Raw genomic sequence first — 288,358 nt, 5'->3', positions numbered from 1 at the left:
ACCGCGGAAATTGATGGAGGACCAAATTTCAAGCAAAAAATATTCCTAGAAACAATCAACTTTTCCAGATAATTGCATATTATCTTTTTAAAAGCTTTAAAATGAGAGATAGTAGTATTCTATAGCATAAAAACTAAGAAAATTATGTCCGAAATAAAATCGATTTATATTTTTTTTGTAAAAAAAACCCTCAATTTCAACGTTAGCAATAGTCCCCAATAAAAATATGTATGTATGCATCATTTCGAGAAAAATTATGTTTTAAGTCGAAAAATCATTTTCGAAATGTTTCAAAAACTATAGGATATACATGAAAATTGATAGGGAACAAAAAGTTAATATTTTTTTTAAACAAATATTTGTTTTTTTTGAATCTTTTGTAACTTCTAAAATAACTGATATATGACCTTACAAATCGTACCCTAACGTATGATGGAGTCAAACTTAATTCCAAATTTTCATGCAAATCAATGCAGGTTCATGAAAATCGGAGGTAATATCTCATTTTTACCTTGGTAGCCTTGACTTATTAGCAAGAATCACTGACGCGCTCAAATGGCTGTTTCTGTCAGTATAGCTTATGCCTACATGGTCAGAGCTGCCCTGAAGACCGACGTCAGTCCTGATCACGAGGAAAGCATTTAATATGGTCTAAGAAATAGAGAAACTATCTACGAACAACACAATAGAATTTGATTTGTTTTAATAATGGGAGAAAATGTTACTGGCTTCAAATAATCATGTCAAACAACCATCGAGGCATAGGCATCTTATATTATAATTTACAATTAGTAGCTATATCCTCAATTTTGTCCGAAATTATAATAAACTCCACAGATATAATTTTTATTTTGGTAACTTAACCAGTGAAAACAAACCCTTACTAAGTGGTGCTTATTATTTGATCAATAATTAAAATAATTTAAAGTGTTTGTAAAATTATCCAAATACGAATTGTTTAAAACAGCAAAATAAACGCGAAAAACTCTAAACATCTAAAATATATTTTTATAAAATACTCTATTTTTGTTTTATTCTTTACAAAATATATTCAATTCTTGTGTACAAAAAAAATAAAAAAAAATATTTTACCATAAACCTTACATTGTTGAGTATACATATAAAAGCCAAGGTCAACGAAAAGTTTATGGTATATGAAACCTAAAAGATAAGATTCACATACGAAGTTTCCAAAATAAAAACACTTCAGAACAACATTTTCCACAATTTTTTTATAAGTAAAAATAAAACGCATATCTTTTGGGTAAATACTGGATATACTCATATATAAGTTCAAAGGAGTTAAGGATAACCTATCTTCAATCCACTGATAGTAAAATAATATAAATAAAAAACATGTTTTCTGTAAAAGTGGCTACAGTGCCTAATACAAAAATTTAGTTACTATAAATATAAACCCGAAAGAAAAATGTAATACGTGAGACTAACAATAGATGTTTTAAATAGTATTTGCAGTTCACTTAATCTTTTGAAGCTAACATGCGGTCTCAGAGACCAAGAGTTTACAATTTTTCCGAAAATTTACGATTATGTCCAGCTAAGCCTGACGGCTTTCAGTACCTTCCTACCCCTTCCTACTCTCTTCGGTACAAAATTGTGAGTTGCATGTATCAAACGTGTCAGTGGTTTTGAGTGAATTCGGTCTTTGCAACGGATGTTACCTTTCGTTTAACACGTGCTCGGTCCTATAGACTGACGTTAGCTTCAGTATAATTGTATAAAGTAAGTAAAAATTTTATTTTGAAATATATTTACTAATCCAATTACGTATCCTCTTATTTATGTGGTATTGTTTGGAGAAAATGGCTTCAGGAAGTTATGAAGACGAACAGAAAACACTCCAGCATCTTTGGGATGAAGCTGAATCAGATGGAATTGAAGAAGCTTATGACAGTGAGAGCAATCTTGAAGAAGATAATGTCGAAATTCAAGATGAGAATTCTGACACAGAACAAGACATATCTGATAGGGAGATAGATGGATTTGAATTGAGAAGACATCGTGAACCTTATTTATATCAAAAGATGGCACCAAATGGAAGAAGCATTTAGGAAAATGTTCAAACATCAGAACTCGTGCTGACAACTCAGCTGCCAGGAATAAAAGGAGAATCGAAAAAGAAGACAGTATCAACTGAAATATGGTCTATTTATCACAGATGGCATGAAAGAAAATATGATAGCACACAAAAATATGCAGATTGAAAGTAAGCAACACTCAGAAACGAACAGAACGGCAAGACCAACGAACAAAGATCAAATAAAAGCTCTGCTTGGATTGTTTTATATTGCTGGTAAAATGAAAAGCAATTATCACAACATTCTCCATCTCTTTTGAACAGATGGCATGGTATCCAAAATATTCAGGCTGACAATGTCATTAGAAAGATTTAAATTCTTACCTCAAAATTTCCGACTGGACGATAAAACAACAAGAACAAAACGACAAAAATATGATGGTCCATGCAAAAATATTTTATACAGGTAAAATGGAAATATGTATATGTTGGACGACAACCAGCAGGTTTATATTGTCTTGACACATCGAATATATCTTTAGTTCCCAGGTTGTGTGAACCAGTGTGGGGATCTAAAGCAACATAACAATGAATAATTTTTTCACAAGCACTGATTTGACTTCTAAACTTCTCAAGGACCACAGCTTAATACTCATAGGTACCCTAAGGAATAATAAACCAAACATTCCAGAAGAGATGAAGTTAAAAAATCCTGAGAAAAGTTCTATGCTCGCTTTTCAAGAGACATGTACTCTAGTGCCGTATATTTCACGAAAGAACAAAAATGTATTCCTTCTTTCTACAATGCATAGAGATGATATCATAGACAGAGCAACTGTTAAACCTGATATGATCATTGATTACAACTCAACTAAAGGTGATGTAGACACCTTAGATAAATTATGCGCAGCATACAACTTCGCGCGAATTTCGCGATGTTGGCCGATGTTAATTTTTTATGGCGCACTAAATATAGCAGCTATTAACTCATATGTGATGTACAGTGAAAATAACCAAGAGGAGTGTTCTTCTGTGCAACCAGTTGATTGAGTGACATGCTATGCTTCTATACCAAAAACATTCTAAAATCATAAAGATGAGAATTGGGGATATTTACAAAATTTCTGACACCGCAAATGAGGTTCCACTAGATTCTGTATCCGATGTTATTATTGTTCAAGTAAGAAAAGCAAAAAGACTAAATATAAGTGCTATAAATGTAAAAAATTTATATGTTTGCAACATATAACGCCAGCATGCAAAGAATGTATTGAATTCATAGACTAATTTCAACAACAAAATTTCAAGTCGGTAATTAGGTGTTATAGTTTGTGCTTTTAAAAGACTGACGTTTAGGGAATCCTCATTTTGGTTTCTTCTACAATAATAATAAATTTTCAATTTTTAAGTTCATTACTTTAATTTTCTAGAAATTTGTTCAATTCCGTTTAATATAATTATGTATGATAAGTAAAGGAAATGATTATGAATAAGAATGCTTTATTCTCTACTATGAATGATACATTATCAACACTTTGCCTTCTAACGATGTACCACTTTCATCTAAGGGTCTCCGAGATTGATGTTAGCTTGTATGGTACAATCAATCATTTAAGTTGCGCAAGGTTAAGTATGGGAGGTACATCAATAATAGTGTATTCCTACTTATTTTGATTCTTTAAGACGGATCAACATGTTATAATGTAATTGAATTTTAATATCTGGCACCGTTGCTGCTTTTATAAAACAGTTATAATAGAGAGCATTACCACGGGTAATAAATACATTGGTAAATGCATAAATATATCGAGGTAATTCACTATTTTAGCAATTGGATTCTTAATGAAAGTTAAGTATCTCTGAAAACAAAATTATGAAAATTAGAAGTTTTAAATGTATTCAATTTAACATATTTCAACAGCGCTTTCATTGCTGCTAGATCATTGAGAATACATAAATATTCATCCAGATCAATTGATATTGAAATAGATTATCTCGACAATAACTGATAATTAATGAGATATGAGAAGAAATAGTATTATTACAGTAATGACAGATAACACAATGTTATGTTGTGTTTAAAATCCATTAAAACCTTTCTAACCCAAAAGTCTGTGTAATATTTTTAGTATTGCCCATGAAGATACATTCTATCTCTCAGAAACTTCTGTTTAAAAACACGTAACACTGAAATAACATAAATTCGAAATTTATAAAACTTGAGGCGTGATAAAAAATATTTTTTAAAATTGTGTGGCAATGTATTAAAAGGCTTTGACGTGAAAGCTTGTAAAATTGTGTATATCGATGAAAACGTAGTATAAACAAAATATTTTATTCACAAAATACAGTCAAAAACAAACTTACTTCTAGCTCGTTTTTTACATAATGTCGAGAAAAACAAACTAAATTCAAATAAAGAACGAGCATTAAATACGTTGAAATATGTAGATGTATTAAGTGAAAAAGTTTCCTCAATATTATGCACAACATATCACATGGTATTATTTTATCAAAATTTATTATATATAGCACCTATGGAGCCAATGGCACAAATGCATATATATCCTCACAGCCAAAATGCTTACAAAATTTTTGAATACTGACTTTACAAAAACTTATATTTAATTTGAGAATGTTATTAATCTTTAATGGCCATAATAGGTGCTACATCAGGAAGGAAGTTACAATTTGTTATATTTCAAAAATATATAATGAAACTACTATTGAAATATTGCGCAAAATAACATGTCAATTTTTGTTTAAATCAAGATACTTGATTATATGAAGATTTTTTTTTAAATATTAAAGTGAAGAAATTTACAAGAATCACAGTCCACTTTTGATTAATTTTTGATTACATATTAATTTCTTAAAACATAAACATTTAATTAGTAATTCTTATACCTAAATGTCATTTGTTCTGCAATATATGAATAAACAATAAAATTGAAAAAATTGTATCAAACCACTTGGAAATAAGGATAGATGAGAAAATATTAAGATGGAAAATTGATTAAAATCCTCAGCTATGCAATTACTAGCATTTTTACAAATAAAAATATGCAAAAAAACATTAATTAAGATTATATTTGACCAAAAAATTAATATTTTTATGTTAATGCTATATTTTAGTTACTTAAAATATTTACTATGAATATTTTGAATTCATACAGGTAACTAAAAATGTGCCCTTTATCTATTGAATTGTAGAACATTTTTGAAATATAACAAAAGATTTTAAAATTCTGAGATATATACAGTATAAATACAATGAAAAATTTACAAATATTAACAGGTTTATTCACTGTGAATCAGTTCAAAAACTTCCGACATTTTCGAGAGCCACATGTACATGGAATTTTATCTTCTTCAAAAGGAAATTTGTAATCATATGTTAGTTCTTCTCCACTAAGTATTCTTCGTAATGCAAAGATTATAATGTGCTTGTGACCAAGGATTTCAACCACTCTTGAGTAACAATTGGGCTAAATAAAAAAAATTTAAATTTATAATAGTAACAAAACATTTATTTCCTAAACTAAATTCAAAATTCATTCGCTTTCCACAAATATCTTTTCCTCGAAAAGATTAATAGATCAATAAACATTGAAATAGTAAAAAAGATTAACAGTACTTTTCTGAAACTACAGAATGAAAACATTTGATAGAATTCCAATAAGGCAAGTCCACTACATTGTCTAGTTAAAGATATAGAAAATGCTATAAACAGTATAGCTCTAGTAGCCTTAATTGGCATAAAATGAGCTGACAACATATCACCTCAATCCAATAAAAAGGGCTTTAGAGTAATGGAAACTGCAAATCCCTTCATTTCAAATGGACAGAAGTTATGCTATGAGGCTTGTCCATTAAAAATTGGTTCCCAACGAATTTTCACATTGAAAAATATGTTTATTGGCATTGAATAATACTTGTTTGGAAAGCTTAGCTTCCCTCTATTTTTCGATATAATCGACTTTATGCCTGAATCGTACGCAAAGATAGTTTAGAACCTCTTGTTTCAGCTCTTCATAGATTTTCAAATGCGTCCCTCCCAAGTATTCCTTTAAATCAGAGAAGAGATAATCACAGGGGGGAGCAAGTCTGGGATGTAAAGAGGGTGTGAGACAGTATTCCATCCAAATCTAAGCTCGCTGGAGCGAGAACTGGGAGAAAGGGAGACAAGCTACACGCCAATCTCGCCTAACAGCGTTCCTAGCGTCCGCAGCTTCTTCAGAACCTTATTTTATAGACAACCCTCGTACAATAGTGAATAGTAACGACAGAAGAGAACAGAACACCTCCACTATTACTACAATGATTTTATCACCCCTACTGAAGTCATTGGTAGTGAACAAAATTCTAGACTTGATTCACCGTCCTAGGCTATGCCTATGATATGGTAGTGGTAGTATGTGGAAAGCAATCTCTGCTAGGATACAAACACAATTGAAAATTTAAAAATCTTGGAATAATAATATAAACAAGGTAATATCCAAAGCCACTGCGAATTTATGGACTTGTTGCAAACTCCTAGACATGGGAACTTAAGCCAAAGAAGGTACACTGGGCATACCAAACGGCATCAAGCCTATGATCATATAACACTGAACAAACAATAGCTCAATACAAAGTGAATAATAATTAAAGGATGATCTGTTTGTATATCACAAGAAATGCTGCTAAGTCTGCCTTAATTTAACGTTATAGTGGAAAAATGGCAATTTAGAGACGACCAATACAGACAGAAAAATTAAAGTCAAGGAACCTGATAGGTCACCTGAGAATTCTAGTATCGATAAAGCTAAAAAGAAGTAGCAAACCAATGGATCAAATGCTTAGCATTATGGACAGAAACATCCCATTCGAAGTGATAATCATGAATCAATAAAAATCTTCATAAAAAATTCAAGTTGAATTGTTTAAATTTCACTATATCCTAATAACACATTATGAATAATATAACCGAATACTCACATCGCAAGAGTGATTGATGAATCTGGCTGCATTTCCTTTCATAGTTGCATCAACAACAAAGTTGTCATCCACTCTAAACATATAACAACCAATACCTTTAGAGTTATAGTATTTTTCTCTTTTATCAGTCAAAATCGATCTAATAACCTAAAATGCAACAAAAAATAACTAAGTTTTTGAGAATCAATTAATCATGTTAAAATGGACAACAGATAAATGTGACTGACACACATGTAGCACTGCAATTATCAATTCCATATGACTTTTAGGAACTACTGAATTTCAAAAGACTCTATAAAAAATTTCATGACATTTCGATTAGTTAGAAAAAAGTGACAGCCATTTCTTGATGAAAAAAAAAATAATGTACAAACTCAGCAATCGCTTCATAAGTGTTATCCAGACTCTGCTCCATTGAAAAAAACCATTTGTTATTGGTTTGCTGAATTTAAACTTGGGGGTACAGACACCAATAATGGTGAACGTTCTGGTCATCCAACTGAGGTGATTACTCCAGAAAATATTGTCCACAGATTGGTTATATTTAATCGTAAATTAAAATTGTGTGAGATAACTGGGGACGTAAAGAAAAATAAAACAGTTTGTGAACAATTATGCATGAACATTTGATCATGAGAAAGCTTTTGTCAAAGTGGGTGCTACATTTACTCACAGTCGATCAAAAATAACAAGATTAAGAGCAGTGTTTGGCCATGTTTACACGTAAGAAATCATATTTTTTTCATTGATATGTGACAATGGATAAAACACGGTCGCTTCACTCCGGAATCAAAATGATCATCATCTGAGTGGACTGCAGCCGGTGAACCACGTTCGAAGCGTCCAAAGTCACAACAGGCAGCTGGGAAGGTTAAGGCTTCAGTATTTTCGGATGCGTATGGAATATTGTTCATCGACTATCTCCAAAAGGAAGAAACAATCAATAGCGAACACTACATAGAGTTGTTGAATCGTTTGAATGCAAAAATACAGGGAAAACGGCCACATATGACGAAGAAAAAACCAATGTTTGACTAAAATAATGCATCGATTCACAAGTTGATGGCAATGATGGTTAAATTGAACGAATTACACTTCAAATTGCTTTCTCGTCCACTGTATAGTCCAAATCTGGTTCCCAGTGACTAGTGGCTATTCGTTGATCTCAAAAAAATGCTCGCCGGTAAGAAATTCAGCTCAAATAAAGAAGTAATTGCTGCAACTGAAGCCTATTTTCAAGCAAAAGACAAATCCTTTTAAAAGCATGGCATTGGGAAGTTACAGAAGCATTGGAATGATTGTATTGCTCTTGGAAGGAGATTATATTGATGGATAAAATTGATTTTTGACAAAAAAATGTGTTTTTCTTGTTTAATGAGTGATTTGTTAAATAAATACTTTTTTTATAATCGATAATAATATCATTTTAATGAAACAAATAATATCAAAGAATCAGAGAAATAAGTAAATATTTGCATACAATGGAAATATAATTTATTTTATTTGCCCCCAAAAGTGGTACTTAGAGCACCATCAATTGAATACAGAAAAAAGTATGAAAATTCATATACAATTTAAATAATGAACTGGCAAGAAATAGTGATTTAGATATTTTCTGAAACTAATGACTATGAATAATGGAAACTTTCTTTGATATCATTTATCGACAATATAAAAGCACTTTCCAAGATGTATATTATTAGTATACCAATAAATATGTATAAATTACCTCTCCAGCGTACTCAATAACCATCTCACCCGCTTCTATATCACGCAAACAAAACAAGCCCCTCCCATGTATACAAGATCGATAAACTCCTACTGAATATTTGGAAGTTAGTTTCAACTGCCTGAACTTCATAGCCATCGGCAGATTTATCACCCTTCTAAAATACAAAAATAATGATGTGATAATACTACCGGGTTATGAAATAATTAACTTAATTAGTAATTCAATTTCGAGATTAACAAAATTAGTGAGAAACAAATATTACCTGGGCAATATTTCCAAATTATCCAAAGATATTTCTTCTGGCTGTCGATGCTGTGAAGACAGCCACCCAAACATATCAAATGGTTCGTCTTTTTTATTCTCGTAAGGGGCACAACGTATTGCTCCATGTATATGGTCCTGGGTTAAATCATTATCTATATCACTGGGATGTGGAGGGAAGTTGAAAATTGATTTATATTTTGTACATTTATTAGCTCCAGGTAACTGTTCTATTAAATACTTCGAACCATTGGGCTTAAAGCCCAATATCTGCAAGGAGTTAAGCATGCTGCCATTATTTGTCGGTAAAGGAGGCATGTTATGAGCTGCCCTTGCTGATTGTACAGCATCTAAAACCTTCGACCATAGATCTCCCACCGATGATGAAGAATATTTAAAGCCATCTTGAGTTTCCATTGTGTACAGAACTGTTGGAGTATTTTCATTTTCTTTTCTAGTAACTTGTGGTTTGAGAGTATCTTCAATTTTCTCTAATTTTTCTTCAGGTTTTGGTTCTTCCTTCATTTTTGACTTTAATTCTTTTGTTTGTTTTAATGAAGTTGGTTGGTTTTGAGTACACATACTTGATTTAATTGGTTTTAATGGCGCCACTTGTATAGGTTGTCTCGTAAAAAAATTGGAACTGATTTTGTATGTCCCATCTTGCCCTTGTTTTTGAAATATCAATTTTAAAGATTTATCTAATCTTGTATCTTCAGGTATAGATATTTCAACGGGTTTCTCCTCCTCTTCTTCTCTTATTACTTCTTTCTTTGGACATTTTTCTATTTTAATAGGTTCTATTTTTAAAGGTTCCATTTTTAACGGATTTACTTTTTCAATACTGACACAGTTTTTAGTCAATTCAGGTTTGACGCATTCGTCTTTCTTTTCTTCTTTCAATACTGGAGAAGGTTTAGTTGGCAGTAATTGTTTGAAAGCCGGTCTAATAGTTTTGGATTCTACTATTTCAATTCTCTTATTAGAATCTATTTTACTTACATTCTTTATATTGTTAGCTTTAATCTCATGAACTTTTTGCACTTGTAAGGCCTTTTTCTTTTCTTCAGAAATTAAAAGCTTTTCATCATCGAATATAAACTTTTTTGCTTCTTTGGTGTTATTTGTGGGCATTGGCAACACCCTACTCATTGGACGACTAGGAGTCGAAGATGGTTTAGGAATTGGTGTAACAATATTTGTAGGTATACGTTGTTCTGACACAAAAGGAGCAGTTGGAAGTGAAATTCCATGACCTATCACAGGGGTCATGGGTTTATGTGATGCTTGAGAATATTTAATTGTCTGTGGTTGTGATGGCTTCAGTTGTATTTGAGGACGTGATGTTTTCACTACTTGTCTTTGAGGTACTACGTTATTTACTTCTTGTATTCTAATTTCTTGTCTATTAGGCAAAATATTATTCAATTCTTGCCTGTGAGGTAACACGTTATTTAATGTTGTTTTTATAGATTGAGCTTGCTGAAACTCTACGGGATGAGAAATAATCAGCGGTTGAGATATTACTGGGTTCGTTAAAGTATGACTATTATTATTGGATGATTGTGGTGTTTGGAGTGAATTATTAACCAATGAAGGGTGAGAATTCACCATATGCTGCAAACTTACTGCTGGTTGCGAAATGACCGGCAATTGCTGACTATGGAGCTGTTGAGAATTTCTTATTGACTGTGGGCTAGACATTGTTTGTGAATTTACTATAGACGGCGAATTGACCACTGGTTGTGAATTGACAATCGGGTGATTGATAGATTGCGTGTTAACTATCGACTGAGAGTTGATTATTGGTTGTGAACTAACTACTGGTTGAGAGTTAACTATTGATTGAGAGTGGACCACAGGTTGATGGTTAAGTGTTTGATGCGAGTTAATTATCGGCTGTGCATTAATAATAGTTTGTGATTGAGAATTTACAATTTGTTGTGAATTCACTATGGGTTGCGAGTTAACAATTGATTGTGAATTTACCAATTGTCCTGGATTCACTAAAACAAAACTATTAGACGATACATCCAATACTGGTTCCAATTTACTGGTTTGAAAGACTTGAGTAGTAGTTGAGTAACTACTGTTGGCTGTTAAAACTCCAGGCATCGTTGTTGGCAGGAACTGTTGAGACTGCATCACAGTATTTTGAACTATAGTTTCAAAACCATAATATACTGGCTGGACTGTTTGTTGTTGGGACCAACCAAGTGTACCATTACTATCCACAACTAATTGGTTTTCGACTCGAGGTTGCTGAATATACATAGCTTGCTGTAATCCAGGAACTATGCTTATGATATTATTATCTGGTTGTATTTGTACTAAGGACTGAGTAGGCACAGTGTTAACTTGAGGAGTAATAGTTGCAACATATTGTACATTTTGACCTGGTTGTTGAAATGTATCAACAAATGGTACATAATTCGTGGACGGCAAATGTTGCACTATTACTTGACCAGGAGAGTTTTGAGGAAGAATAATTGTTTCTCCTTCTTCAAAATGAGACCGTTTAGCTGCTAAAGTTCTACTGCGAGTCTTAGTTTTCACAGCTTTTTGAGCTATTAATGTTGGTTTAGTAACTTGCTTTACCCACTGTGTATTTGGGATATTGACGGATTGTAATACTGGATTTGTTAACAGTTTACTATTCAATGTATATTGATTTTGAGATCCTACATTCAAGAGGTTATTATAAGGAATTGATTGAATAGTAACTGACTGTGCTTGATGAAAATCTATGGGTTGTTGAATGGGCTGCTGATTTATTTGATTTATGGTTATAGAATTGCTGGGCTGAACTGGATTTAACGATATAGAGCCACTAGGATTTATAGATAAAATTGGATTTCCGGAATAAGTTGAGGTAGGATTAACTTGAATACTGTTTTGTTGTAGGGTAATTGGTTGATTTACACATAAAGGCACAGTTTGATTCACACAAAACTGAGGCTGGTTAGTTTGAATTGAAATAGAAGGTTCACCTATTACAGTTGATTGGTAATTCGGATCAGACTGAGTAGTTTCTAGTGTTATAGGAGTCACTGTATTTATTGGAAGAGCTTGCAATATAGTTTTTTGTTCTGTAGTTTGTGTTATGTTTGGAATAACTATTTCGGCAGGAATTACTTCTGATGCTGATTTGGATGCTACAAAGCTTTGAGTATTAAGGACTGAAGTATGTATTTCACTTTGGAAAGACTCAAATGAAGATATCACAACTGGTTCGCTAGCATTTACCATCACTTGGTTTTCTACTAAACTAGGATTTTGATTAATGTATGTAGCTACAATTTCTTGTTCAGTATTTACTTCTGAATCACTATCACTTGTACAAAGCATTTCACATGATTCTAGGTGTCGTTGATAACTGGCTTGGGTTCTATAAGTAGATTGACACTTATTACACGTCACTGGCTCTTCTGAAATATAAGTTCCCCACGGATTAGAGGTAGTTAAGCCAGTAGGAGATCCACACTCACTGGAACTACTATCATCAAAATTTCCATCAACCTGCAGTAGCTGATAGATAACGTTATTATCTCGCGCAGGTGCCATTTTTCTCTTCTTCATTGCAGGAGACAATGAACTGTCTAATTTGCAGCTCAGTGTTAAACTACACGTTTTCGCGCATGGACGGGATTTGCATAGAGAATCAATCTTATTTGGATCAATCCTTCCTCTCTTAGTATCTTTACTCTTTAAATATGTATCTACATCCTCATCTAAATCAGTTCTTTTTAATGGTTCATTAAGGCCCTCTAAATTATTCAAATCAGATTTATAATCAATCAATTCGTCATAAGAAAATTTTGGAAAAATATCTTGTACTGAAATGCCATCCAAAAGATCATGAGGTAACTCTTCCAAAATAGCATCAGTTAATTCTGGCGATAGAATATCAGCACCATTTTGCTGTTCTTCGTCATCATCAAACTCTGTATCACTAAATTTTTTGTCAATATCTCTTTGCCACGCATTTATTTCTCGCATTAATTTATCTACAATTATTTTGTCACAGGAATGATCAATTGTGAAATTTTTATCTATAACAAGTGTATTGTTAATGGTGTTCTTAATTGAAGTGGTGATAGTATAGGGTACTAGTTTCCAGGGTTCTACAGTGGACCAAAACAATCTTGTGCATACAAATCCTACTGGTATTAAATATTCCGATGTATCAGAAACAATTGGGTCGATTTTTCCCAGGTTTTTTATACATAATGACCCAATCATAACAGTCGTCTTATCTATTTCTGAGTATTTCTTCTTCTTTTGATCCAACTCAACAAACACACATCTATCAATGTCAAAATCCTTATCGGCGTTAATGGTATGACTCTTTTTAGGTAAATCATGAGTTGCACAATACACAGTTTTATCATACATAAATTTTAAATTGGATAATCTAGCACATGGGAAATGATAAGTTTCGTGACATCCTTTGTAACAACATCCAACACTTGCTCCTTTTTGTTTACAATGAGCACATCTAATCATACGTCCTCTATTTAAAGCATTTTGTACATTTTGTAAAGATCCATCAATTTCTTCATAAACTTCTGAAGACCAAAGAGCGCAGTTGGCATGCACCCATTCATTTTGCCCACAATATAAAAGTCTAGATTCTCGATGACTAACACCATCTCCCACACCCTTGCAAAAACTACATGTTCGAGTATCTACAACTATCGAAGAAAGATTCACAAAAGGTTTTTCATCTACCATCATATTTTGAGATTCATTATCAGGATCTTTTTCTAAAACTCCAGAAAATTCTTCATTTTGTGACTGGTTGTACCAAGGGAATACATCTTGAAATATAGAATGATAAATTTTCAATAACTGCTCAGATTTTGTTAATTTTAACGACTCTTCAATTTCCTTATTAAATTCTCTTATGGATGTGTACTCATTTGAGAGTAATTTATTTTTTATGTCTACTACAGATAACACATTAGATACTTTACTAAGGCTGGCTTCATACTTTTCATTTTCTTCAAAAGAATAAATTTTATTTATATCTAATGGTTCTTTGCTGCTGTTATTATTATCAACATCCATACTTTCATCCATAAATTGCACTTTTCTAGCATTTGTTATAGTTTTATTTAATGATGTTGTATTGTTCAGCGGACTCAACTTCAATAAATACCTAGCCGTTTTGTTCTTACTAAGCTGGCGCAGAATTTGGCTAAAGCACATTTTCATTTCATTATTAATAGCCTTCCTCCACAATGGTGTTGATGTTTTAGAACATATAGCACACACATACTCTATTGACTCTGGGAGAATACTCAGCATTTGATATTGCTCTTCTGTTAGATGTTCACATTTTGCATGAACCCATTTCGAACATTTTGCACATTCCATCATCTGAAAAACAGTTTCTCTTTAAGATCTAAAATAGTTGAAATTTATTTTTCTTATCATTATTTTAAAAATTATGGTGTGTAATTTAGTATACATTAATTACCTTTGAACAACATTCATTATCATCATAACAGTGTTGGCAGACTGGACAAAAATTTCCTTTTTTTCTCAATTTGAAACAAGTTATACACAGTGGCAAATTCCCAACAAATTTTGTTATACTCAAAGTTCCACAACTTTTACACTTCATACATTTTGAACAAACCTAAAGAAAATAATAATTAAATAACTGGTACATAAGAATTTAACATGTGTATTTTAGATTCAAATATAATAATAATATATATATAATGATAAATCAATACATGTTTTATTAATCAATTGTTAATTAATTAATCAATTGTTTTAACTTTATTACCAGAACCCCGATTTGTATAAAAACAAGAATTAAATGTTTTATTTATATATTGTTGTCCATTTCAAATAATGGAAAACTCATATTAATTAAAAACTAGAATGAAACATCAATTCAATACTCACCATTGATTTATCATCATTATTCCATTTGGAATTGAAACATTCTGGATGGTATGCTTTCAAACACTTTTGACAACTGATTTTTTGTCTGTCTACTTTGTTACATTCTGTGCAAGTGGTACATCGTGGACATATCCACATATAATATTTCAAACTCTTGTCTATGGGCGAACTTTGAGCTTGCTCAAGACAAAAGGAATGATATGGCTCACAACAAATGGAACAATACAGCATAGGTTCTTGCCCAGCGCTTCCACAAAGAAAACATATTGATGACATGGTAAATTGCTCAGATCCAATAATACAGAACCCATTTTGACACACTGTTTCTGGATCGTAACCATCCCAGAAGTCAGTTAGTATGCCTAGTTGAGGGTCGACGAGATTCTTCTTTCTTTCAGGTGCTTTAGTCTAGAGAAAAATATGTAGTATTAAAAAATCTCTGGAATTTTCATTGATTTATATTAAAATTGATATGCATCAAAGAATAAATAGGTATACACTGAGCACTTTTTCTTGTTGGAATATTAAAGAATAGTAGCTTGTTATCAATGTGCTAATCTACTTAAACTGAAGACATGAGCCAATGTCTTGTTACAATTTGAAAAAGAAGACAAAAAAATGTTTGGAATAGCACTGAAAGGGTAGGCATTTACAAAAACATGATATAAAAAGGTATAACAGTTAGGTAAAGTTTTTAGTAACAGGTCTTATAAGAAGTATGATGAATAATTAGATATAAAAAGTATCAATTTATCATGGTCTTTTTTTCACATGTACTAAGAAATACTGCACTATTTTTCATTTGTTCTCATTACCTTTCCTAGTAAATTTTCTTTATAGGATATTATTAAATATTTTATTGGCTAAGTTAGATTGAATTTGTAATATTTAGGGTACAATAAACTCTAAACTTGAAAATTCAAGGTTATCCATTACATCATCACGAATCACCAAAAACAAATTAAGAATTATTATTTTTTAGTTTAAAATTCACGCTTTATACAGATATTAATTATATTCAAGATTTTTTATTTTTTGTCTATATTCACACTGTAAAACAATGGTAATGTTTTGCTAAAGATAGGAGTGTGTACGAATTCAAATTATAATACAATTTGAGTAGTTTTCTTAAACATTTGAGAAAATTTACTGAGATGAGGTGTAATAACAATCTTTGAAAATTCATAAGATTTCTTAGTATTTTGATTAACACTGTTTTACTGTAAAATTACAAAATTATTTTGTGATTTGAGTTACTATGGAAATATTTGATAAATGGGGCTACCTACGCCGTTTGCATGCATTTATGCTTGAGTCAAAAACACTCTAGCCTCTAAGTTCTAAATAAATTTATCAAGTTTCTGATTTAGATTAGATGATTTTAATAATTAAAATAAAACTGAAATAAAACACAACAATATCATTCTACCTAAAACAAAGTAGCTTGACAGAGAAAGATAGTTTGTTTATTGTATAGTAAATTAAAAAAATCTTTTGTGAGTTTTTCAAACTGAGTTAAATTGAGTTGTATAGTCAAATATATATTATATAGTCAAATGCATTTCAAATTTACTAAGTATCGCTATGATGAATTTTTGAATAAAATTAAAAAATTATATAGTAAAGTTACTAATCAAATTTTCTCTTACCGTTTAGTAAATTTTACAAAATGTATTGTAATTTTCTCAAACTAAATTATTATGTTCTGTAAATTTGCGTTGAAGCTGCATACACATTTTTGGTGAAATTTTAAAGAAATTTTCAACAGTGTATTTGGATATATTAAAAAAATAAATGTGGGAATTGTTTTCATTACATAACACAACAAATATATATTTTTCATGCAAAAAAGCAATAGGGCAAATAATTATTTTCAGGGAATACAAAAAAATAATAATCTATCCAAAACAAAATATCAAGGTATTTTGGCATTTTCAAAATTGGCATTATTGAAGAATATAAAATATGTACATTCCCTCCAAATAATCTACGATAAGGTAAAATAAGTGGATCATAATTTTTTCAATGTTCAGAAAATGTAATATAAAAAATCCAATGACCAGATTTGTCATCTGATCTGGATTTTTTTTGTAGTGGTATGGACATATTGAATTGAATGTTAAAAACACTTAATCTGACAAAATTGTACAACTTATTTTCACAGAAAGTGCCTCAGGCACATTTTAAAAAGTACATAAATTATTTGTTCGTGGGATGTTGTACTGTCATTTGGGGCAATTTTTATAGATACATAAGATCTTTTCAGTTGCACTGTATTATAAAATGTATAAATATGCTATAAGTGGTTTTAATCAAAATATTTGCACCAATATATATTTAGAGAATATAATAAAATTATGTAAAATAGTGTATATATCAGTAAAACTGAAGAAGTTATAATAAAATTAATTTACACCAAATAAAATTCATTTATTTATTTATTAAGAGTGAGATCACAATTTTGATTTTATTCAAATAATCTCCTTTGTATTATAAATATCATAGAGATCTATAAATTAAGAGGTAACAAATATTTTTAAAATAGAATGATATTAACCCAAGAAAAAATAAAAGAAGCATAGGAGTAGTTTTATATTAAGAAATCTAAAAATAGTTCTTGAATATACAAAAGTAGGTTGTTACAACTAGGTTGTTTGTTTTAAATACACTTTTCAAAATTCAGGGAATAGTTTTCTTGAAGTTTTATTTATTTTAAGAAGAGTTTGTCACTTCTGAGCCCAAAAGATTTGAATCAAATAAGTTGTTTAATATTTGAAATGTTTTTCTTTATATAAATCTTTTTATGATCCAGAACAAAATCAAGCAATGTCTAACATCTGAGATTTTTGTCAAAAAAGTATTGAGTGCATTTCTGTCATTGAAAATGTAATTTAAGTAACCAATTCATATCCACCAAACCAATTCTTTATATTTTTTATTGCCTTGGGAAATAATTCTAGGTAGCATTTTTTCTCACCACCTAATCAATTTGGTCTCATTCAATGTGTTATCAGTTATGTATTTATTTTTTTAATGTCCTGCTGATTCAGTATTTGATATCTCTGTCTAATAAATATGATTTATGTTATTGTGTAGAATTTTGCTTATCTCAAGTCATTATGAATAATGTTCAGGAACTATTGCTACTAAATAAATTATCTAATCTACTTAATATTGTGCTTAGTTTACAAGAATTAGAAGTTAGTTCCACATTATTTTAACAAGTTTATACCTCTCTAAATCTGATATGGTAATGTAAATTTCTTTAAAAGAGTTTTTAAATAGTATTGCCATCTCAAATAATTAAATTGTCAGATATACAACCTTAAACAGAAATGTAATATTGGATGCCAAGTACAATTATGATCTTCGGTACAAACAAGATCAAACACAAGATAAATTCTGCTGGGATTTCTTAGTACATTAATATAATTGCAAAATGTGGAGTCAAATATTAAAAAAGCAATAGTGAGCCTTATAGATACAAATCTATAAAATATTCTTTTTCTGGAGTTACAATAACAGAATGCAGAAAAATCTTTTATGTATGTGTTAATTGAGGTAAAAAATGAAGATTTTATTTTATGTTTCAATACACATACATAAAAGATTTTTCAGCATTCTGCTATTGTAAACTTTATATATTGTATATTTTTTAATAATAATTATGCATAATTATTTATAATTTATATTATTAATCTGCTGTATGAAACTGCAAATTATTTCTTAAATGCGGTCCTGTTACATGCTCGGCTTAGGTGTTTACAACTCTGATCACTGCACTATTGGTGAATATGTTTTAATTTACTATTTTTCTTCAATAAATAGAGTATAATTTTTGAATATATCAATAATTAAAAGTTAACAGAACAAAAAACCAAATAATTCAGACACTCCTGAGGTCTGCTATATCCAAAAGCAGTGTAGTCAAGGTTGAATATGAAGTATCTTGACATGTTTAGGTTTAAATGACATTACACAACAATTAAAATAAGTTTAAACTTATAAATCAACTAAATAAATACTGTAATAAACGAGTTTTTAATGAAGATTTATTATAGTTTCACAATTAAAGAAAATAAATCTACAACCTACAAAATATTCAATAAAGTTTCAACATACCTCTGAAGAACTTTGCGGTACAAAGGTAGCATTTCTGTAGAGTTTCTCCCTCTTAGTGGTAAAATCGGTAGAATCACTGCTAGAATTTTTTGAAGTCCTATCACTACAATTTGATTCTGGTTCACTAAGTATTGAGTCACTTTTATTAGGGATAGTAAATTTAACATCACTTATGGTTTTATCACCCACTATCTTTTCATCAGCTATTTTAATATCATTAACTTGTTCCTGGTTATCACATTTCTTCTCACTTTCTGGAAAAGTGGCAAGTGGTTGACCTAATACTATTGAAGCACTGCGACACACATGCTTCACCCGGGGGCCTTTAAGATCTATTTTCTGTCTTTTAATATCTGAATTAGAAATAGGAAGGGAAGGTGCTGCTTGAGCTTTTGGATTTTTAAATCTTACAGGTCGTTGTTTCAAAGTCGTTGTCTCTTGTGGTTTCTCTATCACTATTTTTGTTTCAACATTTGCCTGCCATAAAGAGGGAGGTTGGGAATTGTTTGAGTCAATATCTGACCCTTGCATATTTTTTGGTAACATGCCACTTAGACCTTGCTTTATTGATGGAGGAATTTGAAATGCACGAAGGCATATCTTTAACCAGCAAGCCGGACATCTATAGCCGCATTTACTCAATCTCCATTGCTGGTTTTTTACAGCTGTAGGTACATGGCAGTTGCCTTGTCCTTTATTGCAAACTAAAGTTATTTGGTTATTTTTGTTACCGCATGCTTGCCTTTTGATCATTTTTGCAATAAACTTTCTACATGACTCACAACTATAGATGTTAAACTTTCTGGCTTGCTTGAGAAATCTAAAAAACACACCACGATGAATTCAAAATAATTGAATTATTTTCAATTCCATATAAATATTAAAAATGGTTGACAATATTAGAGCTTCTTGAAAAATTAATGACTTTGATTATTAAACTAACAAATAACTATGTCAAATACAATTTTCTTTATCTATATCATGATTAGTGATTTCAATAGAAGCTCAGTAGTCACACCTAATATTTGTGCAAAACATATCAAAATGTATTTACCTGTAAAATCTAACTGCACCACACACACCACAAGTAACAATCCCTGAAGATGAATTGGGTTTACTTGAGAAAGGACCCTGTAAACCTATTTCATTAGGTAATTTAAGTCTGGCTTGTCTGAGTACTACTTTATGTCCATTTGTAAATGTTGTTTTATCACTATCACTATTTAAGCTGCCAGATTCTGAAAACACTGATTTACTATCTTCTTGTTTCACACAATGCCTTTTCACAATTGTAACCTTCTTTTTCAAAGTTACAGCTTCATTCATATCACTTATAAATCTTTTGTTGGGTTTAATTACACGAGAAGAATGTACACTTCTTGTTGGTAAAACGAATTTACCGACAAGATTAGTAGATTCTTTTGTCACTTTTCCATGGCAAGATGTATTATAAGTGTGTACTGCTTTTCTGGATAAAGATGTTTTTAGTTTGGTTTTCACAGAAGCTTTAGTGCACATTTTGGATAACAAGGCTCTTTTAGTTACATTTTTATTTCGTATTGAGGATTTTAGCTTCCTAGTCAGTCTTCTTTTGATTGAAACATTTTTGTTTATAGTAGTTTCAGTATGTGCACTTTCACCATCACTGTCGGTCAAATCTTCATCCTATAAAACATATAATAAATTTAAATCGCTTAAGATAACAATTGTCTAGTCAACTACATAAATATAGTACCATAAATACCTCAAAATTTGCAAATATATAAATGTTTACCTGTTTGTTTTCTACAACAGAACTAACTGTCAGTGAACTATTAGATTCAACATTAGTTATTTCTCCTGTTGGTGGAAGAACATTTACCCTCTTTCTAAGAATATGTTTAGAGGGTTTCCCAGGAAATTTTGATCGACCCATTTCTGTTTTCCTTAAAGTTTACATTTTATTGTTACATTAATTTATTTTCAACGCATCACGCACACTTCGCGAAACAATCAGAAATCTCAATCGGTAAGGAAGATAACTACCAACTGTCATTTAATGTCAAAATGTTGCATTTTTGACGAATGTTCAATACTTGAACGGTTAACGGTTGAAATTGCTAACCCAACCGCATCTAGAAAAAGGTCCCTATATTTATTTTTACCAATTTTCTGTTTATTGGATCATATTTATTTTTTTATTATATAATATGTATTCGTATCACAAAATGTATATAAAATGTCATTTAGATATGTGCTAACTTGATGTGGATATCGAATAGACATGTTTGTTAAGCTGGGTTTACACTATTTCATTTTAAGCAAAAAGTTAATCGAATTAAGCCGGTTATTGATAATGCCGAAATTAATGTTGTTGCTCATTTGACTGCTTATCCAAAAGTATCAATACTTGTTGCCGTAAGATATCTTGGAGTAAGCAAATCGTCGATTTACCGTATTTAACGAAAACATAAAATGCATCCCTATTCTTACAATTTGTGTCAAAATTTAAAACCAACCGATTTTATTAAACGATTATTGTTTGCTGAATTTTTAATAATAAAATTCCCATTATTGGAGTCAAGATAATCTTCATTTAACCAAAGAATGTGCTTTTCAAGATCGGTGGCAGTTCAATGTTTTGTGCTATTAGAAATAATCAAATACTTCATTTTTACGATGGGAATAAATGGTTAGGGAACACAATCAATTAATTTATTCTTAATTAATAATATAAAAATCACTGTTTTTATATTTTTTAATGTTATTTGTTTTATTTTTAGGTGAAAGATATTTTAAGAAATTTAAAACAAAATTATTATTTAGACCATAAGACGAATTAAACAATCTTTTTTTTATTCATGACGGTGCTCCTGCTCACAATTCAATCGTCATAAATATATTTTTAGAAGAGCAATTTGAAGACAGGTGGTTAGCAAATAATGGTCCTTTTCGGTGGCTCCCTCGTTCTCCCGATATGACGTCTTTAGATTTTTTATATGGGGTCACATAAAACAAGAGGTTTACTCCCAAGCCTTAATAACTAGAGAAGATTGTTAGCTAAGAATTCGAAATTCCTTCAATTTCCTTTCTGAGATGATGATAAGCCGTGTGAAGAATAATATATAAAACATCAGACTATTTTCTTTTGGCATTTTAGTATTTTTTCACCTTTTACTTCAAAATATCTCCGAAAATACTGGAGATACGGAAAAAATAATAGTATACTAAATAACAGCTTTTTTAATGACTAAATTTTTTTTGTAGATTTTGTACATAAGGAATATTTGGCGAGATATAGCCGTTAAAAACCTCTATTTACCAGCAAACACCTCCTTATTCGATCCCTTCAAACTACACCCCTCAAATCGAAACAGAAAAGAAGCAATATCTGCTTGTGACTGCATGTGTTAGTTTATATAATTTGTTGATTCCTCACCAGTATGTTCTAAAGTTCAAAAAAAATGGCAAGTGCTGTGATAATTTCCCTTCTGCCCACTGTTGATTCCTTAGACGAGCACACAAAAAAAAATGCCATTATTTATAAATTCAACAGTGAAATGGAAACATCCGAGCAACAGATTGGTGATTGAATTTTAATGAAGGTTTATTACACCCCGTACGGATGAACAAACCGCCTGCACCCGATGAACTTATAAAAACAATTTTTTGCCAATGCAAAAAAGGGTGCGGTATTTTATGTGGGGATGTAGAACACTTGGATTGTACTGCATTTTCACTTGTTCTGGGTGCGAAGACTGCAATAATAGTTCATCAGTAATTGTAGAGGACAAAGACTGCATCGACTTTAATGAAGATAAAATTAATGAACCATATTTGTATATTTCATTGTATGTAATGCATGAATATGTATGTGTTAATATATTTTTTCTATTTATTCGGTTGGTACAAAATAGTATAGTATAGTAGTAGTATAAAATAAAACACTTTTTTCAACATAGAATAGTTTTTAATCAATTATATATTTAATATTTTGCTCATTGACCTTTCAGCTTCATGATTCCGCGCTCATAAAATTTCTGGTCCTTATCGGCAAAAAACTGAACCAGGTGTGATTGAAGATCATAGTCATTTGTGAAAGTTTGACCATTCAAAGAATTCTACAGTATGCTTACTAACCTAACCTAACTATTCAAAGAATTCCGCAGCTTAGGGGATGTGGCATCACTTCCCAGCCAAACTCCAGTAATTTCCCACTAATTAGCAAATATGTGTGATGCCTTGTATTATCAGGGTGGAAAACACTAAACCTTTCCATTTGACAATTCTGGCCGTTTTTTTCTGATTGCTTCATCCAGTTTCATTAATTGTTGACAGTTAACATAAGAATTGATCGTTTGGTTCCTTAGATGCAGCTCACCTTGCTTTTTTAGCTTTCGATGTGGTTTGTGTTGGTTCATGATTGTTTTCGAACTATGTTACTATACAGGACCCATTTTTCATCACCAGTGATGATTTTTTTCAAAAAAGGATCAGTTTCATTTCGTTTAAGGTGCATATCGCAAATATTGATTCTTTGTGTTAAATGAATTTCTTCCAATTCGTGAGGTACCCTAATATCAAACTTCTTAACTAACCCAAGACATTTTAAGTGTTTTTCAATTGTTGTGTGCGTTACATGTAGCCTCTTCTCAATCTCTCCAGCAGTTATATGACGGATCCTCTTCAATTATGGAAGAATTATCTTTCGAAGGAAAAATCTCCAGAACGGAATTTTTTATACCAATTCTAACACGTGCGCTCTGTTAAGCAATCACCTCTATAAACTTCACATATTTCTTTGTGAGCCGCAGCAGCTTTCTTTCCGTTACGGAAATAAAAAACTAAAATATGACGAGTGTTCGTTTCTGCACTCAATTTAAAATTAACTAAACAATTAATAGCTTTGATAAAACTCACGCACTACTTGCTTCTAAATTTACATCAATGTGACAAACGGCAAAGCACAGCACCAACACAAGTTATTCCAAAAATAAAGCGAAGCTACTTTGTTGTCAACCTTATAGATCAATTAAATTATATTATAAAAATTACTGTTAAGGGTGGTTTTAAAGGGTTGAAATATTATGAAATTGTATTCTACAGCATAAAACAATCCTTATTTAACTAATCAAAGCCAGATTTTGCCAATCTTAAGGTTTAAAATGTTATTTTATAATTTTTTACAGTTAGGAAGTTTTCACCATTAGAAACAAAAAGCGTACAACGGCACAATGTGAAAAATGAACTAACGGGTGAAATGAGCCTAAATCCAAATTTTTGTACAAATCGAACAGGACGAAAACATTGCAAGGTTTTGCCTTTTTTGAGCTTCATTTTCTGGACTACATAACACTCCCGAACTGCCTGACGACACGCGTTCAGTATCACTATCATAGATAATGTAGGTCATGGTTGAAATTCGAATAAATAAAACACCAATAAGCTACATTTATATTAAAATTTACACTCCAAACAGAACAACTACAACAAAAATCAAATAATAATTCTGATTAGACCCAAATGGACAAAAAAATTATTAAACAACTAGAACTGCACATTTTGATATAAAAACAAAACTTATTTAACATGCCTGGTTTTAAAACTTTCTATTTGGGGCTATCGATAGTCATGTTTTACCAAAAAAATCTGTAGTTCTAGCAAAGATGCATAAAATTCTTAAATCAATTAGTACATATTAGCATCAGAACGAATATATTCATATTTTCAATACTAACAGAAACTAATTTCCTTGTTGAAATTAAATTAGTTAACAAAATATCGTTTCACCTAGTCCCATGACCCTTACAAGAACTGATAATATGATACTGATCAAATTAATTATATACAAATTAATATTTCATCAGTTTCTTAATATTTATACAGTTGAGTAGGTTAGAAAAAGTGAAGCAATTGACTTTGGATTTACTCGTGATCTTCAAAAAACTTTTGAATAATTTTGAATAGTGTTACGGGTTGAGGACTCAAAATAAAACTGTCCAAGAGTTTTTTAAAATGCCAACGTTTTGATTTTTTAATTCATCTTTATCGAGGCTCTCTGCCATATGTGTTGGCAACGTTGGCATTTTAAAAAACTTTTAGACAGTTTTATTTTGAGTCCTCAACCCACACCACCATTCGAAATAACATACTAGGAAGGACAATAATTTAGTTATACTATAGAATTTTACTTATTTGTACTCATAATGAACACACTGATTACTACCACTACACTGTCTGAGGAGCGTTTCAATCAACCGAGACTGAAGGTATACAGTTACTTCTGCGAGTTTTAATGTAATGGAAGTTTTACTGTGTGTTCAATATGAATATTATCAACGGTTCGATAAATTACTTTAGTTATTTTTATTCGTTAATCTATTAGTAAATATTTGGTTATATTTTCATAATGTACATTTATATTTCTCACTGCAGATTGACCACAACTTGGTCAATTTTTTTGAAAATAATAAAACTATAATAATTATAATAAAGATTTACATAATAGCTATCTACTGCATCATTTCACAATCATTGTAACCAAAGCAAATAGCCTCAGAGAAATAAAATTTGGTAAAGAAAACAATAGTAGATTAAGATGCAATCAAATTTATTTTTCTTCCTGTCAAAAACAAATTTGAAATTTGACGAAAACTATATTTGTATTCTTATTCACTGTCAAATATTCTACACACACTGTTCACCATCTGGTTTTTGGAGACTTCCATAGATTACTGCTTCACACCAGACTCAAAGTACTAGACGGTGTTTTGTGAGTGTTGGTATACTGGTAGTAAAGTTTAGTATTTGTATAACTGACGTTTCCATAAATACAGTAAATATGAATATATTATGGGAATATTAATTTTCCTGACATTACTCTAAGACACATTGCATTTTGTTTGTTGATATGTTTCATGTAATTCAAAATATTGTTATGCAGAAATTGAAAAATTAATGCATATCTTTATCATTAATTATTTAAGATATGAACTACTTATGACAGTTGCTATTGAATAAATGCAACTGTAAATATTGTTTAATAATATAAGAATGTGGAAAATATGACTTGTATATCAAGTGATACTTCCCAAAATAAAAAATTTATAGCCACCGAAGATACTTTTCACAAGGAAATTACTTGCGTTGATTCCTACTTTCTTCTTCTCCTCCTTCCCTTTCTTCATCATCTTCACTGCTACTTACTTCTTCAGCATCAACACCATTCTCTCCATCTCCTTCAACGTCAGGTACTAGATAGTACTGAAGGGGATTAAGCCAAAGATCATCCTTAATAATCTCAGCTATGTCATCGGTATAGGGATCTACATTATCATTAAACCAACTAAAAAATGTCTTAGCAGGTTCATGGCGACGCTTTTTCCCAGGCTTATTTGCCTCAACATTTTGAGCAAGAGAACAACCTTCTTTCCAGATTATTTGAGTACTCTCTGAAGTAGGTGTTGCTAAAAATCAAATCCAAATTGTATTAAAAATATATTTTACCAAAATTAGATAAATTATTCTACTACAATAGATGTCAAATGATCATTTAAAAATAGCTGAAATAATCATTTTATAGAGAATATGCTAAATTATGGGATATCCTTGTAATTTACTTAGAGGACATTTTGACATATCAGAAATATTAAATTACAAGCCCAATGGAAAAATTTGAGGGGTTATGTGAGCCACCATGAATCACTTTTTAATCAATAGTACTATATGTAACAAACAATTTAGAAACTATGGTGTCACTTCCTTCTTATCGGTATAGGTGAGTACTCAGGTAAGGTAAACCTAGCTCTGAAGGGGAGGTACTTTTTGGTCAAACATATTTGTACTGCATTCAGAACTTAAGTAGGTAATACAAAAAGAATAACATATGACATAATGCCGTTCAAAAATATTGGTACCAGGTGCAAGGAAAATTTTCCTTGTATTCTTTTTGTATAACCTACTTAAGTCCTGAATGCTGTACAAATATGTTTGACTAAAAAGTACCCCCTTTCAGTGCTAGGTTTACCTTACTTATGTACTTCAGATAAGAGGTGATGAAATAGTTTCTAACAGGTTTGTTACATATAGTACTATTGATTAATGAGTGATTCATGGTGGCTCAAATGACTCCTCAAATTTTGTCATTAGGCTCGTAATCTATATATTTAGCAGGTTATTACTTTTAGCTACAAATACTACATGGATAAATAGGCTTTAATAGAATTTTTTAAATTAATTTGAACATGTTATAAGTAAAACCATATAAATTGAATAATTATTTACCGCTATCTAAATGATATTCTTTAGTAATAACTGAATTTTCAAAGTATGGATTCTCCTCAAAATAAAATTTTATCCAATATCCTGATTTAATATCATCAAATTCTTCTACTTCTAATTTTGTAAGATGGTGAAGACAATCTTCTTCAGTTTCATCCAGTAGAGCACTTAAATCAGGATGGTTCATAATCTTAGAATCGTTAAGAAAAATACGATAAGTTTTAGATAAAAAAACATATGCTGTTGTTATACTGCTTTTTAAAATAACACAAAACTTAAAAGAAATAGGATAAATTTCTCATTGATTATTCTAAAAGAAAATAGGTAATACTAAGTTTACAACTAGTAATTCAAGTAAATCCTGCTGATCAAACAAGATATTGGATACATAAATATGTTAGAGCATAATCTAAATCATTAGTAGGAAAATATATTCTACTTTTTTAGGTTATATATAACAACTTTAAAAGGATACAGCTGTAATCCAGAAATTAGGGATGTTGCTGATCAAATTATTTCTTTTTTCATAAAACGGTTTTCTTAGTCGATTGTACTTTTGTTCAATTTTTAATATCTCTTCACTGGATTTTTCATTAATACTATCAATTTCATTTTGACAAACATCAATTTCTTCCAAAGCTTTTTGTGTTGCAGCATCAAATTCGGAATTTCTATCAGATTCTGAAAATCTTTTCACCTTTCGTGACGTGGCATCTGACATTTTTATTAATAATTTTGAAAATTAAAAATATAAGAAATAAGTTTAAATCACGAACCCTAAACTATGATTACACTTGATAATATGACATGCGCAATTTATGTTTTCATTTTCAAATGTGCGGGCTGCTACATGTCAAACTTATATATTTGCTAAAGGGTTATGAAACTAGTCATTTTTTAAAGTTGAAACTCTTTAAATAATATAATTGATTGATTTGTTGTTTTCCATCAAATTAATTGCAAAATAAATAGAAACCAATATTTTTGTTTTCCTGGAATACCCTGCAATAATGGCGTTATAAATAAAGTTCAAAAAAATAACGATAAAAAGTATAAAATAAGAATTCTGTCTATTTTTAATTAGATTTTCAATTTCAATGTATAATCCCAATTCTAGAATATCATACGTGAAAGAAAGCGAGTTCTTGACCTAATAAATGGTCTAGTTTTTACCTTATATTTATTACTTCATTATATTTTTGCTAATAATAATCGAAAAATTTTCACATTTTTGTGAAGTTTTCACTAATATTCTTCATTTTGAAAACCGAACTGTTCACATTGTGGTTTTAACTTCATTTGTAACTACAGTTTACACAAGTAGATGTCATATTAGTCAATTTCTGGTTTAGCTAAGGTTAATGACCCGTATAATATTTATCTCAGAAACCGGTCAAACAATATATTAGATTTTTTCTATATGAATATTTTGTCTCGACTGTATTTATATTATGAGTTAATTGAGTATCTACAGGGAGAAAATTAAATTACTTTTTTAAATCTTTATTAATATGAAAGGATATTCAAACTATTTTTATTTCTAGATAAACTAAAACAATTGTTGGTACAGAATTAAAAATTGGCATAGTTATAAGCAAAAAGTATATATATATATATATATATATATATATATATATATATATATATATATATATATATATATATATATATATATATATATTTCTATATTTTATGATGAATCGCTTGAATTTAAAAAAAAACGTATGCATATTTAAGAATTGAATATGTTCATAATTCAATTATTGAATCATACAAAAAATTAATATTATCTTCTGTAGGAAAAGAATTCACAGCAGAGCTTAAAATTGGAGTTAAGTTATCTATTTCAAAACTTTTCTATTTTCTTGTTTCAATTATTAAAAAAAAAAGTTTTTATTTGTTAAAATTATGAATGTCTTGTTAGTAAACTAGACAATTTTGCTTGGATATGTTCAATACATTAAGCCTGAAAGTTTGATAATAGTTTTTACATATTTTTGACCTTACAGATAAAAGTTAATGATGAACTAAAGCTGAGTTCGAGTCATAAGCAAAAATGAAGCCTATGATGCTCGCAACCATGCATGTTTGGCAGGAGTCTGATTTTAACTTTATTTAACTTAAACACTTTAAATTATAGAATTCCATGCTAATAAAATTCTTCGATATTTCCAGATTTAAAGCCTTTTTAAACTTGACATTTCTATGTTCTACAAACTACTAAGTTGCTATTACCTATATCCATGAGAAACGATTTCTTGAGCTAATAATCTGTGTCTCTAGCTTTGGCTATTAATGTTTGACCTTCATATCAACTCCTACTGTTAAAGTTTATGACATAGATCACTTATTGTCATAACTGGCTTTTGATCAAAATGTGCGAAAAAATGTCCCTCTACGCACAAATATTTCTCAGTTGTCTAAAATTTCTAGGGACCAACACATATATCTGAAAACGTTTTCCAATTTCCTTTCAAACCTGTTTAAAACAGATTTTAATATTTGTACAGCGAGTAGTCCAAACAAAGCATGTGATAGCAAGAGACTCTGCAATCATCTCAGCTAGTTGTCTCTATTCCATTTTAGAATAGAAAGATATATTTTTTTCTTTAAAATTGAAGGTAGATCATCAATAATAAAATAAGTTTCTTGACCAATGCTAATAATGTTAAATACCAGAGCCAGCAATGTGATTGCATTTATTCAATTATTATACAGAGTATTTCAATGATAAGTTGGGAACATGTAGATTTTAATAATTAATGTGAACAATTTATATGCAGTTGTGTTTCCCAATTACCTGAAAGGCAGTTATCATTATTCTTAGCTATAAATTCCTGATAAGGCTCAACTTTTATAGAAATCAATATGAAAAAAAGTACTAATTTTTCGAAAAAATCCATAAACGAGAGCATGTATTACAAAAAAATTTATTTGGAATACAATAATAATATATTTACGTAATGGGTATATGATTATGTAAATGAAAATATCTCAAGTATAGGACCCTTAAATATAATATTGAAATTTCTGTTTTTTGTGCTCCCTTTTCCAGTTTCATAATTAACTCCTTTTTTTTCTCGAAGCATTCCTTAAGTATGCCTCCAATGACGTGCTTTTCTACAACTGGTGACCTACATTTTCATTCTGCTCCCCACGGAATCTACACTCGTTAGTTTTTACTAGAGCTAATCTCATTGGATGCTCATTGCAAGGAAACCAATACTTTTTGATGGAGTGATTTCAATGTTTTTGTAGTACTTAAACCCCGAAAGATACCTCCTTTTTAATTCTCTTGTTATTCCAAAACTCTTATAGGAGCATTTCGTCGTCCGAGCCAATTAAATGCATTTATACTCCTTTTCTGGCAAGTGTATTGGTTCTTGATTCTTGTATGACCAGGAACCCAATTTTCAAAAGTTATTTGGTAACTAAAGTCTCCTGATATAAATTTTCATGTGGAGTAGTGTTCTATAGGAATTTTGAAACTGTTTCAATGCAATTATTCTCATGAACCAATTTAATTTTTGAACATTGGATAAATATTATTAATTTACTCTTTATATTAAATAAACATTGCCAATTCTACAGTAAATATTGTGAGAAGTATTTTCGTTTTTTAGATAAATTATTTCCAACCTTGTCATAGATGGGTTAAGTAGAAAATATATAAAGTGCAATTATCATGTAATTTTTCAATATCCACTGTTGTTTATTTCTTAATCTGAAACTTGATTTTTCATGGGTATTGTAGGAATTAGGAACATGAATGTTTTAGTTAATTCGGATTTTCTAAACAAATTATATTGAAAGTAATTTAATAATATCCTTACCGTTAAAATTTGACTTACAATAAATTAAACAAACTAATATAACATATTCAGTACATATAAATGTACTTTTTTATGATGATTATTATTGAAGAAACAATAATAAGAGAACATAATATATAATATAGAATTTTATTGTTATCATACTCATAAAATGTACAATAAACGAATAACAGGATAGAAACAAATTAATGAGCAATAGTGAAACCTCCGTCTTTAAAAGGACTAAAGCAAGTCCAACACTTAATTATTATTACTAAGTCTTTCTAGTTGATTTATGGCAAATATACAAATCCAGAATAGCATTAAGTATTTAGGCGAACTGAGCCTTCAGGCAGGCAACTTTTTACACGACCTTTAACTGCACTTGAATTCGATGCGTAACACTTAATATACAACTCAATCTCACATTTTATTATTGCCGGATTACTCATTAGTAATATCAAAAATAAAACAAAATTCTCTGATTCATACCCTCAGCACCATATTTGCTATTTGGGATTGTAGTAAGGAGGCTGTTGCATATGTGGCGGTCCGGGACCAGGACCCATTGTCTGTCCGCCCATTTGACTGCGAGTACCAGTAGCATATAATTGTTGCTGGAAGTTGTGAAACTGTTGTGCATAGTTGGGATCAGCTGTTGTAGGACACACAAAAGGTGAACTTTTAAAGCTATTATTTTGTCCCATTGAAGGAGGAAGAGGTTGACTGGCATCTGGGGCGCCCATACCCATTGGACTGCCTTTGGGTCCGCTAACAAACATTTGCGCAGATGGATTACCCATATTAGGGCCGGGATTGAACATTGGATCTGGACCTCCAGGTGGTCCATTGAAAACCATCTGTGGCATTCTCATACCCATTGGTGGTCTCATAGGACCTCTCATCATGGGTATCATACCCGATGGCATTCCCATATTTCCACCCATTGGACCACCTATAGGTCCAGGTCCGTTGCCCATATGACTACTCATACTCATTGGACCCATTCCTCCGTCCTGAGACATAGGTCCTTCCATATGTCCCATATGTGGAGGCATCGGACCACCTTGCATAGGTCCATTATTGGGACCACAAGAAGAGAAATATTGCATATTTTGTGATTGCATTTTAGATTCCATCATATTCATAGGAGTCGCAAGACGTGCCAGAAAATCTACAATAGGTGGTCCTCTTGGAGCAGGAGCCTGTCCTACTTGAGATTTTGCCGGTAAATACTGTATAGTATTTGGTGCATTAGGCTTGACTTGGACATTCGCTCCATTATAAGGATTTGGCCCTGGGGGGCGTCCCATCATCCTCGGCATAGGCATATGATTTGGAAAGGCACCTGAAAGTTTAGGCGAAAGAGAGCGTATGGGTCCCATCGGAGAATTTGGATGAAATCCGTGGGGAGGACCTTGCATTGGCATGCCCATCATACCTCCTGCACCTTGATCCATATCGTTCATTCCATGGCATCCGCCCATGTCCATCATATGCATTGAGGGTGAACCAAAACTCATCATTGGAGGACCTTGATTTCCCTGACCATTCAGAGAACTTGCTACACTGTTGGTTAACTGTTGACTCATTTGGGCCAATGAAGAAATCGGATCAAAATGCGATACTTTAGGATTACCAGACATCGTACTTGTGCAGTTAGGATTTAAAGGAACATTGTCTCCTCTAACACATCCGTAATTAGGCATATCCAACGGTTTGGCTTGAGGTGATAAATTGACAAAACCTCCTCCCATTTTAGCACCTGGAGAAGCATTTGGTCCTGGAAACCTCGGTACATCCATCATGTGCGGACTTGGAGTTGGAAATAAATCAGTTTTCAATGGATCCGAATTTGGACCAGGAACAGTTTGTGGACTTAAACCTGGAGCTCCAGCAAGTCGTTGAGGTTGCTTATCACCTAAAAAATATAAAAATTTCATTAAATTTCTATAATGAAGTATAGCGGTAGCTAATATATCAAAAACTTTTTGTATTTGTTTTGTTTTTATACCAGTATCTCCTCCACACAGTCAGTACTTACTTCAAAGTCGCTAAATATCATTTAAATTGTGTGATCATATTGGGGGCATAGGGATTAGAAAGTTAGCTTTAGACATTTAATTCAATGATTTTTTTAGGTTTGTGTTGCAGTATTTTTTTAGACACTTTTCTGTTAAAGATAATTCGCACATCTAAACTGTTTACAGTAAAGATCTGGTCGAATAAAACAAAACAGTGGCCCTCAGTAAAAATATGTTAATTGAACTCACCTGCTGTTACGGCAGTGGGTGTATGAGGACTGGGTATCTGGAAGCGACATCCCTCCGAAGGGGTGGGAGGAAATCGGGGACCTACATCAATTGAGGTAGGAGTGTTTGGACCTGAGACCCTTGAATGTGGAAGATCTGGCGTTGTAACTGGAAAACCACTGTCCATTGTTGTAGGTATGACTCTGAAAAAAATGCTATATTATTCATGGAAGTCTTCATTTATTATTATTTAAAAAGAGAATAACCAGAATAGTGTTATTTATAAAAATAATACATAGATAATGGTGATAAATAAATTATTATTATTATTATAATAGTTTGATGCCTACTTTTATCAGTAATATGATTCTCATAAGGTAATACAAATTTGATTCATCTAAACAAAAATTACGAGAAATGAGATAATTGACAACTGTGATAATGAGAGTATTTTTGAACGAAGGAGAAATATCAACCTTTTTAATGAGGAAAAGGAGAATGATATATATATATAGAGGTCACAAATCTTACTACCTTGTTAGCAACAAAATTATATTTATACAAAATTAGTCGAACTAATTGATAAGTAACTGAATAAAGTGCAACAAAACAGCCACGAGGTATTAAATAGTATATAAAATGTAATTCCATTATAATAAAATTATATTTTATATTCCTGTTATTATTTTAAACGTAGCATAGAAAATGGATTATTATCCATTGTGCTTTCACTTCAAACCTTACCTAATTTTAGTAATGTATGAAGTGTGAATTTTATTAATTATTTCTTGCTATTTTTGTCTTAATTGGTCTATTGGCTGTCAATAATTGAAGCCAATAAACAAAAATCTATAAACCATATATAGATTTTTAAAAGTAAAATGAGTGACTTTGATGATAATTGCTTTTCACAGGATTAACTATGAACATTGTTTCAAAAAAACCTAAGATATAGCATAACTGGCCTAAAATAACTCGTTTATAGATATAGTTAAAAAACAGAAAACAAAATATTTTTATAAATTCGGCTTCAATCTACTAAAACTATAAAAACTAAACTATAAAACACTAACTATAAAAACCAAAATTGTTTGTATATGTATAGAAGACATGATGTTAAAATATAAAAATTTGTTCATGAGAACCAATTTTTCTTGTAGAATAGATTATAGATATAATTAACCACTAATAAAAATTAATGTGATAATCCATTTTAGATTTGATCCTCATAATAAGCCTACTAAAAAGGTTAAAGTTAATCTTCTTCTTTATAATTCTTTTTAAGCCTCAGAGTATAGGGTTTTATTTTTCTCTAGTTTTCATTCTCCTTGTATCCATTTTTGTCCCTCTTACCAATCCTTTGATACTTCATTCATTTGTAATATTGATCAAATCTATTCTTTGTCCTTTCATTATTAAATTAATCCTTTTTTCATATACCACCATTCTTTTGCATTTTTTATATATATACTTCTCAATTCTTTTTGTATTGTCTTTATCCATTTTCCAATATTAATTTATCTACTTCTATTACTATATCGTCTTCATATACTAATCCGTCTATTTTTACCGGTCTTACGTTCCTGCAGCCAATTTACAGTTTTTCTGTTTTATTGTTTTTATCATTCTTTTTATTATTAGTATGGACAAAAGAACTCAAATATTGTCTCCTTGTTTTACCCCCTTCTCCATCCTAAACTCTCTCGTTCTGCTTCCATTTATTCAAACCTTCTCTCTTATATGTTTTCATATTTTCCTTTTTTTTTCATACGGCACCATACATTTCTTTGTCTCTTAATCGATAAATGTAATGCCATTCGTTCTTTATATTAAGCTCCTTAATATGTATATGTTATCTATTGTTTGTTTTCCTTTTCTTAATGCACTCTATTCACTCAATGTATTTCCTTATGGCTCTCGTATATCTTTTAAACCAAATGAGGATAAGCTTATTGCGCTGTAGTTTTCACACATTAGGTCATCCCCTTTTTTATGTAGGGATATCGATTGATTAAAGGTAATATTAGTTGATTACTAGTTATTAAAAAATATATATTGTAAAATAGTCGCTTTCACCTTTTACAGTGTTATAAAACTAGCAAGTAATAATTTAAAACTATATCAACATTAATGCATTTAATTATTTAACCATTATTGATCTGCTCCAACAATATTAATTCAATTTGACATTTAGCTCATTGAAATCACGCTGAAGGCGTGCAACATGATTGACAATTCCATCCTGAGCATTCATGATTCCATAAAAAAAAAGATCAAAGAAGCCTATCTAATCTATGACTTGAACTCAGCTCATACACAGAACTCAACTTGGATCAAATATCCTTGGCCGTTTCGCAAAAAGATGTGAGTTGCTAGCATTCAGCGTATTCACAAAAAAGAGCTGAGCAAGCGAGTTCTTGGTTTCGAATTCATCCTTATTGGAACCATCAGCAGTCAATATACCAAAAACGACATCGAAAACCTTTTGATGCTTCAGCAATAAGGTGATTTGCCTTTTCCTACCAGTTGCTCCGATTCTCCAGTTTCTCAATAGAAGCCTTGAAATCAAATGATCCTGACGTGCTCATGATCAACTATCACACAGTCACACACCGGTTCACAAAACAAACTTGATTAAGGCACATCCATAAAATTCAACTCCTACAGTTCACGTAAATCTGGGCCCATAACCTCTTGGGTTAAATTCAAATTGAAAAAAGAATAGAACTTTTAACAGTGTAAGTAAAAACATGACCTCAGCTCACCCCTTTCCGAGATATCACCTTGAACAGGTGGTGACTAAAATTAAATTTTAGTAGTAGTAGTAGTAGAAACTTGAAATTATGAATTGAATTATTTTCGTGCAGCCGCAAAGGACTAACCACGGGTACTTATATTTTCAATATTCCTGTTACATTATACGGGTGTGAAAAGAGCAACCCTTACTTTATTTCATATCAAAACTTTTTTTAAAGTTATAGTTTTATGAAATGAAATAAAACTATAACTCCAAAAATTTTTTTATTTAAAATATTTTTTAGTGTTTGTATATTATGTTTTTTCCAAAACCAATAGCTGTAAAGAAAAAACTTGTAACAGTTAAGATGTAAAATGTATTACAATTCACAATAAATGCTGGATTGCCATACATGTTTAGAAAAAAAAAATAGAAAATCAACTTTAGTCATTACCTTTTAAGGGTGATATCTTGGAAAGAGGTGGTCTGAGTAAATTTTGTTATAGGAAAGACTCATATTAATTTCATAAGAGTAATAACCTCCTAAATGATGTCGTATGAATTTAGAAACACCCTGCATATTAGAAGCACAAGTACTAATATAACAAAAAAAAAGATAATAGAATTAACTTAGCTCACATTATTTTTTTTCATACATGTATACTTAAAAAAAACAAAGTTAATCTTGTTAATTAATAACCAATAGCAATTACTGAAATTGATAAATATTTAATGAATTTTAAAGTTTTAATAAGTTAAACAATTTTTTATTCATAAGGGGCACATTTCATGTTTTCAAATCGGATTTTAATTTAACCTTTGGGTAATTAAATATTCTATTTAACAATATGGGTTATCTATTGGGGAATCTTAAGTAATATGGGAAACGTATTGAAATAGATCTATTTTAGTGAACATGTTTAGACTTAAATATATAAATAGAACAAATAGAATTTTATGAATTAAACACATGCCAATTTTTTTAGCAAATTATATTATAAATGAGATTAAAGTAAAATGAATATTTTGTGTTCGAACTAAGGACTGCAAATTCATTTCCAAAAAAAATATTTGAGCCAATTTAATACAAAGTATACAAGCAGTAATTGATAATTACTTTAAGAATATGTTTTTCCAACAATAGTTATAGACTGTCATAATTCTACGTTCCTCGAGAAATAGTTATCAGTAACAAAAAATAATGATTAATAATATACATAAAAAAGAGTCCCAACTTAATACCACCATATTTAATGTGTAATCTAAAATTGTTTCTTTATGTATGTGTGTATATTTGGTTTTAAAAACTATTAGGGTTGAAAATATTTAAAAGTAATTATTTTATAAATATAACAATTTTTAAATCTGGACATAATTAATATTATTGAAAATCTAAAGCCATAGATATTGGTTAAACAATAATCATAATGATAACCTTTTAATTTATTCAGAAATGAAAAGTAACTAAACCGTTTTGAAATTAATTCAGAGCTCGTACTACAGATATTATCAAAGCAATTCTGAATATAAACAGTTCTTTTTTGAATGATTAAATCAAATATTTTATATAAAAGAAGTAACTTACGGAGGTGATATGATGTTTCCTTCTTTTAAACTTGTATTTGGCTGCTTCTGGATTATCAGTTCTTGCCCTTCAAATGTGTTAAGATACTGTATTTGTTGTGGGGAAGGTACAGGCATGAGGTTTGGTTCTTTACCAACACCTGATGTTGGTGTTGTTGCACAGGAGGTGGTTGAAGTACTAATTTGTTGTTTTTGTTGTGCCATGGATTGCAAAGTTCTACCAAACATGCCATCTACTGAAATAAAAAACTACAGTCCTTACCTAATTTCAACCCTTCTTATAAATATATTGTTTTATAAATTATTAAATGTTAGGTCTTTTATAAAATGTATATAATAGGATAGAGTCCCTTCAAACGTTCAAATGAATTAAAATCATGTAAACTAAGTATTGGATCAAAATTTTCAATTTAATTTTATGAATTGTTTTACTGTATTAACTCCCATTGATAACTTGAAAATGTATATCAAAATAGGTTGTTTTCTCCTAAAACTATTATGAGCTATTAAAGGCTTTTTCACCTTATATTATTTTAGAAAAGAATCTATATATATAAGGGTATTTGTAAGCATGTTGTTTGAAATTATATAGTTAATTTTAATCATACAGATGGTAAATTCTTAAGACTTACTGGGCTATATACTAATTACATTTAGTCCTATTGAAATAGATAAATCATTAAATTATTGGAAATTTTAACTAAACTCTTAGATAAATGAAAACGTATACTTTTTGATATGAAAACGAATTGCATCTGCTTCGTTATAAATTTAAAAGGATATATCCTAAAAAACCATCACAAAATTTTTGTGGCTAGATATACTAACAAATGTTTATGTTCATTTTTATGACAGGTGCATTATTTTGCCTGTTAACTAAGTAAATTTAAACATACATATAACTTGAATTGTTATTGTTAGTCTTTAAGTAATAGCTTCAAAGACACAATTAGGATGAAACAACAGTAATATAATATTACAAGCAATTACATCATGATATGACCACTAAACCAAAAAATAGCTGACAAATAATTAAAAGTTCTTTAAATGATTATTACACAGATATTTATAGTTCCCACATTTACATTTATTTTTTAAACCAAATATATATACAGATATTGAAAATAATTTTTTATTAGAATATATTTACTCACCTGTAGACTGATGGGTAGAAATTGGTTCAGTACTACTACTAGTTACACTGGGAGACAGGTGATGTGATGATAAAGGTGTACTAGGGTTACTATGATTAAGTCTTGGTGCAGAGGGAGAATCTTGTGAGGTAGGGCTTTGTCCAGTACTCATATGCCTACTTAATCCAAAAGGTCTATTTGGATCTGCAGGCGAATTTAGAGCTGATGAAGCTCTAGGTGATGGTAAAGATAAATTAGAAGTAGGATTATTAGGAGATGTAGGATTAGGACTTTGTAATGCTATGGGAACACTGGCTGAACGAGGTGTTTGGTGATATGGAGGAGGAGGTCCTTGTAATCTCGGCCCTGGCCCAGGAACACCTCTAGGCATTACTGTTGGTCCCCCACTTCCCACTGGCATATTTGGACCAGTACTACCACCACTTACTGGACCCACTGGAACTACAGGACCAGGACCTTGTTTTCTTTTAGGATCATCATAAAATTGATGTAACTTTTGCCATTCTGATTGCCCACCACCAGGGGGTGCTGCAGCTCCTGAAGGAATAGTTGGATCAGGAGGTCCATTGTTTCCTGCCCCAGGACCATTTCCACCTCCGGCACTCCCTCCACTAGGCACTCCATCTATACTTTGACTTTCAGGAAATAACATTTGTTGCATTTTCCTTATTGTTGCCAATTGTACTTCTCGGTGTTGCCGTTGTTGGGGGGTGAGATTCTCGTCAGGCACTTTGACACCCTGCAGTGAGGGTTGAACATTTGCTAAGGAAGGACTGCAAGCATCCATATCAGGCACCACATCAGGTAATCCATTAGAAACGGCAGCATCTAAACCTTCTAAGTGATTATTTTTTGTATCCCATGGTATATTTGTTTCATCCAAACCTACCATATCATCTAATGGGTCAGGTCCCAGAAAATTATCTACTAAAGTAGTGGGAGGTTTTGGCCCAAGTCCTGGGCTTCTTGTACAACTTTTATTTTTCATCATTGCAATGTTTGAAAGCCACTGTGCTGGATTTTGTCTATTAAACTGGGTTACCTTAAGTGGGTTTTTCTCCAAGTACTTCTTAGTACCAGGTTGGGCACAATGATAAGCAATTATTGATGGATATCTACCTTGCAGTACTTCATCTGCACCTGAATTGGCCAACATGGTAGAAAATACAAAGATCTGGCTTTGTTGTTGCATATAGTTTACTTCCATAGAATTAGGTTGCTTACTTATAACATTACTAACTAGGGGTTGCACTCCTTCTGGAGGTTGTGGATGTGAACTACCTCCAGTAGTAGGCAACCCCAGTCCAAATGCATCTCCTCCTAACTCCCCATCTATACAATCTTCTTGTTTAAGGGGCAGTGAACTATTGTCAGTACTGGGAACACTTAATGAGTCCTCTGAATGTATTTCAGGTTTTCGATCCAGTGTTGTCTGTAAGGAACCTGTATTCGTTGAACCAACAATACCCCCGTTTTTAGTAATAGGTCCCGCACAAGGTTCTTTTTTAACGGTAGTCTCATCCTCTTTCTTAACTCGTACTTCTGTGCTAGCAGTTTCCTTATCTGAACTGCCAGCTTCATCTTTTGTTGTATCCGAACTTTTTTCGGGTTTTTCCTTGATCATTTCGCACTTTTATCACATACCCCTTCCTTTCATGTTGCACTAACACTACTACCATTCACTTATCAAGTCTTTTACCAGTATTATAATCTATTGAGATCAACACTATTTATTTATAGTCATTCCTTTTATTTTAATAGCACTAAATTATGTTTCACATCACATATGTTCTAATGTTTTTATTTGCATTCCATCATTTTTTATTTTCATCTCTTAACCAAATTTGAAGGGACGCATACAGGCTATTCTGGGTCTCCAAGACATTGCATAGTAATCTGTTTCTTTGTATTTGAAGTTATTATTATAAAAGCTTCTAAACGACATCAATTGCTTTTAAGGATTTGTGTATTATTCCATTAAAAAAACTTTCAACAAAAATCCTCACATCACAAAATGCCAAACTGTCCATACACGCTGCTACCAACTGATAAAATGAACGGTCTGTTGCCAATAATGAAACACAAAAGTCCCTACTAAATCTTCGAAAAGAAATCCACTAAAAATTTTATTGCTCAAATTTCTTGCAAAAATGAAATAATAAACAACTAGTATTTGTAATATTTGTAATGGTAACAACAAGATCAAAATATAAATGCATTTTTTTAATAACATTCATTTGAAATTATGAAAACTTAATATTTGACATCAAATTTCCTAGTAATTGTATCATAGAAATAGAATTCTACATTCATAAATTATATGAATAAAAATTGTTTCTTGAATTCTAATTCATGTGACTGAATCCAAATGTTCTTAGGAATGGATTGTATCATATCGCCCTCTACTGCAATTTCACAAATCTATTTTTGATTCAATTATAGCAATCTGTAGGATGATTCATTGTTGTAATGTTGCCATTGTGTGGTTGAGTATATACAATACAAATTTGATCATTAAAAGCCCTGCATTAGTTTCTTCAAATTTAAATGTCTTTTCATAATAAATAATGTACCAGATCCATATTAATAATAAAGTTAGCTACACAGTATTGATAATTTTTTTAGTATTTTTCTTGTGACAACACTGTACAAGATTGGTTAATTATTCATATCCATCCAGCTCACCATTATTAACAAAAGACATGTTAATTTTGACCCCGTTTTACATTTTTTCAATACTATGACAAAAAATACACTTCATGGTCAATGAAATACCGGTTACTCAAAATGTATTATTAAGAAGAGGGGGTCGGGAGATGACGTGTAGCGCATCCATTTTGTTTTGACCTCGTGTTTGATGTACCATGAATTAAAAGGTTATATATATATGTAATTTGAATTATCTTTTTATCTGTATAAAACACGCTGATAACTAAAATAATATATGGTACATATTTTTTAAAACGTTGTAAATATGAATTATTATCTTTTTATCTTAATAAAACATGCTGATAACTAAAATTATATGGGGTACATATTTCTTATAACCACTGGATAAACCTGTGAGTAGTTTCAATATCGAGAATTTCATAGATTTCTTTTTATGTTTGCTTTTTATCATACATAGATATAGAAGTAAAAAATGTTTCGGCCACTGAGCTCATTTAAATTTTTTTTTGTCTGACTGCAACAGTTTTAGATTAAATTATTATTGTCCAAATCCTCTATCCTACATGTGAAAATCTTACAAAGGATTTTTATTGTAGATTTAAATTTGTAAAAATTGAAAACTTCTGTATCAGATATATCTGACAAACTTAAAATTTCAAATCTATGTACAATATACTAACATACACAATTCCATCGAGTCTTCCATAGATCACTAGTTCATACCTATATCAAAGGACCACACAGTGTAATTAAGTGTTGGAATAGCAGTAATTAACAGAGTTTAGTATGGATATACTTAACAGTTTAATGAATTACAACTTAGCATATACTATCCATACACTTTTTATGGGTTAAAGGTTTGTAATAAAACATCGATCACGAAATAAAAATGTTTAATTGATTGAATTTACATAATATCATTAAGAACGAACGCCTCTACAAATTTCAGAAAGTAATATAAAAAGTAATGGGTATTTAACTTTGATCCATTAAAAGACAGTCGCTATGGGAACTTGAAGAATCTTTTTGCACAGACTCAAAAATTGGAGCTAAATCTTGAGAACCCTTGATTTGGCTAACGAATTCATTAAGATGTGGATTTTTATCTGAAAAAAAGAAATATAATGACTAATGGTGGCAGACCTTCAATTCAAAGTTTGTAAATTATTTGCATTTAGAAAGAAAACATAACTTGACCATATTTATACTTTTTGATAAGACTAAGATTTTTCAATTTTGAAACTGTTAGAATCAAATTGAAAATATATCGGTATATATGAATGGAAGTTAGAGAATCTGACTTGGCACCTAAAAATTCTAAAATCGATAAAACAGTGACAAATCAAGGAACAGAAATAACATAGCAATCAATAACTGCCAATAATGGGTATAAACATTCCTTCCACGAGCTCTAAATGCCCATAACAGGCAAATTTGGGGACGACCCAGTAACATCTACAATAACATATATTCGAAGTAGAAGAATGGCTTATAAGGTGGAGAATAAACATTAACAAAAGCAAATCACAACACATAACTTTTACACTAAGAAAAGAAAAATGTCTGCAATATACATTAACAACGTACAAGTTCCACAATCAACTCACATTAAATATCTAAGAATGCACCTAGCATAGCCGTTATACAATGCTCCCTGCATGTTTTGAACCAGATGATCACGAAGACCTTCTAATTCCAACAAAACAAGAAAGAATACAACAGAGAAGTCAAAGGCTGGTAGTGTTAATCCCCTACTCCAACCATTGATGCAAAGAAGAGACGACCGAAGAATAAAGAGAGTCTGGCCAACTGACCTAAAATGAGAAGTCTTGGAGATTGGAGAAGTCTCATCAGGACATATGTCAGTTTTTTGTTGAATATATAAAAATTGTAAATTCTGATTGTTATTAAAAAACATTTTAAAAACAGCTCTAAATGCATCTTTCTGTTATACAGATGGATTGAAGCAGATGCAAGGAGCTGGATTGGGAATAGCACTAGGAAAATCACTCAAAGGCAAAGTTGTTAGCAATGAAGAACTCAGGAGAGAAACAGCGAGAAATCTCTCTAGAAAGCACTTTTACTTTCTTTCCGATAGCCAAGCGGCTTTGAAGGCTACACCTTCAAGTTAGCGTGATATGTAAACCAGCACTAGTTAACAGGAACACTAAACTTAATGTGGCTACCAGGTGATGAAGAAGTAGACAGCCTTGCTAAAAAAAGGACAACTCCATATTTTGGACCAGAGCCCTACTGTGATTTTATGAGATGTCACATCAACAACGAAATGAACGGATAGCTAAGGGATCAGATGGAGTATGGGGATTTTCTTGAGATGTTCAGAGACGACTTTAAATTGGTGTTTGGTCTTCTTACCAAACACTGTCCCATTACATAGCACCTTAGCATAGAAAGACAAAATGCAAAAAAGGATGGGGGGTGTACGCGGAATTCACCAAATCATAATTTTTCAACAATAATTATGAAAAGATAGTCAGAAATATTTTAACTTTGAAAAAATTCTTAATTGATTTGCCATTATGAGAAGTTATAATTTAAAAAATGAAGGTAAAGCCAACATTAAACCAGATCTCATCTTAATAAGTAGTACTCAAACAATCCACCTCTTTCAGTTGAACAATAAACGTATCTATTATTCAGAGATATTCTCATATTTCTCAGATTTTTAGCTGTAGTTCTACCATAGAGTTGATTTATTTTTTCCTTTAATTCGTTAAGATATATAAATCATACAAAACCATGTTAGTAAACATTTGTTTTAAATAATCACAGAGAAAAAATCCTATGGAGATAAATCTGGTAATCTGGCAGGCACCTTGTTGACATCATCTGAAGAAATAATTCTACTATTGTTGCATTTTCCAAATAATTTCTAACTTTCACGTTACAAAACTCCAATTGTTAGATATTGTCCTCTGGAGATGAATCCTTGCTTATTTGTTGTTTGTATACATTTTTTAAAATTACAAATATTAGCTTAGGAAGCTATAACATTAAAATTAATCAGTAGAATCAAACGTGATTTTACCGACATTCCATTGAAATTTAGTCTGGAAGATTGTAATCAATTTTATGAGATTTTATATTGATTCTCTTTCACATTCAGAAAATTTGACAATATTTCAAGAAAAAAATTAAACAATATAATACTGAGAGATAACTAGTAAGAACAAATTAAACATTAAACAAACAACATTCCTGGATCAATTTTTATATAAAATTGATTGAAAAAAAGTATTATGTAGGAACATAATTTGAAGAGATAATTAACAAAATGAAGAGTCAATTTTTACAAGATAACGCTATTGACAGGAATAAGAAATTAATTTTGTATGAAAATTAGATCAAAAATCATTTGAAATAATTTACAATTATGGTCATCACCTTGATAACACATATAAAATAAATCTTATATATGTATATTAATTACCTGCATCTGGTATGCGCAAAAGAGCAGCTACAGCTCTCATTGCTGATTTTTTCAGTTCATCTTGTTTCTCGTATTCTTGTTTGACTGAATTCGCTTTAACTTTCATTGTTAATGTAGCTCTTAAAGGTTCAACTAGCTTATCTAACACTAAAATAGAAAATACATTAAAATAATCAAACAAACTATTTTGGATAAATTCTTACTTTGATAAACTGCTCCAGGACATATTTGAGAGAGTCTAGCAACCATAAGATAGGTCAACATTTTGATGTCATAGTGATCTTTCAAACCAGTTTCTACGTGATTAATAAATTCAAAGATATCTACTTTGTCTAGACAAGAATCCAGCAAGGTGTACATGCACTCGTAGGCTGCTTTTCTAATATCCAATCCATCATCTACTGTATGTTTAAATGGACCCATTTCTACCTCTCGGATTAAATCTCTCTAAAAAAAAAGAAAAAACTGTCCTCAGCAATGTCATCACATTTTTTTTTTAAATAAATAAATCCAATTTAGTGTATATCATTGTAACTAACTTATTAAAACCCTAGATAAAAGAACAGTGGATCAAAAGAAAAAATTGATTTAGAGATTTATAAAATGGAATCCGATGAATCCTGATGATATTTGGTCATAGTCATTCAACTATTACATATCTGTAGTTTAACTTCATTTCGATGTTTATAATTTGATATATTTAATTTATTAATGATATATTAAGCAGAATGAAGGAGTTGAATGTTTCAAAAACAATGAGGAGTCCACTAGTGGGTCAGTAAAAAATGTATAGTAATCTGTTTGACTAGTTAACAAGTAGATAATTAAAGTACAATATGATTAATTAACCTTGTTAAATTCAATAACTAGTTTATAATTATTATTTTCATGAACTCAAAGTACAGCTAACTGTGTTTGTTTTTATACTGATTGATACTAATAAATAAGATACTTGAAGAGTGGAGTGGGAATCCAGTGGACCAGTTATATTGTTATATTGATTAAAATTAAGTTAATTATTATTATTACTATTACTATATGCAGTGACATATTTTCCAATAACATGACCCGAATATACAAGAATTGATGTTATTCGACGTCAATAGATATCATAAACATGAAGTGATAATCGACCTCAATCACCTTTGATAGACTGTTAACCGAAAAGATCTGACAAAAGTAGACGCCAATTCACCTAAATATACATAAATTGATGTGATACGATCTCAATAAGCTTTCGATTTTTCTATATTACAACATTCCCATCTTGAAACTGTAGATGCCATGAATTTTTATATCGTTAATTTTAAGAAACAAATTTGTCTCAACTTTCGTCCTGTATAATTCTCACATGTATAAAATGAGGAAATGCAGTAGGACTATTGAGTAAGGTACACGTTTTGTTTATTGATTAATGCTATAAGACATCGATATCTCTCGAAATATGGGGTTTATTCAATTTTATACATGAACATGTATAACATTTCTTGAAAATCTTGCGGTTTTGTTCTAAAATGTGGGAAATATAGGTATATAATGAAAGTATCTGAAGAACCATTTATTTTTTACCTGAGATTCCAAAAATCATATCAGTTATTGAAAGGAAAGTATGGTTTGTCGAAAAATTGAATTTTTTTGAGTGAATTTTCCCCTCGATATAATTTTTTTCCTGAAAACTGACAACTTTTTTGGAATCCTCATAACATAAAACCCTTAATATAAATAAATAATAAATAAATGCCTTACCTTGATTATTGTTTCTCCATATAGTTGAGGTAAAGTAGTGTCTAGTAGGTCTCTAATAAGAGACGGTTTATTATGTGCAGCTGTATTGAATGCTACTAATGCCACTCTTCTGACATTTAAATCAGGATCTTGTAAGGTATTTAAGAATTCCCCAATACATAGTCTTAATAATGGATCAATTGAAGCTGGCTGAAATTGGAATAAAATAATTTACTTTGAAGACATACTTAGAAGTATATTAAGAGTAACATATACTTGCCTGATCAGAAATGGTAAATTTCACTGCAGTAACAACAGTGGTTCGAGTTAGAGGCGATGGAGAATTTAAAGAACGTTTAAGCTTTGGCAAAACATTTGTAGGATCTATTAAGGTTAATTTTCCAAGACATTCTGCTACGACGTTTCTTGTTCCTTCTTCAACGCATTCACAATGTCTGTATAATTGTTGCCATATAGGAGTCACGAACGGAAGCAATTGGTTAATTCCTTCAGGAGTTTGGGATAAACATGTTATAACCTAAAATACAAAAGAATAAGGTAATACAATCCATCAATTATTCTACATTGACAACTCATGCAGAATAACACTGAATATATAGGAGGTATATAAAAAATATCTGATTTTCATAGTAAACAGATCTAAAACAAGAAATTATCACAAAAACATATAAAAAGGTCTAAGAAGTAAAACGTTAAAGAAAAATATTATCTAGGCAATGGAAATACATTAATATCATTATGCAGTCATGAACTCACCTCCTTTAAAGAATGTAACAGCAAATATTGTCTTTTTGGCTGATCCTGACTCTCTTTTAATATGAAAGGCAAATACTGTTGTAAATTACCAATACATATACTACCTAGTGCATAGCTCGCAGCTGATTTTACTTCTTCAGACAGTGCAGAAAATGATTGAAATATGACTTGTTTTAAATTGGGAATTGAAGTTAAATCACTAAAAACAAAAAATTATTAAAATTTTAATTAAAATACCCGTAACATTGTTTTGTTGCCACAATCGAGCTTGTAGAATCTACAACAAAAATATTTAGTGTATATACAACAAACTTGCCGCTTCCACACTGAAATGTTCATGAACAAAAAATTGTAATAAATAATATAAGTTTATCAACAAAAAGTGTATACACAACATATAGTGAGGATAGTGAAAAATGAGAACAAAAATATATATTTTACGAAAAAGGAAAAAGTAGGGTAATGAGATGCGAAGACTGTTTGTTGTATCTGAGAGAAAAAAAAATGTTTTGACTTAATGACTTAGAAAGAACATATTTATTATAAAATATAACTGAAGAATAACTTTCCAAAATAAGCTTAATGAATTAAAAAATCTTATTCTGAATAAGCTGAACAATATCAAACTCCATTATACAGAAATATTCCCATATCTCTTACCTATTTAACATTATACTATTAAGTTGGATTATACTGTTTTCAATTAGTCATATCAATAAATATATTTTAAATTCTTGTAGAAAAAAATCATTTGGAGATAAATCTGGGCATCAGGAAGATCACTTGATCACACCAAATAAAAAATAATTCTATAGTGAGAAGTGTATTCCAAATAATTATTGTTAGAAAAACCAATGTCTGGTGGAAATTAATTATTCATTCCTAAACAATAAATTTTAATAAAACACAAACTTCCATCAATTGAAATTCGTATGGTTAGTAACATTTTTTCCAACACTGTATCTGCTCAATGCAATTTCATCCAATAAATAATTAAATAAAACACCATACACCATACATACATACATACATACATATATATATATATATATATATATATATATATATATATATATATATATATATATATATATATATATATATATAAAGACATAAAGGAAACCTTGTATGTGACGAATAAGGAAAAATTAGAAGAAATAGCAAATGAGAAAACCTTGAAAATCAGCTTGCGAACAGAGAAGAAATTGAAGAAGTGGACAAATAAAACGTAAACAGCTTAAAGAAGAAATTTTCAATTTACTTTGTTAGATTTGGAAACCCGAGAAAATTCCCGAAGCATGGAGAAAAGCCATTATATTACCTATTTACAAGAAGGGACACAAAACATTGTGTGAAAATCATAGAGGAACAGCTTTGCTAGACGTCACATACAAAATATTGGCATCAATTTTGAAAATAAGATTTGAAATATACATAGAAAAATTGTTAGGGAAGGTTTAGAAAAGGCAGAGGAACATCAGACCAAATTTTATGATAAAACAGCTAATCACCGACTGTTATAAATATGAGACCAATACAGATCCTTTTTGTTGATTTCAAAAGAGCTTATGAAAGTTTGAACAGAAAAAAGTTAATCCAAATATTACGAGATTTAGATATTCCAAACTAATTCAACTAGATAAAATGAAATTAATAGACCTACACTTCAATAATGACAAAACAAAGTTTATGGGAGTAAAGAATAAATGTGGAAACAAGCCAAAAATAATTTCAAAGTACATAAATGATGGGATATTAATAGAATTTGAGAAAGTAGAAAATTTTATATATTTGAGTGTACTACTAGATAATAAATGTCAAGAAGAAAATGAAACCGAACTAAGAATTGCCAAAAGTAATAGCTGTGCAGGCAGCCATAGAAGAATATTAACAACAAAAGATGTATCCAGTTCTACGAATGTTCGAATTTATAAAACAATTTTGAGATCCACCCTCACATACACCTATGAAACCTGGATAATGACAAAAAGAACTAAACAGAAATTGGACATCTGATAGAGAAAAATACTAACAAGAATTTTTGAAGGAAAACAAATTTAGGATGGGAGAGAAGATCAAACCATGGAATGTACACACTTTTCAATTAGTCACCACTTAAACGTTTATAAAGACAAGAAGGTTACAATGGCTAGATCACTAGAACGAATGGACAAAGACAGACTCTTGAAACGAGTTGCATGGAAGATACCAGAGGGCATGAGGAAAAGAGGTAGACTAATAAAACGGAGGAAGGAAGTAGTGGAAGAATATCTTAGAGAGAAAAAACATACAGAACTGGAGAAAGAAGCAACGGATCAAAAGAGGTGGAGAGAAATTACAAGGATATGAACCTAAATATTCTGCATATAAGCCTATATACAAATAATTAAATAAAATAGATAATGATAAGACTGTGTGTTACTAAAGTAGCAGTAATGGTTTATAAATTCTTGAGTAATGTATATATGCAATTATATAATACTTACATTTCTCTTCCGATTTCACCTACAACTAGCAATGCAAATATTTGCTTCGAGTCAGTGCTTGCAGTTTGAATTTCGTTGATAAATTGTGGGATAACAGGAAGTGCGTGAGAGTGAAAAGTAACTGTGATAGCAGCAACACATTTTGCCAAAGAATAAAAAGCTTGTTTATGTAACGTAGCAGGTGAGTTGCTCGAAAGGTTCATTATTGGCATTAATAACAGTCTCAATAATGAATCATAATTTAAACCAGGAAGATTACTCTGAACTAAAGCCTTGAAAAAGTCTAACATTGACTGTAGGGCTGTACCTAGAAAGTAAAAAGTAGTATTAGTTAAATTATTGGCATATATTTTTCACCTTTAATATTGGCTCAGAATTTATGTCAATTCACGTATTTACTATATTAATTGCTGTACTTACAATCAAATAATCTTTGAGGAATTTAATTAGATTAAGGAAATTATTGACCTCAACATAGTGAAAACGCAATTTGATTAATTCAGAGAGAAATTAAAAAAATGTAAACTTAAATAATATAACTTAAATTATAGGCGTTTCAAATTTGAAAATTTCATAACATCCCATAGTGAATAGTCCCTTTCTTATTTATATAATTATTACTACTAATACTATAAGTTTGTTTAAATATTTTATTTGAATCGCCTATTTCAGCAATGTAGAACATATACATACAATGAAATAAAAAAGAGACTTGGAATGAAAGGGAATAGGGTCAGGGGTGTATGTTTTCCTGGAAATTAAATCTTCCTAATATGGACCATTTTAAACCATGAATAATATCACAAATACTGTCGTCATAAACTGGAGAAGCTAGAAGAGAACAATTTTCATCAGTTTATTTATATAAAGCTAACATGAGCCACATTTATGAAAAAAAATAGAATTTACTCAATTTTAATATATTTTCCAAAATAATATATAGGCGAAGAGAAACAAATATATAGCATCTTATCTTTACTGTATAGTTCAATTTTTGATTTATTGAATTTTTACTAAATAGCAACATTTTATGCTGACATTATTGCATCTAAAGATTGTACTTATGTTTAAAGGTTAATTGTTCTGATATATATGAATAAAGACAATAAAAGATGTAACAATTACAGAGGATCCAACAAATAAGCTGGATTGAATAAGTTGCAAAACTGTATTTGTTATGCAATTCGTTTAATCCAGTTTCCGTGTAGGATCAAAACACATTTGTCCTGATTTTGGTGTGTCTTGATCTCATTAACTATTGATCTCCATTCTTTTTTTTATCCAAATCGCAATAGAAAAAGAATCTAACAATTACAGAGGATCCAACAAGTGAGATGGATTGAATAAGTTGCAAAACTGTATTTGTTATGCAACAAGTTCATCCAGTTTCCATGAAGATCAAAACACATTTGTCTTGATTTTGATGTGCCTTGGTCTTGTTATCTATCAATCTCCATTCTTTCTATTATCCAATTTGCTATCAGTTTTTTCTTCCAATTATATTCTGTTCTAACTTTTGGAATTTTGGAGGGATTTTGAAAAGTGAAGGCTATTAAAACGTATTAAAGGAAAATATACGTTCTGGTCAGAAAATTAATCTGTTGGCATGACAACGATCCCAAGCATTTCTCAAAGCTGTACTAAGAGCACTTGAAATAAATGAAAAGTAAAATGTACTTAAAGTGCCGTCACAGGCACTTGATCCCAACCTGATTGAGTTATTGTGGGACAAATTGGACAAGGAAGTCAGAAAGTAGTCTTCTACTTCCACTTCACATCTTTGAAATATCCTGGAAAATGAATGGAGCCAAATAGACGACAATAATCTGTCGAATTTGATACAGAGGATGTCAAAATTATTATATTCTAATCTATACATTATGTTCTTTAAAATATAAATATCAAAATCGATCCTACTGTTTTTATTTGTTGTGTATTACGCAAACTATAGGGTGGGCAAAAACATTTGACTAGTGGCATATATATTTGTAACTGTAAAAATGTATATACTTTATAACATTACAAAATTTAAAATTATCATAAAACTTACCCTGCAGTAAAGGAGATTTCACAAGCACCATAATTTGAGGCATAATGGTGTCATTAATGTTCTGTAAGGCTCTGGGGTGATACACAGCAATTGATTTTAAAATAATAAGAGTCCACTGTGCAATGTGTAGATCTGACTCATCTAACAGCGGTGGTATTTCCACTACAATGGGATGTAGCAGAGTTTCATTTAGGTCATCATGGTAATTTGTTATCAAACAGTTTATCAATTGTAATGTTGTCAATTTGAGAGCTCTCTGATTTTTTCTCAAAAACAGTCCTAAAATTGGCATAGCTTCTGGCAATATAGGCAATTCAATTTCTAGAATACAAAATTTTTCAATGATATCAAAATTGATATTTTAAAATAAATTACCCAAAGGTGATCCCGCAATTTTAGTCAGAGCTTTTACAGTAGTAAGTCTAGTAATTTCATTTTTCAATCTGTCTAGGAACAAAGGTAAACAATGTGGTAATTCAGTTTTTAAATGATCACCCAAGTTACATATCACCTGTCCCATAGTAGATATTGCTTTTTCTTTGACTTCTTGATCTATATCTGCAGTTCTCAATCGCAACAATGTACAACTATAAATATCTTTGGTGAATGGGGTAAAATCAAATTCGGAATTTCTAGGACTGGTATTCAAAGGTCTGATGACTTTCACAAGTTCTTGTAATACATTCAATGCTTCAGCAGTAATTTTGTAGAAATTATCACCAACAGCATTAATTACAGGGGGTAGAAGAATGCTAATATATGGATGGAAAACCTGAGGTTGATGACTGGTCAACAAACAATAAATAAAAGATAATGCATCTATCTTCATGTTGCTACTGGCATTTTTCTCGCTAAGTGAATACAGTATACCAGGTATCAATTCCCCAATATGAGTACTCAAGGCACCTGGCAATACAGTGCAAACTTCTTTAAGCAATTGGAAACAGTCTTGTCTAGTTTTGATGCTTTTCTCTCGCATTTGACCCTGTACACCTTTCACAAGTAATTCTATTTGTTGTTGTAGAAGAGACATAGCTGTTTCCTCTTCATCATCCATAACCATTGCATTGGGATCCAAATTTACATTAACAGTTGATCTAGTTTGTTTAAGTAACGCAATATATGCGTGAAAAATATCTGATTTGACATTTTCTTCTCGTTCTAGAAAATAAAAGTAAACATTTCATTATTAAATTTTCATTTTAAAGATTGGGTACATTATAACTACTAAGTTGGATTTCTGGATATTTTGAAAATGATAAATTAGTTATCGAAACGAGCATTAGACAGTGTCATTTCAAGTGTTAGTTTAGTAATAGTAAACAGTGTGTTCAGCTCGTATCAATTATGTAATTAATGTTTGGCTGTGTACCAAACTCGGCATTTTAAAATTAAATATGGATGAACAAATGTTTGAAATAACAAATGAAAGGGCTAAATAATTTTACAAAAATAAAATGCATTTTGTAACCTTTGCCATTGACAAAACATCTCCAAATGAAAAGTCATATCATTTTATAAACTAAAACTTCCTCAGTTTTTAACATAATTTCATATTACTTCACTTTTTTCTTTTTAAAACTATACATGTATCAATTATTTAATTTGAACTAACATTTTAAAACTGTTTTTTTTACCTTTAAATCTAGCAATAAGAGCAGGAGATAGGACTTTATAAAACTCTGGAAGTAGTTCATGTCTTGTAGAAATAATAGCTTCTAAGCATTTCGCTGCTGATCTTCTAACTTTCCAGCTCATATCATCATCATCACTGTACTCATCATTTTCTTCATCTTCTTCATCATCATCATATGGATCATTTTCACCATTTGCACTTTCATCTTCATCATAATTGTAATTAGGATCGTACACCATATATTTCAAACATAATTCTGTGATCTATAATAATAATTACTTAGTTTTACAATTTAAAATATTTGTATATAAGACACTTACTGAGAGTATATGTTTAGAAATTTCTTTTGGGCATCGATTAATGAAACTTTCAAATGCTTGTAAACAAAATTCTCTAAGTTCATCATCATCTACTTGGCTGCATTCTAAGATTAGTGGTACAAATTTTTCAATATTTTCACCAAATTTATGCCCTGACTGGCGACTATGAAAATAACAACATATTGAAATTATAATATAAATTTCCAATATAATTTCCTCTTTAATTCCTTAACACGTGTAGAATATTGATCAATTGAATTTGATGAAAAATTAAATGAAAAATTCCAATGATACTGATGGTAAATGCTTACTTTGAACAAAAAAACTAATCAATAAAATTCTATGTTTTAAATGTTTTTGATAAGAAATCTTCACTGATAAGTGTTACCCTTATAGATCTCAACCAACAATCAGCTAGTAGTAACAATGCTACAAGAAATAACATTTCACAAAATCAATCAATATCTACCACATAAACGACAACAGTCGAAAAGGGTTTCTGACTGTTAAGTTTTTACTACCCAGTAAAGTTTACCTTTCAAAACTAATATTATAACTCCTGAACCCACTTCTGCCCTTGCTCAAGCAAATATCAGTAATAGAAATAATCTAGATAATCTATTTTAGAAAGATTTTAAAACTGAAGACCTTTACATTGTCCACTGGGATGATATAATTCTTGCTAATATTATGAATCCAATTTCTGTTGATAGAGTTGTAATTATATTATCTACCATTAAAGTAAATCAGCTTCTTGACATACCTAAAGTTTTATAGGGATCTGCAGAAAATCATGCTATAGCTATTTAGAATGTGTTACACGAATGGAATGCCGATACAACATGTTTTGCTTCTTTATTTTCTTTTTAATCTTCAGTTTAATCCAAATTGGATATTGAATGAACTCTTCATTAATGTAATTTTAAAAATAAGAATATACTTATATTAGAATTATCAAAATGTATAAATATTTTCTTAACACATCATCGGAAGACAAAATATTCAAGTAATATGACAAAATCAAGGAAATTTGACAATAATTTTAAGCATGAATAATAAAATATTCGTAAATAAAAAATTTTTGTACTCACCAGACTGCAGCAACACACTGAACATAAGTTCTAACCTGAGAACTGTTTTTATCTGAACATAAACCATCATAGAGATGTTCAATGAGTTTAGTATACAATGTATTATTACAAGAAAGTACCAAATTACTACATGCACTTATAGTACGTTTTCTAACAGCTTGACGTTGAGAGCATAATTGAGGTAAAAGCGCTGTCAAAATAGAGCCATGAAATGCTTGTAAGACTGGACCGAATCTAAGCAATAAATCTGTTATTATATCTAATGCTTCTAATTGTACAGATACATCTTCTTGCTACAATAGTTATTAATAATAATGAAAATATGTGTGAAAATCATAGTTGATTGTGCAATTATTTCAAGGATTGAAAAAAAAACTAAAAAGTACTTACTCTTTCAATTGCAGTTGTTAACCTACCAGTAATTCTTTTACATATATTACCAGATAGACCGCCAGTTGCTTGAGGAAGTTCTGCAATAACAGTTTTTAGTCCAATGCTTGAAATATCTCTTAGCTGTTCTTTATCAGAAACCATGTTTGTACAAAGAGATTCAACAATTGTTTCAACCTGGTATTCTTTGACTTTATTCACTAGTGGACCCAAACTTGAAACATAAAACATTAAGTATTCGAAGAAGTAATTAAAATAAATTATTAGTTACCATTTGACAGCAAGGTTTTGCACTTCTCCATTTTTGTCTTCAAGTAATTTTAACAGCATCCGTACCACTTTCCTTTCAGAATCATCATCTAATTTAATACTATCCTTTTGTAACTCAGTCATTAAATCATTAGTTGCCATAAAACGAAAATCCTTATCTGAAGAAGTCATCTGCAACATATCAAGGAGTTTGAAGATGTGCATTTTCAAATTGGCTTTTTATGATTGAATATTAATTCTGTGGTGGAAATATCTGCCAATTTAAACTATATTAGCACAGTTTATTGTATAATGAATAAAACTTGCGAATATTATGTCAATTGTGAGATATTTTCAAAATTTTTAATGTCAAACAATTTTGTTTTAAATTTAGTAGTGCAAAAAGCCCACTTTACCTTTTCAAGAAGATTCGCTATTTGATACGATACACTCGCCATTATTACTATATTATAAAAGCACTTTCAAATAAAAAGGATAACAATTAAGTTAAAATAATATAAATATTATATATATATATATAAATTAAATTCAAGAAAATTATATGAAAATCATCATTTATAGGTTAAAATTGATAATCGAGAAATTTACATAGCACACACTTTTTTTGGTTTTTAGTAAATAGTATTATTTATTATTTTTCATTATCTGTTGCAAAAACTAAATTGCTTTCAAGTTTTTCTATGAAAATGTGCAAAATGTACAAAATCACTCTTCTTTTATTCAGATCTTTAATATAATTTTATAAACTGTATGTGCGACCAAAGGAGCACGAATTATTACGAATATAAGAGATAGAGACGGATATACAGGATCACTTAAATCCAGATCTGACTGAATACCCTGGTATAAGTGGCAAGAAACGATTTCCAACGGTGCAATTCGAGCGAACAAAATATGACGTACTGAACTTCTCCGGCCTTTCTTTACAGATAAGGCAAAGCTTAATACAATTAAACGTTCAAAATATTGGTTTTGAAATACAATTAATCTCTAATTTTCTCTAATTTGCCTAATTCGTATACTTTTACTAGATAAACAGCAATTGCTGTAGCCAGGCTTCGAATTAGTTTCTACGCATGATCGTAAAATATATTCATTGTTTTGTGAATGTAACGATATATTCAAAATTTCTTGCAATGCAAGGATAAATAATTTTCTACGATTTTCTTCTAATATAGTGAACTCGTTCATTAGCCAAATGGCTAGAGATAGGGAATAATATAGCCGCAGCTGTACACGCCTCTACATAACAACACTCATTCAATCAACTTCAAAAGCTGTTTGGTTTGTCGATCCACTTTTTTGCTTCCATTATTTTCAGTCCTTTTTCTTCACGCACCCCCTCAAGGAGCCGTTGGATGAATGGTACCTGAGGCCGAATCAGGTGTCGCAAACATTGTCTGAGGGAACCCTGGTGAAATTCCAAAGGCCCTGCCAGAGCAGGGACCCCGACAGTTCTGAGCAAACTGGCACCACGGAACTCACTACCCCAAAGCATCGGCATCTATCTATGTCGAAGCTCTGACAAGGCCTAGCTCAAACGCCGCAATATCAGAAGGCTAAATCTGACGAGACGGCTTAGGGCATAACGGCCCCGGATTCTAAGGGTTCCTTAACCTCCATATAGAGCTTCTTAAAGTCGTAACACTGTACCTCTAGTAGGGCCCGATAGCTATGCGAAATCGGAGAGACGATCGAATCTGTAGCTGACCATGAGTCGGGCGGGACAGCCCGATACCGACTTCATAGAATAACATGCGCTGAATTCCTTCTACGCGGTGACTCTGGTTATCAGGCAGTCTCCATCTGACAGCGGAACCAAGCCACGCAGTTTCTCTCTCTTTGGCTAGTTAGTAATCATATACTAGTTCGGTTGAAGCCAAAGCGTCTGATTGGCTTTTCAGAGCACACTGTTCCTTGGGAATTTGAAGTGGGGCACGTCGGGTCTATTAGCAGGCCTATGTGCTTAACGATCCTTGGCCACCCAATACTTTACTATGATCTATACCTCACGCGGTGGTATGCAAACGCACACACAATGAGCGAATTTAATACGATTAACATATCCCAACAACCACCACAATCTCAGTTCAGCAGAGGAAAAGTTTTCTTATATCAGGGCCATTCCCGAAATTAACCTTATCCTACATAAAAATATCTCTATCCCATTAAAAAAACAAACCAACGGGACTATCTTATTTCCAAGTTGGAAGAATAAAATTCACTTTTCGTTTCTTGAATGAATATAGCGCATTTTCATGGATGTATGAGGTATGTTCAATATGTTTTTGTTTTTAAGCTTTTACGTATCAAGGGTCTGACCAATCTTAGAAGTAAAAAACAATATTCCAGACTACGACGTATCTTTTATTATATATATGTATAATAAATTATTTCTTACGCTATTCTGTTTATAAATCTTTTTGTATATAAACATGAACCAATTCTATTAGAAACCAATAAAATATCTTTCTTTACAGAACATGTATTAGTTTTTTAATTTCCTTAGTTTCATAAGTTCCTTAGTATCAGCTTCTTCTTGATTTAGATTTTGAGCTTTCAGTATCCTAAAAAGTAATGGGGTTATTTTAGACATTCCGGTTGATGTAATTAAATGTATACTACTTGTATGTATATACTCTTTTTTTTCCAATGAAGTACTTACACTGGATGTTGTTAAATGACCATTACTGCCATTCCTCACTAAAGGTCTTTGTGTAGAACTAGTCTCATGTTTTTTTTCGATTCCTCTTTCAACACTAAAAAAATTCATCAACATAAAAAATAATCATCTTTAATTCTTATTAAAAGCAGAATTGCAATCAACTCAATTCTGTTTGATAAATGAAACAGGAGAAAATGATGAATCTTTGCTGCTAGTGAATTTTCCAGAAATACAGGAAAAGGAGTAAGAAGGAGATATTATTAACGAGAGGATCAACTCGTATAACTTCTATGAAATTGAGCTAATAGCTAAGGGGTAGAGATATGTTTCAGCATTAATTAAAGGTTTTGCTAGTTTCTGCAAAATACTTATGTTTAAAGTATACCTGTTACTCCTTGATGTAGAGCCTGCTTTTTTAAATATGCCCGTAATTCTTTCTTTTAAGTCTTTTTTACTTCCTTTAGTGTCCTCCATGCTCTCTCCCGAATTTGTCTAAAATAGCAAAATAGTGAGTTAGATTTTCAACTTATATATATATATATATATATATATATATATATATATATATATATATATATATATATATATATATATATATATATATATATGTATATATATATATATATATATATATATATATATATATATACTCAATTTCAAAAAATAAATATATTATTATCAATTTTAACATACTCCAAACTTTTATATCATAACCTGTTAATATTAGTAAAATAAATGTAATTGAATACCTTGGACGATAACGGTCTCATCGGTGGAAAAGTGTCTGGATCTTTATCATCTATACTTCTTGATTTGGTTAATTTTTTAAGTTTGCCTATCAAACTTTTCTTCTTCTTCTTTTCCCCTGAATCACTTTGCGTAGAACCAGTTGATAACCTACTATCCAAACTTGCATCCCTTCTTGTTCTTCCAGATTCAACGTCTGAATGAAGATCCAATGAATTTAGACTAGACAAACTATTATCATTGGTCCATATATTTTGTTCTGTCTGAATAGTATGTTCTAATGAGATACTTTTACGTTTTAAATTTCCTTGTGAAAGTCCAGAGCTTCTTCTTAGGTCAGGTTTATGTCTTAAGACAACATTGTCATGTTCTGTGGAAGTAGCTCTTCTCACACCCATTGTTCTTCTAATACGTTCCCTTTCAGCATCGTCTTCTGAAAATCGTTGAAATCTTCTTAGGTCTTCAGTTGTGTGTACAAGTCTTTGCATGATATATTGAATTTGTTGCTGTTTCTCTTCTGGTCCCATAGAAGTTTCCCTCCTCTCCAGAGCAGGAGAAGTCTCTCTAGATTTAGATTTTGTTCTCCTTGGAGGAGTTGGAGTATAAGGAGCTTCATTTTCTTTAGAAAAAAACAGTTCTGGAGCTAATTGTTTCAATGTATCCATTTGCTCAATTAAAGTATTTATTTTCCTGTCGTCACCTTGTTGATCAAGTTTTTTCTTACCATTCATAATTGATCGATATTCTTCTCGCTCTTTGTCATATTTTTCTCTTTCTCTTCTCAACTTCTCATTAGTTGTTCGTAATTTCGCATGAGCATCTCTCAATTCTAAAAGATCGCATTGCAGTTCTGTGACTTTTTTCTTATTTTCATCTTGATCTTCCTCCGAAGCTTTCTTTAACTGATCTAACTTACGTTTAGCTTCTAATCTCTCTTTGTCTCTTTCTCGTTCAACTTCGAAAAGAGTTTGTCTTAAATCTCTGGCTAATGTAGCCGTTTCTTGTAGCAGTCTTTGCTGTTCTTCTCTTTCTTTTTGCCATGCCAATTCCATTCTTGTTCTTATACCTACCACTTTTGTCCTACCACTATTCAGTACTTTCTCTTCTTCTAACTCATTTATTTTGGAATGCATCTCTGATAATCTAACTTCAAATGATGAACGCTCTGAAACTAACTCCGTTTTCAATCTTGAAGCCTCTAGTCTAGCTTCTGATAGCTCATCTTCCATACAACTTATTTGCTGTTCCAATGTTGCCACTTTTAACTTGGATTCTTCTAACTAAAATAAAGAAAAATCCATTTAAATGTATAATTAATTTGATAGAAAATATTTGTTTTCACCTCATCGTAATGAATAGTTTTAGGCTCTGTTCTGGGTAATTTTGGTGACTGTTTCAAATCTCCAATGGTTTTTTGAGCCATTTCTAACATATGTTTGTACGTATCTTTCTCTCTTTTAAATCTACTCAATTGATTTTGTAAGGACTGTAATTCTCCATTTACCACGTTCATTTGACTTTCATATCTCATTTTTAGTTCCGCTAAGTCAGATTTCTTACTTTTCTCGAGATTATTTAGCCTGTGAAATATTTCCAAGAATACATTAGCAAAAGCGAAATGTTATGAATAGAAGTAATAATTAACCAACTATGCCATTACTGAATACAATATTTAAAAATCTGTCAAATTAGGTATTACAAGACCCACATTTGGTGAAGTTACCATGTTCACATTTTATTAAATAAATCGACATATTTCAGGATTTTTGTAAAAGGTTAATTTTTTGGATAATAAAGAATTTGTTCCATAATATAGCCACACTCTTTATATTTTCAGTTTATAAGATTTGTAGTAAACTGTGTAGCCTACATAAGTTGTTCAGTATTTAAATTAAAGCTTATTACAATTGCTATAATTTTTTTCTGCAAAATGAAAAAATTTTCCCATATTGGGCTTTTCATTTGAACAAAAAAAATTGAGAAGTTTTCTAATTTTTTTGTCCGGTAATTTTGGAATTTGAAGTGTTGGTTTACCAATACCTCACACCTGACTCAAAGAATGCCAAAGAATATGTCAGCAGCTGCACAGAAATTTCAGCTATTCTACCTTTCCCCTTTCTATAGAATTAGACTTTCTTAGGTAATCAATTACTCTATACAAATCCCTAATGCTTCTAAATGTTCTTGATTTTAGATCTCTTCTGTTTTAAAATTAGTTTTTTTTAATAATTTTTGATAGACTGAAGTCGAAACTTCAATTTTTTATCAATCTTCAATTTCAAAACAGAAGAGACCTAAAATCAAGATCATTTAGAAGCATTAATATATCAAAAGGTGTAAGAAATAAGAAATTGAAAGAATCCCTAATTATAGGTTCAGTTTTTCAATACTTTTAAGAAACAAAACTTTAGTGTAAAGATTTCTACCTCACCGGTTTAAATAATAGAAGCTACGTTTTTCATATAAATTATCTTCACCTACATTTTTGAATAAGTGAATAAATTTTAGATGCGTCAATAAAATTTCTTGACAGAATTTTTGTCAACTCTCCCCACATTTTAGTTCCACTGACTTGAAATGTATTTGTGGAAAATACTTTAAATTCAACATTTCTTTGAACAATATTTTCGCAACTTCTACAGCTACCATTGGAATCTAAATCTGAGTTTAGGTACATGTAAAAAAGAATGTAGAAGTGATTCATCATCATCGTCATATAGCTCCCCAGTGGAGCGAAGGGTACCTGTCGATGTTTCAGCAGCTGTGGTGAAACGATGAGGTCGCTATCTTCATGCGTCGTTATGTGGGTTTCGTCTAATTAATTATTTAACATTAAAATATAATATAGTAGTCAGTGCTTATGTAGAAATTATATTTAAATTATGCTTCTCAGCCAGCAATGAAGATTTTTTTTCAATTTTTGGACTATATATTACATTAGAAATAGGCTATATATATTTAAATGTGTTTCCAATATAATATGATAAAGTATTCATTCATATTGAATGTGACTTTTTTGCCATCTACTGTTATTATCTATACTCTGTTAGCTTCTTATTACCTTCTATATTTCAGCTGTTAAAAGGAGTATCATTAAACAATTCAATTCTCAACAACAACAGTTCTTTTACGATAGTTCTTCTCCATGTTCGTACAGGTCTACCTCTTTTCATTCTGCCTATTGTATTATAATTAAACGCTTATGTTCATTTCTGGTTTTCATAGTGGATCTATCATTTTTGCTTTGCAATCCTTATGTCTATTTTCTTTTCTTCAGTTATGTTCCATAAGTATTCATTACTTTTCCTAATTGGTCTCAAATTTTTGCAGATAACTTATATAAGCACCTGTTGATAAACATTTACATTTTCTGGAACATCATAAAAGCGATTTACGCCAGGCCTACTCTTGGATGCGTCAGCTGACTATTCCCATACTTCAATAGTCCCACTCATTTATAATGCATCAGTGAAAATTTTCTTAAACATTGCTTTCCACAATCTTGTACCAACATTTTTTTCTTTTCTCAAATTTTACAACAACCATTGTGATCTAAATCTAGACACATAAAATAAGAATGAAGAAGTTATTAGTTTGCTAGACTAGCTAAACCAACTGGCCTTCATTATGGTAATCAAAGATAAATGTAGACATCATAGCACGAACCACTTCTGCTTTTTCAGTAGCAGTTGAGGAGTTCGAGCGAGCAGCTGAAGTAATAAGACTTAAAATCAGTGAACAGAAAACCGTGTACATGAGAACCTCAAGTAGATCCCCGTGAATAGTGAAGATAATGACGTTGGTGCAAGGCAAGAGTTGCTGCGGGGAACAGATGCTTCTGGGCAGTCTAGGGAGCGCTCTCACGAAGGTCAAAGCTCAAAATGTACAAGACAATAATCGATCCCGTAGTCACATATGGATGCGAGATATGGACTATTACGACGACAAGTGAGCGGATTTTGAACTGCTGCGAATGTAAGAACCTACAAAAGATTTTTGGCCCTATTTGCGAGAATGGTGCGTGGAGGATCTGGAGGATTTGATGGCGATTTCTGATCGATACCCTCGCAGAGCCATGCATGGAGTTCTTGGAAGACGGCGATTGAGAGGACGACCGCGCCTTCGCTGGTCGGAGGACGTTGAGGCGGACCTAATCCAGCTAGGGGTTCGAAGTATAATTCTTCATAATAATCATGTTCTATAATTTGAGAAGAAAAGTTGGGGAAATTGTTTCAATATTGTTTCAGATAACCATATCATTAAAAATAAAATAGTATTTGAAAGAGTTAACTATTCTCTAATAGAAATACAATACCTTATCCTTAGCTGTTTAATTTCCTTTTCCATAGCACTACTATCTGCATTAATATTTCTTTGTATTTTATTAACTTTGTCATAATCGTCTAATTTTTTCTTAAGATCGTCGCTTTCTTTTCTCATGAAGTCCATTTGGCCATGAATAGCATCATACTCCTTTTTAAGTTGGTCATACTCTGATTGTTTTTCTTCGAGCAACGCTTTCAGTCTTTGTCTATCCGAGTCACTACCAATAGAATTTGGTCTTGATTTTAATTTTGACTCCAGTTCTAGTTTCTCTTTGATCCAAGTATCGTTTTTAAAGTTATATGTGTCTCTTAGAGTTTTTAATTCTGATTCTAGCTGTTCTGTCTCACGTTTGAGATTTTTATATTGTCTGAAACATAAAAGATATAAATATTTATAATTTATCAATAATATTATTTTAGTTACATATAATTTAGAGCCTAATTGTTGAGCTACTAAATATCATATATTATAAACTAATTAAATACAATACTAAATTAATTCCTTAATTCATTGAAGAATTAAAATTTATTTATTCCAAGTAATTTTTTCGTTATATAATTTTTACAACCAGATTATGTGTAAGGTCATCTAACTTCCTCTCTGAATGGTTTTGTTTCTACCATAATCCTGCAGAAACTATAGCTGTATATGGTAGGAAAAAGGGCAAATAAATGATTGTTAGAGCCTTTTACTGCTACTATCAATGTCTTCAATATTTTTAATAAGTACAAAATTTGAAAATTCCTATGTGGGTTGTTTGTATTGTTCATTTTACCCCATACCTCCCTATATGAATAGCTGTAGTTTTTTGGAGGATGTGATATAAAGAAAAGTATTCATAGCATATTGGTGCAAATTCACTAACCTTTCTAACTATGAAAATGTTAATTTAAATAGAAATTATTTTTCTGATTGCGAAATTTATACATGGCTACTTACGATTCTATAGTTTCTTTTTCCATGACCAATTTAGCTTTGGTAATCACATGCTCTTCCTCTAATATTTCATATTTAGCTGTTAATTCGTCATATTTTCTTATTTCTTTCGTAATTGTAGCTTCTAATTCAGAAATAGTTTTTTGTAATGTTTTGGTTTCTGGTGATCCAGATTTGTTTTGTTCCAACTTTTTAATCTTTTCTTTTAATGTTGTCAATTCCAATTCTTTATTTTTTTGTTCTTTTTCGTTGTTGGCTTTCAGTACATCTAGCTTTTTCCTTTCATTCTGCAAAAGAATATAGATTATAGTATACAATTTAAATAACCCCAATTAACCAAGAGAAATATGTGAAGGAATTAATGAATTAATTATACTTTCATTCATATGCTAAATGATGAATTATAAACTGAGTATAATTAGCAAACCTGTAAATCAATTTCCATTTCTTTTATTTTCTTTTCGTTTTCCAATTTGCCATTTTTATTTTCGAGCTGAGCTTTAGATAATTTTTCTTCTACAGATTTATAGGATTTATTTACTCTGTCTAATTCTTCTTTTAATTTAGCAATTTCTGCACTTTCTAATTCACCTACTTTCTTGTTAGTTTTTGATACAAGCTCCTTTTCAGCTTCTAAATTCGTTTCCTAAAAATTAGAACTATCAATTTGATTTTTAAATATTCTAATACAAAATTTAAACTTGAATTTTTTAGCTTCAAGTTGATTTTAGCATAATAATTAATGATTAAAATTTATAGAATACTGAAAAACTTTATGAATATTAGTGAATTTTACAATGTTTTCTTTAATTTTAATTTGATATTAAAAACATTTCTGATGAAAACCACATCTTTTAAAAATAGAAATATTTATAACTATTGAATAAGTTAATAAAAAATTACATGCTGAATTACATTTTGAAGATTTTTAATAAAAAATTCACATTTATTGATTCTGTTATGAATTTCATAGTTCATTAGAAATAACTCTGTTTCTATGGCAAATATGTTGAACTTGAAAGATAAAAATTTTAATCTGTACAATTTTTATCCAAAAATTTTTTTTATATATTTATGTTTTTAAGATATTTTTAAAAAGTTATTTTTGGAGTATTATCTACCACCCAAATAAAAATTAAACTTTTTTAATAAATTATTCAAATGTATGCTGAAATCAACTTTATTGGAAATGCAGAGTCGCCTTTAAAATGGTAACTGACTCCCAATTTAATTGGACTATTATGAGATTGTTATTCCATGAAATTGTGAACAGTGAAATTATTAGAGTTGAATCTGCCTAAAGACCTTCATTTTGTAACATAATTAAGTTTCAGTCAATCATTTCATTATATTTTTTTATCAAAAATAAAGTAGTTGCAATTTTTTGATAATTTGTGAAATGAATTGCTCCATTACCAGTTGTTTCACCAATTTATCTTTTTGTTGAATAGTACTTTCTAATGCATTTATTTTCGTTGTTAATGTTTCTATTTTTCGGTTCAATTTCTTTTTCTCTTCTTCCCATTTTGCTTGGTCTTTCTCTAGCGACTGCAGTTTAAGCCGTTCTTTTTCAATCTGAAAAAAAGTAATGTGTAAGAAGCTTCATAATTGAGACTCACAAGCAATTATTTTGGTATAAAAGATACTAATTTAGTTCGAGCAACCAACACTAAACTTTTTTATGATCGCTATTAATGCACTAGTCAACCAAAGTAAGTGTAAGTTACTAAAAATAAACAAAATAGCAGAGCTCAATTTAATAAATTTGATCCGAGCAGTATGGCTGATTGTTTGGTTACTACAGTTGCATTAACTTGATTGTTAGAATCTACACTAAAACATTTTTTTTCTTAAGAAGCAGCTTGTAAGAAACGGCTATAAACTTTTCACCTTATATAATGCTTGAACGATAAAAATTGAAATACAAACCTCATTAGTTATTTTATTATAATCTTCTTTCAGTTTTTTAATTTCTTTTTCTTTTCCTTCCAATGTTTGCTCAAGTGAATTCGCTTTCTGTGTTAAAGTATTTAAATCATTTTGCTTCGTTGCTGAAGATTCTAAAAGACGAAATACTAAATAACAATATTAAAATACAATTTTATATAATCTTACTGAGATTAGCTTGTAATTTTGAAATTTCTTCCCCTAGAGACTTCTTATCGTTGCTTAGTTTCGTTTTGTCTTTGACTAATTTATCTAGTTCAGTCTGTAAGGAAGATTTTTCTGTTGAATATTTATCTAAAGATTCTTTAAGTTTGTTTATTGTTATACTAAGCGCTTCCTTTTCTGTGACAGCTGTACTAGATTTTAATTTTTCATCCTCAAGTTCTTCAATTAAATTATTTATTTTCTTTTTTGTTTCTTCCAGTTCATAAGTGACTTTTTTTACTTTTGAATTGGCTTCCTCCTCAAGTTTTATTTTTTCATTTTCATTAGTTTTCAGAACCTGGAGAATTTCTCCTATTTCTTTTTCTAAATCACTAATCATTGTCCTCATTTGGTCTTTAGAAGTTAGTGCTGAAATTTTTTTTGGGGTCCTTTGACTGAATTTCTTAAAATCGCCCTAAAAATATGATAAAAAACTTTTTTTACTTTCAAACGGGGGTTGGGTTAAGCACTGTATTTTCATATAACTGTAGAATGGTATTAAAGAACTGGAATAAAATTGAAAATCAATTTCGAGAATAACTTTTCAGGAAGAATCATTAAGTTTAGATAATCGAGCATACTATTACAAATTAACATATTTAGTAGTTCTCAAAGCCACCCCTGTCTAATAGAATACTATGGAGTGAAGAGTCAGTAGTTTAACTAGTGTAACAAAAGATTTTAATAAGTAAATATAAATTATTAGTTAGTGTATTTGAAATAGTTATTTGTATAATAGTGAAGTGAGTAAATAAATTTGAAAGACGAAAATATACTGTATTTATCGTACCTATCAGAAATATATAAAAAATTGTTTTAGTTATGACTATTACTATTTGATTTGATGAAAATATTAGTTTAGATACCTTAGATAATATAACATTATCATTTTTCTCTGTTATATTAAGAAGTTCTTCAAGATTCTTAATTTTTTCATTTTTCTCAGACATCTCAATTTCTAATGATGCTATTTGATCTATATATTTGTCCAAATTTTTGTCTCCTTTAGTGCCTTTGGCTGTTTTTAATGCCAGTTTTTTATTTTCGTTACCAAGTTTTTCATTTTCAACTTCTAAACTTTGTACTTTATTTCTTAATACCGATGCTTCCTGCTCGATCACTTGGAGTTGCCTACGAAGATCCAAAGTTTGTTGATCAAGATCCAAAGATCTGTAACCAAATATATTGGTTGAGAACGTCATTTATTTATTGCAATTAGAAAATATGTTTACTCACTTGCTTTTTTGCATGCCTTTTGATCTTTTTTGAGTAAGGCTGAGTTCTGCATGGAGTCTTTCACAGTCTCTTTCTTTTTCTATAAGTTTTTTCCGTATATCATTTGTTTCATCTTCTAAAACCTGAAGAGGTACTTATATTTCGTAAATAGAAAAATATACAGAGTTTTGATATAAGAATACAAAGTGTACAAAGCAGAAATGAACCAAAACTTATTCCACGGACTAAACACAAAGAAAGAAATAAGAAAATGAATAAACCATTGCTGTGCGGACTTATACACAGGAATAAAATCACCCAAAAAGTCTTGTTGAGGTTTACAATAATTTGCCATATACAATGGGTGATGTGACTAACCTACAACCATTGCTTGTATAAGTAATTTAGCTAATGATTGTGGATATACAAGATTTTTCAGGATCATGCTCAGATTAGATTAAGGGTCTGGTGAGTGCAACTCAGGTTGAATTCAACTATTGCATCTTAATCCCAAAAAGAAGACCTAAATAAAATAATTAGCAACTATTATTTTGAAAATTAATTATTTAACAATCAACTAGAAACCAAGAGGCAAATCACATCAACCCATAATTTATGAATTCATTTACAATACTACCTTAAGTTTTTGATTTAGTAGCGAGTTTTCTTTAATTTTCTCACTATTCAATAGAGTACGTTTGCTCGAAGTTTTAGTGGAAGCTTGCTCTTGTAATTCTTTTATTTTGGATTTCAATTTATGGTTATCTCCTTCTAATTCTTCAACTTTATGTCGAAGAACTGAAGCTTCTTGCTCACTTAATTCTAATTGCAATTTTATTTCTGCTGGATCATCATCTTCCGAAATATCTGATTTTTCTGTTGGTTCTAGCGACAACTTTTGATTTGTAGGGCTCAATTTTCGAGCTAAAAAATAATGTTATCTCTAAATTTTCGTTATATTGTGATTCAATTATGTTAGTAGGCAACATACATGTTAAAATTCAAAGTTTAAGCCAATAGAGAAAAAAATCAACATAAATGATGTGCCTTTTAGCATTACGAGTTTTGTATTGAGCTGATTTGCAATAATCATGTAATTACAGAAAGTTTATTAAAGTTAAAAGTGCAGCGGGTACAAATAGTACATGGTGAAACAATGTAAAGAAATAAAATATAATACAAATGGTAACAGACAGTTTTCAACTGTTCTTATTTAATTTTTGGGTGAAGAAACAGCACTCAAATTTTGTCTTTGAGATCTATTTTTTTAATTATGTTTCATTTATATTAAAGTTAAAAAATTAACATCAGTCACTTATCACTTCTAAATTTCTTTTATATAACTTTCCAGTTTGGATTTTACTAAGGTAGCATAGCTTAGTCTTTATATTCATATCCTATTGTCTTTGATATCAATATTCCATACTTTCAATATCCCAATAGAAAATCTCTCTCCCTTTTCCACTACATTCAGCCAATTTTTGAGAATGGATCAAGATTGCTGTAGGGGTAGTAAACTTAATGTTACAATGGAGAATTTGAAAATTTAATTTCCATAAATTCTACATACTTGTCTGCTTTATAACTACTATGAAAATTTTGTACTACTAGAAGCAATAAACATCAAGCGTTAGGTTAAGTTAGTATTTGTTCCCAACGCTCTACAAGTTTTTTTGCCGAATATAGATCAGGGTATGGCCATTTGTGTCTATTTATGTTTTTAATATTGATCCAAATCATTGCTACACCAAACTTAAAAAACTTCATTTTTCAATTTTCTACTGTCACAAATATTCGAGATTTATCTTGTTTTTCCAAATGAATGCTGAAATCAGGTGTCATTTTTAAAATCAGTTTTACCACCACAGATTAATTATATTTGTTATTTGTTTTGACCGTGTAATAGACACCATGGTTTTGACCAAATTGATGCCATCTAGGGGGCTAAACCTCAAATACTAGCTTCTCACAAAACACTATAAAATTTTATTAATAGTACGAAATTTAAATATCACTAACTCAAGTATTTAGTAATTATACACTTTCACGGTCACCTGGTTTTTTGGCTCTAGAAAATCGAAAAATAGATGGATTTTAATGATCTTGGTCTCAAAATGTTCCATTTTACGGCGGATTTATAAAAAAAATTAGTAGAAATAGCTGGAATGAAAATTTTTCATTGTTTTACTGTTTTAAATCGTAAAAAAAAAACGGTTTTGCAAAATAATCCTTTACGAAAAATTATCTCATTATCAGATAAAGTTCTTATATTTTTTTTTGTATTTTACATAAATTAATAAACAATTTAAAAAAATCCAAAAAGAATGATTTTTTCAGTTTTTATAGCTAAAAATGAAATCGATGAAAAACAATCAATTTTCGTGAATAGTTTCGTACTATATTCTTCAATGTTAATAGTTTTTGGACCATTAAAAATCGAAAAATAGATAAATTTTATAATTTTGGTCTCAAAATGTCCCATTTTACGACGAATTTATGAAAAACACGGAGGTAGTGGCTGAATTTGCAGTTTTTAATAGTTTTAAACCTTAAATAGTAGAAAAACTTTTTTTTATAAATCCGCCGTAAAATGGAACATTTTGAGACCAAGATCATTAAAATCCATCCATTTTTCGATTTTCTAGAGCCAAAAAACCAGGTGACCGTGAAAGTGTATAATTAACAAGTATTTGATATAAAATATATATCCAACTAAGAACAAATTTTGAAAACTGAATGCCAAAAATATAAATTTGTAATATTATCATCATAACTTTTCAATAATTTTTAAATATTGTATAAGAGCTAATTTTTTTACTCCACTGAAATTTGGACAAATCTGTTTTTAACAGTGAAATGACGATACTTCAATAATTTTAATAAAATTTCAGAACATGGTACAACTTATTATCGCCATCTATTTTTCGATTGTAAAAACTGAAAAAGTAACTCTCTTGCGTGGAAAGATTTCTATTTACTGGTGCTTGTTATGCCACCAATAACTATGAAATACTGTATAAAAACTATACTACAAAATGTATCTTTATCATTATATCTAATAATAAAGAAAGCAACTTGTGATCAGTTTGTTATTAGTAAAGAAGGACGTCTTATTGCCACTTTATCCTCTTATGTAAAGTACATAAATTTGTGTCAAGTAAGATGTCGTTTGAAGATTCCCATTTTCTACTCATATTTCATAAAATTTTCTACTTATTTATTGTGAATTTAAACAAAATGTTCTAGTTTCAAATATTATTAGAATATTTTTGAAATTTTTTGGTCTTCTGATCAAAAGTAAGAACAAAAAGCTTTGCACTAATTTAAGTTTCCAGCCACAAAGTCAGAAATATAGTTTAGAATGTCTCTTTTGGAATAGTAATGGGGGAGATTTCTTAAGCTTCATGTTACTTGACCTAAATTAGGGCTTTGCGAAAACTATGTGACAGGGCTCATGATGTGAATGTTTAGAAAATGTTAGAAAATTTTTTTATGGTTTAGGATTAGTAATCAGCTGATAAGTTCTCTATCTGACCCAGGGTCATGGTTTACGGAAAGCCCTAAAGTAATTAAAATAGTACGGGGTGTAAGGGATTCGCAAAAAGTGATGTTGACAAAACTACTAATGATGACGTTATCCCGATTTTGTTAGAAAACCAAAAATATTAGATTGGATTATCTCAAGGATTTGCATAGTCACGTACTTCTGGCTCTGTTGGCCATTTTTTTCAGTTGTAAGACCAAGGATTCATTATCATCTTCTATTCTGGAAACTTTCTTACGTAAATTTTGTGCCTGTAAATCGAAATTGAAATTGAAAACGTTAAACAAACCACTCTTTTTCAGGAGACAGTAGACTAGATAATAATTTAATCGACAATATTGATGAAAAACTGTGTATATTTCAATCTTTATACTATACCTCTTCTTCGGCGAATTTAAGTTGTTCCCTCAAGTCTGCTTCTCTCTCTAATGAATCCTGAAGATCTCTTAGGAGCTGAACAGGATCATCCTGCGATCCTCCTCTTGTAAGAGATTCTCGTGATACTTTCTGCGAAAAAAGAAGTTAAAAACTTAGCCAAACAAACAAAGAATAGACTGTTATAAATAAAATTAATATTGGAAGTACTGAATATAATTATATAGTAAATTAACTGATTAAATTGAATTGATAATATATACTTACTCCATCTGTTGAAGGATTTTTGCCTATACTTGCTAATGTAGGAGCTTTTTTTTTAGTTGGTCCCTTTGTATCTTCGACTTTACTTATTTTCGATTTCGCTTCATCTAATTCCTTTTGCAATCGAACAGAAACTTCGTTAGATACTTTTATTTCCTGTTCTAGTTCTTTTATTTTTTCTATCTGGGATAATGTTGTTCCGCTTCCTGTTATCTAAAAAATCTTAATTACATTTCGAAATACAGATCATCAAAAACAATCTTACATCTTTCATTTTCTTTTCTAACTCGGCCTTTTCGATTTCTAATTGTGCAGCTTTTCTTTCGGCTTTTCTTAATTTAAAAGACAGTATTCGACAATTTTTTGTTGTTTGGTCTAAATCTTTTTTTATAGAAGTATATTCTACTGCTTGGTCTTCCCTGCAAAGTATTAGCGTTTTTACGGTTTGCGAAACAACGATAAAAAAATATTTTCTTGTGACACTCTATTGTAACAACCATAAATGTATAGCAATTTTTTAAGTCAAATTAAGTAGACAGACGTATTTCGATGGCGCGGTATACCGGAACCTTGTTAAAATGTTTAATATCCGAAGGTAATTTTTAATTTCCTTTGGGAGAAACAGCTCCATTCACATTTTCAACCAAAGTGCACGAGGCAATATCTGTATTATGGAAACGTAATCCATATTTATATTTAAATTATAGATTTTTTATGGATAATCTCAACGTATAGACTAATCTCATTAATGAATTTTATAAACAAAACACTTTATATTTATTAATAACAAAAATAGTATAGTTATTCATAGCAAATCGATCAATCGTTTGGAATTGAATGATTTTATATCGACAAACTTCGTAACAATTTCAACGTACCTAAAGTTATCTTGTAATTCATCCATTTGTTCTTCCATATCTCTAAGCTCTTTTTTAATGTCTTCATTTTCGTCCATTAATTCTTCACATAACGTTTCGGCAGCCAAAAGCTTCGATCGCAAATCATCTGCTATTCGTTGTGCCTCTTGTACAGTAGGTCTATTTTCTAGATCACTCTCTAATTCTTTCACTTTCAAACTTAAACTTCTCTTTTCATCTCTATAGTCTTCTAGCTGTTGTTGTAGTTCGTTACACTTCTGTTGTAGTTTCAGTACTTCAGAAGCACTAGTTTTGCTAGTTGTAGATTCCATGGCGGCAAGTCTTCTTAGTAAAATATCACTTTTTTCTCTTTCCAGCCTATCGCATTTTGCTTTGGTTGTTTCCAATTCTTTTTTTATGCTTTCAAGTTGTTCCTTCAATTCATTTTCTTGTGTGTCGACCAGCGTTGTGTCCGTAGTTTCGGTACCCGCCAAACTCACTGTATCGTCATTATCTGAAGAGTCTTGTGATGAATCTCTATTAGTCTTGGCTTTTACCTAAATTGTTTTCAAATTTATTAGTTTTATATCTTGGATAACTGGATCACGCACAAATTATAAAATAAAGACGAACGGGAGACACTGATTGGACAAGGTCGTAAGAAGATAGAAAATAGAATTGAAAACAACCACAAAAATTATTAAATTGCGTTGAGAACAGAATAATTTTATTGCAGCAATTACTTACGCTTCATATAATTCAACTAGTACCATTAGTTTAGTTTTAGTCCCTGAATACTATACCTTAGTTCTCGAAACCCACGTCAGTGTGATCAATCCAGTCCAGGAATGATGGTTTATTTTTCATTCCACCTTGCTCATTCGAATGTTGGATTATAAATTGAACAGTGGACACGCATTTGTTTTGACGAATTCTATATGGCATTGCTGAGCCTTATTTTTCATTTCTTCCACTCATCCAATTCCTCACCCAAATCCGCCTTATTTCTTTTCAGTTCTTCTTCCATCACATTAATTACTTCTTCTAATAGTCATAGTTGAACACTTTTAAAACAATTTCTAAGCTTCATTCTTGAAAGAATTGTCACTATAGTGTTACCGATCTTACAGCTTTTGAATTACCGCAATAATTGGAAGATATGATTCAGTTCAGCATTGGACTGGATCAACTCGCTGAATTACTCAACTGGAATAATATGAACCTGGCATTTACTTAGGAAAAATAACAAGAGAAACTCACGAATTGTTAATTCAACGATTCACGTCGTCCTTAAACAACCCGTGAATCATGGTCTGTTTTTTCTTATGATAGTGCGATCAGAGTTTGCTCCAGTGGAAACACTGGTAAATTTTTGCGAAAAAAGAGTGCTCTTATTCATCGCGTAAAAGCTCCCCGGGTCGCTATTGATTCCGAAGTTTTTGTTAGCTAAAATCTTATCAGTGAACATTCTCCTTATTCACCAGATTTACCACCATACGAATTCTAGGTATTCCAACAAGTTCCAAATATCGCCCAGTTCTTAAGATATATACCTCCAGTAAACATTCAATTTTACCAAGAAATCGAAGCAAGCAATTTGGATACTGGAAGCCGGAGCTTAAATAATAATGATAAAATGTAGATGAAATAATATAGTGATGATAGTGAAGACAGTAGAAAACAATCATTCGATGCGGTACAGTTTTCTACAGTAAGCAAGAAAATCCCTATGTAAATTCAATGTTTTAGGTTTTAACATCTTTTCTACTCGTTTTGTCAGCGATGAGGATCGTAACCGCTTTGGATTATCTCTACTCCCTTTTTTATCGATCTTCAGCCTGGTGTAACGATACGTGGAGGGATTAGTCTGTGTTTTGTTTGATTTGATCATACCATTTCATAGGCGATCTTCAACCTGTCTATGTATTCATCCAGTCTTCTAGCTACGTGTCCAAAATATTGCAACACTTTTTCTTGCTCAATGATGATAGTTTGGTGCTTACACTGAATTCTTCCAGTTCGACTGACTTCAGTTCTCTTCGCAGTCCAGGGTCTAAACAATTTCCTCTAGTACCACATTTCAAACGATACAATATATTTGCGCTCCTTAGCTCTAAGTCTTCAAGATTGTGAGCCGTAGAGATAATTGGGAAGACCAACGTTTGAACCAGATTTACGTTAGTGTTTTTGGTTATGTTTGAGATTTTAGTATAACGATATATCATTCTGTTGGAACAAGCCAAACGTTTTAAAAGAATGCCTCAACTTTAATAATTTTCCAGCTTTTTCTTTTAAATAGTGGTTGAATATGATTATAGGAATTTAATCTTGAATACATCAAAACAAACTTTTGGTGGCATATCACTTTGTTCCGTCAAGGTCTTAAATTATAGATACATAAAAAATTGAACTAAGACGAAGTGTATAAATAAATTTATACACATTTATAGTTACATAAAAAAAGTTTTAAGTCGTTCATTAGATTGGGTTATATAGTTCTAGGTTATGAAATCCCCTAGAAATATCTTTTTGTCTTTGTGATTACTACATTTTCTATTGATGGATAAACATAATTCGTAATTTTTCTCTACATTTTCTAGAAAGTGCGTGATCCATAATGACATAAATATCATTGTAAGCAACAATAATTATTAAATATACAGTTAAATCAATATTAATACAATTTATTATACAAATGGAGCACACTGGAATTTTATTGATAGAAAGCAATAATATTGGTTAGTAAATTTTTTAATAAGAATATACAAGGTGATCCCAATGAAATTGTTTTTAAATATTCCATTAATTTGATTATGCTATTAGAACAACAGATATTGTAAATCAAATTAGAGTAAATGGAAGAATGAAAGAAAGTTTATTAGATGTGCGTGATGAAAATAAACGAGTGTAAAGTATGTGTAGTCCAGGTATCTATTTACAAACCATTCAATTAGGAGTATTATTTACCTAGAATTAATATCATCGGTGATTTTCTCAATTAGTTTGAATGATAGATATTGTATAGAATGAAAACTATCTTACCCTTGGTACAGCCTAGATATGGAGACATTTTAAAAAAATATGTTTAGGATCAAAGACAAGATCAACTTTGTTTTTATATTAATCTTCTTAATTGGAATGGAATACCCTGTACATTTATTAAGTTTGATTAATTTCTATGTCTACTTTTGGCAACTACTACTACGGCATGTTTTTTTAAGTAAGTACCGATTCGAAATATCTGTTTTTATATGTGAAAATTCCTATGCCTCAATTTAAACATGTCATAACTTGTTAAGACTAGTATCTAATTTTATGAAAAATACAATTGATGCGTTTCTTACAAAAACCACCTTAGTCCAGTTTTGATTTTTATGGGAAAGTGGGAAAAACTTTATGTCGCCCAACGTTTTACTTAATTTAATTTTTTCTTATATAAGACATATTTTATTTTATAATTAGTGAATGACGACCAAAAAAAAAAAAATTAATCAAAATTTTGGTAATATTTCAAATAACAACGTATTTTTTCCTTTTTTATGGATAATGGTTGTTTTTACCGGAATTTCTATGGAACTGAGAATTTCAATATGCAAAAGGTTAAAAGAAATGTTTATTTTTAAACAATGTTAAGTTGTAATAATTACAAAGAAAATCGGCATCATTGTTTAATCATTTTGGCCACTTCTATTGTCTTCGTTGTCTATTTCAACTTCAGGTTCAATACTAGTACTGGTGCTGAGCTGAGCAAGGTTTGATTGAGATAATAGTGGACATTCTCGGGAATTTTCAGGCATATAGCAAGATTTCTTAGAAAACCTAGCTGTTGGTGTTTGATTTAAATCTCACCTTGATATAGGGGCTTTAATATTAGTTTGGTACCAAGCTTCTTCCGGTTTCGCATCACTCTTACTAATTTTATTTTCACAGGCGGCTTTCGATTTGGCATAAAAAATAGCTTCAGAGCTTCAGCCATATTAAAAAACCTTTTTGCTCTGCTTTCATAATCTTAAAGGAGAAGGATGAAGATTTTCCTCTGTTTCGATACTAACACGTTCTTCTAAGTCAGAGCATAAATTTAGTTTTGATATAAATCTGGTATATATATATATATATATATATATATATATATATATATATATATATATATATATATATATATATTCCGTTTGGATTTTTTAGTCTTGAATAATGTGATTGCCGAGCTTTAAATGACTGGATATGGTTTTTATCAAATTCGCTGCAGGCTCCGGTATTTTCTTGTGCCTGTTATTTGCCTTCCTCTTCTATCGTGTCGTGATTTACCTTGAAGCAAAAGATTATTTTATAGTCTTCGTACTCTCCCTCTAGTAACACCAAATATGCTTGAAAACGCCTTAAACATACTGGATATTCTTTGCCTTCCACTCTTATCTTGTAAGAAAACACTGCACATTACTTTCATTACAAGTATCGTTAACACTCGCTTACTAATCAAACAGACCGGGACAACGGTGCTTTTTGCAGGAATTCGGTTGGACTATGGCTGTTTTTGTAGAACTACTTGATCTCTTGGCGGCTGTAAATCCATACTATGGTTCTTATTGTATAATTTTTTAGACTTTCCCGGTCAAACAGGTGGCCCCTGATTTATAAGTGTCAATTTAAGCCGCGAGATCCGAATTTTAGGACTATGGTCGTTTTTGTAAGAAACGCTTCAATGACTCCACTTTCTTTTAATCATTCTTTCTTTGTTTATCGACTGTGTAGTATGTTTTCATAATAAATAGTACGGAGCGTGTTAAATATGTAATTTGTGTTTTGTTAAGACATTATTGAAGACAAAAGTTTAAAGCAATTGTCGCAGCAAGGAAAATATGTGGAATTGAAGGACAAGACACCGTCAATGAACGAACATTACAGCGTTGGTGTAATCGTTTTAATGGTGGTGATTTGATGCTTGAAGATCGTTCACGCTCAGATCGTCCACCTGCGTGGAATATTGAGATTACAAGGGAAGTAGTAATAAACCAATCTAGTATCAGCACTCACCGATTATCGAAATCCCTTGGATCTTCTGAAGATACCATACATCACCATTTAAAAGATCTGTAAAAGTTGTCGATTTTTCTAAACAACCCGAACAGAAAATTAGTGATTAGGCAAAGGACAATTACTAGAATTCGTCGTAAAGAGCGGTCCGGACCTTGCACTGTCAGATTACTATTTATTCAGATCTATGGCGTGGTAAAAAAATTGAATCCAAAAGGAGTTGCGGCAAATTTTTGCATCTAAACACAAATAAAGGTTTTACCAAGGTCTCAAAGTCCTTGCTGAATGTTGGGTTACAACTGTAGAATTCGTTGGGCTATGGTTTGAATATGAAGGATTACCTTTTGTATGATTATTTTATAAACAAAGTAAAACCAAAATTATTTATGAGACAAACTATTGTTTACGAATGTCTGTGAAGTATGGTGTTATCAGTTTTCTTTGTGTGCTAAAAGCCTCAAAGCCATCGATATTCATTAAGATCTGTGCAATGTATGGAGAAAACTCTATAGGGAATGGTTATAAAATTGATAAGCACGTTTAAAGATGTGCACAATAAAAAACGCTTATCATTACTCTCGAATTTGCGGAAAAAACTCCAAGAGAACAGACGCTCTACTATTTTATCCTTATCTGAAAGTATTAAAGAAATAATGGTACCAAGCGATTGGACAGTATTTTGATTTTCTTTTTGTAACGAAGGTAGGCTGTGACAAACGATGAAACATGGATGGCCTTCGTTACACCAGAATCAAAACAACTATATAGTTAAGTTCACATGATCAAATCATTGTGTACCATCTTGGTACAGAAAGGAAGTATTGCAGGTAGAAGTTTTTGCCTCATAGAGAGACAATAAACTTCGCTTCGCTATTCAAATCAACATACGAGACATGGCAGATTCAAGTCAGTAACTACCACATGTTCGATCTTTTCAAGAAACACTTGAGTGATGAGAATATTGACATTGAAGACGAAGCATCAATATCTGTATTGCAGTAGGTGTCAAAACAGACGATAGAATTCGTTGTTAACGGAATACTGTAGGTAATTAGACAATATGAGTGCCTGAATATTGGTGAAAATTATGTTGAAAATAAATAAAGCTATAGGCTTTCATATAAAGAAAACATCTCTGAAAAAGTTTGTATTTTATGCTTTGAAACAGTACTTATTTAAAAAACATGTCTTGTTTAATATATGAAATATGTGCTGTTTTGAGGGACAGGGATAGGTTTCACACATACAAACACTGAATTACTTGAATAAGAAATTGTACATCGTGGTTTGTAGGCTCCTCCGAGATCGTTTTAACTTCTTTTATTTGGATTCTATTTCCTTTTGGCGGACTTGGAGAAGATTCCTTTATTGCTCTAAGTTTATTCGCTCGAGTTGCTAAGCTGTCACTTCTGTTGAATGTTGTTGATATTTTTTCTTTTTGTAATGAATAGCTATCTGAAACTAATGCCAGGTTTCAATGCACTACAATATTTTCGAAAAATGGGCTTTTGAAATCTGCAGTCTCCTATTTGTGAAACAAATTATTAAAACTTAACATACATATCACAATATTGCCAGTACTTAGTAGTAAAACCTTTTCTAACGAATATTCTCTGCTGATTTGATATGGTTTAGACTAGTCAGAAAGTAAAAATCATCCCAAAATCTGTAAAATCCTTTCAAAAAGCACTCGCACAGAAGCTGTCAAAAATTTATTAGGTGGGAAAAAGTTCGTTGGCAGACACATAGGTGGCGATACTAGTATTAATCCATGATTTTCGGTTAGCCTTAGCCCCCAATAGACACGTGTATAAATTTGACAGCTGTCGTACAATTAGTTTGTCAGTTAAAGTATTTAAGCTTGGTTTATGCATCCAAAATTAAAAATTAACATTAAACTATCAAATTAAATTACTAGATGAAAGACACTGAAATAATACTTGTAGTTCATGCAGAAAATTAACAGTAAATTTAAATTAAACTAAGAGCTCACCAACTTTTAACTCTTAGTTTAATTTCTTAATTTTGTGAGGTTATGAGCATTAAATATGTACTTCAAATCAGTCTGTATTGGTGGTACTGTTTTGTTTACAACATCCTTGTTCTTTGGTTATGGAAGTATTATTCGTGTTATTGCGCAGATTTCTGTTGTGGTGTTTTATTTCCAAAACTGATATCAAACAATAGTCAGTAATGTCCTTTAGACTCAGATAGACAGTGTCAGAAGCTATGCACATTTGTATGACATAAAGGAATTTCTATGGGTTTACCAATAATTTATATTTATCCTTAATTTACTGCATAAACTAAAAAATTAACACCAAGAAAGTTTAGTTTACTATTTATTTCAATTGCTTTAAAGCAAAGCAATGTTGGTTTGAAAAAATGGATGAAAAAATATGGTGTGTTTATAACACATTGGTTTTTTTAAAAATCACTATTGAAACCATAGATTGGCTTAAATATTATTCGGATTTTACCCCAGGAAAATCAACCGTTGAAGAGTGGTTTAAACGAGACGAAATGCGCACCGAGGATGATGCACGAAGTAGACGTCCCAAACAGTGGGTCATCAACGAAAACATCAAAATGCATTAATATATCAAAAGGTCCAAAAAATAAGAAATATCAAACTTTGGGATTGATATGGCTTAGATAAAAAAATGTATCGGACATATATCCTGAATGAATATTTGGGTACGTGAGAGCTCTGTTAAAAGTGGGCTCATGATCGACCCAAAATATTTGATTCCGATCAGGGTTTGGAGCTGCTCAGTCGTAATAAACCCAAATTTTTGCATCGATATGTAAATGAAACATCATTACACGTCGGAGTTCTAAACTAAACTGTTAAGAATACATAACTGGATCTTCTTACTAAATGAAAAAACTTACAATCGTGTTTTTCGTGAAATTTGTTGGGATTTGAAAGAGAGTAAAGAATTAAAAGAAAACAAAACTTCTAGATTTTATTGGCAAATAAAAAAAATTTGAGATGCGGCTATGTAATCTTTTAGTCCGTCCAAACCTTTTTTTCATTGTTCTTTACAATTTATGGATATAAAAGATCAATAAAAGACCGAAAACTTGTAAATTTATGAATTTAGGAAATATTTACATTAGTCTGTAAAATATTTAAACTGATCGTACTAAGTAAGATTTTATTAGACTATAACAACTTATGTATTCGTGGAACAAGTCTAACGACAATTTTTTTGAAAGTTCTTTAAATTTCTTTAATCTGGCTTTAAAATACCAACAAAGGCTCAATCGTGTTCATAAGCGCGAATTATAAAAGATTTGTTTACAATGCGTCAAACGTTGAAGGGTAATCGTAGCATTGTGTGACCTCGGCTTAACTCGATGTCCGAACAGAGTGTTTTTCGTGACCCCCCTGTTATAAAAAATTAAAGTGAGAAGTTTTTATCTTACTCGCTATTCTAACGCGTAGGTACGCTCATGAAGATAATTTAGTTTTTTATTTAAATTATATTTATAAATCCATCCTTAAGCTATTTCAAAACTAATCACTTGTATTTAAATTACCTGTTCGTTGCCCAGTATCTATTGGTTTTATTCTTCTTTTCGGTAAAGATATACTAACAGTAGTAGTAAGTGGTTGTGCATCATCTTTCATATTAGCTAAGTCAGGAGTAGATATCCAAGATGATGGAGAATTAAAATCATTACTTTCACTATAATTATTTTCATTTGTTTCTGACAAATTAGTACTTGACATCCAGTTTCTACTTTTGCTCTCACCATCCCTGTAACAAATAATTGATACAAATTTTTTTTCTACAATTACTTCTCATTAGAAAAAATACTAATACTACATACGAGGCTTCTTTGAAAAGATTCCAATCCAATAAAGAAACAAGACATTTCTTTCCACACTTTCCTGTTTAACCATGCTATAACGTGCTCGTCTGATGAAAATATCTCTTAGGAAAGTGAAAATTTAAGGCTTGGAAACAGGAAAAAATTACTGGGGGTCAGAGAATTTTAGCCAGGTCGATCACTGAAATATGATAAGGTGCATTGTCCTGTTGTCGCTTTCTTTCAAAAGTGGTCGCTGTTTGCAATTTTTCCCTTTCATTATAAAGCAATGATGCGTAAAACTCTTCTGTTACTTTTGAAGATAATCGATGACAACTATTCTATGACTATCCCAAAAAACAGTTGCAATTACTTTTCCCGGCAGATGAAACCGTTTTTACTTTTTTCGGAGTAAGTCCGCCGTTTGTAATCCACTGTCTACAGTTTTTTAGTTTTAGTTTAGTTTATACTGGTGGATTCAGGTTTCATCTACAGTTATGAATCGACACAAAAAATCCAACTCATTTTGCTAAAATCTCATCAATAAGAACAAGGAAATGTTCATTCGATGAGCGAAATCGTATTACAACACGCAAATAGCTTTTCTACATGTATTCTTCCGTCAGTTTACTCGTATGACAAATGCGTTCTTTTGATATGCTGATAGTCTCTTCTATCTCTCTAACCTTAATCTTATGGTCGACAAGTACCATTTGTTGAATTTTTTCGATGAAATCGCAGGTTGTCACAGTTTTTGTCCGTGGTGGTCTTTGTAGGTACATATTGACTAACTCCTCTTTCATTTACGTAGAATTATTGCCTTTCGAAACCAAACATTTAATCACAGCTCGATACTCAATAAATGTGTCAACTTTTCGAAAATAATTACAGATTTCCAATCTACCAACAATATAAATTTCAAGATAACTTTGCGATAAATGGTAAGTAACTTAATTGTATGTTTACATGCTTGCTGAAACCTTGCTAAAAGTCCACAAATGTTTGGATGTCATTTATTAGTTTGCGTGCTCTCCACTGTATTCCGGACAAGCTGCGCAGGCGAACTTTGCGAATGCGGAAGTTTTGTTGGCGATTTTGCGTTCAACTTATTTATAAACAAAGTAAGAACAAAAAATACAAAAAGTTCGGCAGACCAAGCAACAACGTGAACACATCCGTTCAGCGATACATCGTGAACGACAATAAACCCGCGCTAACATGTAAAAATGTCTTAAGAGCTTGACAAAAGCTAATTTTTGATATCTTCAAAAACCATATATGTTATACTTCTATATGTTTCTATAAGTTGAAGTTGTTCCGGCTAAGGAAGACAGAAAGGCAACGATTTCTCTATCGTCAGAGGTTTCAGCTCGGTTCTGCGCATTTTTAAGCATGCGCAATATAGATAAAGTGTCTCGAACGAGAGAGAAAATGTGGGTACCGTAACGTGAAGACGTTTTTTCCCATAAGAGCTGTCCAAGACTAGCCTGGATCGGCCATAAATACACGCAAGTCAAGCCAAACATCCCGTTTACACATATGTATTTGTGGCCACTTGTAGAGACCTGCCAAGCATGTAAACGTATCATAACTGTCCCTCTGGATTCTTACTCCACTTTTTGATTGAGCGGGAGGTGTTATCGAAATATTTTGAATCGAACAGATACCAATGCTTGAAAATAAATAAGTCCACAATATCAAACACAATTCGTTCACCTTAAGGTATTGGTCTCGAGAAAATTAATATCTATGCACTCTTCTATTGATTATTGTTTGGGAGGAAATTTTAGGAATTACATCATAACCCCCTTTTGGATTAATGGAAATAAATGTAGAAATATATGGAAAAATATTTGAATTTGTATAAACAACCTATCTTGTAACACAATTAACATACACATGAAGTAAGGAACACACGACGATAGTTTTTGGTTACTTCCAGTAATGAGTCTAACATTCTCGTTTTTAATGATATAAGCAGTTGGTTTATAAAATGATATTGCCTACATTTGCGCTGGTGAGCATGCTCCATTTTTGGGCATGCGCATATCATTTCGGATGTAAATGACTGAGACAGATGTATGTATGTCTGCACTGTTTGCATATAGATAATACTTAGTACCACATATATAACTATTTGGTCGTCATCTTTTTCCAAAACCCTTATGGCAGTATAGGAATATTAAATATATGGTCTCTACAGTATCTTATTCGGTAAACATAGATCAATATTATGATGCTTTATAAAATTTTCTTATCGGAGTATGAAGCGGATCAAAGCGTATGTGTTGATATTTGTGTAATATCCAACTGCCCCTCTAGCAGCATTGTTTTATGAAGGGTGGCATTAATTACTAGTTTATGACACTCTAGAACCAACAAGATAATATATCTAAGTGGTTTTTACAAAATAAATAGATCATTTCTGACATAAAAAATGTAACGTCTCATAGAAGCGTAAATATTATGAATATTAACTAAATCAATAGATTTATGATCCTAACTATATTTCTATGATGAAAAATTTAAATGAAATAACCTAATTGATGTTGTACATGAGAGAGAGAGAGAAAGTGAAATAGATACTGAGGGTGCATGCGCAATAGCATACTATTCGTGTATAGAAGGTTGTATACCTGAATGATGGGTCGTAACTGGAAATGTAGATGGCGCAACTTATAAAATTTCAGTAAAGGTACAGCTTAAGCGACTAAATAGTAGCGGTGGCTTACGTATATGTGAGTCCGGTTCCCGGACTTTGAACGGCTTGAGTTTGTTTACAAGAGACGAGTTGTTCATAACCAGTCATTACGACGGTTAATATTAAAATAATAGGGTTTTTCTTCAACCTCCTGACAGGTATAAAAGAATTTATACTTATCAGGGTGCTGAAAAGCCTGTAATAAAGCATAATTCATTCCTCTTCCTATCCATTATTCTCATTAGAATTTTGGACATTCTTCAAACCCGTTAAAGGTGTTATTTCAACATCGCTTTCTCCCTCTTCAGATTTTTTCTGAAATCCAGAGAAAAGCAAAGTATACGAGGGGGCGGTGAGTGAGATGATTGCATTTGAACATTAGTAGCTTACCTTTTGCATTAAATCTCAATTAATTTTATATCACATTTAATTTCACTCAAATTTGATGAATTCAGATATATTTACCTCCCTCCTTACTGATGCTTAAGCAACCATTGTTTGTTTTACAAAGTAACTCAGTTCAGATTATTTCACAGATGACTGGGGAGTTTGAGGTTAGATTTCTGTAATTTTATTCTATTTATCGTCTACACAGAATCAAAACATAGTTAATTTGGATAAACAAATCTCAGATGATGAATTAGAAACAGGTGAATGCCATTATGTTTAAAATTGTAAAAAATAGGGTAGAAAAGGTTTCAACAACATCTACATTAAAAAAATAAATGCAAGAATGATTACATTCTAAACGCCGCTAAAGGAAGCGAATGTAGTATGGGAGTTTGTCCAAGTGGACTCGAACTGCTGATAGAACGAGACAGAAAAACCGTATACTACTCTTTGTCTACTCTAATTCAATGTGATCACCATGACGTCGAAGTTTCGGGGGATGGGAATGGCAAGGGTGGAGATTAACAAGCTTTGATTTTAATGGCGAATAGATAGAGATTATTAAAGCAGTACTTTTCCTCTTTCTTCCGATAGTATAATTCAACCAAGATCCCGCTTACTTTATCATTAATATTAATTCTTATGTATTAGTATTAATTCTAGGTCTACGGAATTCATCGTATGGCAACACTGGTTGTCTTTCAAACTGTATATTGAAAAACCCAAGTTCAGCCGAAATGTCTTAAAAAAGGTGCTATATTAATGAGAAAAAGTTATTTAAGGTAGGTAAATAGTCCGAAGACAAAGATTATTCCTATTATAAATATGGATTATTTTGAATCATTGAATAATACTAAAAAACTACGTTATATCAAAAAGCGAGTATACAAATAGGTATTTAAACAAGAGAATCGAATTATGTTTCATTTACCGACAAAACTATTTCAGTCATAATCATAGAAACCCCATTTTCAAAATGTTTGACATATTTCTTTCTTCTAAACCAAATTTAGAATTTAACGTAACATAAAGAACTTTAACTTATACGTTATTATGAATTTATTAATCCTGTATATGATTTAATATTACTTTTACGACATCCAATTTTATCTATATTTCCAAATAAAATAGAGAACTTGTGATCAAAATATTATATGTATATGATGAATTGAAATTCATATTTTCCACACGACGCTGAAAACAAAAGAAAATTTTAGAAAGAGAAAGAGAGAGAGGGAGAGAGAGAGAGAAAGAGAGAGAGATACAGAACGTGTCTGCGCATTATCATACTAGTGTTGTATACGTAGGAGGTTGTATATCGGAATAATGGTTCGTAACTGGAAATAAAAATGGCGCAACTTATAAAATTTCATTAAATGTACAGCTTTTGCGGATAAATAGTGAGGTGCAATATTATGTATCAAATATTTAATAAAAAAGAATAATAAGTTCGTAACGACACTACGGATGGGCGAATGAAAAGATTAAATCGATAAATATCGTATTCTAAGAATATCGATGTATGCAGCGTAAAAAATATCGATATATCGATATTTTTATTTCAGAGCGTTGAGTCTTCAAAAATAAAAGAATTATTGAAACGTTAAAAAAATTAATGCATTTTTTATTTTCGTCAGTTCTATTTTTTATTCAAATAAAGTATTATAAATTATATCCATGATGTAAAGACTACATCATGATTATATCTATCTATCTATCTATCTACTAATATAGGATCCTTGTTCCATTTCCAGATTTTAGTGATCTTGAATTTGTTGACATTTGTATAAAAGCACTATAATGTTTTGTTTTCAAATGCGTCGCTAAATTTGTCGTATTTCCACATGTTTTGTATGTGTTACCACATAAATTACAAGAAACAGGCTTATTGATCCCATTTTTAGTTAAAAAATTTCACACTGCAGACATTATAAATAAAAAAATAACAATTACACAACGAAAAGACACAACAAATCACACCACGTAATGTCGCTTGCCGCCATTTAACTGTACACTACACACACATACACAAGCAATATGGCACAATACAGCTATGGTTGTCACGGTTACACATAGAGGCAGCACTTATATCAAAGCTTGCGCGTTGATGTAAATAATTAATTAATTAAATATGAGGACAGGTAAAATATTACAACAGTAAGTGAAATATGAAGTTAATATATAGTAAAATAAAATAATAAGTTTTCTTAAAAAATATCGAATTCGATACTCAAAAATGAATATCGAATATCGATATTTCAAGATAAAAAAATATCGACGATATTTATCGATTAATTTTTGAAAAAATATCGATAGTTTGATAAATCGATATTAAGATAGTTCTGCGAGGAACAATCAATATTTTACAAATGCGCACGGCACTCATACCAAATTAAGGAATGAAAAATAATGTTTATTCCCCTTATAAAATTCGGCAAACATCTAACAAACCGTCAGTCCACGCGGACTAATCATTTCCACTGTTTACCAATGAAAACATCGAATCGTAAACAGAAATGCATTTCTATTGGCCAAAGATGTATGTACACAATTTCTTCGAAAGTTAAATCGGATCAGATATGACTACATATAATAATACATATAATAATTAAAAGTAATTATACATTGCTAGAAAAATCACACGTATAAAAGTTAATTATTATTTGAATTTTAATGTTTAAATTCCAATATTTTCACGTAATATGCTATTCGCATCTTCTATCTATTACTGTCTTATTGTTAATGTTTTTTTTTTGTAGTAGATGGTTACATACCTAGTACTCCATGATAAACTGGGTGTGGAAACAGTGGATGCATCTTTGTATAAATTTGAATCGCTGTCTCTTTTCTTTCCCCCATGTTCTTTGTAATCCCTGAAATGAAAGAAATAATCTACAGTTAATTTTATTCTGAAAGGGAACAAGAAAACGAAGATGGGAGATAGTGAAAAAATACAAAAACATCCCGGTATATGGAGAAAATTTTGAAATTCTAGCACTTGATGATTGAAAAATTGAGAGAGAGGATAAATAGTGAGAGAGTAAAGATAAGTAAGCTGAAAAAGAAGAGTTGAATGTTTCAAGTTCATAAATCATAGGAAACAAAGCGAACCAAGAGCATAAGATTGAAATAACGATAAAGTAAATGGAAACAGACGAAAATAGTAGTTAAAAACTGTAGATCTTGAAAAGAATGGAAAATGGCTGAATGAATGGAAGAAACTTAAGTTCACAGCATTTAGGTCCAATTTTATCTACAGTTTAAACCTCAACCGTCTGTTTAAACTATATATATATATATATATATATATATATATATATATATATATATATATATATATATATATATATATATGTATTGTTTTTTTTTCACGTTTTATAGGTGGCGTTTACTGACAAACTTCATTTTAAATGTTAACGGCGGTCTGGGGTAGTTTAAAGTTCAGTTTAACATGAAACGTAGGATCCGAACCCAACTTTTTCAAATTGGTTACATTTTCACAACATTATGAAGGGTTTTGGTATAATGATTGAAGATTTGCAAGTTATATGTGATGAACTCGACGATTATAATGAAGAAATTATCAACATTTTCGACACAACTAGAAAACGTTCAAGAGCGAATCTTTAGATTATCCTACGTTCTTTAAATTTGTTGTGGTTCTATCGAAAACATTACCGCTTTTGTTATTTTCATCATTAAATCCCTTGCCAGCTCATCCCAAAATTTGTTCTGCAAGTTACCGTACCCCTTTTTTTGGATTCGACTGTTTCTTTGTATTTCTTCACAAGGATAATCAAAATCAAAAAAATTTGGTTATATTCGTGACAACTGGCAGAAAAATGTTTTCTTTCTGTGATCTGTAAAACTGAGCGATCTTGTTTATTCTTGGCTTAAACTAGAATTGAAACCACTGTTTAAACGTTAGCTTAATCTCCAGTTTTATCCTAGGTTCTAAAATTGGCCTTTAGTTGTTTCATTGTTAAAAAAGGGTCTTGTCGTTTTTGGCATAGTTTATGACCTGATATTAACAACTCTGATATATAGATGAATAGATGTCCTACCATAAGAATATGAAAGTACAATATCTTATTATAACATTTTTTCCCTATGTGAATGTTGTACACACATGAAATTGAAAATATTTAATTATGATCATAAAATACTTCAATCCACATTTGAGATAAATAAAATATTGATAAAAAATATATATTAATTTCTTGATGCCTTAACAATAACGCAAAAAGAGTGAGTATGGTATGGACATTTTGTAATACTTCTATATGGACAGTTTCTATAAATGGACGATTAAGGAAGACAGAATGACAATGATTTCTCTATCCTCCGAGGTTCCAGCTCGGTTCTGCGCATTGTCAAGCATGCGCAGGTAGATAAAGTGTCTCGAACGAGAGAGAAGATGAATATTCTCGACTCCGTAGCGTAGGGACGTTTTTACCCATACCAACTGTCTACATAGGAGTATTACATATACGGGTATAGAAACAACTGGGTTCTAAAATTATTCAGGTTTTTCACGTCATCCTATTTCTCAAAAACGCTCAATGATTATCAATTTGATTAAACGGCAATGGAAAAATCAAAAACTGTTTTGAGAAAAAATAATCATCCCGAAAAAATTAAAAGAACATTCACAAGATGAATATTATGTATAATCAAACAAAACATCTCTTAAACATAACATGTGAAGGACCTATCCTTACTATGTATAAGGACTCTTTCAACAGTTATAAAATTAATTTAGTATAATTATGTGAAATTGAGAATAAAGTAGAAAGGACATAATGTTTTATCAAATATTTCATCAGTTCAAATTCTAAAACAACAAAGAATAAAGTCAAATACAAAAAGGAGAATAATTGGCTTTTTTCCATATATTGAAATTTAAATTTTGGCAATAAGCAAACAATATATCAAAGTTGTGACAAAAACCAAAATATTTACGAGGAAACGTCAAAAATAATTTAAAACACTGATAGGATACTGGTAAAACTTAATTGCAAGAGTTTTCAACTTGATGAATAATCTTACCTAAAACATCTTTTACATCTAGTCGGCCATCTGACTTGAGGGTGGAAGCCCAGTGGACAAAGGGGGTCACCTTTTGCTAAAGGATACAAATGGTGCATTTTATTTTATGGAAATCTGAAACAAAATGATCGTTCTTTAATTCTAACTGTTATGATAACTCAGACTAGCGGAACGAATTTAATAATATGACTGATGACAGAAAATATTGCACTTTTGGCTACTACAGCTTCCTAGAACTAATTAGACCACCAGCTGATGGTCAAACTGTGCACCTCTTATGCACTGGATATTAAATTTTTTAAATGAATTAGTGATAAGAGTAATGTTGATTTAGATAAATGATATTCAGTACTTTCAAAATGGTCTAGGTTTGAATATTTAATGGTTTTAGTATTTTTGCTGCTTTTATGAACATATTTTTAAATAAAAAACTAATCGTAGTCGTAATTAGAAACAATGTTTCAATGGATTTTATGGTAATGGTAATTGTGGTTAATTTCGATAGAGACGCTGCATAAAGTTTGATGAATAAAAAGGTAACATAAATAGTTATCTAAATACATATCTAGCACAAAGTAACTACTAATAGATGGTTTTCTAATATATTTTTAGCGTACTAAAATACAACGCAGACTACGTGTATGTGAAAAGGAACTCAGATAATCTACATAAATAAATTGACTCTACAATTAGGCTGTATACATTATTATTAAAATCATACGGATTAAGACAATATTCCTTATTCAATTGACATTTTTCTTTTTTATAATTTACATACACCTCATATACAAATATATTTGAATTGAATTTAATTAGTGTATGAAGCAGCCAAGCCAGAGAAAAAAGCTTTTAACAAATGAATTTATACATTAATTTTGAATCCAAGGGATTCCATTTTAATTTGAAGTTGAATAGAATTACGACGATAATACAAAGTGTAACTAACATAAATAGCAGTAAACATCTATTCTGTACTATAATGAATTCCAAAAATATAATGGATTTTGATAATTACAAAGAAACAGTAAAAACCTCAAACCATAATCTAATAAAAAAGAGAATCAGTACAAATAGAGAAAAAAGTGATTAGAGAAATGCAATGACCATTTTAATGTAAGATTATATTAAAAAAATTAAGTGGAACGTTGACAACACAATGAGATTTGAGTAGAGAATTTGAGTTTCCGAGACTGTTCAAAGGAATTATTATCTTGCTGCGATACTGGAGAACCCAGTTTTTACAGCTGATCCATCAACCTTACTCCTTTTAAAAAGTCTAGAATTTCAGATAGCTGTAATTGCCAGAGATCTTCGTCTTCTATTTCAAGCGCTCCCAGGTGTAGTATTTCAAACTTCGAGAGCTTGTGGTTAGAGGTTTCGTCCTCTGTGCAACAAAATCTGCACGCCGCATTATCCACTACATCTAGCGTCTTCAGGTGTTTGTTGAGGAGACAGTGCCACGATAGAACTTCTATCGGTATTAGTAGGTTGTTTTTACTTATGCTGATACATTCAGAAGATCTACTCTGGTTATAGTTTCCCAGAAGAGTCTTTGCCTGTCTCAACCCCTGTATGAATCTATGGTCCAATGCTTTGGCTCTAGCTTCCTCTGTTGTAAGCCCATTGTTGAGGCAGACCGCCACGCTCAGTTCACGCATCAGTGGGTCATCTCTGCCTCCTGGTTGTCCAGGTTCCGGTAAGTTTTTTTTTTGTAGAAGAGATGGTGTGTTCCCGCTGTTTTTTCTGTTTCTCTTATTTTTATCTGCCTCCATGGTTAATCCCACGAGTAGCTAGGGAAAGTTTGGTCTATTACAGCAGAACCCCGCATGCCGGAGTAAGGTCTGGTGTTCCAAGGGAATCGTTCGAGACAGCAATCACCCTGCTGCCATTCATCCGTCGCCACGTTTTCGTCCAGCTTAGATTCGGGGGATGTTTATCGACCTCCCCGTCTATTTTGTGATATAGATGACACTACTGGCGTTTATAGCCACAAGGAACTCAAGCGTCATTTAGTTTGTTTACCTCAATTTTTCTCATTTCTTCTGAAATATTTTATTATTTTTATAATCAATTAAATAAATAATCTGCGTGGTCGTTTATTTTGGATGTTAACACACCATATTATCGAAAGCCACTGCCATGAATATCTAACTTAAATTACCATTCAATTTTAGTTGATGAAAGACAAAACATTTTTTGAAAATGTGTTTTTAAATGCTTTGATCTATGAATGTATATTTTTAAATACATATATACACAGATTTAATATTACATTCATGTATGACAGAAACAGTTTTTGATAACATATAAAAACATACCCACTTTGCATTTTACGTTTTTGGAATATATATGGGTTTTAGACATTCGATAGTCATTTAGCTGTACACTAAATTTTGTAATGAAGTTTACGGAGGAAATTTAAACTTAATATTATTTGATTTATTCAAAATTGAAAGCAATGATCTTTACTTTTCTAAAAATTCATATTTAATTATGAAACAATGTTTAGTGACTAAGTTATAGTGATCAAAGATAATATTTTTGTCGGTTTGTGGGTCAGGGTATTATAAAATGAAATAAAAAGAAATTTTCAAGTGCAATAGCTACGGATTCCTGCTATCTATATATAGACCCAGCTTATTAACGCATTCGTATAACGACAGTAAAAACTGAAAAATTAACAAAATGTACAGGTAAATATAAAACCTCACTTACAGTTTTATCTTGTAGGTTAATAAAAAAACACTTCAAACACACTCTAACAACAGTCTTCAGACAAATTCCTAACAGGTAAACTTTCGAAACATAACATGTGTAATTTAAACATTACATAACAATGATGTAGATTAAATTTAGAACATTGAGGAAATTTAATTTTTCTGAAAAAACTACGAACACATACAAGCGGCGTGGATACACAGTTTTAAACCGAGGAAAACCGCCGTCGTCAGGCTAATACACAGAGCACGACGTCATATTTGCCTGCCTGATTTCTTGCTGGGTAGCCACAAAGTTGTAGCTGGACGCTTATCTAAATTTTGGCTAGGGTCCAACTCTTTCTAAATCCTCGTTTTTTTCAGAACAAACACATCTCGCATCTATCTTTGAAATTATTATGCAGGCTGTTAATATATTTTATATTATCAGTAGATCCGCTACAGAAAAGATGGCGCACAGATGTGGAAAGTAAGTCAGGGACAACTAATGATACCGGGAAAAATGTAAAAAATAACTCCCCAAACAAAAAACCGGAAAAAAGGTTATTTGAAAACTTAACTGGAAGCCTGCAAGATACACGTAAAAATATGGAGGTTAGGAATTTATTATGGTATCAGATTATCTTCCCCGTTGCCTCCTTTTAATTTTATACCATTTCTAATTCTTGCAATAAAAAATATTACTACATATTTATATATTTTGACATAAATAAAAAGTAAATTATATGATCAGTCGAAATGAATTCCTCTTGCAATTGATACCTACAAACAGAGAAAAAAAATGAGCATACATGAATATTTGATCAAAATTTACGTCTCATTTAGGAATGTGTGAAAATTCTTACACTAGTTTCAATTCTATAACGAGCAAAATTGCATCACATACTTTTAATCATTTTTTTGTTCATTAACGATTTTATAATAAATCGTATAGAGTGTTATAAATATTAAATTCGTGTTTTGTTGAAACATTATTGAAAACAAAAATTTGAAGCAGCCATGACATCAAGAAAAATATGTGGGATTGAAAAGGAAGATATAGTTAATAAGTCTACGGCACAGCGTTGGTTCAATTTTTGTAATGGTGGAGATTTTACGTTTGAAGATCGTTCACACTCAGATTGTCCACTTGCGTGGGATTATGAGGTCATAAGGTAAGCAGTAGAGAACCAACCTAGAACACATAGGACTTCGTTAGAACTTCTAAAGATACCGTACATTGCCATTAAAAATCAAGCGAAATGCCGAGTAGATGTGTGTAAACACCTCCATGTCCTGTCGGAAGATAATCGTTTTATTAGTTATCAATGCCGCGTATAAATATCCAGGTTTAGGTAAGCGATATCTTACAAGACAATACTAAACCAGATGCTGCGAAAGTTACCTTGAATAGATCGGTGAGCTTGATGGTACTGAACCCCTACCATATCCAGCATATAGTCTGGATCTTATATAGTCAGATTACTATTTATTCAGAATAGAAAATATTTGAATGCAAAGGAGCTGTTGAAAATGCAGTGCAACGCGACAATTTTGTGCATCTAAATCCAATGAATGGTTTTACCAAGGTCTTAAAGAGCTTGCTTAACGTTGGGTTAAATACCCAATACCAATATAAATAGTATAGCATGGGCTATACTTCGAATATTAATGCTTTCTTTTTGTATCATTATTCAATAAACAAAGTGAACATTGGAAACCGACATAAATAAAAAATAAATTCTGAACAGCCAAAACGATGCTCTTGACACCTTGAACCACAAGAAGAAAAATTTAAGCATATATGCTACATTATATCAATAAATTTCTCTACATTTCTATGGACCATCAAATATCGTCGAGTAAATCCGCTTTGTAACTATTTCAATAGCCCATTTATTATTCTAACATCAACAATAATAAAAACCAAATTATACTAGAATACTAAACATTGGGATTTATTCTATTATTCTATTTTAGAAAGCGTAAAAAAGCGAATGACTATATGGTTTTAAATTTATTCAATTCCTACGCATTTTTTTACACGTTAACGTCATCACAGTTTCCTTCGAGAAAAGTTAATAATGTGTGTAAATGTGAAACAAACAGATGTGAGCCAGAAATATTTCATTCAAGAAATATCATCCTTTTGTTTCAGTTGTGAAAGTTGTAACTTTTACCTATTAACATTTCATGATATAAACATTTTTAACTAAGTTGGAATTTCTGGAATCGTTGGCGATATTCATACTAAATACACTGTTTACACCACTACAAGACCAACACTCACAGACTCACAGTTACACTGTCTGACGCGCGTTTCGATAACCAAGTTATCGTCTTCAGAGACTGAAGGTAAAGGTAAAACGATTAATAACGTACAAATAGACCACGTAGAAATATTAACGTACCTGGAAAACATAGTAAACAATAAATGGGATCCTAGCGCAGAGATACGAGCAAGGATAGCCAAAGCGCGAGCGTATTCATAAAATACTTTGCATCCTTAATCTGTTTGAGGATGTCACGATTAAATGTTTTTCTTATGGCCTTCTACGGCGCAAAAGTATGGACGCTCTCAGAAAATCTGCTCAAACGTTTGGAGGCGTTTGAGATGTAGGTTTATCGCTGTAATTTGAAGGTTCATGAGTGCAAGAACCAAACTTGAACACTAGAAATAGACGACATATTTTAGTCATATGATTCGTAACCGTCTAAAGTATGATCTTTACTTGGTAATGTAAGGAAAAATAATGATTAGCTGAAGAATAGGTTGGCGCACAACATCGTGGTTAAAATATTTTCGTCAATGGTTCGGGAAATTTAGAACTCGTCTATTCTGAGCTGTATTTAATGAAGCAATGATCGGAGATAACGATCGATAACGGGTCCAGCACGCGAAGAAGGTTCTTTCAAGAAGTTTCGGTGGAGCAGTGGAAATCGCATTTTGAGAAAGCGAAACAGTTTGAAAGGAAATTCATGGAGAGGAAGACTATGATAGAAAGAATGCTTGATGAACTGATTATAAATAATCAACCATGACCGATATGATAGTGATGACTTCGATTCTTCCGAATATGACTAATAGTGATAACGAATCATTATCTGGCATCGAAGAGTTACCGGGAAATATTATCATTTATTATTATTTCATTTCATCAAATAAGCAAATTAACGACCTAGTATTTTTGTTATATGATGAACGTCAAATCCAACGAAGCGTTCAAAAAGAATATGTCCTGTCCTCACTGTTGTTCAATTTTAATTTAGACAGTCTTTAAAAAAAGTTTATATCTTTATATAAAAAAGAATTCGGGGTCAAAAGCAACGGTGAGCTAGTTTACACCATTCGCTGTGCTGACGATATTGCTATTTTTTTGCGATGATATCTGGGTCTTCAAAATCTCATAAATTCTGTTAATAAAGTGGGACAGGATATTAATGTTGCTAAGATAAAGTTTATAGTCTCCAGCCATACTTTACCGCGTCACCACGGATAAATAGATAGAACGTTGAGAGGGCCTCCAATTTTAAATACATATGATGCTACATCACCGAACAACTGGATCCGGATAAGGAAATTTGATGCAGGATTGAATGCAGCTTTCTAGAATATGAGATCACGATAGTCTAAACTGGAAAATGAGACAAAGAATGGTTGAATGTTATATTTGGTGTGTACTGTTGTACGGAGTCTGGACACTTAAGTTCACCCTAATCAACCGTGTTTGAAATGTAGTTACGTAGATGAAGAGTGACTATGCAAGGGAATTAAGCAATCTTGAACAGGGAAAGTGAACTTTTGACAACAATTAAATGTCGAAAACTGTCATAACTCGATAATGTGTTCAGAAGAACTAGTTATCGGATTGTATAACTTATAATGAAAGGCTAAATAGAGGGATGCAAAGGCGTAAAAAGAAAGCAAAGATCGAACAATTGTTTAAGAATAATTGAAAATAGGGATCAGCTCGCCATTGGGATTGCCAACTTCATGGGTACCTGACAAAGCACAATGAGATGAGTAAAGACCCTTCATCAAAAAATGTGTTATTTATTCAGATTCAGAAATATCTTTTTTCAACTATTATTGTAAGAAAAAGCGATGTTGCTATATTTATTTAAGAATTATTAGTTGCTTAAACTTTTCCTGGTTATATTTCTTCGTAGTCACAGTTGATTAACATACTTATTTAACACGCCACGGCAGGTGGACTCTGTCTTTGGAATTCTATATTTAAATGGATCAGTGCACTTCACCAAAGATATGATGTCATTCGGAAAGAAACTGTTAAAATATTTTTTCAAATATCGACATGTACTTAGCTTAGCATAACTATTTTCCACATATTATAATACAACCGTTTCATTGCTAATGCCATTGTTAAATTTATGATTGCCTGGAATCTGAAGATTCGAATTTTTGTAATAGGTATTAAGTACATAAAAAAATACGAATCTTAATTGTATTTCGATTCTTTAAAATCACACATATATTTCAGCACCAAATTATGCTTCAATTTATAGCTTTAACCACCAAGTTTAGGAAATAATTGCGAACTGTTTTTCTTAGAGCCTTAATCCTTTTCTTCCAAACTCGTATCTCATGTCACATGAAAAACAACAAATCTGACAGGATTAGGCTGGATTTTTGTGAAACGTTACAAGAAACATAAGCCTTCAGTCCCATTTTTTTGGTGTAAAATTAAATTATGTTTAAGTTCACCTGAAATTTTTGATCAGTAAATCTAACATTGAAAAAGTTATGTTCAATACTATTTGGTAGAAACCGTGTACCTAGCGTCCTCTATGAGAATCAGATATAAAAACAAATTCATTGGATGTATCAGCTTCCAAAACGTATAAAATATCAAAACAATGTTATCAGTAGTTGCGGCAAAATCGTAAAAAATGTGTAATTTTTCTTGAGCAAACCCCTTTTCAGTTTTCTATCTATCCTGGAGACGGGATCACCTTTTTTTAAACACCCTGTAGTTCATTAAAAGTTACATAAAATTTTCTAATGTTAAAGAAAATGACATGATCTTTTTATGCGTCAACGTTTCGTCAGCACCAATATAAGTTGGAATTTCTGGAACCGTTGGCGATATTCATACTCAACACACTTTTACACAACCATTACACCAACCCTCACAATTATCCTGTCTGACTCGCGTTTCTATAACCAAGTTGTCGTCTTCAGAGACTGAAGGTTTAGGTGAACTAACCTTCACTAACCTTAGTTCACCTAAACCTTCAATCTCTGAAGACGGCAACTTGATTATCGAAACGCGCGTCAGACAGTGTAAATATAAGTGTTGGTGTAGTGGTGGTGTAAACAGTGTATTCAGTACAACACCAATATATTCAATGCTCAATTTCTATCTTGATTACAAGACTTTATATCGATATGTATGTTTCACTCGTTATTTGTGACCTTTATATTAAAAGAATTTTCGACATCGTGCGTGTTTAGTATTCATCATTTCTTGTTTTCACAATAAAGCAAGTGGGAATAGGTAGGACAGGTAATAATCTCTACGAGTAAATAATTGCGTGACAGGTCGTTCAAAATCATAATTATATTAACTTTAACATACTCGTAATGTTATACTAATTAATTTGAATTTGATTGTTTGAAGCTAAAAATTTATTTTTGTCGATAAATTGTCTTGAATTTAGTTCTGATTGAAAATTAGTTTTTAAAACAGCTAAAAATATTAATGTTATGACCTATTTCGATTTTTATCAAAACATGATAACCCCGTTCCGGGAAAACAAGGACACAAATGTAATTTTTTTTTCAAATTTAACTTTATTGCAGAAATATACTTAAAAACATATATTCTCGTCGTCGAGCAACGACGTATACGTATCTCGAAAGTTAAACGCTAGATGGCATTTGTGACGTGAAGCAGAAATTGGTGGAATACCGACACAAACATTAGTTCTATTCTGAATTCTCTAACGTGTGTAAGTGTATATCTTTAGTGAAAAAACAACTTTGTTGTGTACATTGTACCAGTATATCTCCAACTTTGATAGGTGTTAGTTCCTTAAATGTACTTTGTGTCAAAATTTGTCAGAATTTTGGGTTTTTGTTTTAACGTAAGTGAATTTTGCATCAATATTGGTTCCAAATTTTATTTAGAAGTTTCTTTTTCTATCTCGATTATGGGCCGTTCTAATAAAGTGCCAAATAATTATTAGCCACATAACTTTAGTAGGAACTTTGAATTGTCGAATAAATATTTACCGTTTCTTCACCTTAGTTGGTTTAAATCCGAACTAACCAATAAGTATTTGTCACTTTATTATGTACTCAACAGATAGTGTAGTGTTGGTAACCCTATGAAAGATGCCTGTATAGCAATTGTCAATGTATTGAATAAGGAAAGAAATAAGCGAAAAAACGTTCTTCTATTGACGGTTTCATATGTTTTGTGTTTGTGACAACTATCTGTGCGTAATTATATTTGCACGTGTTTTGTTAAGGTTATGTTGAAGAAGTCGCTAGTTGGAGAAATATGTGTTGGTCTGAAAATTATATTTTATATTGAAAATAATTGATAGGAAAGGGAAAAGAAAACGGTCAAAAAATTTCATCATCAGACAAAAAATTGCAATGATCAATTTTATGACGAACGGAATAAGCTTATTCTGAAATTTCCTATATTTCCTCAATTAATTCTTCATCAAACATATCTTCTACATCTTGAAAGTATCCATATTAAATATTTAATTATTTATATGACGAATATTTCCAAAAATGAACAAATCAAATAAAGTATAATAAATTAACAAATCACATATTTTAGGTTAGGTTTCTACTAAACTCTTTGATTGACCCTTATGACTGCCTAATAACTTATTCGGAAATAACTCGATTTACTCGGAGGTTTAGTTTATTAGAAAGTGAAGACACTGAAGTTTTGGTTATTCGGTAAATAATAGTTAGTAGGAACTTTATCAGGAAGTGAAGAAACGCGGCCTGAATTAATTAATGAAAATATTTTAATATTGGGGTATTTTGTTATCATTACGCGTATTTAAACAACCCAATTGTCCAATCTATACATGACTCCCACCAATCTCTCGCATCACTAAAAATAACAGTTACTATCATATGGTTAGCTTCCCACATTAGAATCGTAGGTAACGAATTAGCAGACCAACAAGCAAAAAGTGCTTTAACTCATACCATCACCGACAATATAACTAACTATACGGATTTAAAATCTCACTCTAAAAGAAAAACCAGAATAACGTGGCAGCAGTACCTGAACACTACCTTACACTCTATACATCAAACTCAACCAAGTAACTTCACAGGCCTCTCCAGATGAGACTTAGGCATTGTAAGAAGGATAAGAATGGGATACTCAAGATTCACCCATGGTTATCTGACGTCTTCTACCACCAGACCCATTTGCACCAGCTGTAGTTCCAATTTGACGACAAAACAACACATATATGCCCCCCAAAGATTACAGTTCCAATTCAAGTCCAATTGCAATGACATCCTGAATGACTTGGAGCAAATCTCTTCAATTTCTAAGGGATGTGAATCCTTACCATATAATATAGAACAATTATATATTGATAATGTGGTAATGTATGTTGTATGTATATACTATTATAACTGTAATCGCACCTGTGTAAGTGGCTATAGTAGCCGAGGACGTTAAATATGAATAAAAGAAAAAACCCTTTTTATTACAGACTACAGCAATTAAAAAAAGCCAATAATGAATGAGAGGACAAAGAAAATTTTGCAGTTTTATTGTTTACGAAATGCAACTCAAGAGATTGAGCACAAAGATGATGGTAACATAAATGTGTTTCAACTTGTTCAAGGGACATCTCAGAAAATTGTCGGAGTCCCATATATAAACAATATTACCAACAATCATGAGAACAGAAATGAGGATCTGCCGTGTGGTATATATTAGTATTTTCCTAAAAAGTTGGAGCCACTGAAACCTAAAATTAGAAGAAGTTGTATCGTAAATAAATGCTATAAAGAAAGGAGAGAAACTGGTAGTTTTTCCGATTTTTTTTCGGGGTTTAACGACAACTATACACCCTCTTCTTCTCCATAGGTAAGTTCGGAAAATTCCCAGGTAATCTAACTCCAGGCAAAAGCTGCCTTTGAAAACAGTATTAGACAAGAAAATACGACTTGCTCTCAAATTTCTAAAATAGGAAAAAAGAGTAAGGAACAAGGATAATTGGGCAAAAAATAAAGAAAAAAAAAATTGGAGGGAAAGTTATTACACAAAATCTGGAAGATGTTCTATAAAAATCTTCGACGAGCAAAGGAACTCAATGTTTGATGAATTCTAGGCATTTGCATCATTTCAGAGCCAGAGAGAATTTATAAATGGTGGTCTTCCAATATCGAAGCTTTACAGAAATTATGTAAAAGAAAGCAAGTTTCGACATGTATTCACGAATTTTTAGTAGAAAATTTAGCATTGATTTGTTGTGCGCCAAAAATTTGTTTTATATGAGTCCTACAAGAATGCTTTGGGAGAAAATAAAGAAGATATTGAAAATAAGTACAAACAACTCCATCTAGGAAAAGTACTTAGTCGAAAAGAGTTGATTGTGTCACAAGCAAAAAGTGATGAAATATCTATTGCAGTTTATGACATCCAGGCAGTTCTACCGATTCAATGTCGCAATTACAAAAAAAACTCAATTGGTTTAAACTGTTTTTTTTTAAATAAGGTATTTGAACCTGACACTAATTTACAGCTTTTAACAAAAATTTAATTGATAAACATATATTTGTTGATTGTTACTGCATAATTTGAGAAATAGTTGGAAACTTTTGTCTCTATTGCAAAATTTTTATTTTAACACTTACACCTTTGTTTTACCGGAACAGCGATATGACATTGACAATTTGCATAATTATAATAATCATTAGGCAACATAAATATCAAAATAAAAATCTGTTTTAACCAGAATAAATAATTTTTTTACATTAGTTGTCATATCTCAAAAATAAGTTGCAACCGTCAATCAAATTATTCATAGTTATATTGTATATTATAAAATAGAATGACAACTTTTTCGTTTCTATGTATCTATGTGTATCTTTAAAAATTTAAGAATTTGTAAATTTTTATAATTGAGTTCTATGTAAACAGCGTTACAATCATTACAAGGTACTTGATACATAAAATTAGTTTTATTTCTAAATGTTTTGGATTTTAGTTTAATGAAAAATGTTGATATATGTGTGTGTAAATTCAAAATCTGATACTTGGATAGCTAAATCAGCTAAACTTTCACTGGTTTTTTTGTGATATAAGATGATATGAATTCTAGTTTAAATATCTTTATGACCAGGTTAGTTATGTATATCATTCTGTTATTGTTAATTTTCGATAGCCATTTCAATGAATTTTTTGTAATCCTTGATAACCTCACCAATCGTCTTCGTAAAGATCTTGCAGAGTTCAGTGTATTCTATCCTTCGATTATTACTGTTGGTTCCGATATTTCTGCGTTTATTAAGTAATGCTAATACGGTCAATTGTTTACTCAAGTAATTATGTCTTCTTCTTAACGACATTTAGTTAGTATTCAATTGTAATTTTGTAACGAATTTCTGGTTGCCTAGAAATTTTCACAATTATAACATGAAATTGTATTGAAACGTTATAATAGATGACAGGGCACATTTATTTGTAGTCAACTTCGTATCTGACTTGAGTTAGAACAAAATAAATATTATAAAATACTTCTTATCTATTCATTTGTACTATATAAATTAATCATTGTCGATGAAAAACTGTTGTGGTGATTAAATTTTTAATTAGGTATATTGTATATATATACGACTTGTATAACCGAAGTAAAGATTGAAATATTCCTGCTTACCTACATCTGTTTTCCAGGAAACATTATTTGATGACGTGACGTGTAAAAAATTGCGTAGGAAGTGAATTTGGTTCCATTAAAAAAACACTGAAAATATTTTTATAGTTAGTTCGCAATAATTTGGAATGCTACGTGGAAACGAATTGATCTACTATAGCATATATGCTAAAATTTTTCTTCTTGTGGTGTCAATTTCAATTCTCAATTCAAATTCATATGGCACATTTTAAATTTATATTAAAATATATGGTAATTTTATACTTTCGTGGTCCCCTCGTTTTTTGGCTCTAGAAAATCGAAAAATCATCCGATTTCGATGAATTTTTTTTAAAATCTTCGTTTTTACTGCGGATTTATGAAAAAAATATATGGGAAATATTTTACCTGGAGATTTCATATAGTCTTATGACTTTAAATGTGATCATAAACGCACTTCTTCGCATATAATCGTTCATAACTTTTTTACAAAGAATCAAACGCAGATCATATATTTTTTTGTTAGGTTTTGAAAAAAAAATTGAAAAATGTTTGTTTATTCATTTTTTATCTCTAACCTTAGTAAGATACCATTTTTTTAATGGTGAAAATTTTCAATTTTTCAAAGTTTTAAGGAGAAATTGTTATTATTTTTAATTATAAAAACGTGATAAATCAATATTTTTGTATAAATTTTTATTTCAATTAGTTCGTTTTTTGTGTAGATTATGAATAAAAATATGAAAACTTCATTTAATTATTTGGAAAAAAGTTATCAACAATTATACGTGAATTAGTGCATTTTCATGAACATTTGAAGCCCTGAAACCAATATAAGTTTTCATTTTTTTTTATTCTCATAATTTTTTTCGTAAATCCGCCGAAGATTTAAAAAAAATTCTTCGAAATCGGATTTTTCGATTTTTTAGAGCCAAAAAACGAGGGGACCGCGAAAGTACAAAATTACTAATATATTAATATGTTGGGATTGAATGATTTTTTCTTCGACATACAGGGTGCTTCTAAATTCACGCGACAAAATTTAGGAGGTGACTACTCGTATGAAATAAGAAGTTCAGGTTCGATAGAGCACAAGAGTTTGAATACCTGGGAGTGACGGTAACAAGTAAAGGAAATAAATCGACAGAATATTGTAAAGAAGCAATAAAAAAGTTGATGATCTAGGCAACCTATTATTGTCCAAAGATATCTCAAGGTTAGCGAAGGTAAGAATTTACCGGACATTTATACAACCTACGGTGTTATATGGTAGTGAATGTTGGGTCATGAATAAGAAATATGAAAACAGGCTAAATGCATGGGAGGGAGGAATGTTAAGAAACATTTTTGGAGGGATACGTGTGGAATAAGATGAATGAAAAAGAAGAAAGAATGCGGAGATTAAGAGGTTATATGGTCAGGCAGTGATCGGCTATATAGTAGTGGAAAGATCCTCAGCATGTGGAGAATTCACAAAAGGAAGTAGAGGGCGTCCACGTAGAAAATGGCTAGATACATGTGTAGAAGACTTACAGAAGTTAGGTTCAACACAGCCGTGAATAAAAGAAGTTGGAGAAAAGCAATAGAGAGACTTCAAGCCATGTGCCTATGAGGCCTGTCGAGTTGTTTTATATATTTACAGTAAGAATGCACAAAACATGTCTAACCTTTATATTTCGACATAATGTAAGCAAGGTAAGGAGGGTAGAGGTGAGGAAAATTATCTCATATGGGAGAAAAGTTGAAAATGTGTCCAGCTGTAATAAATAACAGTTCAAAAATTTTTGAAAATGGTGCCTGTATGGACAAAGGGTATGGATATGAATTGTAGCAATTCTAGATGAATTGAATTATATCGAGTTTATGTCATAGTTCTTCATTGAAAAAATTTAACAGCTCACCTCGTACAAAAATGTAAAAAGTTGTCCAGGGCGTAAATAATATTATTCATTAACACAGATGGTTCTCCTTATCTCTGTCATACTGATGACAGTTAATGTTTAACTACATGAGAAAACGCTTCTCATTGGTTTTCATCTGTGACGTCATAGGTTTAATAAAAACATTGAGCAGTTGTCTACTTGATGATTACGAGGTTATCGTTGCCGGCAACGTAGCGTGAGCCGTTATAATACAGTTATTATTTATTAATTACGTACAAATAAAATAATTGTCTATATATACGAATAAGGTGATTAAATCTTTTATAGGTTAAGAACCTACACTATAACATAATCATATTAAGAATTAAAAGCCCAATAAACTTAATTACTATAAAATATTAAAATAAGTTAAATTTGAATCTTACTTACATTAAAGTGATCCTAGTAACAAAAATAATTACACCTCGGAGGTCAAAACTACCAACACTTTCAAACCATTTTTTATGTAAAATATTCGAATTTCCTGGCATCATGAAAAAAACTTAATCAGATGTTTTAGTCATGATATTTTTACATCCTGGCACAAAACACGATTTACACACCATGCTTTAGTTTAATAATTACGCTTATTTTAGAATAACTGTCGTATTTACTTTGTATCATATGTTCAGTGTTTATTTTATACCTATAACATCACGCCACCTTGCTTAAATGTTTAAACTACCAACAAAATTTTGAAATTTTCAATAATTTTTTTCTCTATAAATATTGATCAAAGAATTGGAAAAAATTATAGATGAAAGTTGTATATAAACTATCCACTTGCATGGTTTATATTTATATTTTAGGTTCCAAACTATTTTGAATATATTTCATCGACCTATACTGTTGACGATTGCCATAACTATCCCAAATAATTCCCAGTTTATTCTGAAATGAAAGTTTTTTTTTGGATAAAAATACATGCCAACAAAATAAAATGGAAAAGGAAATCTGCATCCATCTCACATTTATTTTTATATATTAGGTTTTATTACTAATTTGTTGTTATTTATAATACTCACAGTTTAATTAAGTTTCCCATGTGAGGCATACCAAAATAAGAATATTAGGAATAAAACTCTTATTTACAAAGACTTATCTGTGTCTACATCACTGAAGCTATGAGAAGAACAAAAGCTTTTTACTAGTATTTTTTGAGATACAGGAGAATTGTTAAGGAGGTGAAAGAATTTTTAGATTAACCAAGTGACATTTTTTCACTAGCTTCCTCACTGCTGCCTAGTGAGTCTAGCTCTGACAAGAAATTTTGAGTGGTTCTGCGGGGTAGAAGAAGAAACTCCAGAGAATCACCTAGTTATAATACGTCTGTCATAATAATCCAGAGCAGAATATGCTTTGTACGAGGAACATGTAGGAGTGGATATGTGACCCAATTGGAGCCAGTTCATTAGAATTTTGGAGCTGGAGGACGTGCTGTAAATGATCCCATGACAAGGGTAGTTCTAAATGAGAGAGAGATAAGCTTTATTGTCATTAGAAATAATATATATAATATCATGTCACACTAAATTGAATTATGCCAGTCTTTTGAGTCTATAGTAAATTCTAGAATTCTGCCACAGAATTTAAAGGTCTTTCAAGCAAAAATGTCTTTGTCAATCTTCAATTAAATGTCTCTGTCAATTAAATGTATTTGCCATTTTTAAATCTGAAGGTAGCTGAATGAATAATTTTTTGGCGCTGAAGATGATGGAATTTTTCACCAGATCAGAAGTGGGTATAGTTAAGTAGATATCCAAATTCTTTCTTCTAGTAGGATGGGTTGTGGAAGTGTTTGCGAACCAAACAAACAGATTCTAAAATAAAAAGAGGAAAGTTGGAATTTTGTGTTTTTTAAAATAGAATTTGCAATACGTTCTACTACTCAAACCATAAATATAACGAAAAGCTCTATAGTTTGAAGATTCGAATAGGTGCAAATTACAAGACCTCCATACAGAAGATGTGATTTGAACAACGAGTAGTAAGTTGTTAAAGCAGTACGAGAATCGAGCTGTTCAGACACAGATTTAATGGCAAAATAAGTGGAGGATAATTTTTTTCTACATGTACAGACCATTGAAGGGCATCGTCAATATGTAAACCAAGATCGAATTTGAGGATCGTATTAAGTCACGGTTGAGTTTTAGAGCTGATAAAGCTCCTTTATAGGATACAACTAGAGTTTTCTCAGTATTTAAACATGAAGCATAATATAGCTTAGAGGTCGCATTGTGCCCTTCTATACATAATAAGGTTTTACGTTTATGTTATGTATTGAGAATATGAGAGTTAGATCATATCTTCAAAGCCTAATTCATTGTATTTTTCTGATCTATATCATAAACCTATCGATCTTAGGATACTTCAAGTATGGCTAATAAATATTCAGTATAAAAAATTTTATAATCATCCCAATAAAATATTCCGATTCATCAAATTTATTCTTATTAACTGAGAAACTCTACTCTCAATATTTTCTGTTCAATTACTCAGTTTCATGGAAACAAAAAAGTTTCGGATCATAGAAAAATTAAGGAATTTCCAATAAAAGACACACTTTATTCATGATAATAAAATATATTTGTCCAGAAATCTACATAAAAAATGTGAAAGTGAAAGATCAATGACTGTAATATACTTATAAAATATAATTTACAATTTTAGTAGCAATAATTACTTAAAAAGTTTTAAAGTGGGGTTTAGTATCAAACAATACTAATTCAAAAATAAACCAAACATGGTTTAGTGTTCTTTGGTACTAAATCCAATACGGTCTGTAAAATATTAATATAGATAAACAAAAGCTGCTTTAAAAACTTAATTAATTGAAATAAATGAACTAAAAACAAAAATATATAGAACTAGTACGTACTCGTCAAATTCCATCACTAAACAGATTTAGGAAAGAATCTAAATAAATAACATTTATAAAATAATTGATCAATTAAATATTAAGTAGTAGTTGGTACACAATAATGACATTTTTTTAACATTTAATACATTTATTTTCCCCCAAAATAAAATTCAGAACAATTTCGGCTACTAAATTTAAAACAGTATATCAGAGGCCAAGAATTAGATATGGTTATTTTTAATTTAGATCAAATATTAGATTTGGGTTTATTAGATGAATCCTTTAACTTAATTGGACTGTAGAACTAACACTTAACCCATGACAAACTGGATGCATAAATCATAAGATCTGAATCAAAGCTCAAAAAAGACAACAAAATAATTATGATGTCAAACAAATGTATCGACCTTTCATTTATCTACATTCACCAATAGGGTATTTATTCCACATTAATTTAAAAAAAATAAAAATTTATAACTATATTACCAAATATTTTTTCTAAATGGAGTCGTCAGTTGTTAAAACCATAGAAAACTGAATAAACAACAAAAGGGGTAATTAATTTTTGCTAAAATCTGATACTAAAACTGGTCCGATATCAACGTTTACTTTTTACAATAGATTGCACTGTTGTTGTTTGTTTCTATAGTCTATGAACAAATATGATTAGTATCATTTTATGAAACAAATAATAACAATATTGTAGTTTTAGTAAATCCCCCTATTGTGAAAGTTTTAATTATAGGCCAAAATATAATTAAGTATAACTCATTTTTTAAAATTAAGCAATTACGTATATTTCACACTCATGATACCGAAATAATTTTTTAAGTAAGTGCCCTGTTGCATCTTTGAACACATATTAAGAGATATATTTACTGAACGCAGCAGGAATTCTTGTGTCCATTCTTGGATTTTAGTCTGGATTTTGGACGGTACTTTTCCAAAAATGCCAGTTGTTTGGCATTGATTGCACCTCTCCGTTTTCTGAAAAAGAAAACAAAAACCTATATTGTGAAAAAGTAAATTAGTGTTTGAGGGAAAACATATTGTTCCTAAAATAATAATGCTAATTTTATGTTTCCTTTTTATTTAGATCTAAGTGGATACAACAATAGAAATTGTTTTAAAACTATTAAATGTTGGAGATTCCATCTTCATACTTAACTCTATTAGAAATAATTTGAATTAATAATTCTAAATATTCAGACGTCGGTTAAAGTTTATAAGTTAGGGATGATGAAATATAAACCGAACCACAGAGTCTGCAGTACTATATTCGTTTCATAAACTTTGGCACGAATTTTTTTCAATATAATTGTTATCACGTTATAGGTATAACTTAATAGATAGAGAGAAAGAAATGCTTTATTGTCAAAAAATTGTTACAATTTACAGACAAAAGCTTGTAAAAACTAAAAAACAAACATAAAAATACCTAAATAAAGATACAAATAGAATAAAATTTCAATACACAGAAGAAAACCACAATGAATAACAAAATTTCAGGTAATAGTAATAGGTAATAATAAGTCCATGGCAAAAATTAAGCCAGTATGCAGCATGCTCGAAATTAAATATTATTATTAGAATTGTTTACAGAGTAGAAGGCACTTTCCAGTAAATTTACCCTCAAATATTTGCGGAATGCGGGAAAAGATTATATCGATTTGATTTCAATTGGCAAGTGATTGTGCATTTATTGCATTGTAAAATATTGAGACCTTAATTAATTCTGAGCGTGGAGTAGGTAGGTAAAGGTCGTGCTCCGAGTTCAAAAGGGCATAGCCGTGAACCGACCTTTCTGAAATTGGTGAAGCGTGCTTACGAATTAGGCAAATGGACATATCGGAGATGCGACTAAATAAGGGCATAATAAACTGTTAAGGAGGCGGATATGTTCAGTTCTTTGGAAACTGATCTCAGCGTAATAGTGATTACAAGCAATATAATGAAGCTTTCAGCTGAGTAGAGTAAATTTGATTTTATTAGTACTATGATTAAATTAGGTATATCTTTGTTTTTGCCGATGAAAATTGAATAGACAAAATATAATGTACAATCTAGTTTATCATTTAACATACCGTATATGGACTTGTACTTGTTTGGTTCAATTTCTATTTAGCAGTTTGCAGGTCAATAAGTTCAGTATTTATAGTATGTATGGGCTGGAGTTTCGAAAACTGGAACCCATCGATTGGTTTCAAATTTTCACCAGATACTCTATCACACACTGCGTCTCGAAGGAAAAGGGGTGAAAATAAATTTTTCCTAACATAACTACGTATTTTCAGCTATTGATATTTTGTGTTTACGAGGATTGTCTCAGAAGCACCTGGCCTGACCTAGAGATGGTGCTATTTGCTCGAAACATACCACTGTATTAGAAAGTATTGTTTGGCAGCCATCAATAGTGAACGTTTTCTATGAATTTGTAAATATGGGAAAAATTGAAGCTAGAAGGAGTTTACGTTGAAAAATTATTATATTTTTTTTTCCAAATTTGTGTCATAAAATATCTGAATATAAGCACAAAATATCAGTAGCTTGAAATACGTGGTTAGGTTAGGTTATCCCTTTTCCTTGCAATACTCCAAAAATCCTCAATAGCTTATGTTAACACTTCAAAAAAAAATATTAACAACTAATAATTTCTATTACACATAAATATTGAACTAAAAAAAGTCAAGATGATTGAAATAATGAATAAAAGGCTTTTATTTTTTTGTGCTACTTTCATGTGCGCCTTTGGCAAAAATTAATGATTTTTTATTATGGTTTAATTGTAGTTATTACTAATAACCAATTTTTAATAAGGAAAATGATTCCATCGTTCTTCAAAGGGGAAAACAACTACTTTCCTGGCTAATGCCTCTACGAATAAAAAATTACAACCCCTCTGAAGAGCGTGATGTAAATCGACCTTTTTGTCGATATTAACATCCCCAATGGCTCGCAATTGCAAGGAGAGGGTGTAACTACTGACTAGTTTCGACGTTATTACGTATCATCAGAGCAGTTTAACACCCCTCGTTCGGGCTTGAGACCCGAACCCTTCCCTTGCGGGAAGCAAAAATCCTCTTAGGTACAATCATCTAGTATGTGATAAAATATCTAGTAAAAATTTCAAGCCAATCGGTGGGTTCCCGTTTTCGGAACTCCAGCCTATGTATGTATAAAAATATTAAACTTTTTTACTTATGGATTAGCAATTAATCTATTTATAATCGAATAATTCGTGGGTACATTCAAATTTAAAAAAAACTTTCAACTGATGATCTAACAGAACAGGAATTTTAATGTAACTGTACACAATATAATTAAAATTAAAATTGATGGAGGGCAAATTGATTTATAATGTTTTTACATTCGACTGAATCACTATACATTTGTATATACAGTTATATTTCAAGTAAATATTTAGATGCGTCGAATATGTCGAGTAGATTTTGATGTAATATTTTGTCTACATTAGGCCGCACACATAAAGAAAGCAGATTATTCGGCGCCTACTGTAGGCTCTGAAAATCGGCGCCGGTTTTTCTACTGGTGCTTGCACAAACGACGCTGATTGCCTACCAGTGACAAAGCCGATTTCCAGAAGTCAGGTGTCCAGTCCATACTCAGATGAAACGTTTTTGTTATTGGAAAATGAGTTGTTACGAATGCCAACAGCCAGACACAGAATACATCCAGTGAATCAAACCGAGCAGTTTATGGGCAATATCATCATCTCTTTTCGACTTTGAAGCAAGATGAGTAACGCTTTAGGCAGTGATTGAGGATGAGATTAGATACATTTAATCATATCTTAGGAGAAATTGAACAGCGCCTAAGAAAAACGTGGTGCAACTGGCACAAACATTCAATCAGGTGAATAAAACCTTATTTGTTTTAAGGAATATAACATTTTTGGAATGGCAATTTTTGATGGTAATTATGGTAATCTCCCTGTCCCTATCGACTTGGGATTGTGGGGATAATAAAAAAAAGTGTATTGAACACGGAAAAAATTATTCCAGCTCTCGGTCATGCCTTGTTAAAAAAATAGAGAGGGCTAAAGAATAAAAATTTGACATTTTCAGAATTACGTATGTTAGGAAATTATAAATTTCATTTAAAAATAGATCAACAAAAAATACAGCTAAATAGTGAAAATAATGTGTGAAAAATACATGAAATTATGAACAATTATAATTGTTAATGGACGTAACCATAAGTAATTATTATTATTTCTTTCATAGAAAAATACATATGGAAAAAATGTGAAATAACATGAATATTTTATTGTATTACATTATATAAAATAAAAAAAACATTTTTTTATATGCAGCATTTGATAACTTAACAAGAAGATGACATCCAGAGGACGTTAGCCACTGATTTAATGTACTTATTATTTTAGCACCTCATTTGAATGTGAAATGAATTTTACTGCGAATAATATTTCTATTGATTTGGTCATGAGATTATTATTGATTTTACTGCAAAAGACAAGGTTTCTACGAATTATTAATCATACAAAAAATAACAAACGATATTTGGGTGATTATTTTACATTGAAGACATTACATCGTGTCAGTTTTATATCAACTATGGTTTAATCTATGTATTTATTGATTAGAATTGTTATTCGTTATTATTTTTATCCACTATAAATAGGTCGGATAAACCGAAGTAGTTTGATTATAGTGAATCACTGCTAATTGAAAAATGAATAAACAACTTATGTTTTTCTGCGAAGCAAGAATCATACCAGAGTAAAGTATTTTCAAACTATTATCATGAAATAATATATGAATAATTTAAATTGGAAGATATAAGTAGAAGGAAGTCGTTTCAGAATGTATGAATACACAATAAAAATAATTAGTTAATAATATCAAAACTAAAATTAGTGTGGATATTAAATAACGAAACTGGTTACGAAAAGGGTTTTATCATAAAAATTATTCTACATTCGAATGCTCCCCTTTAATATACTCTCCTCCCCTCGCCACACACCTTTCTATACGTTTTTTTCATTGATCGAAGCACTGCTGGAAGTCTTTGGAGATGGCCTTTAGGAGCTCTGCAGTTTTTTGCTTTACCGCTTCATTCGACTCAAATCGGATCCCTTTCAAAGCAGATTTTATCTTCGGAAACAAAAAAAATCGCACAATCTGCCAAATCTGGTGAGTACGGCGGGTGTTCGGGACACTGGAGTGCGCTTACTGGCCAAATACTTTTGGTCAGGAGTCAAGGAAACAAACAACGAAAAATAATTGCCAAGTTTTATGAAAAAAATCAATATCTGAAGAAATAGTTTACAGTTAATCACTTTGTAAAAATGGGAATGAGACAAACAATTTACGATATCTGTCGGCGTGTTGAGATACTTACTTTCTATTCACTGAACTCCCTTGTATATGTTAGAGCAGACCCGAAATTTATAATACATATCACATTTATGTACAACTGTCTAACACTCATAACAAGATAAAACATTTATAAAAGAAAAGTAGAAAATGTTACCTAATCATTCTAAAACATCAATCAATGTAACTATAAATAACTTGATTTATGGTTTATATACTCAGCCTACTTTTGACTCAATTTTTGCATGCAAACCACCATAAAAAAACTAAATTTGGGTTAGATATTTTTCAATTCGATCTAAACCAAATAAACATGGATATTCCACTTATTTACACATTCCGCCAAAAAAGTATGGTATTATCCTTAAAAATGGCAACATTGCTTACAAAATCAACGTTTGTGGAATTTTATTATTGTTACACAACTAGGAACTAACCAAAATACCAAAAAAAAGGCAAGAGAAATATCGATTAGTTTAATTTTCAGAAAAAAATATGAAAGAAATTTTAATTGGATTTTTGCTTTTTTATATACAACTATTATAATACATATATATTTTTTTTATAAAAATAAATCGATTTCAAGTTTCTTTATCAGTTGTCTGATTTCGATTCTCTATCGAATGACATTCAAAAATCAAAAAAGCATTTTTTGAACTTACGCGAGTTGGAACTTAAGCGATGATAAATAATTTCTAGAAATTAGAAATAAATATGTTGCGATGTATTTGATCATATTCAGTATAGCCCTGACCTCGCTACTAGGGACTTTCATTTCTTCTTGATGATGATGATGATGATGATGATGAAGAGCTGAAAGAGCATGCTACTACTTGACAAGTGTTTACAAGATTTAGGAAGCTACGTAGAAAGTTTTTTCACATAACAAAACGGAACTTACTTCGTGGATAGTCTCAATTTATTTGAGTACTTTGCAGCACTTGTTCAATAGTACAGGCGTGGACAAAATAATTCATTAAGTGAACATTAAGATTGATGGAAAAATTGAAATTACCTTGCTAGTAACAAACTTTTCGATAGAATTGTATATGTACTAGTACTCAAAAGTTCAAGTATACAAAATACCGCAAACCGCTGTTATAAATAATTTAAAAAAAATATAAGTAGCGATCGCCGGAAATTTCACGATAGATAAAAACCAGTTTGAATATCACATAAACTTGTATTGTGTATATATAATAATAGGAAACATTTAAATATTCATAGTTGTTGAATCATTATAACTTACTCAAATATTTATAAGGAATATAGACAAAGTAAGTTCTATGTTAAAATCAAATGAATTTTAATTAAATTTAATTTCATGAAACTCTAATGAAACGATGACCTGAAAACTGAAGTAAAAAATGGTTTCGTGCGGTATATTCATTGATTAATACCGTGAGGCTATTTTTAGAAAGTTCTATTATTTAAACATACATATTAACGAAATATGATCATCGATATCGTTGAATCATTGAACAAGCCCGACCGACAGGCATTCTTGAGGTTTCGAAGAGTTTGGTCGGTGTTTCTCTATAGCATGGAAGGCTGGGCATAGAAGACGACTGCGATTAACAAGTTTGAGGCTTTTGAGATGTGGCTGAACTGCAGAATCTCTAAGGTGCCTTCGACGGCTGGATTGAAAAACGAAGAAATTCTGATTTATTTGAATTAATTAAGAAGGGGAAAACTGTGTACCTAGGGCACATTATACGAAACAACAAATATTAATTTTTGAACCTACTGATCGAAGGAATTGAAGGAAAGGGAGGGATCGGAAGGAAGAAAATATCTCGGCTCCGAAATATCAGGCAGTGGACAGGACTACACGATTTACAATCCTTAATACACACCGCAAGAAATAGAGAAACGATGGAAAATTTTATCGCGAACATCTATTAGAGGATATGCATTGAAAAAAGAAGATCATCAATATACAAGTTGATCCAAATATTCCTTCAAAACATTCAATAAGTACCTAATTTAGGTTATGCATATTTTAAAGGAAAATGTAGAGAAAATTTTGAAAAATAATAATAAAGGTTTAGTTCCGAAAAAATAAGCCGTATGATTTTAATAAAATTTTTGTTGAAGAATGTCCGACAAAGCTTCGTTCGCCCCCCAGCCCCCTTCAAAGTTATAAAAATTATAGAGAAAAAAATTTCAAACGAAAAACGTAGCTCATAAAAAGTTTTTATACATTTTCAAGTAAACCTATTCTTTTGGGTTTTTATAACCAGAAATAACTCCACGGGAGTTAATATTTTTTTCGTGGAGAGCTATAAGTCCTTATTCCAACTCACTAAATTCAGACGTCCTAAATGATTCAGTAACTAAATTCTGTCAGGTGCAACAGCAGTTAGGAAGTTAGGATTCTAATTAGCACCCTGAATTGTAAGAAAGTGTGACTTCAGTCGTACCGTATGGTCACTGCGTAATGGAGTGCTAATTTTTAATACGTCAACGGTTGCAAATTACGAGAGAGCACGATGTCATCGACAAAAGAAAAATATGCTTTTTATAAAAAACGATAAAAATTACAAGAATAAAAGTAGAAAAAATAAGAGATTGGGTTAGGACATTAAAGAACTGTATCTCAAACCTTTTTTTTTTGCACTAATACTATCTCGTAGGATACTATGTTGTTTTTGAATATAATGTGTTGCAGAATTTAATATGTTAAACGATATGGAACTCCTTCAAGAAGCCGTTGGATCTTGACGGGAAGAAGAAGCCTAGTGGCCATCCTCTCCGCGCCTATGTGGGCAGTCGGTGCACAGGACTGCTAATTTTTATAGGCTTAATACACGTCGGGAGCGATGATACGGAGCGATGAATGATACCTGCGTCCTAATTAGGTGCCGCGAACAATGCCTGCGGGAAACCTGGCGAAATTCCAAAGGCCCTGCAAGAGCTCTGATCAAACAGGGACCGCAGACCCCAAAACATCGGTTTCTACTGATGTCGAAGCTTTGACTGGTGCTGTTAACAAGGCCCGGTTCAAAGAAAGGCAAATGCTACCGAAACAGCTCAGGCTTTAACGGTCCCAGATCCTAAGGTTGCCTCGACCTGCAACCCTCCTCGAATCAGAGTTTCCAAACCGGAAGTCCAGGTAAAGCCTGTTAGAAGCGAAGAACTCTCATGAGAAAACGAGTTGGCTCCGAAAGCTGTGGAACAACTCCTGCAGTAAGTCCCGGTACGCGATATCAGCTTCATGGAAGAACAGCTGTTGGATTTCATTGAAGCGGTGTCTGGTCCTTTCGGCAGCGGAACCAAATCACCGGTATGTTTTTTCCTCTACAGCTGGTTAGGAATAAATAAATAAATAAAAATAAATAAAAATTAATCATAGATAACCATGTACATGGAATTAATAATTTTTAAAGTACAGAAAAAAACAAACCGTTAGCTAATCACATTTACTCACGATATACCAGAGCAGAGAGATCTTATAATATGGCTATTACTTCAATCAGTTTCCGAATGGTAGTGATCGTGATCCGGATTACTTTCCGAAAAGTAAATAAGAAGACACTGGTCAGTTTTAAAAGTGAAAATAAATTACATATTTATTGATCCTCGAAGAAACTCGATAAATATTTGCCGGTTTAATTGACTCCCACGAAAACGACAAAAACCATTATATCAATTAACTTGATTGGTATATTTTTACTTTGTGCGAAATTATTGTTTCATTAGCAAAAAATAACTGGATTATAAGTTGAAGGTTGTTTGCACAGAGGCTATATTAGGTCTATAAATACGACACATTTAGTCAATTTGTCTCAAGATGCCTATTAATAATACTGGAATTATTAGAACGACTACAAATAGAATATTCAATCGACTATTCTTGGAACTATAAAGTTGACATCACGTTTTATCTAAAATCTTATTATTGTTTATGGAATCTCCAGTTGACGAATGATTATTATTATTATTGACGCATTCGATGTTATAATTAGGCCAAAGCCAAGTGGAAAGACGCAATATGTACAAAGTCTAAATTTAGGGATGTCACCGAAGCCTTAAAATGAATGTATTAATATAATAAATACATTATTTGTGACCTTGAATTCTTAGTATTCTATTACAGTTTTGTGAGAATCCACGAATCAAAAAAATAGTGTATATACGAGGGATGGATAGAAAAAAGTTATAAGCCCCAATATTTTTTTTTCAGAGCGGGGAAAAACTGCGGTATTTTTCATAGAATTGGTGTGTAGTGAAAGTTTTAATACTGTTCAGTATGATTGGAATAGCAAGAAGTCTAGAAAATTGTTCTCGTTTGTTTGAGTCATGAAACGATTTTAATGGATAAAGTATGTAGTCAAATCATGGACAACGCATTTTGATGTATGGTTACGTTGAAGGATAACGCTTACCCTTATGCCGACTCCAAACCCGTAAAGCACTTTTACTGGAAAACGATGAAATTGTTTGGTGACGACGAAAATACTTAAGAAGTATAAAGCAGTACACAACCGAGAAGAAGAAAATCTTTTATCTTGATGAGACAGTATCAAAAATGTGGCAAGACAAAAATATAACCAGTGCTATCCAAGCTTTCATGGAAGGCCTGTCACAACAGGTATTAAGGTGCCTTCAGGTAAAGGGAAAAGATTAATAATCATTCATTGTCAGTCATCATTCAATCATCAATCATCATTCATTGCCAGTCATCGTACCATCCACGAGGACATGGATTCGTATGTTTTTGAAGACTATTTTGGTGAAATGATAAAATATCTTCCGGCTGATTCAGTGGTAGTTATGGATAACGCAAGTTATCATTCTCGACGCATACAGAAGACTCCAACTTCATCTTGGAGAAAACAAGAAATTATTGACTGGTTAACCACCAAAAGTATTGAATTTGAAGATAATTTGATAAAAAAAGAACTATTAGCTATAGCAAATTTACAAAAACATCGTTTTTTGAAATACGCCGTGGAAGATATAGCAGAAAAACATAGTGTAACTGTGCTGCACACACCGCCATATCGTTGCGAACTAAATCCTATAGAACTTGTATGGGTGCAAGTGAAAGGATTTGTAGCAAGACAAGACGTTAAGCTACTGTTTGGTGAAATGATAAAATATCTTACGGCTGATTCAGTAGTAGTTATGGATAACGCAAGTTATCATTCTCGACGCATATAGAAGACTCCAACTTCATCTTGGAGAAAACAAGAAATTATTGACTGGTTAACCACACGAAGTATTGAATTTGAAGATAATTAAAAGGATTTGTAGCAAGACACAACAAGACATTCAAAATGAAAGACGTTAAGATACTTTTTGATCAAGTCATTAAGGAGGTGACACCAAAGAACTGGCGAAAAGCAGTCCAACATATCATTAAAAAAGGGGAGAAAATGTGGGATCTTGACTACTTGATCGATCGGACCGTTGACCCTTTAATTATGACGTCAAGAGGAGATGACAGTTTATTAGATGACGAAGAATATTATTATTTTTCATAATTTAATTTCTGTATAATGTATTTTTTGTATAATGTTCAATAAAAAATAAGTGTACCTACCTAATACTATGTACATAATGCCTAATTTTTATTCTGTTAAAATAAAATTCTTTCCTTTTCAGTATTTGTACCACCCCAACCCGGGTGGTACAACCTGCACTTGATAAAAAGAAAAAATTTCACAATGAAATCAATGCCAAACTATGAAAGTGGCTTAAATATTCGTTGGGTCAATCTGTGGTCCCTTTGCATAACCAATGAGATTTTATTGCTCTATACCTTTCTGAAAGTAGCTATAATAACTATCTAAATATATTTTCTTTCATGACCTCTGTTTTTGATTATCTAAGACTAGTAGAAAAGAATTCACGCCTTTTTAATTAAACAGATTGTTTGTTTATATACGTTTTTCAAATGTTTAAAAATATATGAACGTAATTTTGATTTCTATCAACTTTGTCCTCGTATCGGTTCAACTTAGTTCATATTGGCTTTTTATGACCTTCGGGGTTGATAACCACAACAATATAGCGAAATCAGGCAGGTAGGATGCCGAAAAAACACACTACGAGAGTAAAAAACCAAACAAATCAACCATAATTTAATCGTTTACGTCGTTACAGAAAATTAAAAATTATTGACATTATTTTGATAAAGTCAAAGCAAATTCAGATATCGGCCTGTGCCGATAAATATATGGCAACCATATTATGGGGTTAACCTGGAGGGTAGCTAGATCATTATTGTGCCACTTTGTTTATAGGACCTCATTAGACGTAAGCGATAAGAAATATTAAATAGATGTCAAATCGGGAATCCCAAACCTAACCTAGAATTAGAAAGAGGACTATTCAGCATACGATATCCTTCAGACAGTGATGAGAAACATCCGCTTGTTTTCCAGATCAATGGAGATGGACATCATTTCTAACAAGACGAGTTAAGGGGGAGAAACACATATAGAGTTAAAAAAATCGATTTTTTTGCTTCGTCTACTTACTCCCTTTGCTTTTCAGATGTTTCAATTCTATGAAGAGAAGGGCATTTTTCTAGATATTTCGAAGTACGTTAGTGCAAATGAGAGTTTTAATGCAACCGTATGGAGTTTGGAGTCGAAGCATCTACATTCCGGAACAAAAATTATAAAAATTGCGGCCTTATTCAATGTAGGATACGCATCAATTTTAAAAATAATGAACAATTCTGAAGTCATTATTGGCCGACAATATAAAAATTATGTCGATAAGTACGATGACAATCGAGTGAAATCAGCGTAACTTGTAGTCTTCAAAAGAATCCAGAAAAGGCCGAATCGAACAGTTAACAGACAGAAATGAGTTCTTGAAGAGGACAGAAGGACTCTTAGATGGCAGTGGAATTGCAAACTAAGCGGTAAGATATTGAAATCATTGAATTTTCATGTGCCGAAACTTTAAATGCGGATTTATCAATACAACATTTTTGAAATCGGCATTAGAATAAAAGTGCCCTATAAACCGGCCACTTTCAATAATTTAAGACAAATAAATATTAGAATTAAAGGTGTGAATAAGTCAATTACAAAATTACAAAAAGATTTTTATAAATTAATATAAATAAATTGACAAAAATCGAGCAAAATTCCTTGCACTATTTGTATCTCTGCCCTTAAACCGACATAATGAAATTCTTCGATTTTGATATGTGTTTTTGTATTGACTTTGTCAAGTACCTTTTATGCAATGCTGTAGTTTATTGAGTTTTTTGAACCCTTTTCAGATATATTTGGGCGTCACACTTTTTCTTCCAAAAGCGGCAAAAAAGCTGGAACGTTCTTATAATCTTTATAGTTTAGTCAACATCTTCAAAAACGTGGAAAATAGTGAAAAAACTCCTAAAAATATGAGCGATAGCTCATTCGATCCAGAATGAAAATTAGAAAAAGGTGTTTTGGGGATTTTGCAGCACGCAAGTAGTTGTTACTAACAAATTAAAACGAAAAAAAAAGCATTTTGTTATTTGTTTATAACTCGAGAAATGTTAAGAGTTCAGAAATTTGAAAAAAAGATTCGTAAAGAGGAGAAAATATCCAATAAAATAGTTCTAGCTCTCGAAACTCTATCTCTATTATCAATAATTTTAATTTAACGCCGAAAATAGGTCTCCTCCCGTAATAAATAATTTTTTTTATGCATTAAATATAAATTTAAAACCCGAAAAAATTATGCTGTCTTCAAAACATTTCAAACAATAAGGTCCCGTTGGAATTAAACTTTTATTGTCATTTTTCAAAAAGTTGTGCAATTGTTAACTCTAAAATTTTTTGCATTTCCATTTGCATAGATGACTATCTAAAAGTTTAAATAATTGTATAAATTTTTTTTCTTTCTGAACCCTTTCTTATACATATACTTAAGGAAAGTTTGAAAAAGTTCATTTTTTTGTTTATAATACTCTTTTAAACTTAAAACTTTATTAATTATTACAAAAGTGATGTTGGAAAAGTTTTTTTGAACAATTACCAAATTATTGCCGTTTTTACATTAGGTAATGACATAAAACAACGCCAAATAAAATTTTTCTTCGCTATTTGTTTATAAATTAACAAAAAAATCTTGATTAAAAAAAATTTTTTAATATTTTTGTTTAAAAATTGGTTTTAAGAGAAATTTTTTTTAAATCATAATTGATCGATGACAAGAGAATGGAAAAAAATATTTTTTTGTTAATTAGTCTATTTGTTTATAAAAAATTTATAAACAAACTGCGCAAAAAAAATTTAGTTCGCGTTGTTTTATGCAATTACTTAATGTAAAAAAAACGGCAATAATTTGGTAACTGTTCAAACAATTTTTTTCAACATCACTTTTGTAATAATTAATAAATTTTTAAGTTTAAAAGATTTTTAAAAACAAAATAATGAACTTTTATAAACTTTTATCAAATAGCATAATTGTCTGTATAATACGTCATCAAGATCTATCCACACATAATCGGCGTTTAATTGCCCCACAACCAGCACTAGGACATATTGCTGATTAACTACCACAAAAAATGTCTTCAGATAAATTTTCAGAAACATGTACGGTGCCTACTAATAAATATGCAAACTCGGAAAACAACACATGATTTTTAAAATTCTTGCAAATTCCTTGAGATAAATTCGAGAGAAAAGCAATGAATCGGGACAGGGTATTAGAGAGATTGTTTAAGCCGCTTCTCAACTTTTGGACGGATAGTTTTTGTGGTATCCTATTAAATTCTAAATGACGTAATTTTTATCCACTTTTGGTAAATCATATGATAGATTAGGAATACTGAAGTAGGTTTTTAGTAATCCCATATGTTATTTCTCACCGCTGCTATTTTTACGCAACAAGCAAAACTTTTTGCCACGTTCTTGTTTGATTGGGGCGTAAATATATTTCACTTTGCGGGACGTTTTAAATTTTGAAATATTGGAGGCAATCCAATTTGTTGAAGTGAGAAGCTTCCATTTCTTTAATAGCAGTCACATGAAGCACGCATATCTAACTATTTGTTTTTCTATTTTATTTCATTTCGTTTTCAATAATAAAAATTTTGGAATTCAAAAATATATCATGCTTAACGTCTGATTGGCAGATAAAAAGTAAGATTTTATCTGTTCCCCATAATTTCCATCGGCCGTCTACAAAATGTACGAAATGACATCAAACCATCAACCATTACAAATTGGGCAGTATCCTTCCTCCTCGTCCTTGAAAACACTTCATCGATCGAGACGCGTCGTTTTGCTGGAAATGGACTTGTTGACACCCTTTTAGATAAGGCAGTGGTTTGTGGACATCTAGCTTTGTCACTCTAACTCAAATTGACGCAACTCCTAAAATCCTTTTGATAGAAAATCCAAATATCTCGTGGTACTCAAAAGCGGCGTCTTATACCTCTACGGCCGCCTCAAAATTATCTATGATCTATCAGCTCAAACGTTGGGAACCGGGATCCATGGTTAGAAGAGGCACAAACCGTGAATGACGTAAAAAGAGACTCGAATGCGTTGATATAGTGTACGCATGGTAACAGGTCTACTATGCGTAACGTATGTCCCAGTAGTTTTGGCACAAAATATTTAACCATATATTTTTGTATTAGTATTAGTAATTAATTTATTATTTGCCATAATTAACGGCCTAGTAATTAACAAGTTAATAACTTAAACTAAATGGAGGGATACGTGGTCCTCAACTAGACGTAATTTCCTCCGAACATCTCTTATTAGATCTTGGATGACTTGAACGTATTTTTCTAAAAATTTTACGTCGTTATTGTTCCTTATTTTCGGCGTGTCACCATTCATCATATAATTTGTGAAATAAAAGTGTCCAAAAATCTTTAAATGAACGAGCTTGAGGTAAATTAGGGAAGTTATCTTGTTTTGGTACAAAAGTATGTTATTTTGATGTAGCTAAATTTGAAATGTCGGCCAAAACATTATATCTCAAACGTGATGTTGAAGTACAAAATCAACTAATCTAGTGATGCAGTTGTTAATATACTTTCCAGAATCTACTTCCCCTTACTCGACCCACATAAGGTCTGGATATCCTTTTTGTCGAAATCGCACACTAGATTAGAACTTTATCAGCAATTATTTTTATATATTTTCGGGCACTCTTCTATATTTTTCGTAGAAAAACCCTTTGATATCCGATTTGGCAAATGTGAAGTATTATTCAATGTTCATAATAATGACTCATTCGCAAAATGTATCCGTCTTTAGGTGACGACAATATCTTGGTATCTGTGCTAATTGGTTTGTCGTATATTTAATAAAAACTCGAAAAATCTCGTATCTGGGACACATATATAAGTGACAAATACAGACTTTTGCAACTTCTGATCGAAGGGAAAATCGAGGGAAAATGTGATTCTGGCAGAAGACAGGCTTCATGGCTACAGAATATTGGCGAGTGGACCGGTTTAGACTCTCAGATGCTGATAAGAAGGGCCAGAGACAGAAATGATTTTGCTGGGGTTATCGTCATCCTTCTTTAGAAGAGTGCACCCAAAGAAGAAAGATATTTAGAGCCTTTGACATAAGTACGAACTCGCCATAAATTACAGTCTGTAATATTCGGCTTCAGTAATCAAGAAATTTAAAGAAAAACGTTGATATTATTAATCTGCTCTTAATCACGATATCGTCAAAAATTCCTTATGAGTGTAATACTTCTGAAGGCACTGAGTATGCTTTAATAGATCTGCTTTATGTGAAATGAACAGGGGCATTGACAAAAATTACGAACAGCTGCGGAATGTGATTCAATAAGATCTAACGTGTCAAGGAATGTAGATCTTGTTACATAGAACTGATGTACCACATATTTTTCATTTTATTTACGATGTAGAATAAATTTAAAGTAACATTAAAGTTGATTTAACCAAAGAAAAAACTGTAAAACGCCAAGTTTTAACCGAAACTGCTTACTTAACATTTGTGCTAAAACTATCAAAAAATAAATATATAATTGTTGTGAATAAGTTGGAATTTCTGAAATCGTTTGTGATAATCCAACTGTTTACACTCGCACTGTACAATGTGTGTTTCTACTACTAAATCCGAGTTATAGTAAACAGTATCTTCAGTATGATAAATTATAGTTTAAAAAAACTGGAAAACACGCTTGTATACTTATTTAAATTGAAGACTAAAAAATAATTCTTAATATAAAAATAAAATGACGGAAGGAAGATTAACGTCACTTTTCTAAAAGCGTAGGATGCTCAATATATACAATTTATTACTAATTTTATTGATATTGATTTTAATTCTTTTAATTCTCCTAGACAAAAATATCAAATAATCGAGTTCAAATACTCGGTTACAGATACATACAAGGTGGCGCAAAAAACGCATGAATTTCAAACTAGTATAATTTGCATTATTTTGATTACATACAAAATGAAAAATCGACTCACATGAATACAATGTTTAGATTATCTAATTTATGACTTTGTTCATTGCAATATCGATATGCACTGTTTACAATAAACTGATCCTTTTAGGAGATTACTTCAGTGTATCCTTCCGCGTCGATACTCATAAAAAGTCTTTCTTCGAAGTTTTCCATTATTTTTGACAATCATCGTTCTGGATGCGCTGCAAAGAGCATCGAGACAAGTTCAGAGTTGGAGCGCGCCGCCTAGTGGAGCGGCGAGGACTTTGAAGAACCGACGCCATAACTCTGTCGACATTATGTAGAGTTCGTTCCGTGCGAGGAGGACCAGACGACTTCTGCTTCATAACTGATCCAGTTGTGCGAAAAGAAGCAATCCATCGAAGTATTGAGTTGCGATCAGGTATTGAACCATATCGTGGAACACTGAACTGTGCGGAAAAGACGTTGAACAGTAATAACAGATTCATTACTTTTGAAGAAATGTTCAACAGCGAAAACGCGATGCGTCACGGTCCACTGCGCCATTGCTACTAAAACTGGACGCCATAACCTACAAAACAACCAGCCCTCGACCCTCCGCTCCTCCCGCTCCCACTACTCAACTTAAATTCATGGGTTCTTTTTGCGCCACTCTTTACTGGGATTATATTCGAAGTTCGGTTCCCATATTTTTTTAAAATAGAGAAATAGACCGTATTCCTAAGTCGAAGAAATCTTCCGCCAATGCGTTGACGAAGCATGTGACCTTATTTACCACCTAAGTGTAATAATCTCTGGGAGATGAGTCCTGGCTGTTTGGGGATGGGGCGCAATAGTGCACCCAAATTTTTTCAAAATTTCCTGTGTTTGACGAACGACGTGGGTCGAGAATTGTTGTGTCGTAGTCTCAAGCAATTCTGGATTGCTCGCCGAAGTTTGGTAAAATTCTCATAATGTCTGTCTGAGTTTATTATCGTCCAATGTTACACGAAATCGATCAGGAGTACCCCCTTCCCAACCCCAACCACCTTTCCTGCCGACTGTATTCGTTCAAATTTTTTTGTGTTTCAGGGGTATAATGTGACATCCACGTTTCAGATCCTGTGACGAAAGAGTCTAACAACTGTTCTTTGTTGCATACCCTCCCATATTGTTGAAGAAACTTCCCAATCAAGGCGTTGTTTCTTGTGTCCGTCGATCAGTATCCGGAGGACCCTACCAGCACTTACCTTGCGTTTCTGTTGAAAGTTCTTTCAATTGGGCCATTGGAAGCTTTAGGAATGCATTCAAGAAGTTTCAAATTCATAATCAAGAAGATCACTATTGATATTCTGGACAATCTATCCAAAACCGGCATTCTTTTACCACTATATGGAGTCGCCGTTCCGTTTTAAAGCCCTCAATATTGTACATAGTTCTTAGTAGTATTTAATAGTAACCTGACCGAAAATTTAATCGGGCAAAATTTGGAACTATATGAACTGATGTTGTCACCCTTCATAGGAGGTTTGTCCCAGAATTATTGAACATATCTCCGTGTAAAAATTTTTAAGCGATCTTTGTGGGTTCTGATCATGATCATTGGGAGCTTCTTGGTGTGCCTAGTTACCGGCTGCACATGTGATTTCGCGAACGGTGGGAGATTGTTTACAGTATCTCGTTTCGTTCGTTGCATATTTATAGTAAAAAATGTCGAAAGAATTAGATCAACGAATTTGTATCAAGTTTTGTTTCAATCTTGGAAGAATTAGTTGGATGATTACTGGTGATGTATAATGAATTTATGAATGTGATCCAGAAACAACCCGTAAATATTTACAGCCTTTTGAATTGTCAAGGCCAAAAAGGATGTCTATTAACAGTTTGATTATGAAGGTGTTTTTGCTCCGAAAGTTCACACTTTCACTAAAAATACAACGTTAAGTATCGAAGAGTTTACAGAACTGTTTTGGGTAGTGGAAACACCGCTGGTACGTGTTATTTAATCACAAAATGGCTACTTTGAAGGATGCAACTTATCGAATGATATCACCAATGCGGAGAGCAAAGTATGTGATAGTTTTTATTCAAAGAAACATTATCAATATGAACGAGTGAATAAAATGGTTTTTTTTGGAACCTGAATTTTTTGTGTTATTTGGACATCACTATAACGCACCATTTCGTTAGACTATTATTTATACAGGCACATAACTGACCTTTAGCAAAAGCCCAGACGTGCTGAACGGACATGTACTCTTGTCGGATATGGCCTAGCACCTTCCCTCGAGGCCTCCCTTCCCATTGAGAACCTTACTTTTTATACAACCTTCGTACATACAGAGGAAGTTAATAGAAGAGTATTCAAAAGTACATTTTGCGAATGTAGCATAACAAAACCAAAATACGTCAGCAAGTTGGTTCTAAGTTGCATAATAGATTTAATATAAAATGAGTTTGTCAATGGAAATGTGAAGGTTGAATCATTTTTTTTTACTTTTTAACTAAGCATACCTTGTGGACTAAGTAAATATTTTCCTGGCAAGGGTGCAAGCTAAATAGTATAATGCAACAATTATAACTATGGATAATCCATTCGCGAGTGAATCTTATTTTGTACAAATATTGCAAATTTAATAAAAAGAAAAAGTGGTGATAAATTAGTATTTAAACTATTCCAATTTAATTTTCCACTCCCTGTTCACGACCCTTTAAATTTCGCGTATTATGTAGAGAAAGCATTCGACGAATTTTCAACAACTTTAAAGGACTACAGACTCCTTAATACATATTGATTTTCAGACGTCTAGTCTGTAGTGTACCAAAGAAAAAACTTCGAGAGATTAAAGTTTCAAGTACAGTTGATGTATATTTAAATACACAAATTTGTAATATTTGAAATGAATGAAAAAGTATTCATACGTCAACGATATGATAAACGCAAAAAAATCATTATTGTTAATTTAACACATCTATTCATCGATTTTAAACAAGCATTCGACAGTCTGAAAAGGGAGCCAATTATAAAGGACATGGGGTAAGGCAGGATAAAGGAAAATTTTTCCATATCAGGGCCATCTATCGATCTATCGATTTTGCAAACATATCCCGTTTTACCCATTTAAAATCGAAATTTACCTCTTCATAAGGGGTACACAACGATACAAACATACCCTTAAAATGTCTCTATCTTTAATAGCCTTGGCTGAGCGTTGATGAGTGAATGAATCAATCAGTTAGGACATCCTCTTTTATAGATATAGAAGAAGAAGAAAGATTATAGATATAGAAGATGTATAATTAATGAAAAAAAGAATAGAAGATACAAGAGTTGATCAAACAATAATTATTTTAATGGAAATAAAATTGAAGTAATGCTCCTCAAGGTACTGTCCTTGGGTAGTAATGCACTTTTCTCAATGTCGAAAGCATTTTTGCAGAATAACTTCCATCTGCTCTTTCGCGACCTTCTAGTTTGGTATATTTTTCCATTCTCGGAAAGATCCAATAGTCGTATGGTGCTAAATGAGGTGGATAGACAGGAGACGAACTCTAAGCGGTCCAAAACTAGGAAATCAAAAGTGGCAGATCTCGTCGTCACGATAAACCAGAAGTCATTTGAAATATTTTCAAGGTTTCTTTCTTGGCACATCTTTCTTTACAACTCATTCAGTATCTGTTGTAGAATTAAAAGTGACAGTTGTTCACCCCAGAACGAATTCTATGCTCTCACAAGCAATTAAAACAATATACGTAGTGCGGTTATTTCTGATTATATTCCCCCTTATTTCCATAAACTTATGAGAACGTCTGACAAAGCCACTATAAAATATGATGCATCTTTAGATAAAAATGTACGTACACCGGCTAATTTTATCGTCTCTGTTAAATCATTTTTCTTGTTTGCAACAAAAAATTGTCGGACGAGGCCAGATCAAGGCTATTTGGTGGGTGTTCAATTTCATTCTTTTATAGTAACCTTGGAAAGCGAAGCAGTGTCATGAAACAAGCGCATACCTTGTCTATTTTGCCTCGTTTATTTTTTGACGCAACTGTTTCAGTAAGGGAAAGTATAGATAGATAGATATGTTGTGTTTATAGTTGTATTTGATTCCTAAAAGTTAATCAAAAATATACTCTGCGAAAAACCGTTTAGTATTCAGAAATTTTGATTTTTGGTGGAAATATGAAAGTCAGAAAAAGTTAAACAACCAAATGTGTCAGATAAGAGAAAGTGACTTGGCCGAAAATAAAAACTACGTTAACTAATTCAATAAATTTAAAAAACATTTACAGAAAAAATACATTAGAAGCTAGTGGTACCAAATTAATCAAATATGAAATTGTTTACTTCCGGATTAAAATTAGATTTTCGACCTACTTTATAAGGACTTTCTACAAGACAAACATGATTGTTAATTATGTCGATAAAAATGGTACGTCTTCCATTCAATCCTATTCAATGGCAGGTGTTCCTCTCCTAAAATGGTCCCGCCGACGTGATTAGTGTCAGCTATAAAAGACACCGACCATAAAACGATTGATACTCCATTAGAATAGAAAGCTCTTCGTAGATTTCTATAGTCATATTATAAAATTTGATAATTGATAATCAAATCCCGTCTTTCATTTTAAAAATGCCGCTTTTGTCTAATTTGAAACCAAGTATAATACCACGGCAACAATTTCACTGGCCTAAACGATTTTTGCACCACAGTGCAAAAAAAATATTTCTATAATTCTAATACCTTCTAAATAAAAAAAAATATCACGTTCCAATATGTTCTTTAGATTTTTTTTGTTTGTATTTAATAAATTTTATGAGTAGTTATTAAATTGACCTGTATTTATAAGCGGAGAGGTTTTATAGAAGGGGTTATTGTTATTTATTCCTTTATTTAGTTTACATATTTAAAAAATTTAAAAAATTGCACATCATAGGCGCTGCAGTTGCAAACATTTTCCTGATAAGTTTTGTTATTTTTGTGGAGAATATATAGTGAAGTCACAAGCCAAAACATTTTCTGAAAATGTAACAAATGCTTATTTCATATATTTTGGTGTTGTAATTGGAGAGCAAGACAAACAGTGTGCTGCCCAAGTGGGCTACATCAGCTGTAGCGCGTCATTGGTTCAGTGAATGAAGGGGTTCCAATGATATGGTGAGATCCTATTAACCATTTCGATGAATGCCATATTAGTATGACAAAGACTGAATCGTTATTCCAAAAAAAGGAAAGCGTAAAATTGAAAATCCAAATTTTTAATCTGCCACCTCACAATATAGACTTACCAGTACCGACGAGGCATTTGAACTGGCAAGATTTTGTTGTGGGAAATAATAGAGATAGACATAGACATAGAGGAATGTTTTATTATAAAAAAATAAAGACAAAAGCTTGTAAAAACTAAAAAACAAACATAAAAATAACTAAATAAAAAGACAAATAAAATAAAACTTCAAAATACAGAAGAAAACCACAATGAGTAACAAAATTATAGGTAATAATTAGTATGAGTCCATAGCAAAAATTAAACCAGTATGCAGCATGCTTGGAATTAAATATTATTATCAGAATAGTCGTTTACAGTAAAAAACTTTCCAGTAAATATGCCCTCAAATTATTGCGAAATGTGGGAAAGATGATATCGATTTGATTTCGATTGGCAAGTGATTGTGCATTTTTTTGATTTGTAAAATATTGAGCTCTTAACTAATTGTGAACGCGGAGTAGGTCGTGCAATGACCTTCTGAAATTGGAGAAGCGTGCTTACGAATTAGGCAGATGGATTTAAAGAGGAAGAAGGAAGAGTCAGAATTATTAATCTTTTAAAGAAGTCCCTGCAGTTAGTCCTACTGTTCAGTCCGAGTAAATATCTAACAGCTCTGTTTTGTAGTTTGAGATTCGCTCAAATTGAGTCGCACCACACGTACCCTCAATAAGGCCATAATAAACTGTAAAGGAGGTGGATAAGTTCCGTTTTCTGAAAATTGATGTCAACGCAAAACATGAGGAACTCAATTTTTTAGATAAGGCGGCAATATGTAACTCCCATCCCAAGGAATTGTCCACATCAAGCCCTAAGAATTCTACAAATTCAACGACGTTAATTATATGATAATGATAATGATAGCACCAAGATTAGGTCCTATGGAGTGCCGAGAGATCACGGTTGTCCCAAGAGACACTAGTGTCGCCTGCAAATAGACATTTAACCTAGATAGGCGATGTCGTTTATAGGGTCTAGTACTGAACCTTGGGACATTGTATTGGCTTGCAAGAAGACACCGATATTAACGTTTCTTCAGGAAGCTTTGAATCTCTCTAACATTCACGGCTGATCTCATTGCCGGCAAGCTACATTTGGTTGTTCAAAAGAAGTTAAATTATTTGGTACGTGATTTAGAGTTGTCAAAGCAACAGCCAGAGCTTCTATGTTCCCGTTTCAAGTGACAGATATGTGACGATTTAAAAGTAATCGCAATTTTAGTGGGACCTTCATCCAAAAGTTTCCGATATTTGTAATACTTTGTCGAATGCTTTTCTAAGCGAATGAAATTGGGAGAAATTTTGACGAAAATAACCATTAATTTAACAAGAAGTAATTATTGAAAACGAAAAATTAAAAACATATGACATTCTCAGGTAAACTCGAGTGCAAAATAATACATTCACTACAAAAATCTTCAACAAGACAATAGACTCATAAATATTAGTAGATTGTTTACTTTTCAGTCATGAATGTTTAGAAAGTGCAAACAATATTTTAATGTTGGAGAACTGTGGTTTTTTTACTTGTATTTTTATTCGAACGAGAAAAGCTTAATAGTGCAATAAATTCGTTCTAGTTTAAAAATTATTTCACCGTTTATTATACGTCATAATTTTTAAAATGAATTCATAATATTTCAGTGTATTTGATGAGTGCTAAACACGTTAATACTTTTTTACTCTTTTTTCCTGAAATTTCTTCTTGTTGGCCTTTATTCAAACGCCACTGTAAATTGAAAAGCGACATCACATATTTGAAGTATGATATTGGAGCGAAAGAGAGGAGTAAATCAAAATCCAAGGTTGTGAATGAAGAGTGATAGTTTTCGATCAAAGATTAGTTCACTCGATCCAACTGATCACCACAATGATCTGCTTTAACAGTTTCTTCAGATTTCGGCACTTGAAAATTCAGTTGAAGAGAGCCACTGCTTTATGCATTTTGAATTATCATACGAGGTTTGCCATTAAGTTTCCACCAAAAGTGACACAGAAACGAACAAAAGATTGCTTTTCGAAATATTCGTCAATACATTTTTGCATGCGTTTAAACCTTTTTACATTCTTTTTACTCTGAAGGAAAATGGTGTTGAAAGTCTTCAACAACACTTGAAGTGACGAAAATCGCTGTCCACGAATCCTGTGTTTGGCAGTAAATAAAAAGGAAAAGTCATAAATCGTGTGAATACATGTAATAAGACATTAATTCGATGTTTTTCTCTTTAAAATATTCAGTGATTTATGAGATAAAGAATGATAAGACGTTTTATATCAATGTTTATATCAAAGAGTCGCCTAAATTTCTCTGTAGGTATTATTCAATCGCGCACAATCAATACTGATTTTGTCCGACATTTATCACGATAATGACGAAATTCTGCAAATCAATTGCAAACAGTAAGCCTTCACGAGGGATTTCCATTAAACTTGCTTTTTTGTAAACGTTCACTTTTAACAACTTGGACAATTTCTGGCTTCGTGATAACAAAGGTCAATATTCACAAAATAGTGCTACCACAACTCAGTAACGCACCTTATTGTTCAGTGGTAAAAACTTAAGGCAACCCTCGTATAGGGCATATTTTTCGTCTTCAATGATCAAACTAACAAAAAAACGCTTCTGTATGGTAAAGTTAAAGCGATATGTCACATAGATGGTCTTCCGACAGACTAAAACCTGCTTTGTTTGTTTTTACAATTTGGCGCAAATATTGTTGAATGGTTCCTCGATGGTCTAACATGAATTTGTTTCCACTTCTGCCTTTAGCAGATAATTCGTCTTCCTAATCGTCTTCCTAGTAGTCAGTAATTTGAACTTAGAGAACCATGTTTGATATATACGAATGCATTTCGATAAACATCGCAAATGTTTTGTTACTACACCTGCGAAACTCCGAACGCCGGTAAGGTCTTTTGTTGTTGAAAGTTACAAAAAAACTCTAATACTTGATTATTTACAGGTGAACAATTAGCAATTAGCTTTAACACGACTTTGAAGTACACAACGAGTCGACAAATGATATTTATATGTTGTATACCTACTTTCCTGTTCTTCTAACATCAATTTTTTGAAAATATCAAAATCTTTCAATATTAATTCATATAATACATTTCTATAATAAATGACTAATGAATTTTCCACCTCTAAACCCCCATATTATAAATAAAAATACAGGGTGGCGCAATAGAACGTGCATATTGCATCATTTTTTTTCGCGCGGTAAACGGTGCGTGGTCGGGGGGAGATTAGCGTGGTTGGATAGTCGCACTCGTGGAGTTTTAGTAGCTATGAGTCACTTCGGCGAAAAGCGTCGCGCGTTTTACGCGAAAGATCGTTCATATTTCTTGAAAAGGCGACTGTATCGTTCAGAATATGGATTAAGACACATTAATGAAGCTCCGATTAAAATATGGGTTAAGCGTTTTAAAGAGACCGCTTCCACGTTTCATCCACCAGCAAAAGGTCGTCCAAGAACGTCTGGGTCCACAGACAATATTGATAGGGTGATAGGGCGGCTTTAAACTTATCGTGACGAAGTTGGATTTTGAACTTTATGCTTATAAGGTCCAGTTAACACAGGAATTGAAAGATGCCGACTTTGGAGCAAGGTTAGCATTTGCTGAAGAAATTCTTAGTCGATTTTCCACTTTTGACAACATCCCTTTTACAGATGAGGCTCATTTTCATTTAAATAGGTTTGTAAATCGACAAAATCGAAATCCAAAAATTAAACTTCAAAAACCACTACATAGTTCGAAAGTAAATGTATGGACAGCAATCTCAAGCAAAGGAATTATTGGCCCTCTCTTCTTTGAAGATTCGCAAGGACGAAACATCACCGTTAACACCGACCCTTATGTTGCGATATTAGAGGGATATTATTTGAGTCCAGAACTTGCGAGATCAAGACGGAGCGACCTGTCACACATCAAATGACTATGGCGGCTGATTCCTGCAAGACTAAATTCCAAAAGAGGTGATATCCCTTGGCCCTCACGTAAACCTGACTTAACGCCTCTTGATTTTTTTTGTAGAGACACCTCAAATATAAAGTCTACATCCGAAGAACATCAATCACCTTAGGGAAAATATCCGCCAGAAAATGGCAGCAATCACCCCAGATTTATTGACGAGAGTTTTCACAAATCTGCGTTCGCGAGTGCCGTCATTTAGATGATGTTATTTTTAAAAAATAAACTTCATTTAGTTACCTAATCATCATATCTTTTATTTCAACAATACCTTATGTATTTATTTTTTTAGCCTATACTTAATAAATTCACGTTCTGTTGCGCCACCCTGTATATACCACATGTTTTAAAATTACTTTTATAATAAAAATAAGGAGACGTTTAAATATATATACATATTAATAATATGAATACACTTACTCTCTAATCAGCTCTACTGCTTCTTCGTACTTAAGCCCTAGTTCAATAAGAGCTAACGCTACCATAACTGGAGCTCTACCTAACCCAGCGATGCAATGAACGGCTACGCAGCAGTCGGGATTGTCATTGAACTGATTTTTAAGGATTTTGAACCATTCCTCGACTATTTTGTTCGGTGGAAAAGTGCCGTCTGGATAACTAAGGTCGAAGACTTCAATGTTGTGGTTGTTCAGCTCTTCCACTTTATATGACGGTTCGCAAACTCTAACTACGGCTGTTACCCGATGTTTTTCCAGCTCCTGCAACAAAGCGGTGTCTCGTGTACTATTATAATAAGGGTCAATGATTCGGCGACTGTGGAATAAAAAAGGAGGATGTACAGACCGAACTGGAATTTAGATGATGGAAAATTGGTTTATTTAAATAATTCATCTTCATCCTTTTAAACTAGTCAGACAGAGAAACGGGATCTAATTCGTTTTATTTTATACAAATGGTTTTTATCACTGAAAATGTAGCGAGTTTTTACATACAATATTAATGTATACAACGTGACAGCGTTAAGAGATTTGGATACATTACTCTTTCTTTGACTATTTTTATAGGGTGTGTGAAGTTGTGCAAATTTCTATACAACACATTTTAATTTCTAACTAATTACAAGATTAGTTAATAGTTATCAAAAACGAGTAAAATAATAGTTTCATTACTTCAATAAAGCAAATCCTGATTTTTTCATTGATTAATTCAGGCACATGAAAAAAATGTCCAAAAGGTTAAGAACTAGAGGTTACGGTGGCCATAGAATGGGTCACTTTTTATCTTCGCATCTGTCATCGAGACACTTATGAATGGGTCCTGCGAAATGGTGAGTGGCAGCCCGACTAGCATTTTATCCTCATTTACTTGAAACATCATAATGAACTTATTAGATTAAAACAAGATTAACCTTATCGCAGAAAACCTGATAGGGTCCATGCTAGGAGCGCATCAGGATAACCCTGATAAAATAAATCAGTTTCTCATTAGGTTTCCCTGATCATGTAAATATAAGGAATCTCTCAGGATCCCCTTACTAAAATAAATACTATTTCTTATCAGGTTATCCGAGATCCACACTAGGATCACATTAGTGATTACTTTTTGCTTCAAGCTTTCCTGGTCATGTCCATGCGAAGGATCTCTAAGGATCACTTTACTAAAATAAAGACTATTTCTTATCAGGTTAACCTGAGGAGGTCCACACCAGGAACGCTCTCTCTCATTGGTTTACATCCAGTTGTATTACATTACTACTCTGAAATGTTGTCGCCGCCATTGTTGACATTCAGGCGTCAGTCGGCGTTGTGCTACAGCCACGTAAACATGTCCGCTATTATTGATGCTCCTGTCAAGTGTGATTCGTTTTCTACAGGCTGAAGGCCATAGTGCTGCAGAAATCCATCGGAAAATGAATCGTGTGTATCGAGAAAACTTCATGAGTGAATGGTGTCGAAAGTTCAAAGATGGCCGTAACGAAGGAGGCATAACGAATAAGTACCGATATTTCAAAGTACTATCATAACATAAATGTAGTGGCGTCCATTTTGGCAACTCGACACCGCGAACATGCATCTAATATAACCGCTTTATTCCAAAACTCGTGCAACTAAATTCCGTTCTAACATGTACGGGTAAAAAAAGCACAGACCCGCATCCATTATTTGAAATTACTGATTTTTATATATTGAAACAATTCGCCATGAAGATAACCTTCAAACGGGCAACATCTGGCATTTCCAATTGTAGCTTGCTTTTTAATTAAATACATCGCCCTTTCAGGGGTTAAAGTTCAAGTATGTATAAGTATACTTATTTTAGTTTTATGCTTTTCATGGTTCGTAAACTTGCAATAACTATTTATATATTTATAACTGACGTGCAATCTATCTTTAGGATAATATGAATTTTATCAATAAATGTCATTCCTAAAATATTTGGTAATTCGTTATGTTTTTTATTTGGATTTTCCCCAAAAAGTACTGACCGTTGATCTAACCTTGACTTTTCGATTCGTATCTAATATTTATAATAAACATTTATAACAAATATATCAAGAAATTTCGAATATGTATAGTGTTTATGAATATGTAAAAAATTAAAAGACTATCATAATTAGATCAAACGTTTACAAATTAATATTAACTAAATTGTGATTCTAATACAAAAAATTGCAAAAGTGGAACTCAAAGTCACCCACAAATAGAAATTAGTTTAGTTAACCTACTAATCAGGACTAAAAGAAGAAAGTGCTTTTGAAAAAAATAATCACGACTATTGTATATTAGACAAGAACATCGGTAAATGAGCGCCTTTCATTTGAATAGAAATCAGTCGAAACAAGAATCAGACATGTGATTTATAAATATAACATAGACTCTGCAGTTTAAATTTAGCAATATCTGTTTTACACAAGATGTCCTATAAAAGCATTGACTTCAAAAGTAGAACATGATGAAATAAAACTATTTAATCCCAACAAGCACCTAATAATTGTCAAAGTGCTGAAAAAAATTATCAAAAATCATGCTAATCATAAGACTCGGACACTGACCAAAATCATTTAAATCATATTGATCGGTAAAACAGGCAAAGACCCAATCAACGTGTCATTTTACCGTCCAATAAGCCTGCTACCAACATTGTCCAAACTTCTTGAAAAACCACTCCTACGTATAATAACATAGGACCTACCTAAAAAACAAAGAATACTATTCTGCTGTTTTCTCGATATCGGACAGGCTTTGGACAGAGTATGGTAATAAGTACTGCTAAACAAAATTAAAAGAACTCATTCCTTAAACTACTTCATACTTCCAAATGCAAGTTGACGAAGAAAAGTCCAAACTTGTTTATATTTCAGCAAGGGTGTCGTAGATAGCGTACTTGGTCCACAACTTTGCATACTGCAAATATACAAGAGACAGTACACAACAACAGGAATTTTTACCGACGACAGTCATCGCATGGTAGGAAACTCGCTGATGCGGGAGAGGAAAATGAACTGTAGCGCACTCTCTTGAATCATTAGCATAACTAATATGTTTCTAGATTTGAGGATAGGTAACACTAGGAGCTATAATGTCTAGCCAATCACAGAACAGCATTGATATTTGATATATAGTGAATGCGTAGTTGATCTGAAGCAGATGCTTACCAACAACAACTTGTTAATCTCATTGTAGCATGTGTTCAGTCGTAAAAAAGCGTTTTAGTCTTATACACGTACAAAGTTATTTTGATACCTTTAATAGGCGTGTAAAAGTTTTAAGTGTTATTTAAGGCAAGACAACTAAAACCGTGAGGATATAAATATTTACCAGTCTATATTATCTATATTTTTATTTTATATATATATATATATATATATATATATATATATATATATATATATATATATATATATATATAAAAAAGGGAAAAAATTGAAAATATATCCAAATAATTTTAATCCTTCTTATTTCAGACAAAATGGCAAAGGTTTGAGGTTAGTAAAGGGTGCGGTACCACCCCTCTATTATCGTAGTAAGGTATTTTATCATTTTTATTAATGTTCAAAAATATATACACACTATTTATAGACCCTACCAATACCTTTTGGTTTCCACCACAAGCACCGCTTCAGCAAAACGTTCAAACACCAGAAAAAAATGAAGGTAGGCAGAATGGGTGTACTTACAAGATGTTAGTCATAGACAAGGGTCTTTAATAATAGTTGTAGACATAATTGCGAGTACTACGTTAGACCCTATTATAATATATAGACGAATAAAACAACCCTTCAAAGACCTTCTAATAGGACTATAAAAGGTAAAACAAGTAACAATCATAAATTTCTTGTTTGTGATAACCATAATACGTTTGAAAAGCAAACTGACTGTCGCCTCAATGGACACTGAAGACGTTAGACTTAGCAGATAATGCAGCCTGCAGATTCTGTTGCGCGGAGGATGAAATCTCTATCCACATTCTCTCTAAGTGTAAGATAGTACGGAACCTCAGAGCACTGCACCTGGAAGCGTATCAAATAGAAGACGAAGAGATCACGCCGCTACAACCATCCCACATTCTAAGAGGAGTGAATTAGTAGATCAACTATAGGCACTGAGGATCCCCAGTATTTTAGCAAAAAAGGGGAACACATAGATCATTTGGGTCGCAGTATATATGATATACTACTGATGACTCTAATATATACGAGGATATATTTGAACGAAGCAAAAAATTTCAATGTCAAAATATTTTATTACTCAACATATTCTCTTCTTAATTGGATACATTCATTACAGCGAACCTGCAACGTCTCTAGACCTTTCAAAAAAAATGTTTCGTCTTGCTCTGCAAACCAGACCTCCACAGCTTTTATTATAGATATAAATAGACATAAAGATAAATAGTCCAGTCCCACAGATAAACTTTTATCGAAATCCTTAAAAAGTGAGAGAGTTGAGTACCTAATTTGGTAACTTGAATAATTTTCATCATCCACCATTCACAGTGTGTACGACACGTCTAGAGCAAAAAGGTAATATCTAGCCTACACCTCTCTCGAAGAACTAGCTTCAAAACATTCGTTAGAAATTTGAGCAATTCATAAAAAGGCAAAAGTACTTTCTAAATCTCTTTTTTTTTTGGCATAAAATCAACATCGCAACAGTTATTTTTAAGTGAAACTGTCATAACCTTAAAATGTTTGACACGGCTTCGGATTATACATGAGTTGACTTTCTGACCCCCCTAAATATGTTGTACCTATATTTATCAGATAAGATGTAAGTATCACTGACTTTTTTTTCTATTTAGAAAACCGTATCTTTTATAATTATTATACGAGGTATATCCACAACATAAGTTCCATTTGGTTATAGGTATAAAAAAACAGATACAGAAAAAATATTTATTGTACAAAAATCTACAGTTGTTAAACTAATTCTCTACATAGCTTCCAAAATATTGAGGACACTTGTCATAGCGTGGCACAAGCTTTTGCATACCTTCTTCGTAGAAGGTTGCCGCCTGTGTTTTTAACGATGTGATAACTTGTTCTTTCAGCGGATTATTATTATTAATCTGTTGGTCACCAAGAGAAGATTCTAGGCGTAAGAAGAGATGAAATTCGCTAGTAACGAAGTCCGGGCTGTAAGGAGGTTAATCAAACACGTCCCTGACTGATTCCTGATTTTTTTGAGGTACGCATTGTGAGAAATAAAAAACATCACAGTTTTCATTGTAGCGTATCAAAAATGTACTGCCCATCCGTTGTTTTTGTTATTGTTCAGTAATAATTTTGAGTACCCAACAGCGAGAATCAGTGCACTTGATCAGTGTTGGAGCCATCGAATCATTTAATCACTCATAGCATTTCATCTATAAACATCGCAAATTTACCGATAAATTTCATTTGGTTCAACTTCCTTTGCATTTAGAAAACGAATCATAGATTTGATTTCACAAGACGCGGAATTTTCAATTAAAGCTGACATCTTAAAGAATCCACAAAGAATATGTCGGCAGCAGGCTTGACTTAGAGCAACTATCGCGGATGTTTGGAACTGCGGCAGCAGCGCTACTGCTGATAGAAATAGGAACGGAACTTACATTGTGGATATACCTTGTAGCATGAATATTAACGTCAAATTAGTCAAAATTGGCAAGAGCAAACGTAATAAGGAACCTCTATTACATTCAAGTTTCAAATGTGCAGTTTTTATTACTGTAAGTCAGAGATAAACCATCATAAGTGCATTTTTTCCACATTTGATATTTTTACCTCAAGTGCCTCATTTTTGATTGATTTTCATCGAGGACAATTATACTACATGCAAAATAAAATGGTAGGTAAAATATAGTCATATATTATTTTGCATAAGGGATAGTTTTCTTCAATAAATATCCCTCCACAACGTAAAAATCACAAAAGTGAAAAAAATGCACTTATTATGGTTCACCTCTGACCTAAATATTAATAATAAATAAGTTTTTATCAAACTATAGGAAAAGCTGTTTAGCTCAGGTTAGTAATATGTCATCAAATGGAATTCCTTATAGTTCATAGTAACCTGAGCCATCGGTCAAGGACCTTTTTAGGACCAGACAGAGATTAATCCTAGGGCAGGTAAATTACGGAGAATCTACCGCAACTAAAAAAGGGTATGCATTATTTTACATAGAAAAACAGGTAGAATACCTAAATTTACATCCCGAATACAAAAATTATAATGATGCCCCTCGTTTCTACAACCTAGCGATACTTTAAAATATGTATGCTTAGAAGGGAAGTACGAGGGCGGGTCAACAAGTGTTTTTTTTCAATGAAAGAACTGTCAAGTCATTTATAATTTCACTTCTGTGAAAATTTGAATAAAAGCGCTTCACTTATTTTGTGTATGTAAGACTACCTTGTGTTTTGAGAAAAAAATTCGCCCATTGAGGATTATTATGCGAAAAAATTATCACTTTTAACAATAAAAAATTGACAAATGAGGTAACATTTTGGACATCCATTTGAGATCTATTCACCCGAAAAAATTCATGTAACATGAGAGATCCGAGATTGAAAGTACGAGATATTGTGGAATCCATTGGCATCTCACACGATTCAATGGTTAAACTTTAGAATAACAAATTAGAGAAAGCTTTATGCAAGATGTGTGCCGCGTTTACTTAGAATCAACCAAAAAGGGGACCATGTGACAAATTCGCGGGAGTGTTTGGCGTTGTTTAACCATAAAATGAGAGTTTGTATGTTTCATAACCAAAGATGAAAGGACGATCATCCACAACACGCCAGACACCATACAGCTATCAAAAAAGCCAATAAAGTAATTTAAATTATGATTCGAACAAGTTATTATTAAAAATAAAAAATAATTTGATGTCTTTATCACTGACGGCGTTGTAGCCAAAAAAATATAAAAATTCATCATAACATCATTATCGATCATAATTCATTATTTTAACAATGAGACGCCGCTGCGGGCTGCAGAATTTTCCATTAAGAATTACTGTAAAAATCCATGAACTAAGTTACAAATAGGTTTCTCTTCCGCCCTTTTTTTTTCGAATAACTGTTTACTTTTTATTACAAACAAATACCTATGCCACAAAACGTATGTCGTTACATAGATAGATGTGTTCTATATTTGGGACTTGTTTAGTGATATAGGACTAGTTTATTGTGGTTTTTAGTCATGGATCTCAACGAATCTGCAACAATTAGCACTATTTCAACTTTGACATTCTGTATTTCAGAATTTTCCCAGCTTCTCTCCCAATCGACGTGATCATATATTGGTATGAAACGTCTATGAGAGTACATTGTCGGTCAATTACACTGTCTGACACGGTTTCGATAACCAAGTTATCGTCTTCCAGAGACTGAAGGTAAACTAAAACCTAATGACTTGACTAACCTGTTTTATACTAAATTATCCCACCAATAAACCTCATCCCGCGAAAATTAATTCCAACGGAAAAATCTCCTTGACGGAAATCTACACATTCATTCCTCGACTTCTAAACTATAGAGTGGGCTGTGAGGAATTGGCCCTTTGTTCCTATTTAAACTACTCTTACATTTAGCAATTTCAATAGTTTTAAATGCACCCAACAAATTATTATTGGATATATTTTTTAACAATTTTACATTATTAGTATTTATGTCATGATTATGATATTGATTTTCCGATCCGTCCATATTTTAAATGAGCTATGTGCTCTTTAAACCGGACAATAACGGATCTCTTAGTCTGCCCAATATACTTCCAGTCACAATCATCTCAAAGTATGCATGAAAATAGCTGTGGTACTTGACTACGATTTTTAAATACAATCACGTAGAAAACCAGATAGGTTAGAGGTTATTTCATGGTAAATATCACAAAAAAAAATGAATGCACATGCGCCTTACCCATGTCCGAGGATACATTGTACGTATTCAGAGCACGTTTGGAATTAGAAATCTGTGCTCCACGAACACAGGATTTTAAATCTTGAATATGTTTTATTAGCACCGCAAACGCATAATTTCAAACTGCGCATGAATCTGGTGACAGAACATGTTCAGGATATCTACCGCGAACAAAAATATTATCACCTAACTTTGAAATTTTTAGATCGCAATATTCTATCACATGTTTTTGAAAAGATAGAAAAATTTGTTGATGTTTATTGTTTCGAGGTAATTATGTTACTGAAGGTAATCGAATAAAACTTAAGTTGATTTTAGAAAGGTATAGAGTAATAAAACCTCATTGATCATGCAAAGGGACCACAGAGGGACCCAACGAATATTTAAGCCACTTTTTCATAGTTTGGCATTGATTTAATTGTAATTAAGTAATAAAATAATTTCTTTTTATCAATTGCAGGTAGTACCACCCGGGTTGGGGTCGATATATAGGTTTAGCCTATTGTTATCCATTCACAAACACTAAAAATAGTGTGCTAAAGGCGTGCCAGTAGGATACTCGTGAAAAGGAAAGCCGAATCTGAAATAGGGTTGGAATTAGGCAGAGGCACTAATAGAAGGTTAAACGGTACTTATTAAACGCAAAATATGTATAATTTGTATATCTACTACCTAAGTAATCCCCACACAATATATCGATATTGACACTTCAGGCCAGAAAACATACTTTTCCTAATTCTCTAGGAAATTACTTGAAATTTTAATATTACCAACAATACAATTTCAAACCTACACCTATGGCCGACACCGATATTGAGTCGAACTCAGAGTCGACAGAATTCCCCATTTTATTACTCTACACCTTTCTGAAATAGACTATAAAGAACAACAGACACTAGGAAACTTAAAATGAATGTCTCTTGAAGTTAGTTGCAGAAATAATGAAATATTTTACTAAGTTGCATCAAAATTGTAAAATATTTATAGCGATACATTTCAACTGAGCATAGACTATAAAATTTTTTATGTTTCACTTAAACAAACATAATTATAATTTACATCTTTTTCTAGGAGTTTATGAAATAAACTAGTTGAGGCTTCTATAAAAATGTGGGGAAACGGATCTAGAAAATCCATTACATTTTCCGAGGCCACTGCCGTGAACTCAATTCGTTGTCATTGTGGGTTCTCTCTGCAAACATGGATGTAGAACGCTATTTTATTAGGCCATCCAGGTAGAACAGGCTTTTTGCATGACCTCTGGATAAAAATCAATGTTCGCAAGAATTTCACGTTTTCCTTTACATGTCACACATAAAACCATAAAAACAAGTTGGTACAAAGAAGTTTAATAAAGTTTGTAATCTATTTTATGTAAATTTATATTAATAGTTAATTTTCTAAACGTATTTTTCAAACTTTGTGCTAATGCAATTCTCTTTTCAATCAAGACGAATTAGTTACCGTAGTATGGTTAGTAAATTCGTGATAAAACTATTTATAATTATAATTAAAATTATAATGACGCAGGACAAATCTATGCACATTCCAAAAAAAAAATAAAAAAACGTCAATCAAGTTATGATTGTTTTGACATATATATCACTATGTCTTCTCAAAGATCATCTCAATCACCTTTTCTCTCAAAAAATTTGTGGGGTCAAAAATCGATTTCCGAATAACTCAAAACGTGTATGGCAAATAATGGAGAGTTGATGTACATTATTTTGTGCAATTAAAAGAAGACAAGAGAAATATTTTCTAATTAATTTTATGCTGTTATGAATTGAAGATAGTATATGACTATGTTATGTAAGAAAGAATTGGAAAGATCCTTGTGGGCTATGCAGAGGATCCTAGAGCAGTAAGAATTAGGATATATTTAACAATAATACGACTAACAGTTACATTCGGAAGTGAAACATGGGTTTTAACAAAAACAAAAGAAACATAACTAGTTATATGGCAAAGGAAGTTATTTGGAGGGAATAAAAGCAAATGGAGGACTTTGGAGAAGAAGAACTAACGAAGAACTAAAGAATTTGTATAAATACCCATCCATAGCAAGATACGTGAAAGCTCAAAGAGTAAGATGGTTTGGGCGTACTGAAAGGGAGCTGAAAAATGAATTTGCAAAAGGGGTCATTGAAGAAGGGGCAGGAAGTTCAAGAGGAGAGAGGCCAAAGAAAAAATGGTTTGATGAAGTATTGGGGAATATTAGAGATGTAGAAATTACAGTGCAAAATTACAGAATCGCAACCCGTGGAGAAGAATTGTGAAATCAGTTGAAGATGGATGTGAAAAGAAAAATAAGTCATCGGCCTTAAAGGTCTTTAATTTCTAGTTCCCTAGACCTTTTGATATGTTTATGTTTCCAAATCGTCTTGGTTTTAGAACTCTTCTGATTTAAAATTAGTTTTTTATATAATTTTTTAAAGACAGATAAAACTTTGACGTTTCAATAAATATGATATTAATATGAAGGACATAACACAAAAATACAAAAGAAGTTAAATCTTATATCAAATATCTTGTAATGATTGTAACGCTGTCTACATATGGCAGACATCTCACTATTTAGAAAATAGACTAGGAGGTCATCAATACGATAAAAAAAATAAAATTGCATCAACGAACCACGAAATATCAAAAAAAAAAACAGAAATTTAATTATACAGATTAGAAAATTTTTAAAACGGAATCTAGTACACGAAAAAAAGAATGTTTAGAAATGGTTAACATTCATAAGATTGATAAAAATACCTAAATAATTTAAGTATAATTTACTTATAATATAATATAAATAGCTGCTACATATTTTTGAGATGTAAATATTAAGAAAAAAATTTTTATGTAAAAACAGATTTCTATTTTGATTTTATTTTTATTTTGATATTCATGATGTCGGTGATCTATTAATTAATATAAATACGCAAATTGTCAGCCTCAATATCATATTTTGATAAAGACTTAAAGAATAGTCGAAATGTCAATTTTTATCTTTAAAAAATTATTTAAAAAACCAATTTTAAAACAAAGCGACCTAAAATCAAGAATATTTAGAAGCATAAACATACCAAAAGGTCTAAGAAATAAGAAATTCAAAAAATTTGTACGCTTATATATACCCTTGAGGATACCGAGCCTCAATTAATACCTAAAATAATGGTAATTACATAACTTGAATAATAATTATCCGAGAATTTTCGTTTACTGGTAAAAAAGATAATTTTAAGCCTCGCCGTCGCCTTGCAACACTTTGATAAAAAACTGTAATCGAAATGCGTGCTCCGTACTCTCTTTCCATGAACTACGTTATAATTCCGGCGGTCTAAAATGGTGTGGCGTGAGTTAACTGTATTCAGCGTAATACAAAGTGGGTTAGATCCCAAGTAAAGTAGATAGCTTTTTTTCACGACTTTCTGAACCATCTGGTGCTTCAAAACTATTTGAACTAAATAACAACATACCTTAATAGAGTTGTGTGATTATGTGCAGTATGGAAGTTGATTTTAACATAATAAATACCACTTGACTTTGTGAATATTGCATTTGTGGTTGTATCCGAATAACTACCAAGATATTTTGTAAATACTAAAAAAAGATAGGATTAAAAACGAAAGAAAAGCTATTTTCAGAAATCATTACAGGAAAAAATTGATGTAAGTACGAGAATAAACTAGCTACACGATATAATTTGCTGGAGATATTTATGTCAAAAACGACAGAATTTATGGTTGTAACCAAAAATAAATGCATTATATTGTTTTTGTTTTTGGTGGCGGTAAAGCTTGGACGGAAATAGGGGATCAACACTGAAAGTAGAAAATACAAAACAAAAACTTATTAATTATATTAAACTTTGAGCGGATATGATGTGAAAAATATCTATAATTCAGTTACTGGAGGTACAAAATTTGTCCAAGTTATCAGAGCAGTTTTGAAAATTGAAACATTGCAATGCAATAAAAGTGAAGTATAGTGAAAACCTCGGTAAATATATGAAATAGTGTTTGGCTATTAATATTTTTCTTGTATGGCAACCGTTGCAACAATAGACAAACTTTCCACAAGGTAATTTTGGTTTGGAAACATTGCAGATTACTTGAAAGTTTCTACAACGAATCACTTTTGCTCTACGATATATCGTCTTGCCTCCAATATACATCGAGCACTTACTTGTAGTGTGTGGTTATTATAAATAACAGGACGGTCATAAAAGTTTTTATTCGTCTCCTACGCGGTTTTATACGATACTTCCAATATAAAAATCAGTTTTGTTTGGTGTACAAGTTGCAACCCTCCGTCGCTTCAACTGCTTATGCAGTCGCAAATATTCGGTGCCTATTTGACCTTTGGAAATCGAGAGGGGAATTGTACGAGGATGTATTGATATCTAGTTAGCCTAGACCAGTTCCATTCATAAATAACTTATTAGAAGTGTCAGTGTAAAGTTGGACGTCAAAAAAGTAAACCAGAGTTACGCAATAAATTAAAAGAAAAAAGATGTCCACCGAAATTGTGAGAATCGAAAAATTGGAGTATCGAGCCATCATCAAGTACCTGTATTGGAAAGGGTTAAGAGGTAAGCAGATTTACGAAGTTATGCTTAATACCTTTGGTGATCAATGTTCTTTGTATGCGACCGTGAAAAATTGTAATGCAAGCTTCAAAAGAGGTAAATTTTCCATTGAAGATGATGACCGATCGGGAAGGTCAGTTTCTGTGTCAGTCCCCGAAAATATCGATGCAGTTCATGACGTGATTATTTATCAGACCGTCGAATTGGGCTAAAACGGATATCTGAAACACTGAATATTTCATACGGACGCGTTCATCATATAGTTCACGTCAATTTGGATATGAGAAAAATTGCTGCGAGGGTAGAAGCATCGCGTTCGATCTGTGCTCGATTTAATTACGATGTAGACTTCTTAAACCGAATTGTTACTATGGATGAGACATGGGTACATTTCTACCATCCAGATAGAAAGCAACATTTGATGGAATGGCGACACTCTGGTTCTCCAAGACCTAAGAAGTTTCGTGTCCAAAAATCTGCTGGAAAAGTTCTTGCTTCAGTTTTGCCATGGAGTAATCATGATTGATTTTTTAGATAAGGGTAGAACAATAACTGAAAATTACTATTCGACATTACTACGACTTACATTTTTTTGAAAGGTCTAGAGACGTTGCAGGTTCGCTGTAATAAGAGGAGAATATGTTGAGTAACAAAATATTTTGACATTGAAATTTTGTTTGGTTCTATAGTAGGCTAAGATTTTTCCAATATATCCTCATAAGTCTTAAGTCTAATACGGAGATGATTTGGTATTTTGCAAGGGTCGTTTTCACAGTAATTCAATCGAGTCTTTGTTTGTCTTTGTTTTCTTACACTATCAAATGTGGGTGTCGATTGTCATTTCATATTTCTTAATAGACTTGAGCTTTTGTGGCAGTTTTCAACTATTTTAACAAGAAAAGGTTAATCATTTGCTTAATGCTCCTTTGTATCACTTGGCATTTTTTGATGCGTTACTAGTGTAAAATGAGTCAAAATCAGTGACCGGTTCACTCAAGGTTGAGGAAAAACAGCAGAGAACCAAGTACAATCACGCATCGTATTTAACTCCTATTACAATAAAAAATTATTTCTGTTTTTTTACGAGAATAAATTGGTAATTAATAAGTTTAATTCAATAAACTTTTGAGGAAAAGTTGGCGGTTTAAATCTTTCTGTGAAATAGATTGGCAAATTTTTAAACGGTTTGGACAACACAATTAGATGAGTTTTGAGTTTTCCAATTATATTAGATCGGAAAGATATTGATATTATCTGAAACTTTGTAATTTTTCTTTATACGAGGGTTTTCCATAAAATAAGGTTCCTATGGAAGTGCGGAACGCTGTTAGGCGAGATTAAGACTGATGTGTAGCTTGGCTCCTTTTCTACCAATCTCCACCCCGGCGAGCTGTCTACAACGTTCAATCTTGCCTTAGAAGCCCTGAAAGATGGAGCTTCCACTTCTGTAATTCTTTTTTTTGTGTGCGAAAAAGGTTTTTCCGGTAGACATTAATTCCCCACAGAGTGAGGTGTACAGGGAAAAGTGTATCGAGTGTGCAGAAATAGTGCAGACAATTCAAAAGAAGGACGTACAGATTTGGAAAGAATACTGAATCATACCCAGACTTGGCCCCTAGTGATTGCCATCTCTTTCCTGAATTAAAGAAACACTTGGGAGGGACGCATTCCAAAATCAATGAAGAACTGAAAGAAGAAGTGTTAAGCTATCTTCAATGCGCTTCGGCAAAAATGCATTGATATAAACGGCGATTATGTTCATATTTTCATTATGAAAATTCGTTGCCAATTTAATTTTATGGACAAGCCTCGTATTAATTGAGATGTTGATTAATAATCTGGATATAATTTATTCAAAAATTGAACAAAACCTTGTAGAAAGTTGTAAAAGGAAAACTAATTCAATAAACAACTCCATCAACCTCACTGGTAAAATTGAAATTTAATACTTGGTATTTGAAACGTCTAAGCATTATGGTTACCAATCATATCTCATGCTTTCTTTGCCAGTTCACGCCCCTTTATGCAGCTACAACTTTTACGTATAACGTTTATCAAATTTATCTTTCTTTTGTCTTGTCGAAATACGCCTCCTCAAATATTCAGCAACTTTTGACACAATTTAGTTCAGTGGTGACTCGTGATAGGAAATTTATGGTATTCTGGAGTTTACTTCTATATCTAGGAATTTACTTTACTTTACTTTTATCGTTTTTGACTGAAATTTTCAAAAATATCCAGGCAGACTCAACACTTCCAGCAACTTAACGAAGTTGAAGAGATTTTTCAGTAAACTAAAGTATGCTTCTGGACTTTTTAGAGTTGCATCTAAGTATCAGCAGAAAAATTTATAACTCCGCTTTAAACATCTCCGTGGGAAGTGAATTCAAATGCTCCGCAAATTTAATAAAATTTATATATTTTTTAGCTATATATCTATTTTTTAACCCATTTTCCTCATAATAATTAGAACAAATTTTATATCTGGGGAGTCAAAAGCCAAATTTAAATACGAAGAAATCGTAAATGAAATATAAAAAATTATATTGCTGTTATTCCCGATAAAACTACAGATGTAAGCAAAAAATTACAGCTTATTATTTCTTTCAGCTACATATGGAAATATATAAGGAAGGAACAAGTACTTTAAGCGTAGAGAGAACTCTGAAGTATGGTTAACTTATGGTAATATTTAACAGAGCGTATTAGTCTTTATCGCATGTACAAATCACACGTTGGAAAAAGGCATTTAACGTTCAGTTTTTAATCTAAAAATGGTTCAATAAATAAAGCTTCTTCTTTTGTATCATTACAAAGTAGGTTATTGAGAAATTTCAAATTTACTGATCGTACTCGTTAAAACTTAACGAAATTATTCTTTGCAATAATTCAATTCAAATTTATGCTTGAGAGATTACAAGAATTGCTAAATTATAGTTATATAGTAATTTTTTTTTAATACTTCTTTATTCCCAATCCGACGAATGAATAAAAATATAAATAATATTTAAAATGATTCGGATGGTTTTTGTGAGTTTGAATTTATCAGGTGTGCCAGATTGTCATTTTTTTCAAGGGTGGATGAAATTTGACAAGATTATTCAACATATTTAATAAAAAACATAGTTTGATATATCAATAAAAAGGAAATAAATGTATTAAGTGTTTAATATTATTTCTTCATCTTCGTTAGGAGGAAGACGCATCTACAGTCAACAAATCCGTAATATTTTTTTCAACAGAAATTTGTTTCTTATTTCAACATCTTCGTAAAGAACTCAGTTCCTAGATACATAGTCCATAAGACCACAATCGTCACGACTATGTCGACTTTCCATTAAAGAGTAGTTAATAGTGTTTACGAATTCAAGAAGCTATTGAAACGGCGATGACATTGCAATGACATCTACAATCGAACAGGTTGACACCTATAAATTCAGATTGAAGAAGAAGAACGATTCACAAGAAACGAAGTTAAGATATCATACAACATAAAATTTATACAAACAAAGTTCCAGGATTCAATCTTATTATAAGAGAAATCCAGGCCGTTTCCAAAAAAAGGTTTTTAATTTCTGACGTAGCTGTATAATAATACTACAAGGAAAAGCTACTTCCCGTCAAACTTGAAATTAGCACTAATAACAATGATTTTGAAAGCCAGAAAAAGAACTTAAAAATTTTATCGACGTTTTAGTCTTCTCCCAGTGGTCTTCAAGTTGATACTTAGCAAACTAATGTCTATACAAGAAAACAACAATTCAACCAGAATATAGATTTGTGAAGCGAATCAATTAAGACTTCGAAAGTAAAAAATATTGCTCTGCAACATTCCTGTATATCAGCCAGGCTTTTGACAAAATTCTTTATAAGCAAAAAATACGGCGATGGGTATACAAGAATTCGACCAATCCTCGGTGGGACACTCCAAAGAAACCTAATAGGTTATATATAATATTTACAATCGACATTTCAACAGACAGAAATATTACCACGGCCACATTCGCCGATGGCATAGCAATCTTTGCTTCTGAAAAACATCATAGCTTCAGAAACCCTGCAAAATAGCCTGACCAAGATACAATAATGGATGACAAAATAAAAATAAATGAGAACAATGGACAACATATGACATTAGCAATGTCTAAAGAAAAATGCCTGTCTGTAAAACTAAATAGCAAAGAAATCCCAAAAGGTGACGAAATCAAATATGCATCTGAACAGGAAGTTGAATTGGAGAAAATATATTCGCTAAAAGAAAAGACCTCGACTACAAGTTGGAGAGCACGCATTGCCTAGTAGGTTAAAAATCAGAATAATGAATTGAAAATAGAATATTTATTTACAAAACCATCTTAAAACCATCTTAACACCAATCTGGAACTAAGAATAGTTTATAACCTATGAAGCTATTCACCAGGATGCAGGTCTATCGTATGTCAAAGAAGAAATAAAGAAGTACGTGAAAAACATACGAACAAACTTAAAGTGTATCTTAATGCGTTCGATGAAAGAATAGTGAATAAACTCCGCGTTTCGCGGTGGTTAAAGCAAAAATTCATGTTAGATGCCACGAGTATCGCTTTCATTGTGTCATTGGAACCAATTCTAGGGTCCACAAAATTTAATAAAACTAATATTTTTCACACAACGAGGATATATTGAAAAATTCTTAGCCTACCATAGAACCAAACAAAATTCCAATGTCAAAATATTTTATTACTCAACCTATTCTCCTCTTAATTGGAAGAAAATTTACGACCTTTTAAACTTTTTTTCAGTTGAGGAAAGAGATGATAGTCGGACGGAGCCAAATATGGTGAATAAGGGGGGTGTTCTAGTAATTCAAAACCTAAATCACGAATTTATTGCATGGCAACATGAGATTTATGTGCAGGGGCGTTGTCCTACAAAAACAAAACATCTTTGGATAGCTTTTCGCGTCTTTTCTTTTTAATTTTTTCCCGTAGAGTGGTCAGTAAACTGAAGCAAGATATTTTCCAGCAGATTTTTGGACACGAAACTTCTTAGGTCTTGGAGAACCAGAGTGTCGACGTTTTATCGATTGTTGCTTTGTTTCTGGATCGAAGATATGTACCCAAGTCTCATCCATAGTAACAATTCGGTTTAAGAAGTCTACATCGTTTCAAGTCGAGCACAGATCGAACGTGATGCTTCTACCCTTGCACGCTTTTGGTCAACATTCAAACATTTGGGGATCCATTTTACAGCAATTTTTCTCATGTCCAAATTAACGTGAACTATATGGTGAACACTTTCGTATGAAATATTCAGTGTTTCAGATATCCGTTTTAGCCCAATTCGACGGTCTGATAAATAATCACGTCATGAACTGCATCGATATTTTCGGGGAATGACACAGAAACTGGCCTTCCCGATCGGTCATCATCTTCAACGGAAAATTAACCTCTTTTGAAGTTTGCAGTCCAATTTTTCACGGTCGCATACGAAGGACATTGATCATTAAGGGTATTAAGCATATCTTCGTAAATCTGCTTACCTCTTAACCCTTTTAAATACAAGAACTTGATGATGGCTCGATACTCCAATTGGACATCTTTTTTCTTTAAATTTATTGCGTTTAAACTCTGGTTTACTTTTTTGACGTCAAACTTCTAATACTTCTAATAAGTTATTGTTCGTTGCTATGGTAACGCAATATTTTGTTTATGCACGGAACTAGTCTAGGCTAACTAGATATCAATACATCCTCGTAAATATCTATTCTTCAACACATTTTTATAAAGCAACAGTGTTTAAAGGAATCCAAATTGATTTTCGTTTAATATCGAATACGGTCATACAAGTTGCAAAATAAAGAAAAACCCCGTTAGATTTATAGTTCTGCCAATATCAATTGCAGAAGTCAGTTATGCGAGGAACAATTAATATTTCATAAATGCGCACGACACTCATACAAATTAAGAAATGAAAAATAATGTTTACTCCCCTTATAAAATTCGGTAAACATCTAGCATATCGTCAGTCCACGTGGACTTGATGAATGTGTGTAAAAATTCATCATCTCCACTGTTTATCAATGAAAACATCGAATCGTAAACATTTCTTCGAAATATTCCTGCCAGACAGTCTGCGATAAGCACTGGCGTCGCTCAGTGAGATTCATTTGATTAATAAATTTCTTTAAATAAATAGAAATATGGCGTTCTTTAGACCTTGGGCGAATGAAGACAATGAAATTGCACAGTGTATTGAAAATAAAGAGGTATGAATATAATATCAAAGATTTAGATAAACAAAAATAGCAAAGAACAGGGTCATACTCTTCTCAGACTAACCTCCTTATTATTCCATATTCCCTCTTTACAACCCTTTATAGTTCAATCAAATTGTGACACTAGTTCAAACGATTCTGACTACAATGATTATTTATAAAGATACTTTGGAATTGAATTTTTTTTAATTTTGTTTTATTTGCAAAGAATTTATGTTGTTTGCTTTGAAATTTCGTTTTCCAGAAAAAAAAACGAATGAGGTTCATTTACTTTTTATAATTTAATAATAAGTTGTAGCAAGTTAAGTTCCAAGTAGGACTACAATTAAGTACATATGTCCAAATAACGGCGTATAATGATACATAAAAGTGCCCTATGTCAAAAATAATCAATATTGTAGTAGTTAACTAACTTTAGAAGGGGTGCATCACTAAATATTTTCTGTACATGTCCTGTCTTTTGAATTGTCCTATCAACATTGTTTGGGTTGTAAAGATAAACTCTAATAGACTGGGACGTTAATCAAAAAAATTATATAGATTTTATTTTTTGGGTTTCACAAAATTATGCCTCATGTCAATATAATTTTTCAACACATTAAAAATAGATCCAATCAAGGCTAATGTTATAGATATTAATAACACCGTCATACATATAGATAAAATAAATATATTTATATTGTAATCTGTAATATTATATTAAAAAATCCTTGAAAATTGAATGATTAGAAATCTACAAAGGAATTATTGTGTACCTTAATACGCATGAAACTATTTTTTATGAAATAAAAGAAATAAAAAGAACCGTATCTATCAAATATCAATCATTTTCGATTAACAAGATTGTTTTATAGTCTATTTTAATGTATGAGAGAGTAATAAAACTTACTCACTAATCCAAAACAGAACATTTATGTAAAAATCTACGATTCACTAAATAAAAGAAATTTGGCGAGTTCCAAATAGCTCGTAGAGCTCCAGGAAATCCAAGATTTGGAATTTCATAAACGTATCTGAGCTCATATTTAATCATTTTAAATCATTCAGACGAATATTTATGTAAAAATGATGAGAAATCTACGATTCATTAAATAAAAGAAATTTTGTAAGTTCCAAATAGCACGTAAAAGTCCAGGAAATGCAAAATTTTGAATAGAAAATCGTTAAAAAGAAATACTTCGAACTACGTTCTTTTTAAAGAAAGTTCTTACCATGGTTAGATATGATAAGGATTACCATAAACTGAGTCGAAGAACACTATGAAAACTTAAAAAATAATTGGTTTTCGCTGGAAAAAGAAATGATAAACCAAAGAAGAAATATATTTTATTTGGATGAAACATGGATCAATGAGGGACATACACTAAATAAAATTTGGTAAGATGGAACTTCCACAAGTCCACAGGATTTTTCAAATAATTTATCTACTGATTTAACTCCAACAACAGGAAAGGATATGATTGTGTTCCCTTCATAAAAAGAAATTAAAAAATATGAAATTGATAAAATTGCAGAAAATCGTGAAATTGAAATAATAATTCTTTCAAAATATGATGTTAACAATTGTTTTTGGGGACTGTAAATACTGTGTAGCCTGAAAGCTAGAGGCAGTTAAGCATACGAGGTAAGAAGAAGATAAGATCGAGCCAGTCATTTTGATTATTGGTTATAACAGTTTGTAAGAAGTAGCTCTACTTACACTGGTGAGATTTGAACTCTTATACCTATATAATCAGTATGACACAATGTTTTTCATACCTTGTGGGAAAATAAAACATTTTGGAAAAAATTCAGCTGTTTGCTGAATTTATAACCGGATTAACTAGGTAAAAATATAAGTGTACACCCAATATATTGATTATATTTATACAAATTATACGATGTGATTAATTGAAAACCTAACCCCAATATTTATAGTAAAAACACCGAACTGAAATTTACGTGACGAATAACGGGGGGAAATTGTATCACATATATAAAATTGCATAATTTTCAAAAGTGTTCACGTTGTAGAGCGATTTGATAAGCCAATCAAATTAAACCTTTACCCTATACCTGTGTTTCCTAATGTGGGGCCCACGCCCCACAGGGGGGCAGATTGATTGTAAAGATGGGCAAGTCGAAAATGGAGAGAGAGTCCTTGCACCCGCAAGGTTCACGTTGAACATATGAGACACTAACTGCTTGAAAAATACCACTGTTTCAAGTTTGAACACGCCACGTTGTTTAATATTTGTTTGGTAGTCATCAATAGTGAACGTTTTCAGTCAATTTATAAACATGGCAAAAATTGGTCATCGTTATGTGATGCAATACTTTTATTTAGCCCAACCAATATAAAGTGCGTTAGCTAGCAGACATAGTATGAATTTCAAAATGTGCGGTACATCGCATATAATCTAGAAATTTGGACATGAGAAAGCTGTGCGCAAGATTGGTGACACGTTTGTTCACAACGGAACAAAAACATCGTCTTGAAGATGTTTCTATAGAGAGTTCGGCAATGTTTCATAGAAATGTAACCGAATTTTTGGGCCGTTTTATAATCATGGATGAAACGTGGATCCATCACTCCACACCCGAAACAAAGGAACAATCAAAACAATGGACTGAAAAGAGAGAATCGGTTCCAAAGAAGGTAAAGACCGTTCCATCTGCAGGCAAGGTCACGGTTTTTTAGGATGCACGTGGGATTATTTTCATTGACTATCTTGAAAGAGGAAAAACTATTAACTGCGAGTATTATGCGAACTTATTGCAACGTTTGAGCAAATAAATCAACCAAAAACTGCCGTATATCACCAAGAAGAAAGTGTTGTTTCATCAAAGTTTGAATTGCTACCTCATGCACCCTATTCGCCAGATTTAGCCCCCCCGATTATTTTCTGTACCCAAACTTGAATATCGATCAAAATAAATAAAGGAGTGATTCTATTAAAAAATAGGGTGGCACAGTTATTTATTCGATATGAAAGTAAAAATGGATCTTTTACTCACCTGAAGATATGCCAAGATGGTCTGGTCAGATGGTCTATCGGTGATGAGGAATTTGAATCCTCTGTATTCAATTTCAGCTGCAGCTGGTCTGATGTCCTTTTGGCGCATGGCTGCAGGAATTCCTTGTTGAGAGTTATGATTCATGCTCCGTCTTTCACGAGTTAACGTTAATATCACACAATGTTAAGAAGACCGAAATTCTTCAAAATATATATTTAAAAATGAAAAATAGGAAAAGATCAGTCTTTTAACGAAAGTTACTGTTTTTTTTTCAATTGTTATTTATGTACACAGAATTGATATGCTTTAGCAATTGAAAGGAAGAACGCAACGAAAATTTTACTGTAGTTTGACGGATGATAAACTCAGAATTACATATGATGAACTATTTGGCTTCTGGGAGAATGAAGTTAAATCCAATTTATAAACAGCGGTGATGAAAATGACTTCAATGGCAATGTTCTGCCTCTCTTTGACAAGTTTATTTGTGTTGAGCTTGGCAATATTCTGCGCTATCCAAATGGAACTCCATGTATGAGAGGACTGTCTCACCAAAATACTGAAATACAGAAACATGCGTTAATTATTTGGTGAGGATTATCAAATTAATTTAGAGCAGCCGTACACGGGTAACTTTTACTGGTTATTCTGACGATCGTTGATGTGGAAAAATCTAAAATTACTATTGAGGCAGTCATGACGATTACAAACTTGTATATATGGCTGTACCAATAACTAGGAAAATTACCACAACCATTTCGATTTTCCTTAACGCCCATATAGGATAAGCATGGCATGTTCTATTTTTATCTACGAGATCATAATAAAACCTAATTTCTAATGCAAAACTTGTACTGTCATTTTAAATGTTATTTTATACAGGGTTTCGTTAATCTCACTAAAACTCGAGAACGGCTGGACCGATTTGGCTAGTTTGGTCTTCAATTATTTGTGAAAGTCCAGAGAAGGTTTAAAAGGTGAGTAAATATGAAAATGCTAAATAAGAACAACAATTGTTTGTTTTTCCTCCTATCTTGAGTGACGACAACAGACTACTACGTGCGCGACAACTTTCTGTACTTGGATGATCCTTTGAGACAGTGATATTTCAAGTTATGTGCTTTTTTTGTTGATCTTTTGTGATAGTGACACTTTACTGCTAAGTGCGCGAGAATTTTTCTCACTTTGATTAATTGTAATTTACGATGTCGAGGAGAAGAGTGACAATGAAATAGATAGGCTTGTAGTTGCAGATACAATAATAAGTTGTAGTGGACACCTCGACCGGATTCATCACATTACCCACAGATTTCTGTCACATCACAAACTTAAAAGAGTTTTCCCAAATATAGCGCAACAGTTCAATAAACATAATTGTCTGAGTGAACGAGCAATATTGGCGGTGGAAAATAAAGATGTCGAGGATCATGTCAATGCGACCATTAAGAACTTTCTTCCGGGATAGTTGGTTTCCTTCAAATCAGTCGACACCGTTATGAACCAGAATGACGTAGTACAACTATCCCACGGAGTTTTTAAATTCACTGGAATGGTCTAGATTACCACCTCAAAATTTGCAAATGCAATCGCAAAGGACAAACCACGGATGGGTATTATTTCAATATTCCTGTTACATTATACGAGGGTGAAATTACAAATTAGTCATTTCATATTAAAACTGTATATGAAATAAAATTATTACTTATAATATGTTCAACTTCCTTCTGGATTTCTTGCATTGGAAAATAAAATAAAGACATTGAGTTAATTTTGAAGAAAATTTATTGATTTATTCCTTTAAAGTCATCTATTTCTATTGGAAACATTAGTATCATTTCATTAAGAAATGTCTCGATTCTATTTGAATACGAGAAACGTCTTTTAAAAAGGTTAGGTTAGGTGAGGTTAGGAGCAGCGCCCCCCCGCTCCGACTTATTTCCTTTTGCATCAGACATTCGTAAAGTATAAGTAACACAGTACTTAATTTTTACATTTTTCAACCTAAAAAAGCTATGTGAAGATGACGTTTCCGCGCCTAACATATATATATGTAAAGAAATAGTCTTTCTTTAGTTTTAATATGGTTCACTTTATTTATCTATTGGTTATGATGTCTATTATTGATCTATCATGGATGTCACTGTCTCAAGTGTCAATTTTGATTGATTAGAATAAGATAATAGAGGTTAATTAACATTAATATGTCATAAAAATAAAATCTTTGTTTTTTAGAGCAACACATGTGTTTATTTCAATTTGAAAATCATCTTATAAAACGACATTTGATAATTATTTCTTCAACTCTTTCATAAATAAGCAATATTTCTTGACCTACATTAACTAACCTCTATTATCTTATTCTAATCAATCAAAATTGACACCTGTGACATCCATGACAGATCTATCATAGACATCATAACCCACAGATAAATAAAGTGAACCATATTAAAACTAAAGAAAGGGTGATCGGCGGTGAGGGGGTTAAACTGCATAATTACCGGTTTGCCTGCTAATTGAACGATATCAATCGAAAAAAGTTATTATAGATCTTGCGCCATTGTGTACAGCCGCTCTTATCAAGAATTTCAAATTAGATTCATTTTTCCATGATCATTTGTTGATAATAAGTTTCTCTAACTTTTTACATCTTAAACCTTTTTATATGTTTTTCTTGATAAATCTTATCTAATCACAATTTCTTGATAAAGAGCTAAATAAGTTCAAACGTATCTGATTTTTCATGAAAATAATATTTTTATGTTTCTAAAAATTCTTGATTTTAGGTCTCTTCTGTTTCAAAATTAGGTTTTTTTTGATAATTTTTATCAAGAATATTTAGAAACATAAACATATCAAAGGTCTAAAAAATATAAAATAAAAGAAAATAATATTTAGTGATATGGTTCGAAAGAATCGATGGATTTTTTTCGAGAAAATAATACAAAGGTACAAACTGTTCAAAATTATTATAATTAATATAAAGCAATCGTTTTTAATCGATGAAACATTTCTTAGAAATCGATTATGGTATGATTTACTACTACATTTTCAGATCAATGCGGAGACTATTGGAAAGTTCACTATAAGAATCTATTAAAATTAAAAAAGTCAATATTATTCCACTAGAGGGTTACTATGAAAAAATTTATTTATAAAAAAACGGTTTATTCAAAAATATTATCACGTTTTTCCAGTAAACAGTTCATTGAGAAACTGAAAAACAAATCAAGCGGGTTACGTTTTGCACGTGGCTATCACTGCATTATGCATTTGTTTACTTTCGAAACTATTTAGTGCATTTGCTCTATAGATGCAAAGGCATGATAATTAAGTCTTATAATAAATAAAACAAAACATATAACGATGAAGAAAGTAATAAAAATACTTTGCCACAGTACGATCTATATAATGAATTTCTTTGAAATATTTAATTAAAATTACCGATAGCAATGTCTAATTATCTAATAACATAAACTAATTATAATTATAATGCTATTTTATTTACATAACAAAAAGAAACAAAAATTAAAGAATAATGCATTTCACTAATTGGTTTAGAATGAAAACAATCATTTGAACCTCAGCTATTTATAAAGACGTAATTCGGTAGATATTTTCAAACATTTAAATACACATTATTTATATCTTTGATAATGTGTTCAAATACTATACCGGGTGATTATTTGACGGTTCCAATAATTCGTTGTTAAACAAGAAAATTTGTAGTGTACGGTTTACAGAATTAATAGATTTTGTAATAGTGAATATTAAAAGCATTTTAGGTTCCCATATTGGCAAGCTTATTTTCAATTTTAAACTTATTAAATGGTATAAACTACTGTTCGGGACTTATGAGGATTGTCTAAAAAGTTCTGACCTAACAATGAAACAAGACATTTTTTAGATAATCATTTGTATTACTATATATAACCTTTTGAACCCGATAACGTCTTCGTCTGGTGGAAATCGCTCATAAATATTTAATGATAATCAATTTTTTCCATCTGTCAAAGCTAAATTAACGTAAGGTACATTTTTATATATTTATATTCGGTAACAAAAAAGTATGTTAAATTATGTACTTTTTGCAAAAAAAATAAATATCAATATTTCCAAGTATTCGAGACCGTCTTATTCGAGTTCTGCCTGTTCATTTATATTAGTCTTTCATCATTATTACAATCCAAATAATTTTACTATAAAATAGAAAAGTGAAAAATAAATTGAGCGAATTTGTTGGGCAAACGTACTATACTTTGGCCGCGCAGTTAAAAATCGAGATAAACCGTAGGTTTCGAACGTGGTATGTTGTGGTAAAAGTTTGGCCGTCGATCAAGTTTATCTTTTGCGACGCCATTGCTATGGAAAGAACAGAACAATCATCCTGAAGATTGTTATTTTTGTGAAACTGCAGGGATCAAGATTCATAAAATAGAAAATATTATATTATATTGAAAGCTCAAAGATCTCAACGACACTATGAATACAGTCAAATTCCTACAGCACCTTGGACGGAGAAACTGAAGATTATACAGAGAACCATGACCCCACATATCCGGATTTCGTTCTTTGCAACTCATCTGAACCGTATTTAATCACTGAGCTTGAATTAAACGACTTAGAGATATACATCTATCGATAACACAAGCAGAGCTTCTTGGCTCGCGTCTCACTGTTCGAAACCGCTACAGTGATCTTGGGCAGTTTTTTAGTCTTGATGGTGAAGCTTTCGGTATTAATCACAAGCCACAATTCCTCGAGGTGATGCAGTTTCTTTCAAAGAAACCTACGAAAATGTGAGGCTAGTAATTAAGAAGATAAAGTATGGAAAATATTCTTAGAAGATCTGAGCCGATTTTAAAACAATTGCATTACTTTTGGGCACGCAACAAGCAACAAGCTTACACTAAGTTCTGTTTCGATTTTTTGTGTTTTTGGAATAGGTCACGTAACGCATTGAAAGTGGACAGCGCTGAAAGAAATGCCGCGAGTTGAGGTTCTTATATTCGACGCATTGAAAAGTCTTGCGAGGTGAAGAAGTAGGTATATTTCTTATATTTGAAATTTAAAACAACAAGTTATGAGGCAAATCTATCCAAACTTTTTAAAACTATGCAAAGCCAAAGCTCCTATTGAATTTATTCGCCCAATTGTTGTAGAAGTACAAGTTAAGGTGGTGAGTAAATGTTATCTAAGAATTCCATATAAATATATATGTATATTATTTAATTTCTTGTGAAAGATACTACAAATATATCAATAAATAGATATTTTTCTTATAAATAAAAGATTAGTTTTATTTACCAAAAAAAATTATTTATGAGAGTACTTTTCATTATTGACAACAAAAAATTTTGTGACTCTTTAAAAACTTTGAAATTTTGTAATTTGTAATTTTTGGCTTTCCTTACTCAAAAGGTTGCCGATCCCTATTATGTTAACGCTAAATTTATGGAGGAAATAATTTTTTAGTGTTATTTAAAAATTGATTGACTAAACAGTTGTTTTAAGATGAAATAACTTATCAGAATTTTTTTTAATATTTCGAACATTTCGAAAAATTCACTAGAAAGCTTGTATCTAAAATTATTAAATATATATAATATATTATATTAATATAATTTTTGACGCTTAAAAGTAATTAAAATGTACAATAGTAATGAAAAGTGCATACCTATTGCCTTCTAAAAGCCGCACCACACTAAAAAACTACTTAAAACTTAGAAAGAGATATCAAACCTAACAAACGTAATCAGCAACGTTTGGTCTTATATAGATAAACTATATCCCCACACAAAATTTTTTTTCCCACCTGCTCCCTCAATGTACAATTGACGTGATCCAATGTTGCCAAATAATTTATATTTTGATCAATGTACAGAAATAAAAATAATATAAAATCCCTGATTAAATATTATTTTCAACATATTGATTAATTTTCGCACTATATAAAAATAACAAATTATTGTGAAATGCGGGTAAAGATGATATCGATTTGATTTCAATTGGCAAGTAAAATTTTGAGCCCCAACTAATTCTGAACGTGGAGTAGGTAGATAAAGGTCGTGCTCCGCGTGCCAAAAGGCATAGCCGTGAACCGACCTTTCTGAAATTGGAGAAGCATGCTTACGAATTAGGCAAACGAATTCAAAGATGAATAAGGAAGGAAGAGTCAGAATTTTTAATATTTTAAAGTAGTCCCTGCTGTTTAGTCCGAGTAAATATCTAACAGCCCTCTTTTGCAGTTTGAAGATTCGCTCAAATTGATCGAACAATTCATATATTAGATCCAACGATGATTCTTTTCCCGTTTTTGAGGCTACGTTTATCATTTGAAGCTAAGTGCAGCTTACCCTCACGTCGGATGAAGACTTTAGAACATAGATTAAGGAGAACAACTCACAATCAGTTGCTGCTTTGACAGACGCAGATTTAATTCGAAAAGCAGTTGATAACGACGCGATTCAAGACGCAGCGCCAAGAGAAACCTTCACAGTCAACTGTGATGAAGCTGTATCATCACTTTGCTACAGATAGAGGGGTAGATATGACAAAGATTTCGCTGTAGAAAAAATTACAAGAAACACCAATGATGGACTGTTTGTGGAAAAAAAGTTACATATCCTCCCATTCATGCACATAATTTTTTTATAGTAATTTGTTTATTTAGAAATTTTTGATTTTTATTTTAATGTGTATATTTAAGTTTCGTTATATTTGGAAAAGAACAAAAACGAGACGAAATTATATATAATAACAATTACATATATAAACAATACCTCCTTGCTGTTTTTATAATAATTTATCTATGGAAAACATTCGAAATCAACAAAAGGATGTGGAATCCTGATGATCGACCGATGTTTTTTTGAAATTGCATTATGTAATTTTATACCTGAAAATAAGTATTTCTACTCCTAGTTACTTGTGCGAGTATGCCAGAAAATTGAGTTGAAATATGAAATATTTTATCCATTAACTATCTATCTAAAACATTAAATACACAAAAATATTTGAGAAGTTAAGTACAAAAATTATGATAGGCACGATTGTAAATCGTCCAAGAATTATTACCAAACCCCCATGGATAGTGGAATCTCGAAATGGACATATCAGGTCTGTATTAAAGATTTTTAAAAATCTGGTTTCTTTGATGAGCTTTCTTCAGCTAAAAAGTTTTGTGAGAAAGTCTCGTGCGTTGATAAATAAGTATCAACAGACCCCAAAGATACTAGAAATAGAACGTAACTACTGCTTGGCCGTGAACAAAGACTACGGCTTCAAATGTATGACCACGATTTGCCAGAATTTTCGAGTCTCAACATAAATTATCTACAACTGAAAATTTTGGAGGTGTCTCAAGTATGGTTAAGTCCAGGCTATGCTCAAGTTTAAATGCATAAACAAAGAGTTTGTTTAACAAATACAAAGGTATGAAACTGGACTAGTGAGGGTTAAGATTTGCTTCAGATTTACGCGAGGATTCAAGCACAATATTTTAATCCACTACAATGCCGGAAATAAAGAAGAAGAACCAATAAATGGTACGCCAGGCACAAAGACAATATCGGGTATCATTTTAACACTATTAAGCAGCATAAGATGCGGCTGTGAGAGATGAAGCTATTATTATAAAATAATTCATTTAATACAGATATAACATTTCTTGTGACTAACACACAGATGGCGCTGCCATTGTCAAATCCATATGGCGTTTATGAAGTACCAACTCAAAAGTCTATGTGTAAAATTTCATGGCATTTCGATTAGTAAGAACAATACGAATAAGAACAAGTTCGTGTGTTAATTTATCTTTGCTTCTCCATGAAAAAAAAGTACTGTTCAAGCTCAGCAATGGCTTCAAAAATGTTATTCGGTCTTTTTTCCAACAGAAAGAGCCGTTTGTTATTGGTTTGCTGAATTTAAACGTGGTCGTACCGATGGTCGTGAACGTTCTGGTCGTCCAATTAAGGTGGTTATTCCAGAAAATATAAAAAAAAGTCCACAAATTTGTTATATCTAACCGTAAATTGGCATTGCGTAAGGTAGCTGAGGCCGTAAAGATATTAGAAGGCAGTGTGTTTACAATTATGTATGAACATTTGACCATAAGTCAGATTTTTTCAAAGTGGTTGCGGCGTTTACTCACAGCCGAGCAAAAACAACAGCGCGTTGATGATTCAGAGCAGCGTTTGGACAGGTTTATACGTAATAAATCATATTTTTTGCGTCGATATGTAATAATGTATGAAACATGGAGCCATAACTTCACTAAGGAATCAAAACGATCATCATCTGAGTGAACTACAGCTGTTGAACTACGTCCGAAGTGTCCAAAAGTACAACAGTCAACAGTCAGCCGGGAAAGTTATGGCTTCAGTATTTTGTGTTGCGCATAGAGTATTGTTCATCGACTATCTCCAAAAGGGAGAGACAATCAATATCAAATACTACATAGAGTTTTTGGATCGTTTGAATGGAAAAATCAAGGGAAAACGGCCTCATATCTCGAAGAAAATCAAAAAAAATGCACCGATTCACAAGTCGATGGCAACGATGGTTAAATTGAACGAATTGCTTCCTCATCCACCGTATAGTCCAGTTCTGCTCCCTAGAGACTACTGGCTGTTCGCTGATTTAAAAAAAATGCTCATCGGTAAGAAATTCAGCTCAAATGAAAAAGCAATTGCTGAATCTTAAGCCTATTTTAAAGCAAAAGACAAATCCGTCTACAAGCACGGCATCGAGAAGTTAGAGAAGCGTTAGAATGATTGTATTGTTCTTGAAGGAGATTATATTGAAGAATAAAATCGATTTTTCTTAGTTAGTCACAAGACTTATTGTGTTCAACAGAAACTTTAAATCAATTTTTTATTTTGTTTAGCGTATATTTTTGTTTCAACTGTAATGTCGATTTTCTTATATACAGTGTTATTCTAAATGATGGACCCATTTATAAAAATTTGTATTTATTAAAGTACAAATGCTACATAAATAATTTTTATACCAAAGAAAAGGGAAAGTTTTAAATTTTTTTTACTGTATTACAAACATGCATGGCAAACATCTAAGCGGTAGCCAAACTCATCCCACACACGAGCAAGTGTATCTGATATTATTAAGTGCACGGCAGCAGTGATACACTTCCGCAGATCGTATCACTTGCTTAACATAACCCCATAAGAAAGTATAGAGCCAGGTCTTCATTTCCCCTCCGACCAATCCAGCGCTGAGGAAGGGATTCATTTAAAAAGCCTCATACATCGAGATGCCAATGGGGTGCAGCTCCATTCTGTTGAAACATGAAGTGCTGATAATCTTGCATAATTTGGGGGAATAGCCATTGTTCCAACATGTCTAGATACGTTATTCCAGTCACAGTTCACTCCGAAAAAAAATGGTCCATAAACCTTTGTACGCGATAAGGCACAGGCTCGTTTATCTTCGCTGAGTCTCTTTCGTGTTGCAAACTCCATATGTGAACATTTTGTCTGTTGACATTTTCACTGAGGTAGAAAGTTGCTTCATCGCTAAAAATGATAAGCTGTAGAAATGTGTCATCCTCCATCATTTCTAGCACATCAGCGCAAAATTTGAGACGCTTCTCTTTGTCATTGGGGTTGAGAGCCTGCACGAGTTCTAAACGGTAAAGCTTATACAGCAAACACCGTCTCAGAACTTTCCATACAGTTGGTTGGGTTATTCCAAGTTCTCTACTAGCTCTATTGGTAGACTTACTTGGGCTGCGAACAAAACTGTCTTCTATCCGTCTAACATCATCTTCTGACACACACGGTCGGCCTTTGCTTTTTCCTTTACACACACTTCCAGTTTCTTTAAATTGATTAAACCAACGAGTAAAGCTTTTTCTAGTGGTGGATTAATACCAAATTTAGCACGAAATGCTCGTTACACTACACTTCTTGCGAACTCAATAACACGAAACACCTTGTGCTCCACAGTTGCCAATGCACAACTGGCAGTGACAGGGAATGGCGACCTATTACCGCGAGAACTCTAGCGGCCGCTTCTGGAACCATCACCGCCTGTCTACACTTGTAATACATTAAACAAAACTTCGCTTTTTCAATGGTATAAAAATTATTCATGTAGCATTTGTACATTAATAAATACAAATTTTTAAAAATGGATCCATCATTTAAAATAACTCTGTATTTGAAAATTCTCACGCCTCAATTTAAACATGTAATAACTTGATAAGAATAGTCTCTAATTCTATGAAGAATACAAATGCTCCACTTTCCTTTGATCTTCTCTCTTTGTTTATTAACGACGCAGTACGTTTTTATTATAAATAGTACAAAGTGCGGTAAATATGAAATTCGTCTAGTTAATACTTTTCTAAGAAGTTCTAACAATGATCAATTTAAATGTGTTTCTCAAAGACCCCACTCGCACCCCTTTGAATGTATCACGGTTATCCCTCCAGGTAACGGAGGGTTAAATTAATTTTAATTATATTTAATTGATATTTGATATTTTTCTGATATCGATGAAACGTAAACTTTAAACTTCTAGAGAGAAAAGGGTATCTCTCATTACTAGTAAGATTAGATAACATCATTTTTCATGAATAATATATACCTTGTAATTTTTGTTACGTAACATTGATTTTTTAAAGGCATATGTTCATTTTAAAATTGTTTATATAAAAAATATAAGATTTGAATACGATATATTGTTTGAGATATATTTTGCCATATTCTCAAATTATTTGTCAACAAATAGTTTTTAGAAAGCGATATTAAATTTGATTTAATAAAAAAAATTTCATTTATCAAGTAATAAAAAAATGATATCAGCGATTAAAAAAGAAATATTACAGCAAAGAAAAAATTGGAAATAAGGTTCAGAAATAACTCACTAGAAGCCTCATAAGAATTGGAAACGATGGCACTTCGCACAATTCACAAATCAGAATGAATACTCTTGATAATCTCCAAGTATCTTCGCAAATACTTTTATCACTGACGTAATTCAAAAGATAATATTTTTTATTCAAAAGAACAGGTAATAATCAAGCAAGAAGTATGAATAATACGACATATTGTAAAAAATAGATTCCTAGTTTGTAATTGAAAAATAAAATATTGAAAAGACACACAAAGCCAACGGATATGTTTCATTTCAAGAAGGTTATTTGTAAATCAAAAGCAAATTTAGTCAACCCATTCTGTTTTTGCTATCTTATTTAAGTTCAAGAAATATTAATTTGGAACCCGTATGAAATTATCCACGGATTTCTACCACGAATATTCTTTTACAAATTAAACTTTTGTGAAAAAATGTCAATAGAGGAAATATATCATGACATAATAGGCTACATAACTTGACAATAAAAAATTGAGGATTAAATGGATAAAATATTTTTAAAGACACGTTTTTGAACATATTTCCCTACTCTGAACTGAAGCCACAAGATTTTTATATCGTCAAAAAAATCCAAACAGTTTACGTTTGAGCGCTGACGCGCATCGTTCCTTTTACGAGTACGAGGATATGTTGAAGATATGTTGAAAAATTCTTAGCCTACTATAGAAGCAAACAAAATTTCAATGTCAAAATATTTTCTAACTCAACATATTCTCCTCTTAATTGGATACATTTATTACAGCGAACCTGCAACGTCTCTAGACCTTTCAAAAAAAAATGTTTCGTCTTGCTCTGCAAACCAGTCCTTCACAGCTTTTATTACCTCCTCGTTGGAAGAAAATTTACGGCCTTTCAAACTTTTTTTCAGTTGAGGAGAGAGATGATAGTCGGACGGAGCCAAATCTGATGAATAAGGGGTGTGTTCTAGTAATTAAAACTCTAAATCATGGCAACATGAAATTTGTGTGCAGGGGCGTTGTCCTGCAAAAACATCTTTGGATAGTTTTCCGCGTCATTTCTCTTTAATTTTTTCCCGTAGAGTGGCCAGTAATATCGAATAGTAATCTCCAGTTACTGTTCTATCCTTATCCAAAAACTCAATCATGATTACTCCATGGCAATCCCAAAAAACTGAAGCAAAAACTTTTCCAGCAGATTTTTGGACACGAAACTTCTTAGGTCTTGGAGAACCAGAGTGTCGCCATTCCATCGATTGTTCCATTGTTTCTGAATCGTAGAAATATACCCAAGTCTTATCCATAGTAACAATTCGGTTTAAGAAGTCTACATCGTTTTCAAATCGAGCACAGATCGAACGCGATGCTTCTACCCTTGCACGCTTTTGGTCAACATTCAAACATTTGGGGATCCATTTTGCAGCAATTTTTCTTATGTCCAAATTGACGTGAATTATATGATGAACGCGTTCGTATGAAATATTCAGTGCTTCAGCTCAGATCCGTTTTAGCCCAATTCGACGGTCTGATAAAATCATATCATGAACTGCATCGATATTTTCGGGGACTGACACAGAAACTGGCCTTCCCGATCGGTCATCATCTTCAACGGAAAATTAACCTCTTTTGAAGTTTGCAGTCCTATTTTTAACGGTCGTATACGAAGGACATTGATAACCAACGGTATTAAGCATATCTTCGTAAATCTGCTTACCTCTTAACCCTTTTAAATACAGGTACTTGATGAGGGCTCCATACTCCAATTTTTCGATTTTCACAATTTCGATGGACATCTTTTATCTTTTAATTTATTTCGTAACTCTGGTTTATTTCTTTAACGTCAAACTTTACACTTACACTTCTAATAAGTTATTGTTCGTTGCTATAGTAACGCAATATTTTGTTTATGCGTGGAACTGGTCTAGGCTAATAGGCTAACTACATATTAATACATCCTCGTAAGGTCTATTATTCTAAATTATTGCTTCGTCAATTAATAAATATCTTCTATAGTAAGAAATATAATTTTTAAATCATTTGACAACATAAAAGTTTGTGATGACATTATTTCGAGTTTTTGATTTGTTTCCAACTTTACCAATTATAGTAGATCATGCAGAAGATTTGATTAAAAAATGAGCGAAAGATAACATTTAACGAAGAAAATACAGGAATAAAATTATCAATGAGTATGTTTATATAACGTTTAACACTAAATATTACCAGAGGAAGTGACTAGTACAGGGTGGAAAAGAGAAATATCCCTTATTTTCAATGTAAATTAAAGAAAAGGTTTCAACAAAACTATATTGGCATTCAAAGTTAATTCTAATAGTTAAGATTGAGCATTTTTTGTTTAATGCATGTTCCAAGGCTTCTAGGGTCCTAGTTGGATATTGAACACCTTCTCAAGAGCCAAATTTGGAAGCACGGGGGAGATCGATTGTTTGGTAAACATTCCCCAAAAACTAACATGGAGTTTTGGTTGTATGGCATCTGGCACTATCTTGATGAAACCACACTATCTCCAACATATTCTTATTCAAAAAATTATTAGAGAACGTTTATATACCACTAAGAGATGACGGTGACGCAACGATTACCATCCTCAAATAAATAATGTCCAATTGATCCACTGCTGATTGCATACCAAACTCTAGAAATTAGGAAACGCGTCAGGTCTCTAAACACGTGCATTATCACGCAAGTCAACAATGAGAGATTCACATGCCTGTACGAGATTTCCAGTATCTTAACGCAATAGAGGATGCATAATCAAATAACCTCAACTAGAATATGCACAGAATTTCTTCGCCAACGACGAAACGAAGTTGAGGTCAATAAACAGCAAGATTAGGGGGAAATCTTATAATCAGTTCGCGTAGCACATTGCAATGAGTATTAATTTTGAATAAATATTTGTCCTCCAATAAGGTTTGACGTGTTTTTTCAAATTTTGAAGAAACTCGTTTAATCTCTAAATTTTTAGGGAAGAGGGTTCGTTTTTATTATTCAGCATAGGCTTTTTTTTAAATGATTACGCTTAGTACAGCGATGCTCTAACCTTTATAACCCTTCCTCATAAAAATAGACGTTTTTGTATGCGATAACGTCCTCGTTTGATGGAAATATATCTCCTGCATGTGAAACTTAGAGGTTCGGAAAAAGTAAAAGGTCGCTGGGGTAATAAGGGGATGGTCAACCATTTCGAAGTACGATTCGTGTATTGTTGGCCATTACGATCTCTGAAGTGTGAGAAGGTGCTTTGTTTTGACTCAATATGTTTAAACCGCGTCAATAAAGCCTGGGAAACGTTCGCTCGAAGGCGATTTTAGTCCAAAATGAGCAAATGCATTCATAATTCTTCAGTCGGTATATACCAAATATATTCTTCTTCTATCTTCATAACCTCAATCTGATTATATAGCTTGTTTACGCAGTTTTTTGGTGGTCTTGAGTGCTCGTTGCCAAACAACTAAATACGAGCCCAAAATTTTACGATTGTTGCTAATGGTGGAGAATCTTTGTGCATAGTGTCTAACCCCTCTTTCATTTACGTAGGCGTATAGCCTTTGAATACAAACATTTAATAACATCTCGATACTCAATTTTTTCCATTTTCAGATAAATCTTCGCAACGACTCACTTATACGATTGTCAAACAGAAACTAAGTGTCCAAAATGGCTGGAATTTCAGTGAGGATATCTCAATGCATGCGCAAATATATTTCCCAACTTATATTGTATATATAAGTATCGACATCTTCAGATCGAGGTCGAAAAATTTTCAAACAACCCTTGTATTATATACACCCATAATTAAATTATTACACATAAAGTGCTACTTTTGAAGGGAGCCCATATCTCAAATAAATAAGATATTTGAAACTTTGCCAAACATAAAGTTATATAAATAAACTTGAAAGCTATCATAGAAATCAATGTCACCTTGAATTAATTAGTTATAATCATCATCGGCGTTGCTTTTTTAAAAATTCTCTGAAAATAAAATGGATGATGAACAATTCCACGGAAACAAAATATTTTTCAATAAACATTTTCAAATGAAAATATACAATGAAACTAGAACATCGTTAACTTTTTTTGAAAAATTTGTAGAGCCTTTTGATAGAGTTAACTCGATCATGACCTTAGTGTTCGGAAAGTAATTAGATCATGTTCACCGTTGTTCGGAAACTGATTAAATTATTCTTGTCATAGCTATATGAGAAGATCCTTTCTGCTCTGGTATAAAAGTAGGCTTTTTAAAAATTATTATAGTTTTTCCAATATCAATTGCAGATTATAAAAACTTATATAAAAACCCTTGCCGACAATTTTATAAATTTATTATTTTTATGAATACTTTTAAAAATATGTATATCTTATTTAGACAGATGCACTTAATTGGAACTTGGAAAAAAATCATTAGTATACCTCGTTACCTTGCTACAACTGAATATTAAATCATAAAAAGTAAATAGACGAGTAAAATGTACGTGTCTGTAAGGGCGTTTGGTTTAAACAGGGTACCAGACGTGAACTAAGCCTTTTTTGTACCCCATTCGTTTTTTTTTCTGGAAAACGATATTTCAAAGCAAAAACCGTACAGGAAAATAAATTGTTTTTAAATAAAACAAAAGACAAAAAGATATTTCAATTCCAAAGTATCTTTATAAATAATCAGTCAGAATCGTCTGAAGTAGTCACAATTTGATTGAACTATGAAGGGTTGTAAATAGGGTAATACCACATACTCATCTTCTTCTTTGATAACATGTTCAAACCCAGTATTTCCAAAGCTCCAAAGGTCTGTTGCTTGAACTTTCTTTACGAGTTCTACAACCTCTACTCAGTTCTGAAGACTGATTATATTTTCGTAATTCTGATTTTATGTTTGTCCATATTAACCCTATAGGGTTAAATATGCAATAGTAAGGAGGTAGTCTGAGAAGAGTATGACCCTGCTCTTTGCCAAGCTGGTCAATATAATAAATGTTCTCTAACTTTAGACCTTTAATAACAGTAAGCATTTCTTTGTTTGTTGGGCCTTTTTTACGATCGCTGATAAAAAATTTAGTACATCATGACTGTTAAACTATGTTTCATCTAGAGAAATTATGTATCTATTAGAACTTCGGATCACTTTTGATCATAGTTTTCGGTATGTATCTTTTGGTCTTGTTGTTCACAACAATCTGCAAGCAGATATCTACCAATATCTCCAGTTACTGAGAAAAAAAAAAGATTATAGAAATCAACATGACTGTTTTTCATAAAAATATTGAACATCCCATAGCGAAAAATAGTCTCGGTATATCACTGAAATGAATTTTGTAAACAATATAAATAACTAGTATAATTTGAATCACCCTAAATGATAAAAAAATGTTTCTATTCCTCCTCAATTATTTCAGATTCACACCAATCCACTTTTATCGTAATCGTAATTAGCTTAATGAGTTAATATTTCATGAAACCCATTTCTTATACGTACTGTGTGTAGTAATATATTCTCAATTACACAAACATTAAAACACAAACTTCTATTATTGCGTCAATACGAGTGATTTGGTTAAAAATAACTCAATAAAAAACTCATATGGATTAGACACATCACTTGGAATGTTTGAAACAATGTGTAAAATATCCAGGTGGATTTTCGATGTTTGTTTGTTTAAAATGTTTAGATAGGTAATCTAAACAATCAGATCTTCCCACTTTACAATTAAATACTGTTAAAATCATCATTTGAAAAATGAAACATGAGTTTAATTTGGGTAGGTAACTTATTATTTTGTTTTTGCTGTCCTCATACTTCATTTGAATGTCATTACTTGCCATAGCAATGTTGAAATACTAAAGCTTGGTTTATGCAGCCAATTGAAACTAAATTGAAATTAACATTAAACTAAACCTTCTTGGTTTATGCAGTAAAATATAGATAGTCATAAATTACTGGTAAACCAATAGAAATTCCCTGTATGGGTCCTAGTGATGAGCAAGACTGGTCTTGGCCTTGCAAAAAATTCAAAAACAAGACCAGCTAAAGACTTGCAATACCAACACTGAGTTGTGCAAGTCTTATGCAAGACCAAGACTGGTGAACCAATAGAAATTCCCTGTATAGGTCTTGGTGTTGCAAAAAATTCAAGACCAAGACCAGCTAAAGACTGAGTTGTGGAAAACTTATGCAACATCAAGACTGGCCTGCAAGACTCTTGCAGTGTTGCATTTATTCAATAATGTTGTAAATTGATTCTTACAAAATGTGTATTTTCATCTCAAAATATCATGAAAGTAATTTGAATTTTGAATAAGTATAGCCAATTTAAACGAAAAGATGTTTGTTGAACAAATTATTTCAGTCACAATATTACCTGTGATATCACATACTTATTTTGTTGTACACCCATTTAAAATGAAGGGTTGTCGATTGATTCATGGCGGGTAGTTAAGAAATAATTCTATTATTTGTTTACCAATATCTGTGTATAAGAAACTAAATAATCTGTTTACGTCTTCTGTTCCAATATATCTTTTTATTTTTCATATCTATTTTTTTCAAGTTTATGTATTTACGACATGTTATTGGTTAATAAAAACATTTCATAATTGTAAGTTGCGTTATTTTAATATGTACATAGTTATGTCGATAAAGAAATTTCCTGTGTTTCATTTCACATTTCATAAAAAATTATTTGAATAGTTCTCAATATATGGTAAATAGAAGGTATACTTTTTGTTTCGTGGTGTATGTATTTTGGGAAAAAATACGAAAGAAACAAACTCCATTTTTTTACAAATAGATAAACGGAAGTTTCTGAATATTTGATTTCATTATATGAAATATCCTATATTACAGATTTACAGCAAAATAACAAGTGGTAGAACATCCACTTCATTTTTCCGAAAATGGTTAATACCTATTATTTTTCATCGAGATTCGACTATGAATCAAAATACTTCTAATTTCATTTTAAAACCACTGTTCCCTTTAAGAACAATCAGTTAACTACCATTCTATAGGCCCGTACGGGCTCCATTGGTACATATAATATATTCTCGTTCGAAGATTTTGATATATTTCAAACTGCTTTTATGAAATGGTTTTGTATACTTATACTCTTTAGGGTTGCTTGACATGATGCAAGACAACGTGCAATGCAATGCAAGTCGCAATATTACTTGATCAACAGCATGCGCAGATGAAGTTCAGCTAATTATTCACCCAGTACTCAAAATATATCCACCATTTCTGAATTATTCTTACTTAATTGCATAAAACTATAAAACGCACAAGAGCTGTTGCTATTTTTGAGACATAAAATATACAAGCACCTGTCCTTTATATCAACTTATTGAGAAAACATGATAGAATAATATTAATGTGGTTCACAATTAATGTCACAAAATAACCTATTCAAATACACTTTAAAAATACTGAACAAAAATTTAAGTTACAGAACCAAGGGTTCTATTTGAAAATTCATATGTTTGATTTTTAACAAAGTTATGCAACATTTTTATAGTTCGATATTATTTCAAAATATGAACCTTAAAGGCATCTACTATTTATCTCTATTTCTTGATATCTCTGGAAATGTAATTTTATATGAATGAGTCTATTTATTACCTATTTAAGCCAGTGTTAGCACAAGTTTGTAGAAACTGAGCATTTTTACTTAGTGTAATGCAAAGAACAAAAAAATGTCTATCTAAGTTTCATACTTTAAAGTATATCTGCTAGTCACAAACTCTCAAACACAAGTTTGACCATATCAATTAATAACTAGAAAGAACTTGTTTAAGTTTCTGTAGAATATTGCATTGGGCTGATTCCTGAAGTATACTAATTTCGACATAAAACCGACTTAATTAAAACTGAAAATTTATTCAATTTAAACTGTGAGAATCAAAGCGATATACATATAAATATATCCTTGGTAAACAATATTTTCTTCCAATATATTTTTAATCTTCCCAGACGAAACAAACCCACTGAAATAAATAATTGAAGATGTATGTAAATTGATAAACTACGAATAGATTTGAAGATCAGGTTAGTTTCAATTTTAATTGGTTCCAGATATACCCCTAATGCTTAATATCAATACAAAAACTGTGCTCAAAGTATGAGTTTATATGAAAAAAAAATGATGAAAAAATAATACACTATGAAACTAAAGTATATCCATCAACTTACATCTATTTTTTTAGAATTTATTGTATTGAATTTACCGGTGCTATTAGAGCATATTTTATACGTCTTTCACAAAATAACATGTCATAAATTTATTGTTTTCGTGATGTTGGACCACTTAATAATTTCAAACAAATTTTACTATCCAACGGGGTCAGACAATGTATATACAGTTCATTTCATTAAATGTCTACAGTCATTAATTTATTTATAGCCCACCTACCACTCCTACGAAACGAATAAGATCTTTAATTTACTAGTAACGGAAAGTAAAATTTCTTTCTTCATTATCCCTTCACATATGTGTAATTGTGATTCATAAGTAATCTGAATTTACTGTTTTAAAAAATGTGACCCAAAGAACAACATTTTCGTTAATAAGTATGTAAATGCACTAGATATTTGATTCTGCACGTAATTTTTTTCGCTAATTACAATACAATTAACTGATAATTTTGTTGAGTATTAATCACATCTCCTTAAAAGTCATTTGAAGGCCTTCATGTGGAAAAAATGTTAGTGGAATGTATTTTCAATTTTATTCAATACAACGCGTTGTTAAGTCAGATACATTTAAAACACACCCTAAAGTATGAAATATGAGTTCACTAGAATCACCAAAAGTTATTTTTTTGGAAATAATTATTCAGGTTATCAAAAGTCAAAAGTAATAAAAAAATAATAGTTACATTACCTCTGTAGCCATACACATTGAAAATGCAATTGTCAGGATTACTTTTTAGATCCACAAGAACGTGGATAAAAATACACCAGCACAAATTAAACACGACCACCTCACCAAAGCTTTTCGCTTTAGTACTATGTGATAGTTCACTACACTTCTCCAAGATGGTTCTCGGATGAAGTCGATTGACGTCAGTTCTACCGCGCCCCACCCCCGCCTAAAAGGTGTGACGACTACCATAAGACGTCATACTTTACATCTCATTTATTACAACTCCTCTCTGCCCCTATACTGCTATGTACTTGTAGTGCAGAATTGTTGATTCTTTTATTTGTCGCTAAAAAACGCCTTGCAAATTTGTTAATACACAGCGCATGAGCGGTAATTATATCCTACTATTCTTCTTCTTGTGTAGTCCTTTGATAAAACTAACAACCAGGGTAGTTATGAGTGATCAATTCAATAAATAATTATTACAAAATTTAACAGTACATAATATATATAACAGTCGACGTATTAACCTTAGCAAATATGAGAAAATTGATTAAAATACTGAATATTTTAATTTATTTAGAATTTGGATTGTTGTCAGCTTCTATTCAAAACACTCCAACTATAGGAAACCTCATATACAATTTACCGAATGATGTGTTGCCTAAATTTAGTTACAGTAGAAAAAAATTCCGAATATACACATAGATCAGTCGTCAGAGATTATTTTGTGAAAAATATTCGAAATATTCAAATATGTCTGGACTAATACTATATAATGAAAAATTTTAATTTCTCTCTTCTTAAAATAAAAATGGATAATTGTAAATTTTGGCCATTTTTTGTGTGAGTATAATATTTAAAAAGTGCAAATAAAACAGTGTTAAGGACCACAAAATTTGAAATAAAACCGATAAAAAGAACTCAAAAAGTTCTGAAAATTACCAATATTATAAAGATCCGAAAACAAAGGAATTTTTTAAAAATAATAGGATGACTGTTCATGTATTTGAAAAGTTACTAGACAAAGTTGATTCGAGAATGGGAAGGTAATATAAATCAAATGATGTAACATTGGAGGAAAGACTGGTTATCGCTTCACAGTAGAAACATATTCTTTTTTGAAAAATATATCACCACAAAAAAATGAACTATGAAAAAAGATCAGTAAAACATAATCAGCATGTGATTAATGTAAAATGTAAACAAGGAAATCTGATATGACGTCTCTTGTTATTTGCTGAGAAGACTACAAAACGAAGAACATAAAGTTGGTTTATCTTATAACGGTAGTTTAGACGATGAAGATTGTGGCAACATTATTTCTCAAAATTTAAGCGCAATTAAATGTTTTAATTGGTAGAGACCGGTAAGCGCAGTAGGTAACGGCAAAATAGATTGGTTTATATTAGAACGACATCAATGGTAAACGACAAACATCGTGGCAAAGGTATTTTTGAAAGCTCCAGCATATTACTATTATTTTATTTGGAGATAGCGGCGAGCACGGGACGGAAGTTTTTGTATCACGCTTAACAATTTCTTAATTTCAGGAAATACAGTGAAAAATAGTTTTTCCCTTTCAAAAACAGTTTATTATAAAGCTCGTTCGCAGGGACATTATATTTATGCAAATAGTTTGTGCAGATTTAACAGTGTCTCTAGTAAAAAAAACCTATAATACCTTAAAACTAATAGGAAACATATAACATATTCGGTTCCTTGCACCAAATCAAAGCTTCACTTTAAAAATTATTTTTATAAAAAAACCGTATGAGAGCTGTCCACGAACGTTTAATACATTAGGCAACGAGCCTTACAATTATACAGCTCTTTGTTTTATGATTGATCTGATCTGATTTATTCTGTGAAAAATGAGTGACAATTGACAGTTAAAATTCGATCCGGCTTCTGTTTGTACTAATTAAACATTGTTAATTATAATTAAATAGATAAAAAACAAGCATTTCTTAATTTGGTGGCCCTTTGAATATTTACAATATTCAAGGCCATAATATTTGATGTATATCATACTTTGATGGTCCTTCGAACATTTATGAACTTCAAGGCCCTAAAAGCTTCAGGTGAATCCCAAAACCGGTGTCAATGTCAGGCGACATGTTAGAACGCGTTAGCTAAGCAACCATAGATACGTGAGTCCGTAAGAGTGCAGTTACGAGGAAGGCTCAACATATTGTTTCGATTGGATGATGCGCTTTACGAAATCTGTGGGAAGGCATACCAGCTCGAACTTGCTATGCCTGGTTAGCTCGTTAAAAATTACTAAAAATACCCGGTTTATTAGAAAATTCCTTTCGAATCTCCGGTTTTCCTCGCCTCTGCAAAATTCCCGTCTTTTTCTCGATTCTCAAGACTCCTAGACATCCTATGTAATAATGAAAATGCAAAGTATAAAGTGAGCATATTCGAATACCTGAAAATTATTTTCACAGAATATGTCAAAATAAATATAAAGATAGTGAACAAAGTTGAAAAAGCAACTAAATATACTATGCTCTAAATAGATATAGATAGAAGATATAAAAATGAATGAACTTAATAACCTTAATATGTGGAAGTGAAATCTAGGTAATGAACAAAGAGACACTGAAAATAACACCAGTAGAATTGAAATAACTAAGAAAATTGCAAATGTGCCATTGCAGCACCAATAAATCAAGGGTAAAACTTCCGAAAAGCTAATTTAGTGCAATTTTACAGCCATTTGCTCTATAGCAAATTACATCAATTATTGGTTCAAAACAACGAGGGCTTGCGAATATATTAACCATAAAATCGAAGAAGCTTCTTCCAAAACAATTCCCAGAATCATAGTCATTGTAACTACAGAACACCAGCTAGCTACACATGAATGTGTACACCTATGAATTTTGGTTCTATCTAAATACCAACAGGAAAACTACTAGCTTACCTAATACATCACCCAATAAGTCGTGTAACTAGGAAAAATATATTTTTTTGCAAAAAATCGATTTTATACAGCAATGTAATCTCTTTCAGAAGCAATACAACCATTCAAACGATTCTCTAACTTCTCCATGCCGTGCTTGTAGAAGGATTTATCTTTTGGTTCGAAGTAGGCTTCAGTTTCAGCAATTGCTTTTTCATTTGAGCTGAATTTTTTACCGGCGAGCATTTGTTTGAGATCAGCGAATAGCCAGTGGTCACTGGGGGCCAGATATGGACTATACAATGGATGAGGAAGCAATTCGAAGTGTAATTCGTTCAATTTAACCATCGACTTGTGATACGGAGCGTTGTCTCGGTTTATTTTTTTCGACATATGAGGCTGTTTTTCTTTGATTTTTCATTCAAACGATCCAATAACTCTATGTAGTATTCACTATTGATTGTCTCTCCCTTTAGGAGATAGTCGATGAACAATATTCCATGCGCATCCCAAAATACTGAAGCCATAACCTTCGCAGCTGTCTGTTGTGACGTTGGACGCTTCAGACATCGTTCACCGGCTGCAGTCCACTCAGATGATGATTATTTTGATTCCGGAGTAAGGTTATTGATCCATGTTTCATCCATTGTCACATATCGATGCCAAAAATCTGATTTATCACGTGTAAACATGACCACTGATCTGAATAATCAAAACGTTGTTTTAGATCTGTATCATTTCTGTATCTGAAACTCACAGCAGACGTTCCAAGCACAGAAGATACCTTCATAGCAACATTCGCAGACGACACGGGAATCATGGCAACAAATGTAGACCCAACTGTAGCTGCAGAAAAGTACAAAATCATGTAAATTTATTACAAAACTGGCTTCATCAGTGTAAAATTAACGTCAATACCAGTAAATCAGAGCAAATAACATTTACAACAAGAAAATCTGATTTTCCATAAATGTTCATCAAAAATACTCCCATTCAAATAAAACCAGTTCTCAAGTACTTAGGGTTGCATTTAGATGGAAACTAAAAAACATGCACTGACTACTCAACAAAAGGTCTCAACTAAGACTCGAGAATAAATTGTTCAACTATAAAACTATATACATACCAATCTGGTCGTATGGAATAGAACTATAGGGGTGCAGTAAACCTTCAAATACGAAGATACTCGAAACATTCCAATCCAAAACACTGTGTATGTTGAGTAGAACCTCCTGGTACGTATCTAATCAAACAAATTACAACGATCTAAACATCTCACTAAACAAAAATGTGTTAAAGAACTATTCCACAAGATACAAAATTCGATCCAGTGACCACAACTATGAATTAATAAATAATCTATTAAACCAAACACTAACAAAGTGTTGATTGAAAAGAATAAAGCCAGAAGATCCCCCACAATAAATACTATCAGTACCGTCAATGGATGGTTCCTGACTTACTTTAGCGACTTATAGACAATTTACTTATTACTCTGCTTATAGAGTATATTTTAAATGTGCTGTATGTTAATAAAAAAAAATTACAAAAAACAATCTAACAAATAAGTGAAGTAGCAAAGGACTGGAAAAAGTAGAAAAAATGGATAGAAGGAGAGTGGAAACTAAAACCCAAATACTTGAAAGAACAGAAATAGTTCTAGACAAGAAGTGAATGTGAAAGTTACTTCCGTCTAACATCGGCGGAAAAACTATATCCGGTTCTACTTCTTGATATGGCGGTAGATTTGAACGCAGATTGTTTTTTTGAAGTTTGTTTCCTGTTTATACTAGTTTTTACAACTTTCTCATTAAGTATTTTCTTCCGTGAACTAGCCCCTCCTATTAAATACGCTTCCATGACTTTTTTCTTGAACACTAATTCGTTTTTTCACATTTCAGGTTAGAATTGTCTTTGAGATACTACCCGACGGTGACTAGATTTCGATTTGATTACGTTTCTAGTAGGTGATTGACTGGCCATGCAAATTTGATACCAAGAATCTGTTTACTGTATGTAAAGTTTGGTATAGATAAATTGAAAAACATGTACATACTTCATATAGTTTATTAATATGACAATATTATCGCCAGTGTTTATCAGATCTGACTAGATTAACATAAAATACTTCCTTAAACTTGAAACATAATTATTTTGGCAACAAGTACTGACTAGTAAACATTCACAAAATTCGATATCATGATAGACAATATCACAATTTTTACATTGTATAAATCAAAAAAACTGTAATCAGTAATGTTTAACAATTAAGTTTTCAAAGCAAAGATCTAACAGATTCACTTGTAGTGGAGTCAATTGCTATAATTATCCTAGATTTCAGATAATATGGATCACAGTTTATGAAGATATAAATAAAAATGTATATAACAATATGGTAACTTTGTAGACCAAGGATCGAATTCAAAGATCACTTAAATCACTATTCCATTATAAATTATTAAGTTCTAAAACTTTTTCCATTTTTCTTTAATAAATACTCAATTGAATGTTCGACTAGCATATATATCAATCATATTTTAAAATATAACAACCTTTTGAACAATCCGATAAATCAAATTGTGAACATAACACATAAAATACTAATAACAAGCCAAAAACTAACTATAAATCCTAACTAGTTAAATAGTCATTATTTTAATCATGCTTACATATCAGAAGCCTGTTATCTTATACCGGGTGGCCAGATAAGAGTATAATATATCTATCTGGAACTGTTTGTCATAATCATGTGACCAAAAGAACTTATAATGATTTCCAGAGTACGTAACCACTGTACAGTGAGTCGTTTAGTACAAGCTAATTTTTAAATTTACATAGCTACTTTTATCCACTTGTATCGGGGCTAATTTTTCATATCATGCCACCACCCATTGCAATTTAATTATATATAATATCGTCCCTCCACAATTGGCATCGAGGAATTCCAAAGACCGAAATTCTCTACTGTATTTTCTTATGCAAAATTTTGCTTTACTGTGTGTGAATGATGATTTCCAGATGTATTTTCAACCAAATTTTCTCAAAAGTGGACTGCAATCTAATACATAATAGACCGTTTTTTGAATAATAATGAAAATTGGTTACAGGCACTGATATTGCATTTAAACTAAGCATGCATTCTCATCATTTGGAGGAAGTCTTCCTCAAGTGAAAATTCATATTTTAAAACTAAAAACCGTAGGGTTGAATACTTAGTGGAATCGGGAAGTGTCAGCTAGTTGGATACAGCTGCTGAAATACTAAATAATTTATTCAGTGCGAGAACCGTTGTTATTAAGAAAAAATTCGGAATCTTCTGAAAAAAAAAGAAGCTTCCAGTAGAATGGAATATTTTTGTTTGCTTAGCTTGTACTAGGCGACTAATTGTGAGAAATTAGTTGTGTTCCTTTTGCATAAAATCTCATAATTTGAACTTATTTAAGTGTAGCTCATTCAATTCTACGTCCCATTTAATTTTACTCAAATCAAATGAATCACAGGGGTGCACGAGGCCCACGCGAGCGCCATATATTGAGCAGTGATAATATAGCGTCGTCCATGTTGTTGATACGTTTCGAGGAGAGAGGACACACTGGAGCATTGCTAGCGATTATTGTTTGACGGAGTGTGGCTTTTTTGAGGGGATATAGTCAGAAATTGACACATCTAGAACGTGAGCGCTATCAGAAGAAAGTTTAGGAGTGTGGTTGTGATTTGAGCTGCAGTAAGAAGATATGGAGGAAGATAAGGACCAGTGGCCACACGTGACCGAATTAGACAGACTGGAGTACCTAGTTTACCGCACGGATTTTACGACCAAAGAAAAGTTATGAAGAATTACAAGAGTTTAGAAGCTCACAATTTCGCCACCTCTAACCTTGTATTTCGTGTGATAGCGCTTGGCAAGGTTTGTGCGGTACCATAGTGTTCTTATTTCCTCTTGTTCGTCTGGAATCAGAATTTAACTCTTATCACATTTTGTCTTAATGTTCGAATAACTCTTCTTCTCATTTTCATTGCTTTCAATTATACTAAATCATTTTGTGCGTGTTATTAAGTATTTACATTCGATGAAACAATATACAACTGAATAGTGTTTCCTTCTTTCTGCTTGGTTTAAATCAAACTAAGAAATTCAGGGTCTCGGATCATCTTTGACATTTTGATATTTCCAGTCTTTTACAGAGTTTTGTTTCTTTATTATATTCATGTTGAACGTTTTCATCGGGAATATGGATTGATGATCCGTGTAGAGTAGATGTTAAAAAAGCAATACAGGTAATTAGTCGTTTGTACTATCCTTTACACTTCTTTTCATCAATCTATGCTTTTGAAAAGACTAAAAAAGAAAATTTGTCGTAATGTTAAATAGCAGTCAATATATATGAGGGCGTGTGATATATATATCACAGGGGCAAAAAATTCAACCCTCATGATTCGAGATCCCCAAGAATTGAGATATTTACCTCCCCAGTTACCGATGCAGCACCAACTTTTGTTTTACGGAAATAACTCAGTTCAGTTATTTGACTAATGATTCATTAGTTTGAAGGTATTTTAATTGTTTTTTGATTAGTGCCTAGTGGTTAACATCGTCGTTAAGATTTGCGAATTTATTTTTATTTTACTTTTATATTGACTAGTGCTTAGAATGAACAGAATGCATGCCTCAGTTTGTCATTCTATTCGAACCACCATCTCAAAGTAAGAAAAGGTGAGCTCAATATGAAGTGATTCAGATCATTTGCAAATGGAAAGCTATGGTTATTTTACAGATTCAACCAGGAGTAAATGTATAAAGATGATTTACTTGAATTAGCATAAACATCAAAATCTGCAGATAATCTTATAAGAGAGAAATTATTTTCTAGTCTTTATTTGATCACTTTAGTAATAAAATTTTCTACTACAAATCTCATTCTTAACTGACCACCTGTACTTTTACTGTAACTTATTTTCATAATGTGGCAATTTTTATTAATTCCCTCTACACAAGATAAAATTCTTATTTTCATTTCATATATATATATATATATATATATATATATATATATATATATATATATATATATATATATCTGTTATCAGTCATGGAATTACTACAAATAATTTTTATTATGATATATATTTCTGCCACTTTTTATTTGAAAATAATAAGGTACTGTGAATAGGTATCATTAAGTACTGACATGTGTTAGTAACTTAGAATCTAGCAAAACAAAGTTATTATTAGAATAATGGCACAAAATCAAAATATCACAATTATTTTGGTTTTTTTTATATGACAACCTAAAAATAACAACCAATACAAAAGCCAGTTCACTGCACAAAAGTAATAAATAAATTTATATTTCAAATCCCTTCTGTGCAATATATATTCAAAAATATTACTCGGTTAATAAAAAAAGGAGTAAGTTACTGCAGAGATTTAAATCCATTATATAATTTAAAAAATTGTTAGTTCATATATGCAAAAATTTTTGGTAATTGTCAAATAGTTTTAGACAGGCGATTTCATTTCTTGTTTGATACATGATTTGAAAGCTTCCCAACCTTCATTCTTGGCATAAGACTGTAAAAATAAACAATTAGTATTAGCACTACGATTATTACGATAAAAAATGTCATGTCATATGACCCAACAATAGGGTACTTGCATGGTTTGAGAAATAAATAGTTTTGTATAGTGTATATACAACTTTTATTATGTATATTTTTAAATTCTTTGATCAATATTTATAGAGAAAAAAATTATTGAAAATTTTGTAGGTAGTTTAAACATTTCAGTAAGGCCGCCATATTGCTTGACGTCATAGGTATAAAATAAATAATGAACATATGATTCAAAGTAAATACAACAATTATTCTCTCGGTTATTCTAAAATAAGCATTATTATTAAACTTTGATTAATCTGACATCTGAAAAAGTTTTTTTATGATGCCAAGAAATTCGAATATACTGTAACAAAAATAGTTAGGTCGTGTTGGTCGTTTTGACGATCCTGCGAGATGTAATTATTTTTGTTGCCAGGATTATTTTAATATAATTAAGATTCAAATTTAACTTATTCTAATATTTTATAGTAATTATGCTTTTAATTTTTCGTGATTATGTAATTATAAAAAAATGTTTTATTTACACGCAACTCACAAATAAAAACTTTATTATAACAGCACACGTTACGTTGCCGGCAACGATAACCTCGTGATCATCAAGTAGACAACTGCTCAATGTTTTTATTAAACCTATGACGTCACAACTGAAAATCAATGAGAATCGTTTTCTCATGTAGTTATAGTTCTTCCAATATCAATTGCAGAAGAGTCATACGAGGAACAGAACAATTAATATTTCATAAATACGCACAGCACTCATACCAAATTAAGAAATGTATGACACCGAGTGTTCGATCATGAACAAAAAAGAAGAAAACAAAATAAACATACAGGAGAGAAAGGTACTAAAGAGGATTTTCGGAGGAGTGCGAAAGCAAAACGAGTGGAGAAGAAGAACGAAAGCAGAGATCAAAGCACTGTATGGTCAAGCTGAGATGGGATATATATTCAGATTCAAAAAGACTTCGTTGGATGGGGCATATAGCCAGAATGGACGAAGACACTTTGGTGAAAAGATCCTTGCTAATAAGAAAAGAAGCGAAAATGAAACGAGTGGAGGAGAAGAACGAACGCAGAGGTCAAGTTGAGATGGAATATGTGTTCAGAGCAAAAAGACTCCGTTGGATGGGGCATATAGACAGAATGGACGAAGACACTTTGGTGAAAAGATCCTTGTTAAGAAAAGAAGAAGTGACTAGAAAAAGAGGGCGTCCACTGAAAAAATGTATAGAGGCATGTAGAAAAGATCTAGAAAGAATAGGAATAGAGAACTGGTATGAAGCAGCCATGGTCAAAAATAGAGAAAAGCGGTAGAGCGACTCCAAACCTTGCTCCTATAAGGCCTGTTAAGTTATATAAAAATAAGCGTTTTCGTAGTGGGATAGTGGCAAAATTAAACACCAAAGTGTACTATTTCTAATATATTTCCGAGTTTTCGAATACTTATGTATTCATCATCAGGGACTAAAATTATGATTAAAGTATAATATACAAAATATGTATAAAAGTGTCACAATAATAAAAATTACACAAAACAATAAATCAAGTAACGACAAGGAAGATTATATCATCTGTGTGAATCAAATAAACAGAAGTAGTAAGAAAAGATCTGGGACTTGACTAATACTTAGAAGATATGTTATGAAATAAACAAAAAGTTGGTACAACAATACATGTGAATCCAAATGAAGCCCACGACATTTTTTTCTTAGTAAGTTGATTTTATGAAAACTAATGATGAAAATATTGGTATTGAGCTAGAAAATCAGAAGAAATGTACCAATCTCTGAAAGATTAAATTACTATAAGTTCAAATAAGTTTAATGCGGTATTTGTATAAGATTCTGAATTCCAATGATAATCAAAATATTTCAAGTGATTTAACATTTTATAACTTCATCAATCACTAACTTTTACAATAGTGATGTAGATGAATTTTTTAGTTCTTTCGTAATAATGGTGACCATAATATTATAAACTACACCTTTTTACTTACTTTGAACCCTCTATGCAATCTATCTTTCATTATGGCAATAAATTCTCTATAGCTCAGAAGTCCATCACCATCATCATCAAATATGGCAAACACTGTGTGAACTATATGTTGAGTCAAGTTAGTTCCTGTGCATATTTTAACGGCTCTGTGAAATTCGTCTAAGAAAGAAATGCAAAATTATTATGGAAATCTAGTAAAATATGAGTTCAAATTATATTTTAAGCAATTCTACTAATTTTCAGCTTGGAAGGAATTTATATAACCAAACTAGTAGAAATGTGAGTACCAAGTTTGTATCTATTAATTCATATTATATAAACAATAACTATGTTCCTAATCAATGTTTCAGAAACAGATTTATGTGGAAAAAACATGTTTTTATCACACCACATTTGTGTAAGTTATAATTTTTGTTTCGGGGTGTCAGTGATCAACGACATCCCTGTTTCCACATCTTTTTTTATTGTGTTCTAGATTTGAAAAAAAAAACAATTACTAACAATCTCGAAGGTATTCTTCAAAAAAACTCTGTATTTTCACAGATGCCTAGAACTTTTTATTAAAAGCAGCATTGGTAAAATGAACTTCAACCCATCCAAGAAACTAGGCCCAAAAAATACTACCACCATACAACACGTTTTACTAAATGAGCAACTGAAAGGAATGCCCAGAGAGTTTTGCGAAAATTGTTGAAAAATAATATGTTAACAACACACTAACCTCTTTTAACCACAACGAGAAGTTGGTCCATCGATTGTCAGACCCAGGCACAAAAGAAATATTACGAGTAGAACTGAGAAAAGTATCCCAATTCAAAGTTCTTTAGAAGAGTCATCTAGTGAAATGACATAATGCAGAAGACAGCGAGGAGGACGTTCGGCAAGAAATATAATCGGACAGAGGAAACCGTAATGGAGTTATTGAAAGATGAATTGCTAAGAGAAGGAAAATATGTTTTCTTAAAATTCAAACAGACAAAAATTTAGGCTTGTTTAGAATATATCTGTGGTTTTAAAATCTAATTTGATTTCATCTTCACCAACACTGAGGAGAGAAAGCGGCATCCATCGACCTGAATTAATTTTTTCAATTCAATGAATACCGATTGCATCATGTATGACGTTTTGAACTGGATTTTTTTTCAAATTTTCTAAATAGAAGTTTTTATGAAAACAAGTGTTTGATTTCAGTTTGGATCTATATTGAATAGAATATAAAAGTCTTATTCACTAAGGATAGTGATCAAAGTTACCCCGACAAACATTGTGTAAAAATATATTGGCTGATTTTCATCTTTGACCTTATGTATTGAGGTATAATACGGATCTATGCAATTTCTAGCACGTCATCAATTCACCCCAGTCAGTTAGGTAGATTTGATCTGCCCTTTTAGTTGAACATTGATGTATAATAAACGTTGCAAGTTTTTTTTTTATTATAACAAGTTTTTATGAACAATCAGAATATTTTTTACTTTCTATGGGTTAATTATCTCGCGAGTGTTAGAAAATCTAACATCTATAATGTCTTGGTGAGGCTTACATCCAGTGATGCAACTTCTTATACCTCATATTAGATCTATTGGCCAACTTTTTTTCAGTCTTTGGATAACTTCTTGTACAGTGGACACTCCCAGGTCCACGTGAATGGTGTGCCTTGTTATATACCATGGAGCATCTGCTAGTTGACGGAGTATTTTAGATTGGGATCTCTGAATAATATTTGTATTAGATTTGAAAGCGCAACCCTACAGCTCTACTCCATTTATGTCCATATAGGCTTGATGACAGATTTGTGGATAAGGACTTTGTTTTAAAGTGACACTTTAGATTTTCTCCCAGTCAACCATTGTAGTTCTCTTGCTTTTATATCAATTTGTTTTCTTTTTTTTGGGACGTATTGTTTCCAGTTAAGTTTTTTGTCCAGGTGGATTCCTAAGTATTTAGCACTATCAGCTTGTGGTATTTCCGTATTGTTTAACTTAACTGGCGGATATGTATCCGTACGTAGCGTGTTACATTTATTGATTTAGTCTCATTAACTTTAATCCTCCATTTTTGTAGCCACTCCTGTAATTGGTCAAGATGAGCCTGTACATTTTTTGCTGCTGTTTGTGGTTCTTGATCATTAGAGAGGATGTATGTGTCGTCAGCAAAAGTTCCTGTTGTTGTATACTGTGTTTCTGGTATATCTGATGTATACTCATTAACTTTTGTTTGGAAGATTCTGTTGGTTAAGTAAGATTTCAGAAGTGGGTACTAGTTTGGGGGAAGAGTTCTTTTAATTTTTTATAGCAGCCTTTGATGTCACACTCTGCCAAAGCCTCTCCGATATCGAGAAGAACAGCAGAGCAGTATTCTTTGTTTTCCAGTGCTTTATTTATTTTCTGCTTGTCTCGATGGACTTGTTATACTGTCGAATGTTTTTGTGGGAATCCAAATTTATGACATGGGATTCAATCCTGTGGAGGTAAGTCTTCAGTTATTCTATGTAGGAGTAAATTTTCAAGAAGTTTGAAAATTGTAGGTAGAAGGCTTATTGGACGGTAAGATGATACATTGGTTTGGTCTTTGTCTGGTTTACCAATCAATATGATTTGTACAACTTTATATGATTTTGGCCAGAATCCAAGTCTCAGAATTGCATTGTAAATGTTTTTTAGCATGACTACCCCTTTTTGTGGCAATTCTTTCAGCATTTTGGCAGTTATAAGGCCGGGCCTGGTGTTTTTTGTGGGTTTAGTAATTTTATTTCACTGTCTACTTCTTTTGGAGTCAATGCTTTTATGGGGCGTCATGTGTTTATTGCAATTGCTAAATTTTGCTCCACTTCTTGGTCTGTTCCGTGACTTAGTGGCTGAAAGACTGTAGTGAGATGATTTGCGAATAAATCTGCTTTTTCTTTGTCGTTGCAAGTTATATTTTAGTACAAAAATCGATAAAAAACAGCCTAATCATATAGGAAAGGAAATATGTTCTTTTTGTAATTGTGATAGTTTTAAAAATATTTTCAATTTAATCAGTCTCCCCAAAAATGTACTGTAAATGGAAACGTTTGTCAGACGTCTCGAGATGAAAATCATGAAATATTTCCTTAAGTTGCAATTTGACTTATTTTTTAATAACCAAATTAAATGAAGATTTTATTTACCTTTAGATATAGGATGATCTGCTAGTGTATACATTCTCATAGCAATCGTAAAATCTTCCAAATTGTTCAAGAACTGACAAAATACATGAAATTCTTCAAACGTAATCCCCTTTGTGTCCTTTATTCTATCTAGTAGTCTATCCAGATACATATCATATTCGTCGGTGTCTAAATATGTATATCTCAACAATATTTTTGCAAAATCCACCTCAGAAATTGTAGAAAGACCCTTGGAAAACTCATTGAATTCTAGTTCAAGTACTTCCGTTTGTAAATGTAACATGAATTTCTTGAAACTTTCAAAATTGAGGTCGCTGTTGCCCTTAGGTCCGAAAAAGTGAACTATAAGTGTGGTATCAACGATATGTTTTCTCTGAAGTCCTTGCTCATCATCAACATACTGTTCTTGTATGGTAGCCACGTCTTCATTTTCATTAGTCATACCCCTCCTACCTTTCCAAGCATGGCTGAAGATTTTCTCCATCTAATCAACATTAACAATAAGTCAATAATTTTAATTTAGTTATAAGTTATATCAATATGAAACGTTGTTGTTTATTAATCCAGAAAATCTTTCATAAACAGAATTACCGTTAATTGGCAATATATCATTGAAAAGGGTTGACGAAATTATTTGACTTAAATTTTGCATTTTAAATGGAATTTGGTGTAAGAGAACACTGAAAATGTTAAATAATGCTTATGGTAAAATGTATACATATTTTGATTTTTTCATTGCATTAGAAAACGGAGCTTTTATATAAAAAGAAACTAAGTACGAAGTTCTTGTGACGAAATCGAAAGTTTAGCTCATGATGTTAATTATTCATCTTGACATATTGTCTGTTATGGCCGACCATTCTTATAAAGTAATTAACGTAAGTGAAATTATGATTAAACACTTTCAAGCAGCATTTTAGAAGCACACATAAAAATTCCATTTCAGTTAATTTTAATATAGTTTTGTTAAAATTATTATGCCAACTGAACACTTATATTTATAAAAATTCTAAAATCTCTTTCGTGATTGCAAAAATGAAGAAAATTAGGCTACCCTAAAAGTAACAGATATCTCGGAAACATTCGGTACATCTCGGACAAAGATTTGACTGTGCCCGATATCAACATAACCTTAGTGTGAATTTCACATGGACGTCCATATATGTAATACTTCTATAAGATATTCCGACTAAGGAAGACAAAATGGAAATGATTTCTGTATCCTCCGAGGTCCTAGTTCGGTTCTGCGCATGCTTGAGAATGCACAGTACAAATAAAGTGTCTCGAACGAGAGAGAAAATTAATATTGTTGACACCGTAACGTAGGGACGTTTTTTCCCATACCAACTGTCCATATACGAGAATTACATATATCACACGTAACTATTAAAGATTAGGTTAGGGTGAAGGGGCCTTGATTGTCTATTTTATATCAATAAAATCATTTTGTAGTATGATTTAGGTGTTATCAGATGTATTTACAATAATTTCAAATTAGGACTATAAAAATTAAATTAGATAAGTGTTAAAAAATGGTGTAGTATACGATTGTACCTTACTTTCATATTTCATGTAAATGTTATCGGGTATCAAAGTAGAGCATTAATTTTATTTTTATAAAAATATTACTCGTAAGTTTGTTGCAGTTTCTTCATGCGAGTTATAATCGAAACTGCGGATCTTTAAATATACGAAATACCTCAATGTTTTTTTCAAGTTCTATATTTTCTCCCTTTTCTTGAACTCCTCATACTAAACCCCCTATAGGCAAATCATACTGAAAACGAACAATAAAAATGGTTAATGGTTATAGTTACAATAATTATCTATTCTTGCATGCCATCATTTTACACACACGAAAATAAGAATTTTTTATGATGGAAATCTACTTCAAAATAACGATAAATTATTTTTTGTATTTTGTTTTTAATAGGTGATTCCTCCCCAGTTTTTAACAAATCACATAAGTTAGTTTGGGCTACCTCATAAATCGCATATAAGTGGAAGGTGTTTCGACTAAGTGAAATAAAAAGTGTATCGTTCTCTCTCTCAGTTAGTTCTACGCATCTTTTGCGCGCATGAAGCATGCGCAGTATAGATAAAGTGTCTCTTGAAAATGCGCAGAACCGAGCTGGAACCTCGAAGAATAGAGAAATCGTTGCCATTCTGTCTTCCTCAGTCGGAACAACTTCCACTTATAGAAACTGTCCATATAGAAGTATTACATATATGATAAATCGATGTTATGAGGTTGGATTACGTATGTCTTGGATTATAAAAGACGTACGTCGGTTTGGATGATTCGACGGAATTTAAATTCTGCTCCGAAATGGGCCGAATATTTCGGAGGTATCTCTGACTTTTAATGTCGAAGAAAATCTGTAATGGTTATAAAAGTAGTCACCAAATTTTGTTATCATTCAAGCAAATTTAATACATGTGTATAATACCTACAATTCTAATTTAACACATCATTAGTGCGAAAAAATCCTAAATATTTTATGATTTGAATAATGAAATTTAATATTAGTTATTTTTTCAAAAGTTATCAGCTTACAAAAAACTCACAGTTGCAATAGATTACTTGTATGGTTTGAGAAAAAAATAGTTTTGGATAGTTTATATACAACTGATTATATATTTTTTAAATTCTTTGATCAATATTTATTGAGAAAATTATTGAAAATTTAAAAATTTTGTAGATAATTTAAACATTTCATCAAGTCCACAATATTAGTTGACGCCATAGGTATAAAATAAACTTATGATACAAAGTAAATACTGGTTATTCTGAAATCAGCATTATTATTATACTTTTATTAATCTGAAAAATGGTATTATTAAAACACATGATATATTTTTTTACGGTGGAAATTCGTTATGACAGTAAAAGGATTCGAAAATTGTAAGAATTTTTTTTTTAAATTGTAACTGGCACAAGTCCCTTAATAAAATAATTGAGTAGTTGTCTGCTTAATGATCACGAGGTTATCGTTGCCGGCACCGTAGCGTGTGCTATTATAATACAGCTTTCATTTATTACTTACATATAATTAAAATATTGTTTTATAAATAAGAATAAACCGAATAAACCTTTTATAGATTAAGTTCTTACATTATTACATAATCACTTTGAAAATTAAAAGCATAATTACTATAAAATATTAAAATAAATTAAATTTGTATCTGGCTAACATTAAAATGATCTTGGAAACAAAAACAATTACATCTCGCAAGATTATATGTTCAGTGTTTGTTTTATACCTATGACGTCACATAATATGGCTGCCTTACTTAAATATTTAAGCTAGCTACAAAATTTTCAAATTTTCAATAATCTTTTCTCTATAAATATTGATCAAAGAATTTATAAAAAAATTTACTAACAGTTGTATATAAACTATCCAAAACTATTTTATTCTCAAACCATGCAAATACTCTAATAGGGCTTTCCAGTAATCCTCAAAAAAGTCAAAGACCACAGAGTGATAATGAGAATAGGATTCGGCATGCCGTCATAATCATACCACTACATTTGATCTGATATAAACCAGTAGGTGGATTAAAATAATTGTATATGTTCCAACATATAGTAAGTAGTCACAAGAGATCCACAAGAGACAAAAACAGAGTAGAAATGGACCCACTGAGTACAAAATTCAGCTGTTAATATCAAAAAAACAATCACACAATTCAATTATTATTGAATGTAATATCGTTCAATCAAGATTATACACATGTATAATAATGTTGCAATATTTTACACTCTTAATTACAAGAGCAAAACAAAATATGCACAAAATGCATTACAAATGCCACCAAGCAATCATATTGGTATGCTGCAGCATTAACTTACTGTATCATTGTCTTCACATTTTTTGCCTGCCAATAGTTTTCTTACCTACCCACGTAATTAAATAGTTATAATAATTTGCAATGATTCATGAATTTTTCGAAATAACAAACTGAACAAAAAATTTAAAAGAGTACATACCACTAAAAACTCATTTTTGTCAACTCTCTGATTACCATCTGTATCAAACATATTAAAGGCAATTTTAAATCCAGATTCTGGTTCTGCAAGGAAAATAATTAAATATTTCAAAAATATACACTTCAAACAATGAGTGTTCGTGTATTTTAAACAGTGGATTAGATATTAGGTGCGAGTGGGCAAGTCATCGAATCACAGACAGTTACTGAGGCTGACAAAATAACAAATGCCAATTATAGAATGAATGTTCACAGTAGCAAGTGGTTTGAGTCAAAACCAATACTGAAATTTTATTCTTTAGTTTTAGTTGTTAATTTGGAGAATAACACAAGACCAATGTGTAATTATTGTAAAGAGGTGGTATCAAGAAAAGTTGAAAAAGTGCTAGGGCCGGAGAAAGTCAGAATGGTGTACAAAATACAAGTTGTGTTACTGATCTAAATAGATCTGCCACTGATAAAGGTTCTTCTGATGCTGAAGCTGATGTTACTACTGGTTAGGTGAATCCAGATCAGATAAGAAGAAAGATTCAAAATTCCATGTCTTATTTTGTTGTGAAAACCTCAAAAGAGCAAAGCATTATTGACAGGAAAATTGCACCATTTTTCTATTCTGCAAATATTCCATTTAGTGTTGTAGAAAGCCCTAGTTTATTGACATAACTGATTTATTGACACCAGAGTATTATTTGCTTAATCTCAAACAGTTAGGAAGGACTTATTATATGAAGAATCTGGAAAAATAAAGCAGAAAATGAAAAATGAAATGAATGGAGCTACTATCACTTTAATTCAAGATGGATGGTCTAGTATAAGTAATGATCAAATCATTTGTCTAAAAAAATACTGTGTAGACATTGCATTAAAATAAATAGAAGATAAAATTTTGGGAAATCTATTTTTGCTGTATATACAGACAATGAGTACAAAATCATCATCCTAATGTGCTAACATTTGGACACTCTACAAATTTTTCAAATCTTACAGCGTTTTGAATCAAGTTGTCGAAGTACAAAAATATTTCAGGAATCACCATCAAACTCATGGATGGCTTAAAGATTATGATTGTTTGATGCTACAAATACCTGACAATACAATAACTATCAAAAGTAACGTTAGCATCTGAAAATCAAAATGAATTTGAGACATGAAGTGACAAAATTTTGGATAATATTGCAATTTACAAAGAAAGCTTAAATTTAAACAAACAGCTCATAATTATATCTTTAGCACTTCAAGAACTTTAAAAAGACACAAAATTGTCAATTTGGAATAATTTTATCATATTAAAACATTACAAACACAATATTGGGCCTGAGCATTTTTTAGCAAATATAATGAATGCAAAGTATAGAGGTAAAGGCTTAGTTTCAAAATGAAAGACACAGACTATTTTCCCAAATATTGTGTCCCAATTTTCAACTAAAGGTATAAGAATATTATTGACACCATGAGTTTATATATACAGAATATTTGTATACTATTGGATCGAGAGTATTATTTAATTTTAAAATTATAAAATTTTCAATTATTTCAAGATACTGCACTTCAAAGGATACAAGTTTGTATATCATTTTTCTTTAACCAGAAAACGAGATTTTATGTATTCTGAGTTTACTTGGAAAGTGTAATTTTTGCAGTGCTAATGCATATATTTCCTAAAATTATCTAATGTGTTTGAAGTCATGATAACAACTTGATCAAATTCTTGTCCAATCACACAATGTAATAACCATATCACTCGACATTTTTGGTATGTAACAGTTTCCTATTGACATTTTTTATAGGAATTCATTGAAATGTTGTTACTTACTTGTTAATATCGACAGAAGAAACAGGTACTCAGTATATGAAATAATACCTAAAAAAATTTGTGTTTCAATTGTTAATATCAACACAATGAGACAATACTACTTTTTAAATTTCAACAGTGTTTAATCAATTTTTCATATCAATAAAGACAGAATGTATTTGAAAAAGAAGTAAAAAGCTGCTGAATTTAGTGGAAAATGCATATCTTCTATTAAAAATAAAAAGATTATGCACTCCTATATGTACACATTGAATTTAAATACTATACCTTTATCTCTTAGGCTTCTAAACAATCTTGGTGACCCTTGACTTAGGGAAGGTGTGGCTTCTCGAATTTTTTCCAGTTCTTTTTGATTTAAAACTTTTCGTTTTAACCGAGCTATCAAAAAATATATTTTTTAAATAAATAGACTGTATAAATTGCGTTTTCCATTTATTGGAGAATGGTAAAGTATGTTTTAAACTATTATTTAATTTACTTACGCCGTGGTTCAGCTTCAACTACTGATTCGAGAAAATCTTGGGGTGTCATATATAACTGACCATCATACTCAACAGAAGCAAATCTAATAAAGCGTTTTTCTCTAGATGTTAATTTCACCGCCTTTACATCTTCCTCCTGCAATATGACTTTTAAAAACGAGTATTAAATGATGTACTTACTCACATTTTTAGGTTGAGCCGCATACACTTTCTGAATTGACTTTAACTTGTAAGCAAAAATTAATGTGGTAGATCCACCTAATATATAAAGAAAAGATGGACATTTTTTCTGAATTCCTTTAGAGCTGATTCTACTGAAGAATCTTGTTGTTGTTATATTAAATTTAGATAAATAATTACGAAATACATGAGATACTGCCATAATTATATTTTTATACAATTGATTGTTTATTATGGGTACAATAAGTAACTTCTATGATTCAATAAATTTTCCATAACATCCTTGAGGTTATGTTATCTAAAAATGACGTCAGTTTTACAACAATTTTCTTCGTTTTTTTTTCCAGTCATAAAAATTTTATCTGTTCCCTAGACCATAGTGTGATTCATTTTTTCATTGATATACTACACAATATCATATAATTGATCAGTTGTTTTCTATACCCATAGTTAAATCGTTACGATGGTGCGTATTTTTAATTAGCACTTACGAACGCTTTTAACAACAGTGACATCTACTGCTGAGCTTAGCATTTTTTCTTAATATCATACGAATAGATGATGCTCCTCTCATTGGATCTTACAAAAACTATATTTGGCGCTTATTTTGAATGCTCCAATCAATTGAATAATAAGAAGATGACGTTTCTACAGATCACTTCTTATCGGATTCGCCATTTTACTGTTGTTTGGTAGGTGCTGTAGTAGTAGCAGTCGAACAAAAAAATTTTAAAGTTGTAAGAAATTGAGATTTATTAATACTTAAATATAATGGATCCCGAATCTAAACCTGATACAACTAATATTAAAGTTGAATCATCAACAAATGATACTACTTTAGTAGTACCAGAAAATACCAACAATTTCAATCGACAAGAACGCCGTGGTGGCGGTGGAGGATCTGGTGAGAGATTTGGTAGAGGAGGAAGATTTGGTGGCCCCAGAGGAGGCGGAGGCGGCTCTGGTCAGGTAAATAATTTTATTTTGTATAAATGACAATTACCGATATTATATTTTGCCATGATATGACACAACTATTCAGGTCAATGACGCCCTAACGCCGAGTTAATGAAGGACTTTCTTTATCCCTATACAAATGTCGATAATAACTAAATGTATATTGAAATTTCATAATTTATTAGAAATATTAATTTCTAATACTTGTTTTATTCATCTTCAACAATATGTTGATGGTCAGAACAAGCAAAATTCAATTTTTTACGCCATTATTTGAACATGTACCTATAATCTCTATAATTTGGATTTCGTGATCCACGTTTTAATATTTAAAACCAAAATAAGTATTTAAAGAGTTCAGTATAATTATATCATTTGTTTTCAATTCACTGATATAGATAGTAGAAAAATATATCCGGCAATAATGTATTGTTCCTTAGTGTTAACAAAGGTAGGTATTTCAATGGGTTTAAAAAGTTCAGGATAATTGTTTATCTATTTATTTTACTTAGCTAATAAAGGAATATAAGTGACTCCCATCTTAAGTGCTTGCTTGTGCCACAAACTGCATTATCATTTTATGTGCATAATATCATGTATCACTTATTATAGACCTGTGTCAGTCTATAACTTTGATGCTTGAAATGGTATTGGAAAAAGAATGCACAGTATGAAAAAGGTTTTGTTTGTACCTGTAAAAACTATATGTATAAAATTTATTGAAATAGTGAAGTTGCCATAGTAATTAATTACAACTTAGCAAATAAAAAATACAACAAAATTGTGTATAGCAACAGCGATCTTAATGTATAAGTTTCAAACCAAACCATTTCAGTACCACAGCTGTTGGTAAAAGGAAGGCTTAAAATGATATTCCAAACTATTACTAATTGTGAATTATGAACTTGAGGTTTAGTTAAAATTTAAATGTTGAGAAATAGTAATACATTTGTCATTTTTTTTTCATAATTGAAGGTAATTGTTTTGTTATGTCAGCTAAACCATTATATATGGTTTTTAAATATTTTACTTTTAGCAATATCTAGTAAAAGACAGATACATAACTGATTATTCACAATACTTAATTATTATAGACAAGCATTGATATTTTTATTTTTGTTTCAGAATCAGAGAGAAGGCAGAAACTATGATAACAGGCGTGGTCGTGGTGGTAATTATAGTGGTGGCTTTGGCGGTGGAAGAAATATGAAAAATGATGAAGATGGAGGAGAAAACCAGGAAGATGGAGGTCATCAAGGTGGCCGTGGGCATGACAGACATGACCGAAATGACCGTGATGGTGGTATGCGTGGAATGAGAGGACCAAGAGGTGGAATGAGGGGGCCAGAAGATAAATTCTTGGATAGAGTACTCCAAATTTCAGGACCCACTTTTGATTTACCCCCAATTGAAATGGCTGAAAAGAAATTTAATGGAAGAAACAGATTGTACATAGGAAACATTGGATCTGAAGTAACAGAAGAAGAATTATTAGAACTGTTCAAACCCTATGGAGAAACAGCTGAAGTTTTTGTTAATAAAGAGAAAAACTTTGGTTTCATTAAATTGGATTACCATAGCAATGCAGAAAAAGCAAAAAGAGAACTTGATGGCACCGTAGTTAAATCTCGTAATTTGAAGATAAGATTTGCTCCAAATTCTGCTTCAATTAAAGTTAAAAATCTTACGCCCCATGTTACCAATGAATTGCTACATTATGCCTTCTCTATTTTTGGAGAGGTAAATTAATTTCATTTGTTATTACTACTTATTACATTTCAAAAATTCAAACTGAATTATTTTGGACAACTTGTTTGGTAATTAGTAATTACTTTTAATGTTTCAGATCGAAAGAGCCATTGTATCTGTTGATGAGAGAGGAAAACCCACAGGAGAAGGTGTTATTGATTTTTCCCGCAAAGGATCTGCACTTCATGCCATTAGAAAATGCACAGATGGCTGTTTCTTTATAACTGGATCACTTCGACCTGTCATAGTCGAGTTATTCGATATTGTTGATGACATTAACGGATATCCAGAGAAAAATGTTAACAAAAAGCATCCCGAATTTATGAAAGAAAGAGAACAAGGTCCAAGGTTTGCTGCTACTGGATCTTTTGAAAATGAGTACGGTATGAGATGGAAACAGTTGTATGATCTACATGCACAAAAAGAAGAAGCTCTTAAAAAAGAATTAGAACTAGAAAAAGAAAAACTGATAGCACAAATGGAGTATGCTAGATATGAACATGAAACAGAAATGCTAAGAGATCAATTGAGGGCTAGAGAAATGGATAAAGATCGACAAAAGAGGGAATGGGAAATGAAGCAGAGGCAAGTGGAAGAAGAGAGACTCCGGACTGAAGAACAGATGAGAAAATCGCAAGAAAATATGGAATCAAGAATAATGGCGCAACAAGAAGAGCTAAGAAGAAGGCAGCAAGAAAACAATCTTTTTATGCAAGCACACAATTTGGATTCTATACTAAATCAACAAGAGCAAGTATATGAAGCACCGTCTGGATATAGCCAAAATAGTAAGTTATTTCAATATTTCATCATTATGTATTTTTATAATAGGTTGGTTTGTTGTTTGAAATTCTATTTCTTTGTTGGGAATATATTGTTATAATCTTAGATTAAAAACTCTCTAGGCATCTACTACATCACCTGAAGTTATGGGCAAAGCCTTTTCTAGGTGCTAGTTGTTTTAAGACAATTTGAGGTGGGGAGGGTATTAAGCGGGTGTGACCACCGCACTAACTACTAACAGCACATCCCAGCTGTCGGGTAAATGCTGGTAGAGCTTCTCCATACTTCTGGGGAAAAATTTACTCTACAAATATATTTTTATGGATTTCTTGTTTGAGAACCAAAATTCTAGCCAGTTACTGCCTATGTTGTAGACATCTTTTGTGTATTTAATTCTTAAGATCTCTATAACTTGGTATTTGGACTATAAAAGCTAAGTTGCCAAATGTGAGCTTTGACTGGGTGTCTAATAAATTTGATACTAGTATGTAGACAATAAAAACAGCTTAACTTTATCCCTTGCAAGTTCTCATGTAAGTACAGTAATCCGCTTTATAACGCATTTTCAGATTACGCTATTCAATCCCCCATATAATGTGGAAATTTTCAACATTATATTCTTGTACTGTAAAATTTATGATTCGTACAATTCATAATTAGTTTCACACATGTGTAAATTGTGTTATAAAATTGAATAAAATTATTTCACAAAGTTTGTGTATTAAAAGGTGTCAAAACTGTATTTTGAATAAAATATTTAATTTTAAGCCTTGACAAGTGAAAAGGATCTGAAACTAAATGCTCAATAATATGAATGATTTCACAAAATGTTACTGATGTAATGTATAGATTGTTGCCGACGTTAAGTAAATCGTCATGTGTAAAAGATTCCTTAATACCATAAACAGAAAAATGTTTGATTTGGATAGAAGATTGCAGTAAAAATCATATTACCATAAATAGTTGTTTAATAAAAGCTAAAGCCCAAAAAATTTTCTATCATTCAAAGGAATTGGAAACCATTTCTTCCGACATGCAATTAAACATGATAATTTATACACAACTCGTTGTACAGGGTAGAAAAAACGCGGTATACCGGAATACTCCTACAATGTGGAACAAATCTACCGTGTTATAGGAGGAATTACTGTACTTAGCAATATTTTCTTATAAAATAAGCTGTGCTATGCTAGTCTACTAGAAACGGTTAGATCAAGGCAACGACTTCCAAGATTAAATTGTTCTGAAATAATGGGTATATAGGTTATCGATATTGATAGGCACAACTGTGGAGTAAAACCGAAGGTAAAGAAAATATATTACAAGTAAGGGGTCATCCATATATTACGTTACGTATTAATGGGGAAGTGGTTATCGCCGAAATGCGACAATGTGTGACGAGGGTCAAAAGTTTTGTGACGTTACATGTTAAAATTCAAAATATTAAAACATGAAATTTATTTACGAACTTCATCTATATTTATTGATATTTATCGCTATGAGATTATTTCTCTCATTTAACTTCTAGAGCGGCGTTGTGTTGCGAGTGAGGCACTGAAATGCACAAGAATTTTGAATGGGGTGGGTTTAAGTGCTAACACATGCGCCGGGGCAGTGACCTCAATATATTCCTACTGTTTACTTGATGATTAACTTTTTCTGTGTGACATAGTTTTCTCAGTTTAATTATTAGATGTTTATTTCATTAGACTATTCAATAAAAAGATAACTAAAAAAATGAAAATTGCTGTCTCTCGTTTATTTTTAAATATAGGCATAAATTTAAAAATGTGTGATGTCATATCAGGAGGGGGATTCTCAAAATGTGACAAGGTCGAGGGGAGGGGTACAAAAGTACTAAAATTCGTGTGACATAATTTGTTGATGGCCCCAAAACAACAAACTAGTTTAAACTTGAATAAAATGTTTGCATTATGAGTGGCAGGTATCTGTGAAGTTATTTTTTAGTTAATGTGTTCCCAAATCTTCATTAATATTGTGTATCTTGGTAGCTATAGTTCAGTAAACAATACTTTGAAATCTTGAAGTTTTAATGGAAAATCTTTTTCATTCGAATGTAATTCTAAAATTCGCTCAGTAAATAAGAAAGTTTCATAATAAGTTTTAGTGCTAGCTTCCAATTTATTCTATAGTTGAGTTCACAATTCTTCAAAATCTTGAAATAAATTGTAAAGAAAAATCTTTTTCATCGAATGTAATTCTAAAATTCGCTCAGTAAATAAGAAAGTTTCATAATAAGTTTTAGTGGTAGCTTCCAATTTATGTTATAGTTGAGTACACAGTTCTTCAAAATCTTGAAATAAATTGTAAAGAAAAATCTTTTTTCAATGAATGTAATTCTAAAATTTGCTATGTAAATAAGAAAGTTCTGAAAGTTTCAATTACTAATTTACTCTATTTTGTTTCAGTTCAAGATGACAATGGAATCACGGTAAGTGTTAAATATTGCTATTGTTTTTATTTTTGGCAAATAATTACTAAATAATTGATTTACCAATGTGTAGTTCACTAAAAGAAACATCTATTTCTTTAGGATGTTGAGATTATCTCGAAAAGAACCTTCAAGATCAATATTTGATCTTGCTTTCATTCACCATTAAGCTGCTAATGATGAATATATTGTGTATTTGTCGAGGAAACTTATTCTATCTTTATATCAGAACATGGAATTTTGTGTTTCTGTTATTATATGGAAATTTTAGATATCAGATTATTATCTAATAAAAGATCACAAAAATATCTACTACCAAGAGAAACAATACAAATGGTGTAACCTAATATATAATATGTATAATACTGATCCAATTTTTTTTTGAAAAATTCATGATGCAGGGTTTTTGATAATAAATATTTATAATAAGATATGCACTAAATAAATATTTGTAAAATGTAACTGAAAATACAAGAAAATACCATTTTATACTTATATTCTACATCTACTACTTTCCAGCATATTATTTGGGATTTATGTACATTTTTATGAACTTTCTATCAATAATTAGAATGCATTATGAAGATTCAAAAGTTTTGCACCACCTCGTTTTGAATTGAATGAATATTTTTGCACAAACGATTTTTTATTGTGCTGAATCCCACCAGGTTTGTAGCAAAAAAAATAATGTTCTGGGTATACATGCATATATAGAGTCGTTTGTATTTCTCTGTTCCAATTTTTAGAAGTGATATAAAATACTAAATTTGAATCTATAACCATGTATATATATCCTACCCTTAATATTTCCAGTAAATAGTTGGAGAAATTAAAAAAAGTCAATTTATTTGTTAATGGGGTAAAAAAGGTGTTAGATATTATCCTTAGTCTTGAATGAGAGGAGGATTGAGTGGCACATCATTTTGATGTTTAATTCTGTTTCCAGTTGTACCTACAGACAGTGATAGGAGACAGTGTGGGCACATGAGGCTGCCATGCTTAACCCTAACTCGACTGATTTAGAATTTGTTTTTCTTATAAAAACGCTCATAAAATCGTAATCTATATTCTCAAATAAAACTTTTCTGTGGCTCAATAGTATTTTTAACTAAAAAAATATGAAAATAATTTATTTTGTGACGTAGTTTGGGTTAAACATGGAGGCTACTCTCATGTGGCATCATTGTCTTTATCAAGCAACTCGGAAGTACTGTGAAGATTTTTGATGCGATTATTTATTATTTAATTATTTGTTATTTGAAATTAGTTACATTAAAATCAGTTTTCAACGCTTTCATATGAATCGTGCTATATAACATGAGTTTTTCTCAATAAATTTGGAAAGTAAAATGAGAAAAATCACGAAAATTATGTTGTTTCGTGTTTTTGGGACATTTTTTTTTGTAGAAAACTATAAGAGATTGTAAAAGTCATATATTATTTTAGGTTGAACTTTAACTGCGAATAACTTTTAACCAAGTTGACTTATTATAACAGACGATTTTTTGTAGGCTGTTTAATTTCCTACAAAAATATCTATTTCTTTTTACTACACAATAATTCATTGAAATACATTAAAACTAAAAAAAACCCCTTGTAAATTAAATGGGAACACAAAAATAATGATGCGGCACCTCTAAATATTGATATTAAGAGCTTAAATTTTACAAGGATTTTTTTTCGTCATCTTAAACGATATTTTCATGGTAGCTATAAAAATTTTTTTGGCACACCCTAATATATGTATATATATGGAACTCTTTTAATTTCCGATCATACACGATTGCGTTCATAAAATTAACACTTTTTGTATATTTCTATTTTCGTCCTCTTCTGATTATTCAAAAATAGTTCCAATTGTTTTGTTTAGTTAATTCTTTCAAATTTCGTATTGCTTGTGTGTAGATTTCATTGATACTGATATTTTGGCCAATTTTTGAACTTTATAAGTTCAATGATCTTTTTTTTTTGTAATGTATTCGAATATTTCTGTACTAACCCTCACCTGTTGGAATTATATGTATTTAGACTAACCAATTGACTATATTTTTAGTAGGAATTAACTTCATCTTTACTTCTCTCCGATGTAAATATGAAATGATCATCTATTGAGTTGCTGAATAGAATGACATTTTTATATTTAGTTTGGAAGTACTAAATCAGGGTTGCTACAACATGTATTATTTTAAATAATTATTTTTTTATATTTGAAAGAAACGTAGTAGTTTCGATTCTTCGGGATAAGTGCTAAATTACTTCTAACTAAAGTTGTATTAGTTTTATTTGGAATGTTTTCTAAAATCATATTTATGAAAATTTAATTATTATTTCTTTACTACTGAAAGTACACAGTTACTACAATACAATACAATAATTTTTAAAACCTGATTTATTCAAAAATACATAATTACAAATATTGATGACATATCACTCAATAAGTCGTGTAACTAACCAAGAAAAACACATTTTTTCGACAAAAATCAATTTTATTCATCGATGTAATCTCCTTCAAAAGCAATACAATTATTCCAACGCTTCTCTAACTTTTCGATGTTGTGCTTGTACAAGGATTTGTGGTTTGCCTCAAAATAGTCTCCATATTGAGCAACTGCTTTTTCATTTGTGCTAAATTTCTTATTGACAAGCATTTTTTTGAGATCAGCGAATAGCCAGTAATTACTAGAGGCCAGATCGTAATCGTAATTCGTTCAATTTAACCATGATTGCCATCAATTAGTGAATCGATGCATTTTCTTGATTCTTCGACATATGAGGCCGTTTTTGCCTTGATTTTTGCATTCAAACGATCGAACAACTCTATGTAGTATTCGCTATTGATTGCCTCTCGAGAGATAGTCGATGAATAATATCCCAAAATACTGAAACTATAACCTTCCTAGCTGACTGTTGTGCCTTTGGACGCTTCGGACTTGGTTCACCGAATGAAGTCCTTTCAGATGATGATTGTTTTGATTACGGAATGAAGTGATGGATCCATGTTTCATCCATTATTACATATCGACGCAAAAAATATGATTTATTACGTATAAACATGTCCAAGCGCTGCTCTGAATCATCAACACGTTGTTGTTGTTTTTGATCGACAGTGAGTAAACGAGGCACCCACATTGAAAAAAGCTTTTTCATGATGTTCATGCATCATTGTGAACACACTGCCTTCTGATATCTTCACGAGCTCAGATATTTCACGCAATTTTAATTTACGATTAGAAATTACCAATTTTTTGATGTTTTCTGAAGTAACTATCTCAATTGAACGACCAGAACATTCCCCATCATCGGTATCTGTACGACCACGTTTAAATTCGGTAAACTAATAACAAATGGATCTGTTGGATGAAGCAGAGTCCGAATAAGAAGCAATGATAAATTAACACACGAAAGTGTTTGAAAATAACGAAAGTAGCTTCACTTAAAACAACAACAAACACTTTTTCCTGACCAATCGAAATATCATGAAATTGCACATATATTCTTTTGAAATTTGGTACTTTATAAACGTCATATGGATTTGACAATGTCAGCGCCATCTGTGTGTCAGTCACACGACTTATTGAGTGATGTAATATATTGAAATAACCAAGTATAATTAAGTTTTGTGCCAACCAGCTGGTATGGCAACACTTTTCAGTTATCTGTAACGATTTTAGTTCCGGAGAAAAGTGAAAAAGTTTGTAGAACATGTAAAATGTTCGCAGGTGTTTTAGCGGCAGTACGGATTTCCTCATCCTTCCAGCTTCCCAGGCCATCAAATTTAATACTTTAGAACATATGAAGAACATTGTTTATATACCCTCACTACCAAAAATGAAAAAAGAACTGAAAATGGTCGTATTTATTCAAACTTATTTGCAAGTTTGAATGAATGGGTTTTGATAATTGAAAATTATTTTTTAATAAACATTTCGCTCACGAGTGGCTACCACTAATAGAATACATTTTTTAATTAAGTCTATATTATATCTAATTATCAATTAACTTTACAACCGGGTTTCGAAATCCCATACTAACCGGGGCTTTGACTAAAGATTCCTTTAAATTAAAAGACCTTTTAACTTAGTTGTTGAAGTGAAGTGGTCCCATAATAGATTTGTAATGGTCTCTCAAGTAAAGGCTCCTTTAAGATGTTAAACGAAGGTTGACAATATTCTTTCATTTTCCGATATGTGTCGTTAAAAAAAAAGAAACAAAATGAAAAAAACTTTGCTATACATTTTATCAAGAGCTGTAGCCGCTCAGATTGAGGTTCTTTGACCCTGTATTTTTGTGGGTGGTCAGCCCACATTTTATCACTACTTAATCACAGTTTATCACATGTTTTTGAAACATCGACTATTCTTCTCCATTTCTTCCTGAATCTGTTTATTCCAATCACGTAATCCTTATTTTTGCATATTTTGTACAATCTAATCTTCTCTCTATTTTTTGGTCTTCTTGGCAGTCCTTTCTCGTTCCGTCTCCATTCTGCAGTTTTTCTTATCCTCTATCCTTTCTCCATTCTGTCAATGTGTCTGTACCATCATAATCTTTTTGCTTTATTTGTATTTACTATATCATCATTTACTAATAAATTCTTAATTTCATAGTTCATAAGTCATCTATACTCATTTTTCCAAATTTCATTGTTCCATGAATTTTCTTAATAATTCTTCTCTAACATATCCTTAGTTGATCTTTGTCTATATTAATCTCATAGTTTCAGCGGCGTATGTAACTACTGGTTTTATCGCAGTCTTGTAGACTCTTAATTTCATTGCTCGGCTTAATCTCTTGCTCTGCATTATAATTTTGTACTTCTTCTTCTTTGGTGGCCTCTTCTAAGGAATGTTTGCGATAACCCCAGCAAAGTAGTTTCTGTCTCTGGCTCTTCTTATCAGCGCCTGAGAGTCTAAACCGGTCCACTCGCAAATATTTTCCAGGCATGAAGCCTGTCTTTTACCAGGACTTCGTTTTCCCGCGATTTTCCCTTCGATCAGTTGCAAAAATCTATATTTGTCATTTTTATATATGTGTCCCAAATACGAGATTTTTCCAGTTTTTATTAATTCTATAAGTCCCCTGTCGGGGAATTCTTTGCGTTACTGATATGAGCGGTCCAGAGAATTCTCAGCATCCTCCGAAAGATCCACATTTCGAAACTCTTCAAGCGCCTTAGTGAGTTCACCTTAAAGGTCCAAGCCTCCGTTCTGTATAATAAGTTGCTGCATTCATAGCATTTCACCATCCGGTACCGGATTTTAAGGTCGAGTGCTCGGGATGTAAACAATTGTCTCATTTTTAGAAAGACATTTCTTGCTTGCTCGATGCATGATTCTATTTCTTTATCTGGGTCTAAAATAATTCTTTTATATAATCTCCTCATACGTTGTTTAGGTCGCCTAATTCCGATATAGCTACATTGTTGTACTTATTATATGCCACATATCCCGCATGACTTCTTTGTCATGTCTCATTATTTGTGTCATTTCTGTAGCTTATCATTGTTCCTAAGTATTTATCTTTACTGATTCTTGTTTGTGAACTTTGTTTTTTCTATAAATTTCCTCTTTTTTTTCCTCTCTTAAAATTTTTTCTAATGTGCTCTCAAGATTCTTCTGATCCTTGCTAATAGAGTTAAATCATCATTATATGTTATTACTTGTAATGATTTATTAATGATACTTCCTTCGATATTACAATCCCTTATTATGCCAGAAATCTTCTATTTTTTAAACTTGTTAAGAAGACGCCTGGGTGAGCTTTGATTCTAACATAGCCCATGTTTGCATTTGACGTTTGTCACTAAAGGAGAATTTAATGCGCTAAAGTGAAACATTTCTGACTTTACCATAAAGTTCAGATTTAAAGAACTTTTAGGCTAAATGGCAATTATGAAACGAGTGGCTTAATTTAATAGTAACTGTGAATTTGAGGCTTTCTTTAAATGTATTATGGAACCGGCTGTTAACATGCAAATGTAGAAATACAAACTATTCATTTTGAATTCAATTAAGTTTTTAAGATTCTGCTATTATGTCATTAATACTTCCACGTGTATTCATATTATTAGATATTCGTTATCATACGAGGATGATCCCAGAAGTACCAGGCCCCACAAAGAACACACAAAAATTTTGGAAAAAAATATATTAATTTCTCAACGTAATCTCCTCTTAGCTCCTAACAATGATCTATAAGTTCGATACTCTTTTCATTATAAGAATCGTCAAGCTCCTCTAAATAACCATTAATTGCCGACTGGACTTCTTTATTGTTGAAAAATTTTTGACCACCGAGACATTGTTTCTAGTCTGAGAACAAGAAATAATCCGAGGGAGCTAAATCTAGTAAATAAGGTGCATGAGGTACGAATTCAAACTTTAATACATTAATTTTGGCCGTTGCCATAAGGGATGTCTGAGCTGGTGTGTTGTCTTGATGAAACAACACTTTCTTCTTAGCCAAAAACGGCCGTTGTTTCTTGATTTCTTCGCTCAAACGTTGCAATAAGTTCGCTTAGTACTCGCCGTTGATAAGTTTTCCTTTTTCAAGATAGTCAATGATAATTATCCGACGCGCATTTCAAAAAACCGACGCCATGACCTTACCTGCAGATGGAAAGGTCTTTGCCTTCTTTGGAGCCAGTTCTCCCTTTTCAGTCCATTGTTTTGGTTGTTCTTTTGTTTCGGGTGTGAAGTGATGGAACCACGTTTCATCCATGGCTATGAAACTGCGTAAAAATTCGGCTTCGTTTCTGTGAAACATTGCTAAACACTTGATGGAAACATCTTCGCGACGCTGTTTTTGTTCCATTGTGAGCAAAGGCGGCACCCATCTTGCGCACAACTTACTTATGTTCCAATTTTCGGTTAATATGCGATGTACCGCATTTTTTGAAATACCTACTATATCTGTTAGCTCGCGCATTGCCATTCGACGATCATCCAGTAACGCTTTGTGGACTTTCTTCAACATTTCTGGAGTTATCACCTCATTTGTTAGACCACTGCGATGCTGGTCTTCGCAGGTCGTATGGCCTTATTTAAACTAAGCTACCCAATGTTTTACTGTTCATAACGAAGGAGCAATCTCACTGAAAGTAGAATCTAGTTCAGCTTTTATATTTGTTGGGCTAAGGCCCTTCAGATAACAGTTTTGTATCACATAATGATGACCAATTTTTTCCATGTATACAAATTAAATGAAAACATTCACTATTGATGGCTGCCAAACTAATACTAAACAATGTGGCGTCCTTAAACTTGAAACATATGCTGTATAGATTGTGTGCTTTCTAATACAGTGGTATTTTTCAAGTAGCTACCGCCAGCTCTAATTCAGGCTAGGTACTTCTGGGACCATTCTCGTATAATAAAATGTATAGAATATAAATCAAAACCTAAGTATAGATCCAAGCACTCTATTTTACTGGACACTATATGCTTAAAAATAATTTTTCTGCATTGATACAATAATGTTATTAACATTCTTAGTATCGGTGGAAAATGGTAATATTATCTTTATGTTAGTGACCTAATGTGTTTTCACAATGACTGTTGTCGAAATAGTCAAAAATGTTGACAAACAAATACATATGTGTTGAATTACCAAATTAAATGTGAAGAAAAATTTTTAAAACTGAAAATAATAACCTCAAATGCACGTAAATTGGATCCCATAATGCCAAATAAAATCATTGTAATTATGCAAAAGGAAACATCTGACAGATGAAATATATGTTTAGTTCACATCGATAAGATTTGTTACATTCGATGTGGGGTGCTTTTTATAACAAAAAAGTCGTTAAATTTAATTTTCATTGCATATTTAGTGTGGCCTCTGTAATCGAATTATCCAAAATTTATATTCTGCATCTATGGAACTTTTGGGTTACATATAATAGCGGTTTGAAATAGCATGGAGTCTTTCAGATTAAAGCCCCATCGTTTTTGCAAATCTTTTGTAAAGACAGTTTGACATTGTGCAAGACAACTTGCAATAAATTGCACGCAAGTCAAAATATTTCATAAATTAATATTGAACGTTGTTTGACATTGCCACTCTTACCATAACAAAAATTCCATAAGTAAATTAAACAAATTCCTAACGTCAAATTTTATTTAATATTTTGTGACAGGTTTAAAAATGAAAATATCAAAGCTAAGTGAAATGGTCAAGAAAAAAGTGGTCAGTGAATAATTGGCAATAATGATATCTAGAATTTCAGTTTGCGCACAATAAAAATAGCATCAAATCGATAATGTTGCAAGTACGAGATCTTGCATGAAACAATCAACTGAACTTCATCTGCGCATGCTTTTGATCAAGAAATATTGTGTCTTGCATCGCATTGCACGTTTTACTGCATCATGTCAAGCGGCCTTGACGAATGCTCTTCAAAATTTTTAAGTGGTACTGATCTATAATCTTTAAGTAGCAACCCTGTCAATTTACTATTTAATCAATTTGATGTATAAGTTTTAGTTTAAGGGGGCTTTGGTTAATTATTTTGACACTCCTTTCCCCCTGGTGAAATATTGTGAGATTCGTTTTGACACCCACTCTTCCCTCCTCTAATTACAAGTGATATCTTTAAAAAACTCAGTTTTTTAGTGTAAATGATCAGGATTTATTTCTAAACTTCAATTTGCGTAATTATTTTCATAAAAATTAGTAAACCACAGATTATTTACTACTAAGAACAAAATTCAGCCCCCGGAGACATACACGGTAACAAAAAAAAATAATTGGTAGTGACACGTTCTTGCGATCAGTAAAATCATTTACTCTTACTAAAAACATCATTACTTGATAACTTTCTATGGATCGGTAAATTTTAATACGTGCGCGGCTTAAAGGGATTATGACTTTTCAAATAAAAAGTTACTTCATTGTGAAAAATGATATTTCACCTTCTTACTTATACATTTAGTATAGCCAGTTCCAAATTTGTTCAAACCATCCAAACAAGTTTCGCAAGATACGCGTTTGTCTCGCTCATCAGTTGCCCTACATCACCAATTTGGAAGCAGAAAAAATAGGAGGGTACCAACCAGATCAAATGAATTTAGAGGATTAGGCAATAAATCGTAACGCAGTTTCGCTAATAGCGGACGAAAGGGCAGGTGCATTCTAAATTATTTTGTTTCTTCTTAAGATCATAATTGAAACGTGTTAGCAAATCAGCATAATATTGACCAGTTATCGTAATCAATAAAGGTCACACTTTTCGAGTGTCCCAAAACACCGTGGCAATAGAGAGAGACTTCCTAGGAAGCTCGCTTGGAGATAGTATATAGTATCCGTAACGACGTACAGCAGCCACAGAACAGTCGAAAAGGGTAGGTCATGGTGGAAGACAAGACAAAGCAACAGTAAAAGTAGGAAGAACCCAAAAACGCTACCTTGATGATATTAAGAGAGTAGCAGGCTGACACTGGATGCAAACCACATAATAATAGGAAAAACATTGAAAAAGGTCTGTGTTCAGGAGAGGATACTTGATGGCTGATGGAGAGAAGTTAGCTAATAGTCGGGGAAATAAGGACGAAATATTAACCTCACATCATGTAAAATAGTGTATAGTTGTATCCTCTCCTGTTCATGTTATCCTTTGGGATATTGTTCCATTCCATTTAAAGCTAGCGAGCTTTTTATCAGCATTAAGCAATCGTGGTACCTGCTTTACAGAGAGCTTCTTCATATGTGAAATTACACCTGTTTATTTGGAATGTTCAATTCATTAACTTTCTCGCGTACTTTTTTTTATGTATTGACCATTTCTGGGGTAGTTACAGTAAATGACGATACCAAAACATTCAGCATCTTCCTTGTTCATATTTTAAAAGCAGAGAATCTCGTAAAAAATTTTTAATTAATAATCGATATTCTATTGGTCAAATTAATGTGAAATTTTGACATAAGAAACTTGGAGGATATTAACAAAATGTTTTTTTTTTAAGTAAAGTAACTTTTTTATTAAAAAATTCACAATTCCGTTAAACTGTTCGCGTATAGAATTATGTCAGAGTTTGTAAAGAAACATTTTACACATTTTACACCGTTTTTTGTTCGAAAAAAATTTATCAGTATTTACCAAAACCTTCCCTTCTCCAAGTGAGGAACAGACAGATTATGTTTAATCCTCTCTGCCCCCTGATTCCCCCACGTAATTAATGGATTTCTCCTTAATTATATAATTGAATTAACACATTACAAATGTTTCAATGTTTGTATTATTTGATATCAATTTATCAATGAGGGAGTAGTAAAATGTTAAAACATCTACATAAATCATTATTAACATATCACTAATACTTAATGGCGTGTTTAGATACTGACTGTGGGTACATTTTCTCATCAGTTATTGAATTTTCTCAACATTAGTTGAATATGTCTTCAGTGATTCATTTTACATTGTTTTAGTAGCTTTCTAAGATAATGGGGAAGATAAGTGCAAAACTGTATAAAACAAAATTGTATTTTTGATAAATGTCTATGCCGCTTCCAAGCGGTTCATAATATAAGTACAAAATCCTGCATAAGTGAAAATAAAATAATGGAACTTCATTATAGAGCTTTTTCATACAAATAGATTTCGCGCTGACAAGTTATTCCGATGTGATGAATATAAATAATAAAATGTGCCAGATATTTTTTATTATTTTGAAATATAATAAATACACTACAAAAACATAATTTCAAAATAATTAACTCAATTTACAGCTAACCATTTTCAACATATCAAGACATCAGAGCATTCGTGACAGAATGCTCAGTTCTTTACTGCTTACACCTTTATATATTACGTATGCAGTGCCACGTGGGAACGGGCATTTACGACATTATCGACAAAAAAACCATAGCACTGTCTCTCTCCTAAGGACAAACTCGTGATTGAAAACATATTGTCAAAACCCTTTTTGTCTCGTCTACGAGCATACATAAAATTTAGACAAGAAAAAACGGAAACCATTTTATGGTTATGGTTATGTGTGTCATTTCAGTCAATTTTACCATAAAAAATCCCACTGGCTTTGTTGATCTGAATGTTGAGAACCTTAACCGTTATGCAAATGCCTTTTTGGTCTTCTGGGTGGGCTATATCTTCAAACTTAACATTGATAGCCCTACACTGTCCAATTTCTCAAACAATGAACAACAGTAGCCCTTAGAGAGAGAGAGACTCGTTGGGTTGTGTTTTAAGAGTGAAATAGGCACAAATCGTGTGGGATATGGTATATTTTAGGAATAGGAAATATTTTTCTTTGTAGAGCAGGAATTGTGGTGATTTGTATGAGGCTTCTTCCATTCGTAGGGCACTAGTGTCTACCATCGCCCGTGGAATCTAATTTAAAAAAAAATGGCTTAACGAACCAAGCAGCTTTTTGACCAATTGGTTGAAACTGCGACTATTCCCTTTTGTTGGCCATTTGGTTGATGAACGGATTCACCATGTTCGTAGAAAACCTGTAACACAGAGGAACCCTTAAGGAAATATATGCCTTATGTTTGGTATTAAATCTTCCAACTATGGTATGATCTTAGATATCTGTCGAACTAAACAACCAAAACTATCTCGTCTTTTTCTTCTTCGACAAAAACTGTATATAGCTTACTTGGTTTTATTTGAAGATCAATCGTTTTCTTGAGATTCACAAACAAGTAACTTATGATGAGAGTAGACCGAAGAAATTCGTAAATTCGAAGCGTTTCTTTTTTCAGTCATTCAGTGTAACTTCCTCGTTGATATATTGTATATTGCTCCGTTTTAATTTTTTGGGACCGGTCCTCATGTTCTGCTCATAATTTTTTTCAAATTTAAGAAGCTACTCAAATTTGTTTTTTTATCTTATGAAGAGATAATTATATGAAATAAACCAAACAGAATTGGTTAGGTAGGTCATCCTATTCTTTGTGGAATAGTGGTTCTTGGCTGTCTCCACCAGAAGTTCGGCCCCATTCGAACAAGCTCCCATACCTAGTTGTCTCATTTTTCAAGTTAACTCTGTGATATACGTTAGAGCCGTAGAGCAGAAAGTCTGTCAAATTATTCAGCCATAATCTGGTGTTGTTCCCATAAATAGAACTAAATTACCTTGGTCTATATAAAACAGCAGTTCATACAACGGCAAATTAACTTTAGGAATGTTTTTTTCACTTTGACACCTTTTCCTTGCCTTATACTGGAGAATCTTAAGATTAGAAGACTCCTTCCCGCAATATTTTTTTTATTCCTGAAATGCATGCACATTGGAATTTTTTTTTAATGGATTTTATGAAAATAATAAACATTGCCATAGTAGGGTGACTAAAAACTAACATTATATTTGTATTCGTTTTCTGTTTTTGAATGGAGACCTTCGGAATTTTATACATCAACAATTTTTTTAATTTTATTATTTCAAAATAATGAATAAAAACCAAGTAAAAAATCTTGTTGAATAACTATTTAACATGGCATACATACGTGAACCTTTATATAGGGTAGATAAGAAAGATAAACTTAGAATAGCTGTAGGTATGAAGAAATGGATGTTTAGTGGATAGTTAAAAAAATTATTCATATTATTTTTATTAATATTTCATTGTGGACTGTAGCGAAGTATTCTGTTAGTTCCAGAAATTATCAAAATTTTACAAAAAATCGGCTTCTATTTTTAGAAAACACCAAATTTCACCTTTATGCACATATTTGTATAAACTAAGAAAATTAGCGAATATCCTGGTAAAACTGGGTTCATTTTGGTGTGTAAAGGGAAAATAGAGTACACAATTCAACTTTCTTAGGGTACGAACAGAACAAGGGGGTCTCGGTAAAGGTGTAGGTCGTGGTGGATGCCTCAAGTCGCGGTGGATGTCACAAGTCGCGGTGGATGCCACAAGTCGAAGTCGATGTCAATTGAACATAGCGAGGAGGTCACCCATTGGAGAGAGATGTGTGTTGTGCGTTCTAGGAGAATACCACCACCGTTTCAATGAACTAAAAAACGATCCCGATCGATTTCATCCGTACATAAAGATGACCCCAGAATGAACCAATCACAGCGAAGCAGCATCGTTGGAGACTTCCTGGATGGCACAGCGATGTACCTCCACCATGACCTAAATGTTATGTTCGGCCTGGTTAACTACAATGTCAACATCCATGTAAATCAGACACATTTGAGTGAATGGAAGAAAACAAAACAAGAATGTCCGCGGTTGATGTTTGAAGTGGTACCATCCAGGTTTACATCGATCTGATAAAAGGTGAATAGTCAATATAGAGGCCTATAGCAGATTAATTAAGACCGAATATCGCAGGTTATCCCTTTGTTATGTGCTGTCGACATCGACCGCGAACCACTCGCTCTTTTCGCACCTTTACATTCGTTTAACCTTCACCGTGAAATCCACAAATATTTAGATCATTATCCTGCTACAAAATTAATTCAGAATTCATTCAGATCTACTCAAGATGTCTGAAGAATTTTAACATGTTTAGTTATACGGATTTCCTGGCTCGCAATTACCAAAACACACTGAAAACATGTAATTAGCGCCACCATGTTAGACTATGGATATTGTAGTGTTTACTTTTGACCAGCGTATAATTAGACCCCATCTGTACCTGAAAAACTGAAAACAATATGTTATCTGAAAGGAAATTTTTCTTGTTTGAAAATAGATGTGTTCTATTCTAGGATCTTACAATTAGTGAATTATTCATCTGTCATATAACAAATGTTGGCATTGACAATTTCAGTAGGAGCAAGAGGATAAAGATTTCGATAATTGAAAGTTGTTATAATTTCAATAGAAATCATTTATTTAGTTCATGTGGATAAGGAATGAATTCAACATTTCTTTAAAAAACAATTTTTAATTTTAAGCCCGGTAGTAACAGAGGTCGATTCGAATCGAGTCGACGGGATGTCAACGCCTCGTTAAAATCTTCAAAATTCTATTTTGAATGGAATTATTTTCTGCGTGACCTGTGCATTCTGGTAATGTAACTGGGAAAGCACAATACCAATTCAATTTGTTATTACCTAAAACAATTATTTCTGTTCGTTCTGTAAAAAACACTACTTGAATGATGAGATACGATATAAAAGGATAATTTTATTGCTAGTTTACTACTCAGCTTCTCACCATCCAAAATTGAACAAATACTGTGTAAATACCAAATTCTTTTGCATTGGAGGACGTTATCTGACATTACAGTCAACTTAACACCTTTTATAGGGTTTAATTTAATGCTTGATCCACGCTCTCGTAACGCGTCTTCTAGAAGCTCTCGTCAAAGCTTCGGCGAGCGGAGGTGACAGGAGTGCTAGCAATCTACACTCTTAATGAATTCTATATTAAAGCTACAAGTCTTTTGACTCGCGCCCGAAAAATCGACACGTAGCGGGTCGAGATAAGACAAGCGCACCGTCCACATTCTCGTGCTCACGTTTACTCATGTAGCCTCATAGATAGTGCGTATCGGAGCATAAAGCCTATAGTCGTTAAGAAAGAGCGTAAAAGTGTAGTAAAATCGCGTAATTTCAACCGGGAAAATGTGAAAACCGGGAGAAAGAATTTGATTTTCAATTTCAACTAGATACCTTGTCAAAGCTTTCCGTATCTGACATATCTATCTTCTAGAACTCCCTATTAAATGTTATTTATTAGAGAAAGAAGAATGTAATTGGAATCTTTTATCAACTGATGTTATGATTACATATAGAGCATTAAAACAGCAATTAACTTTTAAGTTTCGTCGTGGATTGATTTATCGTCACATTCGTAATAAAAAAGCTTTAGAACCCTTTTGTTTTTTGAATTTAGGTTTTATGTGTAAACTGGATGTTCTTCTTTAGCTAATAACACTGAGCAACATAAAGGTTCAGGTTTTGAATAATTTTATTAACAAAGTTAGCTTTACTCAAAATATTATACCTCAATATGAGAATGTAAATGAACTGAAAATTTTGAAGTTTTTGGGCCAGCAAAGCATCATAAACCTTCCCGAGTTGATACCTTAAAGGAGTAACTGCATCTAGTTTATTACACCATCGAGTATCCGGTTAATGTTTCAAAAATTGAATTTGTTACATTAGATAAATTAGATATCAGAACAGTTTTTGGGTTTGGCTATGATTGTAACAAGGAACAAAGAATCTCGTAGATTCAAATCCAAAGTTTGTGTATACTATTATGCCTGCCACGCATATTTGTCCTATCGTAAGTCTTTCTTGGTAAAACGTCAACAAAAGAAATTTTATGAAGCCTTCACCAGACGTATCATCTACAGGACAAAATAATAATGTAATAACTAGCAATTCCTTTTTTTATTATATATTTTATTTTGTCCATTGCTTCATCTTTTTTTACTTTTGAGTTTTAAGACTTTTCGGCACCGTCGTGCTCCCCGTATATACAAGGATATTCCCAGGAATACCTGTCCAAAAAAAACAGAAATTTTGAAAAAAAAAATATTTATTTTTCAACGTAATCTCCTTTTAGCTCCCAACAATGATAAATAAGTTCAATACTCTTTTCAATATAAGAATTGTCAAGCTCCTCTAAATAACCATTAATTGTCGACAGGAGCTCTTCATTGTTGGAAAATCTTTCACCACGGAGCCATTATTTCAAGTCTGGGTATAGGAAATAATCCGATGGAGCTAAATCAGACTAATAGGGGCATGAGGTAGCAATTCAAACTTTAATTCATAAATTTTGCTTATTGCAATAACGGATGTTTGAGCTGGTGCATTGCCTTGATGAAAAATACCTTTGCCTTCTTTGGAGCCGGTTCTCCCATTTCAGTCCATTGTTTTGATTTTTTTTGTACCGGGTGTGAAGTGATGGACAGACGTTTCATCCAGGGTTATAAAACTGCGCAAAAATTTTACTTTTACTTTATTTTTGTGTGTATTGCCAAACACTCGATTGAAACATCTTCACGACGCTGTTTTTGTTCCATTGTGAGCAAACGCATTGCCCATCTTGCGCTCAGCTTTCTCATGACCAAATTCTCAGTTAATATGCGATGTACTGTACTTGAAATGACTACAATGTCTGCTAACTTCGCGCATTTTCAGTCGACGATCATCCAGTACCGCTTTGTGGATTTTTTTCAACATTTCTGGAGTCGTCAGCTCATTTGGTCGACCACTGTGATGCTGGTCGTACCGCCTCGTTTAAACACAATATTTTACTGTTGATAACAAAGGAGCAATCTCACTCAGAGTAGAATCTAGTTCAGCTTTTATATTGGTTGGGCTGAGTCCTTTCAAATAAAAGTATTGTATCACATAACGATGACAAATTTTTTTCATGTTTACAAATTCACTGAAAACATTCACTATTGATGGCTGCCAAACAAATACTAAATAACTTTGCGTATTCAAACCTGAAACATACGCTGTATAGATACGCTGTACTTTCTAATACAGTGGTTTTTTCAAATAACTACCGCCATCTCTAGGTGAGGCCAGATACTCCTGGGACCATCCTGGTATGGCGCGGTATGACCTGAGTACGTTGGTTCATTAGTGTAAAATTGAAAGCCAGTCGATTGGATATAAATATGAGTTATTTTAAAGGTGAATTCTATATTGTCTTGTTCATGGACAAACCTACCGATCCTTATGATATTTCTGATGAATTTTTTTTAAAAAAATTTTATTAGTCAAATCGCTTTGGCATGACTTGTAGTGCGATATTTTCATAGTGTGAAAAAGCTCGTATAATGTTTAAAATATAACATGGAATATTATACTATATCTGTAATTTACATTGTATTATGTTATTTTTAATTAACGGTAACTATTCTATTATTACATTACCAGGATCCAAAAACGTTCATGAGCTCGTATGAGCGCCACGGTGGCAATCGCTATGAACGTGACAGTTCACGCACGAATCAAGGAGGTGTAAATAATAACAGAGGCAGCGGACATTGGGTCAACGATAGTCGACGTGGTGACGATTTTCCTAATAAAAGGCGCCGATTCTAAGAAGTTAATTAATCTGCTAAATTGTCCTCCAGCTAAATATCTAACATTGGTTACAATGTGATATTTCATTTGATGAATAAACTCATTCTACGTACTTTCAAATTTTTGAAATTTATTACAGCATTATCATCAGGTTTGAAAATTTCATATATGCGATAAAACGGTTTCAAATCATGTTGAATTAATTAATTAAGATAGGAATTTAAGTTTTTTCATTAATCAATGTTATCATTTGTGTGGATGTTGAGTAATTAGTTTACATATTGTATGTATTTAATAAATTGTGACAATTTCTTTTTACAAGTACAGGTAAAATACAAATTTAATTTTAAAAATATCTTTAGTGTAATAATTATCCTGTAACCTACTACGGACGGTATATTCGGTAGTCAATAATTTCATTTCATCTACCGCCAATTCATTCATTTTGTCAAGTTTCTACACTATGTCTCCGGATAGGTGAACCGAATCTTGTGAAAGGTTGAAAATTCTCGAGAGTCCAGCCCCGCTTGGTTAAAGACTAATGGTGCGGTCACACGAGACGTGATTCAGGAGAGTGATTCACTTGATTCACAAAATGTCCTCAAAACAGCGAGGAGATTTGTAGTTTAATTACTACACGTTTTCATTCAGAGATTTAAAACTAGATATACGAGGGCCGTATTTTTTCAACCTCCGATCACTCCGTGCAGACGCTACGCAGGCAGAAGGAAGCGGGCATGCACTGTAGGCGACTGCGAAGCTCTCGCACTATACACTCCGCCATTGTTGACATTCATGCATCAATCGGAGTTGTGCTACAGCCACGTAAACATGTCCGCTATTATTGATGCTCCCGCCGAGTGTGAATTGCGAAGTGTGATTCGTTTTCTAGAGGCTTAAGGCCGTATTTCTGCAGAAATCCATCGGAGAATGAGTCGTGTGTATAGGGAAAACTTCATGTGTGATTGATGTCGAAAGTTTAAAGATGGCCATAATGATGTGCATGATGAAAGGGGGCCAAGGACGCAATTCTGTCGTTTCAGATGACCTGGTTCAACGAGTTGACAGGACGATTAAAGAAAACCGCAGATGCACCATTACTGTTTTGTCTACGGAATTTCTAGGTCTGTTTTGTACTCTATTGTGACTGAACGGTTAGAGCTTGTACGGATCGTGTTTTTTGCCGGATTCGCGGTGGTGTATAATTTATAATGGATGTGTGTACATGCCCCGGTCATCGGTCCTGCGAACAATATACGCCGGATGCACCTTCACTTTCCCTCGACGCGACGGACACCGTTCCGGGGTAAGAAAGTGCGGTCATTAATGCCAGTGTATCGGTGACACTGCTGGACGTATTGCCGGTTTTGTGATATTTTATTATATATGGCTGTTAATAAAAGTTGAAAGGTCTCTTTCTTCTTCCAACTGTCTAAAAAGAATATGAAATGCATTCTTCCCTTTCTAATAATAGAGGATACACCCACAATGACCTTTTACATTTTTTTTATTTCGTTTTGTTCTTGTACAAATAGTAGGCCAATACGAGTTTTTTTTCTTATTGTTCATTCGACACATTTGACTACCAGTTCAAAACTATTAACTAGCGCATGTAAGATGGCAGTCTCAGGTAACATCCATCCGGTAAAAAAATATATGTATACAAGGATAGCCGTTTATTGACGGTCCGTTGTCCGGTCAAAAAAAACGGACGTCCACAAGCGCTCTAAGTGTACCAATCTTTTGGTAATAAAATTATTGTTTTATATGAACTCGTCTTTTATTTATAGCCTATCGGAGGTTGAAAAAAAAACGGCCCTCGTATAAAAAAATTTAATAAACTTACCCATTTTTTGAAAAAATATATTCAATTTCATATTCAAACTTTAAAGGAAAATATTCAACTTAGTTCATTTTTAGAAATGACATTGTATAAAAGTAATGAAGGTTTCGTAATCGGAAGAAGTATCAATTCGTTTAATAGACATTTAAAAGTTGTACCTCGAGTATTTTCGTATGAAATAACATTTGTAAGAATATAATAAATATATCGGGTGTACACCTAATTAACCTGCTTATAACGTCCTAACAGGTGAAGGTGAGAAAGTGAAATATTTTCTAAAATGTTTTATTTTGGTTGTTAAGATGGTATCTTAACATAAATATAAAAATTCACCAGTATAAGTTGAGCTACTTCTAACAAATCAGAATTGGCATCCATTACAATTAGATATAATCAATTTGTGGACTTCTTTGATGTTTTCTGGAGTAAGCACCTCAATCGAACGACCAGAACATTCACCATCATCGGTGTCTCTACGACCACGTTTCAGCAAATCAATAACAAATGGTTCTTTTCGACAGAACACTTTTGAAGCCATTGCTGAGCTTGTACAGTTTTTCCTCATCAAGAAGCAATGATAAATTAAGACACGAAATTGTTCTGTCAGTTTGACTATTCGAAATGTCATAGTCTTTTGAAAGTTGGTACTTCATAAACGTCATATAGATTTGACAATGCCAGCGCCATCTGTGTGTTAGTCACACGACTTACAATAAAAAATGAGAAATATAGTTGACAAGTGATTTCGAAAGTTGATATAGAGAAGAAGAATGTGTTATTGTAAAAAAGTCATTCACAATTTGTAGACAACAGCTTGAAAATAACTATGGAACCAATACAAAAATAAAATAAAATCCAAATTTGAAGTATTCACACGGAAAATACTATAAATTACGTTTTAAAATGTACATTGTCAAATCAAAACAAATTCAATGATGTGAATAAACATTAAATGAACAACAATCCTAAAATATGTAAAAATTTGTATTAAAAATCAGTGTATCACGCCCTAGATGTTGATTCTAAACAACGTCTTTTCTTAATTGCCACATAGAAGACACTTTACAGAAAAATAGGATTTTCAAAGCACAAATGATGCTAAAAATTAATCTTTTGTCAAGCAGAGCTAAACCTAAAAAAATTAAAAAACTGGAATCTAGAATTTTTTATCTCTCAAAGTCGTTTGACATATCCGGGGACATATTGTATAGTCGGTTTCATCTGCTATTTCTAATTCATTTATAATTATTTTCTGATTTCTATTATTTTCTAAATATTATCAAATAGGCATCTACATTCTCCACCGTTGTATGTTAATTTTACTTTTTTTGGCAGATTTTTTTCACGTTTTACTTATTTCTTTCATCAAAATATTTATTTTTCGCTCATCGTACTGTGGAATTTATTTTTGTAGTCGGGCTAGCTGAAATTTCATATCAATAGATAATAATTCACCCTATCACAATAACATAAATTCCATATAAAAAGTGAATCATATAAATTTAAATATTTATTTATATTTCTATATTAGTACATTTGATGCCAGCTTTAAATATAAACTTATCTCAAGTAATATATTTTCTATGCCTCAAAACATATCGTAACTTGTTATGACTAGTCTTGAATTCTATGAAGAGTACAATTGCCTCACTTCCATTCAATCATTCTCTTTGTTTATTGACGCCGCAGTCCGTTTTTATAATAAATAGTATGGAGCAGACACAGTTGATAAACAAAGGCACAGTGTTGGTTTAATCGTTCTAATAGTGGAGGTTTGGCGCTTGAAGGAAGCAGTAGAAACCTAACCAAGTGCCAACACTCCCCAATTATTTATTGAACCTTCCAAAGATACCATATATCGCCATTTAAAATCATTAGGTAAGATATATGAGAGTCTTGTCGAGGCATTGCTGCCTTAATGGACACCTGAAGACACTTAATTTAACAGATAATGCAACTAACAATCTCCTCTAAGAAAAGGACGAAATCTCTATCCACATTCTCCCTACGGAACTTCCGGTATTACACTTGGGTGGCGTATGACATATAATGAAGAGCAGCTAGAACTATCCCACAACTTTTTTATTAGGATCAATTATAAACACTGACCATCTTCAATGTCACAGCTACGAAATAGATCCTTTGGATCGAAACTTATATGACACCCCTACCGACTACATCCAACGTCGCTTCGTATACATCGGGTTCTAACTTCCAAAAGAAAGTTGGTAAGGAACGTCAGATAGGTGGACTGGTATCGTCTGTTGTCCAATTCATTTAAAAAAAACTAACGATGACACTGTAAAGTCCTCCTGGATGGAGACTCTTTCACGGGGAGTGGTACTGTGAAAACACCTTTGAAATACTTGAATTTACCAAAAACTATTCCTCATACCACGAATGGTGGTCGCAATTGGATATAGAGAGAAAGTTTTTGCTACGTGGTTACTTACACATAATTCCATTATTAGCCAAAGGAGATGTTGATAGACGTTTCATTTTTCAAATGGGATGTAAATCAATATTCGTTGCCGTATATAATGATTTTTGTTTTTTAATTATTATTCAACCAAAATATAGAAAGTATCTTTAAGATGATTGAAGTGCGTCCAATATATGACATTTCTACTTATCACTTCTAAGATTATTTCGAATTTGGTTAATTCGAAAATGCGGAAAACAATTACTTTTCTGGCAACTACCTCGGCGAATAGTGAAGTACATCTCATATGAAGAACGTTATGTTCATCAACCTTTTCGTCAAAGTACAACATCCCTTATGGCTCGCAATTGCAAGAAGAGGCTTGTAACCGTTGACTAGTTTCGACGTTTTTCCGTCTCTTCAGTGCAGCATAACAATCGTTTTTTCGGAATATACGAGATGTGTTCAACATATGAAAATATGAAATTTCTACTATTCACCTCTAAGATTATTTCGAATTTGAGCAAATCGAAAATGTGGGTTGTCGTACCCCGAAGGAGAAAATAATTAAATTCCTGGGTAATACCTCGACGAATATTGAATTACATCTCCTATAAGGAACGTGGTGCTTATCGATGTATGACATTCTTAATGGCTCGTAATTGCAAGAAGAGACTTGTAACCGCTGACTAGTTCCAACGTTTTCGCGTCTCTTCAGAGAGGTGTAACAACCTCTGTTTCGGAATATACGAGGTTCGTTCAACATATGAAATTTCTTTTTATCACCTTTGAGATTATTTAGAATTTGGGTAATTCGAAAATGTCATTTGCCCTTCTTCAAAAGATAAAACAACTGCTTTTCTAGCAGCTACCTCGACGAATATTGAATTACATCTCATATAAAGAATGTTATGCTCATCGACATTTACGTCGATGTACAACATCCCCAATGGCTCGCAATTGCAAGGTGAGGCTTGTAACCGCTTATTAGTTCCGACGTTTTTGCGCCTTTTCAGAGCCGCGTAACAATCGCTCTATCGGAATATACGAGGTGTGCTCAATATATGACATTTTTACTATTCACCTCTAAGATTATTTGGAATTTGGATATTTTGAAAATGTGGTTGACGTACCTCGAAGAAGAAAACTAATTTCCTAGCTAATGCCTCGACTAATATTGAATTACATCTTTGAAGAACGTGGTGCTCATCGATTTTTCCATCGATGTACAACATCCCTAATAGCTTCAATTGCAAGAAGAGGCTTGTAAACGTTGACTGGTTTCGACGTTTTTGCATCTCTTCAGAGCGACGTACAACCTCTCTTTCGGAATATACTAGGTGCGTTCAACAAATTGAAGTATATTTCCTTTGAAGAACGTGGTGTTCATCGATTTTTCCATCGATGTACAACATCCCTAATAGCTTCAATTGCAAGAAGAGGCTTGTAAACGTTGACTGGTTTCGACGTTTTTGCATCTCTTCAGAGCGACGTACAACCTCTCTTTCGGAATATACTAGGTGCGTTCAACAAATTGAAGTATATTTCCTTTGAAGAACGTGGTGCTCATCGATTTTTCCATCGATGTACAACATCCCTAATAGCTTCAATTGCAAGAAGAGGCTTGTAAACGTTGACTGGTTTCGACGTTTTTGCATCTCTTCAGAGCGACGTACAACCTCTCTTTCGGAATATACTAGGTGCGTTCAACAAATTGAAGTATATTTCCTTTGAAGAACGTGGTGCTCATCGATTTTTCCATCGATGTACAACATCCCTAATAGCTTCAATTGCAAGAAGAGGCTTGTAAACGTTGACTGGTTTCGACGTTTTTGCATCTCTTCAGAGCGACGTACAACCTCTCTTTCGGAATATACTAGGTGCGTTCAACAAATTGAAGTATATTTCCTTTGAAGAACGTGGTGCTCATCGATTTTTCCATCGATGTACAACATCCCTAATAGCTTCAATTGCAAGAAGAGGCTTGTAAACGTTGACTGGTTTCGACGTTTTTGCATCTCTTCAGAGCGACGTACAACCTCTCTTTCGGAATATACTAGGTGCGTTCAACAAATTGAAGTATATTTCCTTTGAAGAACGTGGTACTCATCGATTTTTTTCGTCGATGTAGAACATCGCTATCATATCAAAATTCAAAGTTTGAGTATATCAATTTCTCATTAATGTATTATGCTTTTTGTATCATAATTTTAAATATTTTGTTTTTAATTTTATTCCATCTTTTATGCCTTTGAATTTTTATATTTCCATTTTTTATTATTTAAAAATCATTGGTGATTTCTTGAACATACTTCAAAAAATTTTCAGTGCCTATCGGGTGTCTTTATTAAATTTTTATAGTTTTCTCATACAGTATATTAGTTGGGATATACGAAAATGATAACTTTAGGCGTTAACTAAATCTGGTTTACAATTCAACTTTTGGTTTATTTTCTAACAATCATAACTGATCAAACCATCCGGTATAAATCATTTGAGTAAGTATGGTATTTTTTACATATTTTTATTGTAGAAGTAATACAAATTTCTATTAAGTATAGTTTGTTTTTTTTTGCTGGGTATGTAGAATATGTAGATAATGAAAATTAGTATATGCGATTGAAAATCATAGAGATGAACGCTATATTGTTAATCAAATGATTATGGTATTAACTTGTCCTAATAAGAAGGATATCAATTAAAGATTCGGTTAAATATGGAAGCGACTTTGGATTAGTACAAACATCTGATTTAGATGAACTGAACTTTATTATGAGTTGTTTTGGGGGTGGGGGTAATGCTAGAGAAATTCGGAACCGAGCAAAACGAATTCCAGTGCTTTAGACTGGTTCTCAATCGGAAAATGGTTATTTTGGCCACCGAGCTTAGGTTACTTTGAAGATGAAGACGACGAAGGAAAAAATTTTGTCCGTATCGAAATTGCATTTACCTAATCTAACCAAACCTAAACTCACTTATCCTGATTGACTCCTATATTCTCACAAGGGTGATATGACCGGTTAAATATGGTTTATCCGCTTCTATATGGTGTTTTCTCGGAAAATACTAGTTCTTTCTAATATTCACATTAATGAGGGAGCTTGGCTCAGATTCTAATGCATATTTCAGCATCATAAGGATAAACAAACTCAAGAATTTATTAAAACAAGCTTAGGGGAGCTAATCTTTATAACTCCCTATTTTGACTAGACTAAGTTTCCGCGAGCTACAATTTTTTGTTGATATCTGGAGGTAAAAAGGAGCGAATTGCTTTATGGTTCCGGTGTACTAAGGAAGTCTTTGACTCAATTTTTTGTTTATTATATCGTCACCACATTTGTTTTTCAATTAAAGATAAGCTCAGCTTTCTTCTGAAATAAAAATAAAATCGTTCAAGAGTAGTAAATGAGGTGATTATATTGTTCATATGTGTAATACTTCTATATAGATAGTTGCTATAAGTGAAAGGTGTTCCGACTAAGTGAAACAAATAGTGCATCGTTCTCTCTCTCCTCCAAGCGCTTCAGTTAGTTCCGCGCATCTTTTGCGCGCATGAAGCATGCGCAGTATAGAAAAAGTGTCTCGAAAGAGAGAGAAAATAAATATTGTCGGCACCGTAACGAAGGGACGTTTTTTCCTATACCAACTGTCCAAATAGGAGTATTACATATACGATATTGTTAGTTTATTTTTAATATCGATATACAGAGAACTCTTATAGTTTTTTGGGTAAATATTGGAGAAAAAATAATTTTATTACTAACGAATATCATTTTTTACGTAGCGGCTATCAAAATTGCTTCATACCGATTAAAACCTCGCTGACAGAAAAAATTCAGCATATATTTGTATATTTTCGAGCGTAATCCAAGCGAATTTTTACATCATTATGCCAAGTAGACGTATCTTTGATGCAAACTTATACCCCACAAATGATGGAGCAAAAATCGTTTTGTGGCTAATTATGATTATTAACAAAAAGTGAGTGGGGCGAAAATTACCTCTTATCACGAAAAATTATAAAGTGTTATAATTTTAGCATGATTTCGTTAAACTAAACTTGAAATGTATTATTTGTTGATCTTTTGACACCCTCGAAGAAGAATATGATTAATACGACAAATACAACCCCTTTGAGTACAGCAAATTTCAAAAAAAAAACTTCATTATATCTTGAAATGATTGAAATTGCGTTAAAAAAATGTGACACCATGGAATTTTCTGTAACAATACCGATTCCAATTTGGAAAAAAACTCTATTTACCCTATACATAAGTATGATTTTCATTTTTTAGGGGTGAAAAGTACCCATTATAAAAAATCATCGAACAATTTTATAATTAATACGACAGATTTAACCCCTTTAAATCATCCCTTGAGAGCAGCAAATTTCAAAATATGCTTAAAAAAATATTATATCTTGAAATTGCGTCGTATTCGTATATATTCAAGTTATTTGAACGAAATTCTTGTCTGCCGAGATGCTTCACCCCCAAAGATTCATTAAGCAGCAACATCATAATTTTTATAGTCCAGTCACCAGCGTTACAAAACTGTGACACCATTAAATTTTCTGTAACAATTGGAATTTGGATATAAGCTTATTTACCCTATGCATAAGTATGATTATCATTTTTTAGAGCTTTAATCCTCATAAAACTTGAGAGTATGAATTCATTTAAAAAATGCCGAAGATTTTTTTACTATTAGCAATAATACAAATGTTAATCCGTTTTGAATTGCAAATTTGTTCGTAGTCTGAAATTTTTTGTTTTTTAAAAATTTAATCTATTAAAAACACCGTTTATAAGCAGAAAAATGAAAATGCTGTTTTTTCCTATAATGAGGAGAAAATACGAAAATTTAGTTACACTGAATATAATTCAACAAAAAATAAATTAAAAAAAATTAACATCATTGTTAACCGATTCCTTTTGTAGTCTTTCCTTTACTTTGTCGATATCTACATAATGCAGTTAGTTTTTTGAAAATATTTCCTTCATTTTCAAATCAAAACCATTTATAATAAAATATTAAGTAGAAAATTTCAATGGCTTCAATATTGTACTAAAAACTCTTATTTTGTAACGAGGGGATTCACATTGCTTGAAGTAATAAGTGAATGCCAACATTGACCTGCCATATCTTCTACAATTTTGATGATACAAAAATAGAAAAATTACAATGTTCAGTAAGAAAAACTCTATAATTAATTTTGCAAACATTTTTTTTGCCTTAAATATTTTTTATTTGTTAAAAAACCATTTTTTTTAAACTGATAAAAATGAAATTTCCAATTCATTTTTTTTTAAATGAGAAAAGTCATTAGATAAAGTTAATTGTCCGTGGTGTATGATTAACTGCGGTAATGACGAAGGTGTAATTGGCATATTTTTTTTTTGATAGACAATTTTAATGCACTTCAGACGTTTTCGAGTGATCACTTTAAAAGGCTTTTTATTTAATTTAAGTTTAGATATCTTGAGTTCTTTCAAAAAAATCCATCCATTTTGAGTTATTTAAGCTCAAAGGTGTTTTTGAAAAATAACCATCCTTCAACGGACAATAATTCGGTGATTATTGGGTCTACAGAGGTTATTAAAAAATGGATCTCTTGTTAAGTTGAACTTGATTTATTCGTGAAAAAAGTTGGAAAACATATAATTTTTTAGTTACTTAAAATTACTTGATCTATCAATTTCCGTGGTAATATTGGCTATAAAAATGTTCATTCTCTAAAAGCGCTTTCCTGAGCCCTTAGCAAACTTTGGCACAGGGTATATTTGGAGGAAGGTTATGAACACTACCTAGAACCATATTTCTAAAGCAATCGCTTAGTTACTGGTGACTGGACTATAAGATCATTTAACTGATGGGTGATTCATGGTCTATCTCGGTTGCATACTGAAGTAACTTTCAATTTAACAATGGCGATTTCGAAAACATGTTAATGATTCATTGTCAACTTGATGTAGTTAAAAATACAGCAGAAGTTTTCTTTTCATTGCATTCAATCAGCATGTGGTAGAATTTTGATTTTCGTCCATTTCATGAAATGACAAATTGTACATCATGCAACTGGACTTGCAATATTAGTGATAAAACGAGAATATTTGATGGGAAATGTAAACGCAATAAAAATTTATGTGATACGACAGTGAACAGAAGGACATAAATTCCAAATATCCTAAATATGTCATTTGTATGATGATATATACAGACGACATCTTGATTAAGTTTTAATAAGTTTATTTTTTAGGTATCCAGCAGTACAAATTTTAAACTTCTCTACAGCTACTAGTTTTTTTATAGAATGATTTTTCGTTGAACTTCGCATGTTTCAGCGATGATTTTCTCATTTCATTCAAATTTCTGCCCTTGAAGATTTTTTTTTCAGGTCTAAAAAAACAACCAGTAGTCTCTGAGGGCCATATATGGACAATGTGGTGAAGCAATTCATTGAATTCGACCATCTTAGCGACTTGGGACATGATATGTCGGTGTCTTCTGCATTTTCAAACTTTCAAATACTTGATGATCAATATTTATGCGTCTCCAAGTATAGATGCCATAACCTTGCCAGCGCATTGTAATTTCGGACGGATATAGTCGGGTTTGCTCAAATGACTACTGTTTTGATACAGGTGATTGTAGATTTCATCCAAAGGTCACATATCGACGTAAACAAACCTTTTTATTTTACCTAAACAGCTCCAGACCGCGGTCTCTATGATCGGTTCGTTGTTGTTTCTAGAGCAAACGCGCACCCCTGTTAAAAATTCTCCTATATCATATGTACTATCTTAATTTCATTTCGCTGTTTTTTTGAAGTAAGTCCTGTACATTGACGATCATTGGTGCGTGTGCCATCATCTTGATACGTTTCAATCTTTGCTTGTATGAGCTTTTGTTCAGTGAAAAAAATTGTGTTCAATTCAAGTTATCTATTAAACATTCCATCAAACTATTTGTGGTGAAAGTGAAATGTAAATCCTAAACGTCAGTTAAAACTATATATATCCAGTTACAGACTAATTCAGTCGGTCTAAGGGTACTTTGAACTTTAGTATAATGTGAAACTGACTATTCTAAACTAGCTTTTTCGATTTGTTCACGATTTTAACCCTTAACTATAGTGGTGAAAAATTCTTACGTTTCTATAGTCGTAGGCCCAATGGACCCATGTATTTTAAAATGGCCACAAAATCAAATGATACATATTTTTAAGGTTATTTTAAATAAAACTAATATTTTGTTTTACAAGGAATCTATATTTATTAAAATCAACAATAGGAACTTTAATTTATTACTTTAATGGCACTCACAAAATCAGTCGTTTTTTCTTACCATCAGAATAAGTTGGCTTACAAAAATCTAAATAAAAACAAAAAAAATTTGTTCCACATTTTGTCCATTTTTCTATTTACTAAATAAAGTATCTTTTTTCATAAAACAAACAAAAAATATTCAAACTTTTTTTTGGAAAATCTGAGACCTACTCAATTACTTGCATGAATTACACGCAAGTCATGCATATGGGCTGCGTGCACTTAGTGTATAAGTGCACAATGTTAGCTCTTTTTCCCAGGAAAACAGAATGAGCATGCTTTCTTTTCTTTCTATCTAATTTATGGTCTCTCCAAAAGGTCCCGCTTCTGTCAACTCAATTTTTAGATCTGCTGCAATGCTCATTCGCAGTTGTGTGGGCAGTATTTGATTGTAGCATCGCAATTTCATATCAGGTTCACATAAAGACTGAGCAATGCCTTTCAAGAACATCATACGTGTCATTTTAGGTTTTCTTTCATGACTGTTGAATGTTGAATGAGTGTTCAATGCACTCATATCCAATAGTCTATACAGAAGTCTATCTATAGTCGTGGGTCGAACGGACCTTTGCAGTGGAGAGCGAAACGGGTCCGTCTCACGGCGTGCGCTCCGGCGTATTGGATGAAGGTACTGAGAAGCGGGAACGAGTATGTTGTTCGCCGCGGCGTATACTGGACTTCGAAAATTCAACCTGGGTCCATTGGACCCACAATTATAATTAAGGGTTAAGATATTACCTTGAGTAAATGCTTTTGATTTTGCTAAAACAATGAAGATAAACACTTCATATTTGATTAACTCTGCGATAATAAAGAAGAAATTGACAACATTGTCTGCTTAACGACAGGATATGTTTCCAGTAGTTTTCTTCTGAACGGACGACAGGTGGTTCGAAGGCTCACGATTTGAGTAAAGGGATATTGAGAATGCAGGAAAAAATCGGCAGTCAGCTGCGTTTTTACTGCGAACCTCTGTTGAAACGCCTCGTCACGGAGATTCATGGGGCTGTAACTGGAGTGGAGTGATCAAATTTTGTATGATGCCCGATAAAAGAGACTCACGATATGATTGAGGGGGCCTAAGGTGGTGATGCCATGGCTAGGTCGGGTATTTTTGAGTGACAAAAACTATTTCGAGAAGATAGAGAATGAGTGAAAGACGTTAACCGCTCTGGACGCTCTTCGTTCAGCAAAACCAACGAAAATGTGTCGCGAATGAAAAATTTATTGAACAGTAATGGTAGGATAACTATCCAGAATAATGAATTCCAATGAATTTATCTTTCCTCAAACCAAACTTTTTGAGATCGTGACAGAATACTTAGCCATGAGGAAAGTGTGCGCGAAGTTGATGCCGCCTCGAGTGTTGTCAGAGGAGCAAAAGGTCAACATGAAAGCGATCTGCCAGGATCTTCTTGGCCGCTACAGACTTCTTTCTATTCCCGAGAATAAAATCAACGCTTAAAGGGAAGCATAAACTTCCAGCCTCCACAGTATTCCGGTCCAGGCGTTCGAGGAGGCGAAAAACTGGAAAACTCGTTTTTTCCAGTTTATAGTTGCGGAACGGTGCTATTCCAAAAAATTCGATTTTCATGATTGAATATTTAAAAAAAAGAGTCCTACAACTTTCGGAATAGACCCAGTATAGCAGCTCATGTTCAAAAGCACTGCCCTTATTGTTAGAGATGTAGCATGATATTTTTTTTTAAAAACCTTTCTTAAACTATCAAAATTTAAAACAGATACAAAGGGATTCTTTTCCTTCCGAAAAGTTTGGTTGTATTTCCGAGAGGTTGACAACTGGCAAATCGTGAGTTGACCTGCAAAATAGAGCAGCTTTTCTTATTCTTGGTTCAAAATAGAATTCAGTCCATAGTTTGAACTTTCTCTCCAGTTTTACCTTAAGTTTTAAAACTCCTATTTTCCAATGTGTTCATAAAAGACAAAGTAAACGTGTTGGCGATATCCACTTATCAACCAATGCTGCAAGTTCTAATCCGAATATTACAAGAAAGTCCTAAACAGTCGATCGTTTTGTTCAAAACCTTCAATAAGGTATGATTCATGGTCTGGGAACCTATTCGAAGCATAAGCCAAGTAGACCTAAACTATTTTTCATCGTAGACCACTTTCAAAATATTACCGTCAGTTAACCTTGTGAAGATGTAACGATGGAAATTTACGTGGAGTTTCCCATGGAAACTTGCAACTTCATCTTTGGAAATGACTTATTACACCATTCTACGGAAACTATGTTATCAGTGACATAGTTTTGTTGGGAAGGGTTGTTTGAATTACATCAAGCGATTTACGATTTCTTTTTAATTAATATAATTATAAACTCCCTTAATATAAATATTTCAAAATATGATTCTCTATTAATGTAATCTTTAGAAATTTTTGTAATTTTTTTTTAGTTACTAGCTAGAGAATTACAGGGAGATGAAGTTTTCCTCTTTATATGTTTTTGAATAATTATCACTTTCTTTCAATACCTATCGGAGATATATTTCAAACCAACACATAAATACGATCTTTTATTTTAAAGAAATAATTAACCACAATCAAAAACCACGTAATGAAATTAGCATTCAATTATTGTTTTTATATTTACATTCTATTGCTATCGATAAGCTTACTATCAATATCTTTATCAAAGGTATTTTTAATATCTACTTAATCATAATATCCTGGCGTGCCTCAGTAGCGTAGCCCAGATTTTGAAATGGGCGGAGGGGGCTTACCAGAGATTATGGGGCTTTTCCTACACTCAGTGTCACTAAGTAATAATGGTTTCAAAATAATACTGTTTGTTTCAATATAAGTGTTTATTTTCATTACATAATAATTGGTACATTTTTAAAAGTTAAAACCAACTGTCACCTGTTACAAAACAAAGTCCATTTTATGTCCATTCAGTATATAAGTTGGTGGTAACAAGCTAACAATTTAAACGTGTCTTACTTGTGGTTCTGAGGTAAGATTTTATTCTTCTTAACGTCGAAAATCACCTTTCACTTATAGCAGTCGTAACTGGCAGTGTGGCAATTATTTTGAGTAAATTGTGGACTGCTGGTAGAGCTTCTACAGTCCTGTTGTTTAACGTACATTCACCATACAGAAAATTCATCTAATGCAGTATCCTCACTGCAATCTCTTCTTCAAATAATATCAATTCATCTTGTTGACAATAAGTATTGAAAAAATTCCAAAATGCATTATTTTCAAAAAAACGAGATTTCAGTTGTTTGATGAATTCATCTAAAAAGCTTCTGGTTTACGTTACACCTTAAAGTTTATAGACCTGCTAGTGTTTTAAACCACTGACATTGTCACTTAAGGCGTTGTTAGAGGTTGTGTGGTTAGCTAAATTGTATAGATGAATAGATCACGGATCTCCTGACTACCGGAAAAATTCATGCGCGTGCGCATCGCATACCTCCCGAACGCTCTCTGTCGCCAAGAAGACAGCCCACGCACCCGTTCGGAACGTATTTTTTCTATTTATGTTGTATGAGGTAAATAGTAAAATATGATTCATAGTAAACATTGAATTTATGTTTTTTTTGCCTACCTCTATCCAAAATATACATAGGGAGCAAAGTTGTACCTTTCCTTCTTAGAGAAAAAAGGACTTTTCCACCCTAGGGAGAAAAGTAAAAGTGACGTCATGGTACGTCAGCAATTAAATAACTTTTGAACCAAAATATGTGAAGTTCTTAATGAAAATATCATGAAACTGATATACCAAATGGACGCATTTGTCACATACTAAAGAATTATGCATGCGTTGGGTGCATTATTTGCTCACTTTAGACCCAAAGCGAGATTTAATGAACATTTCGCCATGGTTCACGAATTGCACTTCTGATTGGTTGATTACACACCGTACTTACCCAGTCTAGCTCCCAGCGACTTTTTCTTGCTTCCTAACCTCAACATTTCATACGCACGAAAGCTATTTCTTCCAGACGAGAACGTTATTGCATACATTCACCTATTTTGAGAAGAAAGACTGCAACGATTATTTGCAAGGCTTGAAAAGGCTGGAGCATCGCTGAACAATGTGTGTAAACTATAATTAAAGTGATTATGGGAAAAAATATTTTTTCTCTAGTGAGATTTAGTGAGATGGTGATCTTGAACAATGTATTCATATAGATCCGGTTTTCATTGTTACTGGAGTTAAACGTTGGGTTTATAGCTATAACATTGCGTAAACTCATTTCCAAGGAAAATACGTGTTCAGCAATATGAAATTAGAGACTAAGCTGCCAACAAAATTATCAAAACTTGGAAAACACAAATAGAACTGGAGAAATCCTGATCAATATTTGGATGGAAGGAATGGATAAATTTCAAACTACACGTTTTAGAATGTTATATTTAGTTATTTTGCAAATACCAGTTATGTTATCACAAACAAGTGGCTGTCATTCAAAACCCTTTTTTTCTATCATTCGGAACCCTTCTATCTACCATTCAAAACAAGCTTCCTCTGTCCTCATTTTATCTATGAATAACACTCTCTTTCAGGATTCAGAAATTTTAACCTAATTCAAATTCCATTTTGTAATTTTCGGTTAAATCCAAGTGATCCCAAAATGGTTTAAAAGGTTAAATTAATTGGACACCTACAGCGTAATAAAAGTTTGTCGTTATAAATAAAATAATAGGTATTTGAAAAGTATTTGATTATTACATCTACTCCCTTTATACCCACACTTTTTAGAAGCTCTAATTCTACGCCACTATAAAAATCAATCAAAATGTTAGTACATCGCCGTCAGGTTTGCTAACAAAAACTAGTGGAACGGGGCAAGATCAGGGCTATATGGTGGGAGTTAAATCACTGTGGGGCCACATTAGTATACAATAGCCTTGGAAAGCGAAGCAGTGTGGACTGGAGCATTGTCATAATGGAAGCGCACAACTCAGCTGATTTTGCCGCGCCGTTTTCCGATATTTTTTATCACAGCACCGTTAGTAAGTCAGAATATGCCGATTCCTTGAAGAAGGCGGCCATAAACCACGTGGTTATATTATAGCTCTTTTGAGACCCCTCCTCGATGCTACGTGGTTATGCTTCACAATATTTTACGTTGTCTGTTACATATTTATTAAGAAAATATTCTACTTCAAATAAATAACTTTTATTTCGTTAGTATATTAAAGTAATCCGAACGCTGAGATCAATAGCGGGACAAACCAATTTAACCACAAGAGAAATGATGAAATAAGGGAGATATGGGACATCCAGGATATAGTGAGATGAGCGAGAAATCGGCGAAGGGAATGGAGAGACCCCTCAGGTGACAGGTTGACAAAGATTGCAGAGGAAAAAAAACCGAATACATCCCGACCACCTACAAGATGGTATGAAGGCTGGTCTTCATCATCCCAGCTGTAGATAGGCAACCATTGATGCCAACACAGGACTAAGTCCTAACGTACGATAAAGAAGGAGAATAAAAGTAAACGACATTTTAAAATTAATACAAATATTGATAGAAAAATTAATGAAAATTTTATATTTTCTATGAATCGTCAACTTGATACATATTTAGTAATAAGTGATAAATCAACCATAAAATAAAATCTATTAACTCTCAATAAATATTTGTTAGCTATTAATGAATATTATCTAACTATTAATAAATGTATTCAACTCTCAAATAAATTAATTTACTAACAGTTCATTATTTGTATTCATGATTCTTCCTGAAAAATTAGCATTTATTGTAAGTCAAATCAATGATTATCGTATACGTAGCTGTGCTCTTCCTTCTCCCTACCTCAGTCACGTGGCTCGGCGTATTATTTGAACTTATCCTTTCCCTTCCTGGGCGATCTGCGTGGTTCATGATCGTTCCCAAAATAAAAAAAAGGATACTCTTGCAGCCCCAAAATATTGTAGCGATCATTTTTCCAATGCCACTCTATGGAATCTCTTCTGGATGCCGGATCATAGTTTCATCAGCCTTTACAATTAATCGGAATACTCTTTCTTGGTACTCGCGGCAAAGCTCTAAAATCGCTTACGACATTCTACTCAACGCTGCTTTTGCACTGCGCTGAAAATTCTAGTCGCCCACTATTGCATGAAAGTCATCTTCTAATGTTTCTCATACACAGAGCGAAACCACTTGAACCAATTTTTAATTGATGAAAATGGTGGACACAGTTTCCAATCTATTTTTGATCTGTGCTGGTGTTAATGAATTTTTAGTCAAAAATTTTTCAACAGCGCGAAACTCATTCTTCAAAATAACATGAGTGAGTGGTCTACTATAATAAAATGGATCAAAGCAGCAAGTTGAAACTTGAGACTTGTCACTTATGAGTACATAAAAATTAAGATGAGGAGGGTAAAAATTGGCAAGTGCCAACGAATATAAACAAGCGGAACGCGGGTTCGATAATCCTTCATCACTAGGCAATTGATTTTGTTTATTCTGATGCAAATCAAGAAATCGGTGAATAAATATTTTTAAACTGTCACCAAATCTATTGATAGATTATATTATTACTAGTATTATCTGAACGATCGAGAATAGTGTGATATATTTATATTCTAAAAGTTGATTTCCCATTATACTGTAATTGGAATAGGAAAATTCGTTATGTACGTGTACAGATATTCATAGACTAATGAAGGAACTTGATATTGAGCATAATCCCAGTGAGTGGCGCCTATTGACTCTTCTAAATACAGTTTCAAAACAGTGTTATTACACAATGGCAATTTCAAACCGTCTATATCAGTTGCTCATTCTGTGAAGATGAAAGAAACTTTATTCACTTGCTTCTAGATAAAATTAACTAAAACAAGTATAAGCGGCAGATATGTAAGGACCTGAAGGTGATTGGAATTTTAATGGGACTTCAGGGAGGGTTTACGAAACGTTGCTGTTTTCTTTGATTATGGAACAGTCGGGCAGTAGATCAAAACTATGTAAAAATAATTAGCAAGCAAGAAGTGAATTTCAACCGGTACTTCAAAATGTCAAGTTTATACCTCTTGTAGATCCCAAAAATGTCCTTCTGCCCCTCCTACACATTAAACTTGGATTGATGAAAAACTTGTAGAGGCTATGGGTAAAGAGGGTGGTGGATTCAAATATTTTAGAGAAGTCTTTCTCCAGTTGAGTGATGCCAAATTAAAGGAAGGTATTTTTATTGGGCCACAAATAAGAAAATTGCTGGACGATGACAATTTTGCAAAAAAGCTCACCTGACAGGAACTTGGAGCCTGGAAGGCATTTGCTAGTGTAGTGAGGGAATTTTTGGGCAACAATATGGATCCAAACTACCAACAATTAGTTGATAATCTAGACGCCTACAAATCCATTGAAAATTAATTTCCTCCATTTCCATCTGACATTTTTTCCCGAAAATTTGGGAGCTGTCAGAGATGAGGAGGGTGAAAGGTTCCACCAAGATATTAGAACAATGGAAATTTGGTATGAAGGACGATGGGATTCGGCCATGATCGGTGATTACTGTTGGTTTTTAAAAAGAGAAAGCTCAGCCACTCATAAAATGAAAAGGGATGCTAATTGATATTTAAAATGATTTTTCAAAAGTTTTTGTTTTTAATAGATGTGAGGCATGTTTATTAGATGTATACTATAAATATTGTCAATATATACGATTTAAAAAAGGTGAAATTATTTTAATTAATTAATTATAAATGTAACGTAAAAACCTTACATGCCATAATTATTTTTTTCATATTTGTATAGATCCATTTCATCACAATATGCTAGTCATTTTTGTGTTAGTACAAAAAAATTTTTTTTGACGTCCAGTGCTATTGTATATAATCCTTCATTCGTCATGCCCGTTCCGCAACAGTTAATTTTAGCACGCCATTGATAGTATCTATTATACACTTAGGGTTAATTTTTTGCTGTGCTCCAGATCTTCTGCGGCAACATTAGAAGCGGCAAAGATCCGCCGCTTGCCGCTTTTACAGGTAACGATCTTTTCAATAATAATAACATGTACGTTGACATTGTGTTTTTGAAGTAATATACATAATTATGAGAATGTTTTAAATATTTTTTTTCATTATGATACCATGATGAACAGGATAACTATATTGACGACTCCCTAGATGCACACTGCCAAAGTATTATTATGTAACGCTTGTTTGAAATCCGAAATTTTGGCTATATTCTGCCTATCTTGTGGACGTAATTATCTAACTCAGTATTTCTTATAAATAAGCAAATATTAATAATTACTAATTAATATTAGGGAATTAATAATTAGGGTTTTCTAAAAAGTTTCAAATAAAAAATGTCATCACTTATCAATATAAGTTAAGAAAAGTATTTGACCATGTGTTGAGTGACTATCACTAAAATTTTGCCATAGAGGTCTCTTAGTTTTTCTTGGACAATCGTATAAGCGAGTCGTTATAAAGATTTTTCTGAAAACGAACAAATTTAGTATCGAGCTGTCATTAAATAATTGTTTTGAAAGGTAATACGCCTACGCAAATTAAATAGTGTACAGAGACTCTGCAACATCATTTACAAACGTCAAATTTTGGACAGCTGAGCTCAAACATGGCCATATCAGCTTTACTGACGACGAGTGAGATTCATAACTGTAGATGGAATCTGGATCCGTCACTACACTCCTAAAACGGAAAATCCATCAAGTCAGTGGACTGAAACGCACTACTTGCTTCGAAAAAAGAAAAGACTGCCTCATCGGCCGGCAAAGTAATTGTAACCGTTTCATGAGAGAGTCATGGGATTGTCTTCAGAGACTATCTTTAAAAAGTAAAACAATAACGGGAGAGTACCACACATCATTGCTTGATGAAGGTAAAAAGAAAAATTGTAAAAAACGACCGCTTTTCTATAAGAGAACGCGCCTCCTCTAATAGCTTAAATTCACGAATTGTACTTCAAATTGATTGATCGTACACCGTATTCATCAGATCTGGATTCCAGCGACTGTTTCTTGCTTCCTAACCTTAAAGTATCACTTGCACGAGAGTGATTTTCATCAGACGAGAACGTTATCGTATAAGTAAACGCGTATTTTGAAGAAAAGAACTACTATTTGGAAAGGTTAAAAAGATTAAGTGTATAGACTATAGAATATGATGAGAAATAAAAATGGTTTTGGAAAAATCTCTATTCTTTGTTAGGTCAGAAATTTTCAAACAACCCTCGTATATATGCAAAATAATCAGGTGCGTCTGGCAAATTCATCGATTTCAACTGATTTTGGACTACCTATAACAAGTCAAAATATTTAATATTTCATTCAAAATTTAGCTTCAATCTCACATCTTTTAGGTTATTCTCTTTTTTTTTATATTTGAATGATGCAAAAAATATCAATGATTGTGTAGTAACTGTAATGATATAATCCCACATTTGTCAATCATTCAATAACTACCGGATAGTCTCAGCGCCCAGGTCAGGCTCAAAATATTTTTCTTAGATATTTAAGAGAATTCAATATACCTCTTGTATAAACCTCTGATAGAAAAAAAATTACACATTCTGTTATACTTACTGATAATATGTGGAACTATTATGATGTTCGACTGTGGGAAATGCGTGTAAATGAGCATGTGCTCGAACGAAAACGTGCTGGTGCCCAAAGATATCACAGGCTCAAATTTAAGTCCGAAATCTTCATCAATGCAATTTTTGCCTGATGCTAACATGTACCAACGATGTTCAAATCGAATCAAAACAACTAGTTGACTAAAGTAGTACCGTATTCAATGCTGCAAAATATTCCACAACCATAATGAATCATTAAAAAATTCATTGTTGATAAATCGGCATTATTTACGAAGTATTGGCTTCCTCTACAAAGTTCTCGATCAACAAGTTAACGCTTATAAGAAGTCATCGCTTTCTCGATGACGAAATTGATTATTTTTTCAGTATTGTTATACTTCTTCCAATATCAATTGCACATTAAAAAAACTTATATCAAAACCCTTGCCGACAATTTTGTTTGATCTACCATAGGCGTAGATACCTCATTTATTATTTTTATAAATACTTTTAAAAATATGTATATATTATTTAGACAGATGCACTTAATTGGAATTTGCTATAACTGAATATTGAATTAAAAAACGTAAATAGACGAGTAGAATGTATCTGCCTGTAAGGGCGTTTGGTTAAAACAGGGTACCAGACGTGAACTGAGCCCTTTTTGTACCCCATTCGTTTTTTTTTTCTGGAAAACGAAATTTCAAAGCAAAAACCATAAAGGAAAATAAATTATTTGCAAAAAGAAGCAAAAGAAAAAAAAACATTTCAATTCCGAAGTATATTTATAAATAATCATGGTAGTCAGAATCGTCTGAACTAGGTCATCATTTGATTGAATAGTGAAGGGTTGTAAAGAGGGTGATAACACATACTCAACTTCTTTACTCAGTTCTGGAGACTGATTACATTTTCGTAATTTTACATTTGTCCATATTAACTCTATAGGATTAAATATGTAATAGTAAGGAGGTAGTCTTAGAAAAGTATGACCCTGTTCTTGCAAAGCTTGTCAATATAATAAATTTTCTCTAACTTTAGACCTCTAATAACAGTAAGCAATTCCTTTTTTGTTGGGCCTTTTGTGATCGCTGACAGGAATAGGAATATGTTTTTCAGGCATAAATGCTAAAATTTGGGCTTTATTACAACTACTATTTGGTATCTTACGAGGTTAACGCGAGTAGTAGGATGCGTTGTCCATAACGATTACTGAGCTGAAATGCTGTTCATTAAACCACTTTTCAAATAATTCTGCTGTCAAATCTTCATGATAATCAGCTGCACAGCTTTTACCCTTCAAAACATGGCCCATTCAAACAGCATTTTTTAGTATTGTCGACCCAACCAAAATTTGCTACATCGTGACTGTCAAACCATGTTTCATAGATAAATTATGTGTCTTTTATCTGACGCAAATAATCTTGTCGCCATCGAACGATCATTGACGATTCGGTTATTGCCATTCGTTTATATTCAATTTTTTTGTGTTCAAAATCACATGCTGACAGAACTTGACGCAATAAATGGAAAATTTATTTACTCTAGTTAATTCAGTATTTTTTATTATGTTTGCATTATCAGATTGCTGAATATGTTCCTTTTTGAAACATTCGAATATATTTAAAATAACTTCTTGTGTTTGTATATTTAAATCTTTATTATTAAATTCATACCTGTCTTTATTCTCACTATACTGTGCAATTTCTAATTATTTAAAAAATTTATGAATTAAATGAATCTTACCAAGTGACACCACTGCTTTTCGCATGCTGTCTGGCAGGAATATTTCGAAGAAATTGTGTACATACGCTTTCCGACAGCTTCGACCAATAGAAATGCATTTATGTTTACGATTCGATGCTTTCATTGGTAAACAGTGGAGATGATAAGTCCACGTGGACTAACGGTTTGATAGATGTTTAACGAATTTTATACAGCGAGTAAACATCGATATTGGAAGAACTATAATAATGGTTGAATGTAGTCTTATACATTTTTTGCATGTATATTCATTTTTAGAATTGTGCCTCTCATTAGTAAACGAACAAAGTTATTCTGAGAAGTGATCAGTCTGATGTGCTGATTTGGTTTCACAAATTATCGTAGTATGGTGAAGGTTTTTGATTACATAATCTATTTTAATAATATATCTTTAGACTTACATATTGTTTTTGTTATATACCTATCCATTTGTCTATTTGGCAACAAGTTTATAAATAAGTTTGTCAAATTGAAATGTGTAAACCTTGTGTTGAGCTTCAGACGGTCCTGCATTCTTTACTTAACCAGGCAATTTTTGGGATCGAACAAAGATTCATTGGATGATGGAAAAACCGCAATTCGTAAGCACACCGCTGTCGACCGAATGGTTTAGCGATTAGAACATATTACTTGCCGTTTATGTTTCTGTTGCCTCACCCCTTCAAGTTTTACAGTAGAAATAGAACAACGACTTCTTTTTACTATCTGTTGTAAAAAATATCTAAATAAGCAACACTGTAAAGTGAAATCGAACATTCTTGCGTGGAAGAACAATTGAAGAATCCGAAAAAATTTAGTGAATATCTTCGTCCCATGGACTAATGCAAATGAAGAATCTAACAAGCAGTTTAACAATAAAAGTAGATATTTTAAATTTCTGGGAGTAACGATCTACAAGCTGTCCAGAAAGGTTATCGGGTATTTGTAAGTTCAAGTAAACAAAAAATATTAATAAGCAATAAAAACTTATTGTTTTTTGATAGCATATGAATTGGAAAATTATTTGGAAAAGATGATGTTATCCAAATGATGGTCGTTATGTTGCTGGCACTCTTCTAAACGGGAACGAAGATTGGCGATAACACGTCGACGACACAAAGCTCTTGATATTGCTGCCATTTTTGACCTGATGTTTTCCTTCAATTGGGTTAGTTTCGTTGGATTGTTTTGATAAACCTTACTTTTAAGATATCCCCATACAAAATAGTCAAGCGGGCTAAGGTCGGGGCTTCTGGGAAGCCAGTTGATGTTACCCCTTGTCGAAATGACTTTATTAGGGAATAATTCATTCACAACTTCCATCGAGTCATTCGAGGTATGGCAAGTGGCCCCATCTAGCTGGAACCACGTTTTTGAGTTGAAACCTGCAAACTTCTGCAACTCTGGGACCAAAAAATTTCGCAACATACCGCAGTAACGGTGACTATTCACATTGATTGCTCGGCCTCGTTGATCTTCATGGAAATAAGAACCAATAATTCCTTTAGCAGACATAGCGGAACAAACAACGACTTTTGGGCTGTGCAGGGGTCGTTCATGCTTTCGTCTCGGATTCTCGACTGCCCACTACCGACAATTCTGCTTATTAATATGACCATTCAGGTGAAAATTTGCTTCGTCGCTGAACAGTACGTTTTCAAAGTTGTTAAATCGCTGCATCATTTCGTTCGCAAAATTCAGTCGATTAGCATAGTCCGTATCCTTCAATTCTTGAACTAATTGAATTTTATAGGCTTTTAAATGCAAATCTTCCTTTAAAATCAAATGTAAGGACGATTTTCTGATGTTTAACGCTTGGCTTCGCTTTCGGATGGATAAAGATGGATTTCGACGAACCGACGCCTCACATCTTCAATTGTTTCTCCATCGCGAACTGAACGAGGGCGACCAGAGTTTTAAATTTTAACTGTCGCACCTGTATTCTCGTCACTTGGCGCGTGGCGTGTACGACGATACGTTTGTACGCAAAATGCGCGATGCGTCCCCGAGTACTGTTCCATCGTGACTAAAACTCCACAAAATGGCGGACGCCACGAACCCCTCCCCCCGCTCCGTTTCGAATGTGACGCGAAAACAAATACCCGATACTCTTTTTGGACACCTTATGTCTAAAATGACACATTTAAGAAGTTTATTTTGCTCCCAATGTTTGGTGGTGAGAAAAAAGTCAACAAATACTGAAAAGGTATATGCTAAGAACAGTTTTAAGAGAAATTCAATCTAATGAAGACGCTTACAGAAGGAAAATAAAGACTTATATGTCTGAAGCATGTATTCATAATGAACAATTTTAGAATATTGAAAATTGTTTTTGTTTCACTTATATATTTCCGTTCTATGTGTTATCCGTTATGTAATTTAAAAAGAAGCCATGAAAGGCGTCCGAACATTAAAAATAATATTGTACAGTGACATAGCGCTTCAATACAAATGGGAGCGAAGTTGCATCAACGAGATCTATTTTTATTTCGTCCCCAAAATCTACCGAATAAATCTATCTTATCAAACATTTGAGACATACAGTGCTTCCCATCCTTTTCTCGTTTTTCGCGACCGACCATCTTGTCGGTAGTCTTACAAAACATTTTCTTTTATGGATACTTCGCGAAGGAAGCATCTGCTCTCTGTGTCCCCCAATCGATGTTGGTTGATTGGATGTTTAGGATGACAAGGTGTTCTTGCTCTTCCACTTCGTCGTTGTCGATTAGATACGAACCAATTTCTTACGTTCATCTGCATCACTGTACTTCATTATTTGCGCCTGGAGTCCTGGAGGACTTTTGTAATGAAGCTTGTTGCATTCCATATGTCTCCAGAGCTAAGCATTACTTCGACCAAGGTCTCAGGTGTGATCCCATGATCCAGCGTATCTTTAGCTCATGTCTGTATTCTCAAATTTCGGACATTTTGCGCATCCTCGACATACTTTGATCTATTTACATAAATATGCACGCATAAATTATGTTCAATTTTCAAAACGGAAAGTATTAATTGTTCTCCAGCAGTATGAAGGTACTCAGTTTCTATTAGCTATTAATTTGGAAATTTCAGAAGATTTCAAAGTAAGGTTTTTATTTGACTGGTAGGGTAAGAGTGTGTTTTTCATTTTTTTTTTTTTAATTTTTCTGCGGCCCGATACCACACTGAGTAATTATAAAATGAAATGCATTTAGATTTAAAAAAAAAGTTGTATCTTGTTAACTTGAGTGTTTAATAAAAGTAATTAATTTTTGCAGCTAAATCTGATTCGATTGAGAGAATTGCTGAAACAGGCAATTGTTATTGTATCGAATTATCTAGTAGGCATTTCTAAACAAGTTAGATAGATTAGACCCGTAAAGCTCATCAAATTCTATATATTTGCTCTCTCCATCTTTAAGTACTGCCTTAATTACAGTACTTCCAACGTTTGTTATTTGAATAAGATTCTAAAACACTCACTCGAGTCACACGCAAATTTGAGAAAACGAAAAACTAACCGCTTTGTATTATCTATTTCAGATTCATCTATTTTCTTGCTTTCATACAATTATGGCATCGGATTTCACGAGGGCTCATTTCGCCCATGCCTAGCTACGCCACTGAACTTTTGTATTTTATTATTGTAGTATTGAAATTGAAAATAATAGAGCAAAAATAGCAAACAATAGGGAATTACCAATATCTTTAATTTATATTTTTTGAAGTAAGCTTCTTGATATACGAGGATATATTGAAAAAATCTTAGCCTACTATAGAACTAAACAAAATTTCAATGTCACAATATTTTCTTACTCAACATATTTTCTTCTTAATTGGATACACTTATTACAGCGAACCTGCAACTTCACTAGACCTTTCAAAAAAAAAAATGTTTCTTCTTGCTCTGCGAACCAGACCTCCATAGCTTTTGTTACCTCCTCGTTGGAAGAAAATTCACGGCCATTTAAACTTTTTTTCAGTTGATGAAAGAAATGATAGTCGGACGAAGCCAAATCTGGTGAATAAGGGGGGTGTTCTAGTAATTCAAACTCTAAATCACGAATTTTTTGCATGGCAACATGAGATTTGTGTGCAGGGGCGTTGTCCTGCAATAACAAAACACCTTTGGATAGCTTTCCACGTATTTTCTCTTTAATTTTTTCCCGTAGAGTGGTCAGTAATGTCGAATAGTAATCTCCAGTTATTGTTCTACCCTTATTCAAAAAATCAACCATGATTACTCCATGGCAATCCCAAAAAACTCGAGCATGAACTTTTCCAGCAGATTTTTGGACACGAAACTTCTTAGGTCTTGTAGAACCAATGTGTAGCCATTCCATCGATTGTTGCTTTATTTCTGGATCTTAGAAATGTACCCAAGTCTCATCCGTAGTAACAATTCGGTTTAAGAAGTCTACATCGTTTTCAAATCGAGCACAGATCGAACGCGATGCTTCTACCCTTGCACGCTTTTGGTCAACATTCAAACATTTGGGGATCCATTTGGAGTAATTTTTCTCATGTCCAAATTAACGTGAACTATATAATGAACGCGTTCGTTTTCAGTGCTTCAGATATCCGTGTTAGTCCAATTCGACGGTGTGATAAAATCATGGCATGAACTGCATCGATATTTTCGGGGACTGACACAGAAACTGTTCTTCCCGATCGGTCATCATCTTCAATGGAAAATTTACCTCTTGCAGTCCAATTTTTCACGGTCGCATACGAAGTACATTGATCACCAAGGGTATTAAGGTGGACATCTTTTTTCTTTTAATTTCTTGCGTAGCCTGGTTTACTTTTTTGACGTCAAACTTTACACTGACACTTTTAATAAGTTATTGTTCGTTGCTATAGTAACGCAATATTTTGTCTCTGCGTCGAATTGGTTTTGGCTAACTAATTTTCTCAGCTCTTCTCAACATATTTCTCATTATTATGTAAGTAATACAAAATAAGTTGTGCGAAAAATCTAGCCGGATGATTTCAAAAGGCCAAAAGAGTATGAAGAATTTGATTTTCAAAACAAAAAACTTAGTCATCTATCCTGTGAAATCGCTCGAAGATTTTAGAGTTCGGCCTCAGATGAGGATCGAAAGATCACAAAATCTGCTATCACACTACAAGAAATAATGTCCAATAAAGTGGACCAAATTGTGACAAACGACATTGAAAGAAAGAAATACAAAGAAACAAATGAAAAGTTTAGTTTCTAGTTAGGAATTATCTAAAAAATCCCTCAAAAAATGAAATGCATGTTCACTGTTCAACATATTGGCCGTTCACACCATTCAAGTAGAACTCTGGAGTTGGAAGGAAAATAAGACCATAATTCTAGTCAATTGGACTGGATTGATCAATGTACATTCCAGTGCAGCCCCAAATTCCTTACATATACGTCTAAATTGTAGATTACCCACAGTAGTTAAAGAACTCCATTATAATTTGTCTTTCCAATCAATATTTTTATTTTCTCTTTATAAAAGAGATACGAGGCATATTTTTTAAATAAGTACCGCTTTGGAATTAAAAAAAGAAGTGCAAAGATATCGCAATAATTTTATCTGAAAGCCTGTACCTTAATCTAATTTTCTACATAATTTCCGTGAATATTGAGGTACTTGTCATAACGTGGCACCAGTTTTTGAATACCCTTCTCATAAAATTCTGCCGCCTGACTTATTAACCACTGTATCACAACTGTTTTGACTTCGTTATCGTCTTGAAAACGCTGACCGCCCAGATGTTTCTTCAAGTGGAGGAACAAATGGTAGTCGCTGGGCGCCAGATCAGGGCTGTAGGGAGGATGATCTAGAGTTTCCCATTGAAAAGATTTGATCAGATCTTTGGTCCGATTAGCCATATTTGGACGGGCATTGTCATGCAGCAAAACGATACCCTTACTCAACTTGCCACGTCTTTTGTTGTGGATTGCACGACGCAGATTGTTCGATGTCTCACAATAAGACGATGCATTGATTGTCTCATTACGAGTCCGAAACTCCACTAGCAATACTCCTTTTCTGTCCCAAAAAACTGTGCACATGATTTTCCGGGCAGAAATTGTTTGCTTAAACTGCACTTTTTTGGGTTATGATCACTCATAAAGTTTTGTCCGTAATCTTCACAGATCTCACGATGAATATCGATCGGTTTTATGCCTTTAGCACTAAGAAATCGTATAACATTCTTCACAATCGGGGGGACTCACGATTGTCGGAGGCATCTCAAACACTCAGTAAACAACACAATGAAGAATCAGACTGTAAAGGCGTCAGTGCGTAGACAAGAGATGTAGGTAACCAGCGCGCATGTGCGGAACGCCGACCTTGGGGTTGCGGCGGCGGAATCGCAAAACGGTACTTACTTAAAAAATATGCCTCCTATTATTTCTTCATATTTTACAAGTTTTTGTCTGGTCATCATTATTAATTTCTTTATCATTCTAAAACGTACAAAATTGTATATAAAGTTTATTTTTTAATGTTTAAATTGGTACCTTCTCTAAATAATCTACATATTTTATACATTTTTCTGCCAAACTGATATCATATGCTTTTTTTCTAAGACCCACCATTTGACCATTTGATTAATACCAATTCGAAAACTTCATTGTCTAGGAGGCGATTTTGCACTGGGATCAATCATCGCTAGGCTGCGGTTTCGAGAGAAGGTGGTAGTAATATGAACTCTAGCATCTGGTCTGACTAGCCAAAAACCAAATTTAACAAAGAAAATTGTACATAAACGAATTATTTATTAAACAATGCGTGTCTACATTTCTCTAATTCGAATAGAATAAATTTTCATCATCTAACTAACCACTCCATATTGTTGAATTTTTTTACGTTGATTGATTGAATGTAAACTTTTTCTTTGAATTTTTCTCATACTAAATTAAAATTGTCTATATCTTAATTAAGAAATTTTTATTTACAGAATGAATAAAATTCCATTACTATCCGGATGGAGACAAATCCGTTGTAAATATAAAAGCATTGTTCTTTATATCTCATCCGACTGTTTATTGAAAAACTTTTCGCTTCATTAATTTTCGGCTAATCCTGAAAATAAATGGAAATTTTTGAAATATTTCGACCCTTTTCCGAAGATTCTTTCAGAAGTATCATTTTTTCGTATCTCATCTTCTGGAAATAATTGGTTTTATTGCTATTAAATTCTTTCCAGCTTTATGGGGACTTTTGAATCCACAATATATGTTCCAACTAGAGTAATGGGTACTTCTCATGAAATTCTGAAATTTGGTAGCAATAAATTATTAATTAATTAAATAATTTTTTTCTGTCAATTATGATGTCATACATGTTACTAGATTTTACTAATATTGTGGTCCCCAGAATCTAGTTTTTAAGTGACTTAAAATTATGATAAAAACAGACAATTCATGAATAAAAAAACTTCTCATTTTCCAATGAATATCTTGTTTATTTCCAAAATGTTTTTATAACTCTGTTAAATAATACTAACTATGAAATAGTACCAATATTGAAATCCTGGAATTCGTATATTAGTTTAAAAAATCTGTAACGTTTTGTTTAACTTTTGGAATTTGTGCATTCATTTTCTTATATGCCCTTCTTTGTAGAAAAAATGCTTTGTGAAAAAGTCTGGTTTTAGAATTTAGAAGTACTGTACTTTAGGTGACGATAGAAAAATTTTAGTTTCTCTTTGACATTTTCTACGATATTTTAACTTATTTCTTCTTTCATTTTTTCTCTAATTTCGCTATTTTGACATATTACATTATTCTCTAAGTAGCTATCAAGCTTTGACTCTTTATATTATTTTGAAAAACTAATTCTGCAGCAGGTTTAGAATAAGAAAGTGGTTTTTCATTTGAAAATCCTGTCAAATTCTTTCGAATTTTTGCTTTTTTGTTTCACTATTTGTTTTCCAACTATTCCTCTTAGGCCTTTTTTCTCTGGAATTCAAAAGAGAAACATGTCCTGCTGGACCTTTCCATATTTTAGCTTTGATAATTAACCCTTTTTTGATTTTATTTTTTCCTGGTGTTTCCTATCTTATTCTTTCTTTACTAACTGTGCCTCTATCTGACACAATTTCTATGGATGTAAGAATTGGACGTGAGCTGAAAATTTTTTATGAATTTTTAGTAATCCATAAAATTTTGGAATTATAGAGGAACTCATCTTTAGGAACTTACCTAATGTCCAATTTTACAATCTAGAGTAAAACTACTTAGATTAAACTACGATTTGCATTCTAGTTTAAACCAATAATAAACAAGATTGCTCTATTTTACAGGTCACAGAGCCCTGCAGAGAAGCAACTCCTATATCAGGACCTCCTCCTTAGAAAAATTCTTCTCATCCTACCAAATTTAACCAACGAATCTCTCCCTCACCTCACAATGAATTTACTGCCAGATGTCAAATGTATAACCAAAATGTTTCCGATACTTGTTGTACCTTTGGTTAACCTTGTAAAAAAATACAAGGAAATGTTTTCGAAAAAAGCGCAACAAATTTAAAAAATAAATGATACAATTTAAATATTCGCACAAGAACGAATAACTTTTTATTTTCTCGGCGCGTTGACAATGTTTATAATTTCTTCATCATTATCGTTGAGTTCATCAAATATAAAGTTCGAATCTTCAATCATTTTACCCTTTATAATAAAAATGTAAAAATATTAATAACATGTAAAAGTTGGGCTTGAATCCTCCGTTTCATGTTGAACTGAAGTTTAAACTACCCCCAGACCGCCGGTAACGTTTAAACCAAAGTTTGTCAGTAAACGCCATCTTTAAACCATGATTTCTGTAGTTTGAACTTCGCTTGTAAAATTAGTACTAATGTTGTTTTCAAGGAAAAAAATAATAACCACCTTGTATCAGTTAGATATATGTAACAAATGAAAGGACAAAAATTTCGAAATTTTATGAGAATAACCCTTTTAATGCTCACAGGGCAAGACCAGAATCTATAAAACGTGTTTAAGACCTATTTTCACATATGCCTCAGAAACTAGAGCCGAGATCAATAACAAAGAGAATAATTGGAACCACAGAGATGAAAATACTGCGAACTGTCAAGGGAGTCACTCTCTGGGACCGAATAAGAAGTGATGACATAAGAGAAGAATTGGGCGTACAGGATGTGGTGAGATGGGCCAGGGCACGAAAAAGATTCTGGAGGGATCACGTAGAAAGAATGCCAGAAAACAGATGGGCAATGTGGGCTAAAACTCCGAACACACGCAGACCACCAAAGAGGTGGTACGAGAGCTGGAGTTCAGCTTCTCAGGAGGATCCAAGACGAGGGCCTTCTTCAGGTGCCATCAGAATTTAATGAATGTTGTCTGCGACCAGGTCCACGTTTTCCTTCTATTATTAATTTCAGTATATCATACTCTTATTGTTGTAAGTAACTCTCTTTCCTTTCCCATACGTCTAAGCACTTCATCGTTAGTTATATGTTAAGTCCACATTTCAAAAGCCTCGAGTCTGTTCATGGTGTCCACTTTTAATGTCCATGTTTCTGCTCCTTACAGGAGAACTGAGTGCACGTTCGCCTTTACAAAACTGTAATTTTAAGTTCAAGGTTGTGTTACATAATAGATTTATCACCTTTAGGAATATGGCTCAAACTTGTTCTGTAGGTTAGGTTCTACATTTGTCGTTATGCAGCTGCCACCCATCACAAAATTTATTTTATTATTACAGATAACCGTATAAAAAACAATATAGATGCCAAGAAGAAAATTTTTGTAATGGATTAAGGTCATTAAAAGGTAGATGTAAACTGATTAAAATCAAGAATCGTAAGTCTTTAGATCCATTGTTATGTAGATAATTTTTAATAGCTCTCGTATTTTTAAATAATCTAATTTAATAAATTATAATTGTTTATGCATTTTAGTTAATGCAAAAATTATTTTAATTACTATATCACGTACTGGCCTCCATATCTTCTAAAATATAGTAAATTATTATGATTACAAACAACTGCCAGTATTATGATTTATGACTATTGTTTACTAAACGACTTTTTGAATACGTGCTTAACAAAATATAAACAACTTATTCATCAAATTCTATTAGTATATCCACTCGTCATTTGTTTTTTTTTTGCTACTTCAGATAAGATACTGTAATAGTCTCATAAAAAACCATAGATGAAATAAATGTACGCAGGCAATCCTTCGAATATTACATAATTCCATTCATAGACCAACCATTTATTTACCAGAATAAAAATGTTTTATAATAATATAAAACGAAAACTTATTAGAAAAAATAAATTAAATTTGGATAAAACAAATTTCTGAAATGTAAATAATTTGAAATTGTTAATGAGTGGGAGAATGACAAATATTTTTCAGCTAGCCACGATAGTCGCGGAGAAACTTGATACTCTCGTCAAGTACGTAACACTATATACGAGGTTTATTCCAGAAATATCGAATCTACGTTTATATCTCCGCATTGGTAATAATTTTAATTATCCAGTTAGTGATATAATACGTTCCCGAAGCAGTATTTGCAGAAGTAAGTCTATTTGCAGTGCAGAGGTATCAATCGACTATTTTTCATCCTGTCATTTGAAGTGGGAAAAAACCAAAAGTCACATTGAGTTACGTCGTTAATACTCATGGTGCATTCCATTAAGCGTTCACGGCGCCTGAAATACTCTTTTGGACATTCCATCCAACTGCAATCCTTGTGGTCGCGTTGACTAACGTTCACGATGATCCTTGTCAAGAGGAGGCGATAACTAGAGGAATATATTCATTCCATCATCTGCGCATGCATTTTCTTGCTACGAGGGTCGGTCGGAGGTATCGGTCAACTTTTGTAATGAATTTATACGAAGGGCTACTTATAAGATCCTAAATTGTGCGTTATGCTTTCCGTTATAGGTATATTAGGACAAATAAATGTATATGTTGAGATTTCAAGAGGTAGTTAGTTGGTTTAAATTAATTTAAAACCCTCGCTTCCAAAACAAAGTCAGTTTATTTGAAAGAAAAATTTTAATATAAATATAGGTATAGGTATAAACAAATTGCTTCAATACCTACATCAAAGTAAAAATTAACAATATTGATGATCATTTTCTGCAGTGTTTGACTTGATTAGATCTGAGTTAACAAATTCTTCTAATATTTTAAAGTCCCCCTTAGAAGCTTTCGAATATGCAGTTTTCTTTTGGTTTTTTTTTGTTTAGTTGATACAAGAGAGAATTATTTTGTTTTCACAGAAGTTTTCTATATTGGAGTTTTAGGTACTTACTCTTTAGATGGAACCCCTAAAATTAGTTTGGAAGCAATCATCTGCTTATCACTTTTTGGAATTTCTAAATGCTGTATTTCATCTGATCCATGTAAATAATGTGATTTATAATATATAATATCACAATGGTCTGACTCAAGGTTTCTTTTGACGACAATTTGGCTAACACATGATTTATTTAACTTGCAAGATCCCTGTGACTTTAGGTTCCGTTTCCGATTTTGAAATGATACTAAATTTTGTTTCTTTTAGGAGCGTTTGAATTCAAAATAAACATGTTCATAATTGCTTCGAACTTTTTTCCCAGATTTTGTGTCTTCCTAAATCTAATAAAAATTATTATTTTATACTCACCATCAAAACTTGTGTTTGTGCTCCAGATGACTTCTCAAGTCTTCATTAAATTTAAAAAAGAGCCTGCATTCCACACACATATATTTTGTTTCACTTCCATATTCAATCCACTTGGATGATTTATTATGAATGTTTCTTAAATGTTCATTTAAGTTAAACTGGGTTGAAAAAAACTTGTCACATTCAAAATTACGACAAAAAACATTCAGATTCAGAGTAGTTTGAGAAAAGTGAAAAGTATTCAAAAAATCAAAAACAAAACAAAACCGAATTCAAAGTTTTGTTATGTTATATGTATTATAATTTATTATTTATTCGCATGCGCAGATGATGGAATATACTCCTCTAGTTATCACCAAGTGAGCATTTAACTATCGCCGCAGAAGATATTTTGATTTTACTTCAATGTAAATCAGTTAAGCATACTACTAAAAAATTCAATAACTTATAAATTACAACATAACCTCTTAAAGCTTCCGCTTTGTTTTGTTTTTGTTTTGCCATTCGTTAATATTTATCTCAACGCTCAAAACGCTTCTTAAGCTATTCGACGATTACGATTATAACGCTCTGGGCTAAGTGGAACGGGAAAAATCGTGGTTGTCGTGAGTGCTTAGTGGAATGCACCCTTAGTGTTTTGTTAAATATTGTTGCACTGACCTGACCCTTTATCGTGATGAAGCAGCCTATACAACATATTTAATTTATGTGATCAAGTAATCCCTTTCCTGTATAATCTTAACAAACACTCAACATTGTTTTCCGTTTGCTCCGGCGTGTGTTTTTTGGCCTTGGCGGCTTAGAACGTTTCCACTGTGAGGATTGTCTCTTGTCTCGATCATTACCAATAATAATCCAGCTAGTTTTCCAAGAAGATTAACTTAATATAACTTTGTACAATGACAAAAAAACAAATCGTTTACGAACTAACACGTCAAATTAGTAATTGCGCACATAAATGAGTTCGTCAATACTCATTGATGACGCTTATGCTTAATATAAGTTTTGGCGCGGAGATATGAAGATAAGCATGATACTTTTTGGACAAACCTCGTATTATTAACTATATGATTGAATTTTAGTTAATATAATATGAAGGAAGATACTTCACTATAAGTTTGGAAAAATTATGAAACTTTCCATTCTTATGTAGGTTTTTTAAACAAAAAAAATAAAGTTACCCTCAACATTTGTTAGTGTACACCGTTAAAATTATTGAACCACCCTGGTAAATTATAAAACGAAATATAAATCACGGCTCCTTTTTGTACATTGAATCATTATATATTTTACTGCAATTAAAAATATTAACAAAAACAATGTAGATACAATTTTTTAAAGTAGTTCATATCGATGTCTGGCAATAGAATTTCAGTGTTCAATGGGGTGAGAATAGAGGCTTTGCATGATTATGCTCTGCCGAAGAATCGAGTTGCGGTTACAGTAGAGACTCCCTTCGCGTCAGTTATCCGAATACTGCGTTCGTATTAGGAAACTAACAGCGTGGAATAGAAACGTGGAACTGCGCGTTCTAGGGTAACTTAAGGCAATAGAAGATCGATATGCAGCAGGTTATGTACGTCGAAGTCGAACCATAACATCCTCAACTCTCTGAACTCTTTAAGAACGTATGATTCATTTACACTACCACAATACGGCGAAGACCATTAAGAATACCTAGGTTACTTCCCAGACATATATATTTTAGTCTATAGTGCGTACAGACTGGTTTTTAGCTGTATAGTGGAATGTCCTTTATTCGGATCTTAACTAGACTTAGTTTAATTAGTACTAGTCAACTACACAAAGTTTTGTGAGGGTCAGGGCAACTATAAAGATTATTTTTGGCCAGAGAAGTGATTCCATATCAAAAAGGAACAGTAATTTTGTGAAGAAGTCTGATGCATGATGATTGTAGACAACTTACAGACACTATAACAAGAGATGTTCCAAACTTTATTGCACCCAATATTTATCCTATTAGAGCCAATTTCATTTTCATGGATGACAATGCTAGAGATACAGAATAGTCAGAGCAAATTTGCCAGACATAAATTGAACACATGAGGAATTTGGTAGGACCACCAATCTCAAACAGAGTTAATCCTACTATCGCCCTCCAGGAATTCACACTTGTGGTTCAATAAAAATGGGACAACATTCCAATGGATACCATTAACGCCTTCAATGTTTCCATAAACAGGCGGGGTTCAGTTCTTACTACACCAAATATTAATGCAATGTTTTCGCTCTAAAATGTTTTTTTTCTCCAAATTTCAAATTCTGTCTTTAGATGACATTCGGAGGCATTACTGATTCGCCATATAAAAAAGCTAACAATTTTGTGGCCGGGATCAGAGAGATTACTTATAAGGTGATAAGTGATCAATTTCGATCAGTTTAGTACGTTAATTTATAAATTTACAGTTCATACACTCAACTTCAGTTTTAATTATTATTATTGAGCAGTTTCCAGCTTTTCACGAACACATACAAAAATTTCTATACCGATAAGCTACGTTTATGTCGAAAAGCCATGAGATTTCGTTAGAATTAATAATAAACTGCATGTCTGACATCTAATTGAGTTTGAACCTTATACTACAAAACAATAATTAATAAAAGGACTTAATTGCAAATTTGTGATGTACGAAAAGCAAATTTTGTACATAAAAACATTACATTATGAAGTGTGGGAGAGGGAAATACTCCGAAAAATACTGGGGATGAAGAATTACCAAGAAAACACAAATGGAGGTAGAGGGAATTAGAAGATGTAGCAGGCCAAAAAATAAATAGATTGGTGAAGTAACATCAAATTTTAGAAGAGTGGAGAGGAGAGAAACGGAGAGAGATGTAGTAAAAAGAGTAAAGAACTGAACTTAAAATTTGAAAGATATATATTTTGTAATCTTTTGAATCGTAAACAATTTATATCAATAGTTTGTAATGTAATTTTTCGTAACTGTTTCGTTTGAAGGTCAAATAGTCCGATTCGTTTTACGTCATAAATTAAGTAAAAAAAACGTCGAAATTCTCACTTTAAATTTATGGAATGAGATCCCACAAATTTCGTGACCAATCCAAAGATCAGTCATAGACACTGCTTCTCTCCTGCAATGTTGTTTCACAAGGACAAAATTAACTTGTTAAAATGTTACTTCAACGTTTCCATAGATTAATGCTCATTCCATTTTCTGATTTACTTGTAGTATAACTGAACCTGCAGTTTAGCTCAAATATCTACTGTTTCATTTCCTAGAATTTTACCGTGGCGAGGGATCCATATAAATTTGATTGTTGAATTTTTAAATTACATTACAAATCAAGGGAAGAATTGGGAAAGAATGGTTGATATGAAGCACGAACTTACAAAAACAAAAAGGGAGACCTACGCAGAAGAAATATAGATGGCAGAGGGAAAAATTGAGGGGATAGAGAGGAATTAAATGACAGGAAAGAATGGAAACCGCTGTGGAAAAAGAAGTCCACGTAATGACTCAATTCCAATAAGTTTTACACCTGATAAGGTAAAAAGACATCAGGTAATGGCGAGATATAAACTTCAGTAATTAGAGTTTGTGACTCTAATTATCGTTTCTAACAATGATTGGGGAGAATAAGATACTAATATTGTCTAAGCGTTAAATTTCCGGGGTATACAACTGCACCAATACTTTCTGGCTTTCAGGTATTTGTAAATAATATTTGCTAGTTATTATAGTACGCTTTTGATATGTCTGAATTACTAGGTTGATGTTTGTTATAGAAACAGGTATTATCTTCGGAGTATAAACTTTATTTTAGCAATCTCTTGAATAGTATTTCTGAACAAAATTCTGGGAGCTAAGAGAACATTATTACAGATTGACCTTACAAATTTTAATTCTGTTCAGCGTAAATTGCAGAAAGAAATCAAGGCTTATTATTTCAGATTTCAGAATAAATTATTTCGTGTAAAAGCTTAACGTGAATAAATTGTTGGTAAAATGTTTCAATCCATTCTAGCGCAATATTTCTATATATTATGAAATTGAGGTTTTCCAACAAATTGGGTAGTATTAAATAGTTTAAAATGAATCTATCTACTCCAATGTACGTTTCTTGGAGGAAACATATATAATCCTTTTGATTTTTGTGTACTTTCAGGTAACAATATATAAATATGTAAAAATAAATTAACATATTTTTATTATAATAAATAATCAATATCATACACCAATTAAACTCTAATGACTTTTTTATTTTGACTCAATATATACTGATTCTCAATTATTTTAATGTCTATCGATAAAAATGATTCAACTTTATACTTCATATTATTAAATATTATTATATGTGTTAAAAAACATTAGAAACGCTTCTTTTTAATAAAAAAAAACCTGTACATTCACCACAATTCTAAATATTTTTCGTAAAAAAGGTTCCTAAAGACATTACTTTTGTAGAGAAGGCAATGAATTTTTTATATTACAAATATCAAAATATTTCTAACTAGATTTTTTTTAAATATATGTAAGGCGCAAATTCACAACCAGTTTGGTGAAATAATTTAAAACAGATTTGTTGATTTTATTCGTAACAAAATGAAGTTCGTTAAGTTAACTATTTTTATAATTCAAAATTGTAAATTTTATATGAACTTGCACAATTGCCAGGTGAAAGTGAAAATTTTTAGATTATTTAACCAAACAATTTCATTTCAAGTTTTTTACAATGACAACAACTAATTCAATTGTTTGTTACAGGATGATTTCGATCCGGTTACTGGTATGAGCTATTTAAAGTTGCTCAGTTTAAAAATATTCGATGTTCTAAATTCAAGTTTTTCGCATCGACGGATGGAATGTACCTGACCGCCACGCACTCCTCAATTGACACAAACTTATGTTAATGGAGCCAATATACGAGGTCTGGCTATTAAATGACGAGACTCCGCGTCCAGAGGGCGCCCTAGATGGGTGGGGTAAAAAACGATTAATGCGTTGGGTATCTAGATATCTTGTCTATGCACATTCCAAAACACTTTTAAGTCACTATTATAATATTTGTGCAGTAGCGGCTTGAAACGAACGTTTTTTTTTCTCGTGTCGAAAAACAGGAGCAACGTATCAATCTCAAATTCCTCTTTAAATTGAAAAAAAATCCGACTGAGTGCTATAAATTGTTGCAAGAGGCCTATGGGGACAATTCTCTATCTCGTGCGCGTGTTTTTGAGTGATGTAAGCGCTTTGTGAGGGCCGAGAGAGCTCCTGTGCTCCGAACACTCGCCGTAATGACCAGATTTGGCAGATTGTGCGACTTTCTTTTGTTTCCGAAAATAAAATCTGTTTTGCAAGGGACCCGATTTGAGTCGATGGAAGCGGTAAAGCAAAAAACGGCAGAGCTCCTAAAAGCGCTAATCAAAGAACAATTCCAGCACTGCTTTGATCAGTGGAAAAAACGTATGGAAAGGTGTGTGGCGAGGGGAGAGGAGTATATTGAAGGGGAGCATTCGAATGTAGAATAATTTGTATAATAGAACCCTTTTTCGTAACCAGTTTCGTTATTTAATAGCCAGACCTCATACTGTTGTTTATGATAAACACATAAATACTTATCTGGAACCGTGCAGCAGAAGCACTTGTTTGAAGTGTTACAGTCTCAATTGCAAATTCAGAAATTGTGTACAAGTTAATGGTGAATAAATTGTCAAAGTGAACAATGATTAGATAATGGTATACAGTTATTTAATTTATTACAAAACTGAATGTCTAATTTACACAAAACAATTTATGTATGGTGATCCACATTACACAATTACTTATATATGGAAGACTCAGATACAAGTAGACCAAGTCCACTTTGTACCAACGCTATAGTATACATCAACTATGTTGAATTTCAATGTAATAATGAACCAAGTCCTAGTTCTGATACTATCCTCGAGACAGCCGGAAGTTCTGTTGCTTATTGACAGAATCTTTCAAAATACTACTGAACTAAGCTCAGGTAATCTTTAGCTGCTTTCTATTTACATCAAAACTCAGATTATTCTCACTCTTGACTTCATAACTGAGTTCAATGCACGTCCATTTTCAGTGTCGCAAGTGAGACGTGACCGAGTTTTTACCCACAAGTGTGCTTTAGTCATATACAGTGCGTAAAGTATGGAATAAATTCAATAATTTCTAATCCAAGAGATATTTTCAAAAACCCTCGGACACGTCAATTTTATTTTTCGACGAAGATTTTTTTGAAGAAAAAATTAATATACAGGGTGTTCTCAAAAAAGCTGGGCAGGTAGCAACTTTGTTTTTTAAATAGACACCCCCAATTTTTTTTACATTTTCGGATTCCTTGTAAAATTCTAAGCATTTTTCACTCCCTATACCTAACTTTAACCGTTTTGAAATTAGAGGAATGAACAATTTACTATTAAATTATAAGTAGGCTATGACTTTTTGACACAAAACAGCACTTTATTTCATTTTGCTTTTAATTCGATATTGCCTAAAGTGTTCTTCGATTTCTAAATATCTATCAAAGTATCTTTTTGCATGGTCGCAATAGTTTTTTCTTTTTGAAAAAACATTTTTATAATTAATTTTATTATCAAGATGCGGCTTACTGAGACGCAAAGGATAGAAGTTTTAATCACGATTGGCTATGGGAATAGAACCAGAACGCAACAGGAAGTATGCGAGTTATTTAACCAAAAATATCCCGATCGGACTCCAATTTCGCAATCAACAGTAAGTAAGATTAAAAAAAATTTCGAGAAATTGGTCATGTAAGAGATGCTCCAAAGTCTGGTAGACCATCTGTCTCAGAAGAAACACAATTGGATGTTTTATTAAGTGTCCAAGAACGGCCGCATGTTACAACTAGAGAACTGGCCTTAGAATTAAATGTTAGTAAAACAGCATTGATCAAAACATTACATAAAAGCAAATACCACCCTTACAAAATGCAAGTCCTTCAAGAACTTTATGAAGACGATTATGACAGATGTCTCGAGTTCTGCGAACGTTTACAAGCTATGTGCCTTGAGAATGAAAACTTTGTGAAAAATATTGTGTTTTCGGACGAGGCTACGTTTAATTTAAATGGAGAAGTAAACACGTAAAACTACCGTTATTGGTCGGACGTAAATCCGCATTGGATGCGCGAAGGCCATACTCAGTATAGGGAAAAAATTAACGTATTGGCGGTTATTGTAGGAAACAGTATTGTAGGGCCCTTTTTCATTGAAGAAAGTTTAACTGGTGAAAGGTATTTGCAGCTTTTACATAACGATGTTCTACCAGCCCTAGCAACGTTATATCCGGGAGAGGATTTACCTAATGTAAACATTTGGTTCCAACAGGATGGCGCCCCGCCACATTACCATGCACAATTTCGCGCATATGTAGATCAAATTTTGCCGAATAGGTAGATTGGAAGAAGGGGGGCGATCGAATGGGCTCCAAGGTCCCCGGACTTAACCCCTTTAGACTTTTTTCTGTGGGGTTACATAAAAGGAAAAGTTTTTAAAACAAAACCTGCTGGAAGAATTAAAAAATCGTATTACTCAAGAAATGCGACGTTATCACACCACTAGTCATTAATAGTGCCCAGAATGGATTTATTAATCGGTTAGGTTATTGCCAGTTAACAAATGGAAGACATTTTCAACATTTGTTAAAATCAAATTATGTAAACTAGGTATTAGAGTTAAAATGTCGTGTAAAAATCGTAATTTTTAAAAAATGTTACCTGAAAACCCGTGGATTCTATTAATTTCGTATAAATTTTTCTCTTGTTTGCAGCAGCTCATGGCCTACTTTGACTTAAATGTAATATCGAGGCGAATTTTAGTTGGGTATAGGGAGTGTTACATGAAAAATACTTAGAATTTTACAAGGAATCCGAAAATGTAAAAAATATTGGGGGTGTCTATTCCATACTTTACGACCGCACTGTATATAATACTTCTATACGGACAGTTTCTATAATTGGAAGCTATTCCGACTAAGGAAGACAGAATGATAACACTTTCTCTATCCTCCGATGTTCTAGCTCGGTTCTGCGCATTCTCAAGCATGCGCAGTATAGATAAAGTGTCTTGAACGAGAGAAAAAAATGAATATTGTCGCACCGTAACGTAGTTTTTCCCATACCAACTGTCCATATAGGGCTTTAGTGAGTTTTGTAAACTCAGATTGAAAGTGAGGTTAAGGACATCATGTTGTCAGATGTTATCATCAAAATAAGCAAGTAAGTACACAATACTAAATGATTGCAAACATCATTGACGTAAATAATCTTATAAATAATATTTTAGTAATATAGTTTCTTTTGCTACGAGGACCAGACGGTTGGATCACCAATGATAATGGTGAATTTTAAGTGGTTATTGAGAATAATAACTCAAATTACTCGTTTGTTTTATTCACTGAGCAGTTACGTCATTATCTGAGTATAAGATACTCATATAACTGAATGTCTCAGTTCACTTGAATGTAAATAGGAAGCACCTCTTATTTATTGTTTACAGTTCTCTATTGAAGTGCTTTAAATTTTTTATTTGAAGATTTCGGCAGTTTAATACACATTATTTGTGTTGAATAGTTGTATTCTGCGATAGATATTTTATCTGAATCAGAAGAAGATTGATCTTCAGACGAATACAATTTTACGTTAGGATTGCAACTCATTGTATTTGATATTGGTTGGCGTGCAGAACTGGAAAAAGATGTCGCAGAAGTCTTGCAGGATAAAAAATATGTACTAAAAGAAGGTAGATAGGAGCGAAACCAATTATTGGGACAACCTACAAGGGTTGAGACAGGCAAAGACTCTTCGGGGAAACTATAACCGTAGAAGATATGCTGAATGTATCAACCTAAGTAAGAACAATCTACGAATACTAACAGGAGATCTATCGGGGCACTGTCGCTTCAACAAACACCTGAAGACGCTAGACCTAGCAGATAATGCGGCGTGCATGTTTTGTTGCACAAAGAACGAATCCTCTATCCACATTCTTTAGAACACTAAGGAACTCTAGAGCACCACACCTGGAATCGTATGAAGTAGAAGACAGCCTTTGGCAGCCACAACCATCCCACATTCTGGATTTTCTAAGAGGAGTGGGATTAACGGATTAGCTGTAAACACGGGGTTCCCAAGTATCGCAGCAGGATAAATCCTTTGGGTGGCGGTGTATATGATACTCCAATATCTACACACAAGCAGATGTAGAAATAAAGTTGGTTTATTTTCTTTCAAAAATTCTTGAGATTTCAATCGAACGAAGTCCAGTATTCTGGACTTTTAGGGGTTTTAACACTAAACTTCGTCAATAAAACATATATTATTGCTAAGTTAGTCGTTGAATTTCTTTAACACAACATAACAAAATTATTAAAATTTTCCAACTTTAACTTTAAACTTCTTTAGTTCAACAGTAGCTAAAGTGGACATGGTTCATTTGTACTCATAACCCTTCATATATAGATAATAATTTTCCAAAATCATTGATTGTTCATGAATTTTGTATGCATTATAAAGAATATATATATATATATATATATATATATATATATATATATATATATATATATATATATATATATATATATATATATATATATATATATATATATATATATATATATATATAGAGTAGAAAAATTGAGGCTCAAAAACTCAAAAGACTTTGACATAAAAAGTAAGCTAGCTGAGGTCTTGTCTAAAAATGACTTCAAAAGGAAATCTAAAATCAAGAAAATTTATTCAAGAGAATATTTGGTTCGATTATTGCTTTGAATTGAACACATTTTTGTATGTTTATTATTTGTTGTATGTTCTGGTATGTCAACTCGAGTTATCTTAACCTGTGATTTTTAAGACTGAAATTGTATTTATTTATTCAACATTATGTGATAAACTGTGATATTTTTCAACTATTAAATGTTTTTCATCCTACCTTATTATTTTTATTAACCTTTAATCCACACTGTTAGTTTAACCCACATATTAATGGAACTTTTTTTTATTTCACCCATTTTTTCAAAGAAAGTTGGTAGTTTTATTTAATTTTAATATAAAAAAATATAAATTTTTTTATTAGCAGTCAATATATGTTCTTTTAAAAGGACAGTAGTAAAATGCAATTCTGTAGATAAGTGAAAAAATATATTATAAAAAAAATTTTATCAAATTGTATGATAATTTTTAAGCATATTTTTGGGTGTAATGGTATATTGTAATTTTTACACAAAAACTGGACTTGTTCTGCACTATCCACATCGAGACTTTTTTCTGGTAAATTATATGATGATTCATACCTGTTTTGTCACCTGGAACAATTCCAAAATGTTTCAAGCTATGTTTCTTCTAAATTCAAGTTGATCCACTTGCTGATCTAATCAGGCTAACTGCCATGCGTTCTGAATAGCCATGTCAATACCGTGAGCCAACAAAGGAATTTTTTACCTCTTATGAACACACGGTAAAAACTTATATTCTGATCATTGCTATCAACTCCACCCATGAAATAATTATAAAACTTATCAAATTTGGTTGAGGGATGTAAATATGTTTTTTTTTCTAAAGGGTAAGGTTTCGACTGAACAAAAATTAGACGCAATTGTCACAATACTATTCCCGTGTCTTTATCCAACCGGTAATCGTATTTACCCCTTTCAGTTTTTTATAGTTGGAGCACTTTGAAATTCTGTTGTCTTTTATGGTACCCGTAAGGCCATAATGCCTCTATATTCAAGTCGTGGAGTAAATGCATCGAGGAAAAAAAATATTAAAAAAGAAATGAAATCCGCGCACTATAAAACAACGGTTGCACCAAATCCAAGGTTTCCAATTTATGGTTTCGTTATCACTGATAGGGTGTAAACCATACAATGTGACCTAGACGTAAAGTTCCCACCCACAGTTTGTAACCTCAACGAATAGATTTATTTTGTATATATTGTTTTGTGAGGTGTCTTCCAAAATAAGGTACCATCGCCTCATCTATGCCATGTTTGTGTTCAATACATATAACTTCTTGGTAATAACACATTGCCACTTAGGATAAACACGCCTATAAAACATTTATTTCGTTCACTGTTATATCGGTTATTATATTTTTCTGTGCCGCAAGTCTTATAAATTTTGTGATAACATCGCCATCAAAAAAAGAGGCTGAAAAGCTGCAATGCACTACGTTTTTGTCCAGGTCCGATTTTTGGTTTTCAATATAGTTTTTTTGAGTGCTGATAGAGATCAACTTTTAGCAAATTCGCAGATATGAGTTTTTGTAGAGCAGGCTCTGACGATGTTTATACTTGAAACGGCTGCTGCTGTTGTAAAACTGCTAGGGGTAAATCATCCTCTTCGTTGAAATACATGCCTGTCAAATATTACCTCAATAGCTGAGCAAGAGCAGCAAGAGCTGACTTCCTGGTAAGTGATTGTAGTATTATCCTCGTCTCCGACATCATCATTTGCGTTTTTTGGAGGACACAAAATAATGCTATCAGGAGCTATTGGAATGTCATCTCTCTCCAATTATTCAATTAACTCGTGTAACCTCAATGGTCTCCTAAAAAAATGTAAAGACGTGATTATTATTAGTCTTTTTAAAAGAGCATTACAAAAATATACCTAAAATGGTAAGTAAAAAAGCCGTATTTACCACTTACACATTTTTAGCTTATTTAGAATAACAAAAAACTTACCTCTAATTAAAGATATCAATTTTGAATAAAAAAAAATCACAAAATAAGCTGTGCACGAAGTTGTAGACAACTGGTGAATCGTAATCGGCGAAAATCAACTGTCACTAGATGGCGCTGAATTTGGCTTCTATAGCGGTGAACAGCAATACAATTTGTAAGGGTGTTTGATGCTGTTTAGTTTTTAAGTGATTTTGTAACCCTTTTTAACGTCATAGAATATAGGTGGAGCGGTTTTCAAAGCGGCACATACCTCATACCTATAGTATTATGTGGCTTAGAATTCAAAAACTATTAAAAGTTTGTGTCTTCAGACGTCAGATCTAACCTCACAGCCTCATGAGATAACAATTAATCTGAATGATGTAGTTGAAGATTGGAAATGTATTTGTTCATGTAAGTACGGGAGTAAGAGACTTGAATATCTACACCAAAAAAGGAGTGGGATTAACAGATCAGCTGTAAGCACTGCGTTCCCCGGTATCACAGCAAAAAAGGGGACAAAATAGATCCTTTGGTTCGCAGGGTAAACGAGACCCCAAATCTATACATAAGTTTGAAAAAGAGTTTTATTGGCTAGTAGAATAGGATTTTAACAACATGTAAATTTGTAGCACTACACCTTTTACCACGTTTTTAGTGTTTTATGGATGTGTGGTTGTTTTTATCTCAGAAAACCACTTTAAAAAGGTATATTTTAATATTTTAGACTAAAATTTCAAATAACACTTTATATTGTTTATAAAACAACAAAATTAGTTCGTATTCTGACGTTGTTGCTCAACTCTATTGAAGTTTGAAAGAAAATAAACAGATGTCGCCCACTTCGTAATTTTCGCATGTCTTTTAAAATGACAGTAGTAATATCTAGATTAAATCAAAGCGATATTTATTTCACCCAAGTGCACAAATAATGTACAGAATAGTAAAATTGTGGATCTACATATGACTAGCAATTGTCATCTATCAGTCATGACCTCTCTTCCTCCCCTCACAATACTGTGGGATTTCATATTCCACAAAACAAAAGATCACATAAAAGCATTAAATTTATTAATTTGCAAATATTTCTACTTGCTTCCTATGAAAAGGTGTTGTTAGTAGAGGGTGAAATAAAAGAGATATTTATTACAAAATAAACTATTTAATTTATATACATGCTTAAACACTTATAAAAAATTGTTCAATCGACAGGAATAAAACTGTAAGATAATAGTTCATTCATTTCTGAAACCAAATTTAGTATTACATTGAAAATTAACTTCCAATGTCAAAAAATATCTTGGCAAGCGGGATTTTAGTTCAAAATATTTTCATTCAAATGTAATAAATCTAAATATAATTAATTGAATGAGCAAATCTGAATTATTCTATTGTAACATACATAATCAATTTCATCTTAATATCTCCAAACAAGTAATGAATGGACGGTACTGAAAAATAGTATTTATCAAAAAGTTTCATCAATTTGAAAAAAATTTAGCGAAATATACTTCGTCTGATTCAATTGTTCATCAGCACCAAAGGAATGGACACTTTTCATATACACGAGTTATCAATAAAAATATTGCTCTGAATGATGGACTCAAACGTTTTGAAACTAAGATAGAAGAAGACTCAACAGAATAGAACATCGTTCAAAGTAATAGTCTCTCGAATACAATAAAACAACTTTTCAACAATATATAAGAAGTATAAACAGATTTGCAGTTGAGTTGAAATTTTTGGAAACACCCTGATGAACACACTATTTTCTATCACTTCACCAATAATTATACTGAATGAGATGTGTGTGGATAACAAAGATACAGTCTCCAAAAACCAATTACTGTTTAATTTGGTGCGCAAATATAAGCGCATCTATCTTTAATGGGACTAAATTGATACCTGATGAAGTAAAATATATAAGAGTTAAAAGTTACTGCGGCTAAATGGACTTGACGCAAGCTTGTTGGCAAGACATGGGGACTAAAGTCTAAGATAGTATATTAAATATACCAACAGTCATGAAACACTTCATCAAATACGCACCGCTTGCTTGGTGGTCAAAAACTAAACAAATAACTCAGAAAAATCTGAACAAGATTCAAAGTATGGTCTATCTGGGTGGTATTACAGGGACAATGTCAACCTGTCACACAACAGTCTTAGATGCACTACTAAACCTGCCTCCCCTTCACCTTATAGTGAAGAAAGAGACATTTAGCGGTAATTAATGGCAGACAATCATGGGTCAATAAAAAACTTCCGAACGTTCGAAATGTATCTCTGTGATACACAGATGGTTCGAAGCTAGCGCAAGGAGTTAGATTGAGCATTTGTGGACCAAAATGCAAGCTCCCCCTACCACTAGGAGAACCACTCACCATTTTTCAGGTAAAATTGCTAACAATAAACAAATGTGCTCAGGAATGAATGGATAGAAACGTCTCTAAAAAGCACATTCGCATTCTCTCTAGGTCCTGAAAGCTACTGAATGCACGCCCAAACTAGTGTGGAAATGTAAACTAACTCTAAAAGCACTACTTAACAGAAACAAAGTAACCCTAATGTGGCTACCAAGACACCAGAATATACTAGGTAATGAGGAAGCAGTCGACCTTGCCAAAAAAGAGACAACAACTCCATACCTAGGACTAGAGCTTTACCAAGACCTCATAAAACACCACATCAATAATTAACTGAACGGATGACTGAAGAATCAGATGGAGTCTCACTGGAGAAACACTCCAGGCCCAAGACAATCTAAAAGATTCATAACCATATCAACTAAGAAGTCTGAAAAACTTCTCGTAATGAGCAGAAATGACATGAAACTGATTGTCGGTCTTCTGACAGTTCACTACCACGTCAAACATCACCTTAAGATGATAGGCTAACAAGTGAAACACATAAACCTCAGGAGAATAGACTCCGTTTGGACGAGTCTATTGGAGGCAGAACAACGAGATATAGAATACCTTCTAGGTGTAGGAGCAGAGTGGCTATAAGATCAAAACGACTTCCCAAACAATCTACCTCGATTATCTGAAAACGATAATCGAAATTATCGAAACACGCATAGGACAGTGTAATTGGAGTGGTACTAAACAGTGTGTTCAGTAGATCTTTGGATTGCATTAACTTAAATCTGTTAATATTATGCTATATATACTTTTGATTTAAAAATACAGAAAGAAAAAACATATTTTAAATATATAATTTTTAAGGAACAAAACTGAAACTATTGAATTTGAAAATATCTTTACTAATACAATGGTTTCTGTTGGAATCTTACAGGGTCTAGACCATTGATTCCTAACCGGTGGGTAATTACCACCGCGGTGGTAAAACTTGTATTTCGGAAGGGTAACAATGAGTCAGTTGTTGTCTCGAACGTCGAATTTTAAAATGACAAATCTGAGCGCCGACTACGCGCTGCCATCGCCGCTCGTGCGAGTGAGCACCTCCTTTCCTTGCCGCCCGCTATCAGCCAGACAACGTGCGCATTTGAATTGTATCGTTGAATTAGTGAAGTGATTTCATTTAAACCTTAATATTTTAATTTAGTTTTTTGGTAAGTATTTCTTTGTTATTGTGGATTTTAATTGATAACATGAAATAAGTTTAGTGTTATTTCTTATCGCTTTGCTGTGAACAAAAAATCTCATACTATAGGAGAGGATCTCATTATCTGCTTATATGATGCAGTATCTCTTGTAATTGGCGAGCAACATGTGGCCAAGATAAAGCAGATTTCACACTCCAATACAACAGTTCCAAGTCGTATTGCAGAGATGAGTAGTGACAAACTGTAATTTCTGATATTAAAGAAAGTCTTATGTTAACGCTGCAATTAGACGATTCGACTGATGTAGCTTCGTGCTCGCAATTGTTGCTATTTATACATTACATAAAAGACAATAATGTAAAATGGGAATACTTTGATCATTACTCGCGGCGAAGATGTATTTTTAACTTTGAAACATTTTATTGAAGAAAACAGAATTGATTGGTCAAAGCTAGTTGGTATCGGCACAGACGGTGCTCCTTGATGGGTATTCGTTCGGGATTTCAAACAATAGTTAAACAAGTTGCTCCTCAAGTTTTATCATATCATTGTAAACATTGTAAATCATATTCGTGGGGGCGCCACCAATTCTAGATAGTTCAAAGTTTATAAAAAAAATAGTTATCAGATTGGTTTGAAATACTGTACATTTCATAAGGTGTGAATAAACTTTCATACCCTCATTCTAATCTTCTAATATTTTCCTGCATATTCGCTACACAGGTTTTTGCTGACGACTTTTCTTGTATATTTATTCATAAAATTAAATATCTAACTGTACTTTCAAGTGTAACAAAAATATATTTTTATCTGTATAAATATTTGAAAGATTGTAGGTAACTAAGAAATTATTGCAATCAAGACATAACATGAAACAATTACGTCACAACCTTGTATAACGTATAAAATTTGCTACAATAATACAAATAAATTTGTTTCGATTTTTTCAGCATATATCATGAAATATGTAGAATATTTTTCAAGTCGTCGGGAAGTCCTGATACAATCTCATTTAAACGATGATTGAGTTTTTCTTTGATGGCTAAACTCACAGGTATGACATGTTGATCACATTTTTTAATATTATTTTGGATTCTCAGGACCATGTCTACTATTTCTACTTCCGGTCGACCTTGAGCCCACAACTTCAAATCCTAAAATTTTTATAAAAATCAATATTTAACATCAGGGTATGTTATATTGTTCAATATTCATTATTAAAGTTGATCTTATAATGAAAGCCCACATTTTACAAGAATCACTTAAATATTGAAAACGACACACGAGAAATTTTGGAAAATTCATAGGAATTTATATTTAAAAGGCACACTTACTAAACTAAAAGCTTTGATTAACAAGAGTTGGCACAATTGGGGAAAGCCGTATATAAATAATTTGCAACTTGAAAATAATTCTTACTCAATAGTAGTTAAATATATAAATGGACCTTTTAAGATTTATTTTAATTTATGTGATATCTTACAAGAGTATTATACTATTACGAACAAGTTCGCGAAATGGATATGTAAGCCGGCCCTGCTTGGTTACAATGGAATTTTCAATTTTGACAAAGGCGTATATTTTTTATACATTGTGGAATTCGTTTGAACTCAAGTTTTTTTAGAGCAAGCGGTATATTTACATTGTTTCTTTTCAATAATTTCTAGGAAGGTCTATTTATTTATATGTTCTGATTCTTTATGTTTTAGAATTTTTGAGAAACATGTTTAGTAAGTTAATATCTATCATTGCTAATAGTAAAGTTGCTTTAGATTGTTGTGAAGGTTTGCTCTGCCGTTGCACTATACAAAAAAAATTAAAAAGGATACATAAATATTGATCCGATATCTCTAATGTATCCTTCAAAAATTAATATGCACTCTAAAAAAATGTGAGGTAATTCTGGTCACTACGACAGTATAGTATTTGGATTCATGAAACTTTTATATTGTTGACATATTTCGCAAGATAAGTCTTTCTATGTCCATATTCATACTTGAACACCAACAGCAACAACACATATAAGCATTTTACTACCACAGTATGTTATTCATGAAAGAAATTTAATAAATATAAGTTTTATGTAGCAAAATAAGTTATGTTCCACTGTTAGCTAATTTTTTTCAAGTTGGAATTTCTGGAGCCTTTGGTGAGTATTTCTTATATATTTGTCTATTAAAATGTTTAATTTATCTTGTACTCAATACAAAATGATGAAAATTATGCTGAATGATATTTTTTGCAAACCATATGATTTCAGCTTATTTTCTTCGGACCAGAAATAATTGTTTATTAAAATCTCTTGATTTATACTTACAGCATTTGACAAGGCCTCAGTCTGGAGAGCTTGTAATTTCAAAGTTAAATCACTGTACCTAGCATTGAACCAGGCTGTGAAATTCGGAGATCTGAAGAATTTCTTGTATAATGCCACCCAATCTCCTTTAATTCCTGTATTATTTAAAGTTAACTGAGGTCCAGCGGATTCCAAAGTTGCAAAAAATGAGTCTGGGTTGAAAGGTAAAGGTGATGGCGGTGCCTGCGATTGATAAAATAGAAATTATTCCAAGAATTATCTCAAAATGTTGTCTGTACATTTTTTTTGTATAGTTCACCAATTAGTTGCTTCAACAATATACCAAGCCTCTCTGCACTGTTTTCTTTTCTATTTTTCATTCATTAGTATTAAAGTTTTATTATTATTTTTTTAATACATATTCAACTTCACTTCGAGCATAATATTAATTTATCAGCTCCTTTTTCTTGTGTATATTTCATTAATACTATCAGAAATCAGAATCAATTTCTGTGACTCTAAGGCAAGGTAACATTTACTTCACTTAGCCAATATTTCCTATAGTGTTATCAATAAGAAATAAGCAATGATACATTGAATAGACGACTTGGAAGACCATCTGGTCTATTCTGAGGTTTACACAATACTACATACAACCAAGGTACGGATGTGGTGGCGGATGAATAATGGTATGGAATAGCATCTTAAAGAGGTTTTAATGCTCACAGGTACATTATTGGGAAAGTATTAATCTCTTGGGTTCATTTAATTCTTAATTGGTTTTTTGAAATATTCAATGCTTAGGTACATTTTGAAATATTAGATCCTTAAATTCCCTTGGTACGAGAAAATTTTGCTTGACTGCCTATCGGAAGAATTGTCCAAAATTTCTTTCAAGCAATTGAAATCCAAGTAACGGTATGGCTAGCTAAGAGCACTGACCTTTATCCAATGGGTTTATTACAAGAATTAGTAGATCCACCACACAATTTACAGGAGCTATATCCGTTATCTGTTACCCACTACATTGTTCAATATAGTTTTAGAATAGATAGTAGGTAAAAACGGTTTGAACAAAACAAGGACATTAAAAACAGCGAAACGTGGATTATTAATAAAGCAAAGGAAGAGAAGTTAGATAGATGGGAAAGAAAAATACTCAGAAGGATACTAGGAGATAAAAAGGAGGGATAATTATGGCTGAGAAGAACAAATAATGAAATAAGGAATCTATTTGGAGAAGCAAAACTATATAGTGGCTGGGTCCCATACAGAGAGTGCCAAATTTTAGAGCAACAAAAAAAATTATGGACATAGAACAAAGAGGAATAAAAAAAGGAAAACCAAGGAAACATGGTACACAGAGATGATGGAAGACTTAAGAGAGAGAGAGAGAGACAGAGAAATTCAGGATTGTAAAACAAAAACCAAAAATAAACCAAAAAAATAAAAAACCACTCTATGATATCTAGATACTGTTAAGCTCTAATTGACAACAAAAGATGAAATAATTATTAAAGTAAGCCTCTTATTAAAAAAAATTTTACATTTCAGATTATATCCCCTACAATAGTGGTTGAAAGAAAAAAAACCATTTCTAATATTTTTTAAGATTAAAAAATAAAAATATAAGTTGTCGCAACTAAGAGTTTGAAAAATTTATTAGTAAAAATATATATTCTAGTAAACTGAATACTTAAGGAGGAAAAAACTTACTTTAAATGCATGAATACTCTTCTGGAGTGGCATGAGACTAGCAATGTACCTCTCCAAAGGAATCATAAAACTCTGAGTTAGTTCTAATAAATGTCTCCTCAACAGAGCAGATTGCACCTCAAATGGCCGTTTTGAGCTAATTCCACTTAATAATTTTTTGATGAAGTTTTTATCTTTTTGTAATAAAGGTTTGTAAGCTGTGAACACACCAGGACTAGTATCAATCATTTTTGTTGGAGCTGTTTTCTTAAGTTTGTATTTCTGAGCTTGTCCTGAAAATATCAAATTAGTAATTGATAATTAGGAAAAAATCTCAACATACCCAAATCGTCACTAAGTCTTATTGTATGTGGCCAATGATGTAACGTTTTTCCAAAAAACGGATTAGTAACTCCAAGAATAACAGGGGGTGGTCCCTGACTTTTATTTGTAAATTGTTTAAATTCACTGTCATGTATCGTAAAATAAGGGCGGTAGTCACCACAGTATTGTAAGGGACTGATGAGTCTAAAATTATTCAATATTCATAAGTATTAAATTTTTATGATTATTAATATGAACAATTATACTATAATTTGAAATATCAACAAATATTTGTTTCAATTAACTTGGTCTTACCTTGTTAATGCCAATACCATTGAAGAACAATGAGTTGGAGATGATGCCATTACCACTATGGGTTCAGAAACAATAACCAATTCCCACAATAGATGGATATGTGATAAAACTGGCTGAAGAATCTCGAATAAATTCAAATCTTCAACATTAGTTTGTATTTGATTATCACCAGGTTCACTGAGTAAAGGCAATGTGGAATTTGCTGATGTGGACAAAGGAATATATGTCTAAAAGATCACAATTATAAAACAAATTCGTTAAAATCCATTAAATTTGCATACTAATAGATCAATTATATCAATAAATGTTTCTTAAAACAATTACTTAAAAAAGAGTCAAAATTATTTAGATTCAAACATATTTTCACCTGGAAAACAGAGCCAAGCAATGGTAAATTCAATGTAGAGCCAGGTCGTGGAGGCGGCCATCTTTCAATATTATAACATACTGCTTCTAGAGTAATATCTCCATTTTCAAAATATTCAGGAGCAATGTAGCTACAAATTTTACTAAATAGGTTGTTGAATGGAAGAAAAGAAAGAATTACAACACTCTGCAACAAAGATAAAATTAAACATACACTCAGCTGGTAAAATGCTTCTATATTATACTGAAAACTATGCTTATCTACAACAAATTAGAATTTGGATAATAAATAAAATAGGTTCAAACTGAATAAGAATTATATTATTTATCAAATTACGAAATTTGAAGCAGTTTCTAGTTCTTAGCTTGTTTTCATCCAATACCATATTTTAAAAATATTAATGCTGATGAAGAATTTACTCAATAGTAGTTCATTAATTAGTACTTAGGTAAATACATGTATAATGTGGTGATTCAACTTATTTATTTCCTCTTTTGGAAATCTACAATTGACTATTTATGTTTCCAATATATAGATGAAAATATTGAGCATATAAGGTAGTACTTAATAAAAAAATATACCTTCAAAACAATTATATACATGACAACTGTTTTTAAAGTTCAAAAATACCATTATATTACTCACTTTTTGAAAATATCCCCTTGGCAAAGTAATATCCTTGACTTGTCGAAAATATACATATCCCCAATAGAAGGAGGCATCTACCTGCAACGCAGTAGGGCACTTGGAATTGTAGTTGTGGTGCTCATTACTAAGGTTTTTTGAACCTTGATTATTCTGAAGTCTTATAATAAAATTAGTATCTCCCATACAACCAGAATTGGAATCGGGAAATGCCAAATAGCATACATTTGAGATTTCTTGTTTTGTAAGGTTAATATGTTTGGGATAGATACTCTGAAAAATAAATAAAAATATTGACAACCACATTGATCCATGATTTAGTTTAAGAATATTTTAAATGCCACATTCATAGATACTAGATTTGAGAATTCCCATTCTATATATTATATTTCAAAGCTGATATGAATATTGCTGGATAAATCTTAATTAATTAGTTATTTTGTTGAAAAAATTATCTAGTATCATACATAACATTCAATATATGTTTAAAACAGACATTTATTTATAATAGGAATGCAAATTTAAATGTACAGATACAAATAACTAAAAAGAAAATTACAATGAATCTATTTAAAATATCTTCTAATCAGCAGAAAAATTAACCTTCCCATAAAGACTACAATTCTACTTTCTATGAAATAATGAAATCTCTGTGTATCTTTTATAAATTGCAAGTGGTACATAACAATTATTCTCATGGGACTGTCACAATACAATATCCCAGAACAGATTTGTATCTAGTTGCCTACTATTAATGAATCCATTAGATCAAAAACCTCATGATCTTGCCATGAGCTCAGCTAGAATCTCAGAGTCGCAAATCAAGCAGAGGGCATTTGCATCTGGACAGAAACATCTATAACCTGCCTCATATTAATAGATAATTCCCCAATATCATGTTGTTAATTCATAATTAATACCTTTAGCTTGGTTTTTAAAACATTTTTTTCCATGAATAACTCTTAAGTGAGTGATTATGAAGTACTGTATAGATTCTAGCTCAATGAATTATATTTGTTTCCCAAATAAAAAGTCACGATTTCCACTAACAGATGAAGTAAAGAAGCAATATTATTTCTGAACCATTGATATTGTAACTGGGTTGTCATAGAGAAATTTCTAATAAAAAAGTATTTCATTTTAGAACTAGTAAGTGGGTCTTTAATACAAAATGCTTCAAATTGAAACGCTTACCTCGAGAGCTTGTCCTAGTTCCAGATCAAATGTTACAACACATATGCAATATAACCAATTGTGAAAATTATCCCAAGCATCTCCAATTTTATTTTCAAATAATTTATCTCCATCTGTCATAATTAATAAATTATACAAACATTCTTATTTTGACATTTTAACCTTTCAATTAAACTGAAATGTTTGACATATCAACAGACATTCATACTTCTTCTATAGATAACCTTTACATATGGAAATCTTCTTGAAATCAATTCACATTACTTTGCCATTTTTGACAAACTTCACTTTGCTGTTACAATTCACAATGCAGATCCGGCTCGATTAACAATTTATATAAAAAAGTGGAGTCTGGAGAATAAACAAATTAAATAAAAAAGTTCGGTTTTTCAAAAATCTATTCCAATAGACACTAATCTATATGCACAAGATATTAAAAAAAAGTACAAACACCTTAATTTTTATTGTATTGTATATTCATACTATGACACACACAGCTTCAAACAGAATGTAAAAATATTATCTGAACATCCTCGAAAAACTGAGAATAAACCTTGCTACAGAATATTACATGAATCATGTATTAAGTATAATGGACCAATAAATATAAATAAACTTTTAGGAGATTCACATTTGACGGTATTTAATTTTTGAAGACGGCACTGTATACTTTACAGAAGTATCAACCTAAAAAAATGTCAACAGAATTGTGAAAAACGCATATTATCTTTACGCAAATTAAAAGGAAAGAAATAAAATTTTCAAAACAAATTGATATACAAATGTTTAGCAATCGTCTACTAAATAAACTACAATTAAACGTCAGACTCAGATATTATGTTGTCAGTATAGTATAGATGAATCGTAAATGTTTCCTCTATCTATGGTTATAATTGTTTAAAGAGTTTCTACCAATCATCATTCACCATATCACAAGTGTGACAATCTGAATCCAAACAAATATAGGCTGCTACAGAGGTATATTAACATATAAATTGTGAAATTTTATACAGTCGTTGATCATATAATTAGTTGCAATATGTCTGAACTTAGAAAATCGATTTTGAAACTCCAAGGAAAGCGCCCTGGGTAAAAATATAAAATTTATTTTATTTTTCATATTTCATAATCTATTTTCAACAGCAAGACCCTGACACCAGTGAAAAATTATACTCCAATTAAATGGACGGAGTATTTTGAAAAACAAGAAACAGTGGAAATAACAAGTGGAAAATTTCATATATATACAAAAGGATTTGAGGGGCCAATTTTATTATGCCTTCATGGTGGTGGATATTCTGGCTTAACTTGGGCATTATTCGCAGTAAGTCTTATCTTTCAAAAAGAAGTTAAATGGTAGTAATTTTAACTGCATAATTGAGAATTGTAGCACTGGTTTCCATGTTTTCTATTAATATGTAGAGCTCCAGGAGTACATGAATCTGATATAAACATCTGAACGGAATAGATATATTTACATATAAAATATTGACATTAAATAATAATCCTTGTCTGTTTAAGATAATTATGTTAAAACTGAATATCAATAGGATACATAATTAATACTGATTCAACTTATTTATGAAAACAAAATGGAGCAGAAATGGGGGAAAACGAATGAAAATTAATTAATTTCAACACAGAATAAAACATATTCTGAAGAATATGCTACCTGTATAAAGAATTCAATAAACAGGTTTTTAAATTTACTTGTTTTTAATTGAAAGGTTTCTACAACATAGAACTGTTTTGTGGAAATTTTTCAAACAAACCAATTCACACATTTTGATTAGGTAGTGCTATTAGTGTGAACAAGAAAATGAAGATTAGTGGTGATGTTATAATTATTTATCTTGGGTGCCTTTGTCTTGACCTTTACTTATTATTATGTGTAATCCAAAACCCCTATGACATGTACCTAAGTAATTTCCTCTCGTTGGTCTTCCTCAACACTTCCTACAGTTTTCATAGAGCCTGTATAAATGATATGTGTGGTTGAATGGATTATGCATACCAAAAGCCAAAAAAATTGGAAGGTCTGCTTTATTCTCAATGTTCAGATTTTTAAGTTAGGCATGTTACTAAATTTTACTTTGATGTTATTTAAGGAAGAAGTATCAAAATTGATTAATTGTAGAGTAATAGCAATAGATTTAAGAGGTCATGGAAATACATCTACAATTAACGATGCTGATTTATCATTAGAAATGTTGTCTCAGTAAGTATATAAATAATTTCAATTGAAGTTAAGTATTAAGTTAAATAAGTTTAATATATATATATATATATATATATATATATATATATATATATATATATATATATATATATATATATATATATAAATTCTACTAATAAATCCATATTTTATAGAGACGTGGTTGAAATTGCATCAAAACTAACTGAAACAAACCCTTCTCCAATTGTGTTACTTGGACACAGTATGGGAGGTGCTGTGGCAGTAGAAGCAGCACATCATATTGATTGTGTAGTAGGGCTTTGTGTAATTGACGTAGTTGAAGGCACTGCTTTAGATGCATTGTCCTCAATGCAAAGTATCCTTAGAGGGAGACCCTCTCATTTCAAAAGTCTTCCTCATGCTATCCAGTGGTGGTAAGTTTAAATTTTTTATCAATCATTCAGCTACAATAGTTAATTAGGAACAGATGTATTATATATACGTTTTGATGTATTTTTTCTTCATTGAGGTAGATTATGTAATGTTATTCCGAGCCTGATTGAACCCTAGTGGTGTTAAGTCAAGAATTAATTTAAGTAGTAAGTGATACTGTTAATAACTTTTGGTGGTGAAAATGTATCAAAAAAGTCCCCTATTTAAGTCTTGGATACAGATTGTATTTGTTTTTCAAGAAATAACCTTTGAATTTTGTACATTTATGTTTTCTGTGTAACAAAGCTGCTTTTCATCATGGTGAAGGAAGACTCTTATCCACTTTTAACTGTAATAAACTGATATTGTGTATTTGGCCACAAAATTTGTGGTGTTAAATTAACCTATATCTAATTACTGTTTTTTTAATAAGTCTATATTACATTCCATCCAAATTTATGACAGATTTTTAGTTAACAATTAAAAAAATGACAGTATCATACAAAAGGTTTGAAAGAATATCAGAAATAATGAATTCATAACTCTACATTTTTGAATAAAACTATACCCTGTTTTTAAACTAGGAGGACTGAGTTAGCAATTCTGTAGGTTCCTGATTGGTCAAATCACAGCCAGTTTTACACAGCACATTTGACATATATTATGATTGACAGTTGTGTACATTGTAAACAAATAGTGTCCATTTTAATCTTTCTTGCGTTCTTGTTACTGTTTTATTGAAATATAAAAGCTTTAAAAATTTTTATCAATCATTACCTATAATTTTGTTATTCATTGTGGCTTTCTTGTCTATATTGAAATTTTATTCTATTTGTATCTTTATTTAGTTATTTTTATGTTTGTTTTTTAGTTTTTACAAGCTACAAATTGTAAAAATTTTTTGAGGATAAAGCATTTCTCTCTATCTTACATTTTTCAAACTGAGCAAAATCCATGCGTAAAACAGACTTTAATTAAGCTTCAAAGTCAATCACGTGATACGAGCGAAACGAAGCGGATAGCGTTGACCTTGGTCGAAGGTCAGGGCCCCTTCAAACCTTTTATTTGTCTGGATGAAACAGTGAAAGTTACATTACCCGCGCGCGTGCAATACCTTATGTACGTGTTGGTATATTTGAGATACTAGAACGGGGAAGGGGGTTATATTCGAGGGAAAGGTTATTTTACGGTAATAAAAATAGAGTTTTAGATTGTTTAAACATTGCTATCCATTATGAGTAATGAAAAAGATAAACTGTGTTTGTAGGAACTTGCTCGACGACAGTTTGATTGCATGATATTGAGGTTAAAATATGAAAATTGTTATACATACATACATTATATGTATTATATGTATGCACACAAATTGAGTATGTATACATACTAAATTTGTGCGCAAGAATGTTGTGATATAGCGGGTATTATGGTGGTAGTTACATTGTTGTCAGATCTTTCCTTTTTCCGGAAAAATAATTAACTTTGTTATTTCAAATGGATCACCTTATATACTTTGTGTTTTAAATCCTTAAGAAATACTGATTATTTTTCATGTAATATTCTCTATGCCATAATTTCGGAGTTTTAGCTACATTTACAGTATCTCCACCAAAGCTACAATGAATATTGTACATTTAGATGACTGCGATTGACTAAACTCGTTTAATTTGAATATTCTTTAATAATTCATATTTATCCAAATCCATCAACTGAAGACAAATCTTTAAATGGGATTTCGGTTAGGATATAAATTATTAAAGATATACCACGTTTCTTGTTGACTTCTACGCCTATCACCATATCCTAAATCATTAAAATATCAATTAGTTCTTTTCCAGATAAACGATCCATTGTGACTTTCAATAAACTTCAACAATAATAATTCATTGAAACGTGAAATTTGTTATTGTAGCAGTCATAGCCACCTAAATATATTTTAACTTCGGCGGAGATAACGCAAATGTAGCTATAACTCCGAAATTATTGGCATTTAAGTGTAGGCAAAAATAATACGGATTTCGAAAAGTGAAAAATATACAGGGTGATCCATTTGAAATAACAAAGTTCATTATTTTTCCGGCAAAAGGAAAGATCTTACAACAATGTAGATACCTCTTGCGCATAAAAATTTATAAAAATCATACAAGGCGATTCCGAGATAATTGAGGCGTTGCATACATAAAACTCACTCTGTATAATATATTCTTGGAGTGAAATTATTTTTAGAGCTACTCAGCATAATTTTTCTATCAAATTTCTAGTTATAAAGGAGGCCAAACTCATAATTTAGAAGCAGCTAGAGTTTCAATGCCAGGGCAAATAGTAAGGTATGTAGATCTAATTGAATTTATTTTCTTTGATCAATTATTGGTGGATGTATAACATAAAGCAAGGCTGCTCAACCTTTCGAAGAGTCTGGCCAAACGGTGGATTCAGTAGTTAATGATGGGCCACTTACATTTCATGTTTCAGTTACTCTCATGACAATCGCAATAAAAACTTAATTATTAAGAAAATAGAATTGAATTATTGTTTATTAGGAACAAATTGTATCTTATTCCAAAATCTTAATAAAGAAACAAAACTGAACCTAAATCTAGGGTAATTTGTTTATACAATCAATGTGATTTCTGCCATTGTTTGTCTTTTAATAATTTACTTATGTTTGGCGACAAATCCGACGTTGACAGCAACAACAAGTCACAAATATGTTGCTCAGTTAAGGATGTGCGGTATTTATTTTTTACATAATTAAGGCCTGAAAAAACCTTTTTGCATACATATGTTGATCCAAAACTACTTAAAAACTGTAACGCCAGGTCAGTTATTACTGGAAATTCTCCATTTGTTACCAATTTCCAGAAATCTGCAAAATCTTCCGAAGAATTTTGTGCTTTCGAAGAAAATTTGTTAACAAAAAGGTTTTTCAACGTATCATGATTTTGCAGTTCAATTGAATATTGGCAGAATAAGTAACTATTTCAGCCAAACTTATTACGAAAGGATTTATAAAAATTTGTACATTTTGTTTTTTACTCTCGAAATCTTGAAATCTCCTCTCAAATGACTGTGATAAGCATTTAGTTTTAGATTGGTATTTAGACTAATTAACAGAAACAATATTGAGCACCTCTTTCAAATGTTTGAGTGTGGGTAAGAGAGCTAATTGAAAAGAGATTCAATTTTGCTTTGAATTCGCTTATCAAATTAAACATGTCGGAAGTGAACACTCTTTACCCTGTAATTTGAGATTCAAAATGTTGCGGTAATTCGTAATGTCTACAAGAAATGCAAGATCTCTTAACCAGGATGTATTCTTCAGTAAATCAATTTCGAATGGTAAAACCCCTTTCTGCTCTAAAAATTGCGACACCTGTTCTCGCAAGTTGAAGAAATGTTTCAACATGCTGCCCCTTGAAAGCCATTGCACAGCACAATACAGTTGTAACTCTCCATATTCTCTGATTTCTTCTTCAAATAATACCCTGAATTGACGTCTGTTAAGAGCTTTTGCACGTATGTACTTTATGCAGCGTACTACTGGATCCATAATATGCGCCGCGGGATTTTTGAATTTGGTGCGTATTTTAAACCACACTTGCGCGGGCCACTTAAAATTCCTTCGGCCAAAGTGTGGCCCGTGGGCCTGGCATTGAGCAGCCTGGACATAAAGGATACAAATAAGTGTTTTTAAAGTGATTAACTTATGACACACACATATATTTTGTTAAATAATCTATTAAATTTTAGCATCAAAACTGGCAAATTAGCTGCAGATGATTGTGATAACATTGATGAGTCAGTATTATTATCATCCGATTTGATGAAGGGAACCATTCACTCCCCTTTAGAACTTCCCGAAGTAATTGAAAATGAGGAAGATGAAGCTGTGCACACACAAGAATCAGATAATTGTGTTGATTGCGGTAAACCACCTCTTTCGAAAAATCAGAAAATTGATTTATTCAAAAATTCAAATGTCGCTAAAGTCGAATCGGGAGGACCTCAGTATACTTGGAGGATTGATCTCAGTAAAACAGAGAAGTTCTGGGCAGGTTGGTTTAAAGGTTTATCGCAGAAATTTTTGGATTTACGTATACCAAAACTTTTGTTATTGGCAAATATACACGGATTAGATACAGCTTTAACAGTTGGTCAGATGCAAGGTAAGCTTTATATTGAATATTATTTTCCATAAATTACTCATTTGTTGTAGAATAACTTTTTTTTTGAATTAATTAATTTCTGTATACTCTATTATACAGGGTGCGCCAGAGAAACTTACTTATTTGGAAAAACTCCCGAGCGGTGAGTTGGGGGAGTAGAGGAGTGGGAGGAAGCGCATCCGGAGGGGGAAGTCCCCAAGTATGTCACCCCCCTAGTCAGTTGCCATCATGCTCTGGTCGAGAGAGCAACGGGCATTCGCCGTTGAGAGTTATTTTTCTAATAATAGCTCAATTGTTGAAACAAAACGTGCATTCCGCGCTCGTTTTGAAATTCCTCCTCACAGACTTGTTCCTGGCTGTAATTCAATTCTGTCGTGGGCTATCTCATTTCGGGAGTACGGAAGTGTCGCTAAACCCAGACCTGGACATCAAAGGACCACCAGAACTCCGGAAAATGTCGAAAGAGTGAGACAGTCAATTCTGCGTTCTCCTCGGCGGAGCTGCTCTGGGAATTTCTGACACCACTGTTCGACCAATTATCCATTACCTTCATTTTCATCCCCATAAATTGGCTGTTGTGCAAGAATTGACTGAATGCGATTTTGCTGCCCGTCAAAACGCATGTGAAGTGCTGCTTGACAACATACCTCAAGGTGCGGTCGTTTTATCAGTGACGAGGTCACTTTCACATTTCGGGCTGCGTCAACAAACAAAACATGCGTTATTGGAGTGGTGAAAATCCGCGCGAACTTCACCAGAAGCCACTTCATTGCGAACGAGTTACTGTCTGGTATGCGATGTCGGTAATGGGAATAATTGGTCCTTATTTTTTTGAAGAAAACGAACGTGCAAATGAACGTTAGAGACGTGTGGTTTCAGCAAGATGGAGCCACAGCATACACAGCACGAGACCCAATGGATTTGTTGCAACATTTCCCTGGCTGCCTCAACTCTTTCAGAGGTGATCTCCTATGGCCGGCACGCTCTCCAGATTTGGCTTCATGCAATTTTTATTTATGGACTGAATGAAAAAAAACTTGGGACATTGTATTCTCAAATAAAAAAATAATTAAAACGATATCTGAAGTACTTTTGTTTTTATTCACCTTTCAAATAAGTAAGTTTCTCTGGCGCACCCTGTATATTAAGGAGTGTGAGGATTTAAAAGCGAAAAGAAGGTTATCTATATAATTTTTTTTGAAGGTAATCAGGAAGAGTTTTTTTTTATATTTTTTGCAGCACTTGGAAGTGAAAAACACGATTTTAGCTCCAAAAATCGCGGTTAATTTGTTATAAAAAAAATTTAAAAAAAAGAAAAACAAACTCTTCCTGATTACCTATTGATTTATGTGAAGAAGTAATATTCAAATTTTCAAAAGAAGCGGTTCAGTAGATTTTGAGTTCTAATCTACACGATCTTCAAAAATGACGTTTTCGGAAAATCTATTTAAAGTTTTTGGTACGTGAAAATTCGAAATAAACCATCAATAAAAAACATAAATTTTTATACTTACGTAGAGTCATCGATGCCAGAAATATACAGAAAAAGAAGAGGGATTGGGGAAAACGAAGGAAATTGTAGTTGCTTTCTACTAGGGGTGACGAGCGGTTACCGAGCTGGTATAAAAAATCAAGTATCAAGGCCGGTCGTTTAATCGTTGGCGTTGCAGGTTCTCTGCGGTTCACCAGCCAATAATGTAGCCGCAGTTGTGACCGCCCGCCCCCCACTTTAATAAAAAATAAACAAAGAAAAAAAATTCAATAATTAAAAAAAAACAAATAGAAAAACAAAAAAAATTACAAAATATCCCTAAACCGAGAAGACCTGTTTTTGCTTACACCATCTTCCCCTTTTCGTCTTCTTCTGGTCAATTGTCGTTCGCTTTTCCTCCTTTCAGCCAGGAGGCCAAGCACAACCCTACGCAACCTCCACGACCTTGTAGAAGAGCAACTTCTATATCAGGGCCAATTCCAACAAACCTTGATAACGTTTTAACGAAGAAATCAAGCAAAAACGGCGGTATTTGGCTAAGGAGAAAGTGTTGTTTCGTCAAGACAATGCACCAGCTCACAGGTCCGTTATTGTAATGGCCAAAATTAATGAATTAAAGTTTGAATTGCTACCTCATGCACCCCATTTACCAGATTCAGCCCCCTTGGATTATTTTCTGCTTCCAGACTTGAATAAACGGCTCGGTGGTCAGAGATTTTACAACAATGAAAAGGTGATTTCAGCAGTTAATGACTATTTTCAGGAGCTTGGTGATTCTTATTATAATAAGGGTATCGAACTTACTGAACATCCAATGTATGGAGCTAGAAAGAGATTACGTTGAAAAATTATTATATTTTTTTTCAACATTTTCTGTTTTCTTTGTTGGGCCAGGATCTTCTGGGACCATCCTCGTAGTGGATGACAGTTTGGGTCAAATGCATAAGTCCTTTATATGTCTTCTGTGCAGATATTATACAAAGCCTTTTTGCTGCACTTTTAAGAAGCTTTTTCAGCATTGCGAAGCACAAGTTGGTTAAATAGTGCGGCATCCAATATTTTTACGATCGATCAAATGATCTAGACATATCAGTTTTGATATTTCAATTTCTCAGTATGTCACAAGTGTGTTAATTCAAGGAAACGATTGATGTTATCAGACAATCTTCTCGGATTTTGTCCTGGATACGTCGGAATTTAGTACGTTAATCATTTTCTGTACAATATTGGAGTACCCATGACTTGTCTTTTTCTTGCTGATTACCGTTGGCGATATTCATACTGAATACAATGTTTACAGCAAAACTATGCCAACACTCACGATTGATTTTTTAAACATTTTTCGAATCCTTTTACTCTCAAAAAACATCTCCTGAAATTTCATAGCGAAATTCGAAATAATAAGAACGTTATAATAATTCGAGTGCTCTATAATCACTTTGGATTGACAGCTACTTTTTAAACTAAGTTAGAATTTCTGGAACCGTTGGTGATATTTATACTAAACACATTGTTCTGTACTTCTACACTCACAATAACACGGTGAAATGCGCGTTTCGATATCCATGTTATCGTCTTTAGAATATCTAAATAATATTGAATCTTTTATTCAGAATCGCTAGTTTATCTTGAATATCTGAAGACGATAACTTGGTTATCGAAACGCGCGTCAGACAGTGTAATCATGAGTGATGATGTAAACACTGTATCAGTATGAAACCTTCCTTATACAAAAAATTTATCCGTTAGTTTTACTCGGATTGACTTAAAGTTTGTACAAAATATTCTCAACCTATTGTTCGTTTAGAAAAAAAAAAAAAAAATTAAAACCTCACCCCCCTTTAATGTTGCATTTGATTTATGTTTGGTCGTTTTATTGCAATCATTTTCTGCTAAACTAATTTATTGAAAAGTTATGGAGAAATTTATGTGAATAGATGTGTAAATACTAGCTGCTCTATAAATTTTCAATTTCTTTGGATTGAAATTTTTCTAAATATAATAATAATTGATGGTATATATTCCTGAAATCTTATTTATGTATGTATGTTTGGATCTATTGTGTCCCTTTTTCTTGCTGCGATACTGGAGAACCCAGTGTTTACAGCTGATCCGTCAATCCTATTCCTTTTAAAAAGTCTAGAATGTGGGATGTCTGTAATTACCAGAGATCTCCGTCTTCTATTTCAAGCTCTCCCAGGTGTAGTGCTTTGGAGTTCCTTAGTAATTCACTTTTCGAAAGAATATGGATAAAGGTTTCGTCTTCTGTACATCAAAATCTTCACGCCTCATTACACTCCTATTCTACTTATGTTTGCTGCTTTAGATCCGTTTGTATACCATTTAATGGTATTTCTGTTTATTTCTTGTATGGTGTTTTGATCCCACTTGCTTTTACAGTTTATTATCGAGGTAAAGTTTTTCTCAAAGCTTAACTTTTTCGATGCATATCCCAAGGTTGGACATTATTTAGTATTTAGTATTATTTAGTAACGGGTTTTCTTTGATGATTCCATCTCTGAACATTCTAAGCAATGTTATATCTGCAACACTATCCAGTACTATGTGAAGAGGTGGTAGATCTAGAATCACTCCTAGTGCAGCAGTTGGGCATGATTCCATGGCCCCGGTTGCATATGAGCCAGCCAGTCTTTGTACTAAATCTTATTTCAAAATATCATATTTCTATGGTACGTCTATATGTAATAATTTTTAGGAAAATTCCAGTTGCAAGTTTTGGCAAAATCTGGCCATGCTATTCATGAGGATCAACCCCATCATGTAGCTGAAATAGTAAGTGGTTATTTGGTGAAGCAGAGGATAGCTATTCCAAAGTCAAACTTTGTTCATGCGAGCTTACCAGCGTGTTAATTTTACATTTTATATATATATATATATATATATATATATATATATATATATATATATATATATATATAGATGTAATTGTTCCATAGTCATTTTTGTAAGTAAATTAAAACCTCATTTAATATGGGGACAAAAAAATATACAAATATCTAACAACTTTATTTTGGTACTAAAATGTAATTTAAATTATTAGTTATTCATAAAGTGGCAAATGTAAACTAGTGGCATTTTGTTTATATTGTCAATTTGAAGATGTATCTCACCCACAGCTGCACCAATGTTTTGGGAAAAAATTTAATATCTTGTTTATAGTTTATAATAAATCTATTAATTAATTAAAATCAATTTAAGGCTCTTTTACTACTATGATAACTAATTTATCTTCATTTAGTTTTCCATTATAGAGAAATACCTTGTTCTGAATAGCTTTGATCTAATTTTTAAATAATTTATTACCCTGTGGCATTTCTGAACAAGGTATATCTACTGGTATCATTGTTTTTGTAGCTGGAATCAAACTGTTTACAAATTGTCATTTTTATATTTGTACGAATAATATCTTGAAGAAAAATTCAATATTCCTTGTGCAATTGATGTCGAAACATGGGAATCCCTCGATTTTTGAGAATATTGTTGAGTATTTCGGTAATGTTACAATTTAAATTTCAAATTCATTTACCATAATACATATAATTATAGATAATTCCTGAAATTTTTAACTAATTTATAGTTATCCGCTTGGCGTGGGCACTTTATGGTGCTGGGCCATTTAATCTAGTCGTGACATGGGGGGAGATCGAGACTCTTTTATTCTCAACTTATTTCGAGCGTTGTGTACTCAGGATTTAGGCCTAAAATTATAATTGTTCAATTGCCTACGAATATCATGGTCATATGTAGATATATAGTCACGAGGGCCTATAATAGCTTAATGAAATCTATTAATTGAGATTTTTTGAAATTAGAAGTGTTTAAAGTTTAATTATTCATCAGTTTGAAAAATTGTGATTAAGATGTCACATTGCCAGATACTTACGGTATATAGATTGATGGATCCTGTTATACGAGGGCCGCTTTTTTTTCAACCTCCGACTGCGAAGCTCTCGCACTACACACTTCGCCATTACTGACATTCAGGCGTCAGTCGGCGTTGTTCTACATCCACGTAAACATGTCCGCCATAATTGATGCTCCCGCCAAGTGTGAATTGAGAAGTGTATTTCGTTTTCCACAGGCTGAAGGCTATAGTGCTGCAGAAATCAATCAGAGAATGAGTCGTGTATATAGGAAAAATTTCATGAGTGATGGTGTTGTGCGTGAATGGTGTCGAAAGTTTTATGACGTGCATGATGAAGGGAGCCAAGGACGTAAATCTGGTTCAACGAGTTGACAAAATGGTTAAAGAAAACTTTCATCTTTTTCCTGAAATGAAGGCATGGCTTAGTGGGAAGCGCTTTCAAACCAACGTCAAGAACTACTTGAATTCATTGGTGGCAACTTTCTTTAAAGAGTGTATTGAATAGCTTGTCCACATATATGACAAATGTCTCAATCTCTTTGTAAGTGTACTAATCTTTTGGTAATAAAATTATTGTTTTATATGAACTTATCTTTTATTTATAGCTTATCGGATGTTGAAAAAAAACGGCCCTCGTAGATAATAGAAACAGTCTAAATCTCGAAAACAACAGTATAGGAAATTAATTTACAGTTACTAGTTTTTGCTACTTTGTGCTATACTCGTTTGTTAGTAGTATTAGTGCTTCAAATAACCATTTTCTTCAATTTAAAATCTTATTCTGTCATGAATGAATAATGTGCTGAAATACTTTCAAAGTTAGTTTTAATTTGAAAAGTTCAATTAATAAAATTGAAATACTTAATTGATTGAAGTTGCAAAAACAAATATTTCCAATCTAGTAAGAGTTTGCAAAAAATTTAAACTAACTTAAATTATTAAGTTGTAACTGAATTCATACTGAACAGACTGTTTAATACAACCATACCAGAACTATCAGTTTTGAAAGAAAATGTTGCAGAAATGTTCAGCAGACAATGTAATTGTGAGTGTTAGTTAACAGTTTATTCAGTAGTTTACATTATAACTTGTACATTTGAAACTGTGTACACTACAATACCTGTACAATTTATTACTGTTACTGAAAGTTTATTTTTTTGTATTTGCGCTTATCTAAGGAAGTACTTAAAGGACAATGACACTTTTATATTATTTATTCTTTTATTTAGAGAGTATTAATGTTGTTGCTGGTCAAACAACGTATGGTACAATAATTGTTTGTTAATGTATTCTTCAATAAATTGAATGAAAAATATTAGTTTCGTTTTGCAAAATAACCTTAATTCCTCGGCAGGATACTCTTCCTTAGGAAGTGGTATTTGGCCTCAATTAAAGTATTTAAATAACTGGTACTCAAATGGGGTAAACAGTTAATATTAAATTAGACGCCACCAGCTTTTTAACGAACGACGTTAAAAATGAATAAAAAAAGACGTAAAAACTGGAAACTTCTTATGAATTAAATTAATTATCAGA

General features: G+C 32.1%; 10 protein-coding genes across 20 annotated transcripts in view; 2 read left to right on the top strand and 8 right to left on the bottom strand.

Annotated features, from left to right (window-relative positions):
- The window catches only part of LOC130451243 (histone-lysine N-methyltransferase trithorax), a 21,896-nt gene extending 841 nt beyond the window's left edge, over positions 1–21,055 (bottom strand). The window contains exons 1-9 of the mRNA XM_056790137.1: positions 20,827–21,055; positions 20,107–20,717; positions 19,053–19,872; positions 14,931–15,338; positions 14,494–14,655; positions 9,013–14,393; positions 8,748–8,904; positions 7,019–7,165; positions 1–5,526 (exon numbers count right to left, since the gene is read on the bottom strand). The exon at positions 1–5,526 is cut by the window's left edge and continues 841 nt beyond it. Coding sequence (XP_056646115.1) covers positions 5,353–5,526; positions 7,019–7,165; positions 8,748–8,904; positions 9,013–14,393; positions 14,494–14,655; positions 14,931–15,338; positions 19,053–19,872; positions 20,107–20,717; positions 20,827–20,967 — 8,001 coding nt within the window. The 5' untranslated portion in view covers positions 20,968–21,055 and the 3' untranslated portion in view covers positions 1–5,352. The remainder of the gene's footprint in view (positions 5,527–7,018; positions 7,166–8,747; positions 8,905–9,012; positions 14,394–14,493; positions 14,656–14,930; positions 15,339–19,052; positions 19,873–20,106; positions 20,718–20,826) is intronic.
- A 3,418-nt stretch (positions 21,056–24,473) lies between these two features.
- LOC130451242 (protein SET) lies at positions 24,474–28,183 on the bottom strand. Its single transcript, XM_056790136.1, has 3 exons — positions 27,787–28,183; positions 27,315–27,501; positions 24,474–26,497 (listed from the first exon to the last, which is right to left on the bottom strand). The coding sequence occupies exons 1-3, from the start codon at positions 28,030–28,032 to the stop codon at positions 26,169–26,171; spliced, it is 762 nt and encodes a 253-aa protein (XP_056646114.1). The 5' UTR covers positions 28,033–28,183; the 3' UTR covers positions 24,474–26,168.
- Positions 28,184–31,259: 3,076 nt separating this feature from the next.
- Positions 31,260–40,897, bottom strand: LOC130451240 (protein BCL9 homolog). Of its 2 annotated transcripts, none has more exons than XM_056790134.1 (4): positions 38,851–40,897; positions 37,698–37,932; positions 33,397–33,578; positions 31,260–33,044 (listed from the first exon to the last, which is right to left on the bottom strand). In XM_056790134.1, the coding sequence occupies exons 1-4, from the start codon at positions 40,472–40,474 to the stop codon at positions 31,633–31,635; spliced, it is 3,453 nt and encodes a 1,150-aa protein (XP_056646112.1). In that variant the 5' UTR covers positions 40,475–40,897; the 3' UTR covers positions 31,260–31,632. The 2 variants fall into 2 exon arrangements, with proteins under 2 accessions (XP_056646112.1, XP_056646113.1); XM_056790135.1 differs by having other exon boundaries at positions 37,698–37,929; positions 38,851–40,883.
- Positions 40,898–42,396: 1,499 nt separating this feature from the next.
- LOC130451239 (cullin-associated NEDD8-dissociated protein 1) lies at positions 42,397–56,465 on the bottom strand. Of its 2 annotated transcripts, none has more exons than XM_056790133.1 (15): positions 56,112–56,465; positions 55,718–55,887; positions 55,447–55,660; positions 55,057–55,349; positions 53,966–54,128; positions 53,647–53,908; positions 52,385–53,170; positions 52,010–52,330; positions 49,960–50,266; positions 47,474–47,672; positions 46,973–47,234; positions 46,718–46,902; positions 45,175–45,418; positions 44,972–45,118; positions 42,397–42,626 (listed from the first exon to the last, which is right to left on the bottom strand). In XM_056790133.1, the coding sequence occupies exons 1-15, from the start codon at positions 56,151–56,153 to the stop codon at positions 42,496–42,498; spliced, it is 3,726 nt and encodes a 1,241-aa protein (XP_056646111.1). In that variant the 5' UTR covers positions 56,154–56,465; the 3' UTR covers positions 42,397–42,495. The 2 variants fall into 2 exon arrangements, with proteins under 2 accessions (XP_056646111.1, XP_056646110.1); XM_056790132.1 differs by having other exon boundaries at positions 46,718–46,906; positions 46,977–47,234.
- Positions 56,466–58,062: 1,597 nt separating this feature from the next.
- Positions 58,063–92,819, bottom strand: LOC130451238 (myosin heavy chain, striated muscle-like). 5 transcript variants are annotated; one of them, XM_056790127.1, is made up of 24 exons: positions 92,502–92,819; positions 89,787–89,900; positions 87,512–87,610; positions 81,374–81,594; positions 79,089–79,288; positions 72,818–73,353; positions 72,205–72,358; positions 71,943–72,152; positions 71,679–71,807; positions 71,461–71,551; positions 68,394–68,680; positions 67,778–67,899; positions 67,408–67,711; positions 66,506–66,956; positions 66,320–66,450; positions 65,807–65,965; positions 64,818–65,036; positions 64,394–64,677; positions 63,444–63,821; positions 60,471–60,708; positions 59,131–60,408; positions 58,767–58,873; positions 58,382–58,475; positions 58,063–58,283 (listed from the first exon to the last, which is right to left on the bottom strand). In XM_056790127.1, exons 2-24 carry the CDS (start codon positions 89,882–89,884, stop codon positions 58,245–58,247), a joined length of 5,829 nt encoding a protein of 1,942 aa, XP_056646105.1. In that variant the 5' UTR covers positions 89,885–89,900; positions 92,502–92,819; the 3' UTR covers positions 58,063–58,244. The 5 variants fall into 5 exon arrangements, with proteins under 5 accessions (XP_056646105.1, XP_056646107.1, XP_056646106.1 ...); XM_056790129.1 differs by having other exon boundaries at positions 79,107–79,288; XM_056790128.1 differs by having other exon boundaries at positions 92,689–92,782.
- A 14,018-nt stretch (positions 92,820–106,837) lies between these two features.
- Positions 106,838–175,413, bottom strand: LOC130451237 (PRL-1 phosphatase). 2 transcript variants are annotated; one of them, XM_056790125.1, is made up of 4 exons: positions 175,054–175,413; positions 155,307–155,865; positions 133,524–133,822; positions 106,838–108,121 (listed from the first exon to the last, which is right to left on the bottom strand). In XM_056790125.1, exons 2-4 carry the CDS (start codon positions 155,448–155,450, stop codon positions 108,010–108,012), a joined length of 555 nt encoding a protein of 184 aa, XP_056646103.1. In that variant the 5' UTR covers positions 155,451–155,865; positions 175,054–175,413; the 3' UTR covers positions 106,838–108,009. The 2 variants fall into 2 exon arrangements, with proteins under 2 accessions (XP_056646103.1, XP_056646102.1); XM_056790124.1 differs by lacking the exon at positions 175,054–175,413 and adding an exon at positions 166,192–166,311.
- A 4,584-nt stretch (positions 175,414–179,997) lies between these two features.
- Positions 179,998–195,475, bottom strand: LOC130451235 (calcium uptake protein 3, mitochondrial). 2 transcript variants are annotated; one of them, XM_056790122.1, is made up of 9 exons: positions 195,181–195,475; positions 194,997–195,132; positions 194,782–194,892; positions 194,515–194,562; positions 192,703–192,785; positions 192,565–192,609; positions 188,709–189,192; positions 185,559–185,716; positions 183,056–183,518 (listed from the first exon to the last, which is right to left on the bottom strand). In XM_056790122.1, the coding sequence occupies exons 1-9, from the start codon at positions 195,376–195,378 to the stop codon at positions 183,447–183,449; spliced, it is 1,335 nt and encodes a 444-aa protein (XP_056646100.1). In that variant the 5' UTR covers positions 195,379–195,475; the 3' UTR covers positions 183,056–183,446. The 2 variants fall into 2 exon arrangements, with proteins under 2 accessions (XP_056646101.1, XP_056646100.1); XM_056790123.1 differs by lacking the exon at positions 192,565–192,609 and having other exon boundaries at positions 179,998–183,518.
- A 353-nt stretch (positions 195,476–195,828) lies between these two features.
- On the top strand, positions 195,829–257,495 carry LOC130451234 (hrp65 protein-like). Of its 2 annotated transcripts, none has more exons than XM_056790121.1 (5): positions 195,829–196,145; positions 197,259–197,873; positions 197,980–198,670; positions 201,095–201,117; positions 257,331–257,495. In XM_056790121.1, exons 1-5 carry the CDS (start codon positions 195,948–195,950, stop codon positions 257,436–257,438), a joined length of 1,635 nt encoding a protein of 544 aa, XP_056646099.1. In that variant the 5' UTR covers positions 195,829–195,947; the 3' UTR covers positions 257,439–257,495. The 2 variants fall into 2 exon arrangements, with proteins under 2 accessions (XP_056646099.1, XP_056646098.1); XM_056790120.1 differs by lacking the exon at positions 257,331–257,495 and adding an exon at positions 217,944–218,446.
- A 7,913-nt stretch (positions 257,496–265,408) lies between these two features.
- LOC130451232 (protein DENND6A) lies at positions 265,409–275,500 on the bottom strand. Its single transcript, XM_056790117.1, has 8 exons — positions 274,671–275,500; positions 273,477–273,749; positions 272,832–273,017; positions 272,465–272,691; positions 272,169–272,353; positions 271,847–272,118; positions 270,152–270,373; positions 265,409–268,988 (listed from the first exon to the last, which is right to left on the bottom strand). Exons 1-8 carry the CDS (start codon positions 274,788–274,790, stop codon positions 268,791–268,793), a joined length of 1,683 nt encoding a protein of 560 aa, XP_056646095.1. The 5' UTR covers positions 274,791–275,500; the 3' UTR covers positions 265,409–268,790.
- Positions 275,501–275,619: 119 nt separating this feature from the next.
- LOC130451233 (protein phosphatase methylesterase 1) lies at positions 275,620–288,131 on the top strand. 2 transcript variants are annotated; one of them, XM_056790118.1, is made up of 7 exons: positions 275,620–275,759; positions 275,814–275,994; positions 276,779–276,888; positions 277,044–277,283; positions 279,540–279,605; positions 281,029–281,444; positions 285,653–288,131. In XM_056790118.1, the coding sequence occupies exons 1-7, from the start codon at positions 275,710–275,712 to the stop codon at positions 285,805–285,807; spliced, it is 1,218 nt and encodes a 405-aa protein (XP_056646096.1). In that variant the 5' UTR covers positions 275,620–275,709; the 3' UTR covers positions 285,808–288,131. The 2 variants fall into 2 exon arrangements, with proteins under 2 accessions (XP_056646096.1, XP_056646097.1); XM_056790119.1 differs by lacking the exon at positions 285,653–288,131 and adding an exon at positions 281,544–284,482.
- Positions 288,132–288,358: the final 227 nt, after the last annotated feature.

Source organism: Diorhabda sublineata, chromosome X, assembly GCF_026230105.1.
Source record: "Diorhabda sublineata isolate icDioSubl1.1 chromosome X, icDioSubl1.1, whole genome shotgun sequence".
NCBI lineage: Eukaryota > Metazoa > Arthropoda > Insecta > Coleoptera > Chrysomelidae > Diorhabda > Diorhabda sublineata.
The sequence above is the reverse complement of the archived record's forward strand: the minus strand, read 5'-3'. Positions and strand labels throughout refer to the sequence as shown.

Coding starts and splice junctions, on each gene's coding strand:
- LOC130451234 (XM_056790120.1), top strand. CDS start 195,948: ATGGATCCCGAATCTAAACCTGATACAACTAATATTAAAGTTGAATCA. Junction 197,874..197,979: donor CCTTCTCTATTTTTGGAGAG/GTAAATTAATTT, acceptor TTAATGTTTCAG/ATCGAAAGAGCCATTGTATC. Junction 198,671..201,094: donor GTCTGGATATAGCCAAAATA/GTAAGTTATTTC, acceptor ATTTTGTTTCAG/TTCAAGATGACAATGGAATC.
- LOC130451239 (XM_056790133.1), bottom strand. CDS start 56,153: ATGGCGAGTGTATCGTATCAAATAGCGAATCTTCTTGAAAAG. Junction 54,129..55,056: donor CAGTGTGTTGCTGCAGTCTG/GTGAGTACAAAA, acceptor TTATTTTCATAG/TCGCCAGTCAGGGCATAAAT. Junction 53,171..53,646: donor TCTTATTGCTAGATTTAAAG/GTAAAAAAAACA, acceptor TTTATTTTCTAG/AACGAGAAGAAAATGTCAAA.
- LOC130451233 (XM_056790118.1), top strand. CDS start 275,710: ATGTCTGAACTTAGAAAATCGATTTTGAAACTCCAAGGAAAGCGCCCT. Junction 275,995..276,778: donor TAACTTGGGCATTATTCGCA/GTAAGTCTTATC, acceptor ATGTTATTTAAG/GAAGAAGTATCAAAATTGAT. Junction 279,606..281,028: donor ATGCCAGGGCAAATAGTAAG/GTATGTAGATCT, acceptor ATTAAATTTTAG/CATCAAAACTGGCAAATTAG.
- LOC130451232 (XM_056790117.1), bottom strand. CDS start 274,790: ATGACAGATGGAGATAAATTATTTGAAAATAAAATTGGAGATGCTTGG. Junction 273,018..273,476: donor CAAGGGGATATTTTCAAAAA/GTGAGTAATATA, acceptor TCTTTGTTGCAG/AGTGTTGTAATTCTTTCTTT. Junction 268,989..270,151: donor CTGAGGCCTTGTCAAATGCT/GTAAGTATAAAT, acceptor TAAAAATTTTAG/GATTTGAAGTTGTGGGCTCA.
- LOC130451237 (XM_056790125.1), bottom strand. CDS start 155,450: ATGAATCATAACTCTCAACAAGGAATTCCTGCAGCCATGCGCCAAAAG. Junction 133,823..155,306: donor CCATCTTGGCATATCTTCAG/GTGAGTAAAAGA, acceptor GCTTTGTTGCAG/GAGCTGGAAAAACATCGGGT. Junction 108,122..133,523: donor GCAGTAGAGCTGATTAGAGA/GTAAGTGTATTC, acceptor TTTCTTTTTCAG/AAAACGGAGAGGTGCAATCA.
- LOC130451235 (XM_056790122.1), bottom strand. CDS start 195,378: ATGGCAGTATCTCATGTATTTCGTAATTATTTATCTAAATTTAATATA. Junction 194,563..194,781: donor TAGAAGCCTAAGAGATAAAG/GTATAGTATTTA, acceptor AAATTTTTTTAG/GTATTATTTCATATACTGAG. Junction 192,610..192,702: donor ACAAAAATGAGTTTTTAGTG/GTATGTACTCTT, acceptor TTACGTGGGTAG/GTAAGAAAACTATTGGCAGG.
- LOC130451240 (XM_056790134.1), bottom strand. CDS start 40,474: ATGATCAAGGAAAAACCCGAAAAAAGTTCGGATACAACAAAAGATGAA. Junction 33,579..37,697: donor GGAAACATCATATCACCTCC/GTAAGTTACTTC, acceptor CATTTTTTTCAG/AGTCATACCTACAACAATGG. Junction 33,045..33,396: donor ACCCACTGCCGTAACAGCAG/GTGAGTTCAATT, acceptor TATATTTTTTAG/GTGATAAGCAACCTCAACGA.
- LOC130451242 (XM_056790136.1), bottom strand. CDS start 28,032: ATGTCAGATGCCACGTCACGAAAGGTGAAAAGATTTTCAGAATCTGAT. Junction 27,502..27,786: donor CTAATTTCTGGATTACAGCT/GTATCCTTTTAA, acceptor AACGATTCTAAG/ATTATGAACCATCCTGATTT. Junction 26,498..27,314: donor AGAATATCATTTAGATAGCG/GTAAATAATTAT, acceptor TTTGATTTTTAG/CAACACCTACTTCAGAGAGT.
- LOC130451238 (XM_056790127.1), bottom strand. CDS start 89,884: ATGCACCATTTGTATCCTTTAGCAAAAGGTGACCCCCTTTGTCCACTG. Junction 71,552..71,678: donor TTAAATTCGCCGAAGAAGAG/GTATAGTATAAA, acceptor TTCGATTTACAG/GCACAAAATTTACGTAAGAA. Junction 66,957..67,407: donor ATAATGTTATATTATCTAAG/GTATCTAAACTA, acceptor TCATATTTTTAG/GGCGATTTTAAGAAATTCAG.